Source organism: Heloderma suspectum, chromosome 4 (assembly GCF_057233095.1).
Source record: "Heloderma suspectum isolate Gila_16-S chromosome 4, 16-S_ref, whole genome shotgun sequence".
In the NCBI taxonomy this organism is placed as follows: Eukaryota; Metazoa; Chordata; class Lepidosauria; order Squamata; family Helodermatidae; genus Heloderma; species Heloderma suspectum.
This window is the reverse complement of record NC_139461.1, coordinates 256,397,061-256,685,418: the sequence shown is the minus strand read 5'-3', so window position 1 is coordinate 256,685,418 and position 288,358 is coordinate 256,397,061. Positions and strand designations below refer to the sequence as shown.

The 288,358-nt window shown below is 45.4% G+C and overlaps 3 protein-coding genes and 1 long non-coding RNA gene across 7 annotated transcripts; 2 read left to right on the top strand and 2 right to left on the bottom strand.

Annotated features, from left to right (window-relative positions):
- Positions 1-45,089: 45,089 nt before the first annotated feature.
- On the bottom strand, positions 45,090-46,469 carry G0S2 (G0/G1 switch 2). Its single transcript, XM_084853410.1, has 2 exons — positions 46,371-46,469; positions 45,090-45,744 (listed from the first exon to the last, which is right to left on the bottom strand). Exon 2 carries the CDS (start codon positions 45,707-45,709, stop codon positions 45,401-45,403), a length of 309 nt encoding a protein of 102 aa, XP_084709536.1. The 5' UTR covers positions 45,710-45,744; positions 46,371-46,469; the 3' UTR covers positions 45,090-45,400.
- Positions 46,470-46,583: 114 nt separating this feature from the next.
- Positions 46,584-52,286, top strand: LOC146348550 (uncharacterized). The gene is made up of 3 exons (XR_014790663.1): positions 46,584-46,696; positions 49,622-49,749; positions 51,115-52,286. It is a non-coding gene; the product is annotated as an uncharacterized LOC146348550 (long non-coding RNA).
- Positions 52,287-100,344: 48,058 nt separating this feature from the next.
- LAMB3 (laminin subunit beta 3) lies at positions 100,345-188,442 on the top strand. The gene is made up of 23 exons (XM_084853405.1): positions 100,345-100,412; positions 101,620-101,679; positions 103,371-103,525; positions 141,830-141,944; positions 142,218-142,291; positions 142,947-143,138; positions 144,907-144,970; positions 148,142-148,329; positions 150,156-150,276; positions 151,777-151,965; positions 153,736-153,891; positions 158,781-158,977; positions 160,290-160,401; positions 161,996-162,374; positions 164,082-164,242; positions 167,410-167,618; positions 170,061-170,264; positions 170,953-171,097; positions 177,828-178,035; positions 179,268-179,409; positions 181,318-181,494; positions 182,818-182,971; positions 187,317-188,442. Exons 2-23 carry the CDS (start codon positions 101,655-101,657, stop codon positions 187,454-187,456), a joined length of 3,507 nt encoding a protein of 1,168 aa, XP_084709531.1. The 5' UTR covers positions 100,345-100,412; positions 101,620-101,654; the 3' UTR covers positions 187,457-188,442.
- Positions 187,816-265,483, bottom strand: CAMK1G (calcium/calmodulin dependent protein kinase IG). Of its 4 annotated transcripts, none has more exons than XM_084853406.1 (14): positions 265,419-265,483; positions 253,156-253,259; positions 247,613-247,727; positions 213,593-213,721; positions 210,632-210,706; positions 207,149-207,287; positions 205,583-205,706; positions 203,761-203,836; positions 199,801-199,913; positions 196,445-196,523; positions 195,731-195,818; positions 194,212-194,624; positions 189,590-189,721; positions 187,816-188,664 (listed from the first exon to the last, which is right to left on the bottom strand). In XM_084853406.1, the coding sequence occupies exons 2-13, from the start codon at positions 253,172-253,174 to the stop codon at positions 189,631-189,633; spliced, it is 1,461 nt and encodes a 486-aa protein (XP_084709532.1). In that variant the 5' UTR covers positions 253,175-253,259; positions 265,419-265,483; the 3' UTR covers positions 187,816-188,664; positions 189,590-189,630. The 4 variants fall into 4 exon arrangements, with proteins under 4 accessions (XP_084709532.1, XP_084709534.1, XP_084709535.1 ...); XM_084853407.1 differs by having other exon boundaries at positions 187,846-188,661; XM_084853408.1 differs by lacking the exon at positions 253,156-253,259.
- Positions 265,484-288,358: the final 22,875 nt, after the last annotated feature.

The window sequence follows — 288,358 nt, the reverse complement described above, 5'->3', positions numbered from 1 at the left end:
AATCATTGGCATCTGCCCATTCTTCAAGTTGTGCCCCGTCTTCATTAGTCTGGGGTTATCCCCATGCTTCACTATGACAATTAAAATCACCCATAATAAAATTTATCTGATCATACATAAAATTATCTGGTTCATTAAAAACAAAGGCAGTTTCTGGTGGCTTACAGAAGGCACTACTTAAACACTACAATGGACAACCAAATCCACTGCCCCACATCAGATCTCCAGAGAGAGGCACCCCTGATTAGGGTTGGCGGAGAATTTCTCCACGAATCTTCAGGAGGCCGAGTGCCGACGCATTCGGCCCCCCGAAAGTGTTGGGGAATTTCTCTGCCGACCCCCCGCCCCCCCGGGATAGGACTTACCTTCGGCGAATGTCCCTTTCAGCGGCGGGTCCCTGCGGCGTTTCGGCGGCATTTCGGCGGGGGCGGGGGCGGCGGCCAGTCTCCTGACCGGCTGCCGCCGCCACCATTGCAAAAAAAAAAAGTAAAGTAAAAAAACAACAACACACACCCGTGATAGGCTACGTAACGATTTACGTAGCCTATCACGGCTAGATTTCCAAAGTCAGCTGTGATAGGCTACATAAATCATCACGTAGCCTATCACGGGTGACTCTGAAAAAAAAAAAAAGTGCGTATGCAAATGGCGGCGCCCATGGGGCGCTGCCATTTGCATTCCTTATTTTGGCACGTCTAGTCTACATAAACATTTACGTAAACTACGGCGAAAATAAGGGAACGCTATTTGCGTTGCCCTTATTTTCACCGTAGTCTACGTAAATCTTTACGTAGACTAGACGTGCCAAAATAAGGAACGCAAATGGCGGTCCCCATGGGAGCCACCATTTGCGTACGCGCTTTTTTTTTTCAAAGTCACCCGTGATAGGCTACGTGACGATTTACATAGCCTATCACGGCTGACTTTGGAAATCTAGCCGTGATAGGCTACGTAAATCGTTACGTAGCCTATCACGGGTGTGTGTGTGTGTGTTTTACTTTTTTTTTTCGCGGCCGGGTAGATGGGGCGCTCCTACCTGGCCTGAATTTCACCGGCGAGGGATGGGGCGCCTCCCCCCCGCCTGAATTTCGGCCGGGCGAGTCAGGGCACCTCCCCCCCCTTGCCTGAACTTCGGGGGGAGAACTGAAGCACCTCCCCCCCACCACGAAGCAAGCTGCGGGACGAGGTAAGTCCCTTTCGTCCATCCCTACCCCTGATGCTGTTAGGGTACAGAGTCCCAAAATTCTGCTCAGCTCTTTGTGTCTCTCTTCCAAAACAGCGGTGTGGGAAAGAAGTTTTCCCCTCTCGCCCTTGCCTAGGAGGTTGTGATGATGCAACTGTTACTCCACATATTTTGTTTTCTGCTTATTTCTCAACTTCCCATTGTCGATGGGGGCAAGATTTTCTAACAAAACAGCTGCCTCATAGACATGCAAATAGACCCAGATGTTTAAAAATGCTTCTTTCCGGCACATCCCATTGTGCTACTCTGAACTCATCTGTTCTGCGGAAGTGGAAGGCAATTGCTCTTTCAAACAAAGCCAAACCTTTGTGTGGCTTTGGTTTCAGTCATATAACAAGTCCTTGTTTTGCAGGGAAATCTCAGCTTTCCTGTGAGTCTCCTTCATTTTTTATTACATCCTTGAGACCACAGATTGAGACGCTTGACCTATATGACTGAATAAATGAGGAATTAACCACTGTCAAACCTAACTCCTGTATACACTACACAAGTGGAGGAGGAGAAAGGAGTGGAACCCTCTCACTTCACAAACGAGCTCTTCTGAAACAAGGGCCCAATCTACACCAGGCTTTTACTCTGGGGCATGGGCGAGTCAAGGTCCCTCATGATAGATGATGCAGTCGTGACTTCACAGCCATCCGTGGTTTTCGCCCAGAAAAAGCGGAGTTCCAAGGAGTTGTTTTACTGCGATTTTTTTGGGTTGCTGCGGGTTCCCCTGTGGTTGCGGGCTGTCTGTTCCTTCCCTGAACTGACTTCACTAGGCGTATTACCTGCATCACTCTGTGATGCCCCTTTACTCCCCCTATCCCTTTGCAGCTGCACAGTAGGGATGTTGGAGAAATCCTCCATGGACCCCAATGAGGCCAGATTCTATTGAAGGAGGATCAGATCCTCTACCTTCTCCTGAAGGGCGAAGTCCTCGCCGGCGGATCCTCCCTGCCACCAGCTCCGAAGTCCCAGCAAAACCCCGTATCACTGAGGTAGGTAAGGTGATTCTCTGGATGCAAATGGCATCCGGGATGCCATTTGCAGCCATAAAGGCCTTAGTTTAAGGTAAATGCAGCTGTAAATAGCTGCATTTGCCTTAAACTAAGGCCTTTATGGCCACAAATGGCATCCTGGACGCCATTTGCGTCTGTGGTTTTCATTAACATGATAGGCTACGCAAATATTTGCATAGCCTAACATGTAAAAGCAGGGACGTCCCATTTACGGCTGCATTTACCTTAAACTAAGGCCTTTATGGCCACAAATGGCATCCCGGATGCCATTTGCATCCAGAGACTCACCATGCCTACCCCAGCGATATAGCCATGGTGGCCGTATCGCTGGGGCTTTGGAGCCGGCTGGCGGCTCCGTGGGATTTCTGCGGAGCAGAGCCGGCCAAAGAAGATTTGGGGGTGGGGAGGAATGGATCGCCTCCCCCCCTGCGGACCCCCCTCCACAGAATGGCAGGTAAGCATTCCGGCCATCCCTACTGCACAGACTTACAGAGGCACACAGGGATGCTATCACTTATTTAATCACACTTTTGCACAGTTTTGCAGCTTTGTATCTTCGCAACGGTTGTGGACTCAGTACCCAAGGGCTGGGGGGGGTACACAGGGGGAGGAACAACATCGCTGCGGCCACCATTTTGGAGCGATGGCTAGGCACGTAGCACTCGTGCTTGTGAGTGTGAACCATCGCGAGAGTCTCTGGCTGGGGAGCTGACAAACTGATGCTGTGGAAATGAAGGAGCACAAAATACCAATTTTTTTGCCGGAAACAGGGTCAGAAAGACACAGCAGAGCCCTTCAAATATAAAACAGCCACTGACGTTTCGCGCCCCCACACTCATGGGACTGCACAGCTGCGCATTTCAGTATAATGGCAAAAAAAGAGAGGACACAGCAAGACTCTTAGGGAGGCGCATAGTACATTGCGAATGTATCGCAGAGCATGGTGATTCGAAGCCGCGCTGCTGTGCAGTTGCAATGGGGTGGGGGGCCAAAGCGGTGCCATGTAGATGGGGCCTTGGTGGCTTCTTAAAAACTGCAAATTCAAGATGGATCTAATAAGTCCCTTCAAATGCATAAACGTAACTTTCTACATTAAGAACGTAAGAAGAGCCATGCTGGATCAGACCACGGGTTCATCTGGTCCAGCATTCCATTCACACAGTGGCCAACCAGCTGTTGACCAGGAACCCACAAGCAGGGCATGAGCGCAACAGCACCCTCCCGCCCATGTTCCCCAGCAACTGGAGCACATAGGCTCATGCCTCTGGTACTAGAGGTCATAGATCATAAAATCTTAGGGTTGGAGGGGGCCTACGAGACCACTGAGTCCAACCCCCTGCTCAGTGCAGGAAGCCTGATTCCCAGGTGGTCTCCCATCCAAGTACTAACCAGGGCTGACCCTGCTTAGCTTCCGAGATCAGACAAGATCAGGCACATCTACGAGTTCCCTTGGCAGCACACAGCCATCAAGACTAGCAGCCTAGTAGACTAGTAGCGATAGATTGCCTTCTCCAGGAATTTGTCCAACCCCCTTTTAAAACCATCCAGACTGCTGGGCCATCACTACATCCTGTGGTAGCAAATTCCATAGTATAACTATGTGCTGTGTGAAGTCCTTCCTTTTATCTGTCCTGAATCTCCCACCAATCAGCCTCATGGGATGAGCCCAGGTTCTAATATCATGAGAGAGGGAGAAAAATGTCTCTCTATCCACATTCTCCACACCATGCATAATTTTGTAGAGCTCTATCATGTCTCCCCTCACCCTCCTCTTTTCCAAGCTAAACAATCCCAGGTGTTGTAACCTTCTGTCATACGGAAGATGCTCCAGCCGCTGGATCATTTTAATTGCCCTTTGTTGCCCTGTTCCCATTACATTCTGAAGAACGAATGCCCAAATTTGCCTCATGCTTTGCCTACTGCAAGCCATGGGTTTTACGGTGGGTGAAAAGTCACCACCACCGCACTGCGCGCCAGATTCAGACAACACAGCAACCTGCACCTTGGGTAAATAGGGTAATCCCAGTCACGTGACCGGCACATGTGGGGGCAGGGGAAACTACCAATGCTGCATTGTTTCCCCCCCCCCCATCTTCTGAACCTGGGCGCTGTGGGCATTTTTACATGAGGCCTTTATCATGTGCTCATGATTGGTTCACTCACAGAAGTTCACGGGTCCTTTTCATGGCGTCATCAACCTCTGTTGCCTCTCTCATTGTTTTTTAGGTGTATTCTGCCATTTAAAAACCACTGAAAATGCAGTAACAAATCCCCTCTCCCCCAAAACTGCAGCAAAGAGATGGTGTAATTCAAGAGTCACGCAATATTTTAGAAATCTTTCAGCACCATCTACTGGCTGAATAAATGAAACATAGGGAATGTGCCCACAAAGGGACTGGGAAAAACAAGGGGGGGGGAAGTGCATGTATTGTGCCCATTGTAAACCTGTAAACACTCCAGAAGACGAAGCCCCAGTAAGTTTGCAGGGTTTTTTTTTTTAATGTGGAGATGCTCTGTGAGTGATTCATTTGTAGTGTGGTTTTGGATTTCAAGGCAAAGCTTGCGATCAGTACCTTCAACTTCCAACCCAAATATTAAAATAAATAAAAACCAAATAACTTAAAATAGATTTTTTTTTTTAAAAAAAAAATCTCATTCTTTTTGAATCATATGATATGAAGCTGATGGAACTTAATAATAATTCATTTTGAATATTAGTTATGAGACTACATGTGCAATGAAACATTAGGCTTGGCTTGCTTACTCAAATCGTCTGGACGCATTTACTTGGGCCAAACTAGATGTGACATTAAATTTGTTTTTGCATTTAATGTGTGCGTGTGTGTTTAAAAAATGCAAACAGCAGCCATTGGGGAAGGAGGGGGTAGAGAATTCTCAGGATTGTAGCAGATGGCAGCCTTGGCGCAAATGGCGATATCTTCCCAATGCAGCTTCTCAGGAACTATTTTCATCAGGACTGCAGCAGGGGAGGAAAAGGTAAAACTCCCTTTCCATATCTGCTGGAATCCTGATAATTATCAGCCCCACTGCTCCAGTGGAGGCTGGTGGCTCCTATGTCAGTGGGACAGTGAATCCACTCTAGGTTTCAGTCAGAACCAGTCAGAACTCTAAAGGAACTATCCAAGGTGCTGAACCCTATCCCAAACAGAATCAGCACCTTGGGTAGCTCCTTTAGAGTTCTGACTGGTTCTGGCCAAAACCCAGAGCAGATTCAATGATCCACTGAAAGAGGAGCCACCAGCCTCCATTGTACCCCTCCCAGCAGCTGCTATTTCCATTTTTAAAACTTGCAGGTTAAATGCAAAGAGGCAGTTGGGACATCGAACAGAGGCAGGTGGGCCAACTTACCACCTTACTGGCCCTGCCTGGGACTGTGTTGCTGTCTGTCAGGAGTGCCCTAGCTGCCTCTTACAGTCTACTCCAATAGCCAACTCAAGACACAGACAAAAGGATTCTTTTGAAGGCTTTAATCCTTTTACAACTTAATGACTCTTTCAGATGCTAATCACCAGCGACTAAGCAAGGAACAGCACCCGGGAAAGATAGCAGAGTAGCCTATGCTCCAGGTTAGGCAGTTGGTCCCCGTTTGAAGGAGAATCACGGGAAGACCCTGAACTTATGGGCTAGGGAGAGATCCTCCATCTTTCCCTTGGGTCCTCGGGACGGGACCATTGCTTGCGTGCCAAACGAGCACTACGCCTCCTTTCCGTGCCCTCCATCTATCGTCGCTCCCTGCGTCGGCGTTGAGCATCCAGCAAGCCCCCCCCCCCCAGCGCTGTGGGAGCTCCTCTCCCACGGATTGCTGTTCCTCCTCAGAATCAGAACTGCTCTGGGGTTCTATCAGCTCAGTTTCCACCCTGACACTGCCAGTGAGAAGCCACCCCCTGGCTGGAGCTGAAGAGGGAAAGAAAAAACTCCCCCCGGCTAATTACGGCTGATTCGAGCCAGCTGGGCCCAAGCTCCCTGAGAAGGCTCTTACCTGCCCAGCTATGACTGAGGGTGGCAGCACCCTGGTGGTGGCGACACCACCCCTTTGCGGGGGGACGTTTCAGGGAAGATGCAAGGGCAAGGGCCACCCCCCTAACATTGGGTTGACTGGTTCTTGTGCCTTCTATGTGTGGGTGTTGGTTGTTGTTGTGTTTGTGTTGTTTTGTGTCTGTTTTGCTAGGATCCTGTTATGTGCCTGGGTGAGAGCATATATGGCCAAGTTGGGGCACTTGAGGGGGCCCCAATTAGTGTGGTTACAGGTCAAGGGAGATATGGCGTTGGGAGGAGGGCTAGCCAGGTTAGGGGAACATGGACCAGACAGTTAACGGCTGTGCCGTGTTCCAGTCCTCCCCCCAACCGCAGGCATGGTGGTTGCCCTATCAGCCTGCCCTCAGGTCTCCAGATGCTGCTTTTAAATGCCAGATTGGTTCAAAGTAAGACCTCCCTTATCCATGACTTAATAGTGGATGAGGCGGCTGATCTGGCATGTATAACAGAGACCTGGGTGGGTGAGCGGGGAGGAGTTAGTCTCTCCTAGCTCTGCCCACCAGGGTACTTGGTTCTAGGGATGTACAAAACTCTTACCTGGCTCTGCGTTGGGCAATCTGCGGTGGGGGGGAGGCGCTCTGTCCCTCCCCCTGGAATCCTCCCTGGTCGGCTCCACTCTGCGGCGACTCCAGCCACTGGGCTGCACAGGGATGCAAATGGTGGCTGCCGTAGCTGCCACCATTTGCGTCTGTGTCTTTAGCCATGAAAGGCTACGTAAATATATACGTAGCCTATCACAGCTAAAGACACGGACGCAAATGGCAGCGGCTACGCCATTTGTGTCCCTGCTCTGAGCCATGATAGGCTATGTAGATACTTACATAGCCTATCACGGCTTGCCAGGGATGCAAATGGTGGCTGGCATAGCCGCCGCCATTTGCAGCCACAGCCCAGCAGTGGCTGGAGCCGCTGGAGCTGCTGCCAGAGCTGCCGCCGCAGCCAGGTAGGCTCTGTTTCGCGGGGCTTTTGCAGGGTGGTGGGGCAGGTTGCTCCGTTCCGCCACAGATTCTGGGGGGCCAAATTCACTGGAATTCGGCCTCCCTGGGATCCGTGGCAGAATTCTCTAACATCCCTACTTAGTTCAGCATCAGGGAAGACCTGAGGGCCGGGGAGGGGGGGTTGCTGTGGTCTACAGGAATTCCATCTCCCTCTGCAGGCTCCCTGGCCATATGACCACTGGTCTGGCGTGTTTGCACCTTGTGTTGGTCCAGCAGGACAGATTGGGGACTCTGTAGGTGTATCGCCCACCCCGCTGCTCAACAGACTCCCTATCTGAGCTGACAGAGGTGGTCTCTGGTGCGCTGTTGCGATCCCCCAGACTGTTGGTTCTGGGGAATGTCAACATTCGCACTGAGGGCACCTTGTCTGGGGAGGCTTAGGATTTCACGGCCTCCATGAAGACCATGGGACTGTCCCAACATGTCATCGGCCTGACACATGTAGCGGGGCATACTCTAGACTTGGTTTTCACAACTGGACATGGAGATGGTGGTCTGAAGGTGGAGGACTTTGTATCAGTCCCCTTGTCATGGTCTGATCATTACCTGCTGAGGTTTAGACTTACAGCAGCTTTTCCCCCTCCACAAGGGTGGAGGACCTAATGATCCGCCCCCGGAGGCTAATGGATTGGGATGGTTTCCAGAGGACTCTAGGGAGGCTTCCACCTGATATGGTGGGCTCTCCTGTCAAAACCCTGGTTGATTTGTGGAATGCAGAAATGGCCCAGGCGGTTGACATGTTTGCTCCTGAGTGTCCTCTCCTGAGTAGTGCTCGAACTGCTCCGTGGTATACCCCAGAGCTGAGAGCAATGAAATAAAATAAGAGATGGCTTGAGTACAGATGGAGAAGAGCTCCTAGTGGATGCAATTGAATGCTGGCATGTGCCTATGGTAAAGTATATTCAGGGGCAGTGAGGGCGGCAAAAAAGCATTGTCTTGCTGCCTTTGTTGAATCTTCTGTCTGCTGCCCAGCAGAGCTTTTCAGAGTCATCCAGGGGCTATTACATGCTGGCCCTAAGGACACTGTAGATCCCTCTGAGGCCCGCTGTAATGCATTTGCTAGGCACTTCCAGGATAAGATCTCTTGCATCCGCCGGGACTTAGACTCCAGTGTTACAGCAGGTGAATCTGGTGAGGTATCCAGAGCACAGCCTTGTCCTGTTCTCCTGGATGAGTTTCAGTTGGTCCAGCTCAAGGATGTTGACAAGGTGCTTGGACAGGTTCGTGCAACCACTTCCGTACTGGATCCTTGCCCCTCTTGGCTGATAAAAACTGGCAGGGAAGGAAGAGCTGGCTGGGCCAGGGAGGTGATTAATGCCTCAGAGAGGCTGTAGTGAGACCACTCCAAAAGAAACTCTTCCTGGACCTGGAAAATCTTAGTAATTTTAGGCCAGTGGAAACGGTTCCTTTCCTGGGCAAGGGTCTTGAGCGGGTGGTTGCCTACCAGCTCCAGACACTCATGGATGAGACCAATTATCTAGATCCATTTCAGTCGGAGTTCAGGTCAGGTTTTGGCACGGAGACAGCCTTGGTCGCCCTGTATGATGACCTATGTCATGTGACCTTGTTGATTCTCCTTGATCTCTCAGTGGCTTTCAGTACCATCCACCATGGTATCCTTCTGGGATGACTATCTGAGCTGGGAGTGGGAGGCACTGAATTGCAGTGTTTCGCTCCTACTTGGATGGTCATCTCCAGAAGATGGTGCTTGGGGAATATTGCTCAGCCCCCTGGATTCTCCAGTATGGAGTGCCACAGGGGTCAGTTCTGTCCCCCATGCTATTTAACATCTACATGAAACCGTTGAGTACGGTCATCTGGAGTTTGAGGGCATGTTGTCATCAGTATGCTGATGACACGCAGCTCTATTTCTCCTTTTCATCTTCTTCAGGTGAGGCTGTGGATGTGCTAAATTGGTGCCTGGCTGTGACAATGGACTGAATGAGGGCTAATAAACTGAAACTCAATCCAGACAAGACTGAGATACTGTTGGTGGGTGGTTCTTCTGACCAGATGGAGGGTGCTCAACCTGTTCTGGTTGGGGTTGCACTCCCCCTGAAGAAGCAGGTTCATAGCTTGGGGGTTCTCCTTGAGCCATCTTTGTCACTTGAGGCTCAGGTGGCCTCAGTGGCATGGAGTGCCTTCTACCAACTTTGGTTGGTGGCCCAGCTACACCCCTATCTGGACAGGGATAACCTGGCTTCAGTTGTCTATGCTCTGGTAATCTCCAAGTTAGATTACTACAATGCACTCTACATGGGGCTGCCTTTGAAGACGGTTCAGAAACTGCGGCTCATGCAAAATGCGGCAGCCAGATTGCTAACGGGGACCAGAAGGTCTGAACATATAAGACTGACTCTGGCCCATTTGCACTGGCTGCCTGTATGTTTCCGAGCCCGATTCAAGGTTCTGGTTTTAACCTATAAGGCCTTACACGGCTTGGGACCACAATACCTGATGGAGTGCCTCTCCTAATATGAACCTACCCATATACTACGTTCAACACCTTAGGCCTTCTTCCAGCTGCATACACCAAAGTAAGCTCAGAAGACAGCGACAGTGGAGAGGGCCTTTTCGGTAGTGGTCCCCAAATTATGAAATGATCTCCCCGATGAGGCCTGCCTGGCGCCAACATTGTTATCTTTTCGGTACCAAGTTAAAGCCTTACTCTTCTCCCAGGCATTTGGCAGTATATGATAAGTGTTTAATCGATCCTGGAATGTCTTATGGTTATGGTTGTTTGTTTCTGAGATTGTTTGAAGCTGTTTTAGATATGTGTTTCTTTTGTGTATATTGCCTTTTCACATGTTTTTTATGTAAATGGTTTTTAATCTCTGTATATTGTATTTTTAATGTTTTTAATCTTTGTAAACCGCCCAGAGAGCTCTGGCTATTGGGCGGTATAGAAATGTTAATAATAATAATAACAACAACAACAACAACAATAACAACAACAGCAACAATAATAATAATAATAAAAAATTAGGGACTACAGCTGCAATCTTAAACACACTTTTCTTGGAGTAAGTGCCATTGAACAGTTTGGGAAATACATCTGAGTAAACACACATAAAACGGCACTGTACTTAGGGCATGGCAGCATGGGCCTCTTTTTACACACCTGTTCTCAGTGAGGCACATGGCACCTAAAGCACAGCTTATTTTGATCTCTTTCCCATCTGCATATTACAAAGAACTACAAGTCAACAAGTATGGGGCTGCTGCCAAAACCTTGAATTCTCAGCTCCCACTCCACAGCATCCAGCTCATACAGCATCTCCAAGCTAGATTACTGCAATGCACTCTATGTGGGGCTGTCTTTGAAGATGGTTCAGAAACTGCAGCTCGTGCAAAATGCGGGGGCCAGATTGATAACAGGCACTAGAAGGTCCGAACATATAAGACCAACTCTGGCCTGCTTGCACTGGCTGCCTGTATGTTTCTGAGCCTAATTCAAGGTGCTGGTTTTAACCTATAAAGCCTTACACGTTTGGTACCACAAGACCTGACGGAGCGCCTCTCCTGACACGAACGTGCCCGTATACTATGCTCAACATCTAAGGCCGTCCTCCGGCTGCCTACACCGAGGGAAGCTCGGAAGATGGCAACAAGGGAGAGAGCCTTTTCAGTTGTTGTTGTTCAGTCATTCAGTCATGTCCGATCCTTTGTGACCCCATGGACCATAGCATGCCAGGCCTTCCTGTCCTGCGCTCTCTCCCGGAGCTGCTCAAGTCCATATTCATTGCATCAGTGATGCTATCTAGCCATCTCATCCTCTGCCGTCCCCTTCTCATTTTGCCCTCAGTCTTTCCCAGCATCAGGGTCTTTTCCAGAGAGTTTTCTCTTCGCATTAGGTGGCCAAAATATTTGAGCTTCAGCTTCAGGATCTGTCCTTCCAATGAGCAGTCAGGGTTGATTTCCTTTAGGATTGACTGATTTGACCTCATTGCAGTCCAGGGGACTCGTAAGAGTCTTCTCCAGCACCACAGTTCGAAAGCATCAATTCTTCGGCGCTCAGCCTTCCTTATAGTCCAGCTCTCACAGCCACGTAGGAAGGGACCTAACAGAAGCAGATGAGATTAAGAAGAGGTGGAATGAATACACAGAAGAACTATACAGGAAATATCTTAATGTCCCTGATAGCCTTTTCAATGGTGGCCCCCAAATTATGGAATGATCTCCCCGATGTGGCCCACCTGGAACCAACATTATTATATTTTCGGTGCCAGGTTAAGCCCTTTCTCTTCTACCAGGCATTCGGCAGTATATGATAAGTGTTTAATCGATCCTGGAATGTCTTATGGTTATGGTTGTTTGTTTTTGAGATTGTTTGTTTGAATTTGTTTTAGATATATGTTTCTTTTGTGTATATTGTCTGTTCATGTGCTTTTTAGATATATGTTTCTTTTGTGTATATTGTCTGTTCATGTGCTTTTTATGTAAATGGTTTTTAATCTCTGTATATTGTATTTTTAATGTTTTTAATCTTTGTAAACTGCCCAAAGAGCTCCAGCTATTGGATGGTATAGAAATGATAATAATAATAATAATAATAATAATAATAATAATAATAATAATAATGCCCTTTGGGCAGTGCACCTGCTTTTGGCATGCTGTCATCTGGATTGTGCAGGTTGACCTGCTGGAGATTAGTGTGTAGATTGTCCTGTCTTTCAGACTGGAAGCTGGATGAGATTGCCTCTTGGTTTCTTCCAGCTCTATGATTCTTTAACACCAGGAGGAATCATCGTGGCCATGATTCAGAACACCATTAAGGGTGCAATCCTATACACGTTTAGACTGACAAAAGTTCAACAACTCCCAGCAATTCCCAGCTCTGCTGGCTGGGAAATGCTGAGAGTTTGGGGACTTTTTTTTGTCTAAACATCCGAAGGATTGCGCCTTAAGTTTAATTAACTTTGGAGTGTGACCACAGAATCTACTGGCCTGCCTGATTTGTGCTTCACCACTTACCGCTTTCTGAGCTCTTCCTAGGTCACAGCACACCTGAAACATCTTCTAGAACTCTGGTTTCTGTATTTTTTATGGCTCTATGCTACATAACTGGCTACAGGCCAAAATCAAAAGGTGAGACTTTCTCTAGTATATATTCTATTTATTATTAACATTTATATCCTGCCTTTCTATGCAAAATTCAAGACAGTTTACAATAAGGATAAAAATGGTTAATCATAATTTTTTCTTTTTTAATCAAAACAAATCAACAGAAACTATCTAAAAGACAAAAAGTGACAGCTTAACTTTTAAAGAAAAGAACTGTTCAAAAGCTTACTGGAATTAAAAAAAAACCCAGCTTCACTGCACATTTAAAAGCAAGTATTTTTTGAATTTAATAGTTTTACATGCTGCTGTCCATATCCAAAAATATGTCTAAGTAGCGTTGGGGCCTACTAGTCTCCCATTGAGAGGCTCTTCCAAAGCATGAGCACCACAAAGCTTGGTAACCACAACTGAAAAGAACCTGTCTCAGGTACCTGCCTGCTGTATTTCTGAAGTGTGAAGTTGTTGGGTAGGCAATTCTTGAGATGTTTTAGCCCCCGGGCCATTTAGGTGTCAGGTTCTTAGGAAAGGATGTTTCAACAGATGATTTTGAGACCGTGGAGTCCAACAACCCTGTGCATCATCCAGACACTGGCACTCCTAGGACCTCCAGGGAAGCTACATCAGGTCCTCCAGTACTAGTGGACAATGGTGAACCCCTGGATGAGGCCCCTGAAGACCACATATCCCCTATAGAATCTGAGGAGGCCAAACATCCGCCTAACCCTAGTACGCACTAGTGCCAGAAGTTAGAGGTACAGGCTGCCACCTGGAGGCAAAGCACACACCTCAAGTGCCACAGCAACCGGATTCCTCAAAAGTAGGGCCCTCCTCATGAGGAGGACTTTTTACACAAGCCTGTGAGTAACTTCAGCTGAGCCCTATGTGGGACTCTGGAAGCTCTGGCTATATCAGCTCTTAGTTTGGAACTTGAAAGCTGTTAGAAACAACACCTTACCTCAGCTTCTACTACCTTGCACTTTTGTTTCCTTGACCATACCTTGTGATTGGACTCTGTGTTGATGATCTCTGGACTCCTGCTTGATTCTGCTTTTTGGACTATGTTTCTCTTTGACCGCTGTCTTGTGTTTTGACCTTGGCTGCACGTCAGGCCACTCTTCTGGAAACTGTATACTTGCCTGGTAAAACTGTGCCTTTCACCTTTGCCTATTTATTGACCTGCCTTTGGATTTGCCCCTCAGTTACTTTAATGCTGAATCTGACCTAGCCCAGGCAGGACACTAGGTTTTTAAAAGTCAATACCAGCAGCTTGCCCCTTCATGGATCACTGCCTTGTTGGGGCGAAGGGGCTTGCATAACTCAATGAAGCCATAGGCTATGCCGTGCAGGGCCACCCAAGACGGACAGGTCATGCCAGAGAGTTCTGACAAAATGTGGTCCACTGGAGAAGGAAATGGCAACCCACTCCAGTTTTCTTGCCAAGAAAACCCCATGGAACGTATCACAAGGCTAAAAGATATGATGCTGGAAGATGAGCCCCTCAGGTCAGAAGGTGTCCAATATACTACTGGGGAAGTGCAGAGGGAATTTCCAAGTAGCGCCAGAAAGAGTGAAGCGGCTGGGCCAAAGCCGAAAGGACACTCAGCTGTGGATGTGTCTGGTGGTGAAAAGAAAGTCCGATGCTGTAAAGAACAATATTGTTTAGGAACCTGGAATGTCAGATCAATGAATCAAGGTAAGCTGGAGGTGGTCAAACATGAGATGGCAAGATTGAACATCGACATCTTGGGAATCAGCGAACTAAAATGGACAAGCATGGGCAAATTTAATTCAGGTGACCATTATATCTACTACTGTGAGCAAGAATCCCTTAGAAGAAATGGAGTAGCACTCATAGTCAACAAAAGGGTGGGAAAAGCAGTAATGGGGTACAATCTCAAAAACGATAGAATGATCTCAGTACGAATCCAAGGCAAACCATTCACCATCACAGTAATTCAAGTCTATGCCCCAACCACTGAGGCCGAAGAAGCTGAGGTTGATCAGTTTTATGAAGACCTACAACACCTTCTAGAACTAATACCAAAAAAAGATGTCCTCTTCATCATAGGGGATTGGAATGCTAAAGTAGGAAGTCAAGAAATCACTGGGATAACAGGCAAGCATGGCCTTGGTGTACAAAATGAAGCAGGACAAAGGCTAATAGAGTTTTGCCAAGAGAACACGCTGTTCATAGCAAACACTCTTTTCCAACAGCACAAGAGGCAACTCTGCACATGGACATCACTAGATGGTCAATATCGAAATCAGATTGATTATGTCCTTTGCAGCCAAAGATGGAGAAGCTCTATACAGTCAGTAAAAACAAGACCTGGAGCTGACTGTGGCTCAGATCATGAGCTGCGTCTTGCAAAATTTCAGCTTAAATTGAAGAACGTAGGGAAAACCACTATGAATAGTGGTATATTCCCTTATGAATATACAGTGGAGGTGACGAATAGATTTAAGGGATTAGACCTGATAGAGTGCCTGAGGAACAATGGACGGAGGTCTGTAAGATTGTTCAGGAGGCAGCAACTAAATCTATCCCAAAGAAAAAGAAATGCAAGAAAGCAAAATAGCTGTCTGATGAGGCTTTATAAGTAGCTGAGGAAAGAAGGGAAGCGAAAAGCAAGGGAGAAAGGGGAAGATATACCCAACTGAATGCAGATTTCCAGAGAATAGCAAGGAGAGACAAGAAGGCCTTCTTAAATGAACAATGCAAAGAAATTGAAGAAAATAACAGAATGGGAAAGACTAGAGATCTCTTCAAGAAAATCAGCGATCTCAAGGGAATGTTTTGTGCAAAGACGGGCATGATAAAGGACAAAGAAGGCAGGGACCTAACAGAAGCAGATGAGATTAAGAAGAGGTGGAAAGAATACACAGAAGAACTATACAGGAAAGATCTGAATGTCCCTGATAGCCATGATAGTCCGGTCACTGAACTTGAGCCGGACATCCTAGAGAGTGAAGTCAAGTGGGCCTTAGGAGGCATTACTAACAACAAAGCTAGCAGAGATGACAGTATTCCAGCTGAGCTATTTAAGATCCTAAAAGATGATGCTGTTAAAGTGCTGCACTCAATATGCCAACAAATGTGGAACACTCAACAATGGCCACAAGACTGGAAAAGGTCAGTTTACATTCCAATTCCAAAGAAGGGCAATGCCAAAGAGTGTTCAAACTACTGTACAATTGTGCTCATTTCACATGCCAGCAAGGTTATGCTCAAAATCCTACAAGCTAGGCTTCAGCAGTATGTGAACTGAGAACTACCAGAAGTACAAGCTGGGTTTCGAAGAGGCAGAGGAACTAGAGATCAAATCGCCAACATTTGCTGGATCATGGAGAAAGCAAGAGAATTCCAGAAAAACGTCTATTTCTGCTTCATTGACTATGCTAAAGCCTTTGATTGTGTGGATCACAACAAACTGTGTCAAATTCTTAAAGAGATGGGAGTACCAGACCGCCTTACCTGTCTCCTGAGAAACCTGTACGAGGGTCAAGAAGCAACAGTAAGAACCGGCCATGGAACAACCGATTGGTTCAAAATTGGGAAAGGAATATGACAAGGCTGTATATTGTCGCCCTGCTTATTTAATTTATATGCAGAGTACATCATGAGAAATTCCAGGATGGATGAATCACAGGTCAGAATTAAGATTGCTGGGAGAATTATCAACAACCTCAGATATGCAGACGATACCACCCTAATGGCAGAAAGTGAAGAGGATCTAAAGAGCCTCTTGTTGAGGGTGAAAGTAGAGAGTGCAAAAGCTGGTTTGAAACTCAACATTCAAAAAACTAAAATCATGGCATCTGGCCCCATCACTTCCTGGCATATAGAAGGGGAAGAAATGGAAGCAGTGACAGATTTTACTTTCTTGGGCTCCAAGATCACCACAGACGGTGACTGTAGCCATGAAATTAAAAGACGTTTGCTCCTTGGGAGGAAAGCTATGGCAAACCTAGACAGCATAGTAAGAAGCAGAGACATCACCTTGCCGACAAAGGTTCGTATAATCAAAGCTATGGTTTTCCCAGTAGCAACGTATGACTGTGAGTGCTGGACTATAAGGAAGGCTGAGCGCTGAAGAATCAATGCTTTTGAACTGTGGTGCTGGAGAAGACTCTTACGAGTCCCCTGGACTGCAAGGAGGTCAAATCAGTCCATCCTAAAGGAAATCAACCCTGAGTGCTCATTGGAAGGACAGATACTGAAGCTGAAGCTCAAATATTTTGGCCACCTAATGCGAAGAGAAAACTCCCTGGAAAAGACCCTGATGCTGGGAAAGATTGAAGGCAAAAGGAGAAGGGGACGGCAGAGGATGAGATGGCTAGATAGCATCACCGATGCAATGAATATGAACTTGAGCACACTCCGGGAGAGAGCGCAGGACAGGAAGGCCTGGCATGCTATGGTCCATGGGGTCATGAAGAGTCGGACACGACTGAATGACTGAACAACAACAACCGGCAGCTTGAATGGAGCCCAGAAATAAATTAACAACCAGTGAAGCTGGTACAAGATCAGTGTAATACAATCTGATCAATTGGCTTCAGTCAAAACCCTGCCAGCCACACTTTGAACCAACTGAAGCTTCTGGACTATCTCTAAGAGTAGCCCCACATAGACTACATTACAACAGTCTAACCTGGAGGTCACTGGAACATAAACAAATGAGGCTAGGTCTGGGCACATACTGATAAGGAAAGCTTCACCTGTTAATTTCTGCCCATTATTGAATGATTAAAGTTATGGAGCTTCAGTCCATAAAAGGATGCCATCCTACTTGGAACAGGTGTGCTTTTGTACATCTCCAGATCTTTTAAAGTGAACGTGCCCAAACATCCCAGTGAAGTCAGCTTTCAATATGAAACATGCCAATTTGCTGGTGTCTAATTTTGTTATTTTACCCACTGAAATATGGATTTCTAAAGGTTGTTCTTAACAACAAAATTAAGCTGTTGGTCATTTGCCTGCACCTTGCAGCAACTCTGTATTTATTTTAAGATTACAGGAGCATGATTAACAGAACGGGTTGCTATGGAAACCCATGGACATCTAGTGATGTGAATCCTTGATATGAGCATGTGATTGGGGCCAGTCCTGGCAGATATTTATTTATATTTTCCCAGGCTTTGTCTGTTGCCTTTTCCAATATGGCTAGCATTGCATTGAATGAAGGGTCTTCCATCCTTGAAAAACTACTCTCTATCCTAGCCAAGAGCACATTTTCAAAAATGAGTTATTTTTGCCATATATGTAATTTTTAAGATCAACTTATTTTTATTGGCACCACCGTGAAGTGTTCCTGAATAATTCCTCTCTACTGCAAACAGTGCTTTTGTTTTTATATGGGATTAGCACCTCCTATTTTGCTTGGCTGTTTTATATCCTCTCATGATTTGGGATTGCTGATCTGACAGATGCCTCTAGGCACATGTGGCCTAATCCTCCTGGGACTGTATCACTTCAGAAGTCAAGTGTATGAGATTATATGTTTGAATACTTCCCTGTGTCAAAAGCCCCACATGCCACACGTAGAAAGCTGGCCAGAAAGAAGGCTAGGTCAGAATTCTTTTCAGTGATGATAGTTTTCCATGTGCAGGAAGCTTTTGGCCTAAGGGAGTATTCAAGCAAATGATCTACTGCTTACATTCTTAAGTGGTATTGGCCCAGAAGGACTATATTATGCCCTTTTTCTGTATGTGTGAATTGCCTCTTAGGTCAGTTTTTTTATGTTACTGGAGTGTCATGGGAACTGCTTCATCATAGTCTGGTAAAGTGTTGGTCTCTATGTAAGGAGGCCTGTTTTATATGCTCCTTCCCCTCCGAAAGGGGGTGGCACTAGTTAAGCCATCATGTGCCTGAGCATCTGACTCCATACCCTCCAGCATTTCTCAGAGAAAAATAGGTTCTCTCTAATGTTCTTGTAACAGCCCTATTTCCACACATAACAACACTGCCCAAAGGAAGCTCCACCATCCCCCTCCTCACACACATTATTGCATATTCCTGAAGAATTTTGTCCGCCTTCAGATTATTGTCTTGGTAATTAGAGAGAATTTGTCTTTCTGGATAGGTAGCTAAGGAAGGATGAAATGACTTTTGTGTCCATGTGCATGAACTTACATGTATGTGCATTAGAGCAGAGGTTCTTAAACTGTGGTCTGCAGGCCACTGGTGGTCTTCAAGCTCCATTCAGGGGGTTTGTTGCAGAACTGTCAAAAATATCTATACGTGCATGGACTGGCAGTGATTACTCGAAGCCAACATGGATTTGTCAAGAACAAATCCTGCCAGACTAATCTGAACTCATTTTTTGATCAGGTAACCTCCCTTGTGGACTGTGGGAATGCTGTGGACATAATATACCTCGACTTCAGCAAAGCTTTTGACAAAGTGCCCCATGATATCCTGATGAGCAAACTAGCTCAAAGTGGGCTAGATGAAACAACGATCCAGTGGATCCACAGTTGGCTACAGAATCGGACTCGAAGAGTGCTTATCAATGGGATCTTCTCAAACTGGGGAGGGGTAATGAGCAGGTACCGCAGGGCTCAGTCTTGGGTCCAGTGCTCTTCAACATTTTTATTAATTAATGGAGGAGGTGCATGGAATGCTGATCAAATCTGCAGATGACACAAAATTGGGCAGGATAGCTAATACCTTGGAAGACAGAAACAAAATTCAAAGGCATCTTGATAGACTGGAGGACTGGACAGAAAACAACAGAATGAAATTTAATAGGGATAAATGCCAAGTTCTGCACCTAGGAAAAAGAAACCAAATGCACAGTTACAAGATGGGGGATACGTGGCTCAACCACACTACAAGCGAGAAGGATCTTGGAATTGTTGTCGATCGAATATGAGCCAACAACGTGATTCAAATGCTCTTTGGGGCTGCATTAATAGAAGCATAGCTTCCAAATCCCGGGAAGTACTAGTTCCCCTCTGCTCAGCACTGGTTAGGCCTCATCTGGAGTACTGTGTCCAGTTCTGGGCACCGCACTTGAAGAAGGATGCAGACAAGCTGGAGAGGGTTCAGAGGAGGGCAACAAAGATGACCAGGGGAATGGAAACAAAGCCCCATGAAGAGAGACTGAAAGAACTGGGCATGTTTAGCCTTGAGAAGAGAAGACTGAGGGGAGAGATGATAGCGCTCTTCAAGTACTTGAAGGGCTGTCACAGAGAGGGAGGCCAGGATCTATTCTTGATCATCCCAGAGTGCAGGACACACAGTAATGGGCTGAAGTTACAGGAAGCCAGATTCCGGCTGAACATCAGGAAAAACCTCCTGACTGTTAGAGCAATACGACAATGGAACCAATTGGCAATTACCTAGGGAAGTAGTGGGCTCTCCCACACTGGAGGCATTCAAGATGAGGCTGGACAGCCATCTGTCAGGGATGCTTTTACTTGGATTTCTGCATTGAACCTTGTAGGCCCCTTTCAAGTTTCAACCCTACTGTTCTATGATTCTAAATTTCCCGAAAGAGGCTCAGCGCGGCCGCGGAGCCCATATGTGTGATGCACAGAGACTATGAAGAAGAACCAATCCTGCTGCCCGTCTATGTGCAGGGTCCACCACTACTGGTTTTGTTCCATGCGTGGCTAGCCCTGCCAATTCTCTGCACAACTGGCCTGGGGTGCTTCTGGGGCAAGCTCTGCCGACCTGCCCCCTTCGAGAAGTGAGCGCTTCCACTTGTTTCAGGTTGTCCCCGAAGCACTAAATAGCTGCTGCGCAAGTGATGGGGGCCACTTGCACAACAGAATCAGCAGGAGCAGCCATTGGATGTTGCCCAATGAGTGTGCAAATGCAGGCTATTTCTGCACCAGTAGGTTTATTTTATTTAGATTTATAGCCCATCCACAGTGTTACCTCTCCCAGGATCCCTTACAGAAATATGATATAATTAAAGCAACAGTTCAAAAACAGTTAAGCAGAACAGACCAGTAAGAGGAGTCAGGAGTCGCATTAAAACTAGTTCAATCAACATTTAAAGTAGGAGCGGGAAACTTGTGGCCCTCCAGATGTTTTGGCCTACAACGCTCATGCCAGCATAGCCAATGGTGAAAGATCATGGAAGCTGTAGGTAAAAACGAAGGCCACAGGTTTCTCACCCCCGATCTAAAGATTCCGGGTAAATACAGAGATCTTTGCAAGAAAAAAACAACATAGGAGTGTGTGCCAGGAGAGTCTTTCTGTGGAGAGTATTCCATAGTCCTGACTGTTAGAGCAATACAACAATGGAACCAATTACCTAGGGAGGTGGTGAGCTCTCCCACACTGGAGGCATTCAAGATGAAGCTGGACAGCCATCTGTCAAGGATGCTTTGACTTGGATTCCTGAACTGAGCAGGGGGTTGGACTTGATGGTCTTGTAGGCCCCTTCAAACCCTACTATTCTATGATTCTATGACACTTGATTTATTTTGACCAGGGTTGGATTATCAAACAGGCTAATGAGGCCTTGACTTAATGCCTATGAGTTTCATAATATGGTGCTGGTGCAGTCTACTAAATTTCCCCATAAAAATGTCTAGTTAAAGGGGCCCTTCTCAGTGGCCAGATTTAGGGCCTGTGATTTCATAATCCAGCAATAGTTCTGACAAATGATGCTGGCACTGAAGAAATAAAATGTTATTAAAAATGAGTTATGTGTGAGCTCTGGCTTGAAGAACAAAAAAAGTTTATTGGGTCATCCACTGAGCCCCCCTCCCCAGCAATTTTCAAGCATTCTCACCCCTACCCACCACCACACAGACCCAGTCACCAGGTTCACACAATCAGCAGGAAAAACTACACAGTCTAGGTTGTTTCCCCCCTGTGTGCCACTTGTGTGCCCGGCATTTCCTTAATCACCTTCACCACTTTGCAAGTTGCTATGTCAACCCGTCATGTGGCAGGGGTGGCTTCTCACCCACCCCACAGCCCCTACTACAAGCCATGGCTTTTGGGGTGGATGAGAAGCCACTCCCGCCGTGCTACACATCAGGTTCGGATGACATAGCAACCTACGATGTGGTGTGGGTAATTAAGCAAATGGTGGGTATGCACGGGATGGGGGAAACAACCCATACCGCATAGATTCCCCCACTGATCGTAGGGATGTTAGAGAATTCCGCCACGGATCCCAGGGAGGCCGAATTCCAGTGAATTTGGCCCCCCGGAATCCGTGGCGGAATGGAACAACCCGCCCCACCACCCCGCGAAAGCCTTGTGAAACGGAACCTACCTGGCTGCAGCTCCGCCAGCGGCTCCAGCGGCGGCGGCTCCAGCGGCCCCAGCTGCTGCCGGGTTGCGGCCACAAATGTAGGGATATACGAAACTCACCTTTTTGCGGAATCTTTCGTGGTGGGGGGGGATAGGGGGGAGGCGCTCTGTCCCTCCCCCCAGAATCCTCGATGGGGGGGAAGTGATCCAGTCCTCCCCCCCGGAATCCTCGACGGCCAGCTCCACTCCACGGCCAGGCTGCAGAGCAGCCGACCAGGGCCGTCCGCAGCCAGATTTCCAGCCACGGACAGGCTGCTGCAGACGCAAATGGCGGCCGCCGTAGCGGCCGCCATTTGCATCCAACCAGGCAACCGTGATAGGCTACATAAGAATTTACGTAGCCTGTCACAGGTACCCCCCCCAAACCCCAGCATACGCAAATGGCGGTGGCTACGGCGGCCACCATTTGCGTTCCCTATTTTTCACCAATTTATTTTACGTAAATATTTACATAAGATAAAATGGCGAAAAAAAGGGGAACGCAAATAGCGTAGTGGGCGCTATTTGCATTCCTTCATTTTTCGCCGTTCTAGCCTACGTAAATATTTACGTAGGCTAGAACGGCGAAAAATAAAGGAACGCAAATAGCGCCCACTACGCTATTTGCGTTCCCCTTTTTTTTCACCGTAATTGCCTACGTAAATATTTATGTAGGCTAGAACGGCGAAAAATAGGGAACACAAATGGCCGCCGTAGCCGCGGCCATTTGCGTACGCTGGGTTTGGGGGGGGTTAGCCGTGATAGGCTACGTACATTCTTACATAGCTTATCACGTCTGCAAGGATGGCAATGGTGGCAGCAGCAGCCCAGCTGCGGCCGGCCAGGAGAACGGCAGCCACTGGAGCCGCCAGTGGCAGTGGCGGTGCCTCCGCCAGTGGCACCGGAACTGCCGCCGCCGCATCCGCCACATCTGCCGCATCCGCCCCAGGTAAGTGCCATCCCGGGGGGATTCCGCAGGGGGGGCAGGGGGGCAGGAGGCCGTTCCGCCACAGATCCGGGGGGCTGGATTCTAAAGAACTGGAATCCGTGGTGGAATTCTCTGCCATCCCTACACAAATGACGGCTGCTACACCGGCCGCCATTTGCGTCCCTGGCAAGCCGTGATAGGCTACGTAAGTATCTACGTAGCCTATCACGGCTCAGGGCAGGGACACAAATGGCGTAGCCGCCGCCATTTGCATCCGTGTCTTTAGCCATGATAGGCTACGTATATATTCACGTAGCCTATCACGGCAAAAGACAGGGGTGCAAATGGTGTAGCGGCCACCATTTGCTCCCCTGTTTTTTGCCGTGATAGGCTACGTAAATATATACGTAGCCTATCATGGCAATAGGAAGGAATGCAAATGGCGGCCACCGTAGCCGCCGCCATTTGCGTCCGTGTCTTTAGCCATGATAGGCTACGTATATATTTACGTAGCCTATCACGGCTAAAGACACGGACACAAATGGCGGCGGCCACCACCATTTGCATCCCTGTGCAGCTCAGCGACCGGATGTCCAGCTGCGGGTGGCCCTGGCCGGCGGCTCCGCGGAGTGGAGCCAGCCGGGGAGGATTCCGGGGGGAGAGACGGAGCGCCTCCCCCCCACTGCAAATTGCCCAGTGCGGAGTTTCATACATCCCTAACTGATTGTGGAAACCCAGCCAGAGGCTTAAAGACCTGAGGAGGAGTTGAGGTGTATGTGTGTGCATTTGTAAAAATGACATCCTCTATGAGCTTTTCTACATGAAGCATTTATTGTGTGCTCATGATTCCTTACTCATGGCTGTTTATGGTTTTTTAGACAACAATGTGATCCTCCAGTTTTGCTTCTGTTTTTTTCAGAGTACTTTCCCAGGTTTTTTTTAGAACGGGGGAAAATGGGGTATTATTTCTGAATGTGCTGTTTCTCCTTATATGTTTATGCTATTCTGCTGTAGCGCAGCTCCACCCAGAAGTTATGTATCAGAAGAACAGGAAAAGAAAAGCTATTTATGTTGAACTCGGATCTCAATTCTGTGACACAACTGGAAGTAGATAAAGTGATTACAGCTTTGTGTAGAAGAGCTTTATATTTCACTATAGGGACAAAACAGGAACATTGTTCTACCAGGGATAGGTATCAGAAAATAAGGCCTATCTTTGATAAACAGGGGCAGTTGGAAGATTTGTGATTCACAGAATGTCTTATATGTGCAGAGCAAAGGAGCCAGCGTGTCTTCACCACAGAATTATGATCACTGTTGGCTAAGTATGTGGACTATCTGTCTGTCCTCATTACCAGGAAGCTGCCATTGGCATAATTGGAGGAAAATGGTAGGGAAGCCCCCCCACTTACTACTAACCCTTCATAGAGTACTCCTGACTTACAGAGTTCTCTGCACAACCATCTTTATTGGTTTTTAATTTTTGTGAACCACCCAGAGAGCTTTGGCTATGAGGAGGCATAGAAATATAATAAATGAAGTGAATGAAATGAAACCCTTCCTCTCACTGAAGGTCTATTCCTCTCACAGAACAGAAGGCAGATCCTGGATCCGTCGTCATCATTGCATCAGTATACAGCATTTGAAGCATTCAAGGACATTATCTCAGTGATTGTTACAACAATCCTGCAAAACAGGCCTCTGGTATTGGGGCTGGAGGGGCTGGGACTGGCTTGAGGCGAGTAGGCTTGGCAAAGGCCGTGTACTGAGTTTCTGGTTCGGATGAAATTTGAAATGACTTTCCAGTTTGTGCTCAGCCATTACACTATTTTCCATCTTTCACTTGAATATTCCAGGTGGTTTCTGTGACTGTATTAAGGAGTGCATCGCTAGATCTTTGTTACAAGATCTTTGCAGCGCTTGGATTTTATGCAGTCTGAATCACAGATTCACGACTCACTCAAGAAGGCTTTCGCATACTATTACCATTTCAGATGAACATGCATTTCATCCTCTTTTGACAAGCATAAAATGAAACAGCTTGTCAAATCTCTTTGTGTTAGCTTTTCACATCTCCACATTTGGCCTCTGCTGTTGGAAAGAGGGAGCAGTTGAAACTGGCATTAACCCGCTAGGCGAACACATGGATTGTTCATACACAAAGCAAGTTAATTTTGTTTCCATGTCAGGGTAAGAAAATTTAAGAGGACAGTTGTGGTTTTGCTCTTAGATTTCATAGCGCTGTAGAGTTGGAAGTAGGGATGTACAGATTTTGTAAAATCCATTCTGTCTTTGTTTCACGGATCGTCAGCTGCCTTTTGTTCCTTCATCTGCTCATTGGCAAAATAGGATTTTTTCCAAATTCCCAAATGTGCAAATCCCTCCATAATGCGCATTTTCATGCTTTAGCCTATAGGGGAAATGCACAGTTTTGGCCAGTGTTTTCTTATTTTATGTATTTTTCTACAACTAAATTTGCATAAAATTCCAGAAAGTAAAAAAAAAAAAAAAAGGCAGTCTGTAAGTCAGTGGAAACCATGTGACTTGGGAAAAGCTGGCCTGCTGTGGAATTTGCAGGTTAGATTCATAGAAATCTGAACTCATTTGATTCCATTGTGGGTTTCTCTGACATCCCTAATTGGAAGTGACCTTGGAGGTCATCTAGTCTAACACCCTGCTCAGTGCAGGGTCTGCAATGCAGGATGCAACTGGAGCATCCTGAGAGATGGCCATCCAGCCATTTAGGAGCCTTCAATGTTTCACTGAAAGTCAGTCAACCTTCGGTTCGCAAGGGTTTAAAAGAGAGGGAGTTGCTGCCACTATGTGACTTTTATTTCTCTCCTTCATGTAATCTCTGATATAAAACATTCTGTGATGTCATCATACTGTGCATGTTGGTTCAGACATAATGCCATTACGTTCCTGAGTCTTGGGGCTCCCTCCTCTCCCTCCCTTTGCACATGTCAATTCCCTCCCTCCTTTTTTGTTTTGAGGCAAATCACAGTTTTCTTTTTTTTTTAAATCCTACTTTCCAGTCTTGGAGCTTTTCTATATGATGCGGTTAATTGGCTGTTAATTCACAGTATCTACTTTCGGTTTCATCGCAGAATTGAGATCTGAGCACTACATGAGGAGTGTTTTCTTTCCTGCTATATAACCTCTAGGTGGCACTGTGGTATAGCAGAATAGCATAAATACACAAGTAGAAACAGCACTTTCTTTTACTTTCACAATTTAATGCCACATTTTCCCTGCTCTAAAAAAAAAACCTCGCTGAATGTGCTGGCAGAAGCAAAACTGGAGCATCATGACATGGTCTAAAGAACCCATAAATAACCGTGAGTAGGGAATGATGAGCACACAATAAATACCTCATGTAGAAAAGAGGAAGGAGCTCATGATCCAGAAGCTTCTTGAAGGCTAGTTCGTATAATGCCAACCAATGGTTTACCTTATGTGAACCTAACCTGCATTCCTCTGTCCTCCAACCCTGGCAGACAATGGTGTGAGTTAAGGGCATGGAGACACAGAAGGCATGAGGTCATGTCATACGTTGTTTGTATTAGACCAACCTTCCCCAATCTGATGCCCTCCTGATGAGTTGGACTACAACCCCCATAATTCCTGCCAGCATAGCCTGGAGGGCACCAGGTTGAGAAAAGCTTAATTTTAATGAAGAGAAGAGACACAGTGGTGACAGTCCTAGGTATTCTATAAGATGTAGTTTGGCTTTGGAAACCACAAACTTTCTCTGTGTTAATAATTCTTATATTATGCTAGTGTTAAAAAAAGGCTTTGCATGCTATGCTAAAAGCAGTTGCAAGGGCACATTTTGAAGGGGGATGAAGATACATCTGGTATATAATTGTCATGGAAGGGTCAGAGTACACACCTGTCAGGAAGTTAGACTAGAGTGTTATTGTCTCTCTTAAACAAGAAGAAAACAGACTAGGGAATGTTTGAATCTGCAAAACTCTAGTCTGCCGAAATTCTCTGAATTCCACCGTGAAGCTCGTTCAAACTCAAGCAGTATCAGGTGGTGAGCTTAGTGTTTTTTTCTTTTTGCATGAAAGTCTGTGTGCATTTTCATGCATATTTTTCCAAATGTACACATCAGTTGTGTGCATCTTTGAAATATACGCATTCTTGCGTATATTGGGGTTTGACTCGATGGTCTTATTGGTCCCTTCCAACCCTACTATTCTATGATTCTGTGATTCTTCTCCCATTTATTAAATTGCATTTGTGCATGTTTTTGTAAGGTATGCATTTTTAATGTCCATTTTTCATATGTATCCATGCTGTTCAACACATTTTTTTTTTGAGTCTGCCAAAGACATTGCAAGCTTGGAAATGTATGGATGGCAGATTGCGTCCGAGTCTGCATTCGATCCAGAAGGTGCAAACTGGGTAAATCTTGATCAAAAGCTAACTGAAATGAATTTCTCATACATCCCTAAAACAGACACAGGAAACACCAGACTCCACCCAGATTCAACAAAGTCCAGTGCCACCTAGTGACTGAACTATTTAATGACACTGTCCACAAAGTAGCCACATCCTGGGGTCCACATGTTTCTGCAATTCTACTGTGACTCTTAGGGAGCAATCCTATGGCCGCTAGTCAGTGGCTAGACGGCCATAGGATATGTGATTTTCTGGGAACTGACCTCGGAGCCCATGCTCCGACGTCAGTTCCTAGAGAATCAACCTTCCCCCCACACACACACTGCCTCGCAGGCAGCGCAGAACAGTCCTGCGCTCCGCGCTCCAGAGAAGAAGAGCGTGGAGTGGCCAAAGCAGGGTGTTCTGGGGTGCATTCCGGGGCAGGGAAGGCAGAAATGCCAGAACGACACATCCTATGTGTCATCTGGCAGCCTCCTCCCCCGCTCCACCTTCACGGCTAGACAGCCGAAATTGGCTGTCCAGCCGCAAGTGCAGGGCAGGAGAAGTGCAGAGAGAATGATCTCCATGCTTCTCCTGCCCTGCATTGGATAGGCGGTCGCCTCCGAGTTCGGAGGTGGTCGCCTATCCCCATAGGATTGCGCCCTTAGGAGCACATGAAAGCTGCCTTCAATCTTTTGGAAGCTGGTTTTGCTTTGTCAAGTACATGTGTTCCTGAGACCAAAAGCAACAAACTCATCGTTCTCTGAGCTGCCAAATACTATTGGGAAGTATATGTGAAATATTCAGTTGACACATCATGCTACAGTAATTTAGGCATTTAGAAAAACAAGCTGCCCTCCAATGCTCTTTGGACAAGGTAAGGATTCCATTATAGGGAATGGAATGCAACTCTGTGTTGTTGTGAAAGTTGTTCACTGGGCAAATGTATCTCTTTGCACTTATTTTTCTCTCCATGGCTGTGAAGAGCAAAAAGACTGTGAAGAAAGAGAGGATTATTTCAGGAGACTCTTTTCCTAGGGTCTCAGTTCAACACCAGTCTTTTATATTTAATTTCATTTTTCTTTTTAAAAAGAAAAGGAAAAGATACTATCCCACCAATCAGATGACAAAGGCTTTTGCATAACTCGCAATAAAATAAATGATAATAAAAGCCAAGCAGAAAATTAATGTACGATTATTTGTGAGCAATTACTAGTTCTGAATAGGCAAACTGGATGATGTGCAACTGCATCTGTAATGGCTCCATATGTAAAATCTGCTTTGGTGCACCTTCCTCGCCTGGATCAGTACACAGTAGTAACTGAACTGGCCTCCTGAATGTGATGGTATTGAGTTTAAAACTGAGATTTAAAACTAATCCGTGATACTTCTTATATACCTACCTAAGCAATGATCTTTAATGAAGGTCACAAGAGACATGTTCCAAACTTTCACATGCAATTGTAAAATCTAGAAGCATTTTAGTTTTAAAAAATGCTGTAGGCAATTCATATGACAGGACTTCCAAAGATGAGATGACTTCTGGTTTCAATGAATTGAATAATACATGTGGGAAGTGTAAGCATCCAAAGTGATTGGCACATTTCTATGAGTTACTTCCTGATCACTGCATGAACACTATCCATCCAGATTTCTAGTTCCTGCTTATATAATGACCTGGTTGTACTTTGCATGCATTAACATTCACACAACATGTTTCCACATTTTATAAGCAGCTGCTGCTGCTTTCCCTCATCAACCTGGTCAGTCCAGTTGCTCCGGAACTGCTGGAGCACTCTAAGGCCTCCTGTGAGGCCTTGGCAAGGCACTTTGCAGATAAAATTGATTGGATCAGGAGAGTTATTCCGTGCGCTGTAGATACAGTTAGTGAGCGAGAGGCGGTCTGTGGCAAACCGGTTTTGTGGGATCGGTTCCAGCTTCTTCCTTCTGATGAAGTGGACAAGGTGCTTTCATCAGTAAGGCCAACCACCTGCTTACCTGATCCTTGCCCATCTTGGCTCAATATGAGCTGCAGAGAGAGGCTGGGTGAGGGGATCAATGCTGTGGTGAACGTTTCCCTTGAGGAGGGAGTGATGCCATCAGCCCTCAAGGAGGCAATGATAAGACTGCTTTTAAAAAGCCCTCCTTGTAGGGATGTCAGAGAATTCCACCACGGACTGAAATGGGATCGAATTCCCTTCAGTGCCACAGGGTTCCATCCTCTCCCCGATGCTATTTAACATCTATGTGAAGCCGCTAGGGGCTATCATCAGGAGGTTTGGAGTGTGGTGTCATCAGTATGCGGATGACACGCAGCTCTACCTCTCGTTCAAATCTTCACCAAGGTTGGCCGTAGAATCCCTGTCCAAATGTCTGGAGACGGTGAGTGGCTGGATGGGGAGGAACAAGCTGAAGCTGAACCCTGACAAGACCGAGGTACTTTTGGTGGGAGACAAGAGGAGGTTGGGGGATGTTGATCTGGTGTTGAATGGGGTACGGTTACCCTTGAAAGACCAGGTCTTCAGTTTGGGGGTCATCTTAGACTCCCAGCTGTCCATGGAGGCTCAGGTGTCAGCTGTGAGCTGGACAGCGCTGTACCAACTCCATCTGATACGACAGCTGCGCTTCTACCTTCCCGACCATCTCCTTCCATCGGTAGTACGTGCCCTGGTCTCCTCTCGTTTAGACTACTGTAATGCGCTGTACATGGAGTTACCCTTGAAGACGGTTCGGAAGCTGCAGCTAGTACAGAATGCGGTGGCTTGCTTGATTAAAGGCAACAGCCGGCGAGATCACATCACTCCAGTGCTGAAGGAGCTGCACTGGCTACCAGTTGTTTTCGGGGCCAAATTCAAGGTGTTGGTTTTGACCTTTAAAACCCTATACAGTTCTGGCCCAGCCTATCTCAAGGAGCGCCTCCAGCAACACCAGACAGGCCACTTAACAAGATCAGCCTCGGATGGCCTTTTCTCTGTCCCATCAGCCAGGACAGCTAGACTGGTGGGGACGAGGGAGAAGGCCTTTTCTGTGGTGGCCCCCACTCTGTGGAACTCCCTCCCTAGGGAACTCCGCCATGACCCCTCTTTAATGAGCTTCTGCCACGGATTAAAAACATGGTTGTTCAGGCAGGCATTTGGGGTGGGCTAGGGTAATTTTAGAAATGTGATGTTTTTAATGTTGAATGTTATTGTATGAACTGCTTTTATTGTTGTACATCGGCCAGAATGGCTGGGTGACCAGCCAGATGGGCGATTGATAAATTTAATAAAACAAACAAACCTGCATGGCACTTTATAGAATATAAGAGGACAACTCCCTGCCCAGAGGGGGCTTACAATATATCATTCAACGCAAGGAGACAGAGAAACAGGGGTAAATAGTGAATGAATATATGTTATTTCATTTACAAGTACTTTTCTACAAAATTCTGTTAATCAGCTGTTAATCTGCTGTATCTACTTTCAGTTTCATTGCAGAATTGAGATCTGAGCACTACACAAAAAGTGTTTCCTTTCTTGCATTTCCACTACATAACCTCTAGGTGGCACTGTGAATGGTAGAATAGCACAAATACACAAATAGAAACAGAGCTTTCTTTTGTTTTCACAATTAAATGGCACATTTTCCCTGCTCTAAAAAAACCTCGCCAAAAGTGCTGGTTAGGCACAGAAGTAAAAATGGAGGGTCACAACATAGTCTAAAGAACACATAAATAACTGTGAGTATGGAATGATGAGCCCGTGATAATTGCCTCATGTAGAAAAGCCCTTAGGCTTAGTTATGGGAACTAGAGGGTTGTGCCACAGGGTTCATGGGAAAAGTGGGTTTTGAGCAGGGGGTTGAAGGATACGAAAGAGGTAACATCATGCAAATGTTCTGGGTGGCAGTTCCAAACATAAAGATAAGAAAGTTTCCCTTTCTTACCTTTATGACAGAGTCTTTTGAAGGATAGGAATATTTTGGACAGCTGAGGGTGGTGGAGCTGAAGGTCATGAGCAGGAATGTAGCAGGATATAAGAATGGAGAGATGCCATGGAGCACTTTGAAAGTACAGATAAGGAGCTTGTGCTGGATCCAGGAGCAAACAGGAAGCCAGGTTAGGGATTTAAGGACGGGTGTCACAGAATCAGAGTGATAAGAAAGGTGAATACATTTGGTGGCAGCATAGTACTGGATAGAGGTGAGGTACCTAAGGCATAACAGAAGCCCACAGAGGAGAAGGTTGCAGTAGTCAAGGCAAGAGATGATCACAATGTGAAATGTGGTGCTTGCCAAGGGGGCAGAGAGGAAGGGCTGTATTTGTGTAACATTGTAAAGGAGAATGGGTATGATGTGGCAATATATTGAATATGGGGAACAAAGGAGAGAGAGGAGTTAAAGATAAAGCCAAAGCCATTTGTATTCACCTGGATGGAGAGTGGCATTAGGGATGTTTAAATAAACACCTCCCATGCGTTGAAGGAAAGAGTGGGGTCATACCCACCAGCCTTCTCACCTGCCAGCCATGTGGTTGGTGACCATGTGAAAGGGCTGTATGTGTATACTTCAGTACATGTGTAAATTGGCATACACATATGTCCCTTTCACACAGCTACCAAATGCACAGCCAGTGGGGGTGCACGTACAGTGGCAGGGGTTTGGGACTTCACTGTGTGGCCCCCCACAACCCCCTCACATGGTCATTCAGTGTGTGCATGGTTCTAATGAACTACTGTCAGTGGATAAAGGGAGTGTACAAGGAATGGAGGTGGTGGTGCGGGTTGGGATAAAAAATGGGAAATTCAGTCATGGACATATTTAGTTTGAGGTGATAATGATGAAACAGGAATCATTCAGTGCCTAGAAATCAAGTTTAAATGTATACATACTAATTAATCTAGGCTTCCAGATAATTAGGGCATGTGCAATGAAATCAACCAAGTGAACTGTCATGGTCACTAGCATTTAGGTCTACCTTTTGATGAATGATGGAATCAGGTATTTTGCTAGACAGTAGGGGAATTTCTCCTGCACATCGCTTATATCATGAGCCATAAATATGCCTCTAGCTTATCCATGCAACATTTTCAAAGTTCAAAGATAGGTGCCAGATTGCCCTTATTTTAAAAGATAACCAACATTTTGAAGGCTTGTCCTTTTTCATACAACATAAATCACAGAGCTGGAGAGGAATCTCATATATAATTTACTCTAGCCCTCTGCTATAAAAATAGCAGGAATATCCTATTCCTAAAGCATCACCAATAATGTACGATCAACCTGAAACGTTCCTGAAAGGGTTTGAAGAATAGGTTGCCCAACAGGCTTCTTCTGTTCCGATGTGATCATGTGAAAGATTAGGGAAGAAAAATGAACATTTTTGTTCAGAAGGAGCTGAGGAAAATGGCATTCGTCAGGGGGACACATCTTTTGTAGACTTATCACAATCCCAGGTATGGTCTAGACCAGAGGTGGGCAATTTGTGGCCCTCCCAATGTTTTGGCCTACAACTCCCATCAGCTGTAGCCAACATAGCCAGTAGTGAGGGATGATGGAAGTTATAAGCCAAAACATCTGGAAGACCACAAGTTGCCCACTCATGGGCTAGACCATACCTGGGATTATGATGTCTCTATGAAAATTGCTTTTCTCTGAGAAATGGCATTTTCCTCAGGTCCTTCTGAGCAAAAATGTTTATTTTTCTTCTCTCCTCCTTCACATGGCCACATTTGCTGAAGAGGTAATTAACGCTGTAGTTTGTTTTCAGAGGAAAGAGTCACATAAAAATTCAGATTCACGTTGGTGGCGAGAACATGGATGGGATCTTCTAAGTTCTGCTCTATAAGAAATCCATGATGACTAAAGGTGAAATCCTATGCAGGAACACTCGGAAGTAAGCCCCACTGAGTTCAGTAGGAGTCAATCCTGGATAAAGTGGATAGAAGTGCAGCCTAGTCATCATTTCTGGATGAATAGGCAGTTTAATGTAAAGAAGGAAAGAATATATCTGTGTCCCCTTAAAGAAGGGGTGCAGAACCTTAGGCCTAAGACCCAAATCCGGCCCTCCAGTATCCCAATCTGGCCCTTCAGGGGTCCTCAGAAGGTCATGGGCCCTTCCCCTGGCCCCATTGATCATTTGGTGGTTTCCCAGTTTAGATGCCGATTTTCCCCATTCTAAAAGCTTGTCATGTAAAATGTAGCTGTGCAAATGTCAGAAGCCCCTATTAAAAGGGTGTAGAACCTCAGGCCCAGGGGCCAAATTTGGCCTGTCTGAGGTCCTAATCTGGCCTGCCCAGATGGCCATGCCCCTTCCCATGGCCACAGCCCGTTTCCTCCTGACCACTGACTATTTGGTGGTTTCACAGCTTTTTCACAATTCCTCCCCCCACATTCTAAAAGGTTGAAATGCCTCTCCTAAGGCTTCGTTACTGATGATAAGAGCATCAAGCTGAAATGTGCTAGCATTTTTTTTCCGACCTCACCCTTTTTGCCTTCAGCCCCACCTACCCCTGGAATGCAGCCCCCAGAGCATCTCCAAAATGGAATTTGGCACTCAGGCTAGAAGAGGTTCAACACCCCTGCCTTAAAGCATGTCTGATTGATGTCAGCTTGAGTTTTTGTAAGGAGTAGCCTACTGTATCAGATTTGTGAAGGACCACCACGTGTATCTAATGAAAGATGTTCCAGTTTATGAATGTTTCTGGTGTCATAGATGGTTTAGCATCTACAGGAACAAAAGAAATTAGTTGCAAATTCTTCTGCGTCCTTCTCTCTGTCATAGGAATTTGAAATTTCAGAATAGTTGATACGATTCACATATTTGATCATATGAACCTTATAGATTCTGAACATGAGATAAATTCATAAGAAATAGGTCTTTGCCTTTCCCCCATACTACACTGCAAGTGAATTGTAATGATTCAGGGGTTTGTCAGTGAAACTCATGGTCTGATCTTGAATTACTCCCATGAAATTTATTTTGGGCATGTAATGGCAGGTGCATTCCCAACACCCCAAGTATTGGGAATGTAGCTGGCAGGCAACGCTTGCTGTTATTCTTGGTACTTTCTTTTTTAAGCTCCCTTGGTGGTATTTGGAACCTAATCCTTCAAGGCTGTAAATAGTACTATGCCTTTCTATAAACAATCTCTCTGCCCTTGAGATAGGACTGAAGATGTCAGGATTTTGGAAACCATTCAACACATTATCATCTTCCTCCCTTTGCTTAAGTGATCATTTAGATAGCCTACATATATTAATAGCAAACTTGTTCTCAGAGTGTGGGTCCTTATGTAGCCAAAATGGCATCATCCATGCACAAGAGGGAGATATCAACAGGCTCGGGGAAATGGTAAATGTTTCACAGAAGGAGAGGAACACACACACACACCCTGCGGCCATTATTGTACTTTTGACTTTGCTTCTGGGTGAGCAGAGGATCCTAACTAGTTATACTGGTGTAAACTCTAGGACAGGGGTGGGAAAATTGTGTCCTTCCAGATGTTTTAGTGTACAAGTCCCATCAGCCCTAGCCAGCATAGCCAATGTTGAGGGATGATGGGAGCTGTAGGCCAAAACAAGTTGCCCACCCTTGCTCTTGGATAGTGGTGGCTATCTTAGCTGAACCATAGGATTCTCTTTTACCTTGAGTATACATAAATATCTACTTTATACTGGGTTAGAGTAATGGTCCATCCAGCTCAGTTTTAACACTGGCTGGCAGCAATTTTCAGTTTCAGGTATCTAGCACCGCAGTATTGGTTTTCTCAAACCAAGTACAGAAGAAGTTTTAGGGAAAAGGCCTGGAACACATGCTGTACTGCTGAACAGTAGCCTTTGCCACCAGAAACAATAGTCCCATATTTTTATTAGTTCAAAAAAAAGAAACAAAGCAATGTTGTTGCACTTATTATCATATCAGGGAATTTATTATCGCAGTTTTTTCTGCAACACTTGCCCCGTTAATCTGATAGTTAAATGTCACTTTGACAAAGTCTGATTGATTTGTGGACCTCTTTGGGTAATATTATGAAAGTGGTGACCTCAAAGATTATAGCAGGTCAGGAGGTAGAAACCGTATTGGACTAGCATAATCCTGTCTGCTCTAGCTGCCTAATCCAACTGGCTGCTTAAAACATGGCTATTTCAACAGTTACACATATCTTTTTGGTTTAAGCTTATAAACCATGACATTGCACAACTGTTTCCAAAAATGTTCAGGCACGAATGGAACAGTTCTGCCCCATTTATCCTCGAGCGAGCACCAAATTGCCATTTTAAGAGTCTGAGGTTAAAAATATCCATCATCTCAGATTAAGCTCTGCTCAGACTAGCATTAGCTAAATGCTCGATAGTCCTGGGCCACTGCCTTTGAATTGGGCAGGGTGGGCTTGGAGGAATGGGGTTTTCTACTTTTCCTGGCTTTTCATCGTTGCACATTGATAACCTTGTTCCGTGGAAACAAGCTTTGTTTGCTTAAAGCATTTTTACCCCACTCTTCAGCCACATGAGGCTTTCAGAGTGTGTTACAAAATTAATAATAAAACAGTCCTTGCCCGGAGGCTTACAATCTAAAAGACAGGGTACAAAAGGAAAAGAGAATGGGAAGGAGGAGGAAAAAAAGCAATCTCAGGCATTACTTCTTAGTTACAAATTGTTCTTTCTGGCAGGGAAAGGGAGAATCTTCCTTCGGGTGCTCCTTCTCTGGCTGATGGATGGGGCCAGGCTAGTCTCTGTCTTGCCATCATGTTATTCCTGGGAAGCCAGGGTGCAGCCTCCCAGTGATGATCCTAGGTTTCCTGGCTGATGCTCTTCCCGTCTGATGGGTAATGCTTGGCAGATGCCAGAGAGCTGAACAGGATTGTTAGGACTAGAAATGGGGCTTCAGTACCATGCACTGTTTCTTGCCCCTCACCATGATTACCAGAAACAGAATAAGTTATGGGCAATTAGTATGTATGCTTGAGTTCCATAATTTATACAGCTTGCTTGCTTGCTTGCTTTCTTTCTTTCTTTCTTTCTTTCTTTCTTTCTTTCTTTCTCTCTCTCTCTCTCTCTCTCTCTCTCTCTCTCTCTCTCTTTCTTTCTTTCTTTCACTTCTACCCCACCTTTCTACCAAAAATGGCATTCAAGGCAGCTTACAATCACTAATTAAACATGATAAAATAATAATGATCAAACGGTTGCAGAATGCAAGTTGCACAATGCAGGGAGTCATCTACATGGCACCGCTTTCAACCTTCACTCCGTTGTAACTGTGCAGCATTGCAGCTGCGAATTAGCTTCTGCTGCGATACACGTGCGATTTTCTGTGGACTTCTCCAACGGGAAAATCTGCTGTGCCCTGACACATGGCTGTTGAAGTGAAGTAAACTGCGGCTGTTGCACTGCTCCCTTTTTTTTTTTTAACCATTAGATTTAAATGCGCAGCTGTGTAGGCACGTGAGGGTGGGGGTGTGACACTTTGGGTTGCAGTGGCTATTTTGTATTTTAGGGGTTCTTTTATGTCTGTCTGTTCCTCGTTAGATAAAATGTGGGTGGTCTGCTCCTTCGTTACCATGCCAACTGTTTGGCAGTTCTCCTGCCCGAGAACTGTGCAATGGTCTGCACACGCCAAGGCGTGTGCCCATGAGAGGTACGTGCCTACCCATCATTCCAAAATGTGAGTGAAGTTGGTCCTGGACCTTCTGCTCCCCCAACACCGCCCCCCCGGCCCTTGGCTACTGACTCCAAAGCAGCCATTGCAAAGAGAAAAAGCTGCGAATGTGTGGTTGAAGAAATGAGCACGCTTCTCCATGCCACTGTAACTCTGCAGCCACAAAGGAACAGGGACGAGTGAAGGGGCGTCACAGAGTGACACAAGCAGTAGGCACGCCTACCACACGCCCACCACAAAATGCGAAGTCGGCTTCTGGAAGGGACAGACAGCTTGCAACTGTGGGAAACCCGCAGCAAACCAAAAACATCACAGCAAACGCCTCTTTGGTAATCCACATTTTCCAGATGAAAACCACAGTTTGGCTACAAAGTGGCAACTACATTGTATGTCCTGATGGACCTTGAATCGCAGCAGCCCTGGAGTAAATGGCTTGTGTTGATGGGGCCCAGGTTATCTTTGATGGGATTATTTGCTATTGCAGCCTCCTGTTAAAAAGGAGCTAGCAGAGAAAAATAAAAGGCAGAACAGAATGAGCGTTTACCAGTCCCACATGCACACAAAGGCTAAAAAGAGTCCATATCTTTCTTTACTGAAGGAAAGAAAACCGTTTTGCTCACAAGTATCCTTGCACGTACAGATGGAGACACAGCGTATGGTTTCAAGTTTGTTCAGTCCATTTTGTGTTCCTTTACACAGGCAGGAGTGAGAGAGTAAGCCATGTGCTCCCAGCAATGGAGGAAGGCAGAGAGGGGGTGAAGGGGAGAAGGGAAGGAGCAGGAAACTGTAAGCTATTGAGATCCTAAGGTTAGCTATGCCCCAAATTGCCATGCATTAACTAGCTAACTACAACTCTGCCCCCTTCCTGTAACTTGCGGATGAGGTTGCAGTATTCCCAACAATCTCGATGGATCACTTGGACTTGGAGCACCCTTAGAAGGAAAGTTCCAGCAGCAGTGGATGATGCCGATGAAAAAAATGGCTTACAGTATGTAGGGATGGCGGAGAATTTCTCCCCGAAACTTCGGGGGGCCGAGCGCCAACGTGTTCGGCCCCCCGAACAAGTTTCGGGGAGAAATCCTCCGCACCCCCCCGCCCCCCGCACCCCCCCCCGGGACGGGACTTACCTTCACCGAATGTCCCTCCCGGTGGCTGGTCCGGCCGGCGGTTCGGCGGGTGTTCGAGCGAGGCGGGAGCGGCAGCCGGTCTTTCGACCGGCTGCCGCCGCCACCATTGCCATGAAAGAAAAAAAAAAACTTCCCCTGATAGGCTACGTGACGATTCACGTAGCCTATCACGGCTAGATTTGCAAAGTCAGCCGTGATAGGCTACGTGAATCGTCACGTAGCCTATCACGGGTGACTTTAAAAAAAAAAAAGAGTGTACGGATAATGGCGGCCCCCATAGGGAGCCGCCATTCCCGTTCCTTATTTGGTGGCTGTAGTCTACGTAAATGTTTACGTAGACTACGGCGAAAATAAGGGCAACGCTATTTGCGTTGCCCTTATTTTCGCCGTAGTCTACGTAAACATTTACGTAGACTACGGCGACTAAATAAGGAACGCGAATGGCGGCTCCCTATGGGGGCCGCCATTCGCGTACGCGTTTTTTTTTTTTTTAAGTCACCCGTGATAGGCTACGTGACGATTGACGTAGCCTATCACGGCTGACTTTGCAGATCTAGCCGTGATAGGCTACGTTAATCTTCACGTAGCCTATCAGGGGAAGGTTTTTTTGTTTTTTGTTTACTTTCGCGTTCGCGGCCGGGCGAGGCGAGGCGCCTCCTCCCCGGCCTGAATTTCGGCCGGGCGAGGCGGGAAGCCTCCCCCCCGGCCTGAACTTCGCGGGGGGAGCAGCGAAGCACCTCCCCCCCACCGCGAACGGCCTTCGACGACAGGTAAGTGACTTTCGTCCACCCCTAACAGTATGAAAGAAACAAAAGAAAACATGGATTTTGCTCTGCAGTAGGAAAATTCTGGCCTGTGGGCTAAAAGCAGACTGCAGGGTCTCCTCAACTGGCCTGCAGCACTCCCTTCCCTGGCCTGCTCCCCACAATTAAGCATGGGGGAAAAGCCTTCCATTGGAGCCAATGGGAAGCTTTTTCCAAGCCGAATTCGGTAGCACAGGGGGAGGGGGGCAATTTTGGGCAATCACAGCTGGGGACAGGGTTAACCCTTCCTTCCCCATATCCTGTGCCCCCCCCCCCCGTGCACACACACACACACACACCTACACACACACTCAGAGCAATTAGGCTTGAAGAACCCATGTCAATTCTACTCTCCAACCTAACTATTTTTGTGCGCATTTCCCTTTGTGGCTTTTGGTGTGTGTGGGGGGTGTGTGTGTGTGTACCCATTATGTCGGAATTCACTTACTTAATCCAGTGGCCAAGACTACAGCTGCCTGGGCGAACATGTGATATCAAAAATAAAAACCAGCCAGTTGTACGGCAGTCTGTGCTAGCAAAAGAAGGCCATGTTGTCTTGGCAAAGTATAAGGGTATCTGATGTTCACTGAAGATCCATTTCCTTGCAACCAGAAGCATGAAGGGAAGTTGTCAGGCTTTCTGCTGCACACCTGATGGCAGGGTACTTTTCCTAGCACATGAATCAAGACTGGAATTGAGCCAGTCCCTTGTCATCCCTGGAAGGCTGAAGGTTAGACTTGACTTTTCCCATATTTGTTTGAAAGTCACCATGACCTCATAACTCTTTTTTCACCACTCATTTACTGTCAACTCTCTATGCAGAATGTTTCACAAATCCCCAGCATAGCATTGTTGCTGTGACACCGGGTGTATTATTGCATAAAGGGATTTTGCATTATGGAAACTGTCGCGGTCAAGGCACAAACTTTTGCTTTCCAAAATACAGGTTTAGATGCATTCAAGCATGTTCACATCATAGACCTGAATGTTTATTGAGAATTTGGGGCACGTATGGTGAAACTGACAAATATAGTTAAGGGTAGACATGCTAATACGTTTATTCAAAAACTGAGTTTATCATCTATTGAAAAGATAAGGTACAAGGCAACGTGTAATAAAGCCTTATGCTTTATCAAGAACAATTTAAGGGTAAATATAGAAATTAATACTAACTACAGTATTCATTGTAATGAATAATGGATGAAGCTCCATCGTTAGTTCAGGTTTAACTTTCTGTTGAATATTGATCTGTATATAATAAAGAAATAAATAAATAAAACATTATAGCATGTACCATGCAATATGCTTTGAGCCAAATAGCTTTTCCCTCCTTCCCCCCAACGCTGCTTTTCCTGTTGTTGTTGTTTTTGCAAAAGAAACTAGAAAAGTTACAGTTTAGTTCTCGGTAACAATCATCTCTCTCTACACAGGGTGGAATGGCATGCTACAAAGAACATGGGGTTGCTCTAGATAGCCCTGCCAGCCACTCTCTTGCTGTGGCAAATGCCATGGCGGGGGAGTGGTTGGCAGGGCGGTGGTGACAGGGGTGGTGGTGGTGGGCCCTCCTGGAGGGATGGGTATGGGGAGGAGCGGCACAATTTGCCACTCTTCCTGCTCTGTCGCCTGTTGCAGGCACCTCATCCTGCTTCATGGGAGGGCTGGCCCTATTCTTTGCTATTAAAATCGTGATTCCGACAGCCTGCCCCACCGCTGCTGGGTAGGCTATTGAAAGTGCAATTGTGCTGGGAAAGACAGTGCACCGAGATGACTCTCCTCTTCAGGAGTAAAATCGCAGTGACGTGGGCAGGTGGTGGCAGCAGCAGCTTGGGCACCTGTGATGGATTGCACAGGAGACCTCTGAGAGCGGCATGCAGCCCATGGGTTGCAGGTTGCCCATTTGCCCAGTTTAGGGAGTTTCAGGGAATGTCTGTATGGCAGCTTTCCCTGTACTTGGTGTTAATCTGGTAGGTTCTGAGGTTAAACGGGACCGAATTTACACTTGGTCTGGTGCTTTAGTGCTAAACAGGAAAAGGCACAAGATGTGCTAAACTGGAAAGGCACAAGATGTCTCGTGCTGTGACATGGGAGAATCTTATGCCAACTTTCTCCCTTGAGCCACACAGATATTGTAGTTCATACAAGCCCCCTAACAGCCCTTGTCTACCAATCAGATAGGCAGGGGACCAGCATGGGCTCATCTTAGGGTTTATTTGTAGTGCAGAAGCACAGGATGGGCGTGGGTCGGAGTGTTTGGGTCGGTGCATCAACTCCACCAACATGTGTAAGCAATGCAGTCAGAAGGGAGAGGATGGATAACTTAATTCATTGGTTTGAAATATTTTTTCACTAGTTTTTGTTTACTGTGTGTTGACACCAATGAAGAAGGAGTTGATGCTATTGCAGCAGGCCTTTTAGGACATGAAACTCTCCAAGTGCTGCAAAGCAAACTGAACGCAGACCTACTCACCAACTTCCTCAGAGAAAAGCACACTTACACTTTTGTCCTGGATAAAGTTTGTTCTTATTTGTATGCTAGCTGCTAAGAAATTTAATTGCTTTGGATCCTAACTGCTTAGGGAAACAAGCACTGAAAGGCTTGGTGGGAACAGAATGTTTTCTCAAATGGAGCTGCTGGCTGGCATCCTAGATTGCTCATAACGGGGAAGCCTGTGTGGGCTATGCCGATGCCATTCCAGGAGCTGGGGAGTCTGGAGGTTCAATATAGCATTCTTTTACGAGGCAGTGCCTTATCTTCTCCCCCTTGTTCTTGAAAAATGCAGTGATGCCAGGATGCAGAAAATTATCCAGGAGTCATAGCAAGAATAGAATCTTATCCTTCCATTTTAAAAGAAAAATGAAATAGTTTTTAATTTTGTTGCTACTCTCTGAGCCTTTCTACATGAGGCTTTTACTGTGCGCCCATGATTGCTCACTCATGGTGGTTTGCAGGTCCTTCACACACCTCCTCTAGGGCCTCTTCTGTGCTTTGCAACCATTATCGCTGGGGGTTTTAGATTGAGGAAAGTGCAGTATTTTCTGGAGTTATATTTATAAGTGTGCAATTCTGCCTCACCACAGCGCTGTCTAGTGGCTGTATAATGACACCTATAGAAAGGTAGAGAAATAAAATCCCTGGAAAAAAGCATGTGTAAAGGAGCTGATTTTAATCCCATAAAGAATCCGGAAGCAGAAGCTCCAGTAAAGGTGCGGGATAAAAGCTTCATGTAGAAATGCCCTCTGCTAAGTGGAATGGAATGCACTGCCTGTTTCAGTTAATGGATTATTACAGTGATTTGTTCTTTTCACAGGTACCACTTTTCAAATGGCGGTCAGAGGAGAGTCTTCTATCTGAAGGCATTGAGTAAAAACAACACAGAGTCTGATGGCACCTTAAAAACACACACATTTATTCTGGCATAAGCTTTTGTGGACTATAGTCCACTTCAGCTCCATGAATCTGATAAGAACATACATAAGAAGAGACAAGCTGGATCCGACCAAGGCTCCACCTAGTCCAGCATTCTGTTCACACACCAGCCAACCAGCTGCCCATGGGAAACCCACAAGCAGGACATGAGTGCAACAGCACCCTCCCACCCAAGTTCCCTAGCAACTGGTGTTCAGAGGTATCCTATGTATTATAGTCCATGAACATCTATGCCAGATAAATTTATTTCTGTTTAAGGTACCACAGGATTCTTGGTTGTTTTTGTTGCAACTAACATGGCTACCCCTCTGGAAATTGTTACAATAAAAGGCACTTGATTTGAAAGGCTGTACAGTCCATACACAGTCCAAGTAAATGAAAGACCCAGTGAGATAACTGTAGAAGTGATTATTTGTTGTGAAAAATAGGAGTTAAATTATACCACAGTTATCAAATCAAGCATATCCAGGTTAGATACCCATTTTTTATGGGGGTGGGGTGGGGTTAAGAATAGAAAGCTTAAGAAATGTTAAGATTAAGATATAGGGATAGATTTAGATATAGATATATCTGTTTCCTAGAGAACCTCTTTTCTATTCTTTGCTGACGTCAGCTAAAAACACTGCAAAGGGCAGCTTGACCCCAAAGGGATCTGTGGACAAAAGTGTGCCATTTACCTTAGTTGAATAAACAGGTCAATTATTATATGAGAGCCATCACCTCTTCTTTTAATTCAGCAGTAGCATCTGAATAATATTAATTCAATGATTTAAAAAACCCCAAACCCTGCCGGTTTAACACCATAGTTAAGGCTATCTCATGTTGGCTCAAGCTCCAGAAAGCCAGGAAATTAGAAGCTAATTGACATGCCCTGTGATCACTAATGATATTGTGCAATGGCACAAATTGTGCTTGCCTACAAGCAAGAAACAGGCCTGGGTCAACTCACAGGAGGATTCCTCTCACAATACAGTGAGGTTCAAATGCTTCATAAATCATTATAGGACAGGACAACATGGTGGCTAGTCCCAAGCGTTCCACCCTTCCTAACCATCTGGATTTGAAAGATGGAAGAAAAGTGTGGGTGTATGGAGGGCTCAGCCTGCTCTCCAGCTGCTAACTGCTGATGGGCAGCTTCAAGACCCCTGCTCTCTCTTCTTAGGATTTATGTTTAAACCAGACCTGGGCTGGGCAACCCTTCAGAGGATGCCTTGAAACAGAGGACCGTCCTTTGACAGCCCTTCTAATAGGGGACTTTCCTCTATAATGTAGGACACACTGAGTGAGTGGCCATCCTGAGGTACCCCTTCAGGCCTTCCACACAATCTGTGAAACTCTAGGGATGGAGGCTAATTTCTGAAGGGGGATATTGGATTAACTTCAGTGCACTGATGTTGGGATAAACTTCTGCAGTTTTTGTGGGTTCCCACTATATTTTTCTGGTCTTCCTGTCCACAGATCAATGTGAGATCCATGTAGGTTTTTTGGTCGTCCCCCCCATACTTCCATTTCCCTGTGACACTTCCATGCTCAAAGTTGAGAAATAGTGCTGTCAAACAACGTAAGGCATCTAGACACATTCTATTCTCTAGCCAGAAGGGCCTGCAGGGAGAAATGTGCATCAGATCCTATCTTACAGTTTACCTTTAGCTCTCTCTGCAACAACACCCAGGGCAGCAGCGCAAGCACCATTCTAGCTATGTGCCTGCAGGCAAACATAGAATCATAGAATCATAGAATAGTAGGGTTGGAAGGGGCCTACAAGGCCATCGAGTCCAACCCCCTGCTCAATGCAGGAATCCAAGTCAGAGCATCCCTGACAAATGGCTGTCCAGCCTCGTCTTAAAGGCCTCCAGTGTGGGAGAGCCCACCACCTCCCCAGGTAATTGGTTCCATTGCCGTATTGCTCTGCAAAGAAGGCATGGATTTGAAGATTCCTGACAGCTATAGGCCAGTTACCTGTATGGAAGCCACATGGATGACCAAAAAAGTGCTGAGTTTTTATGAAGAAAGCAGTCCTTAATGAGGTTTCTGGGTTGGGAAAGGCACAGATGACCTAGTGCAGCCTTCTCTAATCTGGTGCCTTCCAGATGTTTTGGACTACAACTCCCAGCATTCCTGACCATTGGCCATGTTGGTTGGGTCTGATGGGCATTGAAGTCCACAAGATTTGGATTTCAGGCACCAGGCTGCAGAAGGTTTATCTAGTGAGTTTTGAAACCCTAAAGTAACTGACAACTGAATATTTTGGTTTTTTTTTTAAACAATGTATTAATGCTTTGAAAACCTGCCTTTCCCTCCTAAAACATCTAACTTTACCGTGGGATATCCTGACTACAGTGTGCACAATATAGGCTACAAAGGAACTACAGATCATGCCTGCTATAGAGATGGGGGCAAGGGGGAAGCACTAAGGTATGAACTTGCAGATTTTGCTGCAGAAATCAGCAGGATTTGGATTGTCTTAACTCATCTTGGTCACAAGATCCACCCTAGATAAACATAGTTTTTTTTTATAGCTTAAAGCAATCAAGGATGGGATTAAGAGGGCTATTCAGGTGTATACGTGTGGAGTAGCAGAGACATCATAAATTAAGATAATCCCAAAACTAAAGATCTGATCAACTCAAGGCCGACTAAGTACAGTAGGAAGTTCTCCCATGTTTGTAGGAACTTGCTTGTAGTAGTTTCAGCTTCTTTTCTATGAAGCAGATATACTTCGTACCATTATGTATTGTTGCTTACCCAGCAAGCTGTATCCAGGTTTTCTATTTCTATCAAGTCCTATGCCTCCCACCCGTGTATATTTTCAATTTGTTTTCCCCCTCCCCAATATACCCAGCTTCCCTAGTATTTGGAAACTGAACACTATCAACCAAATATTCTTAGATGGGTGTTAATTCAGAAAGCTATCAGTCTGACCTTATGATACTTACATCCCAACTATAACCTAGACATTTTTCCTTGGCAAGAAACCCCATTATTTTCGTGGAACCATTTTCAATTAACAGAATGCAAACCAATACCCCAATCCTAAACAGAATTTCCATGAAGAAAGCTCCACTGAAACCACAAAATTAGGATGAAAGACACTCTTAAAATGCCCTTGGAAGAGCTCCCCTTCGCTATGTAAGATGTCCACACCAGAACCGATTAGTGTCAGGTATAAAATAGTTTATTTAAAGTGAAAAATCTGTAAAATGCATATATACTCATAATAAAAAATAACCCTACACATAGGTAGGTACAAGATGCTACAAGCTTCCCATATTCATACCAATAGAACAGGTACATAAGATTTAGATGGCTGTGTAGTTCAACTGCTGCACAGCAGCAAGATAAAACAGTCTCATTTATAGAGGGTCCTTTTGCATTTGCAGTCTCACAAGAGTCTGCACCTCAAGAACAAATAGGGCAACAAATGTCCTGTGGATTGCAAGTCACTTTGTTCTTGCTCACTTGAGACAGTTCTTAGGATGCATGCTGCCTGTTCACAGAATTCCTCAGTGCCAGGGCCTGTTTGCTCTTTTCCAACATTACCCCCTCCTGTTTCTGAGGAACAACCTCCTTTTTGGGGAGTGAGAGAGCAGGTCTTCTCTCTTCCTCCTCCTCCTGCCTCCCTTCAGAGCTGAAAGGGCTACAAACTGTCTCCACCAAGCCGATAACCACTCCAAATAATGCCAGCACACTCCCCATCATGTACAGCTTGACCATCTTCCTGTTGGGCTTCTGGCTCAGCATCTCTTTAGCAAAGGGGATCAGCTCATGCATTGTCTCCATGGTTCAGCTAGGAAGAGGCAGCACGTCACAAAGGCCTAGAGGACAAAACGGAAGACAGAAAACATATCAGTTACGCAGCTCAGATGCTGAAGTCCCTTCCAGCTAATCTTACTCAGAACAAGCTGAACTGGGCTTTTCTCACAGAAGCAGGTTACAAGGCAGCCTTCCTCAATCTGGTACCTTCCAGGTGCATCGTGCCTACAACTCCTACAATTCCCAGCCGGCAAGTCGTCACTGCCCATTTGCGGGCTGGAAACGATGGGAGTTGCAGCCCCAATACATCCAGAGGGCACCAGGTTGGAGAAGGCTGCGACAAGCTATCGCCGTATGGCGCTCCAGTGCCTTGTGTGCACTCCTAACGCAGTCCGGATAGAACCCTCACCTGCATGGCCTAGTACACAAGAAGGGCACAGAAACGGGGCTCTTCGCAAGACAAATGCAAAACTCTCCCCCCCCCCCTTTTTTGGTAGCCTAAGAAAATCCCTCCTCAAGGCAGCCTCCCTTCTTGTGAGTTCGGCGCGCCTTCTCCGGACAGCTGCACTCAACGGAGCTCCAAGACCGGCCCCAGCTCCGCACAGAGAGGGCGCAGCTGCCTAAAAGCGGCACCCCACTCGCTCAATGCGCTTCGGATTATTGTTCTAAAGGCCGCCGTGCTACTCACCACACAACACCCGTCCGCTTTGCTCAAGGCGCGACAACCCCGCTTCTCCTCCTCCACTCCTCCCGGGCAGAGAAGAGCTGAGCGCTTGTCGACTGAGCTGCTTTCCTCGCGGCCGACCGCGCCGCTTTATAGCCCCACGCTCGCTCGAGGCCACGCCCCGGCCCGCCCGCGCCGGCCCGCCCGCCCTCGTCCTGCGCGGGCCGAGGGCCAATCGGGATGCCCTTGCGCTGAGCACGCAGCCCGCACGCAGCCTCGTGCTCTAGGGGGCCGGCCTGCGGGGGTCGCCGTCGCCAGCTTCCAGGGAAGGAGAGGAGCTGCGTGCCGGGGTGGGTGGCGGGGGGCCGGGGGCGTGCACGAGCCAAGCACGCAGCCTTCGGTCTCCTTCATCAGTAGCAGCTGGGGCTGGTGTAGTAGGTGGGAGTCACGTAGCAGACGTGCTGCCGATTTGCGGACGTGTGTGTGTGGGGGGGTCAGCCCAGCGGGAGCAGGGCGGGACGAGCGTAACGACCGTGTTTTGAGACGACGTGTGCGAGCCGGGCCGGTGTTAGAAGGTGACCTTCACTCTCCCCCCCCTCCCCTCTTAAAAACAGCCTCGGCCATGAAAGGGCATGGAGGCATTCCGGGGAGGGTGAAGCAGTGGCTCGGCTTGCGTTGTTGTACTCTTGTGAACTGAGCTGGATCTTTAACTTGCCACGAGATTACGAGCAGGTAACGCAGGGCGTAACTGGAGAGAACTCGAGGGTACCGGAGTCCGCCCCAAACGCAGCCCAGGGGGAAAGATCTGTTGGCCACACTTCAGAAAGTTGTTCTGTAGGTCTGATTTTGAAGGCCGTAAGTCTGTGTGGCGATGCAGGTGTGGGCGTGAAAAAGGCTGCCTGTTTGGCCAGATGCTTTTGGGGTTTTTTTGCCCTTGTGGCTGGCGTTTCACTTGTTAGTTCTGAAGCTGTAGTATAATAATGAAAACTTATACAAGTTTTTAAAGTTCTTCACACGACTTCCCCCAGACCCTGTATACAGAGGGGCTAGTATAATCACCCATCTCTCACAGACTTCTGTCCTGCTGTGAGACTTACGACAGCTTTTTTTGGCTTGAGAATACACCATTGTATTTCATTATATTTTACATCTGTGTCCCAACCATCCTCCACAGAGCTCTCATTTTATCTCCCCAACAACCTTGTGAGGTATGATGGGCTGAAAGGGAGGGACTACCTCAAGGTTCTCCCACTAGTTTCATGGATAGTCAACCCAGGTTTCCCACAGCCAAACTCAACACTATAGGACCGCTATACCACAGTTCCTTTGTATGACATATTGCAATAGTAGACCCTGCTACCCAAGTCATATTTACATCCTGAGATCCTGAATCTTTTCATCTTTATTCTGCCTTTTCTCCAAGGAGTTCAGGATGGCATGCATCCCCCCCCCCCAATTTTTTTATCCTCTCAACGGTCCTGTGAGGTAAGTTAAGCTGAGAAGTAGTGGCTGGCCCAAGGTTACCCAGCAGAGATTTGAACCTAGGCCTCCCCAGCTCTAGTGTGCCACTCTAACCACTACACCACACTAGTTCTATGCAACTTCTTTATGTTAAGGCCTGAATTATTTTGGTAAAACAACTTGGTTAAAGCATAGAATTTGCTACCACAAGATGTAGTGATAGCCGCCAATTTGGATGGCTTTAAAAGGGGGGTTAGACAAATTCATGGAGGAGGAGGCTACCAATGGCTACTAGTCCTGATGGCTATATGCTACCTCCAGTATCGGAGGCAGTGTGCCTATGTACACCAGGTGCTGGGGAACACAGCAGGGAGGGTCCTGTTGCACTCCTTTCCTACTTGTAGTCTTCCCTCAGGCAGCTGATTGGCCACTGTGTGAACAGAATGCTGGGCTAGGTGGACTCGGTCTCATCCAGCATGGCTCTTCTTATGTTCTTGACCACATTCAAACTCCAGGGATGGATCCAGCCACCCTTGAATAGACCCCTCCAGCCCCTTCCCCCAGTGCACAACTCATTGTTTCAGGGGAAAGGCAAGCATCCTTTTTTTTTTTTTTTAGCATTGTTTGGGTTCTTCCCAGCTTTCAGAATGGTTAGGAGACAGTTCCCTTCTGGTACATAGGGCATGGGCCTAGGCCTTTCCTCCAGGGATCTGTATTCTATTTCTGGCCACCAAGATGCTGTGCAAACTTGCGCAAGCTGATCTGCCTCCCTCTCACCTCTCACCCACTGGCTGTGTTGTCTATTTGGACAATGAAGGATTGTGACCCTGCATGCTGTCTGTTGCAAAAGTGCCCCTCATTGCGACGGAGACCTTGTTGCTTTTTTCAGATAAGCAAGGGTTGGAACAGTTGAAACAGCTTTCAAAATTCAGGCTTTTAAAATGAATGGGTGGAGGAGGCTGCGTCTGCAGCCCCTAACTTCCACACGTGTACACTTGGACATGCATAAGCTTTCCCATATGCGATCCTTACCCTCCATTTTTCAAGGGCATGGAGCACAGGCAGAGAAGCCTATGCGCGCCAGCTTCTGTGCAAATGAGGGGGTGAATGCCTGCTGGAGACCAAGTGTGGGGTAGCAGGCATGACCCTGATGATCTCCTCCTGTAAGCATCAATTTTAAATGACTGAACAGGGCTTAAATGAAGAGGGAGATCTTCAGCAGGTGTGGGTAGACATCAAGACTACAGGATCTCTTTGGTTGTGGTTTAACTACCAACTGGAGCTGGGTGCAAAATAGTGTCTTGGGGGGCACCCCGTGAGCCATGTACTACATACCCAAGTACAGGAAGGACTGTGGCTCAGTGGTAGAGCACCTGCTTTGCATTCAGAAGGTCCCAGGTTTAATCCCTTCTGGTTCTCCAGGAAAAAATCCTACCTGAAAGCCTGGAGAGCCACCTGACAATACTGGGCTAGAAGGACCAATGGTCTGCCTCAGTATAGGGCAGCTTCCTATGTTCCTAAATCTACATCTGAGCTAATACAAATCAGGGATTTTCTAACAACCTAATGCAGAGGTAGTAGGTCACCCGGTGCCCACCAGATGTTTTGGACTACAATTCCCAGAATCCCTGACAATTTGCCATGCTGTCTGGGGCTTATAGGGAAGAAAGGCTTTTTGTTGTTGCTATTGTTAAACAATTGGGAGTCAGAAATTATTGCTTATCTACAGTAAATCATTGAACTATCTCCCATCCTGCCTACTGCTGATCTACAGTATTCTTTGGAGTGTCATCAAAATGTTTGTAATGTTTCAGGGATGGGATCAGGCACTGAAAACTGTCAAGGCCTGAATTCTAGTTCTGGCTCAGGTTAAACGCTGGTATCTACAGGAAGCAGTACACGATGCAGTAAAAAAAAGCACTAAACGGAGGATCCCATGCAGGTAAATATATTTGTTCTGCACATAAAATTGTACTGGTTCCCATCCTTTTGAGTGAACTACAGCCCAACTGCAAGGTTCAGAGCTTCACCACCAGGGTCCATAGTACCCCCCCCCACCTGACCTGAGCACTGGCCTGTGAATTGGTGCCATGCTGACTCAACACGTCTCCACTGCCCCCATGTGGCAGATGTGGACTGCCCAAGAGCATTTACATTACTCTGGAGGGGATATGATCCAATCTTCTCTCCACCCACCATTCTGTGGGCCTTTACATTGCATGAGAGTCACAGAGGGGCTAGTATAATCACCCATGTATAATATGGAAGGGAAAGGATTTAGTGTAATGCAGTGGCCACGGTGGCTTAGTGGTTAAGACGCTGAACTGCAGACCAGAAGGTCGGCAGGACAGCAGTTCGAGACCCGAGTGCTGCATGACGGAGTGAGCTCCCGTCTTCAGTCCCAGCTTCTGCCAACCTAGCAGTTCGAAAGCAAGAAATTGCAAGTAGATAAATAGGTACCGCCTCGGCAGGAAAGGTAACAGCATTCCATGCGCCTCGGTGTTCAGTCGTGCCGGCCACATGACCACAGAAGCGTCTTCGGACAGCGCTGGCTCTTCGGCTTAGAAACAGGGATGAACACCGCACCCTAGAGTCGGACACGACTGGTTGGGGACACCTTTACCTTTTTAGCCTTCCCCAGCCTGGGTAACCACTCCCAGGAGCCCCGGCCAGCATGGCCAATGGTCAGAGATGGTGGAAGTTGTAATCCAAAACATCTGGAGGACACCAGGTTGGGGAAGGCAGGTATAGTGGCACAGAGGTCACTGTTATGGATGGCGGTAATTGTTATTACTTTCAGAGCGACAGTTTAAGCCAGTCCGTAGGACTGAGTTGTCCAACTACCTTTCCATTTTATTGACTTCTGCATCTTACAGTGACACAAGTCACTCAAATAGGGGTTACTCTGTTTGGTGTTCTCTCTTTGTTTTGTTCCCCTCTTTTCATCTTTCAGACAGAGAGAGGGGGAGATTTGACTGAAGTCAACTGGCTTTTAGTTATCCCTTTTCTCCAGTATTTTTCACTAGAACTTTCTAAAAATTCTAGATGCCAAGCTCACTGACTTTATTTATTTATTTATTACATTTATATACTGCCCAACAGCTGAGGCTCTTTGGGCATTTCACAACAGGAACTTTGAGCTGAAGGAATAGGGCAGCCATTGGCCTTGTCAGCTGTGGCTGGCAGGACGTGTCCTAACACATCTGGAGGGCACCAGATTGGGGAAGCCTGGTATAGGGGGCAAAGTATTTAAAAGAAAACATGAAATATATACAAGTATACATGTTTTGTTGGTTTTTCTCCACAGACATCTGTTACATCTGAAAAAGAACATAATGACAAAACTATTGATAGAGATTTAAAAGAACAAAAATAATGCTACATTCTAAGATTTCCTTTCCCCCTCCTCCATCCCTCCCTTACGCAGTGGACTTTCCTTCTCTGCTTATGAAATTATGGAGAAACTAACTGCATGTCCATTGTCCCTTAAGCAATGAGTCACAGCTAGAAGGTACAGTACATTCTGTGAGGGAGACTGTGGGTCTTTCCCTACTCCTTTCACACTTTTTTGCCTCCATGTCTTTATGAGTATTGCACCAGCAGCGTAAAGCAGATTATATCAGCTTCGGTAACACCTCCTTTAACCTCAAGCTGCTATTAACCTTCTTCACATAAATAGTAAATACATAGATCCTGTGGAGGATGAGAGCAAGGTGTGATTGCCTCCAATGCTGGCATCAGGCATTCCGCCAAAATTCTCTTCTGTGGTATGGCCAACTGTCCTAGTCCGTTAGCAATAGCATTGCTGGCTTTAAAAAAGTAAACAGCAGGTGCAGGGGTCCCAATCCAGTCCACCCTGACATGGCGAGTAGGGGGCTGTAACCATTTGTCTCCTGCTCCAGTTCTTATCCCGATCGGGCTGCCAGCACCAGTGTGTTAATTTGCTTTCTCTCAGCTTCAGACCTCCCACTGGGATAAACTTGTCTGAATTCTTTTCCCACTATACCGATGTTCAAAAGAATACGTGATGGACTGCGGCCTCATGGAATGTTTCTCCACAGCATGGTAACTACGTACAACAAAAAGCAATAAGGACGGTGGTGGGCTCTTAAAGACCAAACAAATTTAATCCGGCATAAGCTCTTTAGGGCCCACTTTGTTAGGAGAAATAGAGTTGGGTGTCATTAGCATATTGATGGCACCTCATCTTGACGCAGTTTCATGTAGATGTTAATAGCATGCGGGGAGGCAGGGTAGGGACAAAGGAGAGCCCTGTGGAACATCCCAGCGTAACTGCCATGGAAGAGAGCGATAGTCCCCACTCCCCACAGCACCACCTCCAGGAAACGGCCACCAAGAATCTCTGAAGAACAGTGCCTCTCGTTCCCATTTCAGACATCTGTTCCATCTTTACCCCATCTGGGACTGCAGTGTATTGTGGCTGAGCAGAAAATAACAAAGTTTTCTTAGCATTCGCTATCCCCTGGTCTTGTCCTTGCCCTTTGCTCTCAACCATGTACACGCTCAGATATTTCCCCCCTATTTTCAGTTGAGGCAGGCATCTAATTTCAAAATCCAACCTTTTCAAGCAAATTGAACTGCTAAGGATCTAGTTGGGCCCTCTACTTCTGCCAGTTTGGATGCCCAGCACATCTGTATTTGGGATGCCCACCTTGCTAATGGGGGGCTGGTGGGTGATTTCTATCCTGCAGCTCTCAGACACCAGAGCACTGGGGTCCCTATGAAATAGGCATACAGAGCCAGTCTTTCTCCTTGAACAGACTTTCTTAAAGAATTAGTATGGGCTTTGCTGCATTAGATACTGGTTACATCTCTAGCTACCTGTTGGACGCGTAATTACACTGCCCTTGAACTTTCCCTGCCTAATTTCCAATTTGGAAGTTATCTTCTATGCTAATACTCACTTTTCAAGGCACGGGAGGAGAAATATGTTTTTAAAATATTAACTGGCTATAACCTTTGGTTCCAAGTTGGAGACAGATAAGAGATGTTGAAAAAAAAACAACCCAATGAAACCAGATAGCCCTTTACAAGCTGAAAGATAATCCTTGCACCTCTGTCTGGGAACCAATGCAAGTAACCTAGACTTTAAAGGACTGCAACCTTGGGAGGGACTGTTTCACACATTACCTGGCAATAAATGTGGGTTGGCCATCAAGTGTACACAGGGCAAAGAAGCCACAGTCAGTCCTGGCTCCTTGATGTGTGAATCCGTGATACCCAGGTTTACAAAGCACGGAGTTTATTGTATCCACACACGTTAGGTTTTTATACGTACATTTTCAAAACAGGAATGTGTGAAATGGTCATTGGTTTCACACCACACCATTGCCATCTAAAGGTCCCAGTTTTTAAAACCATAATTTATTATTTAAAATAATGATATAAAATACACTCTGCATAGCTTGCCCAGCACACAATAGTCCCAACAGTGACAACGGGCATCTCTACACCAGCCTGAAATCCTGCATTTAAAACAGGGCTTTCTGCTTCTGTTTTAAATGCAGGATCACAACCGACTCCCTTTACACCTGCTTCCTTCTGCCCCTCCCCTCCCCCCCTTCTCCCCGTATCTGAATCTTCCATTATCTTTCACTGATCTCGCTCCTCTTCTTGCCACTTTAACTCTTTTCACGGAGGAAACTGAAGCAGAACACAACGGTGTGATTTGATAGCTCATTATCTGTGATCTATTTAAAAAGGGAACAAAGGGCATTTAGTGCAGGAGATGCCGTGGAGGGTCACAGCAGGGTCACAGTGTCATGTAAAGAGCCTGCAAACTTCCGGGAAGGCGCAATCTCAATCGTAGGATAAAAGCTCTGTGTGAAGTAGCCCAATATGTGTCTCAAAGCCTCGTACATTTTAATCACATTCAAAATACGTGAGAAAAGTTCCCACATTTAGCCAGTCAGTGAAAGACAGAGAATGGGATTTTGTAGAGGTAGGATATTCCAAAAATCTGGGTGCAGCCCTCTGTTTTGTGTCAACCAGTTGTGTCTCAACCCTGGACAGGACTTGGAGAAGGGCCTCTCCAATTGATCTCACAGCAGGGATGCAGAACCTCTTTCTGCCAGAGAAGATTTCAAGGTCTACATTGCACTGATGCAAGGGGCCGAAAAAAGGCAAGGGCCAAAAAACCAAAAATACCAGCATATTTTAGCTTAAAGCTCTTTCTGCCAGTACCTATGCCTCAAGAGAGGTATTTCGACCTTTTAGAATGGGGTAAAAAATGGCACAAAAGATGGGAAACCACCAAAAGGGGGTGTGGCCTTTTGGGGAACTTGGAGGGTTGGATTTGGCCCCAAGCCTGAGGTTCTGCACCCGTCTTAGAAAGTGGGCAGGATGGTACAGGATTTTAAAGATAATCACCAAGAGTTTGAATTGTGCCCAGGATCAAATTGACAACCAGAACAGCTGCTGCTGCTGCTGCTGCTGCTGCTGCTGTTATTATTATTATATTTATATCCCGCCTTTTTCAAAATACTGGGACTCAAGGCAGCTTTAGAACATTAAAACTTATACAATTAAAACCTATAAATATAAATGCAAGTGTACAAAAGTTAAAATATAATTAAATCATCAATATTAAAATTGTAAAAATATCAAAACGTTAAAAGACAAGAAAAATAGTATCTATCTCCAAAGGCCTGCCGGAACAAAAAAGTTTTTACATGCCTACGAAAGCTTATTTATTTATTTATTTATTTATTATTAAATTTATTAATCGCCCATCTGGCTGGTCACCCAGCCACTCTGGGCGATGTACAAAGTATATAATAAAACAGTTTAAAACAATAAAATTCTACAGTAAAACCCTTTTCTAAAATACCCTAACCCACCCCATATGCCTGCCTGAACAACCACTTTTTTAATGCATGGTGGAAGCTCATTAAAGAGGGGGCATGGTGGAGTTCCCTAGGGAGGGAGTTCCACAGAGTGGGGGCCACCACAGAAAAAGCCCTCTCCCTCGTCCCTACCAGTCTAGCTGTCCTGGCTGATGGGACAGAGAGAAGGCCATCCGAGGCTGATCTTGTTAAGCGGTCTGTCTGGTGTTGCTGGAGGCGCTCCTTAAGATAGGCTGGGCCGGAACCATATAGGGTTTTAAAGGTTGAAACCAACATCTTGAATTTGGCCTGGAAAACAACTGGTAACCAGTGCAACTCCTTCAGCACTGGAGTGATGTGGTCTCGCCGGTGGCTGCCTTTAATCAGGCGAGCCGCCACGTTCTGTACCAGCTGCAGCTTCCGAACCGTCTTCAAGGGTAACCCCATGTAGAGCGCATTCAGTAGTCTAGATGAGAGGAGACCAGGGCATGTACTACCGATGGGAGCAGATGGTCGGGAAAGAAGGGGTGCAGCTGCCATATCAGATGGAGTTGATACAGCGCTGTCTGGCTCACAGCTGACACCTGAGCCTCCATGGACAGCTGGGAGTCCAAAATGACCCCCAGGCTGTGGACGTGGTCATTCAAGGGTAGCCGTACCCCATTCAACACCAGGTCAACATCCCTCAGCCTCCTCTTGTCTCCCACCAAAAGTACCTCGGTCTTGTCAGGGTTCAGCTTCAGCTTGTTCCTCCCCATCCAGCCACTCACCGTCTCCAGACATTTGGACAGGGATTCTACGGCCAACCTTGGTGAAGATTTGAATGAGAGGTAGAGCTGCGTGTCATCCGCATACTGATGACACCGCACGCCAAACCTCCTGATGATAGCCCCCAGCGGCTTCACATAGATGTTAAATAGCATCGGGGAGAAGATGGAACCCTGTGGCACCCCACAAGTGAGCGGCCATGGGTCAGTGCTGCCCTCTGGTACCTGCCAGAGAGGAAGGACCGGAACCACCGCAATACGGTGTTTCCAGTGCCCAGTCCCTCCAGGCAGTCCAGGAGGATACCATGGTCAACGGTGTCAAAAGCCGCTGAGAGGTCGAGGAGAACAAGGAAGAAGCATTTGCCCCTGTTCAAAGCCCTCCTCATATCATCCACCAAGGCTGTTTCTGACCCATGCCCAGGCCTGAAGCCCGACTGAAATGGCTGTAGATAATCAGCTTCTTCCAAGTGTGCTTTCAACTAGAGATGTCAGAGAATTCTGCCATGGATCTCAGTGAAGCCGAATGCCAGTGCATTCGGCCCCCTGAAATCCGTGGCGGAACAAAGCCCCCCACCTCACCACCCCGTGAAAGGCGCACGAAACGGAGCACTTACCTGGTGCTGTTTGTGCTGCTTTGCGAATGGCAGCCGCGTCTGCGGCCGCCATTCGCTTCCCCATTTAGTGTGTGATAGGCTACGTAAGTATTTACGTAGCCTCGCATGGCTAATGCAGGGACGTCATTTGCATCCCTGCAGAGGCCGTGATAGGCTACGTAAGTATTTACGTAGCCTATCACGGCAAAAAAAGGGAACGCAAATGGCAGCCGCCATAGCTGCCGCCATTTGCATTCTTGTTTTTTTTGTTGCCATGATAGGCTACGTAAATATTTACGTAGCCTATCACAGTAAAAAAACGGGCGCAAATGGCATAGCGGCCGCCATTTGTGCCCCTGCCTTTTGCCATGATAGGCTATGTAAATATTTACGTAGACTATCATGGCCAAAAACATGAACGCAAGTGGTGGCCGCCATAGCTGCCGCCATTTGCATCCGCAGGCTCCAGACGCCTGCGAATGCACCCGGCCGGCGGCTTTGCGGAGTTGCTGTGGAGCGGAGCCAGCCAGGTTAGGATTTCAGGGGGAGGTGTGGCGTGCCTCCCTTCCACTGTGAATCACCCCTGCGAAAAGGTAAGTGACTTTCTTACATCCCTACTTTCAACTGCATTGCCACCACCTGCTCAATCTCCTTGCCCCAAAATGGCAGATTCGAGACTGTGCGAAAGTTGATCAGAACTTGGGGATCCAAGGAGGGCTTCTTTAAGACCGGGCTTATCACTGCCTCCTTGAGGGCTGATGGCATCACTCCCTTCTCAAGGGAGGCGTTCACCACCGTCCTGATCCCCTCACCCAGTCTTTCTCTGCAGCCCATAATGAGCCAAGATGGGCAAGGATCAAGTAAGCCGGTGGTCGGCCTTACAGATGAAAGCACCTTGTCCACTTCATCAGGAGGAAGAAGCTGGAACCGATCCCACAAAACTGGTTTGCCACAGGCCGCCCCTTGCTCACTAACTGTATCCACAGCGTGCAGAGTAACGCTCCTAATCCGATCAATTTTATCCGTGAAGTGGCTTGCCAAGGCCTCACAGGAGGCCTTAGAATGCTCCAGTGGTTCTGGAGCCACTGGACCGACCAGGCTCCAGACCACTTGGAACAGCCTCCTGGGACAGCACTCTGCGGATGCGATAGAGGCAGCATAATATTCCTTTTTTGCTGCCTTCACCGCCATGTGATAGGCTGAAGATACAGCTCTAGCTCATGTTTGATCATCTTTGGAGTGAGACCTCTGCCACCAGCGCTCTAGCCGCCTCACCACCTGTTTCAGAGCTCGTAATTGCGGATTGAACTATGGTGCAATCCGAGCTGTCAGGTGCAGTCTTGTTCAGGGAGAGAGGGTGTTTTGGAGCCACCTGATCTAATGCCCCAGTGATTGTGGCATTCCAGCCACCCACCAGGGTCTCGACCGAGTGGCCGTTGGCGTGCTCCAGAGAATCCCCAAGCGCGTTCAGGAATCCATTTGGATCCATAAGATGCCTGGGGCGGACCATTTTAATGGGTCCTCCACTCCTGCAGAAAGCTTGTGGAACCAAGAAGTCCAGTGGCACCAGATAGTGATCTGACCATGACAAGGGGGTGGTGGATATACCCCCGACTTCCAGATCACTCCCCCCTTCTCCAGAAACAAACACAAAGTCTAGTGCATGACTGGCTACATGGGTGGGCCCAGTTAGAATATCAAGGAGGGTGCCACACTCGCCTCCCTGAGAAGGGAGTTCCAGAGCCTTGGGGCAGCCACTGAGAAGGCCCTCTCTCACGTTTCACCAGACGTGCCTGTGATGATGGCGGAATGGCGAGAAGGGCTTCCCCTGAAGATCTCAGGGCACGAGTAGGCTCATAGGGGAGAATACGGGCTTTCAGATAACCTGGACCTGAGCTGTATAGGGCTTTATAGGACATGACCAGCACTTTGAATTGTGCCCAGAAATAGACTGGGAGCCAGTGAAGCTGCTACAGAATAGTTGTAATATGATCTCTAGGGATGGACGAAAGTCACTTACCTGTCCTCGAAGCTTGTTCGCGGTGGGGGGGAGGCGCTTCGCTGCTCCCCCCGCGAAGTTCAGGCCGGGGGGGGGAGGCTTCCTGCCTCACCCGGCCGAAATTCAGGCTGGGGGCGAGGCTTCCTGCCTCGCCCAGCCGAAATTCAGGCCGGGGAGGAGGTGCCTCGCCTCGCCCGGCCGTGAACTAAAAAGTTTTTTTTAAAAAAAAAAAAATGCCCCCGTGATAGGCTACGTGACGATTTACGTAGCCTATCACGGCTGACTTTGCAGATCTAGCTGTGATAGGCTACGTTAATCGTCACGTAGCCTATCACGGGGGCGTTTTTGTTTTTTTTCCCCTTTGATTGGAATGGTGGCAGCGGCAGCCGGTCGAAAGACCGGCTGCCTCTCCCACCCTGGGCGAACACCCGCCGAACCGCCGGCCGGACCCGCCGCCGGGAGGGACATTCGCCAAAGGTAAGTCCTGTCCTGGGGGGGGCGGGGGGGCGGAGAATTTCTCCCCGAAACTTGTTTGGGGGGCCAAACACGTTGGTGCTCGGCCCCCCGAAGTTTCAGGGAGAAATTCTCCGCCAACCCTAATGATCTCATGCAACAGCACCCGTTAACATCCTTGCTACCACATTCTGAGACAACTGAAGTTTTTGAAGACTCTTCAAAGGTAGTCCCATGCAGAGTGCATTGCAGTAATCCAACCTGGGTGTAAACTAAGGCATATGTTACTATGGTCAGATCTGATCGCAGGAATGTGGGCACAGCTGGTACACCAGCTGAAGCTGGGCAAAGGTACCCCTGGCCACAACTGTTACTTGGGCATCCAGATGTAAAGCCAGATTCAGGGGGACCCCAAACTACAAACTTGATTTCTGAATGCTACCGCATCCACAATGGGCTGAATCCCCATTCCAGAGTTGATCTCTGTCCTAAAAAGGAGCATCTCAGTCTTGTGTGCATTAAGCTTCAGTTTATTGACCATCATCCAACCCATTATCACCTCTAGTAATGCCATCAGTCTGTTCATAAACACAATTTCCCATGATTTTTGCCACCACTAATTTTTAAAGATACTTTTACTGGGCAGTATCCAACAATGCCCAAATGCCAGTGGGACCCTAGTGCAATGGGGATCTAACACCTTCCAGAATGTGGCAGGTCAGCAGAGCTCACATAATGGAGCTCTGCTGACCTGACCCAATCTGGAAACAAGCATTTCTGCTCATTTGGGGGCTTTCTGCGTGAAACACTAAATCACCATTGTGCACAGCGGAATTGGCAGGGGCCCTGTTGGATACTACCCACTGATTGCTAATTTTTAGCTATACATATTCTAGTGGTTGCTAAATCCCACAAAGTTCAACATGCCTTTTAACAAACCCAGTGCTTGGTGACTGAGGAATAAGGATTAAAACTATTATGTTTAGTTATTGTTTGCATGATAAATGTCTAATCATTCTTGATATTTTCACACCTCTCTTGGTCATTGTAGGCATTTACAATGACAGCCACCCAGCACTCATCAGACTCTTAATGGAAGAAGGGTCCCACAGCTGGGATGTCAACAGCTATGGGCCCTTGGCAGCTGCCTGAGGATGCTGCCATAGCAGATAGGGATGTTAGAGAATTCCGCCACGGACTCCAATGAGGCCAGATGGATTCTTTAGAATCTGGACCCCAGCAGTCCGTGGCAGAATGGAGCACTCCCCCCACCACCCCGCGAAATTTTCCTGGGACGGACCCTACTGGCATCGGCCGGTCCACTCCATCTGCTGCCCTGGTCTGCGGCCGCCATTTGCCTCCCTACTTTAGCCGTGATAGGCTACGTAAGTATTTACGTAGCCTATCATGGCAAAGAGCAGGGATACAAATGGCGTCAGCTACGCCATTTGCGTCGCTACTCTTTGCCGTGATAGGCTACGTAAATATATACGTAGCTGATCACGGCTAACTCAGGGACGCAAATGGTGCCCTCTATGCTGGACGCCATTAGTGGCTGCAGACGGGCAGCGGGCGGAAGTCCGGCTGCAGGTGGGCCCGGCCGGCAGCTCTGTGAACTCACCATGGAGCGGAGCTGGCCAGGGAGGATTCCGGGGGGAGGGATAGATTGCCTCCCCCTCCCCTGCAGATGCCCCGGGCCGGGGTAAGTAATCCGCCCATTCCTAATAGCAGAAGACTCTGGTGCTTATTCTAGGGTGCACAGCAATTCACATGGAAGCCTGGCCAGAAGCTTTGGGTCTCATCATTGCCTGGCTGCGACAATTGACTGGATGTGGGCTAATAAAGCGAAACTCAATCCAGACAAGACTGAGATGCTCTTGGTGGGTGTTTCTTCTGACAGAATGGAGGGTTCTCAACCTGTTCTGGATGGGGTTGCACTCCCCCTGAAGGGGTAGGTTTGTGGCTTGGGGGTTCTCCTTGAGCGGTCTTTGTCACATGAGGTCCAGGTGCCCTCAGTGGCATGGAGTGCCTTCTTCCAACTTTGGTTGGTGGCCCAGTTGTGCCCCTATCTGGACAGGGATAACCTGGCTTCAGTTGTCTATGCACTGGTAATCTCCAAGTTAGATTACAGCAATGCACTCTGTGTGGGGCTGCCTTTGAAGGCAGTTTAGAAGCTGCAGCTCATGCAAAATGCATCGGCCAGATTGATAACAGGGTCCAGAAGGTCCAAATGTATAAGACTGGCTCTGGCCCACTTGCACTGGCTGCCTGTATGGTTCCGAGCCTGATTTAAGGTACTGGTTTTAACCTATAAGGCCTTAAATGGCTTGGGACCACTATACCTGATGGAGTGCTGCTCCCAACATGAACCTACCCGTACACTACAGTCAACATCTAAGGTCCTCCTCCAGCTGCCTACACCAAGGGAAGCTCGGAAGGTGGCAATGAGGGAGAGGGCCTTCTCGGTGATGGCTCCCCAATTGTGGAATGATCTTCCTGATGAGGTCTGCCTGGCGCCAACATTGTTATCTTTTTGGTGCCAGATCAAGATCTTCCCTTTCCCCCCCAGGCATTTGGCAACATATGATGAGTTTTAATCGATCTTGGATTTGTCTTGTGGTTATGGTTGATAGTTTGAAGTTGTTTTAAATATATGTTGTCCTGCGTATATTGTCTGTTTGTGTGCTTTATGTAAATGGATTTTAACTTCTGTATACTGTATTTTTAATTATTTTAATCTGTGTAAACTGCCCAGAGAGCTTTGGCGATTGGGCAGTATAGAAATGTAATAAATCATCATCATAGCCCTTCATGAAATTCAGAGTGAACTCTAATATAGTCTCTATACTCCCATGTGACTGCACATTACAGGGGAAGTGGTAGGGTGGTTGTATGTCCCACTTTGCAGAGGACAGTCCTCTATTTGTAGGGTTGTTTAATCCAAGTCCAGTTTAAAGATTAAAAAAAAAACATAAGAAGAAAGGGCCTTGAAGTTGTCCATCAACAGTTATCACCAGGACAGCATACTGAGCATCCACACAGGTCACATTGTCACAGTCTCCTCCACCTTGCCTTGGTGAGATCTATTTCTACTTAAATCATAGTAATCATTACTAAATTTGCATCTGTGTATAACTTAGCATATGCAAATTTTATGCAAATCACCACCTTCTATTACTCACTTTTTTTGGCAATGTGTAAGTGGCCACTCTAGGAAGTGGTGGGCAAGCTTTCTTTCACGGAAACTTGCTTGCCACCACTGCTATCCTCATTGAAGGACTCAGGATTCCTTGAAACAGTTTGACGTCTAGAAGCATGAGATACTGAAGAATTAGCAAGAGCTCATAGAGTTTGTAGAGCCAGTTATAGGAAGCAACTCCGCTATACACAAACTGGTGAGTAATACCCAGTCCTGGAAGTTGTTCACTGTAGAGCACACATGCTTGTGAGGAAGTGAGAGCTCCTTTTGCTACGTGCTATTTAGGGGCACAGCATATGAATGACTCAGAATTTAGCAAGAATGGGAAGAACTGCTTTCAGTTCAGGGAAAGACTAGACTCTGATCTTACGAAATTTCTTATGCATAACTCCCAAAACAGGGGTGAGGAAAGTGTGGCCTTGTAGATGCTTTTGGACTACAACTCCCATCTGTCCTACCCAGCATAGCCAATGGGGAACGGGAGGGGAGTTGCAGCCCAACAACATCATGTCCCCCATCCCTGTCCTAAAAAGTCCTGTGCACGAAGGAAACAGAGTGAAAACCCTTCCCTGCTCAAACAAACTTCCCTGTAGTGCAAGCACTATAGCACGAAGTACATGCAGAGGAAGAGACATATGTGCACATATCATGCGTAGAGAACTACATGCACATGCCAAATCTATGATGTTTAAAGAATCTCTGGGCAGAGTAACAAAACTTCAGAGCAATTGGTTTTGTTCTGCCTCATTACCACAATTCCTCAAAAACATGTATGTATTCTAACCTGGATAAATTGTGAGTTGTTGTTATTGCTTGCTTTTGACAACATTGCTTTTAAATCCAAGCAAAAGTGGAAAAGGAACAACATCAGAGGGGAGAGGAGGGGGTATTGTCCAGTGTGTGGGAGACTCACATCTGGGAAGATCAGGCTTTTCCTTTTGCAGCACAAGGGTGAAAAACATAATGGATCCTGATGAAAGCACAAAGCTGGCAGAAAGGGTATGGCAGGGGAGGGAGCTTACTAATCATAGACACCTCTTACCATTGTAGAAAAATATGGGAGGTGACAAACGGATCCCGTGCCTCCTTCATGCTTTCCACATGTTTCTGGGAATAGCCTGGCAGTGTGCCATGGCTGGCCCTCAGTTCACCAAGGGAATTTGGATGGTTGGCAAACAAGTGGGCTGCTGTCGCTTCTCAGCCTAGCATAAAGTCTTGGGTTCTTGCTCCAGGGCCAGGGACTGAGACCCTTGTTACAGAAGCAGAGGGGTCTGAAAGAGCCTGTCCAGCTAGGCCTTTGGCCAGACTGCAGGAGGCCAAACTGCAGGAGAAGATTGAGCAGGGGAATGGGGGAGAATGTCAGCAGGGACAAAGGAGAGAGGGGAGGAGAAGTTTTAGCATGAAGAGGACCTGGGATCATGGGAGAAAGTGAAGACAGGTGGGAGAAAGGTGAACAATAGAGCTGAAGGAGAAAGTGAGTGAGGGGGAAAGGAAAAGAGGGAATGAGATAGCAAGGGAACAGTAGAGCAGCCCTCGGAAGGCGAGGCTGTTCGGGAGCCTACATGAGTGCATAATGCTCCCCACTGCAGAAATGTAGCCCTCCAACCCTTGGAAGGGGATAGTGATGGTGATGGGGACATGACAGGGAATGGGGCCACCAAACATCCCGCTCCCTCCCTTCACGTGGCTGAAATCGTGTGTGAATAGAGCTATTGCTTCAACTGCGTGTTAGGTGCTGTACAGAAGACACCATCCCTAATCTTACCCCAAACTTGCTTACTTGAAAATAATTTTTAATAAAAATTCATAGTGTGTCTCCTGTGTGACCCAATGCTTGCATAACCCTACACATAGTTTCTATTAGTATGATACTCTCTCTGTCTCTCTCTCTCTCGGAGCTCTTTCCAACCCCCGTGTTTGGATATCTGATCGTCATGCAATATTTAGAGCACAATCCTATGCATGTAGGAGTTGTTGGACTTTAAACATGCATAGGATTGTGCCTGGAGAGAGCAATCCTATGGCCGCTAGACAGTGGCTAGATGGCCATAGGATATGCTGTTTTCCGGAAACCAACCTTGGAGCTTGGTTCCTGGAAGACCGACCTCCCTCCGTGTCCATGCTGCCTCAGAGGCAGCGCAGAGAAGCCCCGTCCTCCACACTTGGAACAGGAGCATGGAGCGGCTGAAAAGGGGCAGGGCTGGGGGTGTTCCGGGGCGGGGAGAGTGGAACTGCGTGTATGACACATCCTATGTGTCACACAGCAGCCTCCTCTCCTGCTCGCCCCCCCTGCAGCTAGACAGCTGAAAACAGCTGTCTAGCAGAAAAAGCAGGACAGGAGAGGCGCGGAGGGAACAATCCCATCCGTGCTTCTCCTGCCTTGTAGGCGGTTGCCTCCGAGTTCAGTGGTGGCCGCCTATCTAGATAGGATTGCGCCCTTAATGTATTTTTCCCACAACATATGTTGGCTGTTATCTCCATTCCACAGAAGGAAGAACTGGGCACAAGATATATGTTTAATACACTTATCTTTTAATCCTTTAATAAACTTCTTTGAAACTTCAGTTGAAATCAAAGGGATTTCTTCCCAAGTAGATTGGGTCTACTTCATGGATCACTGCCTTGTTGTGGCGAAGGGGCTTGCGTAACTCAGTGAAGCCATAAGCTATGCCGTGCAGGGCCACCCAAGACGGACAGGTCATGGCAGAGAGTTCTGACAAAATGTGGTCCACTGGAGAAGGAAATGGCAACCCACTCCAGTATTCTTGCCAAGAAAACCCCATGGAACGTATCACAAGGCTAAAAGATATGACGCCGGAAGATGAGCCCCTCAGGTCGGAAGGTGTCCAATATGCTACTGGGGAAGAGCAGAGGGTATTTCCAAGTAGCGCCAGAAAGAGTGAAGCGGCTGGGCCAAACCCGAAAGGACACTCAGCTGTGGATGTGTCTGGTGGTGAAAAGAAAATCCGATGCTGTAAAGAACAATATTGTTTAGGAACCTGGAATGTCAGATCAATGAATCAAGGTAAGCTGGAGGTGGTCAGACATGAGATGGCAAGATTGAACATCGACATCTTGGGAATCAGCGAACTCAAATGGACAGGCATGGGCGAATTTAATTCAGGTGACCATCATATCTACTATTGTGGGCAAGAATCCCTTAGAAGAAATGGAGTAGCACTCATAGTCAACAAAAGGGTGGGAAAAGCAGTACTGGGGTACAATCTTAAAAATGATAGAATGATCTCAGTACGAATCCAAGGCAAACCATTCAACATCACAGTAATTCAAGTCTATGCCCCAACCACTGAGGCCGAAGAAGCTGAGGTTGATCGGTTCTATGAAGACCTACAACACCTTCTAGAACTAACACCAAAAAAAGATGTCCTCTTCATTATAGGGGATTGGAATGCTAAAGTAGGAAATCAAGAAATCACCGGGATAACAGGCAGGCATGGCCTTGGTGTACAAAATGAAGCAGGACAAAAGCTAATAGAGTTTTGCCAAGAGAACATGCTGATCATAGCAAACACTCTTTTCCAACAGCACAAGAGGCGACTCTACACATGGACATCACCAGATGGTCAATATCGAAATCAGATTGATTATGTTCTTTGCAGCCAAAGATGGAGAAGCTCCATACAGTCAGTAAAAACAAGACCTGGAGCTGACTGTGGCTCAGATCATGAGCTGCTTCTTGCAAAATTTCGTCTTAAATTGAAGAACGTCGGGAAAACCACTAAACCGTTCAGGTATGACCTAAATCATATCCCTGATGAATATACAGTGGAGGTGAGGAATAGATTTCAGGGATTAGACCTGATAGACAGAGTGCCTGAGGAACTATGGACGGAGGTCCGTAACATTGTTCAGGAGGCAGCAACGAAATCCATCCCAAAGAAAAAGAAATGCAAGAAAGCCAAGTGGCTGTCTGATGAGGCTTTACAAGTAGCTCACGAAAGAAGGGAAGCGAAAAGCAAGGGAGAAAGGGGAAGATATACCCAACTGAACGCAGAGTTCCAGAGAATAGCAAGGAGAGACAAGAAGGCCTTCTTAAATGAACAATGCAAAGAAATCGAGGAAAACAACAGAATGGGAAAGACTAGAGATCTCTTCAAGAAAATTGGAGATCTCAAGGGAACGTTTTGTGCAAAGACGGGCATGATAAAGGACAAAGAAGGCAGGGACCTCACAGAAGCAGATGAGATTAAGAAGAGGTGGCAAGAATACACAGAAGAACTATACAGGAAAGATCTGAATGTCCCTGATAGCCATGATAGTGCGGTCACTGAACTTGAGCCGGACATCCTCGAGAGTGAAGTCAAGTGGGCCTTAGGAAGCATTAGTAACAACAAAGCTAGCGGAGATGACAGTATTCCAGCCGAACTATTTAAAATCCTAAAAGATGATGCTGTTAAAGTGCTGCATTCAATATGCCAACAAATCTGGAACACTCAACAGTGGCCACAAGACTGGAAAAGGTCAGTTTACATTCCAATTCCAAAGAAGGGCAACGCCAAAGAGTGTTCAAACTACCGCACAATTGCGCTCATTTCACATGCCAGCAAGGTGATGCTCAAAATCCTACAAGCTAGGCTTCAGCAGTATGCGAACCGAGAACTACCGGAAGTACAAGCTGGGTTTCGAAGAGGCAGAGGAACTAGAGATCAAATCGCCAACATTCGCTGCATCATGGAGAAAGCAAGAGAATTCCAGAAAAATGTCTATTTCTGCTTCATTGACTACGCTAAAGCCTTTGATTGTGTGGATCACAACAAACTGTGGCAAATTCTGAAAGTGATGGGAGTACCAGACCACCTTACCTGTCTCCTGAGAAACCTGTACGAGGGTCAAGAAGCAACAGTAAGAACCAGACATGGAACAACCGATTGGTTCAAAATTGGGAAAGGAGTACGACAAGGCTGCATATTGTCACCCTGCTTATTTAACTTATATGCAGAGTACATCATGAGAAATGCCGGGTTGGATGAATCAGAGGTCGGAATTAAGATTGCTGGGAGAATTATCAACAACCTCCGATATGCAGACGATACCACCCTAATGGCAGAAAGCGAAGAGGATCTCAAGAGCCTCTTGTTGAGGGTGAAAGAGGAGAGTGCAAAAGCTGGTTTGAAACTCAACATTAAAAAAACGAAGATCATGGCATCTGGCCCCATCACTTCCTGGCATATAGAAGGGGAAGAAATGGAAGCAGTGACAGATTTTACTTTCTTGGGCTCCAAGATCACCGCAGACGGTGACTGTAGCCATGAAATTAAAAGACGCTTGCTCCTTGGGAGGAAAGCTATGGCCAACCTAGACAGCATAGTAAGAAGCAGAGACATCACCTTGCCGACAAAGGTCCGTCTAATCAAAGCTATGGTTTTCCCAGTAGTAATGTATGGCTGTGAGAGCTGGACTATAAGGAAGGCTGAGCGCCGAAGAATCGATGCTTTCGAACTGTGGTGCTGGAGAAGACTCTTACGAGTCCCCTGGACTGCAAGGAGGTCAAATCAGTCCATCCTAAAGGAAATCAACCCTGAGTGCTCATTGGAAGGACAGATACTGAAGCTGAAGTTCCAATATTTTGGCCACCTAATGCGAAGAGAAAACTCCCTGGAAAAGACCCTGATGCTGGGAAAGACTGAAGGCAAAAGGAGAAGGGGACGGCAGAGGATGAGATGGCTAGATAGCATCACGGATGCAATGAATATGAACTTGAGCACGCTCCGGGAGAGAGCGCAGGACAGGAAGGCCTGGCGTGCTATGGTCCATGGGGTCACGAAGAGTCGGACACGACTGAACGACTGAACAACAACAAGATTGGGTCTCTGATCCTAGCCTTTTATTCAAGGTCATTCGGAGAGATTGTAGCCTAGTAATGAATTTGAGCCCTGTTTCCAGACTTCCACACAACCACTCTGGAGGACTGATTCATTTCCCAGTTATTTGCAGTTACCGCTGGTCAAGCGCAAACATCAGCCTGGCTGGAGTATACCAATGTGCCTGTTCAGTGAATCATCCCAACACTGGCTTACCCAGCTTTATCATTTTTAAAGATCTTGAGCAGACATTGTTCCTATGTGCAGTGTGCATTATTATGTGCATTATTATGTGCAGTGAAAAGACATTAAGAATGGAAGAGTCTCTTGGGCTTTGGTGGAACATGGAACTAGCTAGATTTTTTTTCTTGTGAAACTAAAAATATTTGGAAAGCGGGGGAACTATATTAGCTATTGAAGACTGGGGATTCTTTTGCAAAGTTTAGAATCATAGAATAGTAGGGTTGGAAAGGGCCTATAAGACCATCAAGCCCAACCCCCTGCTCAATGCAGGAATCTCAGTCAAAGCAAAGTTTAAAAACACACAACTAGAAGTGGTATATTCCCAAGGGGAAGAAGAATGAGTACAAGTATTAGGCAGTTCTCTGGTGTAAATAAATATAAATATATAAAAGAGTTTATCTATTACAGGCTATTGCACTAGAAAAAGTAAAAGGGATGCAGAGGATTGGAAAACAATATATCATTTTTTAACCTTGCCCTTTCTCCAAGGAGCTCACGGGAGAATACATGGTATTTCTCCACCATTTCTCCTCAAAAGAACCCTGTGAGGTAGGTTAGGCTAAGAGAAAGTGACCAGTCCAAGGTCATCATCAAACTTCATGGCTGAGAAGAGACTGGAACCTGGATCTCCCTGGTCTTAGTCCGTAACCACTAAACCACAGTGGCTCACACTAATGAGACATTACCATTTTATAATATAACTTATTTCTTCCTCATCTGCCATATGTAGCTAACCTAACACTCAGACATCATAGGAACATAGGAAGCTGCCTGATACTGAGGTCAGACCATTGGTCCATCTAGCACAGTACTGTGTCAACACTGATGGGCAGCAGTGACTCTCCAGAGTTTCAGGCAGGCATATTTTCAGCCTTATCTGGAGATGCCAAGGATCGAACCAGGGAACTTCTGCATGCAAAGCAAAGCAGGTGCTCCACCACTGAACGATGGCACCTCATCACTAAGCTGCAGCCGCTTCACATCAGAGGCCTGCTTCGTACAGACAGACTGGGTACATGGGGCAGGGCCTGTTCACCCATGGCATTTAACTGTGGAATGCCTTCTCAAGGTAAGCCCGTTTGGCTCCATCCTTGCTTGCCTTGTGAGCAGTAAAAAATGGTTGCATGAAATGTTTTTCGGACTCTTAACCAGGTTTGTTTCTGCTGAGATTTTTGCTGCCGTTTCCCTGCTGCTGCTTCCTTTGAGGCACATTGACTATTTAGTTGGCTGATGGTTCATTTATTTATTTATTTGTGTTTAAAGCATTTTTATCCTGCTCCTCAGTCAGAAAGGCTGATGTAAAATCAACAAAAATCAATCAGTACATAAAATCAGTAAAAACAAGGCTGTCCCTGTCTGTGGCTTACACTCTAAAAAGACATGACACAAAAGGAAAAAAAGATGGGGAAGAAGCGGGGGGCGGGGAAGCAAATGGTCTCTTAGCAGAACTGGTGGAATGGCCTGCTTCCCATCTCATCTCCCTCTACAGCAGCCTCCTGGAATGGCTAGTGTTGGTGTTGGTGACAGCTGAAGGAGCCTTTTGACTTTTTATTATGTATTTTACCATTTTATATTGGTTGTATGAACCATGTTAGCCATTTTGAATAATTTTGGGTTAATTATATGTATAAATACACTGGAACATGGCCATGGGAAGATTGGCAGCTTTTTGGCAGACATGTAAGAACTGGGTATAAAGTGAATTTAATGAGACTAAAAAATAAATTCCAAGGTTTTGACCATGTCTGTACTAAAGACTTAAAAGCGAAATTAGTCATCTGGAATTACATATTAACATAACCGTTTAGAGATTTTATTATATTAAGTGGCATATAAATATTCCAAATAAATAAATAAAACACAGTGTTGAAAATAGCATCCCAGTATTGAGTTCTTCCTTTTTTTTTTGTAAAGTGTGGCTGAACTTTCCTTCCTGAATGATGCCATTATGCTGAGTGTCTTTCTCCACAGCTATGGTTGGCTAGGAGCGGTCAAATGCTGAGCAGAATGGTGACAGGATATAGGCAAGCTGAACTCTGAATTAAGGAGTGGGAGCTGGCAACTTGACACAGCCAGGTTGGGGTTTTTGTTTTTGTTTTTTTAAATCATATGTAGCTTCACCCAAAGAATGATGTACAGTACCTGACTAGGGAATCAAACTATAAAACTCTTCCATGGAACTATCCGTACAATGGCAACCCAGCATGTACAGGGTCTCTGAAACAGAATTCAGCCCTCCAGCTGAAAGACATTTAATAACCCTGCGATACATACTTTTCTAAGAGTAAGTCCCACTGAAGTCAATGGGGCTTAGTTCTTAATGGACATGTAAAAGATTGCACTGTCACTCTGCTAGTGCCATTGGGCAGAGGCACCAATGTTTGTCAGAGAGAAATAATTTTCTTAAAGAATGCTCATTAATGCAAAGTTGGACAGTTTTCCTCGGGCTGCTTAAGTGCTCGACATTGTTGCTGGTGCTGGAATGGTTGCTATGGAAATAGATGACAAAAGGGCTACTTAGTATGTCAGAGGAGTTCACACAAAAATGACAGTTAAATCTGTCAGGGTTGGCCTGGCACAATGGAGGAACGGCAATAGCAATTGAGTTTTACCAGGACTGTGTATATCATTAGGTAGTCTGCTTAAACTGCATACATCTTGGTATTGATATACAAACACACTGTTGGCTTCAGTTTAACCGAAGTTTGTGATTTCTTCCATTGAAGTGGTACTGGTTCAAACGCTTTTAGAGTTGGCACCTTTAGTTTATTCTATTCTAGTAGGGTTCCTGATTTACAGTCCTGGTTGAAGGGCTATACACAGCTAAAGAAGGAACTCTGGGGAAGGCTGCAGAAACATTTCAAAGATGTGAGTGAACAGAACACTGAACTAACAGTGAAGCTAGGCTGGTGCCAGGGAGGACTTTTCCCGTAAGTGGTCTGGCTCAATGGTTTTAAAAATGCTTATTTAAAAATGTGTTGTTTACAAAACAGCACTGTGCCACGGTCTGCTTCTCTGTTTTGTTGCGCTGGTCTGGTCTGGTGCGGTAGTGTTGTAACCAGCTGCTGTCAGCCTTTGAAGATTCACAGCCTGATCCCATGCAAGAGTCCTTGAGAATAAATCCCACTGAGTTGAGTAGGGCTTACTCCCAAGTAAGTGTACATAGGACTGCTGCTTTAATTAGATGATGATTACTCTGAAGTAGTTTCAGTAAACAGGTGAGAAAATTGTTGTGCATTTCATCTTCTTAAGAACTGGGCCTAGGCAGTGGTTCTCCACTCAGTCTTTAGCTGTAAACCACAAGTGTGGTCATATGTCATACAGGTCAATGAAGCAAAATAGTGATTCAGTGTCTGCATTTAAAGTACTTGATGATCAAGTTAGAGAAACCATGGCTGCGATGTTGGTGAGGTGTGCAATTTCTTCTCTCTCTCTCTCTCTTTCTGAAATCGCCTGTCCCCACTTCTGCCTAAAGAAACTAGGTACTTGTGGTCATTGGATGCATAATCCCCATGGCTTTATGGATAGATGGTCTCAAAGGTACATATATCAATTGTATAGGACAACAAAACTGTGGCTGCAGTCCTACATACACTTACTGGGAGTAAGTCCAGTTGAATTAAATGTGCCTTACTTCTGAGTAGGCATGTACTGGATTGCAGTGCAAGACACACAAAAAGGTGGCACCTCACAGTGTCTTGAGTATAGGTTAAGATGACCCATTTTAACAAAATCTAGCTCAACAAAATCATTGTAACTCATTTTATGGATTTTACATGATGTTTTACAGAGTACAAGTACATAGATTCCTGCCCTGATATAGTTTGGAATTTGATACAGGGAGACAACAGAGAAAGAAATGGAACCAGGCTCAAACAAAGGAAGACTATACATTTGATTCAGTTACATGTACTTATGCTTCAGACTAAGGGGGGGGGGTGTGTTATGGGGATGAAGGGGTTGTGTTAAAGGCTCCAAAAGGTGAGTTTTGAAGGAAGTAAGGTAATATCATGCTAAAATGTGTATTGAATTTGTCACACAGGTAGAATAGATTTTTACATCATGTGATTTGGCTTTCAATTTGGCTTTCAATATGATCTAGTAGAGATGGTTGATGGCAAACAGATTTAGAATAATAGAATAGTAGGGTTGGAAGGGGCCTACAAAACCATCCAGTCCACCCCCCTGCTCAATGCAGAAATCCAAGTCAGAGCATCCCTGACAGGTGGCTGTCCAGCTCCAGCCTCATCTTGAATGCCTCCAGTGTGGGAGAGCCCATGATGACCTCCTTAGATAATTGGTTCCATTGTCGTATTGCTCTAACAGTCAGGACGTTTTTCCTGATGTTTAGCCAGAATCTGGCTTCCTGTAACTTGAGCCCATTATTCCCTGTCCTGCACTCTGGGATGATCGAGAAGAGATCATCGAGAAGAGATTCCTCTCTGTGACAACATTTCAAGTACTTGAAGAGCGCTATCATCTCTCCCCTCAGACTTCTCTTCTCAAGGCTAAACATGCCCACTTCTTTCAGTCTCTCTTCATAAGGCTTTGTTTCCAGTCCCCTGATCATTTTTGTTGCCCTCCTCTTAACCCTCTCCAGCTTCTCTGCATCCTTCTTCAAGTGCGGTGCCCAGAACTGGACACAGTACTCCAGATGAGGCCTAACCAGTGCTGAGTAGAGGGGAACTAGTACTTCCTGGGATTTGGAAGCTATGCTTCTATTAATGCAGCCCTAAAGAGCATTTGCCTTTTTTGCATCCACATCACATTGTTGGCTCATATTCAGCTTGTGATCTACAACAATTCCGAGATCCTTCTTGCTTGTAGTGTTGTTGAGCCACATATCCCCCATCTTGTAACTGTGCATTTGGTTTCTTTTTCCTAGGTGCAGAACTTGGCATTTATCCCTATTAAATGTCATTCTGTTGTTTTCTGCCCAGCGCTACAGTCTATCAAGATCACTTTGAATTTTGTTTCTGTCTTCCAGTTCCAAAGTATTAGCTATCCCGCCCAATTTTGTGTCATCTGCAAATTCCTTGCACCTCCTCCTCCAAGTCATTATACAAATGTTGAAGAGCACTGGGCCCAGGACTGAGCCCTGCGGTACCCCACTCGTTACCTCTCCCCAGTTTGAGAAGGTCCCATTGATGAGCACTCTTTGAGTCCGATTCTGTAGCCAACTGTGGATCCACCTGATTGTTGTTTCATCTAGCCCACTTTGAGCTAATTTGCTCATCAGGATATCATGGGGCATTTTGTTGAAAGCTTTGCTGAAGTCGAGGTATATTATGTCCACAGCATTCCCACAGTCCACAAGGGAGGTTACTTGATCAACAAATGGGATCAGATTCGTCTGGCAGGATTTGTTCTTGACAAATCCATGTTGGCTTCGAGTAATTACTGCATTGTTTTGAAGGTGCTTCCAGATGGATTCCTTTATCATCTGCTCCAGAATTTTCCCAGGGACTGATGTCAGACTGACTGGTCTGTAGTTCCCAGGTTCCTCCTTTTTACCCTTTTTGAAGATAGGGACAACATTAGCCCTCATCTAGCACTTCACCCATCCCCCATGATTTCTCAAAGAGAATAGACAGTGGTTCTGAGAGTTCTTCTGCCAATTCCTTCATTACTCTAGGGTGCAGTTCATCTGGCCCTGGAGATTTGAACTCTTTCAAAGTAATTAGGTGTTCCTTGACCATATCAATCTCAAACTGCAATCCTGCCCCTTCAGCCTGTACTTCGCCTTTGCCAGAGGGGTCATAGACCCTCTTTTGGGAGAAGACTGAGCCAAAGTAGGAATTGAGCATTTCTGCCTTTTCTTTGTCATCTGTTATCATTTTTCCATCCTCACTTAAAAGCTGAACCACCATTTCTTTCCTCTGTCTTTTACTATGCACGTATCTGAAGAAAGCTTTTTTGTTGCTTTTAGCATCCCTCACTAACCTCAGCTTGTTCTCAGCTTTAGCCTTTCTGACACCATCCCTGCAATTCTGTGCTACCTGCCTGTACTCTTCCTTTGTTGCTTGGCCTTCCTTCCACTTCCTATATGAGTCCTTTTTCGTTTTCAGGTCATCTCTAAGCTTTTTGTGAAGCCACATTTCTTCTCTTGTCTTCCACATTCCACCTTTTCTTCTTGTTGGAATTGTTTGTAATTGTGCCTTGAGAATTTCCTTTTTAAAAAACTTCCACCCGTCTTGGAGTCTTTTCTTGTTAAGGTTGCTTGCAATGGGACCTTACTTATTATTGTTCTGAGTTTATTAAAATTAGCTTTCCTAAAATCCAGGGTACGTGTTTGGCTACACTCAGCTTTAGCTTCCTTTAGAATCAAGAACTCAAGAATAACATGGTCGCTTTCCCCCATAGTTCCTGTAACTGCTACTTTATCCACTAAATCATCTCTGTTGGTTAGGATCAAGTCAAGGATATCCTCGAGTTCCTTCCTCTACTTTCTGTAGGAGGAAGTTATCCACCACACAAGTCAGGAATTTCCTAGAGGCCATGTTTTGCAGAATTTGTCTCCCAACAAATATTGGGGAAATTGAAGTCCCCCATTACTACTAGGGATGTACAAAAGTCACTTACCTTTCCGCAGATTATGTTTATGGGGGGGGGGTGTTCCGTCCCTCCTCCCGGAATCCTCGACGGGGGGGGAGGCGACCCAGTCCTCCCCCCCGGAATCCTCAATGGCCGGCTGTACTCTGCGGCGGCTCCGCGGAGCAGCCGGCCAGGCCCAGGCTAGAGCCGCCTGCAGCCGGATTTCCGGCCACGGAGGGCTCTGGGTAAAAAACAAACAAACGCGTACGCAAATGTAGGCTAAAACAGCGAATCAAACAGGGACACAAATAGCGCCCACTACGCTATTTGCGTTCCCTTTTATTTTTGCCATAATAGTCTACGTAAATATTTACGTAGAGTAAGATGGCGAAAAATAAGGAACGCAAATGGCGGTGGCCGTAGCTGCTGCCATTTGCGTACGCGTTTTGTTTGTTTTTAACCGGGATGTGATAGGCTACATAAGTCTTTACATAGCCTATCATGTCTCTGTAAAAAAAAATAAAAAAATGACAAGACTGCAAATGGCGGCGGTGGCAGCAGCCGGTCAGAAGACCAGCTGCCGCAGCTGCCGCTGCTGAAGCCGCCACCGGAGCTGCCGCCACCGGAGCTGCCGCCACCTGGAACATCCACCCCAGGTAAGTCTCGTCCCAGGGGGGATCTGCGGGGGGGCGGGGGGGGCAGGCCGTTCCGGCACAGATTTCGGGGGGGCCGAATGCACTGGCATTCGGCCTCACTGAGATCTGTGGCAGAATTCTCTGACATCCCTAATTACTACTACATCATGCTTCCTTGAAACATTGGCAATTTGTTTTTCAAAAGTTTCATCCTCCTCCTTTCCTTGATTGGGTGGCTGGTAGTAGACTCCGACCACCAGGTTCCTTTTATTCTTTGCTCCATTTATTTTAACCCAGATGCTCTCGATGGGGCTACCAAGCTCCTCCCCCTGTATTTCTGTGCAGAGATATGTATTTTTAACATACAGTGCAACCCCACCTCCCTTTCGGTTCCTCCTGTTCTTTTTGAACAAGTTATATCCTTCAATTGCTGTATTCCAGTCATGAGAGTCATCCCACCAAGTCTCAGTTACACCTATCAAATCATAATTTCCCTCCTGTATTAAGAGTTCAGGTTCATTCTGTTTGTTTCCCATACTCTGGGTGTTAATATATAGACATTGAAGACCATGGGCTTCGTGGTCTGGCTTTCTTCCTACATGTTTGTAAAGACTATTGGGCGCTATTAGAGCTGTTCTCTCCATTGCGGTGCATGAGCCTTTGTCCCTTGTTACCCCGAACTTTACGTCTCCCTTCCCCGTAGGATTCAGTTTAAAGCCCTCCTGATAAAGTTTTTCATGCTGTGGAATGAACACATTCTTTCCAGCCTTTGTGAGGTGCAACCCGTCCCTTGCCAACAGCCCATCTTCCAGGAAGTATAGCCAATGGTCCCAGAATTAGGGGTGTACGAAACCCCCTCACCTTTGGTCTGCAGGAGTCCGCGGGGGGGGGGGGGAGGCGATCCGTTCCTCCCCCCCAGAATCCTCGCTGGCCCTGGCCGGCTCCACTCCGCGGTGAGTCCGCAGAGCTGCCGGCCGGCTCCGGCTGCTGGGACGCAAATGGCGTCTGCGTTCTTTGTCCCTGTACTGTTCTTTGTCCCTGTATTAGGGATGGAGGAGAATTCCGTGGCGGAATGGCCTGCCACCCCCCCGCCACCCCGCAGATCCCCCCCGGGACGAGACTTACCTGGGGCGGATGTTTCGGATGGCGGCAGCTCCAGTGGTGGGTTCGGCAGTGGCTCTGGTGGCTGGTCTTTCGAGCGGCTGCCACGGCTGCCATTTGCAGTCTGGTCTTTTTTTTTTTTTTACCCAGACTTGATAGGCTACATAAAGACTTACATAGCCTATCATGTCTGGGTAAAAAACAAACCAGTGCATGCAAATGGCGGCAGCTACGGCGGCCGCCATTTGCGTTCCTTATTTTTCGCTGTTTTAGTCTATGTAAATATTTACATAGACTATTACGGCGAAAAGAAAAGGGGAATGCAAATAGCGTAGTGGGCGCTATTTGCGTTCCTTTTTTATTCTCCATTTTAGCCTATGTAAATATTTAACGGCGAAAAATAAGGAACGCAAATGGCGGCTGCCGTAGCCGCTGCCATTTGCGTACGCCAGGGTTTTTTTTGTTTTTGTTTTACCCAGACGTGATAGGCTATGTAAAGACTTACGTAGCCTATCACAGTTCCCTGGCTGGATGCAAATGGCAGCCGCTACGGCGGCCGCCATTTGCGTCCGCACCAGCCAGTCCGCGGCCAGAAATCCAGCTGCGGATGGCTCTGGCCTGGCTGGCTGCTCCGTGGAGCCGCCACGGAGCAGTCCCGGTCATCGAGGATTCCGGGGGGGTGGGGAGGACTGGATCGCCTCCCCCCGTCAAGGATTCCTGGGGCGAACATAATCCGCGGAAAGGTAAGTGATTTTCGTACATCCCTACCCTGTACTGTTCTTTGCAGTAATAGGCTACATAAATCTTTATGTAGCCTATTCCTGCAAGGATTTACGTAGCCTATTACTGCAAAGAACAGGGACGCAAATGGCGTAGCGGCCGCCATTTGCGCCCCTGCTCTTTGCCGTGATAGGCTACGTAAGTATTTACATAACCTATCATGGCTTAATGCAGGCACGCAAATGGAGGCTGCTACGACAGCTGCCATTTGCGGCCGCAACAGCCCAGCAGTGACTGGAAGATGAGCCGGAGCTGCTGCCGCCGCATCCGCCGCCACATCAGCTGCTGCCGCATCTGCCACCACATCTGCCGCCAGGTAGGTCAGTACCGAGGGGGATTTCAGAGGTGGCGGGGGGGAGGCCATTCCGATATGGACTCCGGGGGGCCGGATTCCAAAGAATCCAGCCTCCCTGAAGTCCATGGAGGATTTCTCCAACATCCCTATCCAGAATCCAAATTTCTCTTGTCGGCATCACCTTTGTAGCCAGTTATTCACCCGGAGTATTTTTCTTTCCCTTTCTATTCCTCTTCTAACTACTGGGAGGATGGATGAGAAAACTAGCTGGGCCCCAAAGTTCTTGAGTTTCCTTCCCAAAGCTTCAAAGTCTGACGTTATTTCTTTGTGGCTCCACTTGGCGGTATCATTTGTTCCCACATGGATGAGAAGAAAGGGATACCTGTCAGTGGTCTTTATGAGTGCAGGCAACCCTTCAGTCACATCTCTAATCCATCCTCCTGGGAGACAGCATTAGGGATGGCGGAGAATTCCGCCACGGATTTCAGTGAGGCCGAATGCACTGGCATTTGGCCCCCCGAAATCCGTGGTGGAACGGCCTGCCCCCCCGTCCCCCCCGCGGATTCCCCCTGGGACAAGGCTTACCTGGGGTGGATGTTCCAGACGGCGGCGGGTCCGGCAGCTGCCGCAGCCACCATTTGCATCCGGGTCTTTGCTGTGATAGGCTACGTAAGTATTTATGTAGCCTATCACGGCTGGGCAAAAAAAAAAAAAAATGGCGTACGCAAATGGCGGCGGCTACGGCGGCCACCATTTGCGTTCCCTATTTTTCGCCATTTTAGTCTACGTAAATATTTACGTAGGCTATTACGGTGAAAAAAAGGGGAACGCAAATAGCACCCACTACGCTATTTGCATTCCCCTTTTTTTCCGCCGTAATTGCCTATGTAAATATTTACGTAGACTAAAACGGCAAAAAAGAGGGAATGCAAATGGTGGCCACCGTAGCCACCGTCATTTGCGTATGCCGTTTTTTTTTTTTTTTGCCCAGCCGTGATAGGCTACGTAAATACTTACATAGCCTATCAAGGCTGCTTGGCTGGATGCAAATGGCGGCCGCTACAGCGGCCGCCATTTGCGTCTGCAGCAGCCCGTCCGCGGCCAGAACTCCGCTGCAGAGTGGAGCCGGCCGGGCAGGATTCCAGGAAGGAGGACCAGATAGCCTCCCCACCTGTCAAGGATTCCAGGAGGAGAGACGGAGCACCTCCCCCCCACTGCGAACACAATCTGTGAAAAGGTGACTTTCGTACATCCTCAGACAGCATACCTCACGAGTCCACGAATCACCACTCTACTTACTCTTCATATTATCAGATGGTTTACATGTCCACTGAAACCACTTGGCCAACCAAAGCCAAGATCTTATTGTTTTGGATACTGCTCAACTGGCTAATTAGCACACACTAGCTTAGTGGTGAACCAGAAACGTAATGTAGGGGAGTCCTGAATTTAGAATATTGTTCAAAAGAAGGTGAATGACAATGTTATTTGAATCTTCTGACCGTGGCTTCCCCTCTGACCATTGTGTGAACCTGACTGCTTGAAACTCGTTTGGCTCATCGCTGAGCACAATTACCCAGGAGTGATTGCCTTCTCCCTCTTTATGGGCCAGGCTAAATGGCACAGCTCTTATCAGCCACTTTTGCGAACAAAGGCCTGTGGTGAGGAAAGTGTCCCTGCATAATCTTTATAGCTGTGATAGGGTGTACAGCTGCTCATGTCTGCAGACAAACAAGCACATAGCTGGATGCTGATCTGTAGTTTCGTTAAGGATTTCATGTTTAAAGTTATATGGCTCAGTTGAGCTTTTGAATTATCTTTAGTGTTTGTAAACATTCCACAGTCTATATAGTGTAGCCTGCTGACGTGGGGCATCCTGCGAAGCCGTCAGCAACCTTAAAAGGACATCAAGCATGCAAGCCATGTCATATGTGTGTCTATGCTTACAGTTGCATCATGTTGCACAGCTATCCTACAAGTGTTCCAACAAGGCATTTTCCAAGGAGGGGTGGAAATCGTGTCAAGCAAACACAAGGTCACTGTTGGATAAGTTCCATTCTTACCAGTGTGTGTGTGAGACCATTGTCCAAGTATACAGGGAGTAGCCAATGCCTGTGCAGGACAGGAGGGAAGCCATGGTCAGAAGATTCAAATAACAGAAAGACAGGGAATGAAGTTCAGGGTGGAACAACCTAAGATGATAGGTCAGGAACATGGAATGAATAGCGAGGAAAAGTCTTATGAGGCCTTTGTTCCTCTGGGCCAGGTTAAAATAGGAATTTCATCAGATAAAGTTATTTAAATACTGCAGATTACCATTACCTATGAAGTCTGTGACAGACGGGAAAAGTGAACTTCTTTCCCTCATGGTTTTGAGCTCAGTATTATCTTAAATACTGGACCATCATTTCTGCTTTTCTAAAAGAGCCTTCATGCTTCTCCAATGTATTAACACATATATTATCCAGTGTGTGTGTGTGCGTGCGCGTGTGTGTATGAGCAAGCATTGTGTTCATGCTAAAGGATAGGCTATAACTTCTGTGCAAACCTAATTTCACCGTCTGGGTTGGTTTGTTGTTTTCTTTTGAACATAAAAGAAGGTAACCATACCATAGCATCACCCCAAAGATTCAGCAATGATGCCCAGTTTTTTCTAATGAGGAACCCCAGTGTGGGCCCCAAAGGAAATGGAAGACAGGACAGATAACAATGTTATGAAAGTTTCCAAGTAGGAGATAGTTTGGGGGGAGGGGAGTGAGAGAGAGATGGGGAGAGAGATGGGGAGGAGAAAGATACTCTGGAACTTAATTTCTTTCAATACTAGAGTGCATGTGATGTCCATACATCTGGAATGTCTAGCAATACTAAGATTTAAATGGAGGGGGGGCAAAGTAGACAAAGTCTCCGACAGGAGATTGTTCTAGTCAAAGAAGCACACTAGAAAGTTATTCTAACTGTATTATTATAGCCTGGAGCAGCCAAGTAAACTGCTTTACAGTGGACAGTCCTTTATCTGATGGCATCTTTTAAAGGACTGTCCCGTCCTAGTCCATTTTAAAGATAAAGCACCGTAAGAAGGGAGAGCAGGGTTCTTGGAGTTGCCCATTAATGGTTAACACCTGGACAGCAGGCACACAGGCCACAGGTATATTTGGAATTAAAGAAAAACAAAGGAACAGTACTCATCACCCCAAATGAGAGAAGTAACCCTGGGACTTCCTGCTGCTTTGGGAAGTGGGAAATGCAAGACAGTATATTTAAATAATTGCTTTAGAAGAGTTTCAGAGAAAGTGAAGCCATTGTCATTCACCATATCTGTTGAAGACGGAACAAGAAGTGATGCAGTGGAAAAGATTTTGACGAGCATGCCTCAGTTATCTAAGCAGTGAGAAGTTTCAGAGTGCGGCATGTACTTGGGTTTGGTTTCCTCTGGAAGGAAGTCATAGAAAGCTTATGGCTTTTTTGCAGTATTAGTGTTTATTTAAAGATATACAGGTTGAGCATAGGTGAAGGTATAAATTTTATACTCTGGCTGATGTCCCAAAATCTACTGCTCCCACATCAGATTCTTAGGGAAACAGACAGCACCCCCAAGATGCTTTTACAGAGCCAAAACCCAGATCTTTTCCGCTGTCCTCAGTTACACAGTCTATTCTCTTTTCACACAGAGACTCTTTGCTTACATCATCCCCAGCTGAGAGAAGAGCATCCTGCCTTTCAGATATTTCCTTAGCCATTGTTAATGCCAACCTTTGAGAGCCTACAATTTCTTTTATAAACATAATAGTGGGCAACTTTGCCAGGAGAGATAACAGGTCCCTGACCAGGTATGCCTCAGGCAATCTATACTGATAGGAAACCCAATTCACAGACATCTTAGAGCCAACCATCACTGAGCTGGAGGGGAATCCAAGAAGTAATCCAGTCCAAGCCTGTGAGTGCTGCTCTTCTAGATGATAATTTTTCTGCTTTCCTGTGTTCTGTTTTGTCACTGGCTGTGACTGGTTGTCCCATGGAATTCACGTAGGGCTGTGCTGATCCCCAGAATGACTGCTGCTTGCTCAGATGGACTAAAAATACAAAATAATCCATAGTGTAAACAGCTCCCCCATGGGGTTGCGGAGCTGGGACACTAAGCGGGGCTTCCTCTACTGATCTTAATAGATGCATAGGCTCAAGGGTAGAGCATGTTGCCACCTATATGTTAGACCCAGGTACAGTAGTGTCTCTATTCTTCTGAAATCAGGTGGTAAGTAAAATCAGTGTTCATCTAGATAAGTGGCATGTATTTAACATTTTAGGACATCCAGAATTCTGTTACTGGGCCTCAGAATATTTCTCTGATGGATTTTCAAATATGATTGGTACTGTTCTTCCTGTGCATCTTGTAAGATCTCATTCTTGAGGATTACTTGGGAGACAGGGGGCTGTCTCCACAAGTGATTTACTGCAAGTTGGCTGCGTTTGGAGGTCATTTGGGGCACATAATGTTGTAGCCATCCTGCAGCCATCCTGGAGATTTTCACAGAAAAAAACGTTTTTTTCTGAGACTACTTTTAGTCTGATTCCTTCTCTTAATTTGACTTGTCTGTGCTTCTGTTGCAGTGTATACCAGCCCTCTGCATTTACTTTGGCATGATGGCCCTTCCCAGGGGTGTGTCTTTCACCTCACTGTGACCTCATTGATCCTGGTGAAGGGGTGTTTCCGCAATATTTCCCCTCTCTGTGTTTCCCCAATGTTTCTGCCATTTTGCAGCTGGCCATTAGGGAGTTCTGAGCTACGTCGTGGTATTTACTTCATCTTGCCTACCACTAACCTCTGGCATCTATCCCCCCAAAAGTATAGGTATGCTCTGCTCGGGGCATTAGTTCCATGTTTTTTTAAAAAATCCATATCACCCCCTTTCTGAACCCCACCAACATGGTATACAAAAAAAACTAAACAGTAGTCAGATAAAACATAATGGAACAGGAAACGCAACATTAAGAACCATAAAAACAATTTTAAAAGCTGAGTTACAAAGATGCATCTTGACCACCTTCCTGAATGCAGAGAAAAGCTCTGCTTTCTGCCAGACAGGCAGAAACACTTCCCAAATATTGCACAGTGTTATTTTTACCCTTATATTGACAAGGCACAAGAGACCATTGCCACATCCCCCAGTTCCACATGGTTTCTGTACGGGCAAAGGCCAACAGCCTGTGGACTTTGGTTCTTGGAGGTAAATGGCTTGCTGGTTACTGGCACAGAGGAGATATTACATAACAAAGGCAGCAGAAGTGGCAGCCAGACAATGACAGAATCTAGGGATGGAACAAGAAAAGGACATTGATTACTCTGATGCTATGTGGAAGATGGAGGCCTAGTTCAGGAATCCTATGCTGTGCACTGCAAAAAACCTTTTAAGAATTAGCAGAAGTGGTAATGGTGCTGGATGTTTGTGTAGCTGGTAGCAGGAAAAGTTTTAATGAGGTTTGATTGGCGGGGAGGACCACGTCTCGCTCCTGGTGTCACCCATGAAGGTGAGAGGCTGCAAACTGGCAGGAATAAATAAGAATGAGATAGGGGCTGGCTATAGGAACATATATGTGCCTTATACTGAGTGAGACCATTAGTCCATGTAGCCTAATATTGTTGACACTGACTGGCAGCTGCTCTCCAGGGCTTCAGGCAGGAGTCTTTCCCAGCTTTACATGGAGATGCCTGGGACTGAACCTGGGACCTTCTGCATGGAAAGTATGTGCTCTATCACTGAGCTACAGCTCATTTATAGCCTTCCTTTGCTGTGGAGAGGAGGAATGTAAGAGGAAGATTCATAAGCAAGAGGGGTGGGTGGTATTCTTTTTCATCTCTTTTAAGACTCGTGCAGCATCTGGGTGGTGTCACAATGCAAACAGGTGCCCTGAAAAAGCAAGGGCCCCATTCACACAGAAACCTATGTACATGCAGTTGTATGCATGGGTTCTCTTCTCAGGCATTATTATGAATGTGTAGAGCTCTGAGCAGGGGCAGGCAACTTGTGGCCCTCCAGATGTTTTGGCCTACCATCCCTGGTGTAGAGGTTGGTGCACATGCTATTGTCCCCGCCCATCCTCCATGAGTTCATATAGCACCTGGAGGGGGCTTGAGACAACAGGGGGCAAATCAAATCAAAACAAATGTAGCAGAGTTGTTTGAGTGTAAGTAGGTACCATTAGAGTGAAGGGAAGCGGAGCCAGAATTGCAAATCAAGTGCTTAATAAATTACTACACATATCTGTCTTAGTCGAATTCAATACTTCATATGAAAATTCTTCCCTATCCCAAGATCCAGAGATCCTCTTTTCTTCTTTAGCTTGGTCCTGGAGCATCAGTGGCCCCTCATACCCCGCCCGCAACTGCAAAAGGGGATTTGACTGAGAAAGAAGGTGAGTGAGCAGGATTAGGCCCACGGGCCAGAAGTTCCCTATCCTTGGAGAACTTCTTTTCAGAGGGGCAGAACTGCAGGTAGGGCATAACCCCACAACCTATCTAGAACAGCAGAGCTCAGCTCTAAGAAATCTGAAGCAGAGATAAAGAGGAGAGGGCACCTCTGGACAGGAATAAAGTGCCTTTCCTTCATCATGCAGCCCCAACATACCTGGGACTGGGGCAAGGAGAAGGAGCTTTAAGGACAATAAGGATAAGAAGACTTAAGCCCCAGCACCTCTCTCATTTTTAAGCACTGGCCACAGCATCCCCTCTCAAGCAGTGCAGCCGAGCCCAGGAGAGGACAGCCCTGGGGATACGTCCATCCCACTCCAATGAACGCAGCAAGGGAATGAAACTGTACCAGCCAACCCCCTGCACAACAGCTGGCCAAGCTAAAGGAGGGCATCCCAGGGACCAGAGGATATTTTGGATTCCCCCTCCAGAGGCCGTAGACACTCCTATGATCTTGGGAGGGAGACTCTGACATCAGATCCTTCCCCTCCCCTCTGTGGAAAGCACCATGGCAGCTGCTATCCAAGGATGCAGCAGTGATCTCGGAAGACCTTGTAGAGGGCAAAAGGGGGGCATTTCAGTAGCTGGGGAAGAGAGGGGAGAGGCCAGGATCCACAGGATCCTATGGCCTCTCTGTCACCTGTCCCTACCCACTGCTGCTACGTTAGCTAGAGGCTCGTCTAGCTGACTTCCTTTTCTGAGGATGAATGGGTGGCGAAATCATCTCCATCCTCCTCCTGCTCTGCCTCCCTCTTGCTGGCAAGACATAGGATAGACGGAGGGCTCCAATCTCAGAGCCCTTCATCTATCTCTGAATTACCTACCCGTCAAACATGGCATTAATTTCAGTTTTTCATCTCATGAAAATGGCTCTGTCCTGCCTAACTACCAGCTCTTTTTTTTTTTTAAGTTATGGGCTTTCAGTTTCTGTCTCTCTGGTGAAAGCCATAGGCAGGATAGGACTACTGTTGTTCTGTGCTCATGCAGTGGTGGAGCTGGGCCAAGCAAGGCAGAGGAGTTAAGTCAGAAAGATAATACAGCAGGACAGATAAAAATTGATGATTTGAGATCTATCTATCTATCTATCAATCAGGAAAAATGATTTTTTAAAGATGTTAATCAGATTTTTTAAAAATGTAAACACGTTTTCTTAAATAATAGCTAGGTTAACATTAAATAATCTTGATATAAGCATGTTAGCCTTACTGTTAACCCCTTAACTGAATTAACACTTCTACTAGATAGATTGCTGCCATTGATGAGGAAGCTTTTCTATGGAAATGAAGAACTCATCTGATTATTTCTCAAATATGAATATTTACACTCTCTTACCAAACATAGGCATTTCATTTTCACCCCATGAAAATAAACTTTTGTATTTGGCCCAGTAACTATCAAATGTTACTTTGACCTATCATGGACATTTCATTTTTGTTTGCTACTTTGTTTTGGTGAGGGTGAGCCTGCTCTGGCCTAAGACAAAGTGAAGCAGAAAAGAGCAAAGAGAAGACAACATTGTCCACTGTGCCTGTATTCCCATACTTAGGCTACAAACCTATAACCATTTGCCTGGGGGTAAGCCCTACCTCAAGCTATCATGGGTGCTGGTCATAAGAAAGACCGTATATAGGAATATTTTGAAGACATTTTGTCTATAGGTAAAAAGGAAAGTATGCGAAATATATACAGTGGGACAAAGAGATGCAACGCCTTCTTGTACGATTTCCTTGATTTTAATCAGTCCATCCTGGTAGAAATTGCTTGTGCCTGGATCTGTGGGTGGAGGGAAGAACCATCATCACTGCCACCAACAAGCAGCTCTTGCAAGTTTGTCCAGCCACCAGGTGCCTAGCTGCGCTTGATACAGGACAAGGCATATGCCATATCCAGTAGAGGACAGAGAGGTCAGTCCAATTTTCTCATCTAATCAGTAGCGTAGTGATACATTTGGAAGCGCAGTCTCTCATCATTATAGTCCCCATAGAAATGCCTGCAAGGTGAGTCAAAAAATGGTTCTTTAGATGGGGCCGCCACCAAACACTTTGCATTACAACAGGGATTGCTCTCAATAATATATTGCTGCTGAGATAATCCATTTCCCCCCAGTACTGTGAAATTGGCAGCTAAGCTTAGAGGGAACAGGGAAGTCTGAAGGAGATGACAGATGATGTCATCATCCCTGCTAATCAGAAAATCCTGGTGCTTCAGACCTGTGAGCCCTGGCTCCACCACACCACTGGGTGCTCTCAGGGTATCTTTAAACCTGGAGAAGGACCTCTCTCCATTTCTTCTCCCGCTTAAATAAATCTGGGATAATGCCTGGCCCTTCCCAGATGCTGGCAATCCAGCCTGTGATATGTGCTGTGAATCCAGCCTGTGACAATGTTGAATCCAGCCTGTGCGTGCTGATGCCATCCATCTGCGATTCTGGAGGGCTCTGGTCATCTGTACTCCTACTAGTGAGTGGGCTCCAGCAGATTAACAGACCATGCTGACTGTTGGTACTGGGCCTACAACTAGCTGCTGTAGGTCTTCAGTTTTCCTTGTGGATCAGGTACTGAAATGTACAGATGTTTTGCAGCTGTAGAACTCCCTTCCTCTAGGGATTAGAAAGAAGCTGAAAATGAGGGCGGAAAATGCGCATTTTACGTGCATTCTTATCTCATCCATTCTGTTCCTTCTGTTCCCCAGCCTTCGTTTCTCTTTGCATTTTGACATCTCTCCCCCCTCTTCCCGCCCCCGCCCATGAAAAGGAATGCAGCCATTGCAGAAGACAGCTGGATTCAGCAATCTCAGCCTCAGCGGTCAATCTTACTGCAGTATTGGTCAATAAACCCAAACAGGAAGCATTCCAGTCCCGTTTGCTTAGGGTTCTCTCCACCCCTTTTTATGTATAGACCAGTTCAGAATGATTCATCCTTCCAGTCAGAAATGGCTTAAGCTGTGCAGCAATACATTTCCATACAGAGACCCATATTGCTAGACGATAGTCAGGTGACCTCCAATAGGCGAGACTGAGGTCAGCTGTCTGGTGCAGAGGATTACATTTTTCAACATAGATAAGATACAAAAGTTTGGAATACACGGCAAGTCGGCAACACTTTATGTTTACGATAGATATTCTCCCAATGCATATTTGAGAGGGCCTATAGCTCAGTGGTAGAGCACCTGCTTTGCATACAGAAGGTCCCTGGTCCCTGGCATCTCCAGGTAGGGCTGGGGGAAAAAAAAACCCTGCCTGAAACCCTTGAGAGCCACTGCCAGTCAGCATTGATAATACTGGGCTAGATGGACCAATGGTCTGGCTCAGTATAAGGCCACTTCTTATATTCCCTAATGGTCCGTAGTTTCTATTTATATGTCTGTTGTTTTGTGAGGGCTTGGCTCTGAAAAGTGACTAAGGGCACAGTCCTATGCACATTTAGACAGAAAAATGTCCCAGCATGTCCCAGCCAGCAGTTTGCAATCCTTTTCCCATGTAAGTGATAGTAAGCCCCATTGACATGAACCTATCCGTACACTATGCTCATAGTCTAAGGCCCTTTCCCTGGTGCCTCCACCGATGGAGACTTGGAAGGTGGCAACAAGGGAGAGGGCCTTCTTGGTGGCAGCCCCACAATTATGGAATGAACTCTCCAGTGAGGCCCACCTGGTGCCAAAACTGTAATCTTTTTGGTTCCAGGCTTAGGGATGTGCAAACTCGAGGGATGTCAGAGAATTCTGCCACGGATCTCTGTGAGGCCAAATGCCAGTGCATTCGCCCCCCCGAAATCCATGACGGAATGAAGCCCCCCCGCCCCCCCACAAAATGGGCCCGGAACGGAGCACCTACCTGCTGCCGTCCGCGCTGACTTGTGAATGGCGGCTGCATCTGCGGCCACTATTCTCTTCTTCCATATAGCCATGATAGGCTACGTAAATATGTAGCCTATCACGGCTAATGCAGGGACGCCATTTGCGTCCCTGCGGAAGCCGTGATAGGCTACGTAAGTATTTACGTAGCCTATCACGGCTTAACTAAGGGAACGCAAATGGCGGCAGCTACGGCGGCCGCCATTTGCGTTCCTTTTTTTTTTGCCATAATAGTCTACGTAAATATTTACGTAGGCTAAAATGGCAAAAAAAAAAGGAACGCAAATGGCGGCCGCCGTAGCCGCCACCATTTGCGTCGCTGTTGTTGTTGTTGTTTTTCCTGTGATAGGCTATGTAAATATTTATGTAGCCTATCATGGCCAAATACAGGGACGCAAATGGCAGCGGCTACAGCAGCCGCCATTTGCATCCCTGCAGGCTGCCCAGAGGCTGGGTGTCTGGAGCGGAGCTGGCTGGAGAGAATTTCGGGGGGAGCGCCTCTCCCCCGCCGTGCATGTCACCTTTCGAAAAGGTAAGTGACTTTCGTACATCCCTAGCGAACTCACCCCCGTCTGGGTTCTCCGGACGTCTGCCCAGCCCCTGCTCGACAGTCCCTGGATCAGGCCCGAGCCCCTGCCACACTCTGCGAGCAGCCCACGCTCACCCCAGCAGTCTCGTCGAGCTCTGCAGTTGCCATTTTTTGAAAAAAAAGATGGCGATGGCAAAAATGAACACATTTTTGTATGCGCAAAAAGGAACACATTTTTGTACGTGCAAAAATGTGCATTTTTGCAAATGCACATATTCTCATGTGCAAAATGTGCATTTTTGCAAAGGCTCAAACTTGTGGGTGTGCAAAAATGCACATTTTAAAATGCGCATTTTTGCACACACGAATCTTCCCAATTTGCAAAAATGCGCATTTTCGTATGTGTACAAATATGCACATTTTTGCTATTGCCATCTTATTTCTCAAAAAACGATGACTGCAAAGCTGGATGAGGCCACTGAGGGACTGCAGGCCATTCACCAAGCGCAGGCAGGGGGCAAGCAGGGGCAGGGGCTTGGTGAGCGGGACTCAGGGGTGTAGGCAGGAGCGGTTCTGCCGGATTCCTGGACTGAATTGGGCACCTGCACCATCCCTACACAGGTTAAGATCTTCCTCTATTCCCAGGCATTTGGCAGCATATGATAGGTTTTTATTTAGGTCATGGGATATTGTTTGGATATGAGTGTGAGTGTATGTGTATCTGCTCTGTTTATGTGTTTGTAGCTAAACATTTTGTATATTGTGCTTAATACTGTATTATTAATGTTTTTAATCTTTGTAAACTGCCCAGAGAGCTTTGGCTATTGGGCGGCACAGAAATCTAATAATGAAATGAAAATGAACTGGGACCTACTTCTGAGTAGAGATGTATAGGATTGCCCTGTAAGGATGTTTCCAGATGAGGCTTTCATTGTGCCATTGCCTCATTCACTAAATTTTATGGGTAGTCCAGAAGTTGTCATCTTCAGTATGTAGCCCTCAATCTGTTAAGGATGAAAAAACAGAATAGCTGCACAATGTGTTTTGATTGTTAGCACTAGTAGCTCTCCATCTGGAAGGACACAAATAAATCATTGGAATGCATGAACAAACACACAAATGCTATTGCATTTGCATTGTGCATGTGTGCACACACATGCACGCGCGCACACACATGAATGAAAAATATTTGTGTGTGTGTGTGGAAATTTTTTTTTTTTTTGAGTGGGTGGTGGGTGGGAACATTTTTTAAAAAAAATCTCATTATTAGAATGAGTTAAATAAAATTCTTACTCAAGCTTCCAGAAAATGGCTGTTTGATTGTTTTAACTGTTTTTCTTTAAAAAAACACACAACATTTTTTGAAAAAAATGTTTTATGAATTACTGATTGTGAGCTATCCTGAGAGGTTTTTTCTCTACTGAAGGGCAGGGAAAACATTTTCCAAATCTATCAATAAATAGATATCCCGGCAAAACAGAACTTAATAAACCTTAAAGAAATAAATAAACCTTCAGTTCACAATTCAGGTATTTTCCCTAAAATTATTTTTATTTCTTGCTGCTATGGATAATGGGACTTTCCTTCAGGCAAAAGGAAAGGTAAGGAATAGGATCAAGACTAACAGTGCAATCTTAGGCATGTGTACTTACACATAGTTCAAGGAGACTTACTCTGAAGTAAGTGGATTTTATTTATTTATTGCATTTATACCCCGCCTTTTTTCCTCTTGCAAGAAACCCAAAGCAGCTTACATTATCCTCCTCTCCATTTTATCCTCATAACAACAACCGTGTGAGGTAGGTTGGGCTGAGAGTGTGTGACTGGCCCAAAGTCACCCAGTGAGCTTCCATGGCCGAGTGGGGACTAGAACCTGGATCTCTCAGCTGCTAGTCCAACATTCTTGCCGCTACACCACATTGGCTCTCTAAATTTATTTATTTATTTATGCATGCATGCATTTGCACAACTATGTCTAGTCCGCCAGTTGCAGCGATTCCTAAGTAAATTTGATCTGGCTACAGTTATCCATGCCTTGGTTACATCACATTCAGACTATTGCACTATGTAGGGCTTCCCTTGAAGAGCATCTGGAATCTTCAGTTGGTGCAAAATGCACCGGTTAGCTAGGCTGTTACCTGGTGCACGGTATCATGATTGCATCACTCCAGCACTGAAAGAACTGCACTGGTTGCCAGTTGTTTATTCAAAGTGCTGGTTTTAACCTTTAAATCTCTAAAGAGCCTAGGCCCTAGCTATCTGAGGCACCACCCATCTCTCTATGAACCTGCTCTGTTACTTAGATCAGCAGGAGAGAGCCTTTAAATTTAAAAGATACCGTCGCTTACAGAGACCTGCTTGTTGGGCACATGGAAAGGGCTTCTCCTGTCACATGCTCATAGCTTGAAGGGTTACTCCCTAATTTTGAGATGTTTTTGAAGAGAAAATTGAAAAAGCAGGATATGCTAAGCAAAGAATGTAGGGATGGCGGAGAATTTCTCCCCGAAACTTCGGGGGGCCGAGCGCCAACGTGTTCGGCCCCCCGAACAAGTTTCAGGGAGAAATTCTCCGCACCCCCCCGCCCCCCCCCGGGACAGGACTTACCTTTGCCGAATGTCCCTCCCGGCGGTGGGTCCGGCCGGCGGTTCGGCGGGTGTTCGTGCGGGGCGGGAGTGGCAGCCGGTCTTTTGACCGGCTGCCGCCGCCGCCATTCCAATAAAAGAAAAAAAAACAAAAACGCCCCCGTGATAGGCTATGTGATGATTAACGTAGCCTATCACGGCTAGATCTGCAAAGTCAGCCGTGATAGGCTACGTAAATCGTCACGTAGCCTATCACGGGTGACTTAAAAAAAAAAAGCGCGTACGGATAATGGCGGCCTCCATAGGGAGCCGCCATTCCCATTCCTTATTTGGTCGCCGTAGTCTACGTAAAGATTTACGTAGACTACAGCGACCAAATAAGGAACGCGAATGGCAGCTTCCTATGGGGGCTGCCATTAGTGTACGCGCTTTTTTTTTTTTTTAAGTCACCCGTGATAGGCTACGTGACGATTAACGTAGCCTATCACGGCTGACTTTGCAGATCTAGCCGTGACAGGCTACGTTAATCGTCACGTAGCCTATCACGGGGGCGTGTTTTGTTTTGTTTTTAAACTTTGGAGTTCACGGCCGGGCGAGGCGGGAAGCCTCCTCCCCGGCCTGAATTTCGGCCGGGCGAGGCAGGAAGCCTCCCCCCGGCCTGAATTTCGGCCGGGCGAGGCGGGAAGCCTCCCCCCCTGGCCTGAACTTCGCGGGGGGAGCAGCGAAGCACCTCCCCCCCACCGCGAACAAGCTTCGACGACAGGTAAGTGACTTTCGTCCACCCCTAAAAGAATGTACCTCAAATCACCTCAGGTTGTACAGGACCAAAAATTTTTCTTAAGTGGTTTTAGAAACTCCATGAATTTACTTCATTTATTAGTATACATTCAGTGTGGGTAACAGCATTTAATAAAGGCAATATAACATATATATATATATATATATATATATATATATATATTCGTCTTCAAATTTCCCAAATGAAAACACAGTCTAAAAATTTCCTCTCACTAAATGAACTGGATAACCACCAACATATTTGGATAATTTTAAGTTTGGCTAAACAGAATGTCCTAGGGCCAAAATGGAAAGGGGTACATCGGTTTCTCCTGAGTGTTGGGGCTAATTCCTCCTGTGCTGCCAATAGAAAAAGAGGCTCACTGTATTGTACTCTGACAAGTGTGCCAATGTGACCGGTTGGTCCCCATGACTTCCTCAAGCAAAGAGGCAGCTACAGTATCACTCAAGAAAAAAGGGGTAGGGCAAGATTAGAGGTTCTCTGTCATCATGAGTTGCTTGTCATGGAAGAAAGGAGTTGGGATCATTCAGTTCCTGCCTCATAAGGGTGATCTTCTCCCTGGAGTCTCAAGTATGTGTTCCCTTCCCACACAAGTCAGGAACCTTCTAGCATACAGACATTTGGTGTTTCTGTGTATCTCGGTGCCACCAAACTGACGATTCAGCAGGCATGAGGGGCACCTCACTGTGCCCCTAAATATACAGTTGCTGGAGAAGGTACAAACTGTGGAAAGGGTACAACGTCTGAAAGAGTCAAGAGTTGAGAAGGAAAATGCCTCAAGTTCTCCAGGAAGGGAGGCAGTACTGGATAAAATCCAATTACTGGTGGATAATGGTACGTCCAGAGTAAGCTTTTATGGCGTCACTGCCACAGCTCATTCACAGAACTTTACAATAGTTCCAGACAACATTGCCTTCAACTTGTAACTGTCCTATGTTTTCTCACCACTTCTTTTGTCTTTTCCTCTTACCACAGATAATCTGTTAAGGAGGGAAAGATGGAATAGCTGCACAACACCTTCTCAAAGGTAACAGTAAGAACCTGCTGTCTGGAAGCACCCTTACATATGAGTTACAAAACAAGTTTCTTTGTATCAGGGGATCCAAGCATTGTTCTAATTAGTAGGGATGTTAGAGAATTCCGCCACGGATCCCAGGGGGGGCGAATTCCAGTGAATTCGGCCCCCCGGAATCCGTGGCGGAACAGAGCCCCCCACCCCACCACCCCGCGAAAGCCCTGTGAAATGGAGCCTACCTGGCTGCGGCTCTGGCGGCGGCTCCTGCCACTGCTGGGCTGCTGCGGCTGCCATTTGCGTCCCTATACCGGCCCGTGATAGGCTACGTATATATTTACGTAGCCTATCATGGCTAAAGCAGGGATGCAAATGGCATAGGGGACGCCATTTGCGTCCTTGCTTTAGCCGTGATGGTATGTAAATATTTACGTAGCCTATCATGGTCTTGTGTAGAGACGCAAATGGCGTCCCCTACGCAGGACGCCATTTGAGTCCGTAGCTGCCTGGCAGCGGCTGGAGGCCCCGGATTGCCTCCCCCATGGTTGAATGGATCGCCTCCCCCCCGTCAAGGATTCCAGGGGGAGGAACAGATCTCCTCCCCCCACCTGCGGAACCCGGAGGAGCCAGGTAAGCGGGGTTTCGTACACCCCTACTAATTAGCCTCCATAAATAACAAAAATACCACTCAGCCCTCTGTAAGGTTAACAAAAAGACAACTGAAGATCAGGTCTCTTGTCACCTAAGACCACAGGAAAGACAGAATAAAATCCAAAAGAAAAAAAGCAGAGCACACTGTTTTAAAGTTCAGACCCCACCAAGAAGGAATTGTATTAAAGAAGGTAAACACCCACTATAAAAACAGAGAATTCAATGGGACTTGCTCAATATCAATATAAATGGGACTAAAGCATGATTAATTTATTATTATTATTAATTTAATTGGAGAGCCAGTGTGGTGTAGTGGCAAGAGTGTTGGACTAGGAACTGGGAGATCTGGGTTCTAGTCCCCACTCGGCCATGGAAGCTCACTGGGTGACTTTGGGCCAGTCACACACTCTCAGCCCAATCCACCTCACAGGGTTGTTGTTGTGAGGATAAAATGGAGAGGAGGAGGATAATGTAAGCCGCCTTGGGTTCCTTGCAAGAGTAAAAAAGGCGGGGTATAAATGCAATGAATGAATGAATGAATAAATTTAGGCTGCAAACCTAACACACTTACCTGGGAGCAAATCCCATTAAATTCAGTGGGCTTACTTCTGAGTAGAGTTAATGGCTGTATGCAGGGACATTACACTTGAACATTACACTCTGCATTTGTTAGGCTTGTTATTCCTAATAGTCTCACCCTCCTCTGACTAGTCCAGTAGATTCCTAGATTTGCTTCATTCCCATTAGGACCTGAGAAAGGTAGGGATGTCAGAGAATTCCGCCATGGATCTCGGTGAGGCCAAATGCCAGTGCATTCGGCCCCCTGAACTCCGTGGCAGAACAGCCTGCCCCCCCACCCCCCCGCGGATCCCACCCGGGACGAGACTTACCTGGGGCAGATGTTCTGGGCTGCGGTGGCTCCGGCGGCGGCTCCGGCGGGGGCGGCTGGTCTTCCAACTGGCTGCCGCCACCGCCATTTGCAGTCTTGTCTTTTTTTTTTTTTTTAAACAAGATGTGATAGGCTACATAAAGATTTACATAGCCTATCATGGCTGGGTAAAACAAAAAACAAAAAAACCGCGTACGCAAATGGTGGTGGCTACGTCCGCCGCCATTTGCGTTCCTTATTTTTGGTCGTCTTAGTCTACGTAAATATTTACGTAGACTATGACGGCAAAAATAAAGGGGAATGCAAATAGCGTAGCGGGCGCTATTTGCGTCCTTTTTTGATTCACCGTTTTAGCCTACCGTACGCGGCTTTTTGTTTTTTTTACCCAGAGCCCTCCGCGGCCGGAAATCCGGCTGCGGACGGCTCTGGCCTGGGCCTGGCCGGCTGCTCCGCGGAGCTGCCGCGGAGCACAGCTGGCCGTGGAGGATTCTGGGGGGGAGGAACGGATCACCTCCCCCCCATCGAGGATTCCGGGGGGAGGGACGGAACGCCTCCCCCCCACCATCAACATAATCCGTGGAAAGGTAAATGACTTTCGTACATCCCTAGAGAAAGGCAAGATTATTTACTTCAGGCTTTCCTTATGAGGGGAAGTTGTGGGAGAGCAGGAAGTAAAAGCTTGAAAACCTTTGACTGGCAGATGAGTCTGTCTACTACTTAATGCCACTGAACTACAACCGGTTGATCATTTATGGCATGTAGGCATTTCATATTCTCTTATCTGCTTCTGAATCACTTTTGTGTTTGACCGCTAATGCTTAAAACAGGAAGCACCAGTTTTAAAGACCTGATTCACACACAATCTTGAAAGCGTGGTCAGCCACTTGCTTTCTATCTAGGCCTTTGTTCACATGCATTCGTTATAGTGGGGAATGGGCATGGTTTGTTCTTCTTAGCTCCCCCATTGTCTTTTCTTTTTTTTAAGGAAAAATGTAGGCTCTTGTGAATACACGGGTAACAATCATGCCTGCTGCTAAATAAGCATGTTTGTACCTTATGTGTTCCCATTCATGGATCACTGCCTTGTTGTGGCAAAGGGGCTTGTGTAACTCAGTGAAGTCATAAGCTATGCCGTGCAGTGCCACCAAAGACGGACAGGTCATGGCGGAGATTTCTGACAAAATGTGGTCCACTGGAGAAGGAAATGGCAATGCACTCCAGTATTCTTGCCAAGAAAACCCCATGGAACATATCACAAGGCTAAAAGATATGACGCTGGAAGATGAGCCCCTCAGGTCAGAAGGTGTCGAATATACTACTGGGGAAGAGCAGAGGGAATTTTCAAGTAGCGCCAGAAAAAGTGAAGCGGCTAGGCCAAAGCTGAAAGGACACTCAGCTGTGGATGTGTCTGGTGGTGGAAAGGAAGTCCGATGCTGTAAAGCACAATATTGTTTAGGAACCTGGAATGTCAGATCAATGAATCAAGGTAAGCTGGAGGTGGTCAAACATGAGATGGCAAGATTGAACATCGACATCTTGGGAATCAGCAAACTAAATGGACAAGCATGGGCGATTTTAATTCAGGTGACCATCATATCTACTACTGTGGGCAAGAATCCCTTAGAAGAAATGGAGTAGCACTCATAGTCAACAAAAGGGTGGGAAAAGCAGTACTGGGGTACAATCTCAAAAATGAAACAGTAATTCAAGTCTATGCCCCAACCACTGAGGCCGAAGAAGCTGAGGTTGATCGGTTCTATGAAGACCTACAACACCTTCTAGAACTAACACCAAGAAAAGATGTCCTCTTCATCTAGGGGATTAGAATGCTAAAGTAGGAAGTCAAGAAATCACTGGGATAACAGGCAAGCATGGCCTTGGTGTACAAAATGAAGCAGGACAAAGGCTAATAGAGTTTTGCCAAGAGAACTCGCTGATCATAGCAAATACTCTTTTCCAACAGCACAAGAGGCGACTCCATTTGCATCCCTGCTGCCCAGCGGCCGGATGTCCGGCTGCTGGCGGACCCGGCTGGCAGCTCCAAGAATCCCCATGGAGCGGAGCTGGCCGGGCAGGATTCTGGGGGGAGGGATGGAGCGCCTCCCCCCCACCGCGAAGCAGATCCGCGAAACGGTTAGTGACTTTCATACATCCCTAGCAACGTATGGCTGTGAGAGCTGGACTATAAGGAAGGCTGAGCGCCGAAGAATTGATGCCTTCTAACTGTGGTGCTGGAGAAGACTTTTACGAGTCCCCTGGACTGCAAGGAGGTCAAATCAGTCATTCCTGACTGCTCATTGGAAGGACAGATACTGAAGCTGAAGCTCAAATATTCTGGCCACCTAACGCGAAGAGAAAACTCCCTGGAAAAGACCCTGATGCTGGGAAAGATTGAAGGCAAAAGGAGACGGGGATGGCAGAGGATGAGATGGCTAGATAGCATCACCAACGCAACGAATATGCATTTGAGCACACTCCGGGAGAGAGCGGAGGACAGGAAGGCCTGGCATGTTTGGTAGGGTCACAAAGAGTCGGACACGACTTAACGACTGAACAACAACAACAACAACAACCACCTTATGTGTTAAAATGTATTCTCATCCTGAAGATTAATTATTGTGGCTTGCATATTACATTTATGCAATTGTATTATTGCAGTGGAATACATGAAAACCTCACCATCTGTTCAGGAAGAATGGACAAGGAATGTTCAGATGGAGATAAGGAGGAGACGATTAGCTGTATTCACAGATAATGATCACAATATTCAGTCTGTAGAATTTGTGTCCACATACTTTTTTGTAGCATGATAAGTTGAAGCGATATACGTAGCCCTCACCAAAGCAGTAAAATAGTTAACAAAGGGTATATTCCACACACACTTCCACAAATAGCTCCTCCTGTCCTAAACCCCCAAATTCACTGTCTTCCTAATCCCAAGGAACACTTATTGCTGTCTGTCTCCAGGCCCTGCGCGCGTGTGTGTTTTTCTTTCTTACTCAAATAGACCTGTTACACTTTGCTTCTAGCAGCTGCATTGAGTCCCAGCGTTCTTGGATCCATTCCTCTTAGCATCTAAAATATACTTGAGCGTTCTGTTAAATTACAGCAACTTGGCCTATGTAAACTGACAGTGTGGCAACAGCCCGTTTCCAATCTATTTTATGTATAGGAATGAGATGTTACGTTTAGATAGCTGTCTGTCATAGATCATGCTCCTGATATTTCAGTCTGCTACTATGTAATCCCCTCCCCCCTTGTTTCAGTTTCATGTATAAACAAAGGTATTGCGGGAGCAGGGGAAAATTATTGGCTTGTTTTGCTCAGACTTTTTGCAACTGGTATTTGAATGGAGTCCCAAAGAACTATTTTTAATGTAATGCTTTTTACTCATATATAGCTGGTATTGATATACAAGGGAGGATCAGGGGATGGTAGCGAAAGGGCCTTCTTGGTGGTGGCCCCCTGATTCTGGAATGATCTCCCCACTGATGTCTGCTTGGAGCCAACATCTTTTAAGCATCAGGTTAAGGCTGTCCTCTACTCCCAAGCATTTAACAGCATATGATGGGATTTTAAGGTCTGTTGTTTATCAGGCCATGGTATCTTATTGTAACTGCTTTTTTAGCTGTTTTAAATTGTTTCTACATTTTGTATGTTAGGTTTTTTTTATATTATGTTCTTGTTTTGAAATTTTATGAACCGCCCAGAGAGTTTTAGCTATTGGGCAGTATAGAAATGAAATAAACGAAATGAAGTTTGAAGAACACACCATTTTGTCTCTCTTTCTCTCACTCTGCTAATCTTCCCTGACATGCTGAGAGCTGTTGACTACAAGGTGGCTTGTTGAGTCAAGATTCCACAGTGAAAAAGTTGGCACCGCAGCATTAGTAATTGGAGTCTGAGCAAGCAGTACAAAAGCAGGCACACCCAGACTCTCTACCCGCTTACTGAACATTCTTGACACACCCAGGAACAGAAGAAAACTCCCAATCAACCCTTCAAATCTTTTAGCCTTAGGAGACAGATCATGATTTCCCCTCCTTTTTTAACCCCCTGAGCTACAGATCTTGCTTTCATTTTAAGAACTAAAATAGAAAACAGAGTTATGCCAAGTGGGATCTTAAGAAAAATGCTTGAGTCAGTATCATAGCTGGCCTTGCAGTTGTAAAAAGTTGGAAAGGAACTGTAGGTGAGAATAGTACTTCCTGTGCAGTAAAATATACGGTTTAGGGCTCAGCTAAGTTCACAGTGCCATAGATAAGATAATTCACAGCAAGATGTGAGAGTTAGGGAATGGGACAAATCTGTCAATTTCAGTTTCTCTTAGTTTCTCATTTTTCCAGTCTAAAGTTTGGCCTGTCTTGAACTTTGACTGAATTTCTCCAGTCTTCATTTCAATTCACCCTGAAAATGTAAAAAGAATGTTTGCATGAAAATTCATAAGTATTTTGGGGCACGTTTCTCCTAAGAGAAAAAAGAGTTCAGGACAAAAAATTTTGCACACAAGTCACAGTATTTTTAGAATAAACATTATAAAATACTATAAAACATTTCTAAAAATAATTGTATACAACATAGCTAATTTATAAAACATAGCTAATAGCTAAGATTGCTGCATTTTCAAATATTAACAGATAATGCATGTAATATATGCATTTCCCCATGCATTTCCTATGCTTCCAGATGGAGGTCTCCTAGTGCTACCTACGAGAAGGCATTATGCAGCAATTCTGTCTTTCCTTCCTTAATGGATTTTCTGCTGAAAGGAAAATGTCAGGGAAAGTGGTGGTGGTGAACCATGGGAAGTATAACTGAAAGATGTCGTCTAGACTCCCATAAAATTCTGTGACTGGAGCAGCATGATGGCACCATAAAAGCTGTATCTGGAAGCACCCTGGGACCTCCTGGACACAAGGCATGCGATCTGTTACTGAGCCATGATCGGCGCTATTGCAAACATTCCGTTGTCATTGTTACTGAGAAGACCTTTAGCATGAATATGTGGTGGGAAAAAAATGTGGAGGTTCCATTCCTATCCATGTTCCACTGGACATGATTCTGCACACACGTGGAGGTTGTACATTCGGTGTGCTCGTTCTGCTCCTGTGCAGCATCCCAGCACACAGAAAATTAAATTAGCAGATACAGTTCTTCCTGGCATGAGATGAAATGGTGGGGAAAACTTCATCTGTTACGTTTTCTGTGCGTTGGGCTGCTGTTTAAGGCCAGAGAAATAGCACCAATAAAAAGTCAGCCCTATGTGAAAGCAGAAAAATGAAATATGGGGCTTTCCAGAGGGTGAAGTGAAGAAAAAGTGCAGTCATTGCTAATCTCTGTTATCCACCCTGATAATGCCCCAATAAGTCCTGCTTTGTGAGGAAAGTGATATTTCCCAGCAATCAGAGCACTAAATGTACTTCTTATAAAATAGCGAATTCTGTGTGTGTGCGCGCACGTGCACGCACCTCAGCAAGCATAATTATCCTTCATGCTTTGTGGTCATACTGGTCTCATGGGCATCTACTGGATGGTTCTTTGCCATCGCTGATAGGGACATCTCAAAAACTTTGATAGTCCTATCATCTTCAGTGCCCCACTTTTTCAACAGTGCTTTCATCCTTTCCTTGTTCTTTTTGTTTCCTCGAAAGTGTGTGCTCATTCTCTCCAATACCGACATACGTGTTTCTTAAACCTCCACGCTGCATGTATATATCTTGAAATGCAAACCTCTCCATCAGAACTATTATCCACAGGAAAAATAAATACACCTTGGACGCAGTAGCTCTCTCTCTGCCCCCTTGCACAACTATATGAGATTGAACATCATTCCAAAGGTTTGTGTGTCATTTTCCTGAGTAATATGAATGAATTAGAAATGGAATTCAGTGTATTGATTATTGAGTGAGTTGCTTTTTAAATTTTACCATATGCATTATTTTTTCCTTGCATGAACAGTTTGTATGAAATGGATTGCTAGCAATGGCTATATTTTACATGAAATATAGCTCCTAAATATGTGAAATGTGACCCATCTCTTCTTTCAGGTCACACGTAACCTCGGAGTAACCCTGTTTGATGGACATAATTCCTTTTATTCTATTTTGTTGTGTCCTTTTTGGCTGAGGGAAGATCCTTGTGTGACTTTAGAATACCAATACTAGTATGAAAAGATATTATTTTGATTTATGGATTTCCCTGTTGGTGCACCGAAGCAAAACGAAACAGCTCTCTATCAGATGTTTTAAAAATAACTGTGTTGTATATTCTTGAATTTGTGCCTATTTCTTAGTTGGTGAAAAGATCTCTGGTTCATTCTGCAGTGAACCAACATGTGCTCACTGTCTAGGAGGTATAATGAGTTATACAGTATATGGGTGTGTCTGTCTGAAGAGATCATTGAATCACTCCTTTTATCATTATTACTACACCCACAGGAACTTACTTCCCCAGGTGAGGCTTGTTTAAAAACGGAGAGTGGAAGACAACGGCTCAGGAGACCAGGGAAGGGATTCAGGTTGACCCCTGCAAGCGAGAAGAGGAAAAGTCTAGTACAGAGCAGGTATGTTCTATACAGTGAGATATCGGCAGCTGTAAATTGTCCCTTTTGGCACAGAAGCTATGGCAAAGTATTTCCGAATCTTACTTGAGAGATTACTGGTGTGCTTTGAGCTGGCTATTGACTCCTGATAGTGGGGGTTTGGTTTGGTAACAAAACAAAATAATTCAGTCAGTTTGATTCACTTGTCCTAAAAGGCTTGCAACTCTTCAGGAAAGGAAGAGGAATTTTGTTATCCAGAAGGAAGCAGACAAAAACAAAACAAAAAGCACTGAAAGGTGGGGACAACAGCACATGCTGCAGGTAAAGTTTTAGAAAGCAGCTTGCTTGCTTTATAGATTTATGTTTTAAGAGTTATCTGTATGCTCTGTGTTTGTACCTTGATTTATAAGAGAGAGCTCCATAGATACCCAAAGTTATCTCTAAATAATCAGGTTCTCCAAAGCCTGAATAGAAATGTAGTACTTTGTGTTCCCTGCAGTTGATTAATGCTTTGGAGAGAGTCTTATAAGCAAATGGCCCAATTGAGACGGTCACGGTACTAGTCCTGAAAGCTAAAGAGCACACCTGTAATACCCATAATTTAGAATAAGTTTTCTTGTACATACACAGGACTGCCAGTGAAAATTATGCTGTGCATATCTGTGGCCTGGTTTCGCATAGGATGCCCATAGATGTACTTGTGAATCATACATTGGTTGTGTACCAAAGTGCAACTGATACAGCTATTGGGCGGTATAAAAAAAGTAATAAATACATAAATACATAAACTCTGCAGTGTTGGTAATGGGTTTTCTTACAATATATTATTTCTGATTTGAAAAGGAGTAGATGCCAGTGCAGAACATCTCTATATTCTAATGCAGTAGTCACAGTTTTTCCATGAGTGGGTTTTCCCATTTATTTCAGTTAATGTAACATCTCTGCCCATGGTGCATCTCTTTTTGTGCGCAGAACTGCCTTCTTCATTGAAGGGAATGGAAAGCCAGGATAGCTAGAGGAGGTCTGTGTGGCGTGACAACATCCATTTTGCCTCTCCCATCTGCTTTTTGCCACATTGAACCTGCATTTCTCTGCAGTGCAGAACCAGCTATAGTGAAATTACATAATTGCAAAACAGTGGTGCACAGCTGATGCTAAAGAAGGATTTAAAGGGTTGATAGGTTGTCCATTTCCATGCCACTTAATTTATATTTTATATTTATCTCAGGCGAATCTTTAGCTTTGTGGGATCTCATCATCATCATGTGGATATTTCTTTTTTTTCTGGGTAAGTGTTTCCTAAACATGGATCTTAAAAGAAGAAAAGTCAAGTCATTGAGACTTAACTATTATTAGTGGTAAAATCAGAGGTAAATTCTGTGGTCCAAAGATGCTTGCATATAATCTCTATATGAAACTGGCTAAAAATCATCTACATTTTATCCAGACTATTCACAAAAAGTGAAAGACCTGGGCAACAACAACTTGCCAGAAGTAGTCAAAAGATGCTACTGGGCTGACCACCCCCCTTGCATAGCCTGCAGTGTTTCACATAAAAGCCCTATTAGATGTTATTCTCTCATGCAATTAATAACGTGCGAAGGGGAGCAGTCCTACCCCCACCATCCATGCATGGGGGTGAGGTGGGGGGTAAGGCCAGCAATAGGGAAGCCTGCTTGAATGCATATAGGCTCTCTCTCCCCACATGATCTGGCCCCCTGCGCAATCAGGATTCCAGATCACAAGATTCACCAGACCTCCCCACTACAGTCTGAATCTCCTCCTCAACACATAGATGGCGGGATGGTGGTAGAGATGTGAGGGAGGGGGAAGCAGCGGGCGTGGCACTGCTCTCCCACTCAAGCACTGTTAATCATTTGAAGAATAACACTTGAAGAAGGCTACATGATCACCATGATCTTATAGAATAGGTCAGTAGCAAGTGTGCCATGAGCACTCTGTCACAAGAAATGAACATTATATCAGGGATCGTTTCACTGATGGCAACTGCTTTCAAGATACCTGCATCTTTTGCACCATTTTCTTAAAAGCATGGATATTGAATTGATGAAGTAATGTGTTTGACAGGAGTGGTTCCCGTGTGTCAAATGGGGTAATGGTCACCACGTTACTAGTATCAATTAATAGGGGGGAAAATCTAGTTAAGCATTTGGATACATAGAGTGGTGTAGTGGTAAATTTTGAAGTGCCAGACTTTATCAGGACAGCCCCCATAACCACGCCCCTAAGGAGAGGCCAAAAATTCTGGCAGCTGTGTGGATCTATGTCAACAAATCAGTTCCAGCAGTTTTCATCTCTACCAGGAGCAGGTCTTTTATAAATCTACTGGGTCTTAATTGCCCATTCAAGACCAGGCCACCCCCAAATAGTTTACATTACAACAGTTGTGACAGCTCACAACTATATATTGTTGCTGAGAAAATTCATTCCCACCCTTCTCCAGCTATTGTGAAGATTGCAGCTAAACTCAGAGGGAAAAGGAAATTCTAAAAGGAGTGGCAGATGACAGCATCCCTGCTAATAAAAATGTGCCAGTCCTGCATCCTTGCGAGCCATGGCTCCAGTACACAACTGGACATGTGGATACTACTTAGCATTTCTATAGTGCTTTTGAATATTCAAAGTGCTTCACATTCTTTCATTAATCCTTATAACAATCTTGTAAGGATCAGTATGATTATCTACATATTACAGATTAAGTGTGTATAGGATTGCAGCCTGAGTGACTTTCCTAAGGCCACCTAGTCAGTTTATTGCAGAGATACACTTCCTAATTCCTAGACTTCCTAATTCCTAGGTTGGTTGTTTAGCAATGATACTTCACTACTTGTGTTGTCTCTGGTTGCTTCTGGGAAGCTATTGGGCTTTACAGTACCACAAAAAATTGTGGTTTTGTTTGTATCCTCCTTTTGTTTTAATGAAAGGCATTATTAAAGTCCAGTTCTTGTTTCATTCTAGTTTCTCCACATCTCCTGGCTGCACAGAGGACTTGCTCACATGGGGCTTGTTACCCACCTGCGCGAGACCTTCTTGTTGGAAGAATCCATCATTTGAAAGCCTCCTCTACCTGTGGACTTGTCCAGCCCGAAACCTACTGCACTCCATATGGGGAAGTATGTATTACACAAGTATACTTCGCCACTGAACAGATAAAAAATGGTGTCTCATAACTAAAATCACTGTCTCTTTAAACTCAAAGAGACACAGTGGGTGATTCACCTTGATGACAGTGTATTCCATGGGCCTTGGGGTACATATATAAAATGGAGTAAAAAATGCCCTTAACTCTCCACAGAGAGTTAAGGGCATGAGTTTCTCCACCTTGCCTGAATGTGGCATACCTAATATCAGAATTCTAATTACGTCCAACACTTTTTTAATGCAAGACATAAACTAACTTGGATATTTCCCTTTATGGAATCAAACCATGGGGCTCCACACAACACATCCTCCATGGACCAACAGTTAACTTGTTCCAACAAGCAATAATATTCTATGTGCCTTTTCTGTTTCAATGTGTACCCTTATTAGAACAAAAAATTGGATTGCATGTTAACTGTATTTATACCTTCGTGTGTGTGTTTGTGCCCATTGAATACCACACAGCATAACCATTCAGTGTTTACCTCAGGAGCCTTTTGATTTTGGCTGTGTTCCCATGTAAATATGTAAATAGCATTAGGTACTTTTGTAAAGGGCTGTGCAGGGGGGTATCCCTTTCTTACACATTTTTTAAGAACAGGAACTACATAATGTTGTCCTTCCTGCCCAGGGGATCATGTTCAGCATTGTGGGCCTAAGACATTTTCCTGTCTGAAGTGAAGCCCAAATGAAATCTTCCCTGTCCCCTCATTAGGGCGATCATTAAAAAGAAAAAAAAACTTGCTGCACTATTAGACACCAAATTCTGGCCTATAGCCCCTAATGGGGATACCTGAAATAGGTTGCTTCACCCTGTTGTACAGTAAGACCAGCCCCAACGTTCATAGAAATTATGAGGAGGTATCCTGGCCCTTGTATCCTAGGAAGGGGAGAAACAGGCACTATTCCTGTAATGTTCTCTCAGAGGAACAGTGCAAGATTTAGGGTATTGCTCCTTTTACATAAGAAATACATTCTTTTATACCTATTTCAGCTTCACTCCTAAAGTTCACAGCTATTTCTGGCAGGACACCTTCACTTTAATATATGCATGGCAGGGAAGAAATTTAGCTAGGGAAGGTGTTTTAACCCCAGAATTTCCTGGCAGGGAAAAACTTAACCTGTTGGATTCTTCCATGCCAGGTGGCTGTTAAGGCATAATAGCCCTGTTAGGGGAAAAATTGGTAACACTACTGGGCCTTTCTGTGTGGACTGTACAGAAGTTAAAAGAGTGTTAAGGATTTAAATTGTATTATTTTCATCTGTTTAGGCTAACTCACTGCCCCATATTTAACTTCACCATACTGAAGCAGGGAGAGCTGGAGTTATAATGTACAGTTATAATTTATTCCTTCTTGACCTTTGTCTCTCAAAATTTTAGAGCAACCAGCTGCCATTCATTTCCCATGGGTCTGTCTGCACGTGCATGCAGAACTGTGCACATGCAGGCCCATGGAGGGCTGGTTCACCCTTGGCCTGGCTACACAGGGCAAGACCGCCATGAAATGGGATGTGGGCTCATACAATCTCCCACACTACTCGTATAACATTTAATGACAATCAGAGCCTCTGTAAGTACCCATGGGTATAAGACAGGGGTGCAGGGCCCCAGGCTCTGGGCCAAATACAGCCCTTCTGGGGTCCCAATCCAGCTCCCTGGAGTTCCCCAGACAGCTATACTCCCTTCCCGTGGCATTACCCCCTTTCCTTGACTATTGATTGTTTGCCAGTTTCCTGGCTGTTGTGCAGTTTTCCTCATTCTAAAAGGTTGAAATGCTTCTCGTAAGGCTTAGTTACTGGCACTAAGAACTGTAAGCCAAAATATGCTGGTATTTTTGGGCCTTCCTTTTGGAGTTTTATCAGCATTGTTAAAAGTGTCTGGTGTAGGGATATACGAAAAGTACTTACCTTTCCAATCCAGGGCATCTGTGGTGGGGGGGAGGCACTCTGTCCCTCCCCCCGGAATCCTCCCTGGCCGGCTCCGCTCTGCGCAACTCCTCGGAGCCGCCAGCCGGGGCTGCCCACAGCTGGACTTCTGTCCGCTGCTGGGCTGTGCTGCCTGCAAATGGCAGCCACTGTAGCGGCTGCCATTTGCATCCTTGTGGAGGCTGTGATAGGCTATGTATATATTTACGTAGCCTATCGTGGCAAAAGACAGGAACACAAATGGCGGCCGCTATGCCATTTGCGTCCCCGCCTTTTTCTGTGATAGGCTACGTAAATAGGTCACGGCCTCCACAAGTGATAGGTCACGGCCTCCGCAGGGACGCAAATGGTGGCCGCTACGCCATTTGCATCCCTGCCAAGCCATGATAGGCTACGTAAGTATCTACGTAGTCTATCACGGTAAAAGGCAGGGGCACAAATGGTGTAGCGGCTGCCATTTGTGTCCCTGCCTTTTGCCGTGATAGGCTACGTAGATACTTAAATAGCCTATCACGACTTGCCAGGGATGCAAATGGCGGCCGGCGTAGTGGCTGCCATTTGCAGCCGCAGCCCGGCAGCAGCCGGAAGACGACCCGGAGCTGCCTCCGCCGCCTCCGGAGCCACCGCCACCACCGGAGCCGCCAGGTAGGCTCCGTCCCGGGGGGATTCCGCGGGATGGCAGGGGGGATTGCTCCATTCTGCCACAGACTCTAGGGGGCCGTGGCGGAACAGCCAAAAGAATCCAGCCTCACTGGAGTCTGTGGCGGAATTCTCCAACATCCCTAGTCTGGTGTGATGTTTAAATTGGACTTGAGAGAGGAATTTGGGAAATGAGGGAGGTACATTGAGAGATAACTAATTGTGGCTTTTCATAACATACACAGAAGATCACGTATTTGTACTCCATGTTTGTGTGTGTGTGTGTGTGCAGATACACCCCCCCTACAGATTCTGGGTTCATTGTTACCCATGGCAACAAGCCACTGTGCCTGGGTTCGCATGTCACAATAAACTGTAGCGACTGCCTGCCGTGGCTTGAATATTCACAATGGCAGCTGGCATCTGCCACAAACCACTGTTGCTTATTTAAGCCATAGTGGGTGCTGCTGATTGTGGAAACCAGGTCACAGACTAGCACAAATTAGAGCTCTTGTTTATCCCTAAACATGTATCAAAAAAGTTGCTAAATATTTTACACCTCTTCAGTTGCCCTAATCAACAATAAGTAGGTTAAAGGGTATTCAAGGGTGACTAACCGGTCTTACAATTCCAGTGCTTCAGCATTACACTCATGTTTATTGCTAAGCCTGACTCATCATGGTAACTGTGTGGATGTTACTGGCTAATGGCTTTCTGTATAGACATTGTAAGATCTTTTACCTCTCGGGATGTGTAAATTTGAGATAGGAATAGAGCTTTCTTTCCAGTGTACTCATTTGGGACTGTAGGGAATGGTAGCTAAACGATTTTGTCAAACCAGATGTGACTCTAACACTGTTCCAGTTTGGGTTGCTTGCTCACACATTACCATTTTCCTATACAAAGATAATCTCTATGCATTAAAGTACATAGTTGTCATAATACTAGAAGCCTGTAATAAACGAATAGCCCGACTCATTCAAAGCAACATGTGAAATTCACCTGCCCTCTAAACACAAACACATTGCTCTTCAGCCTTAAATACTCTGTTACGATTGCCAATGTCTAATTCTGCAGTGCCATTAAAATAGGGAAGGACAACTTGTGGCCCGTCAGATGCTTTGGAATACAACTCCCATCATCCTTCACAATTAGCTATGCTAGCTAGTGCTGATGGGAGTTGTAGGCCAAAACATCTGGAGGGCCAAAGTTTTCCACCCATGCATTAGAAGCTGCAACTGGGACAATGCCCCTGCTGGATGTCTAGATACAGTCCTAGCAACTACTGCCTTTAGCTTCTCCATTTCTCCCCAGCATTTCTGCATCCCTCCCTCCCAAGCCCTTCTTGGCTTTAAGTCCTGTGATGTTTCTTCATCCCTGCTTCCCTCAGATTAGTCCTTTCTTGCCTCAGTTCCTTGTAGGGATGTCAGAGAATTCCGCCACGGATCTGAGAAACCTGTGGCGGAACGGCCTGCCACCCCCCCGCGGATCCCCCCGGGGATGAGACTTACCTGGGGTGGATGTTCCGGGTGGCGGTGGCTCCGCTGGCGGCGGCTTTGGCGGCTGGTCTTCCGACTGGCTGCCGCCATTTGCAGTCTGGTGTTTGGTTTTTTTTTTACAGAGACGTGATAGGCTACATAAAGACTTACCTAGCCTATCACATCCCAGTAAAAAAAAACAAACGCGTACGCAAATGGCGGTGGCTACGGCCGCCGCCATTTGCGTTCCTTATTTTTCGCCGTCTTAGTCTACGTAAATATTTACGTAGACTATTACAGCGAAAATAAAGGGGAACGCAAATGGTGTAGTGGGCGCTATTTGCATCCCTTTTTGATTCTCCGTTTTAGCCTACGTAAATATTTACGTAGGCTAAAACGGCGAATCAAAAAGGGACGCAAATAGAGCCCACTATGCTATTTGTGTTCCCCTTTATTTTCGCCGTAATAGTCTATGTAAATATTTACGTAGACAAAGACGGCGAAAAATAAGGAACACAAATGGCGGCTGCCGTAGCCACCGCCATTTGCGTATGCCCCCTTTTTTTTTTTTTACCCAGCAGCCACCGCGGCCGGAAATTCGGCTGCGGACGGCCCTGGCCTGGCCGGCTGCTCCGCGGAGCTGCCGCGGAGCACAGCCAGCCGTTGAGGATTCCGGGGGGAGGGACGGAACGCCTCCCTGCCCCATGAACAGAATCCGCGGAAAGGTGACTTTCGTACATCCCTAGTCTTTGTTTTCTCTGTCTTTTTTCCACAAGCTGCTTAGCCTTCCTTTCAGTTCCTCTTTTTCGGTTCTATCCTGCATTTTGTTGTTCTCCTTCCTTCAGTCTCCTATCATCTGGGCTGCCTCTGTCTCTTAGCTTCCCTACTTTTCTTGGGGCTAAACTAGAGGAGACAATAGAGATCTATTATTAGATCTCATGTTTTTAACATTTTGGGAAAAGCTGTGTGTGTGTGTGTGTGTGTGTGTGTGTGTGTGTTGAAAGGGGAGATATTATTGATTCCAAACCAGGAAACAACTTTGACGTGGATCAAACCACTCTGGCTAGGCATGCCCCAGAATTTCTCTGTTTTTCAGGATCAAACACCTTCAAGAAAGGAGAAAAAAATATATCTTCAGGTGTTTTGAGACTTCATGCGCCTTCCTGATATAACTGCAGCATTTCCAGTGTTTCACATGCACGCAGAAGAAATATATCATGTACTCTGGTCTTCACTGACATGTGCAGATTGTTCACATTGTGATCCATACAAAAGAATCTTGCTAAGGTGTTGTTTTGTTAAAAGACAACAAAGAGTCTCATGGCATCTTAAAGATGAACAGTTTTATAATGGTATAGGGTTTCATGGACAAGAGTCCCCTTCAGCAGATGCATGAAATGTTATGGAGTCTGGAGCTGTGCCATCCTGAATGGATTTAGAAAAGCACTTGGTTCATTTCAAAATCTAAATGAAGATGATCAGTTAACAACCATTTTAAAACAGCATTGAAATCAATGTGGCCTGCTCCCAAGCAGGTTGCAGGTGACTGCATAGGACTGTAGCATTTCAGCCTGATCCTATGCACATTTACTTGAAAAGAATTTCCACTTTCTTTCTCTCAAGTAACTGTGCAGAGGATTGCAGCATAAATCTTAGCTGATTTGGGAACATTGCATTTTCTTCAAATCGAGGCTAAACTTACAAGCTCAAGCAGGGCTCTTGCTTCTAGTATGCAATTACCAAGGGGCTGAGATTTCAGAGAGCAGAGAACCCTCCCCTCTCTCTCTTGGAATTTCTAGGGGCAGAGAGCTGTGCATTGTTGGTAGCAGCAGAAGAACGGCCAGTAGTACTAGGGTAGCCGGATGCAAAAGATGATAGAGCTTCCATATCTTTAATAGTTGAGTAAAAGAGGAATTTCAGCAGGTTTAGCTTGCACGACAGGCTATACCTGTTGAAATCCCCTCTTCTACACGACTGTTAAAGGTCCTGTCCTCTTTTGCATCTGGCTACCCTAAGCAGTACCCAGCTACACCTCTCTCAACCCAAACACAGGCCACACATTTCTAGGAGGCAGACCATTCATTCTTTCACGATGCAAGCAAATAATCAGGTATCTTTCCACTGCTCCCCACTCAACCTTTGTGATGTCTGCCAGGAACCAACACAAAGCAGTTGGTGAAAGATACCCAAATGGAACTGCTTGGTTTACATAATTAGCAAGTCATTTGCATAATATCCAAATTAGACTGGCTCAATTTGGGGATTCTGGGACATTGTGACCCCATCTCTACTTAGTATACATTAACCTCTCCCCTTTATCAGATGAGCAGCTTAATTTTTAAACCACAAGCTTCCTGGCATACTTTTCATGAGGCTATGTATCACGTTCCCATTTTTTGTGCCAAATGGTGGAAAGTTTTTAAAGTCCATTTTTTTTGCAACCTCTGCACAGGGTGTGGGAGGAGGGGCTGTGCTTGCTTGCTTGCTTGGTTTCCTCACACTCTGCTCTGCTGGCCAGTGTGTACTGTCTGAGTCTAGTGCCAATCAGGGAAGCATCCCAAAGTGTGTTTTGTGTCCCAAAGCCTTTTGCAATCCTGGTAAGTTCCTAGCTGATGGAAGCCCTCCAATCTGGAGCCTCTTGTCTGCTGCCTCTACTTTGGCTGTGATTCCTTCTAACCTTTATACTTTGTACCCCCACAGTGGCAGCCTGTAGCCCAGGAGGAGGCAAAGTGCAGCTTACATATCCACTACTGGGATTTATACAAAAAGGAACATTCACCTTAATTAGCGATTTGGAGGTGCTTGATCTCAAAACCTTGTTGAAGTCTAGGCTGATACACATATCTGTGTTGTCTTCTTGGGCTGATAAGAATAGGTGGCTAAGGTTCTTGCCTCTTGTCCCCCACCCCCGAAAGGGCCCCTGTATCTTTAACAGGTTTGGGACAGGCAGGAATTCAACAGGAGAAGTCTTTTCTAGCACACAAATGTAGTCATGGGGAAGTGTTCCTCTCCTAAATTTCTGCTTGTTGTGCATTTTATTTTATCAGGGGGAAAATACACTGTTATTTGGCTTTTAACCTAAGTTTTCAAAGCAGCTTAATAAGAAGAATAAAACCATTCATACATCCAGTTAAAACAGAGATGGCAAAGCAGCAGAAAATATAATAAAGCAGCAGCTACACATCAATTGAATGCCTGGGTGCCAGACTAGGTGTGAGGCAAGCAACCCTGGGGAGAGCATTCCAAGCACTCCAACAGTTCAGGTGCCACCACTAAAAAGGCCCTTTCTCTCATTCACCACCTGACTAATCTTTGATGGCAGTGGCATGCAGAGAAGAGCCCTTGATGCAAATTTTAATTCATAGGTAGGTTCATATATGTTACTTATTTTTTTACATTTATATCCCACCTTTCCTCCAAGGTGCTCAAGATCAGATGCAGAGGATTGGAAATAATGTATTAACATTTTACCTTGCCCTTCCTTCAAGGAGCTCATGGCAGGATACATCCCCCCCCCCCCCGCATTTATCCACACAACAATCCTGTGATGTAGGTTAGGCTGAGAGATAGTGATTGGCCCAATATCACTCAGTGCACTTCATCACTGCATGGGCGTTTGAACCTTGATCTCCCAAATCCTTGTCCAGCATGCTAACCACTACACTTACTCTTAGGGCTAGGATTAAAGGCATAGGAGTTCTACCAGAAAGAAATGACAACTCTAGGGGCAAGTTACTGAGCTGACCCAAATTCAGTAATTAACTTCTGCTTCCTGTACCTTACCTTCCATGGTGTAGTGGTGACTATGTGATAGGCATATTGCCTGTGACTGTCCTTAAAATACTGGTGGAAGCATTAAAATATGATGGTGACATTTTGAAGCTCCTGACATTTCTTGGGGGAAAAAATAACAGTGGCAGGCTGATTGAAATATTCTGTTTTCATCTTTGTGTGAAGTGCTTCGCACGATTTAAACTTTTTCATGTTGAGGCCAGATAATCTTGGAGGCTTATACATGAACTCGCCAACCTAACTTTCTCAGCGTTTATCATATGAAAGGCTGTGGATAGTAAGACATTGTTTGTCTTAGGTCAAGGACATTGACTCTCATGATTATCTTCCCTGGCAATGAGGGACTGTTACCGCATGATAATCACAAAGAGTGAGAAGATGCTTTTATCATCTGAGATATGGCAGGATAAGACAACTACGTATATGTATATAGTATATGCTGGGCAAGCTGAGTGAAAGAGTGTCACCTCAGCTGCGGTCCTAAACATACTGGCCCTGTTCAGATACACTTGGGGAGAGGGTGGTTAGAGTAATTATGGTGCACGGGCCCGCCAGATGATCATGGAACCATGAGGTGCCTCATGGTTCCACTAACCACCCCCCTCTGTAGTTATCTGGCAATTGTCCCAGCATGGGTAGCACACATCCCATCATCCTCTGCAGCACGAATGGGATTCCAGTGGCTGCTCCTTCAGCCGAAATGGCTGCACGATCATAGAGAAAGTCTGCGGCTGGAGCACCACCAGTAGTAGTGGATGCTCTAGCCAGCAGACTCTATGGTTGCGGCCTGGAAGTCCTCTGGAGGCTCTGTTTTAACTACTGGGGAGCCTGCCAGATGTCTTGATAAGCTACCCCAGGGGCGCTTGGCCCTGTTGCAGGGGGGTGGTTAGCTGGGGTGGCTTATTAACCACGAGGAATGTAGTTTTCTCTGCCCCCCCCCCCATGAAACACTAAGCTACTTTGGTTAGCAAAAAATGACTAACCATCATGGCTTAGCGTGACATCTGAACAAGGCCACTTATTTGGAAGCAAGTCTCATGGAATTCAGTGGAACTTGTTTACTTCTGAGGAAACACAACAATAATGAGATTATAGGTCATAAAAACATACAGGTAGAACTCAGCAAGATAGATAGAGAGAAGCTTTTTAAGGCAGGAGAATGCTTTAGTTGTAGGGTGGCCATGTGTCCTACTTTACAAGGGACAGTCCTGTATTTGAAAGGCTGTTAGAGAACAATTCTCTGTTTCAAGGCATCCTTTGTTTCATGGATGGGGACTCTGTGGCTCTCCAGATATTGTTGGACTGCAACTCCCATCAGCCCTAGCCAGCATAGCCAATGGTGAGAGATGATGGGAACTGCAGTCCAACAACATCTGGAGGGCCATATGTTCCCCATCCTGCTCTATTTGAAGGGCTGCCCAGTCCAAGTGTGGTTTGAGAATAAACCATTGGCAGGGAAAGCAGGGGCCTTGAACCCTAACATTCTTCACTCTAGCACAGCATAATGCTGGTTGCTGTTGGTGCTGATGTGGAGAACTGCTCTCCAATGTTACGGCTGCTGCCTGGGGTGCAACCATATGGAAACATGTTGGTTGTTTGGTTGGTTGTTTGGTTGGAGTGCCACAGCCCTGGCACAAGCTTTCCCATTGCCTGAGGTGGGAGAGGATACACACTGCTGCCTTGTGCCCCCCTTCCCTTTACTGCATCATGCCCCCAACCCCTTTCCCTTTATAGGATTGCCCCACTTCTCCTTGCCTCGTCATGTGCCCCCTTCCCCTTATCTTTACTACCACTGCCACATCGGCTCTCTGGAGAGCTGCTTGACTGGAAGAAACAGCTGGCCTTGCTATTGTGAAAGCTTGCCAGCCCGCTGTCTGGCTCTTGCTGAGAGGATTCTCAGCATGAGCCAGAGAGCGGGTGGCTGAAAGCAGCCACCTGCCCTCTGTTTTCCCCCGAGGATCCCCTCAGAATGAAGCTGAGGGCAGGCAGCTGCTCCAGAGAGCACCGCCGGCCACTCTCTCACTGCGACATTTGCCACAGAAGGAGAGTGGGATGGGTGGGGCTCTCTGGAGCACCCAGCAGCATCTCCAAGCAGGTGCCTGCTCTGGAGAATCATGCTGGCCCTGGCCTCTCACTGCTGCAAATGCCACAGTGGGAGAGGAGGTGAGGAGGAGTGGCGTAATTCACTGCTATGACAACGCCTGAAGTGGGGGCTTCATCCCTCCTCATGGGATGGCCAGCCCTGGGCTGCAATGCTTGAAATGGGCCTGAACAAAATCAGCTTTCCAGCTCAGCAGAATTAGGGGACTATGATGGAAAACCGTAGCCAGTATTTTTTATCCTAATGAGTGTGCATGCTCAGATTTTTTAAAAAGGCCTACTTTGTAAGCGAGGAGCAAATAGCAGGAATGATGGTAGTACATCTACCAGGGGGTACATCTGGAAGTTTGAGAAACTGTTGTGGCCATAACTGTAAAATGGCTCCCGTGGGCTAGTCACAAAGAACAAGTAGCCTGCCTAGAAGCATTCATGGGAAATTAAAATGGCAGTAGCTATAGGTTCCCACTTCACAGCTATAGGTTCCACTATAGGTTCATCGTAGCTGCCAGTAATAAAATGTTTTAAAAAGGACTTTTAAAAAATAAAAATTGGGAAGAGCAGGTGCCTCACTGAGCACCAAGGAAGGTGTCTCATAGTAGCAAAATCTGGCAGAGAAACAACGCTCATGCTGGCCTCCCTGAAATCTCCAGTGACATAAATGCAAAAGCTAGCTCCTCCACATAACCTATTATTAATAGCATTGTGCAAAGGGTTCTGTCTCATTCATTCCCATAATGGCCTTGTGTTTGGTAAGTTACTAATTTTTCCGTTTAATAGATACTGAACTGAGACCTACACATACTGATTTTCCTCCTTCCAGTTAAGTTCCATTTACTTGGAACTCAAAAGTACAGAACTGGGAGATTCCAGTAACAACAGCAAATCCTTCCAGTCAGGCACTCCTTGCTTGCATCACTTTTGACAAGGATATGTTCTAACCTGTACAGTTCAAATCCTTACCAGCATTTTCTGGCCTTTCTGTTTATTTCATCTGTTAAAGCTGTGATCTGCCACAGAAACTAATAATCTTTGTGTATACTCAGATGAAAACATGACATACTGTTTTCTACTACCGTTCAGCAGAGATTCTAATAAGAATGGCTGGCTTGTGCATTGTGGTTCTTCCAATCTGTCATTTGAGCAGATTTTTCCAAAACTTTTCTTATGAGGTAGAGAAAGTGCTTAGTGAACAAATCTGTGAGACAAGCACTTGCATGTTTCCAAAAAGAAATATGAGTTAGAGGGATTGCTTTATCAATTTCAAGAGGCACTGTACTCTAGACTATTACTGTAGCTTGCTAGTTCTTAAAGTCTGTCTAGCCAGGGAAAATGGTAGAACACACAGCCATAAGCTGCTTTTGGCAACAGGAAGTCTTTGTAGTTTTGGCTTGCTGACCTGGTTCGCATATAACGACAACCTGGAGTATGAGTTGTTGCCTTACCCAAAGTTTGCCCATGATTTGTCTGCCAGACAATCATGCAAAGCACAGGTTGTTGTTTCAATTCTTGGGTTGTTTGAGTCCCTCCTCCTCCTTCTGCTCCCTTGCTGTATCCCATATGCCTTTGTGGTGCTATAGTACTGGCATGTAGAATGGCTTGTTTTTTTGTTTAGTTTTAATGACTCTTGTGCGCTCCCTCTGTAGCCTGGCAAAACAACCTATGGTTCTGGGTTTACACATAATGGCAACCGATAGTTAAAACAACCCAAAGTTCACAACCCAACAACAAACTATGGTTTCTCTTCCTGGAATATTCATGGTTAACAACCCATAGTTCCGGGCTGACATGTAACAACAACCCAGGATTCAACAACCCATACTCAACCCATATTCTGGTTTGTCATTACATGCAAACTAGGGGATTACATGTTGGATTTGGACAATGGGGGAGGCCTGGTTTCAAACACCTGTTCATCCATTTAGCTGAGTGGGAGACATCGGGCAAGTTGCTATCTGTCAGCCTAACCTACATCACAGCATGTTTGTTGTTGTTTTTATTTTGTTTTGTTTTGTTATATTATTTTATTTCAGATATTGCCATGCTTAGCTGGCTTTTCATTCCATATGACAAAAGAGGGTGCTTGGGGATGGTGGCTGTACCGTAAGTCCTAGAAACAAAAGACCTATTGGGTCCTTCCTGCTTTCTCCATCCTGTTAACAAGATATGACTTTTCACCCTAATGACTGCCTTAATGACCAGGGTCAAGGCTGGCGTGCAACAATAGGAGCACACTGCAGGTCATACCTTACCAGATATCACTCTTGGTATCCAGCACATTCATGTTTTGATCAATTTTTACCCCACCTTTGCCTTTGGGGCATGCATTTTAGGAAGTCCATTAGAAAACTGAATTGCTTGATCTAATCTTACATGACCCCTCTCACTCTCAACCCCATTCCTGTGCTTTTTCTCACCATTGCTGAAGCTGAGGATGAAGATGCCTGGCTTATTAGCTATGTCTCAATAAAATGGAGTTGGTAATGTTCACTCAAAAGAGAGCTGCTTCGTAACAGAACTCTACCACCACATTGTGCTAAATATGTAGAAAAGACTTGTGCTGCAGCACATCGAAAAGTTAGTATTGACTGCAGCAATACAGTTGCATGGAACAGATCTGCTAATCAGTATGATGGGGTTCTCAGGAATATCCATAAGGATATTAAACTGCATCAGGGCTAGGAACCTGCTGTTTTACACCCAGGAATCCAGCCTGGAGATTCTGGGCCTTTAGCATGGTGCCTGATAGCAATTCAACCTTTAAAAGTTCGTGTTATTGTAGTGGTCAGTATATATACAGACTTATTACATGTACCATGTAAATTGAGGCACTCACAGCTCTGGTGTGTTCATCCGTGCTTTATGTACACATATATTTGCTGTCCTCAAATGCTCCCTCCCCGTATGTGTTTTCCTTGAGGTATATGCTATTAACTTTATTATTAGATCAATTTATAAATCTGTGTTTTAAACAGCAAGGGTAAAGCAGCAAGCTTAAAGGTATAATGCTGATTTAAACAGAAAAGTCCACTGCTCTTAAAAGAACCGTGCTGGTTTCCTTGCATGGCATCTCTTCAAATTGTCAGCCTATAAATCACGTAATGTATCTGACCTCCTCATGGAACTGGTTTCAGCCAGAGTTGAGATTATTACAGCATTCAGATCAATCTCAACATTTTTGAAGCTACTTCAGACTCAGAGGCAAGATTGCAGGCATTCCTCCCCCCCCCCCCGAAAACTGGGAACATGCCAAGCTAATTCTTTTAATTTAAAGGAGACTTGGTCAACATCACGGTTCTAGAGACAGCATCTCTACTACCATGCATAGGTGTACTGAAGTTGCAAAAGAATCTGTCTATTACTGCATGAGCATTGTGTTTCAAGGTGGGGCTCTTACAAGATGATGTGGAAGTGTGTACAGACTTTTTGAATGTAATGGAATAACAAAGTTTTTATGGAGTATAGCTGAAGTAGAAGTAGAATATGAGTCCTGGTCTGGACATTTTGCTGCCTCAAGTGGAGCCCAAATGGTGCCCCCTCCAGCATTCATTCAGACACTGGCCCAGTTCACATGACACAAGGGTGCTTAATAAGCCACAGTGGCTTGTTAATCACTCCTGTGCATGCTGGTCGCATGCTGGCTCATTTCCTTAATTACCCTTGCCAGGTGTGGCTTGCTACATGCGAACCTGGTGAGGGTGGCCGGCTGAGGTGGTTAGCAAACCACCCAGAAACCCTTCAACAAAGCATGAGTTCTGGGTGGTTTGTTAACCCTCACCAGGTTTGCATAAAATGACAAGCTGTGCCCAGTGAAGAAATCGGGTGGCATGCCCCCAGCATGTGCAGGGAAGGTTATTTATTTATTTATTTATTTATTTATATTTATTTATTTAATTTCTATACCGCCCAATAGCCGAAGCTCTCTGGGCGGTTTACAAAAATTAAAACCAAACACACAATAAAACAATTTAAAATATATAGAACATTAAAACCACAATATAACAATACAACCACAATAAAACCTAGCAGCAGTACAGGAGTTTAAAATACAGATTTAAAACAGCAAAGATAAAAATTTAGAAAGCTAAAATGCCTGGGAAAATAAAAAGGTCTTCACCTGGTGCCGAAAGGAATACAATGTAGGCGCCAGGCGAACCTCACTAGGGAGCTCATTCCAGAGCCGGGGTGCCACAGCAGAAAAAGCCCTCCTCCTAGTAGCCACCCGCCTCACTTCCTTTGGCAGGGGCTCACGGAGAAGGGCCGCTGACGATGACCTTAAGGTCCGGGCAGGCACATATGGGAGGAGGCGATCCTTCAGGTAACCTGGCCCCAAGCCGTCAAGGGCTTTAAATGTTAACACCAGCACTTTGAATCGGGCCTGGAAATGAACTGGCAGCCAGTGCAGCTGGAAAAGTACTGGCGTAATATGAGCTCGCAGGCCAGTCCCTGTTAACAATCTTGCTGCCCTATTTTGGACCAGCTGAAGTTTCCGGACCGTTTTCAAAGGCAGCCCCACATATAACGCATTGCAGTAATCCAGACGAGAAGTTATCAGAGCATGGATAACTGTAGCTAGGCTATCTCTGTCCAGATAAGGGTGTAGTTGGTATACCAGCCTAAGCTGATAAAAAGTGCTCCGTGCCACTGAGTTCACCTGTGCCTCAAGTGACAGTTCTGGATCCAAGAGCACCCCCAAACTACGAACCTGATCCTTTAGGGGGAGTGCAACCCCCTCCAGAACAGGTTGAATATCACCTAGCCGGGCAGACGAATCACCCACTAACAGTACCTCCGTCTTGTCTGGATTGAGTTTCAGTTTATTGGCCCTCATCCAGTCCATTACCCTGCCCAGGCACTGATTCAGAACAGCCACTGCCTCACCTGGTTTTGATGAGAAAGAGAGGTAGAGCTGGGTGTCATCCGCATATTGATGGCACCTCAGCCCACACCTCCGGATAACCTCCCCCAGTGGTTTCATGTAGATGTTAAACAGCATGGGGGATAAAATAGAGCCCTGTGGAGCCCCATGGCACAATTGCCATGGCACAGAGTAATAATCCCCCAGCACCACCTTCTGGAATCGGCCATCCAAGTAGGAGCGGAACCACTGTAGTGCAGTGCCTCCAACTCCTAACCCAGACAAACTATCCAGAAGGATACCATGGTCGATGGTATCGAAAGCCACTGAGAGGTCCAGGAGAATCAACAGGGTCGCACTCCCCCTGTCCCTCTCCCGGCAGAGGTCATCCCACAGGGCGACCAAGGCAATTTCCGTTCCAAAACCAGGCCTGAAGCCCGATTGAAATGGATCTAGATAATCTGTTTCATTCAACAGTGCCTGGAGCTGTCCTACAACCACCCGCTCAAGCACATCCTCTGGGTCCAGGTTAGGTTTTTTCAGGAGTGGTCTAATTGCCACCTCTTTTAAAGCGGCAGGCACCACTCCCTCTCTCAAGGAGGAATTTACAACCTCCTGGACCCAGCCAGACAACCTCTCCTTGTTTGATTTAATAAGCCATGAAGGGCAAGGGTCAAGCACATAAGTGGTCGATCGGACTTGGCCAAGCACCTTGTCCGCATCCTCAGGCCTCAGTAACTGAAACTCATGCAATAAAACTGGACCAGACGGTGCTCTGAACACCTCTACCAATGGAACTGCATTAATGGTGGTGTCCAATTCATGACGAATCTGAGCGACTTTATCCTCAAAGTGCCGTGCAAACTTGTCACAGCGTGCTACCGAGGGTTCCACCATCTCTCTCCCTGGCCCAGAATGTAACAGACTGTGAACCACTCGGAAAAGCTCCGCTGGACTACACTGAGAAGATGCAATGCTGGTGGAAAAGAACTGTCTCTTTGCCACCCTCACCGCCACAGGGTAGGCTTGATAGTGGGCTCTTACCTGTGTTCGGTCAGACTCAGCACGAGTTTTCCTCCACCTGCGTTCTAGCCGTCTCCCCTCTTGCTTCATTGCCCTCAGCTCAGGTGTATACCAAGGAGCTGGCCGGGCTCTGCTCAGAGGGACAGGGCACTTGGGCGCGATTGTGTCAACCGCCTGAGTCATCTCTGCATTCCACAGAGCGACCTGGGCTTCGACAGGAGCACCAGCCATACCAGCAGGAAAATCCCCCAGAGCCCTCTGGAATCCATTGGAATCCATTAATCTCCGGGGGCGGACCATTTTAATAGGTCCCCCACCCTTGCAGAGGGGAAAGGCTGCCAGGAGTCTAAACCTCAGCAGGAAGTGATCTGACCATGACAAAGGGACAGATGTTAATTCATCCACTTTCAGATCACCATCCTCCTGCCCAGTTGAGAAAACCAGATCAAGTGTGTGTCCTTTTATATGCGTTGGGCCAATAACATGTTGGGACAGCCCCATGGTTGTCATGGCAGCCATGAAGTCCTGAGCCGCCCCGGATACAGTGGCCTCGGCATGGAAGTTGAGATCCCCCAGGACCATCATCCTAGGGGTCCTCAACACCAAGTCCGAGACCACCTCCGTCAGCTCAGGCAGGGAGTCTGATGGGCAGCGGGGTGGGCAGTACACCAACAGAATACCTAATCTGTCCCGGGTACCCAACACAAGGTACAAACACTCAAGATCTGTACTCGAATGAGCAGGAAGCCTGGAGAGGGAGATTGAATTCCTATAGACCACGGCAACCCCCCCTCCCCAACCCTCAAGTCGGTGTTGGTGCTGCACCGAGTACCCAGGAGGACACAGCTGGGAGAGAGTGACCCCTCCCAGTTCCCCAACCCAGGTCTCAGTAATACATGCCAGGTCAGCCCCTTCATGCACAATCAAATCATGGATGAGGGAGGTCTTATTTTGGGCCAACCTGGCATTCAGCAGCAGCACCACCAGACCCGAGGGCAGACTGGTAAGGCTGCCAGGAACCATCAGGTTGGGGGAAGAACCAGAAGAGGGGACAGCTGTAAGGTGTCTAGCCCCAATTCTCCTCAGCTGGCCTGTTAATCCCCCAACACCATACCTCCCCCTGCCCGTGACCACAGTTATGGTGGCACCTCCCCGACCCCCTGAGTTGCCCAATAGTCCTCCCAGGCACATATTAAAATGTTAGGATATAAAATGCTCAACAGTTTAAAAAAATATAAGAGGTAAAAGAGATAAAAGAGAACAGCAGCTAAGAAGGAGCAGATAAAGTCCACGTTTGCCCCTTTCCCCTTGTCTTTAAAGCTGCTGCCCTCCGCTGCTGCTATTTGCTGCTGGTATTGTGGCTGCTGGTGTCTCTGGAGAGGCAGGTGGGTGGGTTTTATTAAGCACCCGTGCATGTGTGAACCTGGTCACTAATTCCTGCCTCCAATTATCCTTCTCTCATGGTGCTTGCCTGAGTCCTACTGGCTATATGGGAGGTCAGGGAGAAGAGAAATATTATGTACATTTCAGTTCACTGCAGCTCAAAAAGGATATTTTAGAGCTGGAAAAGGGCAAGGATCTGGCAAACCTAAGATTTTCACTTAGCATAGGCCACTTATGAATTGGCCTCAAAGAGAAAGTACATCACCACAAAAGAGGACAAAAGGGGGCAGTGATTTGTATAACATTTGTATATGCTAATTTATATGTATTGATGCACATTTAGAAATTATTATAATTTTAATAGAAATACAGTAAATCTCGCCATAGTGTGGAAGACTGTGCCAGGTGACTTATGTGCCTGCCTACTCAGTGTGGGGTTTTAAAAGTAGCGGGGGGCGGGTGAGGGAATAAGTGGAATAATACAAAACCTATGCTGTCCTTTCAGATCGTGGGAGCTCAGCTGTGGATGGCATGTCTTGCCCACTTCTCTTAGCTCATAGAAATACATGGAAGTGCGTGAGAATTCTATTTTGGGAACTTTCCTTAATAATGCGACTTGTTGCTATATTTATATCAAAATTAGACATATAAAAAGCATTGTGCAACCCAGCTTTAATGGATGACCTTGTTCTGAACTGACTTATCATTCCTCTCAGTCCAGCTACCGCCAATCTTTGATATATCTTTCACTGGTTTTTTTAAGTCTTAGAACTGTCCCAGCTCTACTGTGATTTATGTCAAAGCCAGCAGTTAACAGCTCCATTAATAGCTCAGATGTAAAGCTGTAGAAAGCTTCAACCTGAGAAGCTGGTTATTGACAGCCTGGGGCTGGAGGACAAGACAGAAATACATGACCATGAAGTGCCCTAACCAAGCTTCAAAGGTTTCTCATGCTTGAGGAAGCAGGAGGAAAGGGTAGCTTTGCTGAGGTATTGTCATTCTGCCTTGACCCTGGTTTAATATGTATCCACACATTTCTCTTTCCATAAAAGGCTGTGAGCAGCTGGAGAGGCAGTACATATATTGGCGCGTTATGCCAACTTAATATTCCTTACATGAGTAGAATGACCTTCCTTCAGTTCCAAGGCCACACAGGGATAATTGACTAATATACAAGACAACAACTAATGTACACCTGAATAGGGGGTCTCTGTAGAAGCTATGTGTGTGGGGGGAGGTATGTTGTTTGCAGGAGCTCAGCTATTTGCTTTGCTGCAGAGATACACAGATTGTATTAAGACTCCGGGTGCTTCCAAATGGCTAGCACTACTAGTCAAAAGACATTGCTTAGCTATTCCATCCTTCCCTCCTTAACAGATTTTTTTTGTGGCAAGAGAAAATATGGAAGAGGCAGTGGGAAGGTTACAAATGGAAAACAATGATGACTGGTCGCCCTGTAAAATTCCATTATTGAGGCAGGATGACTGCACAATAACAGCTGTGTCTAGGCCCTCAGACCTGGCATTTTCTGCCAACTGCCAGCTTGGAGTTGGTCTTCCTTGTCAGTCTCACTGCTCTGAGTGTGTTATTTATATTGCTTTTAAGATGTATGTCCTGCTTAAAATGTATACCCTACAGAAAGAGCCATAGCTTAGTGGCAGAACACTCAGTGACAGAGCACTCTACCCAGGGATCAGATCCCAGGTTCAAATGCCGGCATTTCCAGCAGGACTGGGAGAGACCCCTGCCTGAAACCCTGGACAGCTGCTGCCAGTCAGTGTGGACAATACTGAACTAGACAGACCAATGGTATGACTCAGTATAAGGCAGCTCCCTGTGTTCCTACTAGCCCTGGCTGAAAGGACTGTCTAAATGGTTTACAATACAATTAAAATAGAACGTAAAAATGCAGTTGTTGAAAACCATACATAAAGCCAATATACATAAACTATGCATAAACCATAAACCATGCATAAAGCCAGTATATTAGCTGACATAAATTTTGTGCTCTGATAAAGCAATGCAAATACCATGCTCTTCTATCTATTAAGTATCAGATTTCTTACCTTACCTTATGTTCATGTTTATTTACAAGGCATATTAAATACTTGATGACTATGTTCACCATGCCCAGTCCATTGTGGATTATAAAAACAGCGAGTGAGAATGAGATACATACACACACACACACACCTAAGCTGATTTTAATGTGATTTACTCTAAATACTAAAAATATTGCTAGAGTAAATCACATCGAAATCAGTTTGTATGGTCTGCATTTAATAATTTCCCTGTCCTGATTTGTGCTCTGTTTCTGTGTTTTTCTCAGCACTGATAATTATATCTCATAAAATAGGTACTACTCATGCAATGCAAAGTGATCTTATGCATGTCTACTCAGAAGAAGTCCCGCTGTATTCAGTGGAGGGTACTTCCAGGTGAGTGTGCACAGGATTGCAGCCTTAATGGCCATTTAGAAAAACATTTCACAAATCTTTTTATCCTACAGTTGCCAACTCTTTTACAGGCAGGATTACCATGCATTTCATGGTTGCATGGCATGTGGAAATTAAGCTGTGAAGCTTTTTCCATCACTGTGTGTCTGTGCTATGGAAAGCACAGGAGCCCTGTCAGATGAAAAGTTGACAGTTCTGGGCTTCTCCACATGAGGCTAAAATCCCAAACCCTTCATGGGGCTTCTGCTTCCAGATTCCTAGCGGGATTTAGATTGCCTTCATTACATGTGGTTTTCTTCTGGGATTTTTCTTTCCGGGCAAGTTTTATATGTTGCATTATACAGCCACTAGATGGCACTGTGGTATAGCTGCAATATAGCAGGATTCTGGAAATTTGTCAAGCTACAAAGCTTGACCGGAAATTTATCAAGCTTCAAAGCACAATTAAATCTGTCATCGCATTTTCCCCATTGAGAATAATGTCACTATAATGGCCAGAAAGCATGGGAGGGGACCTGGAGGTTGATGACATAATGTAAAGGACCAGCAAAAAAAGTGAATAACAAGCGTGCAATAAAAGCCTCATGTAGAAATGCCTCTTCACTTCCAGCTTTTTCAGTTATTTCAATTTTTTAATTTTTTTAAAAAAATCTTGCTGGGTACCTGTTAACTTGGTTTAGTATATTCACAAAGGAGACTTGAGTGGTTTTTAGATGAATATTTCTCATTGCTGTCTATTTTGAAATGCCACAGAAACTGGTTTGCCAGCTAGGCAGGGAAAAAAAAAACTTGGTCTGGCCCATTCTACCTCCTGTGCCTTCTGCAGAACTCTGTGATGCTTTTCATGGTCTGGAGCTAAATATTATCACCTGCTAAATGCTGCAGATCAAACTGCTGTTAAAGGGACAGCTGTAGCAGCCACCTCCAATTTTGCACAGGGATAGCTCCCGTCTGGCTATGTGTGACTAAAGAAAAATGTAACATCACAAATATTGGATCCAAAGTGCCCCTGTACAAATGGAAGCTTGTCATTCTGAGGGACGTCAGAGTGCCACTCACATGAAACACTGAAAGGAGACTTCTTTTCAGGGTTTTTTAGATTGTGTTTCATGTGAGGGGCAGCAGTGGGACTGAGGCGTGAAAGCCTAAGTATGTATGTGGAATATTGCACACTATTCTTTGGATGCAAGTAAATAATGTTTAACCTTCCACATTAGAAGACAGATAGCAGTGAGGGAGGGAGTGTAATTGAACCCCCAATGATGGAACGTCTTTGCCAGAGGCAGAACCATTGGGCTGAAGCAGTTTTAAGACTACAGATTTTATGATGCAATGTGACCTGAATACAAAAGGAAATCTCCATTTGACTATATCTGGAGTTTACATTCTACTGGAAAAGATGAAAGTGGTGAATGACAGGAGTGGAGTGGAATGAATTTAAAATCAGGCAGAGATTTCCCCATGAAAATCCATTCCCTAAAACAATGAAAATGAAATTGGAGACAGATTTTATTGGAGGGCACTGACTCATCTTCTCATAAGCACACAAGCAGTTATTTACTGAACTGAACAGAAAACCCAGGATCAAGACTGCTTACACTGCCCCCCCCCCCGAGGAAATGCATCACCAAAAAAAGAGGACAAAAGAGGATACAGATTTTCATAAATGTCCTTATCCTAACTTATATGTATAGATGCACATAAGACAAGCAACAGCTCAGCTTTCAAGACAAGACGTTGAGTCAGGCCATGTAGTTCTATCCCAGGGTAAGCTAAACAAAGATTTGGAAGGGAACTAGGTAAGAAATAGCACCATGTTAAGAACTTCACTATGTGAGATGGTACACTGCACCCTCCCTATGGGACCCTCTTTCTGGATTTATCTGGTTGCCAAAGGCTTCCAAAGGTGAAAAGGGGATTGACACTCCACCTCTTTATCCTTGTCTTTAGGCCTAGAGAAAGAATATATTTCTCTTTCATGGGCAGCTCTCCTGGTGGCACCCTACCTTTTTACTCATGAGTATGCCCTTTCTCACAAGGAGGCCTTTGCTCCTAGTGGTTAAGACACTGAACTGCAGACTGGAAGGTCGGCAGGACAGCAGTTCGAGACCCGAGTGCTGCGTGACGGAGCGAGCTCCCGTCTTCAGTCCCAGCTTCTGCCAACCTAGCAGTTTGAAAGCATGAAATTGCAAGTAGATAAATAGGTACCGCCTCGGCGGGAAAGGTAACAGCATTCCATGCGCCTCGGTGTTCAGTCGTGCCGGCCACATGACCATGGAAGCGTCTTCGGACAGCGCTGGCTCTTCGGTTTAGAAACGGGGATGAGCACCGCACCCTAGAGTCAGACACGACTGGATGGGGACACCTTTACCTTTTTTTTTTAGTCTATATTCTCTACTCCTGGTTAGGAGACTTCTTGGCCAATGAGAGAGGCCATGCTTTTTTCCCTTCAGGGTCTGCTCAGCTACTCGAAAGACAGCTGCCTGCTGTCTCCATGGTTAGGCTACTGTTCCCTCTACAGTTTGGCTACATTACATCCTCTCCTTTATCCTGTTCCCTTGGCATGGACCACATTCCTGTGTCCCATGGCTCAGTGCAGTGGGGATGTATACCTTGATCATAGAGACTGTGCTCTGTCCGCTTTGTCACACAACCTGTCTTTAACCCCAAAGAAGTAGTAAGTTAAAACAGTGAGGGATGATTTGCACATGTCTGTCAAATGTCCATGTCCACATGTGGATGTGTCCAATATATTTGACAGGCAGAGCGTTTGGTAAAGCTCTTCCAAAGCAGCATGACCTTGAGTTCAGCCAAAATAAAAGCCATTTTTATTTTATTTTGCTGGCCAGTCATTCCATCTGCCCTGGGGAACTTTGAGACACACGCCTCCTCTTGCAAGCTGCAGTTTCAGTAAATGGGCAAAAATTTCCTCTTATGCAATGAAATGTTACACAATTTGCTTAGTGCACTTTCCAGCAATAATTTTAGTTTTCCCAAATAATGAAAAAGAGCAAGATTTTGACACTTTGGTGGGCTGCCTCATGAAATTATTATTTCAGGGTCCAACTTTCCAAGTGTTTCTGGGTCTAAGTGTGGAGTTATCCAAACTCAGCAGGCAGAGTGTTTGGCACATCTTTTCCAAAATGACATGACCTTGAGTTGAGCCAGTGTAAGGCCCTGCTGGAATTACAGCAGACCCTTTTGCACAGAATGTTGCAGTAAGCAAAAATGGACTAGATTTTAAAGGGTTCCAGCTTCTTGAGACAGTATGGGAGAAAGACAGTCTTCCATGATGTTTCAGTACATATCCTCTTAACATTTTCTTGAGGGAAATTGGTACATTGAGGATGGAAACAGGATGGAGACTGATAGGGAGAAAGTGATAATGGGAGCAATCTGTGCCTCTTCCCCCTGCAACCTGCCTCCTTCTGCCTACCATCTGGTCAAAGAAAAGCTGCAGATGCTGGAGGAGGAGCTGAAACATTGGGGGGGGGGGTGCCACTTTAGCCATATTTAGGTGTTATATATAGTATACCATAAGTTGAACAAGTGAGGGGGTCCATCCTGAGGAGCTCTGCCCTACTGTGTGCGCATCAAATAGCCCTCCCCCCTGGTGTCCGTGCACAGTGCACACATGAGCAGAGAGGTGGTACAAAAAAGCTTCCATGCAACCTGGAACCCCAATTGTGCAGGCCCCCTCCCTGCAGACATTTGCGCTGTATGAACAGACACCAGGAAGGGCTTGATGTGCATGATGTCAGAGGTGGAACTATTTGGCACAGCCCCACTCGCACATTCCCACATGTTTGGCTTAGTGGTAAATACAATGCCTGAATAGGGTTCTTTATCTGCACATTTCTGGGCTGGTTGCACGTGGTGCTTGGAATGTGGAAGCATTGTGCAAGTTCCATCATTGCCAGTGCCACATGGCATGCAAGCTGAGTGTTGCATCCCAGCATCCTCTGTGATGACGTAAGGGATGCTGGGACATAAACCTTTTCCTAGCTGTCTAGTGTGCGGAATTTAGAGGAAAAGTTATGTATCCATGCCATATTAATTTACTCAATACAAGTACAAGAAAGTATATAGTATTGGAAGGTGTGTGTATAGTCTGGAGCTCAGAGGGTAGGGCAGCTCTGAACGTCAATTAAACCAGAGTTGGGATAAGCCTATGCTAGATGAAACATTCCTGTCGTGAACACAAATGTGTTTAATCTCGACATTTTTAGCCTATAAATTCACTGCTAGCACTTGTGAAGAACAACAAGTTTTCTTGGCCAATGACAGCAGTTGAAGAGTGCTAGTAACTAGTGAGCTGAGGGGCCACTGTGTCTGCCCCCAAGTATATATATAGCCTATAGACTTCTGCAGTTGCACCCTCCAGGTATCTGTCTGTGTTCTCCGTCCCCTTTAAAAAGCGCTTGGAGACTTATTTTTATTCTCCACATGTTTTTGGAAGATTTCCCATTGGTTTTTACACCTTGGAATATCATTGTTTCACTTCCTGTTTTACATTTTGTAATGAATTAATTGATCATTAATCATTTTTAATGATTTAATTGAATTTTAACACATTATTATATGTAACATCTCATTGGTACACCCTGGTAATTTTAGAGTCTAAAATTCAGACACTGGACTTAATGATCTGGGGGGGGGGGGCACTTAGATGGCCATGTGTATTCTTTCAGCTGTGAAGTACACAACTAACTTTTTGTCTCCCCCTCCCCACTTCCACTCCTTGCTTTACAACTGCATCTACATTCATGATATGTTAGAAAAACAAACAAACAAACAAACAAACATTGTTTTGTCAGCTCTAATTTAACAACCCCCCCCCCCCGCAACTGAGTATGTGCAGTTTCACATTTTAAATTCACTTGGGGCACAATCCTATCCAGATAGGCAGCCGCCTCTGAACTCGGAGGCGACCGCCTATCCCTGCTTTGCATTTTCGGCTAGACAGCCAATGCAGCTGTCTAGCCACGGGAGGACGGAGTGGCTGCTGTATGACACATTGGATGTGTCGTACAGGCATTTCTGCCCTCCCCACCCTGGAATGCCCCCAGTCACACCCCTTTTCAGCTGCTCCACTCTCCTCTTGCGAGTGCGGAGGACGGGGCTGCTCTGCGCTACCTCGGAGGCAGCGCAGAAGTGGGGGGAGGTAGGTTCTCCAGGAACTGACCTTCAGAGCGCAGGCTCTGAGGTTGGTTCCAGGATAACATGATATCCTATGGCTGTCTAGTGGCCATAGGATTGCTCCCTTAAATCATAGTACCATCATGACTACAGGATTAAAATGTAGTTTACTTCTGCAAACCCTGATGCTAAATATATTTCTTTGGGAATAAGGACAATTTTGTTGTAGAAAAGGGTAATACATTTTCAAAGTAAAAATAATAAAATGAGCATCAGAAACCATTTACATGTCCAGCCCCATCCCCTGAGTATAACAGGTTTCTAAAAATAAGAAAGGATGCTACAGTGAGCACCATCAGCCCCGGTAGGTCCTGGCATCCCCATAGAGGCTCAAGTATTGATGCTGGGCATGTTTGCTACTGCCCCCACTTGGGGGCCAGGCTATGCTGGCCCCAAAGTCCAGTTCTAGGTAGGGATGTCAGAGAATTTCTCCACGAATCTCGTGGAGGCCGAATGCCAGCGCATTCGGCCCCCCGAAATTGGTGGAGAAATTCTCTGACATCCCCCCGCCCCCCACCGGGACGGGACTTACCTTGTGTGAATGTCCCTGGTGGCGGCGGCGGCGGCAGCACGGCGGTGGTGCGGCGGCGGTGCAGTGGCGGCGGTGGCCGGTCTTCCAACCAGCTGCCACTGCCACCATTTCCACGTTAAAAAAACAAACAAAAAACATGATAGGCTACGTAAAGATTTACGTAGCCTATCACGGCTAGATTTTTAAAAAACACCGTGATAGGCTACGTAAATGTTTACGTAGCCTATCACGGCTGAGTGGAAAAAAACAAACAAACCGCGTGTACGCAAATGGCGGCGCCCATGGGCGCCGCCATTTGCGTTCCTTATTTTGGCACGTGTAGTCTACGTAAACATTTACATAGACTACGGCGAAAATAAGGGGAACGCTATTTGCGTTCCCCTTATTTTCGCCATAGTCTACGTAAATGTTTACGTAGACTACATGTGCCAAAATAAGGAACGCAAATGGCGGTGCCCATGGGCGCCGCCATTTGCGTACGCGCGGGTTTTTTTCCCCCCCGCTCAGCCGTGATAGGCTACGTAAACATTTACGTAGCCTATCATGGCTGACTGCAGGGACGCAAACGGCGGCGGCTACGGCCGCTGCCATTTGCAGTCCCAGCAGGACAAGATTTGCGGCAGGAGGGACGGGGCGCCTCCCTCCCGGCCAGAATTTCAGGGGGGAGGGACGGGGCGCCTCCCCCCCGGCCAGAATTTCGGGGGGGAGGGATGGGGCGCCTCTCCCCCCGGCCAGAATTTCGGGGGGAGGGACGGAGCGCCTCCCCCCCCACAAATCAACATTCGGGTTCAGGTAAGTGACTTTCGTACATCCCTAGCTAGGTACACTGCTGCATGTCCTGAATGTAGCATATCTATGAAATCAGCATTTATCAATATAATTAACTTATTCTTTACCGTGATGACATTTAGGCTGCAATTCTATAGCCAGTTTCTTAGGAGTAATCCCATTGAACCCAGAGGGACTAATATTTGAGTAGAGATGTATAAGATTGCACTGTTACTCATCTTTCTACCATCCCTTTCTATATGCAGAGGTACTGGAAGTCGTCTTTCTTTTGAGCCAGGACTTAGCCTGGCTTGTCATCTTTTAGTGTTTGTTAAATTGGGACTGAAGTCTCTTTAAGCCATTTGTGCACAAAACGTAAGGGAATGCCCAGCTTGTTTTGCTTCTTGAATTACTCACACAAGCTGAGAGCTGGATTTTGCTCTACTTGACTTCCCACCCAGTAACCTTTCACCCACTAAAGCTGTTTGCCCTGTGTATGAGGCTTTGGAGAGCGGATTCTAGGCCGGAGCTGTTTTTTGAGATTCAGATGAAGGCCGTATTGTTTGCCTGGATGAAACATCCCCCAGGGGAAGGCTGACCAAGCAATACTGAAAAGTTGGGGATTTGTCACAAGCCTTTTGATGCATGGCAAATATCTTTACACTCAACACTTGGGCTGAGGTAAAGTGCTGAATCAACTGAAGGTGCTCACTTGATCTTATGAAGAAATGACAAGATATAAACAAGCCAGAACATACCATTCTCTCCTGTGTGTTTGGTCCTTTTAGTAGTGGATCTGCAACTGGGGAAATACCAGCAGGCCCTGTTTGAAACTTGAGGAAGGAATTCCATTTTCAGCGCCACTTTGTAGATTTGTTAATGTTGTGGGGGGAAAGGGGGCACATTTGTTTGGAGTTGGGAAATGGAAGGCTTGTCTTGCCACAATTTGATCCTGTATTGCATATGCTGCTGTGTACATTGCATGTTTGCTACGTGCTGTACGCTGTGTGGCACTGGCTACCGGCCATCTCTTTCAACCCTTTTGATCACACGCCTTGGGTGATTGTAGTGTTTGCTGGATTTCTGCCATAAGGTGGGCTAGAATATCTTGGCTGATAAGTAACCCAGTCTCAAGCCCAAGCATGTCCCATGAAGAAGGACATAATGTCTAACTGGTATAGTGCTAATGCGAAGATCTACTTAACTCTGCCCTCCTCTCCCCTGAGGCTTGAGTTGCAGTAATCTAATCTTGAAGCCATTTAACATCCCAAGAAGGACACAATATCTAACTGGTATAGATCAAACACGAAGGTCTGCTTCATTTGGTTCAGTTCTCTTGAAACCTGAGTGGCCGCAAATACAGGTTTGCCTGAAGGATACAAACAGTTGGAATAACTTTGTACAGGGCTAATTATTATTTTATTTTTAGCCTATATATGCAGGTTTCTGTATGTGGTCTTCAACCTTTTGTCTCTAAAGTCTGGCAAAATCCTGTCTTTTATGACAATGACCATGAGGCTGGGGAGCGGCTATAGCACAAGAGTAAAATCCATGCTTCGCTTGCATAAGTGTCCAGGTTTCTGGCATTTCCACTTAAAATGGACATCAGGTACCAGGGCTGGAAAAATACTCTGCCCCAGCCTTCATGGAGCCTTCGCCAACCACAGCAGACAGCCTTAGGCAGATGGTTGACCCATGGTTGACTCAACCTAAGGCAGCCTCATATGTTCATAGATAGGAAGTTAGGAATGTCATCTGTAAGTGACAAGACCTGATTGGCTCCTTTTCAGTGCATCTTTAGTCAATTTTGGCAAAGTTTAGGAGCTAATCCTATACAGTATCCTGCTTTAGAAACTGGCCAGTCCATACCTCCCCCTGTCGCTAAAGGTTCTTCCAGATGGACAATAGTGCTACCAATCAATCAAGACATTGTGCAGCTATTTTTAAAATTAAATTTTTATTGTGGAATTTCAACAACAAAAACAAAAGATGAAAAGAAAAAATGTAGCTACATACATTTGAATATATTAATTTCAATGCATGCCTATGAAATGTGTGTGTGTATGTATGTAGCTATGTATACGTATGAGTGTGTGTGTGCGTGCGTGTGTATATATATATATGTATCCGGGGGGGGGTGTACCATGGCTTAGTTACTGTTTTGAACCTTGGCAGCTCCTGTAGAGTAGGAAGTAGCAGCAGTGGGTGGAGCTTAGGGGTGTATGAAACTCACTTACCTTTTCGCGGAATCTTTCGTGGTGGGGGGGAGGCGCTCCGTCCCTCCCCCCAGAATCCTCGATGGGGGGGGGAGGCGATCCGCTCCTCCCCCCCGGAATCCTCGACGGCCAGCTCCGCTCTGCAGCCAGGAGACCAGCCGCCGGAGCCACTGGAACTGCCGCCGCCGCATCCGCTGCATTTGCCCCAGGTAAGTGCTGTCCCAAGGGGATTCCACGGCAGGGGGCTGTTCCGCCACGGATTCCGGGGATGGCAGAGAATTCCGCCACGGATTCCAGTGAGGCCGGCCTCACTGGAATCCGTGGCAGAATTCTCTGCCATCCCTAGTGGAGCTTCTGCTAAGTTCTGTGTGTGAAAAATAAAGGACAGTTGGTTTTGAGGCCTGCTGAGTCTTAGGGTTCCTTCACACTGAGCTTTTATCCTGAGATTGTCAGGGCTGGCTCCAGGTGGAATGAATATTAAAGGCTTATTTTTAGCAAAGGTGCTACCCCGTTTCTCTCCCTCTCCCCCAGTGCCCCTTGTCTGGCCACAGCCCCCATCTTCTTTATATAACATAGGGGTGTAGAACCTCTTGAGATATGATAGTACTGTTCAAGTACTTGAAAGGTTGTCACAGAGAGGAAGGCCAGCATCCCTTCTCGATCATCCCAGAGTGCAAGACACGGAATAATGGGCTCAAGTTGCAGGGAGCCAGATTGTGGCTGAACAGCACAAAAAACTTCCTGACTGTTAGAGCAATACAACAATGGAACCAATTACGTGGGGAGGTGCTGGGCTCTCCCACACTGGAGGCATTCAAGATGAGGCTGGACAGCCATCTGTCGGGGATGCTCTGACTTGGATTCCTGCACTGAGCAGGGGGTTGGACTCGATGGTCTTATTGGCCCCTTCCGACCCTACTATTCTATGATTCTATGATTGAGATTGCTCCTTCACAGACGTTTGCGGGCTCTTTACATGATGCCCGCCGTCATCCTGCCATGACCCTCCAGGGCATCTCCTGCACTATGGCCTTTGTTCCATTTTTAAATAGATTGCAGATAATGAGCTATCAAATTACCCCATTGTGTTCTGCTTCAGTTTCCTCTGTGAAAAGAGTAGAAGCGGCAAGAAGAGGAGCAAGATCGGTGAAAGATAATGGAAGACTCAGATAAGGGGAGAAGGAGGGGGAATGCGGTGGGGGAGAAGGAAGTACGTGAAAAAGGGAGTTGTTGTGATCCTGCATTTAAAATGAGAGTAGAAAGCCCTGTTTTAAATGCAGGATTTTAGGCTGGTGTAGAGGTTCCCTTACAGTCATGCCCTCTACCTATACAACTTGTGGCAATGAAGGTGGGATTCTGAGAGCTATACAGGCAGCAAGGACTGTGAATCCATTTACACAGCTAACTGGTAAATTAGCTGTGACCCACAGCTAGACCCACTGAAGAACTTGAGCGACTCCTGTGTTGTTGTTGTTGTTTGTTTTAAAAAAGAATTACAATCAAAATGGCTGCTTTTGGACATATTCAACAGTTTGATGTTAGTCAACCTGCTTCGTGGGATTTTTATGCAGAATGGCTTTCATTCTATCTTAAAGCAAATAAGATAGATAATGCTGAACAAAAGCAAGCTGTGCTCTTAACTGTTTGTGGGCCACAGACATTTGCCATAATAAAATAACTCACTGCTCCTGCCTAACCCAAAACTAAGACATTTGATGAACTTTTAGGATTACTGAAGATACATTTCTCACCAAATCCTTCAGTTATTGTGCAGAGATTTAAATTTCACAAATAAATGCAGCAACCTGGAGAGGGCATTGTCACTTATATTGCAGAACTACTACATCATCTTTCTCAACACTGCAACCTTGGGGATTTTCTAGAGGATTTTTTGAGGGATCACCTTGTCTGTGCAGTTTATGATGAAGCACTAGAATGATCCAAACTGTCCGAACCAAACTTGACATTTGCAATGGGTCAAGAAAAGGCATTAACCAGTGAGACTGCATCACTATATGTCACAGAACTCAAGAGAGATGCAGAGGATGTAAATGCCTTCTGGAGCAAGCAGGCTGAGAATTCTGGGCAGCAAGGTCAACAGAACACAAGAAATGCACCCTCCATAAAATATGCAGATAGGCCCTGGCCTATTCGTGGTCTGGCTGTGGAGGACCATATCAGTGCTCTCTATGCAGATTCAAGGATTCTGAGTGCAGGTTTTGCAAGAAGAAGGGTCACCTTGAGTGAGTCTGCCGTTCAAAATCTGTCAGCACAAGGTCAAGGAACTATAACAAAGAGTCACTCCACCTAGCATCTCATGGGGTTGATTATCCCCAGGGTGATGAAACTCAACAGCTTTATCACATTCAGAAGTAGGGATGTCAGAGAATTCTGCCATGGACTCCAGTGAGGCTGGATTCCTTAGAATCCGGCCCCCCAGAATCCGTGGCGGAACGGCCTCCTCCCCGCCACCTCATGGAATCCCCCGGGACGGAGCTTACCTGGCTGCGGATTCGGCGGTGGCTCTGGCGGCAGGTCCAGCTGGTCTCCTGGCCACTGCCGGGTTGCTGCGGCCGCAAATGGTGGCCGTCGTAGCGGCCGCCATTTCTGTGGCTTCCTTTTGCGCTGATAGGCTACGTAAATACTTACGTAGCCTATCACAGCTTGACAGCCATGCAAATGGCGGCTGGCGTAGCGGCTGCCATTTGCAGCTGCAGCAGCCTGGCCACAGCCGGAATTCTGGCTGCGGCCAGCCCCAGCCAGCGGCTCCGCAGAGTCGCTGCGGTGCGGAGCTGGCCTGGGAGCATTCCGGGGGGGGGACGGATATATATATCCCTATTCAGAAGGTCTGTGGCAAGGAACCTCATAATTCTGTGTTGTATGAAACAGTATTAATCAATGGCCGGAAGTGCAAAATGGAAGTGGATTTGGGGTCTGGGGTATCCATAATTAACAGAGACACCTTTAAGCGCATATTTTCTGGGACCCTTGCTCCAAAGTTGTCAAGTCTGTCATGCATTCTGTTTGATTACAATGCAAAGAAGGTCGATATTGTTGGATGCTGCTCTGTAGATGTACATTATGGCTCCTTCCAAGGGAAGCTTCCACTTATAATTGTGGAGGGGCAGTGGAAATGCCTCCTGTGGAGAAACTGGTTCTCAATAGAGATTAGCATTCAAGGAATTCACGCCCTTACTACAGGTTGGCTGGGAGCAATTGTTAATAAATTTCCAAGGGTATTTTCTGAAGAACTGGGAGAATACAAAGGGAAGCCAGTGTCACTCCATCTGGATCCACCTATTGCACCAATTTGCATGAAAGCCAGGGATGTGCCTTTTGCATTGTGGGAAAAAACTGAAGAAGAGCTTGATCATCTTATCAAGCAAGGTGTGCTAGAACCAGTTACACAGACCCAGTGGGCTACACCCATTGTGTCGGTATTAAAGCTTAATGGGAAGGTGAGACTGTGTGGGGATTACAAGTGCACCGAGAATAAGGCACTTAAGCAGCATCCATACACAGTGCCTGCTGTCTAGGGATGTATGAAAGTCACTTACCTTTTCAAAGGGTGACATTCGCGGTGGGGGGAGGTGCTCCGTCCCTCCCCCCGAAATTCTCTCCAGCTGGCTCCGCTCCGCGGAGATTCCACAGAGCTGCCGGGCAGGGCCAACTGCAGCCGGACATCTGGCCGCTGGGCAGCCTGCAGGGATGCAAATGGTGGCTGCCGTAGGTGCCGCCATTTGCGTCCCTGTATTTTGCCTTGATAGGCTACGTAAGTGTTTACATAGCCTATCAACAGCAAACGCAAATGGCGGCGGCTACGGCGGCCGCCATTTGCATTCCCTTTTTTTTGTCGTTTTAGCCTACGTAAATATTTACGTAGGCTATTACGGCAAAAAAAAAAGGGGAACGCAAATGGCAGCTACTACGTCATTTGCGTTCTTTTTTTTTTTTTGCCGTAATAGCCTACGTAAATATCTACATAGGCTAAAACGGCAAAAAAAGGGAACACAAATGGCAGCCGCCGTAGCCGCCGCCATTTGCGTTCCCTTAGTTTCGCCGTGATAGGCTACGTAAATACTTACGTAGCCTATAATGGCTTCCGCAGGGACGCAAATGGCGTCTCTGCGTTAGCCGTGATAGGCTACATAAGTATTTACGTAGCCTATCACGGCTACATGGAAGAAGCATTCGCAAGTCAGCGCGGACAGCAGCAGGTAGGTTCTCCATTCCAGGCCCATTTTGCAGGGTGGAGGGGGCAGGGGGGCTTTGTTCCACCACGGATTTCGGGGGGCTGAATGCACTGGCATTCGGCCTCACCGAGATCCGTGGCGGAATTCTCTGACATCCCTACTGCTGTCAATCAACTCTTTGCTGTTCTTGGTGGAGGGAAAGTCTTTGAAAAACTTGATCTCGCCCAAGCATATCAACAGTTTGTTGTCGATGATTCTACAGCAGATGCCCAAATGCAGATACATTGTTGTTGTTGTTTATTCGTTCAGTCGCATCACTCCTAGAAAGACAAAGTCTGTCACTGCCTCCACGTTTTCTCCCTCTATTTGCCAGTTCTCAATCAAGCTGGTTGCCATAATCTTGGTTTTTTTGAGGTTTAGCTGCAACCCAGCTTTTGCACTTTCTTCTTTCACCTTTGACATGAGGTTCCTCAGCTCCTCCTCGCTTTCAGCCATCAAAGTGGTATCATCTGCATATCTGAGATTGTTAGTGTTTCTTCCAGCGATTTTAACTCCAGCCTTGGCTTCATCAAGCCCAGTGCGTCGCATGATGTGTTCTGTGTACAGGTTGAATAGGTAGGGTGAGAGTATACAACCCTGCCGTACTCCTTTCCCAATCTTAAACCAGTCCGTTGTTCCGTGCTCTGTTCTTACCGTTGCTACGTTATACAGATTCCTCAGGAGGCAGACAAGATGACTTGGTATCCACATGCCACAATTTGTTATGATCCACACAGTCAAAGTCTTCAGAATAGTCAATAAAACAGAAATAGATGTTTTTCTGAAACTCCCTGGCTTTCTCCATTATCCAGTGGATATTGGCTATTGGGTCTCTAGTTCCTCTGCCTTTTCTAAACCCAGCTTGTACATCTGGCCATTCTCGTTCCATGAATTGCTGGAGTCTACCTTGCAAGATCTTGAGCATTATCTTACTGGCATGTGAAATAAGTGCCACTGTTCGATAGTTTGAACATTCTTTGGTGCTTCTCTTTTTTGGTATGGGGATATCAGTTGATTTTTTCCAATCTCTTGGCCATTCTTGTGTTTTCCAAATTTGCTGGCATATGGCATGCATCACCTTGACAGCATCATCTTGCAAGATTTTAAACAGTTCAGCTGGGATACCGTCATTTCCTGCTGCCTTGTTATTAGCAATGCTTCTTAAGGCCCATTCAACCTCACTCTTCAGGATGTTTGGCTCTAGCTCACTGACCACACCATCACGCCTATCCCTGATATTATTATCCTTCCTATACAGATCTTCCGTATATTCTTGCCACCTTTTCTTGATCTCTTCTGCTTCTGTTAGGTCCTTGCCATCTTTGTTTTTGATCATAATCTTTGTTTTTGTTTTGTTTTTGATCATTTGTTTTGTTTTTGATCATACATAGCATATATGAAAGATAGAAAGACTAACAATAGAGCCTATCTATCTATCTATCTATCTATCTATCTATCTATCTATCTATTTATCTAAATGTTTCAGCTGCCACCCTCATCAGTAGCTGTGCTGTTGAATGGGTATCAGGAGTGGCAGTTTGGAATGCCTGAAGATGGAAGTTCCTTAGGAGAAAAAACAGAGGTATGAGTGGTATGCTTATGAATTGTCCTCCAGATTAAGGCCATTTGGACTAAGAGTTCTCAGTCTATAGATCCAGAAATTTTTGTTTTTGTCAGCACGTCAGTGTCTTTTGTTTGTTCTTTTGGAAACAACTGTAAATCCAAGAGATTATGTGCAGGTGAGTTGAAATGTCTTGCAACAGCTTTTTGGTGAGAATCACAGATTTGTGGTTATGGAATCTTGTTCTTAGGTCTGTTGTAGTTTTACCTACATATTGCAGACATCTTTCTCTTTTATATATATATATATATATATATATATATATGTATGTATGTATGTATATATTACATTAAATAAACCACATTAGTAGAAATGCTAATGCAATAAGTTTTTTTAGTAACTGTGCTCCTGAAAGAAGTGGTTTCTTGGAGGTAATTGCAGATAATGCAATGTGTTGATTTATAATGGTATGATCCTGCAAGTATTTTGTTTAAGTGCAGCTTTAACTCACAATTTACATAGATTGGGTGGTTTTCTGAATGTGATACATGTTGGAGAATTAATGGCTTCCGTTAAATGAGCGCAATTGGATATAATAGGGTAACTGTATTTAATAATCTTGTGGTAATTAGAGGCAGCAAGATGGTAGTCCGCAACCAATGGAGAGCAGTTTACTTTTGAGGAGTTAACTTGTGACATATTTGCCTGGGTTCCACATTTTCCCCAGCCTCCATCTCTGAAATGGAGGCCATGTTTCCACAACAACAGAAGGAGAGGCTAATGGAGGAGTGCCTGATTTTTTTTTAAAGGAATCGGCTTTGCTGTGAGCACGGCTCCATGAGCAGCTTCTGTGGCCCAGTAAAAATCGCTTCATAGTACTTCCTGGTGGGGGTGGGGGTGGGGGTTGGAGTAAAAGTAATCTGACTGGCAGGGGCTGCTCAACAAATAAGAGAGGTTTCCCCCCCCCTTTCACCTGAAAGTCCAGAAGCACCTGCATTTCAGGAGCAAGCCTCATTGAGCACAATGGGAGTTACATCTGAGTAGACACACATATGCTTGTGCTGGGAAAGGGTGGGGGGGAGAACACAAAGACAGAAACCAGCCCCCATTTTAACCCACAGGACCTCATTGACCACAATGGGAGTTACTTCTGAGGAGACACTAATTGGTTTGTTGTTGGAAAGAGACAGAAACCAGCCCCCATTTTAATGCACAGGATCTCTATAAGGAAGCTGTGAAGTAGTTACTTCCTAAGGCAATGAATTGGAGCCTCGAGATCGTGCTTAATCACACTTAAGGAATTAGGCTGTAAAATGTGCCATTTCAATTGAGGAGGATCTCTGTAAGTTCTGATGTGGGCGTTCAAAGGCAAGCCTCATTCAGCACAATGGGAATTACTCCTGAGGAGACACTAATGGGTTTGTTGTGGGAAAGAGAGCAGTAAACACAAAGACGGCAACTAAGGAGAATCGGAGTGTCGAGATTGCTCTGTGCCATGTCAGTTGAGGGGGTTCTATGTAATTTCTGTGGGCATTCAGCGGGCAAGCCTCATTCAGCACAGTGGGAGGAAACACCCCTTGACTGGGGTCATGGTGAAAGGCATACCACTGGGCAGGGCTGGCATACTCAAGCTAAATGCAGGGGTTGGGGCATACAACAACTATACTGGGGAGAACCCGACTTAAGGAAAACAATCGGACTTTAAGCAGTCTCAGGAAATCTGGTTTTTCCCTGATAAGCTCCAGGGTGGCTGCTGGATGGCCACAACGTCATCGATCCCTGACGACCTCAACACGCAGCTGGCTCGGAGTAAATCGCTGGTGGAAACATCCCCTGAGAAACAAACCTCTCAGGAAATGCCTGCTTTCACCTGGATCAGATGTTGCCACTGACACCCAAGCTTCAGCCCTTTTACTCTCTCTGGGTTCCAGAGAAACTAAATATGCCCAATTGGTTCTCTCAACCCAATACAGGAGAAGTAACAAGGAAATAGATTTAATAAGTGTGTACCAATTCAATCAACACATGGGAGTCTGTATTTAAAAAAAAACAAATGAAGATTTATTTGTAGCACAAATAGTTATATGTTATTATTATTCATTAATGCTTGATCCTAATTTCCCTACCTATTCTACCCCTTCTAAAATCCTATACACAAACCCCCTTATTGGATGTTGCTTCTACAATCCTTAAATCCCTATCCAACTGTCAGATCTCCCTTTATATCCCTTAGAATCCGCACACATACATAGGCCCCTCCCACCTTTCACGCCCTCCTTAACACTCAATTAACCCTCGCTTACCTGGGTTATGTAAAACAATATAAACGTGTGTGTGTGTATGTATATATATATATATATATATATATATATATATGAAAATACAGTTTTCTGAGAATTATACATAAACTTAAGCAAAAGCAGACCAAATATCCAAATAAGTATCCATTCACAGGCGGTGTCTATATACCACCTGTTCAAATGTTGAAAGTATTGTAAGGACTTCAATCCATTGCGTTGTAGGAGGTGAGTGTTTATCCTTCCAATGTTGTAATATCAGTGTTTTAGCTGTCAAAAGAGTGGAGAATCCATTTCCACTGACCATGCATTAACTTCCAGGAAGGAGGCAGATAATTGAAAAGAACATACGCATCAGTAAATATTAAAGAGTGTTCCAATACGAAGTATTTTCATATAATAACCTTTTCCCCCCAAAAGGCAACTTTTGGACATTGCCAAAACATATTGTTAAAGGAAGCATTAGCTGTGTTACACCTCCAACAATTAGCTGACTTAAGACAAACTCTTGTTAAAGAGACATTGTGGCATCCAATGAACATGGAACAAGAGTTTTGCTGAATAAAGCATAACCTGAGATCCATAGACGCTTCAGACATACACACGAAAACGGCAATCCATTTATTAGGCAAAATGGGACAATTCCAATTCCCTGTTCCATTCCTACTTAAGACCCTGTATATCATATTTATTCACCAATAATAAATATTTATAAACATGGCTCATGGGTCCATATAACTAATTGGCCTCAATAAATGTTTCCAATAGCAAAGGAGACTCTGAAGCTGTAAAAGCAGCAGAACCAAACATAGATTCTAACAAATATTGCAACTGCAAGTATTGCCATGCAGCTGTAGCAGGCAAGTCAAATTTGGTATGCAAAGCCGAGAATGACAAAAACTCATAATCATTACCCGCTAGTTGATCCAAGATAAATATCAACTTATCTGTCCAAGTCCGCCACAAAAACATTTTCTTAACAATTTTTAAATCTGGATTTTCCCATATAGTCAATTTAGCAATTGTGCAGCTATAATTCCTTTTCCTTCTTCATGGATTTTTTTGTGGAAAGAAAAAATACAGAAGAAGCAGTGGGATAGTACTATGAATGAGGCAGGGCAGTTGCATGATAAAAGCCTTGTCTAGAAACACCCTAAATTTATTAATCCAAAATGAACTCCCCCCCCCCCCTTTCCACATTATCCAAGATGAGCTATATCTTTATGCACAATGTATCTGACTTTAAATTTGAGATTTAGGACAGAGAAAAGGAAGTAGTTCTTCATTCAGTGCATAACTAAACTATTGAATTCACTACCACAAGATGTAATGATGGCCACCAATTTGGATGGCTTAAAAAGGGGAATAGACAAATTCATGGAGGATAAGGCTAAACAGGGCTACGAGCCCTGGCCATATACTACCTCCAGTATCAGAAGCAGGATGCCTACATATTCCAATTACTGGGGAACTTGAGCAGGAGGAACATGACCATGTCCTTCCCACAGGCAGTGGGGAGGACAAAGATTTGTTGTCCACCACCCTTCTCTCAAGTGGCAGGCCTTTTTGGCTGCTGTGTGAAGAGAATGGTGGAATAGATGGACCCTTGGTCTGATTCTCATAGCTCTTCTTATGTTCTTAGTTTATTTACATTTGAAGAACAACTTGTTTTTTTAAAAAAATAATATTCAATAAATAATAATATTTAAATAATAAACATTTCTGTTCAGAAAATGTAATATATTTTCTACAGGCTTGGAAATCCCTTTTCCTGGACCTGGGGATCCTAATCTGATAGCTGCCTTTTGTTCTCTTTCAGTGGCAAATGAAATGTTGCCGATGTGATTCCAGAACCCCTCATGCATTCAACAGTCACCGGGTGGAAAATGTCCTCTCTTCTGCAGGAGACACACGGTGGTGGCAATCTCAGAATGGTAAGGCTCTGTCTTGCTTAGCATGTCTTCAAGACCGCTCCCCCCCGCCGCCCCATGTAGACGTGCTGTAAAACAGTGTCTCAGTTGGAAATTTTATGATAGGAATGTTGGGCTGAGAGGAGCAAGGGTTGTGTAGATTCAGCAAACAGGTTTTGGGTTTCAGTGGATTAAATGCAAAGAGGAAATGGATGACCTGGCTCACAGGAAAAGCTTTTTGTTTTCATAACCTCTGTGACCTACTGCTCTGAGAACTGTTCTTTTCTGTCTCCTCAGATGTAGATCATGTCTCTCTCCAACTAGATCTGGATAAAAGGTTTCAGTTTGGTAGCATCCTGTTGGACTTCAGGGTATGTGTTTGGCTTTCATGTTAGTTATTGGGGGTAGAAACTTTAATTTGGATGGTCTTTGCAAGCCAAGGAGGATCTGAATCAGGGCTTCAGATAAAACACACTAACCAGTCTCCTAAAAACAAAGAAAAACGTTTGGCTGGATCCAGCCTATGTTAGTTGGCTGGCATTACTGATCACCCAAACATCTGCTGTTGCCAAAGATTTGTTGTCCACCCCCCTTTTCTCATTGGGCAGACTTTGTCCGAGTCCTCTTGCTATGTCTGAAACAAAATCCCCTGCCTTTCTCTCCAGCTCTAATCTTGGATCTAGGGGTGGGCAGAAAACAAGTCCCTGCTCCTCTGCACCTGACAAGCTCAGAGCATCCATTGGGCAAAGAGACAAACCTATATGCCTCTACCTTGCCTTTTCCCTCCAGCTCTGAGCTGAAAATAGGAGGCTTAGAGGCTCATTATGGTTCTGCGCTTTTGCTCAGCGAGTGCATAGCTAAAACACCTCTCAGGCTTCAGCTGAATTTTGGAGCTGGAGAGGGTGGGGTTCATCAGAGGAAGCCTCAGGCACACCTGACTTTCCAGAGCCTGGCTCTCCTCTTCCCTTGGCAAGGGTGGCAAGATTATTGAACCCTGTTCGTATTTCTTTCCCCCTATCCTTCCAGAGTCCTCTGCCAGGTGGCACGGTGATTGAACGTTCCACTGACTTTGGCAAAACCTGGAAAATATATCAGTACTTGTCCACAGACTGTGCCACTTCGTTTCCATGGATCGCCAGGGGCCTCCCTCAGACCTGGCAGGATGTGCGTTGCCAGGATATGCAGACTCATCACAGACCACCACAAAATGGCGGGAAGGTAGAATAAACTCATTGGCTCAGAAAGACTGTGTGGATTTCACCAAACTTAGAGCTGCATTAGCAAACCTCTAGGACAGCCTTCCCTTCCAGATATTGGACTACAACTCTCAGCATTTCTTAACATTGGCTATGCAGGCTGTCTGGGGCTGATGGCAGTTGAAGTCCAGCACATCTGGGGGGCAGCAGGTTGGGGAAGGCTATTCTAGGACCTCAGCTAGTTTGACAACATTCATCAGCAGAGCTCCTCTACTGTACTATGAAGGCAACTGCCTTCTATCCATCCATGCGCAGAGAAACAAATGAAGGAGGCTCCATTAAGTCATTTTTGTGTGGTACAGGAAGCCCCTTCCATCCAGGCTAAACTAGGCCACAGAAGGCTTGGACTCTCTGGGGACAATAACATTTAATTTCTTAAGAGAGAAGCTGGAGCTGAAGCCTGCTTGGAATTCATCACTCCCATCTGAAAGCTCTGCCCTCTGATCCAATAAGTGTGGGGAAAAGCAGTGGTTACTCTTTAATCAGAAGGCACTCTGTGTAGAGATGCTGGTGAAGCTCACTGGGCTTGGGCCTTGCCTAGATATGAGCTTTGGGAGCCCCTAAGACTTGCTCCCAACAGGAGGTGAGCATTATGAGGCCCCTGAAGTCCTCTCCAGCTTGGATTAAAATCTAATCTGGAAAAGAATTCCAATCCCCCTTTCCTTTAAACAGGAGCTACCTGTTTGAGGCAGTTGCTATGGCAGCACTCCAAATGCAGGGACAGGAAGGGAGGGAGATTTTATCTTCCTTTCTCTGGTGTATGGTGGTGGTGCACCAAGAAGAAAGGCCCCAGTGTCATTTGAGAAATCAGAAATGCAGTGGCAATAGCCATCAATGGTGTCCCAGCCCAGGTAGGGAAGGGGGTGGGGGTTGGATACTGAAGGAGCTAGGTGGAGGAAGGAAGGAAAGTTGGAGGTGTGGGAGACTGGGCAGGAGACTTACAAAGATAAATTGGCTCAGATAATAAGCCAAGCTATTTCTGATGGGAGTGTGTTTAAAAAATAGCTCAGCTTATTTTCTGAGCCAGTCTGTTGGAAGCCAGGGAAAACCATCATCTCTACTGTGTACTTCAGCTCAGTCAGAGGGGAGCTTTTTCTCTTGTCTAAACCTGGTCTGGTTCTGGGGCTGATCTTGGGGTTCATTTAAACCTTTCTTAGAGTTCTATGCCATCTTGCCACTAGACACTATTGGTTGTAGATCCTACTTCCTACTCCTATTCTATACTATGACTGTCTCTCTACCCCCAGCCCATTCTTTCAAACAAGTGTTTGCCTCTTTAATATCTAGGATAAAACTGTAGTCAGTGCATTAATCCAGCATGACAAGCCTTAATATGAGCAGAATATTTCTTGGAGAAATTAGGGCTGAGAGAGACTCATGAGGAGTTCCTGTTAATGTTTCCTAATGTTTTGATGAAGCACTATTGATTTATATCTTATTGCTTTGATTAGGCTGTGGTTTTATTTATTTTTTAAATCATGGTCTAGTGTTCTGTATTGGATTTTAATGATTGTTGCCACCTTGGCAGAAAGAAAAAAACTCATGCCACCAACCATTGATGGTGAAGTGACCTTAGTGCTCAGTATACCAGTAATTCTGTGCACCACTACCATTTAAATAACAGTGTAAAATACATTTTTCTAATTAGGAAGTGGCACTGACAATTTCTGGAAAGGCAGGATAGAACAAACTCCCACCATAATAATTTTCTTCATTTTTATTCTTGGAAGATTGAGTTCAACCCCGTTGGCCTTGCATCTGGGATGATGACATCTCAAAGCCAAAGAATCAATAGTAGGTACATATTTATGTCTGTAGGGCATGGGGTTCATTGCAGGGGGTGGGCTAGAGATTTATTGAGAGGTTGCAATGAGCAGAACTTGTTTGGGCAGCCAAGTGGATGATTACTTCTAATTTTTGTTGAGGATACTTCAACTTGGGCTCTTGCACATGAATGCAGGTTCTCTATATACAGTCAGGGCCAGAAATATTGGAACAAGGATAACTGTTTTGGCAGTTAGCCTCTCTGTACACCACCACATTGAAGTTGAAAGGAAACACCCAGATGGGAGCGGAGTCAGGACTTTCAGCTGTAATTCAAGGGGTTTTACAAAAGTGGGGCACTAACCATTCAGGAAGGACAGCCAGTGGCATACACCCCCCCATTGTTGGTGGCTCATAAGTAATGGAACGAATGGCTGACAAGCAGCTGCATGGCCAGGTGTGGCCTGTTTCCTGGGTACCCCATGACCAATCAAGCAGATAAAAGGCCTGGAGGTGGTTCTGAGTGTTACATTTGCATTTGGTAGCTGTTCACTGGAACTCCCAACATGAGGTCCAAAGAGGTGTCCATGCGAGTGAAGGAGGCCAGCATTAGGCTGAGGAAACAAAATAAACCCATCAGAGAGATCGCAAAAACAATGGGAGTGGCCAATACAACAGTTTGGAACATCCTGAAAAAGAAGGAATTAACTGGCAAACTCAGCAACAGCAAAAGGCCTGGCAGACCACGGAAGATAACTAAAGTGGATGACCGCAGAATGCTGCTCATGGTGAAGAGGAACCCTTTCACAACATCTAGCCAGGTCAAGAACGCTCTTGCGGAGGTAGGCATGTCATTGGCAACATCTACAGTCAAGAGACAGCTTTATGAATGTAAATACAGAGGCTTCACAACAAGGTGCAAACCACTGGTAACGCTCAAGAACAGAAAGGCCAGTTTAGCCTTTGCCAGCAAACACCTAAAAAAGCCTGCCCAGTTCTGGCATAAGATTCTTTGGACTGATGAAACCAAGATTAACTTGTACCAGAATGATGGGAAGAGAAAAGTATGGAGAAGGAAAGGAACAGCTCATGATCCAAAGCATACCACATCATCTGTCAAACATGGTAGAGGCAGTGTTAAGGCACGGGCATGTATGGCTGTCAGTGGAACCAGGTCACTGGTGTTTATTGATGACCTGACTGCTGATAAAAGCAGCAGGATGAATTCTGAAGTGTGTAGAGCTATACTTTCTGCTCAGATTCAGCCGAATGCTGCCAAACTGATAGGATGCCGCTTCATATTGCAGATGGATAATGACACAAAACATACAGCAAAAGCTACCCAAGAGTTTCTCCAGGCAAAGAAGTGGGATGTTCTTCAATGGCCAAGTCAGTCGCCTGACCCAATAGAGCATGCTTTTCACTTACTGAAGACAAGACTGAAGGCAGAAAGACTCACAAACAAGCAGTAGCTGAAGGCAGCTGCAGTAAAGGCCTGGCAAAGCATCTCGAGGGAGGAAACTCAGCATTTGGTCATGTCCAAGGGTTCCAGACTTCAGGCAGTCATTGACTGCAAAGGATTTTCCTCCAGGTATTAAAGGCAATCCTTAAGTTTGAAATGATGTTGGTTTGTTCCATTACTTATGAGCCACCAATGATGGGGTGTGTGTATGCCACTGGCTGTCCTTCCTGAATGGTTAGTGCCCCACTTTTGTCAAACCCCTTGAATTACAGATGAAGGTCCTGACTTGGCTCCCATCTGGGTGTGTTTCCTTTCAACTTCAATGTGGTGGTGTACAGAGAGGCCAACTGCCAAAACAGTTATCCTTGTTCCAATATTTCAGGCCCTGACTGTACATATTTTGAGGAGACGTAGGGGTTGTAACTGCAGGTACCTCACAAACATTGCTTGGCAGATGCATTCCTAACAAGTATTGGGAATGTAGCTGGCAGGCAATGCTTGCTGTTATTCTTGATACTTTCTTTTTTTAACTTCCTTGGTGGCATTTGGAACCTAATCCTTCAAGGCTGTAAATAGTATTATGCCTTTCTATAAACAATCTCTTTGCCCTTGAGATCAGTCTGAAAACATATCAGGATTTTGGAAACCATTCAACACATTATCATCTCCCTCCCTTTGCTTAAGTGCTCATTTAGATAACCTACATATATTAATAGCAAACTCATTCTCAGAGTGTGGATCCTTACGTAGCCAAAATGGCATCATCCATGCACAAGAGGGAGATATCAGCAGGCTTGGGAAAATGGCAAATGCTTCACAGAAGGAGAGAACCCCTCCCCCTCCCGCCATTATTGTACTTACAGAAGGCCTTGCTTCTGGATGAGCAGAGGATCCCAACTAGTTACACTGGTGTAAGCTCTAGGACAGGGGTGGGCAACTTGTGGCCCTCCAGATGTTTTGGAGTACAACTCCCATCAGCCTATCCAGCATAACCAATGGCGAGGGGTGAGGGGAGTTGTAGGCCAAAACATCTGGAGGACCACAAGTTGCCTACCCCTCCTCTACAGAGAATCCAGAAGATGTCATAGTCAAATCATTGCTGTCCAATGTTTTCTATGTTGTCATGTGTTTTTCCAGACCTTATTTATGGTGATTTTGGATTTCCTGCCCAATAAAATGTAATTGTGGTACCAGTGCTACACAGATGGACCCCTTTAAGAACTGTTTTTCTCTGTGCTGAGAGATGCATTAGGCAGCTGTAGTGAGGTGCACCAGGTGGCCACTCTGACTGAGCATGGTGGCATTTTAATCCCACCCTAGTGCTCCTGATATAGCATCACTCCAGAGCGATGCTACATTAGGGCCATTGGGAAGGGATTCAAAGGGCAGCTTGGTCATTCACTGCAGTTGCCTGGTGCACTCCTCACCATCAGGCAGCAAGGAACTTTTTTTTTTTTTTAAGAGACTCTCCCGGCCTGGTTTGTGCCAGGCCCCTGGGCATTTGCCTGGTATTTGCCTGAGGATTCTGCATGCTCATATGGAGACTAGGTTCTTAAATGTGGTTATTTGGACCCAGTAGCAATCCTGTTCTTCGCAAAGAAAGACACACCCAAGCCACACCTTCAGGTCTTTATGTCTCATTTGGTCTTTGTTCCCTCCACTAAAGAATTTAGCTCCTGTCTTGCTACTTCTCTCAAATGTGTGTGTGTGTGTGTGTGTGTGTCTTTTGTCTCAAACAGATCTTGCTGAATTCACCAACTTGAGAATCAATTTCACCCAGCTGTCCCGCCCTCCGTACCAGGGTTATCGTGTGCCCAGTGCTTTCTATGCCTTGACTGAGTTGCAGGTGCAAGGGAGCTGCTTCTGTCATGGGCATGCAGACCGCTGTGCTGCCGCTGATGCCTCTTCTGGGGAATCCAGTGCTGTGGTGAGAGCGACAGTGGGGAAATGTTGGTCTGTCTGACTTCCCAGCTGTATCCTTAGAGCGCTTTTCTACATGAGGCTTTTAACCCGCACCTTTTCCAAGGCTTCTACTTCCAGATTCTTTGCAGGATTAAAATTGGCTCATTTACACGTGTTTTTTTCTGGGGTGGTGGTGTTATTGTTTTTCTCTGCCTTTCTATATGTTGCATTATGCAGCTACTAGGTGGCACTGTGGAACAGCGGAATTGTGCAATTACATTAGGGTTTTCTCAACGCCACTGAGAAAAAATACTAGACTTTCCTGTTAGGACAGAAACCTGCAATAATTGTTGCAAAGCACATGAGAGGCCCTGGAGGATGACGACGTTGTCTTAAGGACCTGCAAGCTATCATGAATGAGAACGCACGAGCGGACAATAAAAGCCTCATGTAGAAGGCGCAGAGTCTCATAGGCCCACTCTGCAATCTGACCTCCCGTTTGCAAAATTTGTTCCTACAGGTTTTCTGTGATATGCCAGAAGCCCTTTGTGCTTTTGGAAATGGAAAGTGTTTCCTTGTATTATGCAGAGGCGATAACGTCTCACCATCTGCTGCTGGCTGGCTCTGAGCTGCGAAAATAGGAAGTTCGTTATAATATAGAGGCTAAAGAGCCTGATTTGAATGGCATTTCTGACTATCTTAAGGCTCAGTAACCTGCTGCAGCCCCTGGGCTTAGTCAGGCTCCTGTCTTGAATATACAGCTATTGCCAACTTTTCCGAGGGCTGGAAAGGAGGTAGAAGCCTGGGGTATATGCAGCAAAGAGAATTGTTTTCCTTCCTTCCTTCCTTCCTTCCTTTCTTCCTTCCTTCACTAGCTCTTCTACAGGGTGGAAAGAGTATTGGCCAGACAAGCTGGCAGGCTTCTTGTGGGGAGAGGGCTCAACACCCCCTCCCCTCATTTAATGGTTCTTTGCATAGGGTTATAAAAGGTGTGGATTTCTTTCTTTTCTGGCCAAGGATGGACTAGATTGGACAGGAGTTTCCCACATTGCTAGTTAGCTTCAGAGGGCATCTCTACACCAGCCCAGTCTAAAATCCTGCATTTAAAACAGGGCTTTCTGCTTCCATTTTAAATGCAGGATCACGACGACTCCCTTTTTCACCCCTTCCTTTTCCCGTCCTTCTCCCCGTATCTGAGTATTCCATTATCTTTCATTGATCTTGCTCCTCTTCTTGCCGCTTTTCCTCTTTTCACGGTTTCACGGAGGGAAGTCAAGTGGAACACAACCGAGTAATTTGATAGCTCATTATCTGCGATCTATTTAAAAATGGAACAAAGGGCATTTAGTGCAGGAGACCCCTTGGAGGTTCACGGCGTCATGTAAAGAGCCTGCAAATGTCCGTGAAGGAGCAATCTCAATCGCAGGATAAAAGCTCCGTGTGAAGAAAGCTAGAGTCAAACCTGAACTGTGAGAGGTAAAAGAAAGAAAGGGAGAAAGAGGTTCTACATGACACAGGATTGTGTGCATTATTTCTTCATGTGCGCTGGGCAAACTGTACTCACAGAATTCTCAGATCATCCTGCTAGTCTCCTGATCAGCCATGAGAATGGCAGGGATCCACCTGGGTGTCAGCACAATAGATTTTTGGCTTGCAGATAACAGAAGCTCTGATTTGGCATGCACAAGAACTGTCCCCCGTCCCCCATCAGTATGGAAGGATGTGGACAAGCTAGAAGGGAGCTTTTCCTCAATCAGGCCAGGCAGAAGAAGGCAAAATGTGAGACCTCACAGCCTAGGGTAGCGGGCTGAGCTATGGCATTCTCAAAACAAAACTTTTTTTATATTCCAGATTCACGGGCGCTGTGTATGCCAGCACAACACTGCTGGGCCAAACTGTGACCACTGTGCAGCTTTCTACAATGACCAACCATGGAGACCTGCCGAAGATGACAACCCCAATGAATGCCGCAGTGTGTATGCTTATCCAACTTCCTAGGAAAATAGGCCATGCTTTTTTAAACAAAGCCTTTCAGAAATATAACAGTTTTTTCTAAAATACATTTTTCTACATTGTAGTCCCTGAAAATATCATGGTTTCTTCTCTGTTTGGGGTTTGCAGACTCATGGAAGGGGGGTGGGGATTAGAGAAGGGTAAGTAACAGCAACTCCCCCCCCCCCCAAAAGGGGGGAACAAGTCATACAAATCTATTAGCGGATGTTAAAAAGTGGCTGAAACAGAGGATAGCAGTGATTTTCAGATACAAAGAAACTCACTGTTCATTGACCAAACTCTCCACATCAGCCTGGAGAAAGCAGGCCAGGCTGGGAAAGTTGCAGAGTATGTATAGTACCATGTCAGCAAATTAATGTTCCCTAAAGAGAGTCATGAATATCACATGTTTGGAATTAGTGTCCCTGTTTATGAATCTGTGAATATGATTCTCACACAGGGAAGTGACCTTTCAGTTTTTCATGTTGAACCTACCATTCCAGTTATTTGATTATGAAGGCTTCAGTGAGTGTGTAACTCCTAGCCTCTCTGCAGAGAACGGTTATTGCCTGAGCACATATGTGCTGTTACTGCACGGGAAACATTTGGATTCTCATAGCCATATTCTTTCCAGAACTAAAACTTGATGGAGGCAGGAATTAGGAGAGGGAAAATGCTGTATTGTGCATGTTAGTATGTAGATGCTTGCAGTATTGACTAGAGAGATGTGAATTAAAATATGCAATTCTGTGTGTCTTGTGAAAATGCCCTAAGGCAGGTCAGTGAACCAGCTAGTTCAGTGATTTCTACCATGACTAGGGTTGACAATTTTTTATTTGTTCTTGCTCCTGGGCCTTTTGACTTCAGCTTTATCTGCAGACATTATCTGGTGATGTTTATGTGCTGTGAAAAGCTTCACCTGCTGACCCTTGCATGTCGGCTGCTGTTAAAGCAGGGGTGGGGAACTTGCACATGTGGCCTGTGGACTGTATTGCCCACCCCATGTTACAGGCACAGGAGCAGTCCAGATTGGGCTTTTTTCCTGGCTAGTTGGTAACGGTACCATGAATTGCAGAAGCTCTTCAGAGTCCCAGCTCTTTCTCAGCCCTTCCCCTCAAGAGCCTTTGACAGGAGATGCTGAAGCCTAGACATAGGGCCTTATTCATGCAAGCCACACACTCTCCCCTTGAGTTAAATGATCTCCAACACAAAGGATCAAGCCACTTTCTCCACTCTTCCCTCCCCTCCACAAAAGATTGGGGAGAAAAAAAAATACAGGAAGTCTCTTTCTCAGTCGCCCCACAGCCTGTTCTGGGTGGATCTACTACAACAACATGACCTTCATTTGTTACCATTTTATATAATTGCTGTAGGATTGATGAGGGAGACCAAAGCACCATCTAGTGGCTAAGTTGAAAAGTTAAACGCCGTTGTTTTCATTGATTGTCATATGAGAAACGTTTTTTTCTCTTTCTCATAGGGTGCAACTGTAATGGACATTCCAACAAGTGTTATTTTGACCCAGCCATGTACCAAGCCAATGGGGGTGAGACTGGCGGTGTGTGTGAAGACTGCCAGCACAATACGGCAGGAAGGAACTGTGAACATTGCAAGACCAACTTTTTCCGTAACCGGCGGTTCGAACTTGGCCACCCAGAAGCTTGTCTCCGTAAGTGGGTGCTTAAGCATTCTCTTAATTCCATAATGTGTTTCTCCAGAATGTCTCTTATTTGTTTGATTTAGATATGGAGCCTGCCCTATTCCAAAGGCCCAGGGTGAGTAGAATTGCTATAAAAGCACATAAGGCAGCCCTCTGATATAAAAATTCACATTCGAAAATATCCAAAGGAAGGAACCGAAGGAAAGCCAAGTAAATAGGAACATGATCTTCGGCTTACTCCTGGCAAACTTTTATGGTTTTCAGTAGTTTAACATCATTCTTTCCCCCCAGGAAATCTGGAAGTTGTAGATGGCTGAGGGTTTGGAAAATTCCTGTTAGAGATCCCCAGCCCCCTACCCCCTACCCCCACCCCAGACCACAGTTCCTAGATTTTCTTGCAAAGAAGGAGTGATTCTGAACTGAATTCAGAAGTCTGAAGAGTAAATATGACTCAAGATTCCTCCCACTTATTCCTGCTCCCTTTTCTTCACCACACACACACTGTTCTTTGGAACTCATAATTCTTTCCCTACCCCAGGTCATCTCTAGGTGTCTGTTCTTGTACACAGAGAGTCAGGAAAACCTGCTGAATGGACTGAGCTGTGATGTGGAGGGGAGGGGGGCATCCCCCCAAATTGGGTGAAGGGACCTTCCACGGCTGGAGCCCTTCCTCTCATGGGGAAGGCAGATCCTGGATCCAACCCAGGGTTGCCAACTGATCAGAAAAACACACATGCCTTAGCTATTTTGGGGGGATCTAGGGGACCAATGGGCAGACAGGAGAGAGGAAAGCCAAATTTGATTTCCTACCCCTGGCTAGCTTCCTAGTACTTCTTTATTTATGTATTCCTTAACATCTTGTTTCTGCATGCCAAGCAAGAACAGCCAAGTCAGGGACACACTGTGCTACTACAGCCGGTGTGTGCAGAGTTTGAAATTGTCCTTAGCGGTGGCAAGAAGCCTGTCTGGTTGCCTGGCTGATGTGCTCGGGGCAACAGTATATGGTGCTGATTATGCTCATATCCAGCAACAGTGGTAGGAGCCATGGCAGTCATGGTGGGGCAGGAAGAAGAGGGCCCAAATGGCCAGCAAGACTAAACCACACTGGTTCTGCTTCCTTGTCATGATTGCAAAGATGATGGTGAGTGAGTCAGGTGAGCCTCTTCCCACCAGCTGAGCCCTGCTTTGCTCATTGCTCAAGAGGAATCCACCGCCAGTCAGCTCACCAGCACCCCACCAGTCTGCTGTATTTCCTTTCTTGGTGGTTTCCTAGGGTTGGGATGATGCATGGTTGGTGAGGAGCACCGTCTAGCTCGGTGTACCACAGAAAGTGCAAAGAGCATCCAGCAGCCAAAGCTGCTCATCTTTGATGATCACAACATTTACTCCCAGGCTAGCCCTTGGCTCTGCCATCAGACCTTGCTGGGTACCATGTCCTCATCCCAAGAATTTGCAATCTTATCTGCAGATGGGGGTGGTGGTAAGAGAAATGAAGAGGGACGAGGCAGTACTAAATCCCCATACAATGTGTCTTCAGCATGATGATGAGCATCCTGCACTGCACCGGATGGCAGCAGGCTAACTTAGAGGGAACAGAGCAGGCTGCATGGCACACAGGTCTCTCTTCCAATGCCTTGCTGCCACTTCCCAGCATCTGCTGCCTGAGGTGACTGCTTCGTTCTGCTTAATGATAGGGCTGCCCTGCCTTCTGCTATAGCCTAGAACTTTAAAAATGTGGTTGATTTGACATCTTCTCCCCCCCTTTTTTTTTTTGCTAAGCTTGTGAATGTGACCCAGATGGCACTGTTCCTGGCTCCAGTTGTGACCCCCTGAATGGCGTCTGTGTTTGTAAGGACAACGTGCAAGGAGACCGTTGCCATCTCTGCAAGCCTGGATTCACCCAGTTAATCAATTCTAACCCCCGGGGATGCAGAGGTTAGTGAGATCCCAAATAAATCCAGAAGTGAACTTTCATGTGTATTAGTAAACTGAGCTGAGACAGGTCTGGCTTTTCCAAGTGCTTTATTACAATGAACTCACAAACCAAGTTGCCCTTTCTGGTGACATCATCCATCTGAACAGGAGGTGAACCTTTGTTATTAGAGTAGGACAAGGCAGATGTCCAAGAAAGCACTTACAAGCTGAACAAATTAAAACTACTTCAAATAAGAATGGTAAATCTCTTAACCCCAAAGCTGATATGGAGCCTTTCTACACCAGCCCCCTGCTATCCAACTCTAAAAATGCAGGCCAGGCAAAAAAACACACACCAAAAACAGAAATGATAACAATAGAAGAATTTTTTTGCTTGATCAAAAAATCTTTTTGTGTTCAGCACTCCATTTCCAACAGTGCCATGCCAGAGGTCCTTAGGAAGCTTCCAAACAGGACATGATGGTGACAGCCATCTTGTGTGGTTTTCCTTGAGATCTTGTAATTGGAGGTATACTGCTTTTGCAGGCCCCAGTGTTAACTATGATAGTGAGAGGCCTATTCTCCATGATCTAATCCTCTTTTAAAGCTCAAAACAAATACATGAGGTGCAGGAAACCTAACAGAACTGCACTAGTCCAATAAGATAATTTTATACAGTATTTATAAATAGAGCACTTGATGGTACTCTATTTATAAATACTGTATAAAATTATCTTATTGGTCTATTGTAGTTCTTTTTGGTCTCTTGCACCTTTTGTGTTCATTTTGAGCTGTTGCTGGGGACTTCGTCTTTTCTGTTTTGCATAATCTTCTTTTAAAGCCATCTAAACTGGCTTTAAAGAGTGAAGACCTGATCTTTATCTTGCTTAGAATGCAGAAACAGAAGCCCCAGTAAACTGCAAAATAAAAAGCTTCGTCTGGTGAACCCCAGAGTCTTAAGATGGAGTGTAGGAGGAGATGCAGACTGACCAATTGTGTGGTAGACATGGGTTGAGTTGTGGATTTTGCTGTTAGAAGTTCCCTTCATGAGCAAAATGTGGCCCATTTTCACACAACCCACAGGCTCGCGACTCTTAAGTTTGTTGTATTATACCTACGCTCACTGTGGCCTGGTTTTTAAATATTTTTAAAGAAAAATAGAAAAGGGTGGAAAAACTCCAAATTCATCTCCTTCCCCAGAATATGGAAAAAGAGGAAAACTTGTCCAGAAGTTCTACTTTCACACAGATTTGTAGATCCTAATGCTTATATGCCAGATCCCAATGCTGAGAAGGTTGTGGTATGTGTTTCAGCTGAGCATTGGCTTGCATAACCCATCTTGCTTCTCTGCATAGACCCCCTAGAACCTCCTCCATTCATCACTAGCTATGTCTCAGGAATATGTTGCCCTGTTTCAGAATGAAATGAAATAAAGTCCCAGCAAGCAATCCTAATGTGACGAGCTGTATTGTTGGGCTTCAGCTACTTCCCAGTAGGTGGCAGTAGGTACGTTTGTTAAATTTGACTGAGTGTCGGACTGGGAGAACAATAGCGGCAGATGACAGCAAGAGCTGGATGGAATTACCTTGGCTCAGAAGGAGCCTGCCTGAGTTCAGTTGAGAGAGAGAAAAGGAGAGATGAGAAACCCATCTAAATGTTATGGTATAGTATCTGGCTGGGTATCCTGCAGGACGCACCTCACCCCTGGTCTCAAATTTGGAATTGAACTTAGCTAGTGATGTCTCCAGGGTTTGTAACTTCTTGGTTTGAAATCTAAACCTCAGTGACTCGTAATGCTTACTTCCAGTCTGAGGTGCAGGCCTGGCTTTGATCAATTCACACACCATGTTGTCTGGAGGAGCAGCCAACCTTCCCCCCCAAAGCTTGCAGCTGGAGAGGTGCATGGGGATCATCCTGACAGTTGCACAACAAGCCCCCCTCCCCCAATCTCCAGATTCAAGTTCTGCAGGAAGGCTGAAGGTTTGTTTGATAACTGTGTGGTCAAGGTGCCTGGAGTATGTCTACCACGCAAGGCAAACCGGGACGCTTTTTTGCTCCAGGGGATGCCCTGGCTGCTGCTCTGTCCAAGAGCTGGGTGTCTCTGGGCAACCTTGGCCACAGCTGGCACACTCTACACATTTCTTTCCTGCAGGAAAGGGAGGTGGTAGTGCTGCTTTGACCGCTACTGCACAGAGGTGTGAGACATCTGTGTGACCTGTCAGCCAGAGCCAGGACCCTCCCTGCTTGAGGTTCCTTGGCTGTTATTGCATCAAGGCGCTGGATGCTCTGGGCAATGTCCACCAGAGCTGCCATACTCCACAGTCTCCTTTCCTGCAGGGGATTGCTGCATCAGTGTGCCAGGCACTTGGGTGCCATAAATCAAAGCCAACAGGGTCAGCAACCCGGCATCCCCAGTTTTTGGCTTGGTTACCAATGTCAGCCAAAAACTGTAGACTCCCCGTGCAGATACGATGACTCCCAGAATAGTTCTCTGGCTCTCCAGACTGTAATTCAAGTTGGAGAAGGCCTCCTTTCTCCCATCCCCCTTGGTTATTTCCCACCCACCCCCTTCACCCTGGCTTCCCCTGTTACCTGTCAGTGGCTGCTGTGGCACATGAGTTACTACCCCAGGGACCCTTAAATAGTACTTCTTTCAGCACCATGGGGAAATTCTGTTTCTTAAGATCTGTGGCAGGTGGGATAGATGGAAAGACCTACTTGTAGCATCTGGGTAAGGTGGGGGGAGGGGCGGTATGGAGGTTTGAGTGAGTGGGTTGGAGATGAATAAGTGTATGAGTTGGGGGTCACGAAGCAGGCAGTACTTGTTCTCCAGCTCAGATTGCAGACTGAGCTGGAGAAGAATTCTGGGACTTGTAATGCTTGCCTAGCTAGCCCTGAGGATGCACAGAGCTACTGTCAGTGGTGTAGTTTACTATATTCTTTCTGCCTTTGCCAAGATACTTACAGGGATGGGAGCTCAGTGTTGCCCCCTTTGTTGTTATTTCAGGAGGAAACTAACCTTTGGAAATAATGTGGACTCCCTTCTCTTATTATCAGTGTTGTAGGAGCCGCTCTTAACCAGATAATGTGAGAAACCTCAGGCCACAGAGGAAGAGCCCATCTCTCTCACTGGCATGGAGGAAGAGTCACAGTGTGGGAGCTTTTGTACACGAGGCATTCATTGTGTGCTCGTGATCCTTACTCACGGTTGTTTATGGGTTCTTTAGATGATGTTGTGATCCTCCAGTTTCGCTTCTTGTTTTTTCAGAGCACTTTCCGTTTTTTTTTTAGAATGGGGAAAATGGGGTATTATTTCTGAAAGTGCTGTTTCTACTTGTGTATTTGCGTTATTCCGCCCGCTATAGCACCTCTCCACGTAGTGGTTATGTAGCGGAAAAGCAGGAAAGGAAAAGCTCTTTGTGTAAAGCTCGGATCTCAGTTCTGCAATGAAACTGAAAGTAGATTCAATGATTAACAGCCTTGTGTAGAAAAGCTCTAGGTGTCCTCCACAGGCTCAGGACTTTTCATATTGCCTGAGCAGTATAAAAGGAGTTTGTAAACACAAACAAGCAATCTAGAGGCTAGTTTTTCAGGTGCCCCAAAGCAGTTTACAGTAAATGAATTAAATGGTAGAACAACAACCCCTCCCCCTCCCCCAATAAAAGAAATAGCAGCACAATACTATCAGGAGCCAGCTAGAACTCACTGGGGAGTAGAAAGCTTTCTAAATGGAAGGCCCATCTGAATAAGGTTGTACTGTAGAGGTTGCTCTTCTGCAAAGGCAACATGAGAAGAGGGCCTTAGGGTTGTTACATAACGTTGCACAGAATGAAGTGGGAGATTGAGGTGATGGAATTCTGGAGTGTATCACTTCAGATTGCAGTTGATGGTTTGTGTGTGCGTGTGTATGTCAGATCTTTCAAAGCTTAACCATGGTGGGGCCGGCGGAAACACCCTTGTATCTGACAAACGAGCATATCAGGCAGAAAAGTTTAGTATAGCAAACTGATGTCCTAGTTTTAATACATATATACTTGTATTTATTTCTTTATCTTTGCATCATCATTCCCCTCAATGAGTGCTTGAGACTTATTTACAATAAGACCAAAAATACAATAAAATGCAACAATTCCAAATAAAACTAAAGCAAAACTGATTAAAATACATCACAATAAAACAATGGAATCTTCAAAAATCAAAGAGTACCCTTAATCAGGAAAAGCTTGGTGGAATAGTATCATTTTTACCAGCTTTCTAAAGGCCAATAAAAAAGGAGCCAACCTAATCTTACTGGGAAGGGAGTTCCCGGTGCTGCTACACAGAAGGCAGCTACACAGAACTTCTCCAAGAGATGGAACATTTAATAGAATTTCAGATGAAGAACATAGCTAGGTTCATACAGGAGAGTGTTTTTTACCTAAGAAACCCTGACGAATGAGATCAAGGGACCATCTATTGCAGCATCCTGTTTCCCACACCTGCCAATCAGATGCCTCCAGGAAGCATGCAAGCAGGTCCTGAAGGCAATAGTCATCCCATACCATTTGTTCCCCAACCATTGATATTCAGAGTCATGCTGCATCTGAATTCAAGGGTTCCATTTAGCCACTGATAGATCCATCCTCCATAAAATTGCCTAATCCCCTTTAGGCATCTATTCATCTAGCAGCCATCATTATCCCTTGTGGCAGTGAAATTCCACAAATCCGTTGTGTGAAGAAATGGGGGATGAGAAAGCATGTGAGTCCTCCACTTGTGGTCTGAAGTGGCGCAGTCCAGAATTCTGCCCCCTGCGCCCTCAGTCTGCTACTTCATTCTGTATAATGGGTAGAATGTCTTTGATACCTCCTCCTCTGACTGCATCATCCCCCATCAGTTCTGACCAGAAGGCCGGCTGTTTTGTTTTCCAGATTGTGGCTGCAACATCTTGGGCAGCCGCAGCAATATGCCCTGCGATGACGAAACAGGGCGCTGCTTCTGTCTCCCCAACGTGGTGGGAGACAAGTGTGATGAATGCGTGGCGAATCACTGGAAAATTGCGAGCAGCCAGGGCTGCCAACCTTGCAACTGCAACCCTCAGAATTCTCTCAGCCTTCAGTGCAACCAGGTATGAGTACTAGCCATGAAAAGGAAGCAGCGCAGGAACTTACAGGTCTTGGATGTGGACAGGCAGAGGGAAATCCTAAGTCATCGCGATTTGTAGTGTCACAATCAGGGCCACATTTTTCAGTCCTATAATGAGAGGGGGAAGCTCTTTTGCTCTATATAGCTATTTTTGAGACTAGCTTACACATTCAGCAGAATCAAGTGGTAATGTTTTCCCCCAGATTTTACTAATTGCGGCTACATGTTGAGGGTGTGTGTGTTTGTGCGTGTATGGCTGTTGCATGTTTAAATGCTTCCTTATGGGTGTTTCCAACTGGAGGGGTGTCAGCACTAACAATCAGAAGGCATTGTGCAGCCATTCCATCTTTTTTCATTAACGGATTTTCTCCGGTAAGAAAAAAGATGGAAGAAGTGGTAAGGAAAACATGGGAGCATTACAAGTGGATGATGACATCATCTGAAGCCCCTGTAAAATTCCGTGAAGGAGGCGGAGCATTAAAAGCCTACTTTGGAAGTACCCTATGAAAACAAACAACTCTGCATGCAGAAAATAGCAACTCAGTAGGCTAAGCTGCCTGAACTACCCTCCCTCTCATGTTTCTTTGAAACATACAGGAAGCTGTTTAGAGAGCGAAGCATTCAAATGGGGACCACACCAGCATTTTTTCCTGAATCTACCCTTAGGAACTGCTTGTGCAGCCTGCAACACCATATTTTAGGTGATATTACTAAATTGGCCTTTGCTTCTAGGTTTTGTTACTGGGGGGGGGGGGGGGTCACTTTTCCAGAATGTTCCTAGATGGACATCATACAAGGAACATTGACCCCAGGAAGATAGGGGTTTTCTTTGTGAGAACAAAGGCTTCTGCCCTTAAAAGTGGCCTAGAAATATTATAACTAACTAACTAACTAACTAACATCTGCTTATGGACAAGGATTATAGCCCGTTGTTTCTAGTGGGAAGTTGGCTGGAGCCCTCCACACCAGCCAAACTGCTTCTTGGTTCCCTGCAGCCTGCTATTAATTATATTTTGTATCCTGCTTCCCCTTCAAGGAGCTTAAGGCTTTTAATCTTCACAGCAACCCTATGAGGCAGGATAGCCCGAGAGGCTCAAAGCTAAGGAATTCAAATTCAGATCTCCCATGGTCCAAGTCTATCTCTTCACTATAACCCACTGGCTTTTTCTGTGCAATTCCCTTCTGGTGTACTCAGTTGTTCTTGAAATCACCAGGCCAAGCCCTGTAATTCTGTGTTGAAGCCATTACCTCACTGACATCTCTCTCTCTCTCTCTCTCTCTCTCTTTCTCTGCAGTTTACAGGGCAGTGTCCATGCAGAGTGGGCTATGGGGGCCTTACATGCTCTGCTGTGGAAGTACGGTTTTGTCCTGACCAATCTTATGGTGATGTCAGGACAGGATGTAGAGGTAAGGTATATAGGCTGTTGGATCCAACTGGAGATCACTGAATATTTCAGTGGTTACCGCCATCTTGTTTTTCCCTCAACTCAACTACAAATATGTTTTTGTTGACATCCGACTGTTTTAATAGCCTTTCCTGCTCCGCTTCTTGCCACATGGACCTGCCTGCTGTAATACTTGCCTGTTCCCTCAGCCTCCTGCTACTGGCTTGCCCCATTTCATAGTTTGCTTAAGGTGCAATTCTATGCATGTTTAGACAGAAAAAAAGTCCTACAACCCCCAGCATTCCCCAGCCAGCCATGCAAAAAAAAAGTTGTAGGACTTTTTTCTTTTTAGACATGCATAGGATTGTTCTCTTAGTGTTAAATGGGATGGAAGTTTGGCAAACATTTGTCATCTTGAAAGGTGGCTAAGAAATGCTTTAAATGACAAAATAAATAGAAGCAAATTTCTCTGGAGTCGTGGAATTTGTATTCTGCAAAACTGTGAAATAAGGAAGCTCTTTTAAAATAAAACACATTTTCCCTCCCTCCCTCCCTCCCTCCCTCCCTCCCTCCCTTCCTGCTTGGAATACTTCCTACTTTTCAGTGGCTTGGTTTCATAAATAGGTTAGATAAATAGCACAGCTACTTGAAGGAAGTTTAACTATTTTGTCCTGTACTCTTACTGTCCATTGCCTATCCTTCAGAGAATAACAGAACTTTTTGACAGAAAAATATTATTTATTTTTATTATTACAACCTCCAGGTTAGATTACTGCAGTGTGCTCTACATGGAGCTGTCCTTGAAGACTGTTCAGAAGCTCCAGCTTTTGCAAAATGCAGCAGCCAGATTAATAACAGGGGCCAGAAGGTCCAAGCATATGACACCAATTCTGGTCTGCATGCATTGGCTGCCTGTATGTTTTTGAGCTTGATTCAATATTCTGGTTTTAACCTATAAAGCCTTACATGGCTCGAGACCACAATACCTGATGGAGTGCCTCTCCTAACCTGAACCTACCCAGACACTATGATCAACATCAAAGGCCTTCCTCCGAGTGCCTCTTCCGAGGGAGGCTCAGGAGGCTGCAACAAGGGAGAAGGACTTCTCAGTGGTCCCCCCCCCGACCCAATTATGGAATGTTCTCCCCACTAACATCTGCCTGGCGCCAACACTGTCATCTTTTCAGTGCTTGGTTAAGACTGTCCCCTACTCCCAGGCATTTAATGGGGCATTTATGTCAGTTGTTTCCATCAGGTCCAGTTTCTTCTTGCAAATGTTTTAGCTGTTTAAATTTTGTATGTTAGAAATTTTATATTATGTTTTTATTACTTTGTATTGTGGTGTGATTTTTTTGTGAACCACTTGGAGAGCTTTGTCTATTGGGAGGTATAGAAATGAAATTAACCATCCTCCTCCTCCTCCTCCTCATCCTAATGATAAGCCATTGTCAAATATAGTAATATAGTGCATTGATGCATCAAGCCCCTGTCAGTTCAGTCAAGATAATTTCACTGTCATTGAGGTTGTTGAAAAACTAGCTAGAGGGATGCACTGTCCGAGTCCTCATCAAGCAAAGTCCATACAAACTCTTTTCCTTGTTCTGTCCTATCGACAGCTTGCGACTGCAATTTCCAGGGCACAGAGCAGATGGGTTGTGACAAGCAGACTGGCAGCTGCCTTTGCCACACTGGCTTTACTGGATCCCGCTGTGACCAGTGCCAGCGGGGCTACTGTGACAACTACCACCGCTGTGAGGCATGCCACCCCTGCTTCCAGGCCTACGATGATGACCTCCACAGGTTTGGTTTGCGTCAGGCCACCTTGAAAAATTTTACACAGCAGCAGCAGCTACATGTGGGGACAATGAACTCTGGCTTTGGTACCCGCCTCTTAGAAGCAGAAAGTGAAATTCAGCGCATCGAAGGGACCCTGGGAAATCCCCTCATCTCAGAGCAGGGACTGGATCAGGTGGCCAGTGCCATTGCTACAATCAGGTAAACGTTCTTTTCTTTCTATTTATCTGCAATAAACAAGGGCAACAGGCAGAAAAGAATCCCTGGTGTTTTGTTACTAAAAGGGGTCACTTCTATCCAGACTAGAGAGAGGAGCTCCACTTTCCTCTCAGTCCTAAATTCAGGAGTTGTCCATGGGCAAGTCTCTTAGGGATGGGTGAGAAATTTGTTTGGTTTGCATTTTAGTGTGTGATTACCCAATTTGCAGCTCCTAAAACCAAGCGCAGACTCGAATGCAATTTGCAATCAGAAATCCGCACATTTCCAACTTTGTGATGCCATTCGCAAAAGAAGAAAAAGGGCATTTGAAAATAGGCACGCATTTAAAAAATGTGCACAAACACACTTTAGTCAATTCATGCATACAAAAATGTACACATCTGAAAAATGTGCATAACATTTTGAAGAAAAATATGTACAAATTTCTTTGTGGGAGAAATAAAGCTCACAATCTGATGTGGAAGTAGGATGGGATGAGCCTAGTGGTGGAAAAAAGAATCTCAATGAGATGGAGCACCCATCCCTAAAGGTGCCATCTCCCAGTTCCTCATATGGAAAATGAGAATACCAATGTCATACTTTAGTTTCTTTCAAACAGCTAAGGGTGCAGTCCTATGGGGATGGCTATAAGCATCTGAACCTGGAGGCTTATGGTCATCCAGTGCAGAGTGGAAAGAGCGGCAGGGGTGATCTTTGCCCATCTAGGCTGAGGGATTGGGAATGGGGAGAGAAGGAGGCTGGGGAAGCCTGGGGATACAGCGTAAGCCATCCTCTCTCCTCCCTACCCACCAGCACGCCCCGTTTCCCAGGTTGCTGGCACAGTCATCTCCATGCTGGCTGCGAGGGGACAGGGGAGGAGGCGGGGAGCTCTAATTCCTGGGTCTGAGGTCAGAGCACGGTCTCCAACCTCGGATCCAGGAATGCAAAGTCTCCCAGACTCTCCCTAGGGGCCATCAGATTGCTCTCTAAGAGAATAAAGGCTGTAAAACAGTCTGTACGTTAAAGGTACACTTTCAGGGATTATAAATTCAAACCAGTTGTTTTCATTTCGGTGTCTACTTCAGTCCTTGTCTATTTAGATTAAAAACTCTCTGAAGCAAGTTCTGTCACTTCCTATTTATCCTGTATCTGAACACTAGAGGATGTTTTTGTTGTTGCTGCTCAAATATAATTTGCAACCCTCGAGCTATAACATAAGAACATAAGAAAAGCCCTGCTAGATCAGACCAAGGGTTCATCTAGTCCAGCATTCTGTTCCCACTGTTTCTAACTAGATGCCCACGGGAAGCTCACAAGCAGAACACGAGTACAATAGCCCCCTCCTGCTCATGTCCGCCAGCAACTGGTGTACATAGGCATACTGCCTCTGATACTGGAGGTAGCATATGGCCATCATGACTAGCAGCCATCGATAGCCTTGTCCTCCATGAATGTGTCCAGTTCCCTTTTAAAGCCATCCCCGCTGGAGGCTATCACCATGTCTTGTGGCCGCGAATTCCACTGTTTAACTATGCACTTTGTGAATGAGTTCTTCCTTTTGTCTGTCTGGATCATTTCAGAGACGTACTACTGTCTTCACTGGAAGTATGCTGGCATGAGGGTCTAAGGGTAGTAATCAGAGGGAGAAAGAAAGAGAGAACAATAAGAAGATGTATACAAAAGGGATGTGTTTTGTTGTATCCGCTCCAGGCAGACCATTGCAGGTTTAAGCTCTGAAATACCTCTTATGGATGAAGTGTCCTCCCTATCCATAGATATGGATGCTCTTGACAGAAGCCTGCTTCTAATATCTGCACAGTACCAAAACAAGAAGGCCCAGTTTGATGCCAGCCGCAGCACAGACCTCTCAGGTATAACAGTTGTGCTTCTACTTTGCCCCCTGCCCCCCCAACACACACACACAGTCACACAAGGTAGCACATAAGTGGCCTTATCTCCCACTGCAAATGGGGACAAATGTCTGATTAAGAATAGGCTTTTCCAAATTGCTGATTTTAAGTCCTGTCTGAAAGAAAGGTATTTACTAACATTGGTCAGAATACCATAAGCCTTCACATTTGTGTTTTATTTTTTATACATCTCCCTCCTTTCCCTGTGAGAGTAGATCTGAGGAACAATAAATCTTGCAGTCCTATGAATGGCTTAAGAATCAATCCTATGCAAGTTTAGATAGAAAAAGGGCTACAACTCCCAGGGGGCATGCTTAGAATTATAGGCCTTTTTTTCTGTCTAAACATGCATAGGATTACTTCCTTAGTGACTTATGCCCAGATAATTCTGCACTCTTACAAAACTACATTTCCTATTGTCCCTTGGAGGAAGGTCTCAACATTTTCTGATGTGACAGTGTGTTTTTTAGCTCTTCAAAAATTATGACCCACTTTGGGCAGCTTTTTTCTTCTTCCCAGTATTGGTGGTGTTATGAAATAAGCATGACTGCTCATGGTGTGCCCATATATATCCCATGACCATCTCTAGTAAATAGATTTTGCAGGTGTTTGTAGTGCTTCAGAAACCTGCAAAACCTGTTTGACCAGAGATGACAGATACCATCTTCAGTTCTCATTAAAAGCATTGTGTGTCTGTAGACATGAAAATTTTTGATAAAGCTATCATACAAAACAGCATGCACATGCACTGCTTTTTTCCACCACTATACTATGAAAGCAAAAGCTACACTGGCTAGAAAGTACGTTTTGATTTTAAAATGGCTGTTTTCCACTTTCTATCCTGTATTAACAGTATTCACTCATGCAAACAAACAGCATGAGAATGGCTCAGAGATGTTTTTGGAATCATGTGAAAATGCCCTGTGAGGTGTTAAGTGAGAAAGCTGGTTCATTTGATTTGTAGATGTAGGCATGGATCTTTTGAGTCCCAAGTTTCTCTAGCAGGCATTCTAATCTCTGAGCTATCCTTTCTCAGAAAGGCTGAACTTCTCAGGATGGAATCCTGTACACACTTATCAGAGAGGAAGTCTCATTGAACTGATGTGCAGAATTGTGCTGCCAGGGTGATTTTGGAGTACTTCAAATGGAAGGAGCCAAATTGCTTGAGCTAATTTGCCCCTTGATTCTTTCTTTTATTCTTTCTTGCAGCTGGCATGTCTCACACAGCTTAGAATTCCTTCAAAACAGTTATGAAAAGTTTTTTTTCAATTTGATATGGTGAAATCTTAATTAAAATGAATAGATTATTTTGTCACTGGAGCGGCAGTAATGAAGGCTTTGTATTGATGAAAATTAGGAACAACGTTCAAGTGGATGTCAGACAGTGAACATGTTCTCACATGAGGTCTAAAGAGGCTTTTGCTTAATTTGGTTTGTAATGTAAATAGAAGGCCTGCATCGGCCAGTTCCACAGTCCTCCACTTTTTCCTTCTCAAGTCCCATACTAACAGCAATCAGACATTTAACATAAAGAATACAAGTGAATTCCAAAGTGATTTAAGCCTTGTGTGTGAAAGTGTTTTATGTCAAGGAGAAAACTGAAATGTGGGAGTGTGGATTGACATTATGCCCCAAACTCAAACAGGCTTCCAAGTTATTTGTAATGTTCTCTTCTCTCAGTGACATGGTACAGCCTCTAGTTTTTATAAGCAAAGCTCTGCTCTGAGGGTTTCCACATGTACATCCCCAATGGTATTCAGTACCCTCTTTGGAAAACTTAGTTCTGAGTTGTTTCTGTTCCTGCTTAGTGATTAGTGATGTGCAGAACACACCCCTAGGGAAATTTCACTAGTCTTATTGAAACTCTTTTTGCTTCCCTTGAAAATCACTTGAGCAGAAACTGCCATATTTGCTTCAGCATATCACTGTAGGTGAAATTAGAGGACAACTCTAGATCTCATGTAATATTTACTCTGCGAAGCTAAGGAGGACACAAGACTGATGCTCCAGTGCTTCCATAGTGGTGTCCCTTTCTGAACCAGCATGTTCGGCATCTCTGCTTTGATGGAGAAGCCCTGTAGAACCTTAAGAATAATGATGCTAGTTCTTGCAGAGCTTTGTTTTGAGATTTTTAACCTTCAGAAATGAAGGTTCACATGTTGAATGACATTTTTGCAATTATTTTGCCTTTTGATTTAGAGAGTAAAGAGTTCTGAAGTTCAGAAGCATTTACTCCTAACTTCACCTTCCTTGTTTACAGGCAGCTGTTACAGGGGGAAGTTGAAATCTGGGCTACCATTATTATAGTGGTTGTGAGAGATGAGGCCTTTTGTTGCCGTCAGGGGACCATCATTTAGAAACAGGATAGCTGAGTTTACAAAGTTCTCTTTTTGTCCAGGCTCCATTTATTTTGATGTGACTTTCAAGTAGGGTTGTGAGTGATGAGGAAAATTTCTCCCATTCTTGTGCAATGGTTAAAGCCCTGCCAAAATAAGAGATGACAATCCTGCTTTCAAAAACACTCAGTGAGCAGCAAGACTGCAGCACAGCACAAGAGATCTGTGCTGGATTGTTCAGTTAAGTAACTAGCCACCTTGGATCTTCAACTTTTGTTTGTTCTACAATGCAACTAAATTATACAACATTCCATCTAGGTGGAATTGTTGGAGGAGTTACTGCAGCAACTTCAGCTTTGTCTCCCTTATTAACCCCAATGGAAAGAGGTGTGGCAGATTGCATACCTCACCTTGCAAAGTTCTGATACAAGACAATCAGGATGGCCTCTTGGAGCCAGAGTTAGTAGAGAGGGAAATCCTTACCATATTAGCACCTTAGATACAGTCCATATTCAGTATGTAGATCTCTTTTTTTCCTTCTTCTTTGGTGCATTAAGAGAGAGAAAGAGACAGAGAGAAAGAGACAGAGAGAGACAGAGAGAGAAAAGAGCCATTAAGGCGTTTCACATGAAAGCTGATTGGCAATTTTGGTTGGTGGCCTTGTGATTCACTGCTCTGGCAGATCCTTCCCCTTCCTTTTCTTAGGTAAAATTCAGAATCGGAGGCTTGGAAAGGAATGCTGCATTATGAGTCACTAAGCCATTCAGACAACATTTTCCTTTGTTCCCACAGGAGCATTCAAGACCGTCAGCATTGCATATCAGACATCTTCCAATGCCAGCATGCGCATAGCTGGATCTTCTAAACTGCTGGCTCAGTCTGTGGAAAGTAGAAAAAGTGCTGAGGAGCTTGAAAGTGATCTCACAGCCCATGTGTCAGGACTGGAGGCTCTGCAGGGTGAAATGGCCTTCTCTCCAAACTTGACTCCAGTCATTAATAAGGTGAAGCGAACACTTAACCTCTGCTCAAGGAGATGCTGAATAGCCTGATTGTTCAATTTGTAGATGTACAATACTTGACCCACTGAAAGTTACTTCCCATAGTTCTGACTGTCATCCAAATGGCTGAGGTCTAACGAGACACATTTGGCCAAAGTCTCCTGTTTTTATTCTTCGTTTCTGCTGTTCTACTATTGCCATGGAGACTCGTACCAGCATCTCCTGTTGCCATGAAAATCACTCATCTTGCTGCATTTCATAGCAGTGCATTCAAATGACATTAATGTTCATGGGTGTGGAGGAGTGGCAGGGATATGTCTGTCATTCCAACTGCCTCTGAAACTCATATGGACTCCTTTCAGAGAGCTTCAGCTATTGGGCAGTATAGAAATGAAATAAATAAATAAATATTTCACATGGAGCCTAGAAATCTCCCAGGGGCTCAAGAGAAGTCGCCTGCTTCCTTCTTATGGAGCATGGTTGCTGCTATGACACTACCTTTCTTCCATTCAAGACAAATTACTCAGAATTTACAAGACTCCAAAGTACTGCTTATGTACAGGACCCAAGCATTGTGTGTGTGTCAAGGGAAAGTACAGGGAACAGTACACTTTACTGGGATCTGGAGATTTAGGGAAGGCTAAGGCCAGGCTGTAATCCCATTACCATAATAAAAAAATGAGGTTAAATTGCAGATCATGCTTGGGGATATTCATGGGAACATATTTCTCTGTATCTGTGTACCTTTTGTCCAGATCTTGTGAGATTTTCTGGAGCCCATAGATGTTAGAACAGAACAATCAGGATTCTGAACAGTAAGTTTCTGCTGGCTCAGGTCGTTCTCTTGAATAGAGAGAGTGTACTTGTGCAGTTAAACTGGGACTTGTAGTTTGAGAGACAGGGAGATTTGTGCTTCCTATGTGACATGCTCTCTCAAGAACTACCAGTCCCAACATTCCTTGTACATAGGTCGGAGAGAGAGAGAGAGAGAGAGAACTAGTATAATGGACAAAGCACCATTATAATCAGGGACACTGATCCCAGGGAAAGTGGGAGCCAGTCTGCTGATAGGATTTACAGGCCCAAAATATATGTGAGTAAATATCTAGTGTATACACATGCACACACCCCATACTGCGATGTTGCTATACATATGCTATTCATACTGCTAGGAATATGAATCATGAGATATTATATATGGGATGGGATCACGTGTGGAATATGTGTGGGAAAGACCTATGTTGCAAGTTTTGTACTGAGCCCCCATGATGCTTGGGTCCTGTTTGTGTATTCAAATATAGCATTAATATTCATATCACCCTCCCAAACATTCTGGAACATCTGCTGTAAGAAACTGACTTTACTGCTTTGAGTTTGTCTGCAGTGGCCGCCTATATAGATAAACATTATTTAGGTTCAGTATTCCAGTATATACTATTTAGTAATCTAGCTTAACATTTGAGCTAAAAGGCTTGGAGGTACTTCCATATATGGGGACCATGGCTTGAGATCCAGAAGCCTAAATTTTATTTCCCACTTTGCCACAGTCTGCCAATGAAGCAGAAGGAATATTTTGCCCCACAGAAGAAGTGAAGTATAGATAACACCTAAACTGCCTGATTTGCAGACAGTCTAAAGAACATTACCCTCTCATGTGCCTCAATTCCCCCTCACACAATGGAGATGCTGGTTCTCTATTTTGAGTGTAGGGCGTGAAGTGCAAAGCTGAATATGTTCTTATTCTTCCAGCGTCCTACAGACTCTTCAATGAGAGGAGGAAAGGAGGGTCAGATAAACATTGTACACCAGAAGTCCTACAGTTCCACATGATAATGTGTGGGCTATGTTTGGGGACCTTTGTTAGCAAAGCTAGCTGAGTTGAGGTTTTTGTGTGCCTTCTACCTTCACAGCCATTGATGCTGACCCTGTTATGTGATTGCTCCTAACTTGGACAGCTTTAAGATGGGATTAGGCAAATCATGGAGGATAAGGCTGTCAGTGGAACTAGAGGCAGCATGGCTCTGAATATCAGTTTCTGGGACCAACAGTGGGAAGGCTATTGCCTTCATGTCCTGCTTATGGGCTTCCCATAGACATCTGGTTGGCCACTGTAGGAAGCATGATGCTGGACTAGGTCAGCCTTTGGTCTGATCCAGCATAACTCATCTTATGTTCTTTATGTGGGTGTTGAATGGATGCCTGTCTTGTTTCATGTGCTGCCTTTATTTGCTGTTTCTTGTTCCTGTAGTTGTGTTATGTTTTAGAAGTTTTACACTGTATGCCACCTTGTGGCTCTCTCATGAAAGGCAGGTTGAAACGCAATCAATCAATCAATCAATCAATCGGCAAGCACGCAAGCAAGCAAGCAAGCAGGCTTGCTCCCTAAATCAGCTTCATTCTTGTACTATTGATTGATGGCTGATTGTGTGGCTTCTCTCTGTTTAGATTTGCAGTGGCACCAGATCAGAAATTTGTACCCCTGGAGAATGTGCTGGAGAACTGTGTCCCCAGCAAAATGCAACTCAATGTGGCCCTGGTCTGAGCTGTAGAGGGATCCTTGCGCTTTCTGGCAGCTCCATCCAGACTGCCAGGAAAACCACCCAAGAGATCCGCAACTTAAGTATCCGGCTTCAGGAGACTACACAGATGGTGCGTGCGTAGAATTGAGAAAGGGGAATCCCCATCTTTTTTATCAGGGAGGCAAAGAGTGAGAGCTCTTTTACAAGCATGATGGAAAATATACGTTTTGTTTAGTTTTTACCATGTGGCTTTTACTGAAGTTGTGAATATGGTTGTCATGACATCTAACATGCAAACCACTAATTTCAGTTGTTGACTCGTATGACCCGTAATTTGAATGACCCACCTGGTGAGTATTTCTAAGTGCTTGTGGGGGGTGGGGGAGTTTTACAGGTACGTTGGCACAACTGATGAAAGTGAGGTGTTCAGGAGACATCTGAGACATGGCTTCTCCTGAGCCAAAATATGATTGTGGAGCGAATGAGAGCACACTTGTGATTGTGTACAATGCAGGTAGATGTGAAGCTACAGCAGAATCATGCAAAACTCTTTCAGTATTCGTACTCTTAGTGCCTGTGGGTTGATTCAGTGATGCCTACTGCTCTGTTCAGTTTCTTTTCCGGTTTCTACAATTTTCACTGAATGTTTAAAGTCAGTTTTTTGTCTCTGAAATGCTGGGAAAGGATGAGGTAATTAAGAAATGGGGAACTTAAGGCTATTGCTAAAAGACACGCCCACATACAGTTTCAGAGCTTGATGTTTCTAGGATGTACTGCACCATGCAGCCAGCAACTGAATCTGCCTTGCATATTAATAGATCAGAGCTGTTGAAATAGCTGCCAGCAAGATTCAAACAAATGCCCGAAGCTTGGGAGACCAAATGAGCACAACGAGGACCCAGATAGAGGGAGACATCCAGCGTACACAGCAGTTCATCCGCCAAGTTCGCAACTTTCTATCAGGTAAAGCCAGAAGCCTATACATGAAACATCTGTGCTGCTGATTCCTTGCTATTGGAGCCTCTTCTCCAAAAATTGGCCGGTTTTGCACCAGAAAAACCCAAAGCAAGCAAAACAGTATTTTTTACAGGACCAGTTCATTGATTAAAAGGTTTCATGCTTTCATATGCAACAAAATAAATACTTTAAAATGTCTCGTTATATGCCTGGGCAGATGGATACCAGGCAGCTTCTGGTCATCTCAGAAAGGAGGTCACAATAAACTAATTTACACAGACCAGATTTGCTCATAGAAGTGGCTCAGTTCTTAGGTTTGCTGAAGTCCTTGAGAGACAACACAGCAAATGAAAACCGTATGGCAAGTTTGTAACTATTCAAAGGTGGGTGTTACAATATAATTCCTTCCACTCAAACAGCAGTGAATTGGCAGTCCCTGCGCGGCCCCAGTCTTTTAGGCACAATAAATTTCCTTATACAATATCTTCAGCCAGTTGTCTCTTTTCTCTATCCGTTGGTCCTGAAATAGCATCTATTTTGTATGATTGCTGTTATGCACACAACTTTATCTGACAGGTTATGAGCTGGACTGCTTCCCATGTTGTGGGGGAAAAGGTTGAATACAAATGCACGCTTATATTCCAGAGAAAAGGATATGCCAGCCCTGGAATTGCTTGGAGAAGTTTAGTCTACATGGGTGTAGTTTGCGGTAGTGACATTCTGACATTTCAGTTTCACATCCCCCTTAGGCATGGATGTAAATGCTGACAGTGGTTCTGTTAGATAATTTCAGACTCTGGACTTATTGACCAGGTTTGCATGATTGCCATGGCTTGATGTGGCATATTTAAGCCAGGATGAGTCATGGAGCCCATGGGCAGTATCCTGAATATTTTATTTTAATTTATTTATTTATTTATTTATTTCATTTCTATACCGCCCAATAGCCGAAGCTCTCTGGGCGGTTCACAAAAACTAAAACCAAACAACACACAATAAAACAATAAAATTTAAAATATATAGAACATTAAAACTACATTCAAGCTGCAATTGTGGCTTGTTGTGTCGTCTGAACACAGGGACCATGGGTTATGCAAGGGTTAAACAACCCTTGCAGAACTGGTGGCCTGTTTTGATGTTATGTGAGGGTTTTTTAATGCTCACATAACCAACTGTCCCCAGGTTCAGATGACTTGACAAGCCATGGTTGCGGCTTGAATACTCAAAATGGCTGCTGGCACCCACTGCAACCCTCTGTAGCTTAAATAAGCCACAATGTGATTGTGCGAACCAGCCCAATATCATACAGGGGTCCCCTTTTGGATGGTAATGTGTATTATTTCACTTACTTCAAATGGTGGCATTCTTCCCCACACCATTTCATGCTTTTCAACTGCAACATTTTTTCTCTTACTATATTAAAACAGGGGACAAAGGAAAGAAAGAAAAAAGAAAGTTTGGAAACTTTGATAAATTAAGTAAGACCCTGAGTAAGTGCAGAATTCCACATTTTTAAATTCCGTAACTCATCATGGCACCATTATGATTACAGGAATAAAATGGGGTTTGCGTTTGCTGCCCTGAGCCTAACACATTTACTTGGGAGTAAGCACCATTTTGGAGGAGAAAAGGTCAATGTCCAGTGACCAAGACATCGAACAGCAATCCCCATCAGCACTTTCTGGAAATGACTGCCAAGAAAGGGGTTGAGGTGAACCATCAAAGAATGGCACCTACCAAGTCTATTCCCACCAAGCAATCCAGAAGGCTAGCATGGTCAGTGGTATCCAATGCTGCTGAGAGATCCAGTAGAACCAATTCCTCTTGTTCTAGCTATCAGTGTTTATTGTCTACCAGCGTGACTGAAGCTATCTCAGGAATGACGCTTGAATGAAATGGGTCTAAATCAGGGATGGGCAACATGTGGCCTGCAGGCTGATGTGCCCCCTTGCTGCCTCCACTGCTGCTGATGTGCTGCTGAAATTTGCAGCTGCAGCAAAAAATTGCTGCTTGGCTGCCGCAAATTGGCAGAAAACTGCTACAGAACACCACAATGGCCAATCATAGCTTGTTTTCAAGCTACATTTGGCGAGTTTAGCATTCTGTAGCACAGGAGTGGGGAACCTCTTTCAGCCCGAGGGCTGAATTCAATTCCAGAGATGCTCTCAGGGGCTGCATTCCGGAGGGAGGCAGGGCCAAAGACTAAGGGGATGGGGCAAAGGCAAAAGGGATGGGGCCAAGAATACCAGCATATTGTAGATGATGATGATGATTTATTACATTTCTATACTGCCCCATAGCCAAAGTTTAAAGCTCATGCTGCCCTCAGTCTTTTAGAATGAGGAAAAACTGCACAAAAGCTGGGAAACCTGGTTGGAGGAAAGGGGGTTGGAAAGGGGGTTGGGTCAGGGGAAGGGGGCATGGCCATCTGGGGAACCCTGGAAGACCGGATGTGGCCCCTGGGCCTAAGGTTCCCCATTCCTGCCGTAGCAGTTTGCTGTTTAAAATCAGTGGCAAATTATCCAAAAAAATTGCTGCCAGTGCCTGTGGATTTTGGCATGGTGGTGGATCCAGGAGTGCAGCCCAGAGGAGGGTCCAAGGGGGGGTGAAAATGGCCTTTGGACCTCCTAGAGTTGCTTACCCCCAGTAAAGATATTAGGAGCTGAGGACAAAGAAAGTCACCTAGCATCAAAAACAAGCAGCCACCTAAAAAGGTGGATATACTGAGTCTGCCCTCGCACTATGCTTGAGAAGAGTAAAAGGCGAAGAGCTTTAAACTGTTCCACTTCCCAGTCAGACTGCAACTTGGATTGCAATTCTGCTGCTCTCTCTTCCCTCTTCTTCCTGCAGCAGCCTAAGGGAAAATTTAGAGGGGGGGGGGTCTAGATGTCAGCTGCCTCCGCCCAGCCCCTGCTGACCCAGCTGCTGCAAGGGACTGATTGCTGCTGATACTGGTCTGGCATTGTATTGTCAGCCCTTTCCTAATAATCTCAAACATAGCATTTCCTTTCCTTGTGAAACTGTCCTTTCAGTCCCACCCTCTGCCTCCTCTTACTTAAGAAACACTTAAGCACCTCTTGTATAAGAGGACTTGTGCTGTTATCACTGCTACGAAGCTTTTGATGATGGATTTTGTCAAACCTTTTTGGAAGTTTTAGCTTTAATTGTGCTTTCTACCAATTTACCTGGGACAGATATTAGGGTAATAGATTTATTCCTTCCTGGGCCTTCTGCTTATCCACCCTTTTTAACACATCGGTGTTATGTTATCTACTTCCAGTCCTGTAATTAGGAGTCTAGGTCTTGTGCCACTGCATATTTTCATTAGGGAGTGAACAATTTCACACTTCAGCTCTTTAAGAACTCTTGAATGTATGTCATCCCAACCTTGTTACAACATGTTATGTTGTACTTCTTCCAAACCTTGTTGTGACTTAATTTGTGATTTGTCAGTTAGCACTAGAACTTTAATCTCTTGTCTTATCTTTGACGTAGTTCTTCAGTTGCTGTTCCCCGCCCCCCGCCCCTCACCAAGGCATGGTATCTGTCCAGCAACTACTGCAGAGAAGACCAATGTTTCTCTTAATGTTTAGCCAAAACCTTCCCCCCTGCAGTTTCCACAATTAGTTCTAAGTGTTCCCTTTAGAGCAACAGAGAACAAGTCTATTCCAACTTGTGCATGGCAGCCTTTCAGATATTTGAAGAGCCTCCTCCTAATTTCTCTTCTCCAGGCTAAGCATTCCCAGCTCTTTCAACCATTTCTTCATAGTTTCTATCCTGGTTGCCCTCCTCTCAACCCTGAATTCATTTAGCTTCTCTGAAATCTTCTTATCCTCCTACAGTAATCATTTTACATCTTTGTCATCTAATCATCCAACTATCTTTTTGGCTGGTTTCCTGCATCTGACATATTGAATCATTTTTTAAATTGATCATAGTGTTTTTAGCAGGAAAGTTCTGAAATTATTTTTTCTCTTGCATTATCATCAGATCATATTTGTGTTGCCAGAGTTAGTTGGGGACCCTGTGAGTCTCTGGTATCAAGCCTATATTTAACCATTTGCCTATCTGAAAAGCTTTATTATTATTGTTTTTAAATCATATCTCTTCCTTGAGTCTTCTTCTTGAGGTACGGAATATCTCCTGTCACTGTAAAAATTCTTGCAGTGTATACTGAGGAGTAAGCATGCTGTGAAATGACAAGTTTCTAGGGAGAATATTGAGTGTTTTGGATACTTTAAATGGGAGGATAAATGTGGAGAGCTCTAGGATGTGGCAGATGAAGAGAGTGATGGACCAGTTATCTCCTGCTGCTTTGAAAAATGCCTACAGGTAGAGAAAGTCAGAAGCGTTGCTGACATCACAGGAGGGAAAAATGCACATAACTGTGGCCAGAAGCTGGTATTACCCAGCTTCCCTCATTCCTGTGACCCATTCTAGGGATGGGCTCCCCAGCTGGAATCTTGGTGACTAAAAACTATGCATTACATGGGAATGCATGTAAAGAAGCCTCAATGGCTTAAAAAAAAATAAAAATAGAAAAACCGGCTTGGGAGGATGTGATGGTGAGTGGGCCAGCTGTGTGTCTGTGTTTGTGTGTGCACACAAGATTCTTTTGTTGCTGGCCCCTTTCCCATTTAAAATCACTCCCCCATGCTGCTTTTCCTCCCCAGTGGACCTAGAATACCGAGGGGGAGGGAAAGGCAGGGATGATTTGGAGCAGAAAAGTGGCCAGCAGAAAAGGATCAAGCACTCCCTCCCCCCTGCTGTTTCTTCCACTCAAAACTACATCCTTGCAAAGGCTGTCAAAACCTCTTGTTTGTGTGTGATGTGTAGCAAGGCCAGGATTCCACCTTTCCTAAATATATCCTTAGTGCCTTTCCTCTTCTCAGTCTCTTCAGCCATTTTGACTACTGCTGGCTTTACTAATATAAGGAAAAATTTGGAAACCATAACTACATTTTGCAGTGTACCCCATAGTCTAACAGGAGGGTGCCTGCTCAGGGCTTCAGCCAACCTGGAACAGGAGGCTTGTGGTGCTCACTGGGGATTGCAGGGGGCACCATCTTTATTTCCCATCCTCCTAAAAATTTCCTCCCACTGCACTTAAGGAATTAAAGGGCTCAGAACTGATGATTGCTGTTATATATTGCGATATGGTGTGTGTGTGTGTGTGTGTGTGTGTGTGTGTGTCTGGGGAAGTGTATAGCAAGGGGTGGAGATTTTTGCTTAACCTCATGGCATGCATCCCCTCATGCTCTGCTCAGAATACTATAGGGGTTCTTAAGCAAGCCAATTCATGTTCCCTGCCTCCATTTCCCTCCACCCTGCCTGACCCCTTTAATATTCCATAGCTCAACTGCCTTCAAGCGTAGATTTAATTTCTAGGGTCACACAATCTGCCTGATTTCTGGTTCTTTTACATTCTTTCGTTTTTTTGTTTAAATCTCCCCCAAGGTGAAAGTGAGAGGAACCCACTGAAAACAATGGCAAAAATCCATTGCTTTAGTATAGCTGTGATGGGACAGCAGTGTGTCCCTGCATCTTCAAAAACGAAATAAACAAAAAATAAATAAAGGTAGTAGCAAGGACAGGACTTCAATATGAACCCAGATTTCCTGCTTCAGACAATGAGATGAGTAACTCTAGCATATTCTTATCCACGTGCCCTCACTGTTCTGTGGGTCTTGAAAGCGAACAGTGACATTTTCGAGGTGTTTATGGGTTAAAAAATATTTTCTTTTAATTTTCAAACTTATATACTTCTACATTCTTATGGAGTTTCCTGAGTATGTAAAAATCACTATATTATTTTTGGGTGTCTCCATTTGGCTTTCAAAAGCGTTTTTGGTTTTGCCTCCCTTATCCTCAGCCTTCCAAACCCAATGTCTAAGGCCTGTGCAGGCGTTCACCCACACAGGTAGACCTCCGGAGGGAAGAGATGAGTGCACACATTCAAGCCCCAGACATCCTGATGCCCCAGCTGCCTTAAAGTTTTTTGCACATTTAGCAAGAAAGTCTGAAGAGGGTTTTATAAGAGAGTTAAGCGGAATGCGTTTATAAAGCTCAAATGACTGGAGGGGAGGTTTCCTGATCCCAGGAGCTTTGCAAGTGCCTTCAGCTTAATCTGTTGGCAAAGCCCTCTTCAGAACTTCACAATGGCAGCTGGACACATGGGGATGTTGGGGTTGGGGCTTACATGTGCCCCCACATCCCCTTTCCTACTTTAACCCTGTGTGTGTGCAAGGAAATGCCTGCATAGGACTTCTTTTGTTCCCAGAAGTAACACATATTTTTCATGTGATTGGCCTTTGGAAGTCCTTTGTAACTTGAATCCTTTCAGCAGGACGTAACTATCTCTAAGCTACGTGTGTGTCAAGATTTGTCCTCTATATTTATTATTTGGAAGTGCAGCAGGCTTGGCTGCTTGTAGCTATGTAATATCCATCTTATGTGGTTTGTGTTTAGTCCCTAAGCTTTAAGAAAGTTTTTTTTAATAATCTGAAAGCCTGCTTACATTATTTTAAAGCAGCTTTCCGTAACCTGGTGCCCCCCATCTCTTCTGGACTTCAACTCCTATCAGCCCCAGCCAGCATGGCTAGTGATCAGGAATTCTGGGAGTTGTAGCCCAAACCATCTGGAAGGCACCAGGTTGGGGAAGGCTGTTTTAAAGGCTGTTTGAATAAAAGATAGCCTCACTTCATCTTTACTTGCCTTTCCTTTGTAATCTTTGCAGATCCAGGCACTGATGCCACTACCATCCGGCAGATCAGTGATTATGTCCTCTCCCTTCATCTTCCCACTGACTCTACCACAATCCTCAGGAAGATGAATGAGATTCAGAACTTGGCTGCTAAGCTACGGTGCCCTGAGAGCATCATTGCCCACACTGCTGGGGACATTGCTAAGGCCAAACAGCTTCAGCAGGAGGCTGAAGAAGCCAGGTAAAGAAGGCTTTGGTAGCTTTGGATCATGAAAGGAGAGTGATGGAATTGGTCCATAGTTTTCAGCGACATTGGGAATGAGCTAATTTATGGTATTGTTCAGAACTGGAAGCTCCCTGTATTTGCTGAAGTCTTGCCATCTAAAAAATACAAGATGGCCTGCCTTTTTGGGGCTTCCCAGGGACCTCGCACTCAAAAACCTGGCTGAGGTTCTTAAGCTTTAAAATGTTAAGCATTCTTCCTGGTGATGCAGTGTATTTCAGGTGGTTTCATCCAGGCCCTATTCAGATTTATTTGCTAAAAACATGGGCGGGATGTCCCTGGGGCATCTTCCCATACTACTGCAGTAAGTGGTTGAATACAGAGAGACACAGGCTCCTTTCACCAGATCCTTGCCATCTTTTCTGGCCGTGCTCCTACTGGCAAGTATGAATAGGACTTCAGATTAGATCTTGTCATCATCATCATCATCATCACAGTCAGGAAAAACTTCCTGACTGTTAAAACAATACGACAGTGGAACCAATTACCTAGGGAGGTGGTGGGCTCTCCCACTCTGGAGGCATTCAAGATGAAGCTGGGCAGCCATCCGTCAGGGATGCTTTGACTTAGATTCCTGCATTGAGTCGGGAGTTGGACTCGATGGTTTTATAAGCCGCTTCCAACCCTACTATTCTATGATTCTATGATCATCATCATCTCCATTATTATGAGAGATCACTATTACTATTTATCACTATTATTTGTATAGCCAGTATTATTATTGCCATTTTCCAAATGGGTGGGGTGAAGTTGGATGACGCTGAGTAAGAATAGCAGCTTGTCTGAAGTCAGCCAGTGAAGCTTTATGGCTGAACTGAGATGTGGTCAAGCCTTGTAACCACTACACTACACTACTGTACATTGCTCTATTAGCTCTCGCCATGTTAATATCAAGAGATGGGATCTCTAACAGCCAGCTTTTTTATGAGCGCTCACAAGGCACTGAAGACACCACATTCAAATGTGCCTACTTGTGCTGCTTAAATGATGCTCAAGATTTGTTCCTGTTTTGTTTGTAGAAGCTAGCTGCAGTATACCTTGTCTGCCGCTTCCCACTTTTTTATCCCTGCTGGTCCAGTTTGTCTGTTTTTCATCTTCTTTTAGGCTGTTAGCAGTAATGACAGAAATCCAGAGGGGTGTTTTTTCTTTAATCAAACATCATCTCTCTTTTTAATGTAATATTTTCCTAGGAACCGAGCCAATGCTATTGAGGGTAATGTGGAGGATGTGGCGGAGAAGTTGAAACAAGCAAACGTAGCACTTCAGGAGGCTGAAGAAACTATCCGTGGCTCTGGCTATTCCCTCCAGCTCATCCAAGGCCGCCTTGATGAGGTCAGTGATGCATGCTGAGCTTCTGGCATTGTACCTCTCTATGAGTTGCTTATTCTAAAGCAGGAGAGTGCAATGTGTGATCTTTCAAGTCAAATGCAGCCCCCAAACCCTGACGTTCCTGTCAAGTGCTTGATACTCCTCTACAGCCCCCAAGGCAGGAAGTCATAATAGGAGTGGGCTCAGTATGTGGCTGGTGAACGAGTCATTGTAGTTGGTCACAAGAAGATGTGCTTTAGAAAGACTTGCAGACTTCACTGTGAGATGTATATTAGTGATATGTGACATTTGGAGAGGAAGGCTATTATTTCTAAGGTTATTTGCTAAGCTCCATTTTACTGAGCAGGTAAAGCACCATTATTGCAAAGAATATTGTCCAGGAAAATACTGATGCAGGGGTATTTTGTTTTGTTTGTCTCCATTTACTCACGTCCTTGGATTTCTCCTGAATCTTCATCACATCTTTTCACCATTATATGAATTTACTAGAGTAAGGGGCAGACTTTGCTCTTCTCATTAGTCTTCGCTGATCAGAATCCCTGTATGCCTGTGCACTGAATGCTAAATCACTAAATCCTTAATCACTAAATTTGTGTCCTCTGCTAAGTAATGATAAAACTATAGGGTTTACAACAATATCTTTGGGTGCAATCCTATGCATGTTTAGACAGAAAAAGTCCTACAGCTTGGCTGGCTGGGAAATGCTGGGAGTTATAGGACTTTTTTCTGTCTCAACATCCATAGGTTTACAGATTTAGGCATTGATGTTTGGTGGTGCACTGACAGACAGAACGTATTGAGCAAGATGGACCATCAGTTTTAACCCAAGGCAGACAGGTAGGGAAAAGGTCCTTTCAAATTCTGTGTGGATTGTCAGGGCTCTTCTCCAGAGGTTTCTACAGCTTTTTGTGGGTATAGTAAAGGAGCACCCTTCAGACCTACAGGCCATGTTGTACACAGGTACAGCCCTTACAGATCATCTTCATAGCTACACTACAGATCTGGGATGGCCTGGACTCTTTACAGGTGGTATTTCTTCTTAGAAGTCTTGTTGTTGTTGTTGTTGTTGTCCTGGAAATGCTTATTCAGTGTACCTGAGATCTTCAAGTCATATGCGTCTTGTGTGAGTTCTTTGCTTGTCCCCCTGAGATATGTGGAGGATCTTTGGCTGTGCATGGGTGGTGCAGTCTGAATCAGAGAAGTATGACTGTTGCAGTTTTGTACCTCCTCTTCCTGCTACTTACATATTGTTGCCCTCACTCTCACTTTATAAAGCTGGAGTGCTGAAATGGGAGTAACTAAAGCTGAAGTCTGGACAGGCCCTACAGTCTGGACAGAATGAGACAAAGTTTGAATTTTTTTTTTAAATGCTTTTGAAAAACACTCATGCTAGTGAGAATATTTGTGCTTAAAAGCTGGGCAGAGCACTTTTTCAGACACAATGAACTTTACATGTTTTGTCTATGTTTTACATTAAGAAAAAAGCTCTTGGAAGGCTGAACATCTACACACTCACCATCAGATGCAATAAAGCACATTTCCTATTTAATGCATAATATTTAACTATTGATTTTAATCTTAAAACAGTGTAGCTTCATTTCCCTTATAGCTTCAGCCTCCTGAAGTGCTACGTTTGCTTGTTTCAAATTCTCCGCCACATCCTACAAAACAGTATAGCTTCCCAAACCTGAGGGTGTCATCTACTCTAACTCCAAATAATTAACACTGAAACATGCAGTCCCATTTTCAAAGCCAAGCTAAGTGCCTTCACTATTTCCTACGGCAGTGAAATTTCCATGGTTTTGCTACTTTCCTGAGTAGAAGGAAGTTTCTCTGTGATGCAACTACTATTTTTTTCAGGGTGAGAACCTATATTAAATTGATAAATGTTTTTTCCTTTGGAATGTTCAGATCCAGACTGTCCTTAGTCCAGCTCAGAAGAGTGTGCAGGACATCACCCAACAGCTGGATGGTTTCACTGAGAGACTTGGCCAGTTACGGAGCAAAGCAAGTCAGAACCAGCAGTGGGCTGCAGATGCGCAGCAGAGGGCAGGTGAAGCCAGTGAGCAAGCAAGAAGCACTCAACAGGTATAAGATTGGGAGATTCCAGACACTTTTTAAAAAAGCAATCTTTTTATGATTTAAGGAAAACATGTTGCTGTAAATTAATTCCTCCATTTGCTTGCATGTTCTGTGGTTAGTGGTGCAGCTAGGGCTGGAACTTGGGGACAAAGTCCAGGGCCTCACAGCCCAGCCTCCCCCCGCCAAAGAAAAGACCACCCAGAGAGCAGCAGGTGATGAGGCATGAGGGCATGAGGGCAGCAGAAGCAAACGCTATTTTATTCTTGTACTAATGATGGTGCTATGATTTAAGTCAGTTTAAAATGCAAAATTGCACTGCTCAGAGTATTTTTTTCAACCACTGTTGGCAAACAGTTTTGTTGTTGTTGTAGTTCTAACATAACAGGAATGTAGAAGCAGTTTTAAAGCATAGAATGGTGGTTGGAGTGGGGTTGCGGGGTGGAAAGAGAAATCTTAGTTGTGTGTATTACAACTGAAGTAATATACATGCCCATCTAAAGGGCTCCCCATAATGATCATTAAGTCCAGGGTCTAAAATTACCTAGCTGCACCACTGTCTGGGATGCAATATTATTTCATCATCCCTGGTCAATACCTTCGGGCAAATGTTTTTGAGTTCCTGTACCAGCTTGACAAGGGCATGAGTCTCTCACTATAACACATACTTTCTCTCTGCTGTTTGACTTACCAGACTTTGTCTAATCATAGCCTTAAACAGCAGACCACTGAAGAGATTACAGAATTTGTTGAAAGTGTTTTCATATCATTTTACGTATCAGATGTAGTTGTCAGCCCCAGCACCTCTTCTTATATTCCCTCTTAGAAAAGTAGGGTGTGTTCAAAGAGTGACTCCCTTAGGACAAACTGGGATGAGCTACAGTGAAAGAAGGTGTGCCTTAGCCAGGCAGTAGAAACCAGGAAAGGAACTGAGGTGAACTGACAATGACATTCTCCTACGTTTAGGCAGGGGTGGGCAACTTGTGGCCCTCCAGCTCCCATGATTCCTCACCACTGGTTATGCTGGCTAGGGCTGATGGGAGTTGTAGGCCAAAACATCTGGAAGGTCACAAGTTGCCACCCCTGGTTTAGCAGGAAAGAAGGAAGAAGGAAATCCAGCAGAGAATCTGATAATGGGTATAAATGGGTATGCTGTTTATGCAGGATTACATCTGACATCAGGACCCATAGGTGGAATAGACACAGCTCCTGTCTCATGTAGATGGCAGAGAATCTGAAGGACAGCTGAGGTTTGGATACTGAAAGTTCTATTGTATTAACATGATCCGTTCATCAGATGTTTGACCACTCTATTTATCAATTTCTTTACAGGGATTTGAACAGGTGAAACAAAAATATGCAGAACTAAAGAAGCGGATGGGACAAGGGTCAAACCTGGGAATGCAAGGCACCCGGATCCAGAATGCCCACATGGAAGCTAACACATTGTTTAAAGAAGCCTTGAGTATGATGGTCAAAATGGGAGGTAAGGAGAATATGGATGTGAGCTCTCATCCTCGCATGCCTTATAGCAGCCATTGTCTTACAGCCATTGTCTTCACTATCTTGCCATGCTACACAAGATTATGGTTCTGAAAAGAATGAGTGTCAGTCACAAAGGGTTTTTCTACACAACACTTTTATTGTGTGTTTGTCATTCCTCACTCATGGTTGTTTATGGGTGTTTTAGACATCATCGTGACCCTCCACTTTCACTTCCATTTCTTAAGAGCTTTTTTGCAGAATTTTTTGGAATGGGGAAAATCCGTTTTTGTTTTTTTTTTAAAAATCCTGACATAAAGCACATGCCCTTGTTAGTGTAATTGCGTTATTCAGCTATACAACAGCCCCATCTAGAGGTTATGTAGTGGAAAGTATGGAAAGGCAGGAAAGGAAAAGCTATTTCTGTAGAGATCCAATCTTAATTCTGTGAAGAAACTGGAAGTACATACAGTGGGTGAACAGCCTCGTCTAGCAAAGCTCAAAGGTTCTCTCTGGAAAAATTTACCTTTGGAATAAGTGGATACTTGGTAATTTCATGTGTGATGTAGGAGTTTGGTACATCTTTGGTCTAAAGCAGGGGTGCACTACCTTTTTGGCCCCAAGGGGGGGGCAGGGGTCACACTTGTGCATGCACACACACATACAGAAGCTGCCACAACTGAGGAGTGTAGTTTCTCCTCCACTTTTTTTCTATCCATAAGTAAGCTCAAGTTACAGGAAGCCAGATTCCAGCTGAACATCAGGGATAACTTCCTGACCATTAGAGCAATACGACAATGGCACCAATTTCCTAGGGAGGTAGTGGGCTCTCCCACACTGGAGGCATTCAAGACAAGGCTGGACAGCCATCTGTCAGGGATGCTCTGACTTGGATTCCTGCACTGAGCAGGGGGTTGGACTCTACGGTCTTATAGGCCCCTTCCAGCCCTACTATTCTATGATTCTGTGATACTAAGCAGGACTGAATTACTCAGCAGCACTTTCAAATAGCATCCCAAATACCAAGCTTCTGCATGTCTATTCAGAAGCAAGCAGGACTGAATCACTCAGCAGCTTCTTCCCCAGGTCCTGCCCCTCTCCCTGGCAAGAAAAAGCTCTTATCTCCAATCAGCAGCTGATCGGCGATAAGCGCTTTTCCTTGCTGGGAGAGGGGGAGCCTGAGGAAGAAACTGGCACACAGATGGGCTGTGGGGAAAACTGGGTGGGTTCCAGTAGTTTCATGAGCTGCACTGGGCCGTGGGTAGTGCACCCTTGGTCTAAAGGGAAGAATAATTGCTTACTGCGGAACACTGTGCTGAGCAGACTCCTGGGTTTGTTTTCCAAGGTGATGCCTGCGTACGTCTGTGCAGCAGTAAAACCTCCGCTGATCCAGTTTCAGGGTTTTATGGGGAGGTGAAGGCTTAGCTGAAACACAACACCACTGCAGGGATCCCACTGTGCATCTTGGCCTGCTCTTTCTGATGGGCAGTCCATTCAGGGGGAATATAAACACTGTGTGCTGTACAGTCCTTCACAGGCGCACTTGGTAACCGTCGGTTGCCAAGCCAAGCGCCAGCTTTTTTTATGCTTCATTTGGACACTTCCGCTCGAAGCTTTCGAATCTAATGACTTTGCTCAATATGTTTTGGGAAGCAGCCAGTGTGGAGACTAAATGCCTTGGCCCCTGTGGCAGGTGCAGCATGAATAACTAACTGGCTCAAAGCCGGAGATGTTATTGGAAAGAGGATTTGGAGTTGCTTTCATTGATAAAGCTGTGCCTATAAGGAATATCTTTCATGGAAGGTGCCTCTCTGTTCCAGAGACTTGGCAGCTGGCTGCTGCCAGGCAGTTACTCCTGCTCACAGTTTGCTGAATGCACCAAGGAAGGTTGATATTATTAAATAGGCCATGCCAGCAATTTCCTATGCAGAACACGATGAGCATATATTACCCGTGTCGGGTGACGTCAATGTCAAGACTCATTTGGCCCTATCAGAAGGCACTGATGCTTTATCAGGGACAAATGCTAAACTGATTCAAGTTGCTCTGTGATGGGGAAGTAGTTCCTTAATGTTGGGCCAGGACCAGTCAGTGATTTAGGGAAGATGAGTGTGGGTCCAGATATCTATGGGGGTAGACCCAAGCAGAATTTAATTGCTGAATTTGCTTAGTAAAATAACACATACTACTTCCAGGAGTTTACAGAGGTGCTTATATTAAATTGAGGTAGTTACTAATTAAGTAACTAATTTGTCTGCACCAAGCATGCTCTTTATATCCCTAGTTGTTGCTCTATGGCTTTGTGCACGTGTATGCGTTCCTCCTCTTGGGCCTGTAGGTTGTTTTTTGGGTTGAGAAGTGTAAAAATAATGCTGACTGTATGCACAAACAGCTGTGCATCCTTGCTAACTTTGTTGGAATACAAGCAACAGGAAGGAAGGAATCAACCAGGCATCTCCAGAGATAAAACATGATCTTGATAGACTAAGTTGAACACACAGTCCATAACAGGGAGTATATGTTGTAAGATTAACCAGTCTCTTGCCCTCTGATCAGACAGCAATAAGAAATCCACAGCAGATGTCGACCAATAGTCTGTATCAGCCTTCCCCAACCTGGTGCCCTCCAGATGTTTTGGACAATAGCTCCCACCATTCCTGATGGGAGTGGCCATGCTGGCTTGGAGTCGATGTCCAAAACATCTGGGGTCTATGTTCATGGGTGATTTGCTGCAGATTGGGACTGTTCGAAGGTCCTTTGCATCACATGACATCATGGCCAGTCTGCAGCCACTCCAAAGTTTACCTGTGGGGATGCTGCATTTTTGCAGAGTACTTAGTGGTTAAGACGCTGAACTGCAGACTGGAAGGTCAGCAGGTCAGCAGTTCGAGACCCGAGTGCTGCGTGACGGAGTGAGCTCCCGTCTTCAGTCCCAGCTTCTGCCAACCTAGCAGTTCAAAAGCAAGAAATTGCAAGTAGATAAATAGGTACCACCTCGGCGGGAAAGGTAACAGCGTTCCGTGCACCACATGACCACATGTGGCCGGCACGGAACGGCATGTTCTGTGCCGGCCACATGACCACGGAAGCGTCTTCGGACAGCGCTGGCTCTTCTGCTTAGAAACGGGGATGAGCACTGCATCCTAGAGTCGGACACAACTGGTTGGGGACACCTTTACCTTTACTTTGACTCCACTGCTTTTCTTTAATTTAGCTCCCCTGTGGTTGAGCAGCTGTGGGCTCATCCTTATGCTTTAAATTCTGTATGACTGGGTGTTCCTAGGGGTATGTCTTTCACCTGGCCATGACCTCGGTAACCTCGGTAACTAGAATAACTAGCCTGCCTTTCTAATTCATCAAAGCGCTAGAGCGCTCTTCCATGCCTTCAGAATCGCGCTGTACTTCCTTTTTGCCAGTGGGAGTAACTAGCCTCCATTTCCCAGCCTGTCCCCCTTGAGAGCCATGATTATGCACATATCTCATGCTTGTGTTACTTCTCTGCATGGAGGGAAAGGCCTGGCTGGACTTGCCTCCGTCTGCTAGGGCTGCTGCCGCCCCCTCTGCTGGCTTCCTCTCCTGCATTCTTTGGTTTTCACTATCGCCCCATCGATGCAGTGAAATATCGGGCTGCAGGCTCCTGCTCCTCTGGCCGCCTCCTCTCATTAAATAGCTAGTACTTGAAACAGCGTGGCTCCAGTTTTTTCTCAATGAGAGAAAGACAGATTCTCAATGGGGGTGGTGGGTGGTGGGAAGCAGGCAACAGAGGCTGCAGACTGTCAATGGGTGAAGCGGCTAGATCCCTGTATTTCCTCCCTGGAAAAGGAGAAAGGGGTGGGAGCTCTAACTCCCTGACTGTTGGCTGGAATGGGGTGAAATTGCACTGGTGGGGCACTCTCACAGGGAGTCTTCAGATGCTGTCAGGGATAATAACGTGGCAGTCTGTGGGGAGGGGGGGGAGAGCCTGGACATGGGCAGGAAACAAGCCTCTCTCATTAGTTGAGCAGCATCTGCTGGGCTGATGATGTTCAATTCCACTCCCCCCATCCAACCCAGAAGTATGTTGCTTTCAAGTGCTGTGTAACCTGTGAAAAGCGGATTTTTAAGGTATGGCACACTTGTTTTTTCTTGTTTTGTGTGTCCCTGATGGACCAAAGCCAATCCCATGAAAATCCAGATAATACTCCAATCCACTTCTCATTCTGTTGTTGTGAAGATGCCCCCCTGGAGGGCACCAGGTTGGGGAAGGCTGGTCTATATAATGCTAAAGAACTAGGGAGTGAACAAACCAAAAAACTAGAGATGGGAAAGGATTTTTTTTGCATGTAACCTATTTTTCTTTCATTCCTCAGCTATAGAAACCGAGTTCCAAGAGAGTAACAAAGCATTTGTCCTTGAGTCAGCCAAGCTGACTGGCCTGGAAAAGAAAGTGGAAACCATTCGTGATCATATCAGCCGGCGAGCTGCATATTATGTCACTTGTACAGACTAGCACAGTTTATGCTTGTCTCCTGACCAATATGCTTTTTCTAATTTGCAAATACTTTTTATGTCTGTCTTTGCAAATAAAAGAGCTTTGTCCACCTTTTTGGAAAGAAAAGTAGTTTTGAGTCAAAGGAGCCCTTTGTGATAGGTCAAGTCTTAGAAAAACCAATAGTTGGTATGTTAATTTATTTGTTGTAGCTTTCCAAGGTCTTTCTATATCTAGAATTCACCTCTTGAATTAAAACTTTCTGATGGTTGCTTTTTATAGAGCATGTATTTCTTTTGCACGTTTCACCCCTGAAGAAACAGGATTAAAGCCGGACTGGAAGAGGGGAATAAATACAACTAGACACGAATACTGTTTTTAGCAACAATAATAATGACACACATATCTTGGACTTCATGGCCTATTTACAAGACATCTTGTTTTATTAGCCAGCACCTGCTTTACTGACAGCATATCACTTTGCAGACAAAACAAGGCAGGGAACAAATCTGCCAATGAAGTTGCGGGGAGGACCCTCGAGTGAATTACCTGCTTGCTTCCATTACTATCAATAACCAGCAGGCACTTAAAAACCAATCAGCTTTATTAGGCATAGTCTATATTATACAGTTTCTCACTTGGAAGCAGAAATTAACTTCATCAAGAGAATAGGGATGCTGTGTAAATTCCCTCTACCCACTGGAATTTGTACAGAAGCTCCGTGCAAGCTGTGCAATGGCCATGCTTGGCAAATTACTCCCATAGCATAAATGAAAGCGACAAAAGTAAGCCAGCATAGGATGCTTTTGGATTCAACCACCTCTTCCACATGGGCTCAGCACAAAACAACAACACACATACCTGGCAATTGTTCTGTTATTCCACTGAACCACTACAGAGATATAATGTACACTGCCCCCTTAGTGCCAAAATGGAGATACAGCTTTATGCAACGGTGTAGATTAATACACTGAAGCTGCTAGCAGAAGCATAGCATCTCTTTCATTAAAAAAAGAAAAAAGTTTCCCTGCTTGTATGAATGACCCTTCTAACATTGCAAGAGAATTGCACCATAGGAATTCTCAGGCCTATGGATGTGCAGCATTTCAGTGAATGGCCATTGCCATCTGAGGATACAGTCCTGGTAGACCTCAGGACAGGCCCCTCTCTCTTCTTGCACCACTGATGTTTGACTTTGAAGCATTGACGAGAAGAATCAAAGAGCCCTTCTGAAAGAGAGGTGGACATTATCATTCGGATGTAGCACTTTTAACTGGAAAGTCATTTTCCAATAAAATCATGATTTGTTTTTAAAAGCCCTGTAGTGGTTTGCCATTATTCTTCTGCTTTCACAAATAAGGAACTGAAATAAAGGATAGTGACTTGGCAAAGACCACACAGTAACATTCCTGATAGAATTAAGCTTGAGCCTTCAGGTAAGCTAGGCCCAAACTTACATTTCTGTCGCTGGCTCTCAAACTGTTCTTCCAATTGGCAGAGTTAATACATGTATTAAAACAGTAGCATTACAGACCTCTTAGAATTACACACATAGGCAAAAATCCAATGTTATGTGAAATATGCTTACGCCCTCTGAAATCCATTAGCTTACACATGCTTAGCTCTGAGTTGGATTGTGTGCTGAATATGTTCTACCTGGGAACAGGTAGATAGCTATGTTAGCTGACGGCACCTTGAGGGTGCATATTCTTTTCTCCAGGGATCAGGTGTGGAGTAGTGGATCTGCTGACTATTTGCCTCCACTTATTCTCTACTTTGAAATTTGTGAACAAAGCAGACATTACCACAAGTATAGGTAGTGCGGGGGCATGTCTTTTGGTGCAGTGCATCTTTCTTCTCTCTGAGGGCTGCACATATATAAGAAAGCTGGGCATAAAAATACAGATTAGACTACACTGGGGATAAGCAACCCATGCATTCCCCTCTCCAGTGCTAGGGTGTAGTGCAGACCTGCCTCGAAGCAAAGCTGGCTAGCCAGAGAAAGGCCACTCCTCACCTAAGCACTAAGTAAGCACAGGAGATCACGCAGCAGGCACTGAATCATCAGTAGCAGTACTTCAATGCTAAGTATAACTCGCAGGTTTTTCACCACTAGAAAGGCCCTGTGTCATGTTTGGACCTTGGCACATTTACCTGTAAAGGAGTATGCGTGACTCATATGGCTGATTTTCATATCACATCACCAAACAAACTCCAGTTTGCCCACTGCCAAAATACGAGTGGTTGCTGGCTTTCACAGGAACCAGGACTTCTGATTTGAAGTGACTGATATTTGGAAGAGAAGACAGAAAGCAAAACAAAACAAATTATTTTTTTATATGAGTGGAAGAAAGCAACATTTACATGTTACGGCATCAATAGTTTTCTGCATGAATATGAAACTCAGATTAACATAAAATCCTTACAGTAGATGGAGTTGTAAACAATGAAGTTTCAAAAAATCATTTGAGGAGAAGAAAGTATTTAAGAACATAAGAGGAGCCCTGCTGGATCAGACCAAGGGTCCATCTAGTCCAGCATTCTGTTCACACAGTGGTCAACCAGCTGTTGACCAGGAGCCCACAAGCAGGGCATGAGTGCAACAGCACCCTCCCGCCCATGTTCCCCAGCAACTGGTATACATAGGCCCGCTACCTCTGGTTCTGGAGCTAGCACATTTCTAGGCATTGCTTATCTTTCAACTGTTTCTGCAAAATTATAATTTGTGACTCTTTTCGGACAAATTTGATCGCATTGCAGATGGAGTTGCACATCTATATGCATCTCTGCATCCACAGCACACATGCTCGCAGTGGTATGTTTCTGCACCCAAAATTTCCCTTGCCAGTTTTGGGAGAAATCTTTTCATCTTCTATATTTCTAAAGCAACTAGATAAACCTAACATTGAGCTGCAAGACCGTTTTGCACATGAGACCAAAAAGCAGATTTGAGCATCTCATGCACTCTTTGTTCCACATACCAGTGTTATGAATGTGGGATAAGGAGCTGGACGTGTACATTTTAGGCTTTACATTCACAATATATAGTAACATGAGGACAAACTAATTTAAGCCTAATGCAAAAACTTCTTAAAGTTGCCATACTTTTAGAAGTAACGGTATCTGCAATGGCTTCTCATTATTTGATAAAACCAAAGCATAGCACTCTTCGAAAAGAAAAGCCACCAGTGCATTCTGGTTTTGTCAACAACAAATAGCTAAAGGGAATAATGTCCAGCATAGCCTCATATAAAAAAGGAATATTTTACTTTCATGCTTCTAAAAATAACCAGAAATGCTTATTTCCTGATTGGGACAGGTCAGCAGAACTCCCTTTTAGAAATGCGATGGTCCTGTTGCATGAACAGTTCGCTCACACAAGCTCATGGGCATAATATGATATTACCCTTAAAAAAATCAGTAACCCCCCCTTTTTAGTCTGCATCTCACGTTCAGAGTGGTCATGAGGTGTTGATCAATTTTATTTGATTGATCTTGGTGCTTGCTGTTGTTGTTATTATTATTACCCCAATTCCCCATGCAATGAGGCTTCAGGGTACTAGCACTTGCTCAGAAGTTTTGATTTTCTTTGAATGAAGTCACTGGAGGTTTATGTTGCTGTTCCTCCATCCATGCTAGTTCAGGCACACCAACTCACATTTCCTCTTCCAGGAAACACAGTCCCACTTTTCACACTAGTGTTATGCACACCCCAATTTTCCAAGCAGTGAGGTTTCACGGGTTTTAGTGCTTATGCTGGGGTATGGATTCCTTTGAATAAGGTCGGTGGAGATTTAAGGCATTTTGTAATATTTACATTTAATTACAAATATAGAAGTTGCGCATAAGTGGAGATTTGCAGTATTAACACTCCAACAGATGCTGCTCTCCCATTACATTTCGGGCTGTGTGGGGGGCTTACATCTTAAAGGTGCCTCCAGACAGGGCAGGCAGAGTGCTGCTACTCAAAACGTAAGTTTAAAAAAGTTTTTTAAAATGGGGCACTGTGGGGCCTGTAGGCTTGGCCACAAAAAGTGCTTCTTTTTGCCAGGATGGCTGGCCAGGTGGCAAGGAGGAAGAGGATGGTGGCAGCAGCTGTGGCTAGAATCTGGATTACGGTAGGGAAGGCCCCTTCTGAGCCTCTGGGCCTTCAGCAATTGCCTGTCCATGCTGACTCCAGAGGTCCATTAGGCTCTGTCACCCTCCATCATGATATTGTCCAAGGTGCCATCTTCATGGAAACACTGAGAATCACTTTAAGCTTTTCTCCACTTTTTTCTCCACTGAAAATGGCTTTGGTCCGTCAGTGGCACACTAAACTGAAAAAAGAGGACTTATACCCCTCCCAAACCAACCGCTTTCACAGGTCATGCTGCACTCTAATCTGCCTTACTCTGGGGTGGGGTAGATGGAATCCTGCCAGTTGAAATGAATGTCATCTGGCAAATATGAGAGGCTTGGTCCCTGCCCCCGTCTTTCCTGCTCAGGGTAAGAAAATGCATTGTAAGGGATATCAGGCATCCAGAGAAAAGGAGCAGAGCCTTTTTCTCTGGAAGTTCCCCTACATCCCACCAACAAGTCTGCTTGCCAGTCTCCACAGTCTGCCAGTGTCCACTGAAATGAGACTCAATGTCCCTTCTGCGAAATGGAACCATACAGCAATATCGCACATATGGAGCCACAGTATATTGCCACATCACTAAAGCGCTAAAGCAATATGCCAATTTAGTGATATAGCAATTTAGTTGTATGGCAACTTAGCGGTATAACGATTAAGTGCTATAGTGAATTACTGATTTTGTGATTTAATGATTTTGTGATTTTAGAGGTTTAGATATTTAGAGACTTGGTGATCAGGCAGCTAAGGCCAGATCATTTACTTCAGAAGGGTGGAGAAGGAAAGAAGAATGAATTACAGTGAGTGGCAAAGTACAGAAACTTGGCCTGTATCTGTGCAAATGGTGGAAAAACACAACAATGGGGGAAAGCAGGGATGGATCATGGCCCCACTTCTTGACTGAGGTCACAGCCAGGTGAAAGACACACCCCTGAGCATCCCATCATGCCGGATTTAATCTGGAGGAATGAGGCACACAACAGCTGAATCGCGTGGGAGCCGCATTAAGGGGGAAAAAGAGACTAAAAATACTCTGTGAAAATGTGCCTTTACGTCATGTGTCACAAATGACCCCAAACTGTTCCCCCACTGCATTAAACTGGCAATGTAGATTGGCCCCAAGTTTTTCCCAGTTGCAACTACCTCAGGCTACTTCTGTTGTTCTTCACACAGGCTGAATTAGCATATTCCTCAGGGGAGGGTGGAGAGGGGAGTCTAGCTGAGTCATCTTTTTGTCTGAGCCTTTTTGGCTATTTCCAGGGAGATGAGCAGGGAAGAAGGGTCATTCCACCAGCTCTGCTGAAAGACTACTTAATTTTTTCTTCTTCCCTCCCCATTCTTTTTCCTTATACGTTGTGTATTTTTCGATTATAAGCCTGCAGGCAGGGACGGTCTTGTTTTACTGATTATATGTAAACCTCTTTGGGAACCTTTTTGGCTAAGGAGAGTGATAAGGATACTTCAATGAATGAACAGAAAATAAATTCACAAAGATAGCAGCTGATAACAATTCAGTCAACTCATGGACATGTCTGGGCAAGTAAGCATGGATCTTTTACAACCAGAGTCACTGGATGGTGATGGTGGGAGGACCACGAGACCTAATTTTAGTCCAGAGATGGGAAACATGTGGCCCTTCGTATGTTGTTGGACTCCAACTCCTTCCAGCCCGAGTCAGCAGGGCCAGTGGTCTGGGATAAAGGGAATTGTAGTCCAATGTTTGGAGTTCCTCTGGGAAATCCACCCATTTTAATCCAAACATCAGTCCCAAAATAACACTTACTGTTATTTTTATTGTTTCTGAATTCTGTACTTTTATGTTGTTTAATTGTTTTATGCTTCTTATTGTAGAGTTGGTTTTAGTATTATGTTTTTTTCATATCTGTACTTGTGCGTCATTTTGGTTGCCCTTATGAAGCAAAAAGAAACTATAGGTTTAAAAATAAATGAAAGAAATATTACCTGGCCTTAACTGTCCTTGCCTGTACCACCCTTCTCCTTCTTTGTGACTGAAAGACAGTACAACCTTTTTGGGCCAGTGAGCACATTTGGAATTTTGAGTGAGTGTTGTGGGTGCTCTCACAAAATGGCTGCCATGGTGAGCATGGCCATTCACACCATGCCAAAAGGCAAACTGGTAAGGCAGAAAAGTGACTTGCCCAAGAACCTAAGTATAAGGCAGAGGTGGGGGATGAGCCCCCAAATGCCAAATCACATATTTGCTCCCACAAAGCATAACAAAAGCATACCTATTTCACAAAAGGCAAACTACTGATGCTTAGGGAAACACACACCACACCAAAAATAAACTAACAACTAATCAGCTCACACACACACACACACACACACAGCACAGTCAAAACAGGCCCCTTTGCTCCTTGCCACTTGCATGGCCCCCCAGGGGCCTTCCTTCCACCCCCAGCTTACTTTTGTCTTTTTCAGAGTGCCTGGGTGTGCTTCATAGAGAAGCGCCGGGGTGCAGTTGCCCACCATTTCCCCCCCTAAGAGTGCCTCCGGGGTCCAAAAGCAGCACACTAACCTCTCACTATAAAAAAGATCTTATTAAAAACAAATATCAGGAGGGCAGGGAACCTTGCGAGTGGCCACAGACACCACATCCTTTAGTTCAACAATATCATCTGGTGGAATGGACACCTACTGGGTCTTGGCACCTCTTTTGAGGAGTACTGACTCTGAGCAAAAAGCCGTCTTCACGTTTTCATGTGTCCCACATGCTGCATTGCAGCCAAATGAAGGTCTGTTTGCAGCGCTCTGGCTGTCTTCTGTGACTACGCTGGTAGTGACGGGGATGGATTCACTAGCCAGGTGATCCAAACACTTGCTGTCCGCCATCTTGCTGTGTTGATCAGAAAGATCAGAAGTGTTCTGGTACGGTAACACAGGGGTCAACATCTTGGTATCTCGATTGGGCTGTTCCTGGCTGGTGATGGATGGGGTATTGGGCTGTGATGCATTTTGCACTTGTATGAGCGGGAGACTGCTTTTGGCGTTGTGGCAGTTCATGTGGAGTTTCTTCATGTGGTGAACAACAGCAGCAGCATTGAAGGCTTGCTAATAAAGGAGAAGATAGCAAGTTTGGTGAGAGTGGCCTACCAGACTGATGAATACTGAGGTCTTCTCCACACAGAGGAATTTGTCCTGCAATTTTACTGGGGCTTCTGCTTCCAGATTCTTTGTGGGATTAAAATCAGTCCTTCACATGCACTCTCCCCTGCCCCCATTTTTCCCCTTTATTTATGAGTTCTATATGTTTCATTATACAGCCACTAGATGGCACTGTTGTTATAGTGCCACTTCCTCTTTACATGCACAAATTCAACCTGATTAAAAGCGCTTCTTTTTATTAGTTCATTATTTCCGTTTCAAATTAAGTTGCGAAAATGGTTGGAAACCACGGGAGAGGTGCTGGAGGTTGACGATGTCATGTAATGGACTCGCAAACTTCCATGAGCAACCACTTTCAACCACAGGATAAAAGCCCCATGTGGAGAAGCCCTGAGTCTGTCCAGATGGTACTTTATTCATGGAATTCTACCTAGGGAGACATTTGCAACAGACCTCAAGTTCATGTGACCCCTCCCTCCACTCCCTTCATTATAGGCAGAAAGTGACAAGTAATCCAGGAGATCCCATGTTTGTTTGAACATGGGATCTCCCGACGGGTTTGTTTTCAGAAGTAACATTCAGTAAAAGTTACAGAGTACCTTGTGTATGTGCAGTGCAATCCTATGCATGCTTACTTCTGGAAATAAATCCCAGTGTGTTCAGTGGGACTTACCCCATAGTAAATATGTTTAGGATTGTGGTCTAAGAGTGCCACATAAATTATACAGAAGCAATCTCATAACAGCCAGCACATGGGGAAGTTACACTTCTAAAACAGATGACAGTCCTTTCTTTCTTCTACTGTTTATATACTAATTTGGAGTGGCAATCCTGCCATTAATGACAGACTTCATCTCATACTTTGTACAATGTGTCAGGCTCAAAGCTATATTAAGACCTCTGGTATCCCAATACTAATAATGATTTTAAGGGATTTCTAAACTGAGGGGTTCTGCTGGGAAATTGTAGTCCAATGTTCTTTGGAGTGTTTGTCCATTACTAGACAAGAGCTACAGAGTAGACTATTCTTGGATAGCATCAAAGCAACTTACTTTCCATTTGCTTTTTGCAAAATTTTTCTGGATCTGTGCACTGACAGATGGATATATGTCACGGTGGAGGGCTGTGTTTCCATCAATCCTGCAGATGGAGTGAGAAGAAAAACAGGCATGTAGGCAGATGGCGTTTTGTGAGGCATTTTGCATTCTTGCAACAGTTAGCTAATGTCTTTGTATGCTCAATCAGTAGTAATTAAACCCAAAAGGGAAAAGGAAACAAAGTGCAGTATAAACAAATTCTGCAGTGCTTGAGCATGGTCATAGGCGGGAGGGGTGCCTCCTACCCTGGCTATCTTTATCATGAACATCCATGCCAAATGTAGCTCTAATCCAGACCTGGTGTCCTGGGTCCACATGGGCGGGTAGCTGCTTAGGGCCCAGAGGATCAAAAGAGCCCCGCCCTGCTACTTTAACTGTTAGGGGTTCCCTAGTGAATCCTGGGGATTATAGTTTAGTGAGATTCTAACCATTCTCTCTCATTTCCATTTACAGTACTTCTTTTCCTAGGTTTTAATACACATTTAAAGCTAGCACATTAAATCCCAGAAAAATAAGCACTCCCTATTCACATTCTCCTCTTTGTTGGTTTATGCAGAGATCTCAGAGAAAACAATCCTATTTTATAAGCTGTGGCTGATGCCATGGCAGTAAAACTACTATTTCTCATTATATCATAGAGTTGCACAGGTTGAGTATCACTCATCTCACCAGGGGTGCCTGAGGGCTTTCTCACAGGTAAACCTTTCAATTGGATCCTTCTCCAGTAAGTGACAAATGAAATCCTTGGCTGTTGGGAAGGAATAAGGAGAGGCAGGATTCAGCACAAATGCAGGTAGCAAAAACAATCTGCCATGGGTCTCATTGGTCGATTTTTTTTTAAATACCATATCTATCTATCTATCTATCTATCTATCTATCGCATCTACTAAAAGTACCCAGAGCAGCATACAGCATAACAATAAAACCATATAATGTAATAAAAAAGCAAATACCACTAACAATTTCAAAACACAACAGAAATACAACCAGCAAACAAAGCAAAACACAAATCTAGCAGCAAGTAAAAGTATGCTATTAATTAAAACCTTTTACTTTTAAGCATAAAAGATGCTATTAATTAAAACGAGCAACTATAAAACTAAGTCTTACACATTACAAGCCTAGCAAAAACATGAATGTCTTCATATGGCCCAAGGGGGAGCCTGACAAACTGCAGCTGGGGAGGCATTCTAGAGCTGTGTCACCACCACAAAGAAGGTCCTGCCACTCATGCTTGAAGTGTCTCACACTTCATTTGGTTTGTAATGAAAATATAAACCTGCATCATAAATGCCTTTCATGAGCAAAAATGTTGTATGCTAGGGGTAAAAAGGTAAAAGGTAAAGGTGTCACCAACCAGTCGTGTCCGACTCTAGGGTGCGGTGCTCATCCCTGTTTCTAAGCCGAAGAGCCATCGCTGTCCGAAGATGCTTCCGTGGTCATGTGGCCGGCATGACTGAACACCGAGGTGCACGGAATGCTGTTACCTTTCCCGCCAAGGCGGTACCTATTTATCTACTTGCAATTTCTTGCTTTCGAACTGCTAGGTTGGCAGAAGCTGGGACTGAAGACGAGAGCTCACTCCGTCACGCGGCACTCGGGTCTCGAACTGCTGACCTGCCGACCTTCCAGTCTGCAGTTCAGCATCTTAACCACTAAGCCACCTTAATATACCCAGGGGTATATTATATGATATATGCTAGGGGTAGGCAACCTTTAAGGGCTGTGGGCACATTTGGCAATTTGAGAAACTGTCCTGGGCACCACCACAAAATGGCTGCCATGAGAGCCATGGCAAAGGACGAGTAACCTGCCCAACAGACAGTACAAGGGAGAGGTGGGGTCTGAAACCCAGCACACTAAACAACTCCGTTGAAACCACAGTTTTCCGCATCAACAAAAAACTATTTCACAGCAAAAAGTCTTAATTTCTTTTTAAAAGTGGGAGGGATGGGGCCCCTTGGCAGATGCCAAGAAAAGTGTCCAGGGGTACATTGGTGTCCATGGGCACCACAGTGCCTTGCTCTATGTTTATCTGAAACTGCGTTATACTGATCAGACCATAGTCGAAAATTGGTTACTTTGTCTGGCAAGAGCAAGACCTTTTCCAGCCCTGCTATCTCAGATCCTTTTAACTGGAGATGGAAGGGATTGAATTTTGGGACATTGTGCATGCAAAACATGTGCTCCAACACTGAACTATGGCTCATCCTCTAAACAAAAGTTATAGCAGCCAAAATCCACATATTCTTGGAGAACCATTCTATAGATATATGCCTGCTTAGCAATTACCAAACTCCATAACCTGGAATGGTGACCAAATGCATCCTGAGGAAATACTTAAAAAATCTTTCCCCGTCCTATTATTCTGAATTATATTAACATGGAAAGAGGTATTATATATCATAAGATAAATTCTTGGTCTACTTGAAATCAATGAGTTTTTGTGAACTCAGACTTTGAAACTAAGATTTTATTCTTGGGTGGGGGTGGGGGTTGCTTCCTAAAGGTGTTTCTAGGTGTTCTGGTTATCCCCCGAACTGCTCAACATTTAAAAAGAAAAAAAAAAGTGCTGTAAATTTCCTGGCCACAGTTATATACCGGTGAAACCCACAGGCAAATCGGAGAACTAGTGAAAAGGGATCATCTAATTTTTTCATTAATGTTTGAAACTGTCATTCAAAATATTAGGCATAAGTCAGTTTCATCTAATAACTGTAGCACAACAGTAGTAGCAATCGATGCATTCCAGTGTGTGAGTTAAATTCAACATTGCACTAGTGGATATTCACCAGAGTGACAGGATTTTCTCCCTCTCTCCTCCCCAGTGCAGTCCTCTTTGCCATCCGAAAATCTGCTTCGGTGACTTTACCAGCCCTCCAGAGCAGATTTTGAAGATGCATGGGAGGCTGCAGTGGGGAGGGGCACATTCCCACTCCTGGTTCCACTTACAGAACTGATTTTGTTAGATTGATTAGGTAATGAAGGTTAAATTTGTGCAATAGCCTATGCTCAACAACTTAAGCTTCAAATCATGGAACATACATACCGTTCAACACTGTTTCAACAAGTGGTGGAAGAACTCCAGGATCTAGGCTACAGGTCATAGGTTCCTTCATGAACTGGGCTAGATCTGCACTAGTGCTTTTCATCAGCACTGAAACGCACTGATAACCGGTGGGGCACGTTATGCATTCCGCTTTTCTAGCGTTATTTCCTGCTTTTTATTCGGTATTATCCAAAATACCACAACAGATGTCATTGTGTGCACTATGAGCTATAAATGCGCAAGAGGGGCATAGCGACACCATGATGGGATCATGTCGATATCACACAAGGTCTAGAGCTGGCCCAGTGTCTTTGTAACATCAGCTTATTTACAAATATACAAGCAGAGCCTACTGGAAGCCGGCAGATTCCTTTGTTGTTGTTGTTTTTAAAGGTTTTTATTTGAAATAAGAAATATACGAAATAAATAATGACACATACCAAAGTAAATAATAACTCATCCTACAAATACATGCATTATAATACATAGATTCAGACTAATGAAAATAACGAATATGGACAAATGCTGTCCTGGAATTTATCATTTCAAAATGTGATAAGCACAGTCCATTTCTCAGTAAACATATTCTCAAATATTTGATCCTCTCTTGCTCTTATATAGCAAGGCATTTTAATCAGAGTAGCAATGTCCCAGACCTGGAAAAACCAATCAGACAATGGAGGGGCAGTACTCTTTTTCCAATATGATATACAACAGAAATTTTAGCTGCTGTCAACAAGCAAGCAAATTACTGGCAACAGGAAGCAAACTGCTAATTCTGCTTCGGAATTACTTTCTACTTTCTACAGTTTATACCCACCTCCCGCCCCTGCCCTGCATTAGCTGAAGGCTGTCACCTTCCTACTTTTCTTAACTTCCTGACTATCTATTAGCTCCCTAGTGAGAACCCATTTACAGTAATCCAGAGAACTAACTCAGAGCACTCTAGCAGAGATTTTGGCAGGCTGGAAAGTACCTGATTCAGAGATATCATCCCAAAATGGAGACTCAAATTCATAGTAGCCTTCCTTGATCTTCTCAAACAGTTTGGACTCTGTTTCTTCATAGAAAGGAGGATATCCACACAGGCTGAGGTGGATCGGGGGCAAAGGGAAAAGGAAAAGAGACAATTGGATTAGCAGTTGTTGCCAGACACACAGCTTCTCTTACTCTGTGCATTCAAAAAGGTGAATCAAGGGGTGGGTGAAGTTTAGAGGTTGTGCTGTGCACCAGCAATTGGCAGCTCATTCTGAAGGTGGCAATATAAAAAAGTTGAGAGGCTTCTTTTCCAGCAGCAGTTACCAGCTGTCCTTTTTTATGGTGGGTTTCAGCTGGCTGGTTGGCTGGGTGGGTCTGCTCTACTTTAGCTTCAACTGCCAAAAGGATAGAAATTATATTCCAGAGAAGAGGAAGTTGGGTTTTTATGAATAATGATTGAGAAGATGAATAGGGAAGAGATATTGGGTTGGATCCAGAGCCGTGCTTAGCCGAGTTCTTTTTGCATTGAAGGAGGGTGGTGGGGGAGGTGATATTTGCGATTCCTCCTTTCCCCTGCAGCCCCCTGTGCCTCCTGGGAAGCTGTGCTGGACAGATGGGGGACTTTCGTAGTGTTGGGAATAGGCAACCTCATCTGCAAGTTACAGGACGGAGGCAGTTCTGCAGTTAGTTCATGGGAATTTGGGCATAGGTAGCCGTAGGATCTCTATAGCCTACAGTGTAGCTTCCTGTGCTCCTCTCCCTTTCTTCTTCTTCTCCTTCTCCTTCTCCATTGCTGGGAGCACACATTTGCTCTCTCCTGCTGATGTTATAGACTGCAACGACATGGACTGAACAAACTCCTTCTGAAACTATATGCTGTACCTGCATGGATATGCACGAATATTTGTGAGTAAATGGTTTTTCTTTACTTCACTGAAGAAGGGTGTGGTCTCCTTTTTAGCCTTTTGTGTGCATGTGAGACTGGTAAATGCCCATGCTGTTTTGCCTTTTGTTTTTTACTCAGCTAACTGCTTTTTTAACAAGAGTAGGCAATACAAAATAATCCCATCATGGAGCAGCATGAGAAGTGATACAAGGAGCTGAAGGAGGAATGGGTGAAGACCACCTCCACAGGCCCTTCTTTCAGTGGGAAGCCTCTTCTGGATCCTGGCACCTTCTGTGAAAAGAAGCTCTTCTGCTCATGCAAGGGCTGCTCTTGACCCAAACCAGTGTTCTATTTCTAAATAAGCCATGTCCAGTGCAAAGCAGATTAAATCCTTAGCTCATTAAACATCTTAGCAGCTCCTCTATTTCTTCCTCTACTCTCAGTTCCATCGGAATTCTCCTTCCCTCCTGCAACTGCCTCTGAATCTTTGCCCCTTCCCTTAGGAAAGCAATCTCTTTTCAGCTCCTGTATTGGTTTTCAGGGATGCTAAAGATAACAATGCTTTGCCCATCTATATAGACACTAAGGGCCAAACTACACATGAATTATTCGCATAGTTTACCCTTGAGTGAAATATTTTCTTTCATAACTAGCTGGTGTGTGTGTGTGTGTGTGTGATCATGACCAAGACATGGAAGCAGGATAGCGGGCTTTTAACTCCTCATCCCCACTGTGGTCCCAGTACATATGATCCCCACTTCTGGTATTGTCATGGGGGAAAAAACTCCCACTCACTCACTCACTCACTCCCGTGGGAGCTTTTCCCTCATGCAAATAGTAGACACGTGAGGGGGAAGTGGGCTGATCTTGATCAGGACCACAGAGGGGGACAAAAAGTTAAAGCCCAACCACCACACTACATTTGCAATCTAGTTCATTCCCCCCTCACATTGCACTGCTCATGTGTGAAAGAAAAATCTTGCACTCCATAGCAAACCAAGTGAATGTCATGTGTAGTTTGGCTCTAAGCCAGGCATGCATGAGCAACTTGCGGCCCTTCGGAAGTTTTGGCCTGCAACTCCCATGATCTCTCACCATTGTCTATGCTAGCTAGGGCTGACGGGAGTTGTAGGCCACAGCATCTGGAGGGCCACAAGTTAGCGCTGTGCCAAAAATTTTGATTCTTCCATTTTCAGCGTTTCATTGGTGGGGGGATGAAAACTCTGGCGAATGAGGCTTGGGAGGTGAGAATTTCAAATAACTTTCTGCTTGGGGAGGAGGACAGGATTTCTGCTAACCCTTTTAAGTGTAGGCAGTGTACCTAGGAGTCTTCTTTCTATTTTTTTAACTTTAAAAACACCCCCAGCACTTTGGGCAGCCCAGGACTTTACAGAAAAACTTCCTCAGCCTGGCAGGTTGTTCTGAACTCCCATGAGGTTATGTGACCTCGCCTTCTCCTATAGGCATTTAGGAAGCACTCCCGGGCTTGAGAAGCTTCTCTGCAAAGCAAGAGTAAATGGGGCTTGTAGAGCTTTAGAAAAGCTCTGTTCTTCCTTGCCACAACACAGAGCAAGATAAGAGTTTTTCTAAAGCTTCAAAAGTCTCATTTGTTTTTGTTGCCCAGGGCTCTTTGCAAAGAAGTTTTGCAAAGAAGCCAGGGACTCTTTGCAAAGAAGATTCTGCAAGCCAGGAGTTCTTCCTGAATGCTCAATGGAGAAGGCATGGCCACATGGTCTCATAGGAGTTCAAAAAGTGCTGCCAGGCTGGAGAAGCCTCTCTGTAAAGAGTTTTGTGCTGGGGGCATGTTTCAAGTTAAAAAAAAAAAATAGAAAGGAGATCCTTCAGCCACCTCCCAACTTGGAAAGGTATGTAGAAACCCAGTTCCCCCACCCCAAGGTGAAAATTATTTGTAATTCTCCCCCTCCCTGTGAAAGAGGCAGAAAAATCAATGCCTCTTTGCAAGGAGAGAGAAAAAATCCCCATAAATAGGGGGCAGGATTCGGCACAGCACTACCTCAAGTTGCTCACCCCTGCTCTAAGCTCTCTGTGTGGAGTTCTGAGTCACTTTTACGGTTTCTACAATGCCCAGCATGCTACTAGCACTAAATACACGTTAAAACCAGTAGCACACAGCTCAGAGGGTACTAATGAGGGAGAAGGTCATTACAACTGAGCATAGGAAGAACAATGATGTGCTATCCATAGTAATATTGAACTGTTGTTCTGAAGCAAAGAGACACCAAGACTGACTGCTGAACTGCGGGTCCTTTCTCCTTATGTCTAGCATCGTGGCATATCACTTCACAGCTAACAGAATTTACACAAGTGACAAACTATACATCTGATGCACTTCCTATTTACAGTATTTTAGCTTGCATGCTTCTCAGCCAAGGTCATTGGAGAACAAACACTGCCACAATGGCACAGTGTGGACAAACTCAAATGGTAAAAGAGGAAACGGCCAGCTCCTGAAGATGCCACCAGTGACCTGAGAGAATTCTACCATTTTATTTAGTATTTTAAATTGTAAACTGCCATGAATGGCTTGACAGAAGGCAGTACATAAATGCAGGCAGGCAGGCAGGCAGGCAGGCAGGCAGGCAGGCAGGAAAGAGAAATATAAGGCATCATGAGGATGGGAAACCCAATTATTTATCATATAAGCTTGTGCAGTATAGTGCAGTATTTATACTATAGTATAGTATAGTTTTGTAAAAGTGTGTTCACCAAAATACTGAGCACAGGAAGTTTTTTAAAAAATGGGAAGATAATCAGTTCTTTTTTAATTTATGCCACTCTCCCCAAACTTGGTGCCCTGCAGATGTGTTGGGCTACAATTCCCTTCATTCTCAGCCAGCATAGGAGTTGTAGTCCCAAACATCTGCCTGGTGCCAGGTTGGAGAAGGCTGATTTAGCCCATCAATGGACCAATAATGACTAATATTCTTCCTTCCTTTCATCCAGCCATCTGAGTGGAGCACACAAGCTACTAAACATTCTTGTGGTCTAAAATCTTTTGCAGACATTTCCACGAATGCTGTAGTCAAGGCAATGGGTGATGATGACACTCACAGGATATAGGTAATGACTCCAATGGACCAGCAATCCACAGCTTTGCTATATGGCTTTTGTTCTAGCACCTCTGGAGCTGCGACAAATAATAATAAAAAAGAATATAAGTCATTCAACTTTTGAAAACAAACCAACCCTAAATCAGCACAAGAAACCCTTTCAGCATTGTAGGGCAGAAAAGAAAGATCCCATGTCTGAGGCAGGTGATGGCACAAACTGCTGAAGCTGGAAAAGCTGAGGAGGAAAATGCAGTGCATACGCAGCACAAACCACTTTAGCTGTAGAATGGAGGATAACATTTGTCCACGGAGTGAGGTAGTTCATCTTTATGAAGTACATCTTAATGCTGCCTACAGATTAAGGCTGCAATCCTATACACACTTAAAAGAAGCAGAGCTCTACTGAAATCAATAGGAATCAGTAGCCATCTTCAGACAATGTGGGTGAGAGCCAGATCACTTGTGTCCAACCTCAACACATTCAGTACAATGGGGCTGTTCACACAACATGCTAACCCACACTCAGTGGTTGAACCATGGGTTGTTTGTTGAACCATGGGTTAGAGTATTGTCTGAACACAGGACATTTTCCCCAGGGTGGCTTGTTAACCATGCGGTATGGCTTATTTCTCTGGAACAAGCCACCTCGAGAACCCATGGTTTGTTGTTGGGTTGTTCAGGGTGGTTAACAAGTCACCCTCCAGGAAATGTCATGGGTTCAGACAATGTACTAATCCATGGTTCAACAAACAACTGAGTGTGGGTTAGTGTGTTGTGTGAACCCAGTCCTTGTCTGCAAGAGTCCTGTATGTACAACTATATGCAAGAGGGACTCTCCATGTGACTGACCTTTTTTCAGGGCTCCCAATCATATGTAGAGAATGTACAGATGTATACATGGGGACTCTGGTGAAGACTATACTAAATGCTTGGAGGTCAGGCATGCATGATCCCGCTCCTCCACTCCATGTATTCACATACCTTCTAAACAGAGACTGGTACGCTGAGTATCATCGATACATTCTAATTTCAGGATTCTGCCTGCAACCTGCAGATTCTGATAGTTATTTTCATTTTACACCACTTCTGTACAGAGGTGCGGAGGAAGAGTGCAAAAGTGGTTAGGCAGTCAATATCCTATTCATGTTCACCACACTCAGGTAGACAAATTTGCTGGCAGGAAATTCATATCCTGTCATCATACATGACCCAGTATATATAGCACCATCTAGAATCTAGATTATACAAGGGATGGGCGGATTACTTACCCTGTTCCGGTCCGGGGCATCCGCGGTGGGGGGGAGGTGATCTGTCCCTCCCCCCCGGAATCCTCCCCAGCTGGCTCCGCTCCATGGCAAGTCTGCAAAGCCGCCGTCCAGGGCCGTCCACAGCCAGACTTCCGTCCGCTGCCGGGCTGCGGCCGCAAATGACGTCCGGTGTAGTGGGCGCCATTTGCGTCCCTGTGTTAGCTACGATAGGCTATGTATATATTTATGTAGCCTATCACAGCAAAGAGTAGCAATGCAAATGGCGTAGCAGACGCCATTTGCCTCCCTGCTCTTTGCCATGATAGGCTATGTAAATACTTACATAGCCTATCACGGCTAAAGTAGGGAGGCAAGTGGCGGCCGCAGACCGGGGCAGCAGATGGGCCAGACCGGCCGACACCAGGTAGGGTCCGTCTCGGGAAAGTTTCGTGGGGTGGCGGCGGGGAGTGCTCCGTTCCGCCATGGACTCCGGGGACTCATTGGAGTCCATGGCGGAATTCTCTAACATCCCTAGATTATACCTAAATTCTAGATCATACCAATTCCTTTGCTTACCAACATATCCTGGCGTTCCACATGCTGTAGACATGATACCATTCTGCTCCATTTTAGACAAACCGAAGTCTGTGATCATGATTTTGGAATCCTCCTCTGTAGTTAGGTAGAGCAGGTTTTCAGGCTACGGATGAGAAGCTGAGAGTTAACCTTCTAAAGAAAGGGCCTTTGCAGTGGCTAGGATTGTAATGTAAGAAACACAGAAAGACTCAGGCCAGAACTACAGTGAGCAGCTTTCATTTGTTGCACACGTGGCTGGTCTGAAGTTTGGGGAATGCTGCTTCCCCCAGCTGTGCTGGATGGGCAGCTTGCTGGCTGGGGAAGCGCTTTGCGTGTGTTCCAGAGAGGTGGCAGGGCCAGGTGTGCATGAATGGTGTCATCACGCTGTGCACCAATGGAGTGGGGGGGGGACTATATATGCTGGCTCCAGGCCCAGTGGACTCTTTCTATTCTGGTCGGTGCCTGCCTGCCTGCCTTACAGTCAGTACAGGCTTTATGCTGGTCGCTTCTGGACTGGGCAAGAATATTTTCCTGCTCCCTGACTGGCTTTAGAGGCAGGGTTTTTCACCTACCCTGTACTGTCTTGTTGGGATATTGGGCAATTGGCTTGGGCTGTGTATCACTTTAAATAGACCTGTCACATCACCAGGTTGTGCGAAGAATATTCAATAGGAAATCTCTGGTGAGTACCCAGAGGCAACTTTATGGTGAGGGGTTGTTTCCCAGACTTGATCTTTGAGTTGTGGGGCTCAGGGATGGGAGGGGAACAGCCTTTGAGGCCTGACTGTAACATACTGAAAGTCTTTGGGCTTGGGGTACTATCGGATGGAAGGGTCTCCTTCTGTAGGAGGTGGCCAGCTAGAGCCAGGCCATTATGGCTTGTGTATGGGGCTAGGGTGGCTCGCCCATTATCACGATGCAGGAGGAGGCCCTTAAGGGACACATGCCCCACACCATTTCCACAGTTTGTGAACCTCACTGCAGACCATTTTCCTTGTAAATAGTTAAATAAAATGTGGCCCTAGTTTACTCCAGCACCTGTGTCTTGCGTCTTTCTTCTGGGTGGGTAATGTGCAATGGGAACGTGCAATGGGAAGCACAACAGATGGTTCTTGAAAAGAGGAACTGTATGTTGCACAATATTCCGGTGGCAATACTGTCCTTGACTTCTTCCAGTTGTGTTGATGCTATGGGTGCTTCCAGATGGAGGGGTCCTAGTGCTAACAAATTAGAAGGCATTGTGCAGGTTCTCCACCTTTATTCATTAATGGATTTTGCATAATAAGAAAAAGATGGAAGAAGCAGTGGGAAAAACACAGGAGGAGTACAAGTGGACATCATTGTCTGGACCCCCCATACAATTCTGTGAATGAGACAGGGTGATTGCACATTACAAGCCTTGTCAGGAGGCATCCCATGCCCAACTCTGTCTGCAGAGGGTTAGGATGTGGAGAGGATGCATAACTCTGCAAATTGGTGGATGCTGGTAAGACCCTGGGTCCATGAATACATTGCAGATAATATGGCAGCATGGTGGCCAAGATACTGAACGTCAAAGGAGTATACCTTCAGATCCCGGTGGACTATCCCATTTTCATGAAGATAATGCACAGCTCCCAGGACTTGCTGAATTACAATACTTGCATCTTTTTCAGTGTAAACACCTCGTTCTAAGATACGATCAAATAATTCCCCTCCAGACACGCTATGTGGAAGAACATAATTAGAAGAATCACAAAGATGCCTTGATTGAAGTGCATGAAAATGCAGTTTGATTGCATGTTTGGGTGGAGAGAACTGCCTTGTCTAAGTTCTCTATTTCTTCTCTTCCACACTAATTTCTACCTACAGTGCCACATCAAATAGCATGCTAGATAGTGCAGAGGTAGGGAATACTGCTATGGCACTTCTGATACAGTCATAAAACCCCCCTCCAAGCTTCAAGTACAAGGGAATAATTGCTGTTTCATACATACAGCCATGGTAGAAATGAGGACATTAATTATAATTTCCTGCGTCATAGTAGGATTTGTAAAGAAAAATTAATCAGTAAAATGAACACAGGATGAAGCATATTAAACCTAATGTGCCTTAGACCATGCAGTGCTTCTGCCTTGCTCTCTCTCCAAAGGATCAGGGATCACTTTTCTTATGGCTTTCAGTCATTGTGTACAAAGCTCTTTCTAGCCTTTCCTGATGCTATCTGATTTACTAGTAATGAATTGGCATGAAATACCTTCATTAGACAAATCAACCTTTAATCCAGCACTAAATCCACAACCTGCTTTATTGCTGACATGCCAACCTATTTTCCATTTTTAGTGGTAAAAGTATGGAATTAAATCACAATTGTCTTAATCCCTTTGTTTCTCTTTTTAATGGGGGTGGAGATGAGGTGGGGTATGGAATGTTTGTTTAGGATCTGCCTGTCCACTATACAGAAGCCACTCCCACCCATAGAGTTTTTTTGGTTGCATAATTTCCAATACTCATGATTGGGATCCCATTGAGCAAAACACTCCAACTGGGATAAAAGTGAAGATGTGACCTGCATAGAATGATTTTAATGTCAATTTAGAAACATACTGGGATCAGTCACAAACACACAACCTCTCTGTGGCTGATGAGAAAAAAATTGTCATGATCTTCTCCCTCATCGTCCACCTCCACCCCTCACCTAATCCCAGCAATGGTTTTCTTCTTTTTTCCTGAACAACACCTAAACAAGCTGTAACTGATGGAGAGGAAGTAAGTAGACTTGTGGGTCTGTGTATAAGAACCTACCTCTCTACATAAGGCATTTATTGTGCACTCGTGATTCCTCACTCATGGTAGTTTGTGGGTGCTTTACATGATGTTGACATCCTCCAGTTCCTCTCCCATGCTTTGCAACCATTTCAGCAGGGTATTTTTTTTTTCTAATGAGGAAAGTCTGGTATATTATGAATGGCGGCATAAAACCCTAGTGTATTTCCACAGTTCTGCTATACCACAGTGCCACCTAGTGGTTGTGTAATGGAACATATAGAAAGGCAGAGAAAGAAAACCCCTAGAAAAAAAGTGTGTAAAGGAGCCAATCTTAATCCCACAAAAATCTGGAAACAGAAGCTTTGGTAAAGCGGCGGGTTAAAAACCTTATGTAGAAAAGCCCTAAGATTGAGGGTGGATGCCCTCCCCACAAAAGGATGATGTTTGATATGATTGTCAAACCAACTGGAAATTGGTTTTCTACCCTAGGACTAACTGAATTAGTCTGCAATCTGCCCAAATTTGGTGTCAGGCAGCAAAAAAGGGCTGATTCCCCCGTTTTGCTGCCACCCTGTTGGCAGCAAACTGCAGCTTGTTTTCCTGGATACAAGGAAAAAACAGCCCTTCTTGGCCTCTGTGCCACCAAATCTCTGTTGCAATTTCAGTGGTGGCGTGCTGCAAAAAGGGCGTCTGTAGGTAGCTCACCCTTGGCTTAAGGGATCAGAATGATCTACTCATTGAAATCAATAACACAAAACAATCTACGTCTTGACAAATTTACCATTCATCAGAGACCTGTAAACCTTAAATATTTCATTAGTGCCATGGGATCCACTTTTGTGTGGGTTTATATCACAGTGCTGCTGCAATGTTTACTGGCCTGGCAAACTGTATAGGTCTTTACCATGGAACTGCTGTGCTGATTTCATGGTAAGGACCTGTATCATTGGCGTCAACTTGTGCTGATTTCATGGCAAGGACCTGTACGATTGGCGTCATCCAAATGACTGTAGGTCTGTAGTTTAAACATTACACTACCAATGTCAGCTATACCTACGAAAAAGCTATTCCTATGGCACTGCTCTGACATTTAAGACAGGCCTGGGCAATGTCAGGAGGTCTGGGGGTCATTTTCACCCTCCTGACCCCCCCATGGGCTGCACACACCCCCTACTGGCCTGCACCCCCTCCCATGGATGCCAGAAACATGGGGGAAAATAGTATTTTTTACAAATCAAACAAAAATGGCATCCAGAGCTACTATGGAGCTAATTTTGACCTCTTTGGTGCTCCGTAGTGGCTCTAGACATCATTTTCTTTGCATGCTTTTTTTTTTTTTTTTACAATTTTTGGAAGGGTTCCCTCAAATTTTGGGGGCAGCAGGAGCTGCACTGGGGGGCTCTAGGGGCCACATGTGGCTGCAGGCTGCGTCTTGCCCACCCCTGATTTAAAGCTACCTTATATGACGGGATCCCTCATATGTGTGATGATGACTGATACTTGTCTGCGATGAGATGGGGATCTCACAGCTAGGGATGTCAGAGAATTCCACCACGGACTCCAGTGAGGCCATATTCTTTAGAATCTGGCCCCCAGAATCCGTGGCAGAATGGCTTCCCCCCCCGCCACCCCATGGAATCCCCCTGGGACGGAGCTTACCTGGCGGCAGATGCAGCGGATGTGGCGGTAGATGTGGTGGCTCCAGCTGGTCTCCTGGCCGCTGCCGGGCTGCTGTGGCCACAAATGGCGGCTGTCGTAACGGCCGCCATTTGTGTGGCTGGCTTTGTTCATGATAGGCTATATAAATACTTACGTAGCCTATCAAGGCAAACAGCAGGGGCGCAAATGGCGGCCGCTACGTCATTTGCGCCCCTACTCTTTGCCGTAATAGGCTACGTAAGTATTTACACAGCCTATCATGGCAAAAGGCAGGGACGCAAATGGCGTAGTGGCCGCCATTTGCGTCCCTGCCTTTTGCTGTGATAGGCTACGTAAATACTTACGTAGCCTATCATGGCTTACTGCATGGATGCAAATGGTGGCTGCTATGATGGCTACCATTTGCGGCCGCAGCAGCCTGGCCGTTGCTGGAATTCCGGCTGAGGCTGGCCCTGGCCGGTGGCTCTGCAGAGCCGCCACAGAGCAGAGCTGGCCAGGGAGGATTCCAGGGGGAGGGACGGAGCGCCTCCCCCCCACCGCGGATTGCCCGGCATGGAGCCAGGTAAGGCTTTCATACATCCCTACTCACAGCACCAGAGCTCACAGACAGTTTTGCTACACAACCCATGGATTGGTACTTACAGCTGCATGACCAGATAATAGTGGGTCTCACTCTCATAAATGTCCTCCAGAGTCACGATGTTGTCATGCTTTATTCTGCAACCAAACACAGAAGTACTTCACAATGATGTAAGTATCAGAAAGGGTCAATTACTAAAAGTAATTCCGCTCTTGTGATTTATTAGGGATGTCAGAGAATTCTGCGATGGATCTCGGTGAGGCCGAATGCCAGTGCATTCGGCCCCCCGAAATCTGTCACGGAACGAAGCCCCCGCCCCCCCAACCCACGAAAGGCGTGTGGGATGAAGTGCCCACCGCCCCCACCCCACGAAAGGCGCGCGAAACGGAGCAGTTACCTGCTCCCATCCGAGCTGCTTTGCGAATGGCGGCTGTCCTGTGGCCGCCATTCGCTTCCTCCTCTTCATAGCCGTGATAGGCTACGTAAATACTTACGTAGCCTATCACAGCTAATGCAGGGACGCCATTTGCATCCCTGCGGAGGCCGTGATAGGCTACGTAAGTATTTACGAAGCCTATCACGGCAGGGGGGGGGGACCCAGTGTACGCAAATGGTGGCTACCGCCATTTGCGTACGCTGGGTGTTTTTCCCCCCTGCCGTGATAGGCTACATAACTATTTAGTAGCCTATCACGGCAGGGGGAAAAAACCGCCATCCGCCATTTGCGTATGCTGGGGTTTTTCCCCCTGCCATGATAGGCTACGTAAATATTTACGTAGCCTATCACTGCTCAATACAGGGATACAAATGGCGGCGGCTACGACAGCCGCCATTTGCGTCCCTGCAGGGCTGCCCAGCAGCCGGCTATCCAGCTGCGGGCGGCTGGAGCCGGCCGGCGGCTCTGTGGCTTGGCCGCGGAGCGGAGCCGGCCAGGCAAGATTCTAGGGGGAGGGACGGAGCACCTCCCCCCCCGTCAAGGATTCCGGGGGGAGGGACGGAGCGCCCCCCCCACGCGGATTGCCCGTTGCGGAGCCAGGAAGGTGTTTCGTACATCCCTAGATTTACTTCTTTCATTCTGATGGAAGTTCCAATTCTTCACACTACTGACTGATTTACACAGGAGGAGGAAAATAATTATTTTCAACACACCGTGAGCCTCTTCCATTCAAGGAACAAAAATGTCTTTGAACTTCTAACAGCAAGTTAATTTACTTCCCACCTGTAACCAAAATTGCCTGGGGTAAAAAGAAATCATAGAAAAGATTTCTCCTGTTTATGGGTTGGCTTATCTTCTATACTATTGCGCTCATGTCCTGCTATTACATTCATGTCCTGCTTGTGGGTTCCTGGTCGACAGCTGGTTGTTCACTGTGTGAACAGAATGCTGGACTAGATGGACCCTTGGTCTGATCCAGCATGACTCTTCTTGTGTTCTCATCCTATCTACACTGTAGCAAAGGACCCCTCCTTTAGAGAGCATACCAAACTTGTTTCCTTGCACTATTCTATTCTCATGTCAGCCGAACACATTCCCTTGAAATAGCTCTCATATTTCTTCTCTCTCTCCTGCCTTCACAGTAATGTAAGCATTGCTTTGCTGGATCTGTCTGATTCACCATTCTGCTTCTGCTGTTAAACAACCAATGGGAATCCCAGAAGCAGGGCATGAAGTAAATAACCATCTTTTTTCTGCCTCTACCATATAAAAATCGAAGGAATACTGCTTCTGGGTTCGTTTGTTTTTAAAGCTTTCATGGCCAATAGCCATCATTTGCGAAGTACCACCATCTTATATCCATCACCTTCTAAGCAGCTGAGCTGAGCAACAAATGTGGCATTGTTCAGATTATACCCGTCATAACATGGGGCCCTAGTGTCCTTTTATCTGGATTGGGGCCTATTTCCAAATGGTGAAAGGACTGACATACTCACTGACTGCCTCAATCAAGAGTGGCTCATTCAAGAAAACAAAATAATGCTTGGAAACAGGGAGTCACAGAAAAGTGGCTTCTCCAGCCTCCTTTGGCAGATCTACATGACAAAAACCTTTATAGGTTTTATATCACTGTGATTGTCATAAAGGGCTTCTTTATAGTTTGGTGAGAGTGCTGAGTATTCTCTATTAGAGATCCCAAGCCTCCTACAGATCTATAATGCCCAGGATTCCCTGGAAGGGAAAAAAAACCCTCTTATAAACTAGTTTAAGGCTGCAACCCTATACCCATGTACTTGGGAGTAAGTCTCATCGAATTCAGCTGGACTTATGTCTCAGGAGATATGTATAGGATTGTGCTGTAAGTCTGTAGTGTTGATAGGCCCTTAAGAAAGTTGTCACCTAGTTTGAAAACCATGCCAATAAGCTGTTCTTTTTTTGCCTTGCACCACTTCAGGGTGTGGCCATTCCAGAAGGCTGAGCCTCAGATAGGGGAAGCAGGGTTGTTCCACCAGCTCTGCTGAAAGACTTAATTTCTTCCTCTCTTCCCTCCCCATTCATTCTTCCTTGTGTGTCATGTCTTCTTAGATTGTAATCCTGCGGCCAGGGACTTGTCTTGTTTTACTGATTCCTTCTAAGCACTGAGCAGGAGGCCAGCACTGAGGTTGGACTTGATGGTCTTATAGACCCCTTCCAACCCTACTATTCTATGATTCTGTAACTTGCTCCAGTGGTCTTTTGGGCTGTGGAGCGGGATAAAAATACATCTAAATAAAATAAAATTAAAAAATAAGGTTGCTTGGGGATTGTAGTTTTATCTAAATGTTAGTGGCTATGTTCTGTTTATGGCTGGGTTGCAACTAGTGTACCTAAGATAGGAAGAAAATAATTAAAGCATCACTTTCTTTAGTGTATTAAATAATAATTTAAAAGACTGCTGTTTCAGCTATGGCTTCTTTTCTTTTGTCCCTGATGAGATGGGTCTTTGATTGATGCCCTTCAAGTCTTCCATAAATGCACATCTTGTAGCCTTCTTGTGAGGCTCTGGAAATGGCATCTGGCTTTATTTTGTCATCCCAACCATACTCACTTCTTCAGCACGGCTATTTCATTCTCTAGGTTGCCTTCTTGGGTAACTGGTGACTTCTTAATGCACTTCAAAGCAAAAAGCTTGCCAGTGGTTCTGTGCTTCACCAGGAAAACTTCGGAAAACGCACCTCTGTGAGGAAAGCAAAGATGAAAGGGCAGGCAATTGGGATTCAGAGACAGGGCCTCACTGCAAACGATCACAGAATACATACGGAAAGTGCCGCCTCGTAAATAGCCAGCAAGGAATTTGCTAATAAATTAACACTCCTTTCAGAAGCAGATGGCATTAGTAATTAGACCTGGGGATTTGGCTGCAAATGCAAGTATATTAATTGCATAAATACCTAGTGGGATTTGAAGTTCTATTTATCGTGCGACTGTATAGGAAACGTAGAGAGAAAACAGCAGCGTGGAGCTATGGTAGTTAGGTGGGCTGTAATGTAGCAACTTCACAGAAACTTCTTACTTCTTGCTAACATATTGCAACGTATAAATCTAGAAGAAAGACTCAGGAACATAGGAAACTGCCTTAGACTGAGACAGACCATTAGTCCATCTAGCCCAGTATTGTCGACATTGACTGGCAGTGGCTCTCCAGGGTTTCAGGCAGGAATTTTTCCAGCCCTACCTGGAGATGCCAGGGATTAAGCCCAAGACCATCTGGTTAAGTTGATGGGTCTGAAGATGACATCAACATAACAGTTTTCAGTGGGAGGGGGAGGAGGGGTTGGCTGTGTGTCTAATCCACACCCAGCCTCTGGTGTTCACACAGATATACCCTGGTCCCTTCCCTTTTCCTGCCATTGCCCACATCACAAATACAGAAGGTGACTACAGGACTTGCATGATCTGGGCATTCATTTGGCACAGTAAACGTATATCCTAGTTTTCTCTTCTCTTCCTCTAGTTGTTTCCACACATCAGCTAGCCATGCTCTTCATCAGGCATTTCACTATAGTGCACAACCACTGGTGTAGCGAAAGTCTTAGGAAAAGGCCAGGATTGTTCACTCTGTTCACCCTTACACTAATAGTCAGACTGCAATGGGGGAAAAATAAGAAGGATTCTCTTGTCTTCACACACGAATGAGCATGCTCACTGCCAATTCTGTTTTCCAGATGCAGGGCAGCTTTACCATATAGTAGGATTGGGAACATCTGGCCACAGAGGTTCCCTGTCTGGTCCACAGAGCCCGCAAGAGCTTCAAGCCCTGCCCCCAGGAGGGATCCCTGCTGTTATCTCCAGTCAGTGATTGGAGATAACAGTGGGGATTCCTCTTAACATGCTGCTCCCCCTCCCAGTAGGGAAAGGGAGCATCTTAAAAGGAATCCCTGCTGTTATGTCTGATCACTTATCAGAGATAACAGTGGGAGTTCAGCTTTGCATGCTGCTCGTCATCCCAATTAGGATGATGAGCAGCTCCTCATGAAGCCGAGGACTCAGCTGGTGCTTGCAGGAGCCATTTGTCCATGTGCCAGCCTGTAAGGACTCAGGCCTGAACCAAGCTATCGGTAGTTTTAGAGGGGTTTAGATGACCCATAATGCTCTCTGACTTTGGTTCAGTTGACTGCTGTTTTCCCTAACAGGCCTCTTGATTTACCAGGATGAGTCAAAGGTCGATAGCATGGCCTCAGCACATTCCATGCTAACAAAAGCTAGTATCTTATCAGGGCCTAGGATGTGCCTGAGAAGTGAAGCTATGTTTATGCCAAGCTACAGGTGGCTGTGCTGGGAAAGCTCTGGTTGTTTCCCTTCTGACCAAGCACTGTTAGCCTATGCTGGGAAAGTTGTAGATGAATGCGAATTGACACTTGCTGCTGTCATGCTGCCTCACTGCTAACATGTATGGTATAAAACCCATTTTACCCCATGGCTCTGGGTTCAGAGAAGCTGTTTGATCCAACCACTGGGTACGCCTGTGTGCTGATGGTACTCAATAAAGTACTCCTTGTAAGTAAACCTGGATCTGATTTATCACTATCTTGGCACCTCTAAATTAAGAGGCCTACTGCAGGGGCAATACACAGCCAAGTCCTTTTCTCCATGCCTCTCTCTGCATATAGAAAAGCAAAATGGACTGGGTGGGACCAAATGACATCAGGGAGGGGAGGGGCTTCAGGGGCAGAGCCCCACCTCCTTGATATCATCCAGCCCATGGGTGGGTCTGAGGGGAAAATCTGATGCCCTGGCCCCCAACAATTTTGACACCCCTGCCATATAGGACCTGGAATGCTCCCCCCTCCGCTAGAAGCATCATATAAATCCAGTCTCTTTTACACTGGCCCTGTCATTGCCTCCTCATGTAAGCTAGCAATGCACCCCCATAATGTTCTGGAATGATATAGGGGGTTGGGAAACACTTTGATTTCTCACAAGGACAAACTCCCCTCACCTTGCCCCACCAAAGATAGCAACCGCCCCCCCCCCCACAAACACAATTGAGAAAGTCCCGTTCAAATGTTTAGCATCCAAAATGAGAGCTTTTCAGGAGGAGTCAGCAAAAAAGAAATGACAGAGATCACTTAACATTCAGCTTATGCAGTGATCCCACTTCTGGGGTTTTCAGAGATGCTAAGATTCTGTTCTGAGGGTTAAAATAAAGTGCAATACTCAACCTAAGTTGCAATAATCTTAGATGGTCTTGCTGCAATGGACAAGAAAATTGCTGAAAGGGAAGACTAATCAAGTTACCTGAGGATCAAAGTTGTCCCATTTGACTTTTGCCAAATTTACTTCAAATTTATGAATGTTCCTAAAGGTTATACCTCTTTGTCTACATAAAAGAGAGTGCACTATGCCATGTCTAGTGATGTAAAGATTGCCAACAAAATGGGCGACTTCACATGTCATGATAAGCCACTCTGAAAAAAAGCCACGGTGGCTTGTTTAATCCATTGCTAACCCACACTGCTGCCATCAGATGATCAGGCACTCTTCAGTTTGCCATTGGTTATTTCCCCTTTGGTCCTCCTGCCTGCTCCCGGCGCATATCCCAGTGTGCTTTGTGGCACAACTTTTTAAAAAAAGAGTAAAAGTTTCTAAAATCTGTGCCCTCTGTGTTTTGTAGATTGTCAGGCGACTTTTGCACATGTGCAAATGCACATTAGTTATTGCTAATGTGTGCAAAACTCCCCCAAAGTGAAAAAAAAAGTAAAAAAAGGCAAATCCCTCCCAAATCTGCATTTTCACAATTTAGCCAAGGGTAGCGGTGGCGGTTGAATGAGTATTTTTGCTCCCTGTTTCCCCCCCCCCAACTAAATTTACATACCATTCCGGAAGGTAAAAAAGGTGCACAAATTTGGGGAAATTTGCATAAATTTGGGGAAATTGCAAAATTTCATGGTTGAGTGCTGCTTGATTTGCGCAATTCTACCCTTCACACAGAAGGAGCAGCGGTGGCAAACGTGAATGGGAATAAGGCATGCGGTGTTGCCAGCCTGACATATGGCTAGTGAAATCAGCAGACAGCAAAGTGGAGCGGTCAGGTTTTCTGCCGCTCTTGCCAAGTGATTCTGTAGCCTTTTGGCACAAGCCACGCACAACCCATTGTGCCTGGTTCACAAGTCACAACAAACCACTCTGAAAACAAGCCACCCTGAAGAACCCAGCAACAAATCATGAGTTCTCAGGGTGGCTTGTGTGTGGTTAACAAACCATGCTGAAACAAACAAGGGCGACAACCCACCCTGGGTTGTCATGTCATGAAAACCAGGTCAATGTAAACTCATAATAAATGTAAGTCTATTCACAGATAAGATGCAATGTTGACATGATACACAGTCCCAGCTATGCTCACTATGCAGGCCTTCACGGCCTGGAAAAACAACTTGCATGCCTTAGTACAGGAGACATCTTCTCTGCCAAAAGACAATAAATCCCTTGACATAAGAATCTCTTTAATAGTATGGGGGCATTCAGCACTTACTAGCCAAATAAGCCAAGAAGAAGTAGGAGGCATCCTAAGCCAAGTCGTCTTATTATTCTTGGAGCACTTACAGCTTAATTACATTAATGACCTTGGTAAGATTTCTTGAAGTGCTTTTAGAAAATGTGCCTCAATTAAAAATAAAGTTTATATTCTATGACAAAGACTTTGGCACTTTCCTTCACTGTGAAGACTGGCTACTGATTATGACCTCATCCTAAGCTTTTATATCTGGTCTTCCTAATGAGCCTGTTGTCTATTCTAGGATTCCAGTTACATGCAGTAAATATTTAGGGATATTGATACTCAAGTAGTAAAAAATATACAGTATGAACTAGGGGTATATTCACATGTAAAGTGTGAATATACCCCTAGTGAGACATGATCCTTGTGTGTCTTTTTCCCATCACACAGAAAGAGCAAGTATCAAGACCCTTGTGCTGCTTTTCGGCTTTCAGAAAGGTGGTGTGAAGCCCTGATCCTTCTGCTCCCACCATCCACACCACTCCTAATGTTTGTGTGGGTTAAGCTACATGTTACTTTAAAGATGTAGCTAGGTTTTTTTTTAAATTCAAAGCTTATGGGACCTCATTTGGATCAGGACACTAGAGTGATGGGTAGGGGGCTTTAACCCCTTGCCCTGTGCTTACAATTTCCATTACAACTGGATGCCCTTGTGACAATGTAACTTGGAGACATGGGGGGCCTGATCCAGACTGGGATCACAGCAAAGGGGGGCAGTGGCAAAGGATTCAAGTCACCCCACCCCCAATACTAGGGTCCCAATCAATCCTTGTAATAACATGAAGTCTCACCATGCAGGCTAATAACTAAAGGAATAGCTCTTGCAAACAGAAGTGCTCTATAATAGATCCCCCCACCCCCAAAAACCTTGGAGCATTCTAGCTCCAGAGTGAAACTGACCATGCCTGACATAGTTTTGCCAGCAACTGCTGCCTTAGGCTTTCATGGGGCAGAAAAACCTTGATAACTTTTAAACCACTGCTCAGAATTTCACCAAACCAATGAAGGGAAGACCTCCTCAACAAGCCAGAATAATTTACATCAGTAGTTTCCACCAAAATAAATCTGAAAGAAATATATGATATGCTGAGCTGTAGCTTGGAGTAAAAAGTACAAATGAGTCCATTTTCAGTCATTTAAACTTGCTGTGGCTTTGGCAATTTTTGTCAGATCGGTTTGATTGTAGAACTCATCAGGTAGATCATGGATGGCAAATTTCAGGTTATTTGTCCTTTTTATAAGCAGTAAAATTTTGAGATAGTGGAACCTTTTGGATTCCACCCCCAAAATGGTGGAACCTTTTTTGCGACTCACCGTAACTAAATGGCCCCTCCTGTACCTTTAATTTAGATGGTTGTCTGTACACATCTGAGAACCCTAGTGTATACATTGTCCACACTTTATGCATTTGTTGTGGGAAAATGCATGTAGAAACCATGTTTGCTATGCAAAATGTGGAGATAAATTGACCAAGTCTGGAAAGCAGGGGGTATATAATAAGGCAGTCTGGATGACCCAGAGAGTAGTTTCTCATTGGGGAAAAACATGAAAGCAGTATGCTTAGTATTGTTCCTTCCTTCACATTTCTTATATTTCTTATTTATATTTAGATGTTTTGGGATTTGCATTAATGGCAATTAATGATGGCACCTTCAGTGTACTCTTAACCCCCTGCCATGAAATTTCTGACTACAGACCTGCACTGCAGTGGCCTTATCTCCCAACTCGGCTATGACCACAGTTCTAATTAGTGCTGTCTGCCGCTGCTTCTCTTCGGATGCAAATGGCGTCCGCTACGCCATTTGAGCCCCTGCTCTTTGCTGTCAAAGGCTACGTAAAGATTTATGTAGCCTATTACAGCAAAGAGCAGGAGCTCAAAAGGCATAGCAGATGCCATTTGTGTCCCTGCCTTTTGCCATGATAAGCTGCGTAAAGATTTACGTAGCCCATTACAGCAAAGAGCAAGGGCACAAATGGTGTAGCGGATGCCATTTGTGTCCCTGCCTTTTGCTGTGATAGGCTACGTAAAGATTTACATAGCCTATCATGGCAAAAGGCAGTGGACGCAAATGGCGTCCGTTACACCGGACGCCATTTGCGTCCGAAGACGGCCACAGCCAGAAGTCAGGCAGCGGCCGACCCCAGCCAGCAGCTCCGTGGACGTGCTGTGGAGCGGAGCCAGCCAGGGAGGATTCCAGAGGGAGGGACGGATCGCCTCCCCCGCACCGTGGATGCCCTCACCCGGAACAAGGTAAGGGATTCGTACATCCCTAGCTTCTAAGCACCATTTCTTCAAAGCTTCCTAGTTCCTAACTGCCCAGGATACACCAGAGTGATGGAGGAAAGCATTACTTCCTGTTACTTTTGTTAGCAGAAGTGGCTGAAAAAAAGCAGACCGAATTCAGAAAGTTAAGAACTTGGCAAACTTTATTAAGAAATGCCCTACCCCCATGTCCGGCCTGCCTGGCAGTGGGGGGGGAGGCATTGCGGGCGGGCGGGGGGGGAGAAGATGACTAGGGCTGCCATTGGGCAGTCCTCTGCGCCATTCTGAAGGGGGAGGGGCTGGAAAGATTTTTGTCCACGACCCGGGCCCCTCACCTTCAGTCTCTCGCTGTCGTGGCTCATGCTCGGTGGCTTCAATGAGAGGCCACGCGGGGGATCAGCGGCGGCGTGAGAGGTGGTGCGAGTGGCAGCAGAGTGAGCGGTGTGGCAGAGCGAGAAGTGATGGAGCGATTGGCACCTTCCTTCACCCCAGACCTCAGCCTTCACGGAGGCAGCAGTGGCCGGCCTGCAGGGATGCGCTAGGCCACCCGCTCCTGCGCATTTCTTCCCCCTGGGCCTCAGCCCTCAGCGGGGAGGAGTGGGGGAGGCGGGGGAGGCCTGCCTGCCTGGACGAGGCTAGGCCGCCTGCTCCTGTGTGTTTCTTCTCCCCCGGAGAAGTGGGCATCTAGGCCCAACAGTTACAATGCCCACGGTGGCTACCTTATTGAAGCCAACCACGGCCGATTCTGGTCTAATTTATCATTGCACCATGCCTCCTAAGAAAGGCCAGGGAGGCAAGAAAGGAAAGGGTAGGCCCCCAGGCCCCCTGTAGATTGGAATCAGGGCAGGCTGATTCTTCCTCTGAGGATGAGGCGAGCCTGGTGTTGGCTGCGATCCTGGCAACGGAAGAGGCCGTTGAGCAGGGCACTGGGATTGTTCCTCCCGCCCCCGTGGGGACAAGTAAGACCAGTGCTGGGCGGCCTAAATGAACAAGGCTACAGACACAGTGCTCACTTTTGCTCTCTATTGCAGCCCGTTTAGACGCCATCGAGGCGTCTGCCACCCCCGCATTAGCTCAGCCCAGCGCAGCCCTAGGGGTGTACGAACCCCACTCACCCAAGTCCGCTGGGGGTCCACGGGGGGGGGGGAGGCAATCCGTTCCTCCCCCTGGAATCCTCCCTGCTGGCTCCCCTCCGTGGCGAGCCCGTGGAGCCACCGGCTGGGTCCGTCCGCTGCCGGTCTGTGGATGCAAATGGCATCCAGCATAGCGGATGCCATTTGCGTCCCTGCTCTTTGCCATGATAGGCTACGTAAAGATTGGGCTGGGTCCCTTTTGGAGGGGGCTGTTGCATGCCACTGGCCTTTCTGCTGCCCTGTCCGCCAGCCCTTGGTTCGAGGGCAAGAGGTGCAGGAGTGCTGCCCGCCACAGACAGAACATTCATGGTGAACCACCTGATGCTGGATGCAATGGTGGTTGATGATTCCACCAGTGCATATGCCTGAGCCGCTGCCGGAGTTTGAACATCTTCGGGCTGGTGGGCTGTGTAGGGATGATGGAGAATTCTGCCATGGACTCCAATGAGGCCGGATTCTAAGAACCAGCCCTCGAACCAAGGGCTGGTGGACAGGGCAGCAGGAAGGCCAGTGGCATGCAACAGCCCCCTCCAAAAGGAACCCAGCCCAGTCTTTATGTAGCCTATCACGGCAAAGAGTAGGGACGCAAATGGTGTCCGCTACGCCAGACGCCATTTGCGTCCGCAGACCGGTAGCGGCCGGCAGCAGATGGACCTGGACCCAGCTGGTGGCAGGTAGGAGCCGGCTGGCGCGAACTTCAAGGGGTGGCGGAGGTGAGTGGTCCATTCCGCCACGGACTCTGGGGGGCTGGATTCTAAGAACTCTCATTGGAGTCCGTGGTGGAATTCTCCGTCATCCCTATGCAGCCCACCGGCCCAAAGATGTTCAAACTCTGGCAGCAGCTCAGGCAGAGGCACCGGTGGAATCATCAACCGCCATCGCATCCGGGAACACGGGTTCTGCTACCCCAGGCACAGGTGAGGAAAACCCTACCCATCAGCCCACTGGGCCAGGATAGGGGCCTCTAGGACCTTGGGGATGGCTTCCTTTGCTCAATGCCTAGGGTTGGCATTTCTCGCCACCCCATAGCCTCAGGCCTTCTTCGAATACGGGTGGCACAGTGCCTATTCCAGAGGCTTCTACGCTTCCCACACACGATGTGGCAGTGCCTCTGGCACCAGCTGCAGCAACCCCTCCTACTACAGCCATTTGTGTGGGTGCCCCCTCCCACCTCATCTCAGGCTGGATGTGTGCAGGCTTTCCCCGGCTTTCCTAGCCTGGTGGCCTTCCAATCTGGAGCAGGTTCACAGCCACCCTCAATGGCCAGGGCCGCTTGCAAGGGTATGGCAGGGACTTGCAGGACAGACCCAGGTGCAGGTGCACTCGCCTCTGCGGGCACAGGTGGATCCTCCGTGTGTACCATCTGACCCTTTTGCCAATGTGGAGAGTGGTGCAATACCCACTGGGGCTACTTCCTCAGCGATAGGTTTCCACCTGACTCTGGCCACTAGGGACAAGATCCTGTTGTTGTTGTTTATTCAGTCAGTCGCTTCTGACTCTTCGTGACTTCATGGACCAGCCCACGCCAGAGCTTCCTGTCAGCCGTCGCCACCCCCAGCTCCCCCAAGGTCGAGTCCGTCACCTCCAGAATATCATCCATCCATCTTGCCCTTGGTCGGCCCCTCTTCTTTTTGCCTTCCACTTTCCCTAGCATCAGCATCTTCTCCAGGGTATCCTGTCTTCTCACTATGTGGCCGAAGTACTTCAGTTTTGCCTTTAATATCATTCCCTCAAGTGAGCAGTCTGGCTTTATTTCCCGGAGTATGGGCTGGTTTGATCTTCTTGCAGTCCAAGGCACTCTCAGAATTTTCCTCCAGCACCACAGTTCAAAAGCATCTATCTTCCTTCGCTCAGCCTTCCTTATGGTCCACCTCTCGCAGCCATAGATTACTACGGGGAATACCATTGCTTTAACTATGCGGACCTTTGTTGTCAGTGTGATGTCTCTGCTCGTAACTATTTTATCAAGATTTGTCATTGCTCTCCTCCCAAGAAGTAAACGTCTTCTGATTTCCTGGCTGCAGTCAGAGTCTTCAGGAACCTTTGCGCCTAGAAAGACAAAGTCTGTCACTGCCTCCATGTTTTCTCCCTCTATTTGCCAGTTATCAATCCAGCTGGTTGCCATAATCTTGGTTTTTTTGAGGTTTAGCTGCAACCCAGCTTTTGCACTTTCTTCTTTCACCTTCGTCGTGAGGTTCCTCAGCTCCTCCTCGCTTTCATCCATCAAAGTGGTATCATCTGCATATCTGAGATTGTTAATGTTTCTTCCAGTGATTTTAACTCCAGCCTTGGCTTCATCAAGCCCAGCACGTCGCATGATGTGTTCTGCGTACAGGTTGAATAGGTAGGGTGAGAGTATACAACCCTGCTGTACTCCCTTTCCAATCTTAAACCAGTCCGTTGTTCCGTGGTCTGTTCTTACCGTTGCTACTTGGTTGTTATACAGATTCCTCAGGAGGCAGACGAGATGACTTGGTATCCCCATAAGAACTTGCCACAATTTGTTATGATCCACACAGTCAAAGGCTTTATATATACGTCTTTTCCGTGTTATTCCGAGAACCGGAATATGCTGATAAGGTCAAGGGAGAGAGATCTTGAACGTAGCAGGGGTAAAAAGGTGGCTCGCACCTGGGCAAATTGGTTGCCAGGTTTTCTGATTTACGCGGGAATAGTCCAGCAAAGATTCCTGGAATGGGGGTGGATACTCACCAAATACACAGACATCATTGACTGGGCGTACACGGATTATGAGGGCGGGGCTTATATGAAGAGGCCTTTCACTGGAGGGCCGCAATCAACCCATCCATGCATTGGGATCTTAAGGACTAGGACCTCAGGCTGCAATTCATGACTCCATCCAGACCAGGTTTTGGCGATAGATCTGACAGTGCTCGCATCTTGGCCAAACATACACACGCATTGGCCTCCCGGCCACTTGCGGGGCAGGAGGTTCAACACCGTAGGCTGTGCTGGGAATACAGTTCCAAGGGCTCCTGCTCTCGGTACCCATGTAGGTTTCGCCATGAATGTTCTGTCTGTGGCGGGCAGCACCCGTGCACCTCTTGCTCTCAAACCAATGGCTGGCGGGGACCCATACAGGATGGACAGGGCAGCAGGAAGGCCAGCAGCATGCAAGAGCCCTGTCCAAAAGGGACCCAGCCCAGTTAAGATCGTGCCTCTTCTATGACTTTTAGGGCGCTACCCGCACAAGGAGGATGCCATCTACCTTGAGCAGGGCTTCACGCATGGTTTTAGGATCCCTTTCCAGGGTCTCCGCAGGGTGCAATTCACCAAAAACCAGAAATCCGTCTTGACCAGGGATGTACGAATTGTGTACCTTCCGTGCTGCTTGACTTCCGCAGTTTGCAGCCAGTGCTCCGTACCGTCGTTCACAAGCCCCCGGAATTCTCCTCTTTTTTTTTGCTCCGAAAATCACAAAGATAAATCCGTACCGACAACCGTAATTCTGGTGCCCAGCCATCTCCGTGAGTCTGCATAACTTCCATAAGAAAGGCTATTTTCCGTACATATTTATGTATTTTTTCCCCTGCCCTGAGATGTGCAGTAATTACTTTCAGCCAAAACAAATCCTCCTCCTAGGGGCTTCCCAAAAGAAGGCTGTCCTAGGTGTGCCTGAGCGATGCACTCTTTGTTTAAAGCAACGCTGTTTTAAAGAAAGAAAAAACCTTTTAAAATGACCATGCCGGTCTGGAGCCATGCCCCTGCACGGGGTATTATTCTCCCTGCTAAGCTTTATATCCCCACATCCAGCATTGTTGTTGATGTTCTGAGGCTAAAATGGAGAGGAGAACCAACTCTGTGCATGTCTACTCAGAAGTAAGTCTTATTGAGTTCAATGCAACTTACTCCTACACATGTCAGGACCCCACTTGCCCCCAGCTCAGCTTTGTATTTCCACATCCAGCTCATGATCAAACCTCCCGTTAGTTATCTCACTGACTGGGTGACTTTGAGCTGGACTGTAACCACTACACCATACTTCTGTTATGAAACTCATGAAGAAAAAGAGACAGTATAATGGAAAGTTCTTTCTGAAGCAGTCACACTTGTACAAATGCAGCATGAAGGGAAAGATCAGCAACCTTCTCTTTGTTTGAATAAAAAGCACACTCTGCACAAGCTCAGGGAATGGACAGACCCATGCCCACTGCTCTATGAGAGATTGGCGGGCTGAAGTTGAGCATGCCATGATGAACTCCATAGCTCCCAGCACTAGGGTTGCTTACGACAAAGCAGGTAGGGAGTTCTGGACCTTCCGGAGAGAACTGCAGTTACAGCACTAGTGGCTCATTCCAGTTGATCACCTCCCGCAATTTTGTGTGTATTCTAGGAACAGGGGGCTATCGGCCAGGACCATAAGCGGTAAACTGGCTGCATTGGCCTTCTGGTCTAAAGTTAAGGAAGTGAGTGACTCCACAGCAGACTTTAGAGTGTGACACACCAGTTCAGGGCTGGGCTAGGATGTCCCCCGCAATGGCAGACTCTAGGCACCCCCTTTCTCCAGATGTCCTTTTGGGTCTACGTGGGCTGTGGTCAGTAGTTTGTGTCTCTCACTACGAGGCTGCACTGTTCCACGCAGCGGCCTTAATGGCCTTCTTCGGGGCCTTCAAAATTTCTGAATTAGTCTGGTCATCCAAAAGTGACATGTCAGGAAGGGCCCTGAGATATTCAGATATCCAGGCCTGTCTGGATATCATCCATCTGTGGATCTGGAAATCCGAGACTGACCAGCGGGGCAAGGGTGTGCCGGTGTCCCTCTGTCCAGCTCAAGTGGAAGAGTTATGCCTGGTTAGGGACTTGGTGGAATTTATGGGGCTACATGGGTCAGTGGACGGCTTGTTATTTTGTCATTCTGATGGTTCCCCATTGACCAAATTCCTAGGGGTGTGCGGAATACTCACCCCGTTCCCATCCGGCAGTCCGCAGTGGGGGGGGGGAGGTGATCCGATCCGCTCCGCGGCAAGGCTGCGCTGCTGGCCAGGCGCAGCCGGACTTCTGTTCCGGCCGCTGCCGGGCTGCGGCCGCAAATGGCAGCTGCTATGCCAGCCGCCATTTGTGTCCCTGCCAGGCCATGATAGGCTACGTAAGTATTTATGTAGCCTATAACAGCTAAAGCAGGGATGCAAATGGCATAGGGGATGCGTCCCCTACACCATTTGCATCCCCACTTTAGCCGTGATAGGCTACTTAAATATTTACGTAGCCTATCAAGGCTAAAGCAGGGACGCAAATGGTGTCCTGCATAGGGGATGCCATTCGTGGCTGCACAGTGGAGCGGCAGGGAGCAGCGGCCGGATCTGGACCCACTGGAAGCAGGTAGGATCTGGTCCACGGGGACTTCGCAGGGTGGCGGGGGGGGGAAGCAGTCCGTTCCACCACGGACTCCGGGGGCCAGATTCTTTAGAATCTGGCCTCACTGGAGTCCATGGAGGAATTCTCCGCCATCCCTACAAATTCCAATTCTGGACCGTTACCAAATCAGCACTGGGGGCCCTTGGCCTGGGTGATTGCCGATTTGGGACACATTCCTTCTGGATTGGAGTGGCTTCCACAGCTGCTTCGCTGGGTTTTTCACAAGATCAGGTGAAGGTGGTGGGTAGATGGCGCTCCAGGGCCTTCCGGACTTATGTGTGGGATTTGTGTGTATTCTAGGAACAGGGGGCTATCGGCCAGGACCATAAGCGGTAAACTGGCTGCATTGGCCTTCTGGTCTAAAGTTAAGGAAGTGAGTGACTCCACAGCAGACTTTAGAGTGTGACACACCAGTTCAGGGCTGGGCATCATATCTACCTGATATGATGCTGGTTTCTTGCGCTTACTGTTCTGATTTTCCCTAGATCGTTGGATTGGAGGCGTGCCAGTGCGGGTGCTCATATGTGGGCACAGCATCATGTTTGGGGCCACTTGGAGGGCTTCCATGTCGGGCTGCGGATCCCAGTTCGGAATATCCCAGTGCGCCAATGTGCAGTGGCTTGGCAGACGCGGCATGTGGTGGGAGCACCTCCTTCTCACGCTATTTCATCAAGGTCGTGTTGAGCTTCCCCCGCAGGTTTTGGTGCCGCATTGAGGGGGGAATGATTTGGGATGTGTTAAAGGCAAGGCCCTGATTGAGCGGGCCTTGGCCGATTTCCAGGAGATCCAGCACAGTTGGCCAGGAGTAATCATTCTATGGCCTTGCTTGCTTCCAAGGATTAAGTAGAATGCACAGGATATGGGAGCTATGGAGAAGGCTCGACGGAAAGTCAACAGAGAGATAGCCTTGGGGCTATACGAACACAGTGATGTGGGACCATCACTCAACAGGAAATCAAATGGACTAGGAGGGAGCTCTACAGACAGGACAGTGTACACTTGTCAGACACAGGAAATGACATCTTTCTGTCAGATCTGCAAAGGGGCCTGTGGGAAGTTCTTCTGCACAGGTGGGGGGAGTTTGACAAGCAATAGGCTTGTCTCTCCCAGTGGTGTCTAGGATGGGCAAAGGAGAAAGAGCTTAGGGATGGTGAGCATCCAGAGGCACCTTATGGTGACAGGTGATGCCTGAGGCCTCCCCAACGGGTTTTGCGGCTCGGCGGGGGGATAAGGGTTGCCTGGGAGACCGACTCCCCTCACTCACCCAGGAGCTGTGTGGCCCTGGGAGGGGGTGACACGGGAAGGTCTACCTCCCCCATGAGGGGCAGACCAGAGGAGCAGCGATGCAGAAATGTTGGGGGGAATGTTGTTGTCCCAAAGGTGCCAGCTAGCCGCTGGCACAGGCAGGGCTCATCCCAGGTCTCCCCTTTGCAGATATTTCAATAAATGTGGCCCCATTTCAATCCAAGATTTGTTGTCAGTCTCTTCATTACACCATCTCCGCTTGCAAACAGATAGTTCCCTGGCTAAGCAGCCAGAAGTAAAACAAAACAAGACCAAAAATGGCAGAGCAAATCAGGGCAGGCTTCAAATGGAATGAAACCATACAGAACATACTGAATGTTCTAGCCTTTTTATACACAAGAAGCCCAAGCTAAAAAGGAAACTTATTGGGTTCCTCCTGGCTGCTAGGCAACATTCCCCTTCTGCAACCCGCATTTGCACCCAAGACTCTCTGATGCATCCAGAGTTATTAGCTCTGCACCCTGAGAGACTCCTGCTATTGCACCCACTAACTGCTTTACAACTCTAAGGACAAATTAATCCTTAGTTTGCACCCTTTTTGTATGTGTGACCCCCTGCCATCACTATTCCAACAGTTTCGTAGCCTTATTGCTATGCCATGTAGCTGTGAAAAAGGTGAAAGGTGCAATGGAAATAAGTGGTTATGGTAAGTTTAGCTGCTTAGATTCTTCAGTATGCCTAATATAGTCAGAAGTAGGCTCTCTGCTTGCAAACTTTATGTTTCCTCAATGCAGAATTAGGATGTTTTAGAGCAGGCCTAATTCTTCTTAATGTCCACGTAGCAAACTATTTTTCAGTGTTCTGTTATGCGACACTACACAATCATCAAGGACAAAGAATGCTTATGTCCAGGACTGTGCACTTACCACCCATGCAGGGCCAATCCAGATGCTGCTTCCCTGTCCTGTTCACCCACCATCCTGGGCAGCAAGAGAAACAAAACACCCGCAGCAGGGCAGGAATACAGGAGTGGCCCCTGTATTCCTTTGAGGCCACAGGCTGGCCTGTTGCCATGGTGTCAGGGATGCAACTCTGCCTGCAGAAACTCTTGTGAGAATCCAGGGACCTCTCATGAGATGGTTACACCACTATACGTGGCGGATATGGATGGGAGGCCAGCGAGGAAACAGCTCAGCCCTTCACTCCACTGCTCAGAAATAAGACTGACTAGGAGAAGCAGGAGCTGAATGCCTATTAATCCTCTTTCCCTCCATTTCTGGGGCCAAGGGAAGGAAAATTCAGGAAGACCAAATGGGAGTCAGGACAGAGGTTCTCCTGGTCTCTTTGCTCTTGGCGTGGCTCTAGGATGCTACAGCCTGCATTCCAAAAAGGGGGTGATGGTGGTTTATAGTAGTGGAGGTTCAAATTCTTGTTATTTAATATTGTGTATGTTAGTCTCTCCCAGCCATGGCTGGCTAGCGGATGCTGGGAGCTGTAGTCTGATACAACTGAGAGGCACCTGGTTGGGGAGGGCTGGTGTGTGTCGAGTTGCCTGCCTGTGGAGATATCTGCAGGTTAACAAAAATCCTGCAGCAAGATAATGGATGGGAAATGACCAGTTAATTCAGCCACAGCACGAACTTTCTTTTTTAGGCCTCTGGCCTTAGTTGACCAGTTCTTGAACAGCCTACTTAATGGGCTTCGTTAAGACATGATCAATGAACATTGCAGACCTTAATTCTATGGCATGAAGCGTATTTTTAACTGTTTTAATCTGGCAATCTTATTAAACGGTTTTGCACATGCAGCTATAAACACATGGCCAGCCATCATGTCGCTGTCTGTTTTACCAGGTCAGTAGTGATTCCTTCTCACCACCTGAGCAGTTAAACTGGTATAGAGATGTTGGCACAGGGATTTTGTGATGCTAAAGCAAGATTCTCTCATACCATTTTTTATCCAGACCTAGTGGATGAAACTAAATCAATGAGACTAAAGTTAGGCATGGCTATTACCTGGGCTTCTGTGCCATCACAGCACTTCAACTAATGGCTTGGGAGGTCTCAGAAATGGCAGCCTGTGTTTACGCCCACTGTTTTTCATGTCTCTACCTTCCCCATTCCTCCAGATGTTTTGGTCTACAACGTGGCAAAGGGAGGGAAGAGATTCTTCTTCACTCCCTTTGTTCCTCCCCTTACCTCCCTCGTTGCATGATTCAACCAGGCTCCTCTGCAAGCCCCCTCCCTCCATGGAGGTAATTTTAAGAGAGACCCACTAGTTTCTTCCAGCAATATCAGTCTGACTGGGTTGAGAACTTCCCTTGTCAGTTGGGCTGATAGTAGCAGAGGGATCCCTCTGAAAAATGCCCCATGGAGACAGTTTGCAGATGTTTCTAATGCTAGCCCAAACATCCCAGAAATCCCCACATGGCTGGCTGAGGTCTTGACTAGCATACAGATATTGTGCATAACATTTTAAAAGCAACAAGAAAAAGGTGTGCAGGGAGACGACATATTTACCAAAACAGTTGCATTGTGTACTGATGGTTATGGCTGATTCCTCAAAATTGTTTTTATAGATATATGTTGTCTTTGTGTATACTGTTTGTTTGTGTGTTTTATGTAAATGGTTTATTAAACTTTGCATACTGTCCTTTAATGTTTTTAATCTTTGTAAACTGCCCAGAGAGCCTCAGCTATAGGGCGGTATAGAAATGTAAATAATTATGCTGATGATGTTAATAGCATGAGCTTGAAATGGCTGTCACACATAAGATGGAGCACATTTGTTCTATGTTGTTCCAGAAGGCAGAACCCAAACCAACAGGTCCGAATTACAAGAAACTGGATTTCAGCTAAATGTTAGTAAGACCTTCCTGATTGTATGAGCTGTTTGACAACGGAATAGATCGGAAGGTGGTGGACTCTCATTGGTTAGAGGTTTCAAGCAGAGGCTGAATGGCCACCTTTCAGGGATGCTATAGCATTAGATATCTTTTGAGGTCCCTTCAAACTCTATGGATCTATGTGTCTCATCAAAAGGGATGAGGATGCAGAACATGCAAATTATTTGACTATACTTGCTCTCAACAACCCTCAACTTTCAAAGAATAGCAGAAACTTTCTTAAATGTAGAAAGTACTTTTGGGGGGTTGGTACATGATTTTCAACTAATACTGCTGTTAAATGTGCTGGATACTAAAGCAATAACCACTCCAGTTTCTTTAGTTGCTGAAGGCCAAACTAGATGAGGCAGTATTTATGCAATTAGCAGTTGCATGAATGGCTTTTAAATAGCAGGCAAAGGGAGCCCAATCCAGTGTAGGGGTAGGGCACCTGTAACCCTTTGCCTCCCGCAGTGGTCCTGATGAGGATTGGGCACCCCACACCTGTTGTTTGCACTGTAATAAAACCTCTCATGTGCACCAGTGGAAGATTTTCTTCCAATGCAAATAGTAGGAATGGAGGTCCCAGCCTGGATTGTGACCACAGTGGGGGCCAAAGGGTTAACAGCCCTCTATCCCAGCCTTCCCCGACCTGGTGTCCTCCAGATGTTTTGGACTACAACTCCCAGGATTCCTGGCCCATTGGCCATTCTGGCTAGGGTTGATGGGAGTTGAAGTGCAAAACATTTGGAGGGTACCAAGTTGGGGAAGGCTGCTCTACTCTATGCTAGGGTCGTAATCTGGATCAGGGGACGGGGCAGGTCTATTTACTCTAACAAAACCATTCATGCAGTTAGCAATTGCCATCTCATCTAGTTTTGACTGCTTTGGAATTAGAATCCTAACCCTGAGCATTCCCCAGTTGATGCTCACCATTTCTATGTTTTAAATTTGCAGTCATGAGGACTGGAAAACTGTTGTGCTACATTAAACAAAATAAAAGGGAGAAAAGCAGCAAATAAACTTAGATACTAAACTGTGCACCAGACAGCAGACTCCATACTTGTACAGTGTACCTATGGGCATGTAAAATATATCCATATGTTGAGGTCTTGCTACAGTTCGATTTGCTCCCTCTCTAGTTTTTACCTTATTTTTTTAAAAATTGCACTTTCCAATAACATTTCCCCACTGAAACACTCACTGCATTTGGGAGGGAACCAGAATTTCTAGCAGCATTTCCCTTTACAACTGAAAAGAGTAGGAAATCATCAGCCCACAGATCAGATGCTCTGGCATCTGTTCCATGTTTCATTCCTAAACAGTTTAAGATAATTACAGCCCCACATTTAGACTACTTGAATCAACAAGCTGGCACAGAGGCAACAAAAGCTTTCTCTTGCTGTCCTTCTGTACTGCACCGCAGGATATTGGCTGTGGATAACTGATCTCATCCCTAAGGCTGACTAACCGTGGATGCATCACAAGCGCATGAAAGCATGAGTGAAGAAGGCAGACACTGCACTAGATATTTTTAAAAAGGATTTAAAGGAACAAACCTCTCTATATTCTTTTTTCTAGTTCTCTGTTTTTCTAGAACAGAGCTCCACTTCAAAGCCTGACAAATGTATCTGTTTCAAACCAAGCAGATTTGAACTGGAATTTTGCTTTTGTTCTCTAATTAACAATTAAGCTAAAAATCCCAAGCTGACATTTAATTATTTTTATTTCAGTGTTTCTCACAACCCAAGTGTCATCTTTTATTATTAACCCACACTGCGACTGTTTGTAAGTCCAGTATAAACTCGGGGAGGGGAGGCTTGGTACCCAACGCTCAGGGTGCTTCTAGATGGAGTGCTTCTAGCACTTACAGTCTTGAGGCATTGTGCAGCTGTTCCATCTTTTTCTCCTTAACAGGTTTTCTGCATGAAAGTAAAAGACAGAAGCAGCAGTGGAAAAACATGGGTGGGTCACAAGTAGAAGATAACAACATCTGGACCCCCTGTAAGTTACTGTGAATGAGGTCGGGTGATGGCACCTGTAGTGGAACTGCAGAAGACCACTGTTCTTTTGAGGAGCTAGTGGTATGCACGTAGCTCTTCAGAACATAAGAAGGGCCATGCTGGATCAGAGCAAGGGTCTATCTAATGCAGCATCCTGTTCACACAGTGGCCAACCAGCTGCCCACAGGAAACCCACAAGTAGGGCACGAGTGCAACAGCACCTTCCCGCCCATGTTCCCCAGCAACTGGTGTATATAGGCATACTGCCTGTGATCCTGGAGGTAGCATATAGCCATCTGGACTGGTAGCCATTGATAGCCTTCTCCTCCAGGAATTTGTCTAACCCACTTTTAAAGCCATCCAAAGTGGCTGCCATCACTACATCTTGTGGTAGCGAATTCCATAGTTTAACTACGCGCTGTGTGAAGATTTCTTCTTTTAATCTGTCCTGAATCTCCAACCTGAATCTCTTTCACATGTCTAGATTTGCCATTGGGCTTGTTGATTTTAGTGGTCAGTTATGCTTTTTCCGATGTGTTCCCAGGGCCAGTTATCCATTTCAGACTGCATAGCTGGAGACTGGTAGATAAGCCTCCGGCAAAATCTCAAGGTTAGGCCACTTTTTGTTAGCAGAGTAGCTGGGATGGGAGTTATCTATGCTGGGTCATTGCCAAACATTCTTGAAGTCATTGGAGTAGAGCTTCAGGATAGGGGAGGGGATAATATGAGTACAGTAGGGTATATGTGTCCATGGGACCCTCACAATTCAGAACCTTGATGTAGGTCAACAATGCAGTGCAGCCAGGCTGCTAGAGTGCATTCGTCATTGCTTGACGGGGTTCCCAGTGACTGAAAGGATGCATGCTTTTATGATCTTGCTTTGTAGTTGCTTGCTGCAATCATTCCATTGCAGTGTTCTGCTTCAATCTTCTGCTTTGTTGATTAGCTTTTCCTTAATAAATCATTAGCCTTCACCCATTCCTTAATGACATATGATAGGGCACTTAAGTCAGCTGTCTTGAACATGTCTGTTATTGAAATTGTTTACTGGGATTGTTTTTAGCTGTTTTAAATTGTTTTAGACTTTGTACCTTACAAAAATTAGGTGATGTTTTATTACCATATGATGTTTGTATAAAGTGATATAATGTTGCGGTTTGTAGTTTTTGTGAATTGTTGTGAACCGTCCAGAGATATTTTTTTCATGTCTATTGGACACTGTAAACGTCTCTTTAATAAGGGATTGTTTAATTCAGCTAATTGCTGGCAGTGCAATACAGCTAATGCTTCTTTTAAATGTATGTTTTGGCAGTGTCCAGTAGTTGCTTCTTTGGGGGAGGAGGTTATTACATAGATAAATTTTATAAAATGTTACAAAAAAATAAATGGATTCTCCATGCTCTTCTGACAGCTAAAAGTCTGATATTAGTACAACACTGGAAGGATAAACACTCACCTCCTATAATGCAAAGGATTGAGGACCTTACAATGCTTTCAGTATTTGAACAGGTAGCTTATAGATGCCACCTTCAAACGGATACTTATTTGGTCTGCTTTTGTTGAAGCCTATGTATAATTGCTAGAAAGTTGTATGCATTTCATATGCATTCATTGCTATGGATATATACAAATCCATGTGTGTATATTAAAAAAATGGAGGGGGATGGTTTTGCAGGTGCCATGTTGAGGACCCCTTCACGGGCACCATTGGAGGTGCCCATGGGCGCCATGTTGGGCCCCTTTGATCTAGATTGTGTCTGCAGGCCCTACCCCTAATCTGCAGACATTGAAAATCTCTTCTTCCCTGAGCCTACCCACATAAAAGTTGCAAGCGCCAAGGTTCCCTATGCATGATTTGCACTCATTACAGAATGGATCGCATATAGACTCTACCACTATTCTGACAGTCAAGCACTGTCTCATAACAATATGCAAGGAAGGAGAGTGAGAACAAGCACTTAAACCACACCGCCTCTGTCCCCTTTCTTATCACCCTCATCATGTTTAGGGTGAACATCTGAAGCAGAGAGCTTTCTATCTATAGAGGACCATGCAATGTAGAATCCAAGGTTCTGCATCATGTGGACAGCTTCCACAGATAGAAGAGGCTCTCTGCTTCAGAAGTTCTCCCTAAAATAGGGATGGCGGAGAATTCTGCTACGGATTTCAGTGAGGTCGAATGCACTGGCATTCGGCTCCCCGAAATCCATGGCGGAACGGCCTGCCACCCCCCCGCCCCCCTGCAGATCCCCCCCCCGGGACGAGACTTACCTGGGGCGGATGTTCCGGACGGCGGCGGCTCCAGCGGTGGCTGTGGCGGCGGCTGGTCTTCCGACCAGCTACCGCCACCGCCATTTGCAGTCTGGTCTTTTTTTTTTTTTACCCAGACGTGATAGGCTACGTAAAGACTTACATAGCCTATCACTTCTGGGTAAAACAAAAAACAAAAAAAGGCGTACACAAATGGCGGCGGCTACAGCGGCCGCCATTTGCTTTCCTTATTTTTCGCCTTTTTAGTCTACGTAAATATTTATGTAGCCTATTACAGTGAAAATAAAGGGGAACGCAAATGATGTAGTGGGCGCTATTTGCGTTCCTTTTTGATTTGCTGTTTTAGCCTACATAAATATTTACGTAGACTAAAATGGCGAAAAATAAGGAACGCAAATGGCGGCCACCGTAGCCATTTGAGTATGCATTTTTTTTTTAAACCCAAAAGTGATAGTCTTTATCACCGTTAAATACAGGGACGCAAACGGCAGCGGCTACGGCAGCTGCCATTTGCATCCCTGCTGCCCAGCGGCCAGATGTCTGGCTGCAGGCGGAGCCAGCTGGGCAGGACTCCGGGGGGAGGGACAGAGTGCCTCCCCCCCATTGAGGATTTCAGGGGGAGGGACGGAGCACCTCCCCCCCACTGCGAAGCAGATCCACGAAATGGTAAGCGACTTTCGTACATCCCTACCCTAAACCTTACAAGGGCAACGAGGGCAGAGAGCTTTATGCATGGAAAGGTAAAATGTGCATCCCTTAATAAATAATAAAAAGGAATAGATAAGTGATGGGCCAAGGAACAGTAATCTGGGTGCAGATTTGGCCCAAGGGTTTTCAGATGCATACCAATGTGGTACCAACTTTAATCAAAGCTTGGCGTGTGGCTTGTTGTGAGATATACTTAAGACAAGAAACAGGAAACAGGAAATAAACAAAAGGGTAAAAAAGGAAAAAAGAGTAGGGCCTGGGCCTAGACAGTATTTTGGAGCTATACTGTTATGTAAGCAATACTTTCATAACAATCCTTATGGAAATTTCATATGCTGTCCTTCAGTTGCCTGTCACAACAGTATGCATTCCACAGTTTACTTCATAATAGCTCAGATACAAAGTGATTTCTGATTAGGGCTCTTTCCAGTCATTGTCATTTTTGCATGTGTGACATGACTGGAAATAGCTCTAGTCAGAATTCGCTCCCTTGTGTCCTATTTCTGCATCAACCTTAAAAAAAAAAAAAAAAGCAGGAAAATTTGCATTATTTTAATGTATTTCCCCCACAAAACGCACATTTTATACACATTGTGCTCTCAAGTATGCATTTTTTACATGCATTTTGGTACATTTTTAAAGATGAGAACTCAGAGAATGCAGAGAAATGCATAACCCAAAAGATAAGTGTTTTCCAAGACAAGTATTACTCCAGGAAAGATGAATCATGTTTGCTCGCTTAAAAATGCGAACTAAACAAAATACTCTAGCATCCCTATTTCTCACTAATCAGAAAGAATATCAGTTTTTGAATATAAGACACATTTACACCCTATTCCCCCCCAAAATTTCAAAATGTTTCATAAATACCTTTCAACTAGTGAATAGCTTTTCAGATTAGAATGCCATTTACGCATGTAATGACATCTATCTCTGAATTCATTATATGTTCATGGGAAAATCATCAAAATTTCAGTAATTCTTCCTTGTTAGACATGCAAGTAACTGTTGAAGCAGAATACGAAGATTTTTTAGAAAGGTTGATTTTTAGGCATTTCGAGCTGTTGTTTAAACCTCTTAAAATTAACTGTTGGAGAAATGGAAATAGACACAGTGAGTAAAGTGTTTTTAACATTTCATCCTGAGCAAAATGAGCCTTGCTTGGCAGGGATAGTTGAGGAGATAGCAGACCCCCTCACAGGCTTGAGGAGAAAGAAAAATTACACTTGTGGATGGAGTCATTAATTGCCAAGATAGAATTAAAGAGGATGCAAAGTGTGAAGGATAATCTTTTGACCACTCAGCAGTGTAATAATAATCAAGTCACTGACGTAGCTGCTAAACTGGGGCATGGGTTCATAAGAAACACAGTTACTTTGTTTTCTAACAGAATGGAACGGGAACAATGGGAAGAAGTAAAATGACTGAGGTGTTTAACTAGGAAGAAACCAGTAAAGTATGGCAGCTACATGCTGTGCAAGAGATTGCACTGTTTTACAGCTTTAACTTGATATTACAAGAGACAAGGAATGGCTGCTACTCTATGTTTCTTTATCTGTTCTTCCACTTATTTGATATTTTTATCTCATCTTTCCTCCAAGGAGCTCAGGGCAATGTACGGAGTTCTCTGTTGCCCATGTTATCCTTACAACCACCATGTGAGGTAGGCAAACCTCAGAAAAAGCAACAGCCCCAAGGACACTCAGAATTAGGGATGGATGAATCTCTCTATTTTGCTTTCTCTCACATTCATTTTTTTTAACTTCGAGTTTTTTCAAACCTGTTTATGAAATCTGTGAATTTGTTCTTATCAAGTTCTTATCAAACAACAAACCGAAGGAAATTTTCACCATCTGCACTGGCCAAGTTCTGTAGGTGCAGCTATTCCTAGCATGGAGAGGACCATGCTGTACCTGCCTTTCATGTTGCTGTTAAAGATGAGGAGTCCATAAGAAAAGTGTGGTAGTATTCCTCACTGGCTCTCAGTGTGCTTTAATTATTATAGCAACCAATGAGTATGAATGTTTCTTCAGGAAATACATGAATTAGGGCACAATCCTATGCATATTTAGCCAATGCAGGGAGTTGTAGGTCTTTTTTTCTGTCTAAACATGCATAGGATTGCACCCTTAGAAACTTTGTTTAAATCCACCCTTTTCTTTTGGTGATTTACTACAGCTTGCTGTGACACCTCAAGCCTCCGGGCATTAAAAGTTGAAGTTCCTAACAGGCAAGTGACTACGAGAAATTCAGCAATAGTGTGGGACACATCTTGTGGTGACTTGGGACCCAACTAGATGCAAGCTCAACCACATGAATGCAACCGATGTGCACATCCTTCCACATGCAAAAAGACATTGAGATGAAGACAACATCTGATGGCTAATAATATGAGATGGGGGCAGGCCAGGCCAATACATAGTGCAATGATGCACTATGTATTGTGCACATCGTGCACAAACAGCATGAACGTGAACTCTTAATACAGGAGGGAAGTTATGACTTGATAGGTGTAACTGAAACTTGGTGGGATGACTCCCATGGCTGGAATACAGCAATGGAAGGATATAACTTGTTCAAAAAGAACACAAGGAACAGAAAGGGAGGTAGAGTTGCATTATAAGTTAAAAATACATATCTCTGCACAGAAATACAGGAAGGGGAGCTTGGTAGCCCCATTGAGAGCATCTGAGTTGAAATAAATGGAGCAAAGAATAAAAGGAACCTGGTGGTCGGAGTCTACTACCAGCCACCCAATCAAGGAGAAGACGAAGATGAAACTTTTGAAAAGCAAATTGACAATTTGCTTTTCAAGGAAGCATGATGTAGTAGTAATGGGGGACTTCAATATTTGTTGGGAGATAAATTCTGCAAAACATGGCCCCTCCAAGGGATTCCTGACTTGTGTTACTGATAATTTCCTCCTACAGACAGTAGAGGAAGGAACTACAGGATTAGCTATCCTTGACTTGATCCTAACCAACAGAGATGACTTAGTGGATAAAGTAGCAGTTACGGGAACTCTGGGGGAAAGCGACCATGTTATACTTGAGTTCTTGGTTCTAAAGGAAGCAAAAGCTGAGTGTAGCCAAATGTGTACTCTGGATTTTAGGAAAGCCAATTTTAATAAACTAAGAACAATGATAAGTAAGGTCCCATGGCAAGCGACTCTAAAGAGAAAAGGCATCAAAGATGGGTGGGAGTTTTTAAAAAAGGAAATACTCAAGGCACAAATACAAACAATTCCAACAAGAAAAAAAGGGGGAAGACAACAGAAGAAGCCAATGTGGCTTCACAAAAAGCTTAGAGATGACCTGAAAACAAAAAAAGGACACATTTAGGTAGTGGAAGGAAAGCCAAGCTACAAAGGAAGAGTACAGGCAGGTAGCACAGAACTGCAGGGATGGCGTCAGGAAGGCTAAAGCTGAGAATGAGCTGAGGTTAGTGATGGGGGAGAATTCCGCCATGGACCCCAATGAGGCCAGATTCCAAGAATCCAGCCCCATTGGGGCCCGTGGCGGAACGGAGCACTCACCTCTGCCTCCCCCCGGAATCCGTGCAGGTCGGGTCCCTCGTAGTGTTGATCCTGCGGAGCTGGCCGCCAGTTCCGCTTTGCTGGCGATACAGCTGGCCACCGTTGCCATGCCATATCGCTGGGGTAGGGTAAGTGAGTCTCCAGACGGCGGCATTTAGGCTAATCTACCAGCTTTACGGCCGCAAATGGCATCCACTACACCATTTGCATCCGGAGACTCATTTACCCTACCCCAGCGATATGGCACGGCAATGGTGGCCGGCCGTATCGCCAGCGAAGCGAAGCTGGTGGCCGGCTCCGCAGGATTGCTGTGAAGCGGAGCCAGCCCAGATGGATTTTGGGGCGGGGGGGAGGGACAGATCGCCTCCCCCCCCCGAGGACCCCCCACCAGATCCAGAGGTAAGGAATTCGTATATCCCTTGCTGAGGTTAGTGAGGGATGCTAAAAGTACAAAAGGCTTTCTTCAGATACGTGCATAGTAAAAGCCAGAGGAAAGAAATGGTGGTCAGCTATTAAATAAGGATGACAAAATGATAACAGATGACAAAGAAAAGGCAGAAGTGCTCAATTCCTTCCTTGGCTCAGTCTTCTCCCAAAAGAGGGTCTATGACCCCCCTGGCAAAGGCGAAGTACAGGCTGAAGGGGCAGGATAGCAGCTTGAGATCAATAGGCATATGGTCAAGGAACACCTAATTAACTTTGAATGAGTTCAAATCTCCAGGGCCAGATGAACTGCATCCTAGAGTAATAAAGGAACTGGCAGAAGAACTCTCAGAACCACTGTCTATTATCTTTGAGAAATCATGGAGGATGGGTGAAGTGCCAGATGACTTGGAGGAGGGCTAATGTTGTCCCTATCTTCAAAAAGGGTAAAAAGGAGGAACCTGGGAACTACAGACCAGTCAGTCTAACATCAATCCCTGGGAAAATTCTGGAGCTGATGATAAAGCAATCCATCTGGAAGCACCTTGAAAACAATGCAGTGATTACTCGAAGGCAACATGGATTTGTCAAGAACAATGACAGACAAATCTGATCTCATTTTTTTTTATCAGGTAACCTCCCTTGTGGACTGTGGGAATGCTGTGGACATCATATTCCTTGACTTTAGCAAAGCTTTCGACAAAATGCCCCATGATATCCTGATAAGCAAACTAGCTCAAAGTGGGCTAGATGAAACAATGATCTGGTGGATCCACAGTTGGCTACAGAATCGGACTCAAAGAGTGCTTATCGATGGGACCTTCTCAAACTCGGGAGAGGTAACGAGTGGGGTACCGCAGGGCTCAGTCCTGGGTTCAGTACTCTTCAACTTTTTTTATTAATGACTTGGAGGAGGAGGTGCAGGGAATGCTTATCAGATTTGCAGATGACACAAAATAGGGCGGGATAGCTAGTACCCTGGAAGACAGGAACAGAATTCAAAGTGATCTTGATAGGCTGGAGTGCTGGGCAGAAAACAACAGAACGAAATTTAATAGGGATAAATGCCAAGTTTTGCACTTAGGAAAAAGAAACCAAATGCACAGTTACAAGATGGGCAATACTTGGCTCAACATTACTACAAGCGAGAAGGATCTTGGAATTGTTGTAGGTCACAAGCTGAATATGTGCCAACAACGTGATGTGGCTGCAAAAAAAAGCAAATGCTATTTTGGGCTGCATTAATAGAAGCATAGTTTACAAATCCCATGAAGTACTAGTTCCCCTCTACTCAGCACTGGTTAAGCCTTATCTGGAGTATTGTGTCCAGTTCTGGGTGCCACACTTTAAGAAGGATGCAACAAACTGGAGAGGGTTCAGAAGAGGGCAACGAAGATGATCAGGGAACTGGAAACAAAGCCCTACGAGGAGAGACTGAAAGAACTGGGCATATTTAGCCTTGAGAAGACTGAGGGGAGATATGGTAGTGATCTTCAAGTACTTGAAAGGTTGTCACAGAGAGGATGGCCAGGATCTCTTCTTGATCATCCCAGAGTGCAGGACACGGAATAATGGGCTCAAGTGACAGGAAGCCAGATTTAGGCTGAACATCAGGAAAAACTTCCTGACTGTTAGAGCAATATGACAATGGAACCAATTACCTAAGGAGCTCATGGGCTCTCCCACCCTGGAGGCATTCAAGTTGAACCTGGGCAGCCATCTGTCAGGGATGCTTGGATTCCTGCATTGAGCAGGGCGTTGGACTTGATGGTCTTATAGGCCCCTTCCAACCCTACTATTCTATGATTCTATGATCCTATATCATTGCCCAGAGAGCTTCAGCTATTGGGCAGTATAGAAACAAACAAACAATATCACATGTTCTGTTGTGTGTTGTGAGGGAGGAGAATGGTAGCACTGTGTCTGCCATATAATCTAACAGAAACCCTAAGATACAATACAATGGCTCATATCCAATATGCCTCACACTTCCAACTGACTTCCATTCATCTTTGCCTAATCACTGGCATCTCCACAGCCAGCCAAGAGAAGCCCTGCCCCCCTGCCCCTCATACTGACCACAAGCATTAAGTTGTTGTTCAGTCGCTCAGTCATGTCTGACTCTTCATGACCCCATGGACCATAGCATGCCAGGCCTTCCTGTCCTGCGCTCTCTCCCGGACCGTGTTCAAGTCCATATTCATTGCATCAGTGATGCTATCTAGCCATCTCATCCTCTGCCGTCCCCTTCGCCTTTTGCCCTCAGTCTTTCCCAGCATCAGGGTCTTTTCCAGAGAGTTTTCTCTTTGCATTAGGTGGCCAAAATATTTGAACTTCAGCTTCAGTATCTGTCCTTCCAATGAGCACTCAGGGTTGATTTCCTGTAGGATTGACTGATTTGACCTCCTTGCAGTCCAGGGGACTCGTAAGAGTCTTCTCCAGCACCACAGTTCGAAAGCATCAATTCTTCGGCGCTCAGCCTTCCTTATAGTCCAGCTCTCACAGCCATACATTACTACTGGGAAAACCATAGCTTTGATTAGATGGACCTTTGTCAGCAAGATGATGTCTCTGCTTTTTACTATGCTGTCTAGGTTTGCCATAGCTTTCCTCCCAAGGAGCAAGCGTCTTTTAATTTCATGGCTACAGTCACCGTCTGCAGTGATCTTGGAGCCCAAGAAAATAAAATCTGTCACTGCTTCCATTTCTTCCCCTTCTATATGTCAGGAAGTGATGGGGCCAGATGCCATGAACTTTGTTTTTTTAATGTTGAGTTTCAAACCAGCTTTTGCACTCTCCTCTTTCACCCTCAACAAGAGGCTCTTTAGATCCTCTTTGCTTTCTGTCATTAGGGTGGTATCATCTGCGTATCTGAGGTTGTTGATAATTCTCCCAGCAATCTTAATTCCTGTAAACCTGTGAACCTGTAATTCATCCAACCCGGCTTTTCTCATGACATACTCTGCATATAAGTTAAATAAGCAGGGCAACAATATGCAGCCTTGTCGTACTCCTTTCCCAATTTTGAACCACTCGGTTGTTCCATGTCTGGTTCTTACTGTTGCTTCTTGACCCTGGTACAGGTTTCTCAGGAGACAGGTAAGGTGGTCTGGTACTCCCATCACTTTCAGAATTTGCCACAGTTTGTTGTGATCCACACAATCAAAGGCTTTAGCATAGTCAATGAAGCAGAAATAGACGTTTTTCTGGAATTCTCTTGCTTTCTCCATGATCCAGCAAATGTTGGCGATTTGATCTCTAGTTCCTCTGCCTCTTCAAAACCCACCTTGTACTTCCGGTAGTTCTCGATTTGCATACTGCTGAAGCCTAGCTTGTAGGATTTTGAGCATCACCTTGCTGGCATGTGAAATGAGCGCAATTGTATGGTAGTTTGAACACTCTTTGGCATTGCCCTTCTTTGCAATTGGAATGTAAACTGACCTTTTCCAGTCTTGTGGCCACTGCTGAGTGTTCCAAATGTGTTGGCATATTGAGTGCAGCGCTTTAACAGCATCATCTTTTAGGATTTTAAATAGCTCAGCTGGAAGACTATCATCTCCTCTAGCTTTGTTGTTAGTAATGCTTCCTAAGGCCCACTTGACTTCACTCTCGAGGATGTCTGGCTCAAGTTCAGTGACCGCATTATCATGGCTATCAGGGACAGTAAGATCTTTCCTGTCTAGTTCTTCTGTGTATTCTTTCCACCTCTTCTTAATCTCATCTGCTTCTGTTAGGTCCCTGCCTTCTTTGTCCTTTATCATGCCCGTCTTTGCACAAAACGTTCCCTTGAGATCTCTGATTTTCTTGAAGAGATCTCTAGTCTTTCCCATTCTGTTGTTTTCCTCCATTTCTTTGCACTGTTCATTTAAGAGGGCCTTCTTGTCTCTCCTTGATATCCTCTGGAACTCTGCGTTCAGTTGGATATACCTTTCTCCCTTGCTTTTCGCTCCCCTTCTTTCCTCAGCTACTTGTAAAGCCTCATCAGACAGCCACTTTGCTTTCTTGCATTTCTTTTTCTTTGGGATGGATTTAGTTGCTGCCTCCTGAACAATTTTACGGACCTCCATCCATAGTTCCTCAGGCACTCTGTCTATCAGGTCTAATCCCTTAAATATATTCCTCACCTCCACTGTATATTCATAAGGGATATGATTTAGGTCATACCTGAATGGTTTAGTAGTTTTCCCTACGTTCTTCAATTGAAGCCGAAATTTTGCAAGAAGCAGCTCATGATCTGAGCCACAGTCAGCTCCAGGTCTTGTTTTGACTGACTGTATAGAGCTTCTCCATCTTTGGCTGCAAAGTACATAATCAGTCTGATTTTGATATTGACCATCTGGTGATGTCCATGTGTAGAGTCGCCTCTTGTGCTGTTGGAAAAGAGTGTTTGCTATGATCAGTGTGTTCTCTTGGCAAAACTGTATTAGCCTTTGTCCTGCTTCATTTTGTACACCAAGGCCATGCTTGCCTGTTATCCTGGTGATTTCTTGACTTCCTACTTTAGCATTCCAGTCCCCTATGATGAAGAGGACATCTTTTTTGGGTGTTAGTTCTAGAAGGTGTTGTAGGTCTTCATAGAACCGATCAACCTCAGCTTCTTCGGCATCAGTGGTTGGGGCATAGACTTGAATTACTGCGATGTTGAATGGTTTGCCTTGGATTCGTACTGAGATCATTCTATCGTTTTTGAGATTGTACCCCAGTACTGCTTTTCCCACCCTTTTGTTGACTATGAGTGCTACTCCATTTCTTCTAAGGGATTCTTGCCCACAGTAGTAGATATGATGGTCACCTGAATTAAATTCGCCCATGCCTGTCCATTTTAGTTCGCTGATTCCCAAGATGTCGATGTTCAATCTTGCCATCTCATGTTTGACCACCTCCAGCTTACCTTGATTCATTGATCTGACATTCCAGGTTCCTCAACAATAATGTTCTTTACAGCATCGGATTTTCTTTTCACCACCAGACACATCCACAGCTGAGTGTCCTTTCGGCTTTGGCCCAGCCGCTTCACTCTTTCTGGTGCTACTTGGAAATACCCTCTGCTCTTCCCCAGTAGTATATTGGACACCTTCCAACCTGAGGGGCTAATCTTCCGGCATCATATCTTTTAGTCTTGTGATACATTCCATGGGGTTTTCTTGGCAAGAATACTGGAGTGGGTTGCCATTTCCTTCTCCAGTGGACCACATTTTGTCAGAACTCTCTGGCATGACCTGTCCATCTTGGGTGGCCCTGCACGGCATAGCTTATGGCTTCACTGAGTTACGCAAGCCCCTTCGCCACAACAAGGCAGTGATCCATGAAGGGGAAGCATTAAGTAAAAGCATGTAAAACAGGGATTTTGGGGAAAATCCATTCTGCAGGATCTTAACTGAGTCTTTGGCAGACATCTTCCAAATAAGATGTAAGATTTCTTTTTTTCTTTTTAAGGATAGCATTTAGAGTAGGATCAGGGATTCAAATCTAATCGGAATGAAAACCCATAGCGAACCATTTCCCCTCATGAGCCGGAACAGAACCTGAACTGTTTTCTGAAAGTCTCTGTTAAACTGAGCTGGAACAGAACTCCTCAGTCTGAAAAAGTTAGCTTCCTGAATAAGGGCTCAACCAAACAACAAAACACCTTGGTTTGGCTTCAGATTTAAGCCGGATCAACTGAGCTGGTGGAATTAGACCTCCCCGCCCCCTCCTTCCCACAGCAGCCCACTAGCCCCCTAAAAATGCTATGCAGAGTCAGGAGACCCTGCTGAGTGGAGTGAGCTGTTAGAACATACATGCCAATATAAAATGAAGTAGGAATATATTTGATACTTACTGCTGACACTTAGTTGTGACAGTTTTAAACCAATTAGTTTTCTTCAGCCCACGGTGCAAATGATGATTATGAATAATGTGCCTTATATAACCAGAACTGAACCAGTTAGTTAAGTATGCTGAACCAGTGACTGGACCTTTATTGGCTGAACAAGAACAACTTCAGTTGCAGCTGAATCTGAACCAGAACTGAACCCCTCAAAATCAAAAATGGTTTGACCCCTACACCTGGACTTAAAATTTATTTTCACATTTCCCCTTTTAACCTGCTATCCCATAAGACATTGAAAACTGCAGTGTTCTTTGTAAAATAGAATCTGCTGCTAGGGATGGGTGAATCTGTCAGTTTTCCTTTCTCTCAGATCTATTTTTTAAAATCTCAAGTTCTTTCTTTCCCGAATATGAGGAACTTTGCAAATTTTGGTAAATTCTTATATAAAATGAACTGAAATAAAATTCTCATGCATCTGCACCAGCCAGATTCAATGGGTACAGCTGTTCCTAGCATGGAGACCACCATGAGGTATCTGTCTGCCTGTGTAGCTCTTAAAGATGAGGAGACTGTTAGAAAAAAAAGAGATTGCAACCTTAACTAAATACTAATATGGTTGAATACACCAGGATTCAAACCTGGAATTTTAACAACAAAAAAAAAATCACTAAAAGCTCTGGGCCTGGATGGAAAAATCTGTCAGTTTTGGGTTTTCCCACATTAATTTTTTAAAAAAATCTGAAGTTATCTGTGTCTCGAATATGGACTTTGCAAATTCTGGGGCCCATCTACACAGGGGATTTACTCTGGTTCTACTGCGCCTTACGGACAATCATGGCAGATGACATAACCCGCGTGTTTTTCTGCCCGAAAAGCCACTTCTTTGCAAAATTGTTTTGAGCCAGATTTTCCCATCTTGGCGGCCTCAGCATGGTTTGGCAGTCTGTGTGACCTCATTTGGCTTTGGGGCAGGCTGCGGGGAGCAGCACTGGTAGGCGGGAAGGAAAAGTTGCATCGTGAAAGGGTGGACATTAAGAGAGGTGTTGGCTTAGCATATCTACTCGGAAGTAACCCATTTTCTTCCATTGCACTTCACTCCGAACAGGGACAGGGGTGGGGAGCAAGCCTGCTGTTTTAAATATCCACTCTTACAGAAGAGCAAAGGTACACAGGACTGTAATGATTTTAAAAGCTGATCACCCCCAAATGACCCTTATTCCTGTCAAGAAAGAGTGGACACGAGGAGAGGAGTTGGTTCAACATGTCTACTCGGAAGTAACTCATGCTCTTCCATTGCACTTCACCGAGCACAGGAGTGAGGAGAAGGGCAGGGAGCAAACCTATGCAGCTGATGACATTCAGTTCTACTTGTGGGACTCCACCCACCCAACCCCTAACTAATGTGGTTTCAGGTGCTGTTTGCCCCATGCAAGCGGTTTTTAAAAACACGTCTACACCGCTTTACTGGCTACGTTTGCCGTGGGAGGAGCAAACCCAATTTCATGAAAATCCGGATTTAAACGGAATCACCTCAGAAAGCATCTCTGTGTAGATGGGGACCTGGTAAATTCTTATCAAAACTGAGCTGAAACTAAACTGTCACCTATCCTTACTTTCAACTGTCCTGAGAAGCTTGTATTGAACTAGTCATTAAATCCCTTGCTTCTCCGCCCCCCCCCCCCTCTTATATGCATGTAGGTTTTCATTCTGGAGATGAGAGAGGCAGCAGCCATAATCAGAAACGTCATCCATGCCCTTTTGGGAGACATTGAGAAGTGGGAACATATTCAGTCTATTCCGTGGCAAGTACACTGATGACTACTTAGCTGCCAGGCCAATTGAAGGAGCTGGTGGTTCTTCTCTTTAAAGCAGGGGTGAAGAACCTTGTGAGGTGAAGGCATCTGTGGCAAGGAGCAGGGCGTTTCCTGCAATTGCTCTGAGGGGCAACCTTCCCAATAAGGTTCAAAGCTGCTCTATTCTTACAGGCTTTTGAAGAGGAGATGCACAAATCTATTTCTTTTGAAAGGCCTAAGGCTGCAGAGTGAGCATTGTGGTCCTGTGCTGCTGCTGTCAAATCTGTAGTTCAGCCTTGCCTTGCCCCACTTGGTGCCCTCCAGGTGTGTTGGACTACAGCTTCCAGCATCCCCAGCCAATGCTGGCTGGGGATGCTGGTACTTATAGTCCATCACATCTGGACAGCATCAGGTTAGGGAAGGCTGTTGTAATCTATTGGTCCTGACTCAGGCATTTCCTGGCGTGGTAAGCCAGAAGGATCAATACACTGCGGATTCTATTGTACTTATTACATATTGGTTTTTATTGCTGAATTTGTTGTTTACATGCTGCTGGAAGCTGCCTTGGAGAGGTTAGGTATAAAATGTGTTAAATAGTTTTTAAAATAATAATAACAAATACTTACGATCCAAGCGCTTCCATAAAAATGAATGTTTTTCTGATGTTGCTGGTCTGTTTCTTCCAGGAACTACCCTCCTCCTGACTGTGACCCATCTTCTCCAGAGTTGTAGCTGAGAGTTCTGACAGGATATAGTCACAGTGACAGAATGGTGAAAAAAATGTAAAGGAAAAAAACACACTCTGCTTTAGTAGTTGGAACATGCAGTTACTAATGCTAACCTATTAATACATTCTCATCTTTTTGAATGGCAGATTTCTGGCACCCTTCAATAGACTCTGTTATAGTTTGTAGGTAGCTTCTCCAATTTAATTCTCTACCTATGATCTTTGCTCTGTAGCTTTTCTTCAAATTGCATACCTGAAGAGGATTAAAAACAAGGTTGGCCTACTCTCTTCCTCTTACATAGGGGTGGTGGAGCTGTGGCCCCACAAATCCCATCATCCCTGACCATTCAGCATGCTATTGCTATTAACATCATCTATTGTTAACCTATTAACATCTCTTTGACATTATCCAGTCCACTAGGCCTGATCCAGGGGGCAATCGGGCCCTCAGACCAAAACGGGTTGCCCCCTCACCCTGCTGCATTAATTGCTTGAGGCTTTCAAAACAGGATCGCGTGGTTATGATGTGTGATGCTCCCATAATTTCTTTGAAGACTGACTCATATTATTCCTTGTGATAGAAAGTTAAATTGATTCCACAAAAGATATTAAACCTGTTATTTATACACACAGCACATGGGTCCTCACAATTACCATAGTAAATCAGTTTTGGAAATCATCACATAGAACATCCTGATTCCATTCCCTTTCTATCTTGTCACAATGCACCATAATAATTTGGTATGCAATTTCTATTAGGATGGCTGTCTGCGTTTTCATGTTAAATGCTAAGCTTGGGGATATTAGATGCTAACACAGTCATTTAAATGGCAATGACTGTAGTTTATACTTGCTTATAAGAGTTGTAGGATCTCATTGTGGCTATACTCATCTAGTTTAATAGCCTACCGCTAGAATTCAGAGCAAACACACATAAAACCAGACAGTTTCTATGGTAGCAATTTGCACAGAATGAATGCTCCCCAAAAAAAGAATTAGCAGAACCAAACCATAACTTGACAGAGTTAAAGTTTCCATAAAAACAGGAAGTAATTAAAAATCTTGTCCATAAATGCTCCGAAATGAGATTTCTTATGAGTGAAGATACACTATGTAGCCTAATTGATCCAAATGGCTCAGGATGCATCAAAACATTAGGACAATCAGGAAGGCAGATAAACCAAAGTGTTCTTTATACAGAATTACGCTGACATGAAGCTGAAGATGGTGGCGGGATACCTATAGCACTACAAAAACATTCATCCTTATGGAAGGGTTTGCCAGGGTTTAAATAACTGGGAATTAAGGGATCAGGCCCATGTAGGTCCCCAATAAATGAACAGCAATATTCTATGCATCTTGCTCAGAAGTCTCACTATGTTCAATGGGACTTACTCCCATGTACATATGTATAGAATTGCAATCTTAAGGTCCCAGAAGGAATAAAAACTCTGCAGAAAAGAAAGACTATACGTACAGCTGGCTCTCAGTACTGTCATTTCAACATAGGTGCTCAAAAACAACAACAACAACAACTGCTTGGAGTGTTGGTATTCTATGCTAGCCAGCCAGTATAAAACTTCAGATGCACTTATAAATGGCCAACCTCTGGTATGAGTGGCAAGGAAGGAGATTGTACCTCCACTAGCATCTGCTTGCACCTCCTTAGGAAGCATGCATTTTGAGAAAATTATGACTTTAGGGCAGGCTTTCCCAACCTGGTGCCCTCCAGATGTGTTGGACTGAAACTCCTATCATTCACAACCAGCCATCATGCTGATGGAGGATGATGAGAACACAACTGGGGATTCTTCACAAAGAGTTTTAATCCTGCTATTGGGATTGCTCACTCACGGAAGTTTGCGGGTCCTTTAGATGACGTCATGAACCTCCAGGGCACATCCAGAGGTATTTCCTGGTTATTCCATCTCAAAAAGATCCAGAAATAATGAGCAATCTAATCCGGGATGGTGCGCTATTAAAACAGCCACGATATGGCACTGTTTCATTGAGTTCTATGGAACCTTGAAAACTGAAAGCTTCCCCTCTCAGAAATCATGTGGTGGCTGCTGTAAATGTGGAAAGGCTCCACAACAGCAGGACTGTAGGTTTTTTCTTTAATGTAAATGCAGCCCTGGACAGTCCCAGGTTGGGGAAGGCTGCTTTAGGGTATCCTGCACTAATCATTTCTAGTACTTTTTTCTGACAGCTTGATAGCCAATGACGAGGGATTATGGGAATTGCAGTCCAACAACAACATCTTGTGGGCCACAAGTTCCCCATCTGTGGTGTAAGGTCACTCAGTGAGCCTCACAGCTGGGTAGGAAACTGAACGCAAATCTTCCTAGACTTACTGCAGGAATCTACCCACAGCACCACATCGGTTCGAATCAGCCCTTAAGTACAAGCAGACCCTCATATCAGCTTTCCCCAACCTGGTACCCTCCAGATGTGTGGGACTATGACTTCCAGGATCTGAAATTGTAGTCCAACATATATGGAGGGCACCAGGCTGCCTTACATGGTGAGCTGGAAACATACCAGGGAATTGTACTGCCTTGCATAGCAATAATTAGTGTGGTTAAAAAGAGATTCCTGGAAACAATATTAAACACAGGAACCTGGGAATGCTCCTGTTGTGTTCAAAAACTAACGAAATGGATTGAAAATGGGACAGGTATGGATGCTAAGAGCATTACTGTCCCCAGGGCTCAAACTTGCTCCATTTCTCACTTTTCAGGAGAAATGAAAGCCCTGGTTGAATTTGCCAAAGACCAAATTGGATCATTTGTTAAAAACATTATGAACAGACAGAAATCACTACAACAAAAAAAGAAGCAGCCAAAAGTTCACTTCTTGTGACAGGTAGTTAAGGTTTTCAATTCCCACTGAAACTGTATTTGCCACCTTTAATGAACAGGGTAACATGATTTTTGAGTCGCCCAGCATCAGGCCTCAAAGGTTAATTTAAGTGTAGTGAAAAAGAAATTGACTCAGCTACAAAAGAATGACAGCATCAGTCTGCCAACTCCTTAAAGGCCAAAATGTGTGTTGGCCTTTCTCTGCTGGCAAGTGTGTAAGCTCCCCTGTGAACTGTTAAGTCTTGGTAAAAGGTGGCTCGCCTCAGCTGTTATATGTGTGTGTGTGTGTATCGCAGGTGGACACATTTTAGCAGAGTTGCGGAATTCGAAATAGAAAACCTTCATTGTCAGTACTTGTTGGTGTATCATTTTATTCAGTATCATCTTTGATCTATGCAACCATCTGCACAAGAAACATTACAAAATGTAATGCTATACTGAGTCACACATTCACAGCAAAGTTTGCTGGCATTGATTCCCCCCACCCCGCCTGATAATCCAGAGATCTCGAACCTGGATATTATGGACAGAGCCCTACTCAAAAGGAAAACCCTACTCCTCTTGAAAATGGGTCACTTCATAGGAACTAGTATGCCCCAATAGGGGTCCACCAGGAGAAGAGCCTTCAGTGTGGTGGCCCCCTTTCTTCGGAATTCCTGCCCTTGGAGGTCAGGCAGGCACCAACACTGTGCTGTTTCCGGCGCCTCCTGAAAACAGCACTGTTCCAGGAGGCATTCCTTAATTGACCAGTCACAGTTTTTATTGGTATTCTGTTTTTTTTTTTTAAAATAGCATGATTTTAATCTGGTGTTTCAATCTTTTTATCCTTCTACTGTTTTCTCTCTTGTGTTCGCCACTCCAAAATCTGTTCTAGACATGGAACGGTATACAAATATCACAAATAAATAAATAAATAAATAAATAAATAAATAAGGCATTTCCTCAGTCAGGCAGAACCTCAGTCCTGGGAGGCAAATCCAGCCATCCAGGGTTCCCCAGTTGCCCCCCCCACACACACACCGATCCTTTGGTGGTTTCCTGGCTTTTGTGCAGTTTTTTCCCCATTCTAAAAAGTTGGGATGCCTCTCCTGAGGCTGAGTTTCTAGCAGAAGAGCTCTGAGCTAAAATAGCTTGGGATTTCTGGCCCCGCCCCTTTTGCCGTGGGCCCTCCCCACCACTGGAATTCGGCCCCCAAGAGCTTCTTTGAAATGGAATTTGGCCCTTGGGCTGAAAGAGGCTCAGTGCCCTGGCTTTACCTCCTCAAGCTGGCTGTCTCTCTGCCTGACCATACTCACACTGATGCCTGGAGTGCAGCACTGTAGCCAGGTCATTCACTTCAAGGTGAGGCCCTTGTATACATCTACAAATATCCAGCAGCTTGTTCTTCTCCAGGACCTTGCATGCAGCTGTGCTCTTGCTTTTATTGAAGTGGTGGCATGCAGGGTACTGGAGAAGACAGAACTTCTGGCTTTTCCAGGGGAAAGGCACAGAGACAGCCTGAATTTGGAGCAAATGGCCTGGCGACATTGCTACATGCACACTTGCAGCAGAACAACAGGGGCTAAGCGTGGTGGGACTCCATTGAAGGAGGGGAACACTATACTGCTAACCTTAAGGATGCTCCCTACCAGTTGGCTGTTCTATGCCCCCAAAGCGAGTAGGATTGCACCCAAAATCATTTTTGATTTTGTAAGCCAAGTTCTCACGTAAGGGCAAGCAACTGGACAAAATGGTCTTGACTGGTTGATATGATCATGTGACTTGTCATGTCTAGCCCCACTTCAGGAGGAAGGAAATTTTGAAGAGCACAAGGGCTGATTGACACCCCCATCTCAGAGGGGAAGCCATGTGATAACTTTCACACCATCGATGTTCAGTGTTCATGTGGTAATGTAGAAGTCATTCCCCAATCTGGTGCCCTCCAGATGGGCTGGACTACAACTCTCAGCATGCCCCTACGCTGGCTGGAGGATGTTGGTAGTTCAATACATTGGGAAGGGCATCAGGTTGGTGAAGGCAGTAATCTAGTATTATGAAAAGCCCCCCTGTCGTCACCACATTGGAAACAATTTGACAGGACCTTCGGAACATGGAGGGTGAAAGTCACTGGATGGTTCATTATGCTAAATGGTTTAATCAGCACCGAGCCAACACTCTGGATGTAATATTTTGTGCTCATTTGTTGGCTTTTAAGTACAGAAACTGTAACTTTCCAAAACATTTCTCTGGCACTGTCAACATTTTACATTAACAAATTAAAAAACTTGGTTTACACAGTGAAGAGCATTACTTTCCAGAACATTCTGGCAATACTTCCTGGTGACAAATTTAGGCCTGGTCTACATAAGACTGAAATAGCAGACAAGACCCACTGAGTTGATAGACTGCACTTGGGCTGTGGGGAGAGAACATTCTTTCAAATGCCAACTCCCCTTCGCTACTAGTAAAAACAAAACAATACAAGCACGTAGGGGATTAATGTTCTAGTCCAGTCTGTTCCCTGCATGCTAGTTTTCTACTTGCAGGAAATTAAAATGTTTTTAAAAATATGTAGGGGATTGTTCAAAAATGTAAAACCTACCTGAAGTTCTACAATCCATTCTACCGCTTCATTCTCTCCTCATTCTGCTTCATGTGGAGATAAGGTTGTCACGTATGCATCACCAAAAAAGAGGAAATGCATCACTAAAGAAAGAGGATAAGAGAAGACACAGATCTGGATAAAACTTGCATGTCCCAGTGTATATGTGTAGATGCAAATTTAGGAGGAATTGTTATCACTTTAAAAGAAATAGATCTCACCATAGCAAGGAAGAGCATGGCCAAGGAGCTGCATGGCTGCTCAGGCATACACAGTGGAGGCTGGTAGCTCCAATGTCAGTGGGGTGATGAATCTGCTCTGGGTTTCAGTCAGAACCAGCCAGAACTCTAAACGAACTATCCAAGGTGCAAAACTCCAGTCCCAAAATTGGTTCGGCACCTTGGATAGCTCCTTTAGGATTCTGACTGAAACCCAGCATGGATTCACTGTCCCACTGACATCGGAGCCACCAGCCTCCCCTGGTCATGCACATAACAGGTTGCTTTCTATTGATTCAGATGGTGGTGCAGCCAGGGCTGGACCTCGGGGATGAGGTCTGGGCCCTGCAGCCCAGGTGGCCCATGAATGACCACTCACAGAGTGGCAGATGGTGAGTTCAGCAGCAAACAGGCCAGAGATCAGGACCTGGACCACCATGGATATGCTGGGGCTAATGCTGGTTGCCCAGCATCCTTTCTTCCTTTAAAAGCAGCATTTTATAGTCAGGAGTTACTTGGCCAGGCATGTACATGGTGACAGACGCTAATTTTATTATTTTTACTTTTAAAAATATATTATCCTTTTCCTACCAGAAAATGGTGCTTATTCCTAAGTAAGGGTGCAATCCTATTGGGGTAGGCAGCTGCCTCCAAACTCAGAGGCGACCGCCTATGCAATGCAGGGCAGGAGAAGCATGGAGGGGATCGTTCCCTCCATGCTTCTCCTGCCCTGCATTTGCGGCTAGACAGCCAATTTCGGCTGTCTAGCCATGGGAAGGCGGAGCATGGGGGGCAGGCGGACGACGCATAGGGAGCATCGGAATGGCACTTCTGCCCTCCCTGCCCTGCCCCACCCCAAGGAACACCCTGTTTTCACCGCTCTGCGCTACTCTTATGAGCATGGAGCACGGGGCCAATCCGTGCTGCCTGTGAGGCAGTGCAGGAGGGGGTGGAGGTCATTTCTCAGGGAACTGACCTATGCTATGGCTGTTTAGCCGCTGACTAGCAGCCATAGGTTTGCGCCCTAAATGTGTTTCGCATCAGGGCAGCAGTAGCAAATTCCATTGTATTTCTGTAGTCATGACGATGCTGTGATTTAAGCAAGTTGAAAATGCAAAACTGTACATGCCGAGAGTATTTCTTTTTTAAACAGTGGGCAGTATCCAATGGGGTGCTGAGCCCCCGTCGATTCTGTTCCACAAGCGAGACCTGCCACTTGCGTAACAGAGATTTAGCGCTCCAGGGAGCAACCGGAAATGAATAGAAATGCTTGTTTCTGGAATGGGCAGGTCAGCAGAGCTTGCATAAGGGAAGTCCGCCGAGCTGTCCTGACCCAGAAATGGGTGTTGCTGGTTGTTTCAGGGCTTCCTATAGGAAGCATGAAATCCCCCTTGCGCAAGTGGTGAGTTCCACTCACGCAGTGGAATTGGTGGGAGGGGCCACTTGTGTGACAGCCCTGTTGGATGCTGCCTCGTGTTAGCAAAAACATTTTTTTAATCTAACGTATCAGGAACATAGAAGCAGTTGTAAAGCATGGAGTGGCAGTGGGTCATGGAGGGAAGAGAAATGTTAATTGTGTGCTTCATAAGTGAAGTAATACACATGGCTGTCTCAAGGGAGGACCTTGTAAGACCATTAAGTCCAGGTTCTAAAATTACCTCGATTCACACCATTGGTTCACATAGTCTAGTATGTCTGGTAGCAGCAATCAGGCCTTTCCGAATCCCAGCTTTGGTAGCTGAGATCCTTTAAGGGACAATGCCAGTGACTGTCCGTTATTGTCCAGAACCTTATTTAAGTGAAATCCATGCTCTATTGCTACCTACAGATTCTCCTCATATTTACTTGGACTATACCCCAAATAAATGTGCTTAGAATTGAAGTCTATGGTTGGAAAACCTTTGAAAACAGGCATATGCCTTATAGGAACATAGGAAGTTGCCTTATACTGAGGCAGACCATTGTTCCATCATGTGCGTTATTATTGACACTTACTGGAAGTGGCTTTCTAGGGTTTCAGGCAGGAGTTTTTCCTGCGCTACCTGGAGATGCCAGGGATCGAACATAGGACCTTCTGCATGCAAAGCCGGTGCTCTGCCACTGAGCTATAGCCCCTCCACTACCTCCATTCTTTATAAGTACTGTTACCCTCCCTGATACTTCAGGAAAAGTTGGGTAATAAATTGAAACAAACAATTTACAGTGTAAGATTTATACAGGGCATGAAGAGTAAAGTGTTATCATTCAGTTTGTAATTGACAATGAAGGACAACTGGGTGTAACTAATTTTTAAAATTACTTTCTGAAAATTGAACAACTCTGGGGGCTATAAATAAAATGCTCTCAGAAATTAGGTCATAGCTCAAGGCAATATATATATATTGTATGACCAGACACCCCACTAATGTATTTATCTCATGTTAATCTGTAGAATGTGGCTTCCAAATACAGCCCCCCTCTATTGGATAACGCTGGTGTGAAAAAGTGGAAAGGTTCAAATTTCACACAACCCCTACTTTGGAGTGGACTTTGCTTTTTTAATGACACAAAACAATGAAGGTAGGCAAATAGTGTCTCTCTGGAATCTACTGCCTGAAGTTAAGTTTCATTTCATTTCTTTGGTTCTTTGGAAATCTCCAAATGATGAAACAGGTTGGGCAATGGCTAGAGTGCCAGTGGCATAAGACTCAATGTGAGGCTGACCGAACACGCGTTAGGGCACGTAATCGCACCAACTGTGTGGCAGTGAGAGCTGCAAAGGCTTATTTCGCTGCCTCTATTGCATCCCCAAATAACTGTCCAGCAGAGCCTTTCCTGGTGGTAAAGGGATTATTAGCATTTACCCCAGCAAATTTGATGCTTCAGCTGTCACAGGCCTGCTCTGACAATTTTGCAAGGGATTTTGAAGACAAAATTGCTTGCCTTCATCATGATCTTAATGCTGCTTTTGGAACATGTCAAATGAGATGCCCAATGCACCATTTTGCCCCGTTTTGTGGGATCGATTTCATCTTCCGCGGTCCTTGCATGTCGATAAGACACTTGCAGCAGTTTGATGCATTACATATATTTTTGTTCCTTACTCATCATGGCTGATTCGAGCTAGCCAAGGGGGTTTGACTGATGGGATGGTCCATGCTGCCTTTAAGGAGGCAGTGGTATGACTATTCCTGAAAAAAATCCTCCTTGGATCTAGAGGTTTATAATGACTACCACCCAGTGGCAAATGCTCCCAGCAAGGTGCTTGAGAGTGTCCTGGCAACTCAACTACTGAGGATACTGATTATCTAGAGGATATCTACTGAGGACACTGATTATCTAGACCTATTCCAGTCTGGGTTCTGGCCCAGTTATGGGATGGAATTGACCTTGGTCACCCTGATGGATAGATAACCTTTGTCAGGACAGGACAGAGGGAGTGCAACTCTGCTACTCATATTTGATCTCTCAGTGGGTTTTGATACCACTGAACATGGTATCCTTCTGAATTGACTTTTTGGATTGGGGGCACTGTTTTACATGGTTCCACTTCTATCTACCAGGCAGGTTCCAGAAGACAGCCTTGGGGGACTGTATGTAGGCCCCATGGCAGTCTTGCTGTAGGGTGCTTCAAGGTGCCATCTTGTCTTGAATGCTATTTAATATTTATATGAAGCTAGTAGGTGTAGTCATTAGGGGGTTTGGGATGAGAAATAAACCCAACTCTATTTCTCCAATACATATGAATCAGGAGAGCCTGTGCCTGACCTAGATCAGTAGCTGAATGTACTGATGGGCTGGAAAAAAGCTGAATCATAAGGTGAACATGAATCCCAATAAAATGGAGGCACTGTGGGGTGAGTGGTTTCCAGGTCCAGGGATTGAGGGAATTATCAGCTCTAGATGGGGTTGCACTTCACCTGAAGAAACAAGTTCACAATTTGGGGGTGTTCCTGGATCCAATGCCCAAGTGACCTCCCTGCCTAGGCGTACCTTCTACCAGCTTAGGTTGGTATAGCAACTGTGCCCATTCCTGGAGAGGGATAGCCTGGCCACTGTTTTCCATGCACTGATAACCTCAAGATTTGATTACTGTAATGTGCTCTATATGAGGCTGCTCTTAGGGCTGGTTAGGAAGCTGGTACTAGTGCAGTTAGTAAGCGAGAGGTGGCCTGTGGCAAACCGGTTTTGTGGGATCGGTTCCAGCTTCTTCTCCTGATGAAGTGGACAAGGTGCTTTCATCTGTAAGGCCGACCACCTGCTTACTTGATCCTTGCCCATCTTGGCTCATTATCGGCTGCAGAGAGAGATTGGGTGAGGGGATCAGGGCGGTGGTGATCGCCTCCCTTGAGGAGGGAGTGATGCCATCAGCCCTCAGGGAGGCAGTGATAAGACCTCTCTTAAAGAAGCCCTCCTTGGATCCTCAAGTTCTGAACAACTTTCGCCCAGTCTCAAATCTGCCATTTTTGGGCAAGGTGATTGAGCGGGTGGTGGCAATGCAGTTGAAGGCACACTTGGAAGAAACTGATTATCTAGACCCATTTCAGTCGGGCTTCAGGCTTGGGCATGGGACAGAAATGGCCTTGGTCGCCTTGGTAGATGATATGAAGAGGGCTCTGGATAGGTGAATGCTCCTTCCTTGTTCACTTCGACCTCTTAGTGGCTTTTGATACTGTTGACCATGGTATCCTCCTGGACCACCTGGAGGGGTTGGGCATTGGAGACACCGTATTGCGGTGGTTCCGGTCCGTCCTCTCTAGCAGGTACCAGAGGGTAGCACTGGGAGAGGAGGTTTCGGACCCATGGCCACTCACTTGTGGGGTGCCACAGGGTTCAATCCTCTTCCTGATGCTATTTAACATCTATGTGAAGCAGCTGGGGGCTATCATCAGGAGGTTTGGGGTGCAGTGTCATCAATATGCGGATGACACGCAGCTCTACCTCTCATTCAAATCTTCACCAAGGTTGGCCGTAGAATCCCTGTCCAAATGTCTGGAGACGGTGAGTGGCTGGATGGGGAGGAATAAGCTGAAGCTCAACCCTGACAAGACCGAGGTACTTTTGGTGGGAGACAAGAGGAGGCTGGGGGATGTTGACCTGGTGTTGAATGGGGTATGGCTACCCTTGAAAGACCAGGTCCGCAGCCTGGGGGTCATTTTGGACTCCCAGCTGTCCATGGAGGCTCAGGTGTCAGCTGTGAGCTGGACAGCGCTGTATCAACTCCATCTGATACGGCGGCTGTGCCCCTTCCTTCCTGACCATCTGCTCCCATCGGTAGTACATGCCCTGGTCTCCTCTTGTTTAGACTACTGTAATGCGCTCTACATGGGGTTACCCTTGAAGATGGTTCAGAAGCTGCAGCTGGTACAGAACGCGGCGGCTCGCCTGATTAAAGGCAGCAGCCGGCGAGATCACATCACTCCAGTGCTGAAGGAGTTGCACTGGTTACCAGTTGTTTTCCGGGCCAAATTCAAGGTGTTGGTTTTGACCTTTAAAACCCTATATGGTTCCGGCCCAGCCTATCTTAAGGAGCGCCTCCAGCAACACCAGAAAGGCCACTTAACAAGATCAGCCTCGGATGGCCTTCTCTCTGTCCCATCAGCCAGGACAGCTAGACTGGTGGGGATGAGGGAGAGGGCCTTTTCTGTGGTGGCCCCCACTTTGTGGAACTCCCTCCCTAGGGAACTCCACCATGCCCCCTCTTTAATGAGCTTCCGTCATGCATTAAAAACATGGTTGTTCAGGCAGGCATTTGGGGTGGGTTAGGGTATTTTAGAAAACGTTTTTATTGTAGAATTTTATTGTTTTAAACTGTTTTATTATATGCTGTACATCACCCAGAGTGGCTGGGTGACCAGCCAGATGGGTGATTAATAAATTTAATAATAAATAAATAAAATAAAAATAAAGAATGAAGCAGTGAAGTTACTGACTGGGGTGCTTTACCACACACATATTATGCCTGTGCTAAGGATCTACAGTGGCTGCCAATCTGCTACCAAGCTAGGTCTAAGGTGTTGGTATTAGTATACAAACTCCTATACAACTCAGGACCAGATTACCTCAAGGAACATCTCCCCCTCTACCAACCTCCCAGGCCACTAGAATCTTCAGGGGACACCCTGTTGTCTGCCATGGCAGCAACATGGAAATGAGCCTTCTCTGTGGTGGTGCGTGACCTGTGGAATGATCTCCCATCTGTGATATGCTAGGTGTGTTTTAGGCATTTATTGAAAACATTACTTTTTACAGTGGCTTTCCCCAGTGTAAAAAGTCTCCAACATTGTTTCTAATATGGTACTATTTAGTGTATTGTATGTATGATATTCTTTTGTGAACAGCTTCAGGATTTGTGCAAATGAAAAGTGGTATATTGCTAATAAATAATAAATACATTTCAGGGTTTGATCATGCCTGTTCCAGATGCTCTTTTGACTTAATTTCTCTTTGTTCCAGAAATGGATGGGGAACCATATATTCTGTTCCTCTGAGGTCACTCATCACAGAACACTGACTGGTAGACACACAGCATAAAGCAAACATATATAGGCAGATCGCTCCTGCAGTCAGCATGCTTCACCTTGTGATCAGTAAGATCACATGGATACCATGTGAAAGTTAAGCTCCCCAAAGCCGGTTCGATTAAACCACTGAAATGCATGGCAAACACATGAGCAACAGAGACGCCACTGTGATCATCCAGTGTGAAATAGAGAAGGTGCGAAGCAAACAGATTATACTGAAGTGTAATTGGTGGTCTAGTGAGGAGGAGCCACGCTCGATGCATCATTATGAACCTTACAAATGTGGAATGAACACCTGATGGAATGTGATAGCAGGGCATTTGTGAGAATCTCCATTTCCAGTTCATCTCTGTCAACCATTTTACAAATGTGTGCTATGTTCCTTTATGCTGCTTGGCATCATTACGTCTCTCTGGGTGACTGAAAACAGAAAATAATTTTAAGGGAGTTCATAGAGACATTGACTTCTATGATGCACACACACATTCCTTTTGGTCCACTCTTGTTTCTGATCAAATAGCTTTTACAAATTATTGAAGTGCTACAAAAATCCACAGACAGAGATAGGAGTGGTGCCCATTCCTGGAGAGGGATAGCCTGTGTGGTGTAGTGGCTAGAGTGTTGGATTGGGAGCCAGGAGATCCGGGTTCTAGTCCCCACTCAGCCATGGAAGGTCACTGGGTGACTTTGGGCCAGTCACAGACTCTCAGCCCAACCTACCTCACAGGGTTGTTGTGAGGATAAAATGGAGAGGAGGAGGATAATGTAAGCTGCCTTGGGTTCCTTGCAAGAGGAAAAGAGGCGGGATATAATGTATTTTAATAAATACATTAAAAAAAAGGAGTGGAAGGACACTTTGGGGAATGATGCATCTATGATACCATTTTCAACTCGCTGGAAAAAGCTATAGTAGCCCTATGCAGACGTTCAAACTGGGTACAGTGAATACATGGTGATGTGGGAAAGCCTTTGCATTTTTAGTTGAGTGTCTCCATGAAATCTGCACATGTACAACTGAACATGCATAGAGCTTTATCTGCATGACTGGGAACCGTGCATTTCTCGAGTCCCTGACTGGGTGGAGAGAACCTGCCATACATACATGCTGTACATGCATAGTCCCTATGCAGAAAACTGAACACATATAGGTTGTGGCGAGGCCTTCGCTGTAACCCTGTTTTCCCCCTATATGTTGTACACAATTTGAACATCTTTATTGGCCAGAAAGGCAGAACGTACCAAGCTATTATTTGTGCGAATGCCTTTGCACCTAAAGCTTGCCAGTTCCTTCATTTCTTGATGTTTACTCCCAGTGCTTATTATCTCCTGCCTTCCATAAATTACTCCTCTCTCCTTTACCATGAATACAAAAGAATCAGATTTTAAAATGTTTTATTCCATTTGCCTGATCTACTGAGCCTTTGTGTGAAAACATTTTCAATACTCAGTAATAACAAAAAAGAATCTCCAATTGGTGACACCTTAAAATTCTAGATCTTTGTAAGAATTATGTCACAGAATTCTCTAGATTTCACTAACATTTGTTGTTGTTCAGTCGTTCAGTCATGTCTGACTCTTCGTGGCCCCATGGACCATAGCACGCCAGGCCTTCCTGTCCTGCGCTCTCTCCCGGAGCGTGCTCAAGTTCATATTCATTGCATCCGTGATGCTATCTAGCCATCTCATCCTCTGCCTTCCCCTTCTCCTTATGCCTTCAGTCTTTCCCAGCATCAGGGTCTTTTCCAGGGAGTTTTCTCTTCGCATTAGGTGGCCAAAATATTGGAGCTTCAGCTTCATTATCTGTCCTTCCAATGAGCACTCAGGGTTGATTTCCTTTAGGATGGACTGATTTGACCTCCTTGCAGTCCAGGGGACTCGTAAGAGTCTTCTCCAGCACCACAGTTCGAAAGCATCAATTCTTCGGCGCTCAGCCTTCCTTATAGTCCAGCTCTCACAGCCATACATTACTACTGGGAAAACCATAGCTTTGATTAGACGGACCTTTGTCGGCAAGGTGATGTCTCTGCTTCTTACTATGCTGTCTAGGTTGGCCATAGCTTTCCTCCCAAGGAGCAAGCGTCTTTTAATTTCATGGCTACAGTCACTGTCTGCGGTGATCTTGGAGCCCAAGAAAGTAAAATCTGTCACTGCTTCCATTTCTTCCCCTTCTATATGCCAGGAAGTGATGGGGCCAGATGCCATGATCTTCGTTTTTTTAATGTTGAGTTTCAAACCAGCTTTTGCACTCTCCTCTTTCACCCTCAACAAGAGGCTCTTTAGATCCTCTTCGCTTTCTGCCATTAGGGTGGTATTGTCTGCATATCGGAGGTTGTTGATAATTCTCCCAGCAATCTTAATTCCGACCTCTGATTCATCCAACCCGGCATTTCTCATGATGTACTCTGCATATAAGTTAAATAAGCAGGGTGACAATATGCAGCCTTGTCGTACTCCTTTCCCAATTTTGAACCAATCGGTTGTTCCATGTCTGGTTCTGACTGTTGCTTCTTGACCCTGGTACAGGTTTCTCAGGAGACAGGTAAGGTGGTCTGGTACTCCCATCACTTTAAGAATTTGCCACAGTTTGTTGTGATCCACACAATCAAAGGCTTTAGCATAGTCAATGAAGCAGAAATAGACATTTTTCTGGAATTCTCTTGCTTTCTCCATGATGCAGCGAATGTTGGCGATTTGATCTCTAGTTCCTTTGCCTCTTCTAAACCCAGCTTGTACTTCTGGTAGTTCTCGGTTCACATACTGCTGAAGCCTAGCTTCACTAACATACTTTTGGAATTTCTAGTTTTATTGGTATAGATGTTCTCTACCAATACTTGGCTTGCATGCAATCTGATCTCACTCAAGTTTTTTCAGAAGTAAATCTCACTGAGTTCACTGGGATTTACTCTCAAATAAGTGAATATAAAATTGCAGCCTTTCTAGGGGAAATAAGGCCCATGCAAATCAGTGGGGCTTACCTCGTACTAAACATACCAAGGCAGAAACCCCTTGCATACTTACCAGGAAGTAAGGCCCATTAAACTTTGTGGGAGGAAACATGCATAAGGCCGGGCTGAGAGACATTTATGTTTCTTCTTTCAATAAAACTCTTTAGAACTCGTCCCTTAATTAGTAGGCAAGAGTGTTGTACTTAGTTCATGAGCTTGTTGTCAGAATATTGTGTTTCCTCTTACAGTTTACCAAACAGTACAAGCTGTGCCCTCAGCTCATATTGCCTTTTGTGCTTGACTTTACTAACCCCTATCTGAGGGCTAGATTTTGATTCAAATTCGAACCGATTCTTTAAAGTTCACTCTGATAATTTTTCATGGAGATGGTAAACTGCAGCTTCTTTGCTTGTGATGTCAAGGTAACTTGGAGAGCAATCCTAGGCTTGTTTAGACAGGGAAAAGCCCTACAACTCCCAGCATGCCACAGCCGGCCATGCTGGCTGGGGCATGCTGGGCGTTGTAAGGCTTTTCCCTGTCTAAACATAGGATTGGGCCCTTAGCAGGTAGTGTGACAGCATATCAGTGGAGGGTGGTGGCTCCAATTTTGGTGGGGTTATATATGCATTCTGGCTTTTAGTCAGAACCAGCCAGAACTCTAAAGGAGCTATTCAAGATGCTGAACCCTAGCTCCCAAATTTACAGTTCTGGCTGGCTCAACTGAAGCCCAGGGTGGATTTATAGCTCCACGGAAATCGGAGTCACCAGCCTCTTCTGTTACACATAGTTACGATTATTCACATCATCTGCTTCAGACTCCCAGAGCAGCTTACAAAGACAGTCCTTTCCCACAGATTTACAGTCTAAAAGACATGACACAAAGGGAAAAGGGATTTGGAGGGAAGAGGAAAAAAAGCAGACTCAGCACTAGATTCTTACAGCACAATCTTTTATATGTCTACTCAGAAGTACCATTGAGTTTAGGTAAGCATGTATCGGACTGCAGCCTTAGTTTCAAAGTTCAGCAAATCATGGAGCTGGATCTAAGTACAATGGAAGGCATGCTGCTCCCTCTCAAAGCCTTAGCACTCATATAGGTATAATGGTTCTGGCCTATTTTACAAGGCTGTTGTATGAATTATTGATATATTGTAAATGGGGAAAAATAAAATGCTTAACAGTACTATACAAATTATTCTCTGGCATCTCAGAATGAAGGAACAAAACGTGAACTGAAAGAAAGGCACAGGAGACATAGGGGGGAAAACACTTGGAATATATCAAAGTTGAATACAAAAATAGATAAGCTATTATATATTTCATACCTCTTATCCAATCAAATGATCATAAAGCACAGAAGTGTCTACCCATTACTTAGAGTGTGTAAAGTTTGCTCTATAAAAAGAGAGAGAGAAAGAAATGCTCCCTAGAGAGCCCTAATGCAAGTAAAAAGCATCACACATCATTTTAATGTATTTTGCCACCCGACAACAACAACAGCATGCAGAGCTGCTGAATTGCTCTCTCTGTATTTCAGTCTGGTCTGGACATGTTTGTTTTGCAAAGAGAAAGAAGTTGCAATATTTAAGCCTAACCTTTGGGATATTCCATACTCTACCCAGAAGCCAAATAAATCTAAACAAGACTTGCTTTACTCTCTTTGATCCAGAGAATGATATGTCTCCAATTACAATCTAATAAGAGTTATGACCTTGCATAAATACTCCCCCCGCAAAAAAAATTGTTCAGCTTTCACATCTCACAGGGTCAACAGACACATTACAGCGTCTGCTACTGAAGGGATGTATTAGCAACTGCAGAAACGTGGGGATTTTCATTGAGAGGCTAAGTTAATATGAATAAGAAAACAAAAACATGCTTTTGTTTTCCTTCTTCTTCTTATAACCTCTACCTATAACCAGACGAAGAGAATGGTCTTACATAATCCAAACTATTTGCTTTAGAAAACAACCTAATTAGCTAACACACCACATAACATGAATCAAGTTGTTCTAGCAGTTGTAACCATATTTAAGACAACAGGTCAAGAAAGGAAACAAAATTTTGCCTCACTAATTACATGTTAGAAGGAAAACCATGAGCCAGTATAGTAGCCATCAAACTACACCAGCTTCTCTACACCTGGTGTCCTCCAAATGTGTTGGATGACCGGACTCATACTCCCCAGCCAGCATGACCTTTGCTGGCTGGGGAGAATGGGAGCTGTAATCCAACATGTCTGGAAGGCAATGGGCTGTGGAAGGGAGGACCACACTATTAATGCCAAAGGAATACATTTGCCTGGGATCAATGAAAAGGCTCTTCAAAATCACTTTTACTATTAATTTTCAAATTAAGATAAACCTTTGTGACACTATCCCCCCCCCCCATCCCATGCTTTAATTCTTCAGTATAAACTATCTGGTAAAGTATTACACTGGGCTACAAAATCTGCAAAGCTATATATCCATGATGAAAACATCACATCAAATCTAGCCCAAAAGAGCCGGGCGATAGACTGAACAGGATGCCATTGGCACTTTGGACAAAACAGGCACAGAACACAAATGCTTGTCAAGGAAATAGGATCAGCTTACCCCCAACACGCCAAACGAAGCAACTTCTGCTCTCCCACTCTCCTGCTCAGCTCCTACAGGTCTGCGGGGATTAAAGGCAGGCACAGTGCTAACAATAAACTGAGATTAAAGGGGAGGGATGCAGAAGGCTCCTTTCATGAGATAGTAGCTAGGCAGCTCTTAAAGGGGAGTTGAATGAACACTAGAATGCACTTCTCTATGGGTGTCTCTGAAACAGTAATGGAGGTGGAATTCACCCTTCCAGAACATCTGTCATTAGCATACTCCGAGCCACACAGCAACACTCATTAATGTATATTTCTGCGTGATTTAGCTGGTCCTTAGCATGGCACAATGCCCAACTTTCCTAAGAAGCTCATTGTCTTGGGGAGCTCCTTGTACTTCTTTGTGGGTCTGCTTTAGCTCAGCTGCTGTAGCAAGAGCAGTGGGGCAGCTAGAGCAGTGCCTGATGCTTATAGCTCTGCCTCATTTGCTACTGCTCTGCTGAACCCCCCCTCTGCACAACCAATGACCCATGTTCTGCCAGCGCACATCGTCAGAGGCTGCCCAAAGTACCTTGGGCTGAAGGGCTGTTGATGGTGTACCAGAAGTGCTGGGACAGAGAAGTCGGTTTTGAGGCTGAGGTCAGGTCCCAGCATAAAGGCACCACGATCATAGAACTGGGTGATAAAGAAGATGTTCATAGCGCATAAATTCCAAGGGATGTGAACACCACGTAGCCCACCCCAGTTTCAGCACAAACATCCTGCCCCGGACAAAGCTATGCAATTCATGATAAGGGATGCCCCAAATAATTGTAAGAAGTGAGCTGAAAAAGGGCAGAGTGGCCAGATAATTGTAGTGACACATATCTCATACATTCAGTGGTGAAGGCTAAATCCCCAGTGGTGCAGCAAGATAATTTCAGACCCTGGATTTAATGGTCTTTAGATAATCCTGGTCCGTATAATCAAAGCTATGGTTTTCCCAGTAGCAACGTATGGCTGTGAGAGCTGGACTATAAGGAAGGCTGAGCGCCGAAGAATTGATGCCTTCGAACTGTGGTGCTGGAGAAGACTCTTACGAGTCCCTTGGACTGCAAGGAGGTCAAATCAGTCCATCCTAAAGGAAATCAACCCTGACTGCTCATTGGAAGGACAGATACTGAAGCTGAAGCTCAAATATTTTGGCCACCTAATGCGAAGAGGAAACTCCCTGGAAAAGACCCTGATGCTGGGAAAGACTGAAGGCAAAAGGAGAAGGGGGCAGCAGAGAATGAGATGGCTAGATAGCATCACTGATGCAATGAATATGGACTTGAGCAGCTCCGGGAGAGAGCGCAGGACAGGAAGGCCTGGCGTGCTATGGTCCATGGGGTCACGAAGAGTCAGACACGACTGAACAACTGAACAACAAGATAATCCTGTGTATTATTTCAGTTGTGAAGTACACAACTAATATTTCTATTTTCTATTCTCTCCCCTCCCATCTCCACACATACACCACAACTATTCCATGCTTTACAACTGCTTCTATATTCGTGATACATTGGAGCAAAAAAAAAAGAAAAAAGGTGGAGCTACTCCCCTATTTGGAAACTAGGTTACTATGTCTGGGACTATTTAGCTTAGAAAAAAAACTGAGTAAGGGGGAAACATGATAGAAGTGGACAAAATTATGCATGGTGTGGAGACACTGGGCAGTGAGACATTTATGTCCCTCTCTTATAATACTAGAACGTGGTGTTATCCCATGAAGCTCAATGGTGGGGAGATTCAGGACAGATGAAGTAATTCTTCACATAGCACCTAGTTAAACTATAGAGTTTGCTACCACAAGATGTAGTGATGGCCACCAACTTGGATGGCTTTAAAAGGGGGCTAGACAAATTCATGGAGGATAAGGCTATCAATGGCTACTAGTCCTGATGGCTATCAGAGTATTGGAGGCAGTATGCCTCTGTACACCAGTTGCTGGGGAACAAGGGCAGGAGGGTGTTATTGCATTCATGGCCTGCTTGTGGGTTTCCCACGGCATCTGGTTGGCCATTGTGTGAAGAGAATGCTGGACTAATGGTCCCTTGATCTGATCCAGCATGGCTCTTCTTATGTTCTTAACAAAACATCCTGTATGCCAACCCTGGGTTTAAAAAAGAAAACAGAAATACTCTGAGCATGTGTAATTTCTTCTTTTAAATCATGGCACTGTCATGACTACAGGAGTTTGTTCCTGCTGCCCTGATGTTTGGGAATAAGCAACATTTTGTTGTAGAAAAGGTTAATATATTTTAAAACTAAAAAATAATAAGATGAGCATCTATAGCCATGTACACGCCTGGTTGTCTGCCCTCTTTAATAAATAAGTAGAAAGTATGCTGTGGTGACCAGCGTCAGCCCCGGTGAGCCCCAGCTGGTCTAGGTGCTGATGCTTCTGCTCTCTGGGTGGTCATTTGGGGCTTCCCTGGGATATGGGATCCTTGACTTTGTCCCAAGGTCCAGCCCTAGCTATACCACTGTGTCCAACAGGAGCTTCTCTTCCCCCCTTCCCACTGCAACTCCCTCCACTCTGCTCCCCAAATCTGCTCCAGAGGCTCCCACAACCCCAGAGCAGATGTGAGGGATATGTGAGGGTCTGCTGGGGATGGGGAATTCAATCTGTCAGCAGCATATGTTCCAGTGGCAGAAAAGCACCCACGGATACAACCTGAATTTCTAGCCCTTAGACTTGGAAGTCGAGTGCTCCAATTCCAGATGCAAAGGGATGCCAACAGTTGTTGCACAGAGGTGAAATGCAGTCTGAAAATGCCCAGAGGCACTATTTGTCATTACGTCACAGACTTCAGAGCCAAATCCTGGTATTTAAAAATGTGAGCTTTGGTCCAGACTTAGTCAAGATTTCAGTGGTTTTGCTCTAAGCATGACTAAGTCTGGATCCAACCCTTGATGAGTTTAGGCTCAGATTAAATATTACACTACTGTTAAGGGACTAATCTAATGCGGGGAGGGGAGATGTTTTTTTCCAGCACAAACCAAGATGTTTTCCAAGTTTTTACACCAATCATCTAGTTTGCTTGTGCAGCCTGACTTCGTATCCAGAGGAGCTTTGCAGTAGATTGGACTTCTTCTTTTAAAGATTAAGCTGATAGGATTTCACTTAAATGCAAATGGAAACACTAACATAAATTGCAATTCACTCCTTAGTACATCAGCCCTATGTCTCAGTGCTATAATGAAGAAAGATGAATTCTGTAATTTAAATGATCTAATGTAAGCTTTAGTTTTTTCCATGTGTGAACAAATATTGCCCTCTAGAGGTACATACTGGGCAGACATCCAGCATCTCTAATCCACATGTTTCTCCGTATAGGATTCCCACAGGGTTACTCCAGTTCTGTGCTGATCACACACGTTTTTATTGAGATGTGACTTTTCCTGCTTCCTTCCAGCTTGCCTCCCAAATATACAGTATTAAAGGGGTGTGTGTGGAAGCTGGATCTGTCTTAAGTTGAGCTAATAGCAGCTTCAGGGGTGTGTGTGTGAGTGTGTGTGAGAGAGTGAGAGAGAGAGAGAGAGAGAGAGAGAGAGAGAGATTTCAATCAGAGAAAGAGCAGAGGGGAGAGGCTTAACCCTCTGTTTCCCGGTGCAATATCCCTAATAAAATTAGCAGCACCTGATGGCTGCTCTAAAATAAAGAAAATGCCATCAGGTGATCCAGTTGTGATCCTACATTGTATGTGGTTTGGCCCCAAAGCTATACGGCAAATATTGCAAATGTCCACCATTATTATGGCTGTGTGTGTGTGTGTGTATGGGACAAACCTGGCAGCAGCTGTATGGTTAGGGCAGATGATACAGACAGGGCTAGAGCCAGTTACCAAAGAAGCATGGGGCGTAGTACTTGCCTCTTGCCACTGGAGGGGACTCCAAGTTTAGGAGAAAGGCACACATGACTGATTGGAGCATATAAAGCCACAGACAGAAACATATTTACTGGTTCAATGAGGTGAATCCCTTTTTCATTCTTGGGGAAAATTAAAGGTATTTATTCCGACCCTGTGGCATATGCAGGCCTAATCGTCTGAGGGTGACCCCGAACTGATAGTTTAGCTTGAAACGCATTGGGAATAAAGGACATTTTCTGCCCTACATTGATATTCTTGTTTTTCCTGCATTTTCTTGCAGCTGTTTGATGATTCCTCTTGTTGTTTCAGGAGTAATTCATTTGCTTTCTCATGCATATTGACACTAGAACTTTTCTTTGCCATGCAGACTGTTAAGGATTCAGTTGGATTTAGCCTGGATGCCAGCACATGCTGAAGGAATAATATGAATAATAAATGAATAATAAAACCTTGGTGTGGGCATATCCCTAGTATACACCAAGACTGGCCTAACTGTTCCTTAATATCAGGGGTAAAAATGGGATGGAATGGACAAGTATGGCAATTTTTATTTATTTATTTACAGCATTTTAATCCTGCTCTTCAGCTGAAAAAGGCTCTCAATGCGCCTTACAAAGATTAATAATAAGAGAGTACTGCCGTCTGCCTTAAAATCTAAAAGTCCATTTTGAATTTTTTAAATTGTGGTTTTACCGCTGCATTTTATTGGGGTTCTCTTATCCAGTCAATCGATCAATCAAATGTATGACACAAAAGGAAAAGGGATTGGGGGGAAGGAAGGAAGGAAGGAAGGAAGGAAGGAAAAGAAAGCAAACTCAGGCTGGGGGATGCTGGGAGTTGTAGGACTTTTTTCTGTCTAAACATGCATAGGGTTGTGCCCTTACGGGTGTTCTTCCTGGCAGTGGAGGGTGAAGCAGCAGGTTCCCTGCTGCCGTTGCTTCTCTGGCTGATGTATGGGGCAAGGCTGGTCTTCCCCTTGCTGTGATGTTCTGCCTGAGAGACAGCCTAGTTCTCCTTGCCAATGGCAGAAGCCAGAGTTTTTGCTTCCCCTTTGTTTCCCTTTTGCTGCCCAGTCCCAGGGCAACTGTTGGTTGGAGCCGAGTGTTCTTTCTAGCTGTAACTGCAATTCCCATCAGTCCTGGTCAGTATAGCCAATGGTGAGGGACGATGGGAACTGATGTTCCAACAACTTCTAAAGGGCCACATGTTCCCCATCCCTGCTTTAAATTACATTCTATAGGTAACAGTATTTTAGTGGACATTTATAAAAATGGTCAAATTCTGCAGTAACTATTATGTGCCTTCTAAATGGAAGCAATCACATGATTGTAGAATTCATATGGTTCTTAAATACGTGCAGCCAACCCCATACTCTTCTACTTGGACATAAGATCCCTTCGTTTCAAACAACTGTATTTCAGAGTTACTTCAATGATACTCATAGGCTCAGCCCAAACCTGCATAGGTCTACTCAGAAGTAAATTTCACTCTGTTTAACAGGACTTACTCAAAACATGTACACAGAAATGCAGCTTTAGACATCAACTTTATAAATAACTCCTTAGCCCTTTTATGTAAAACAGGTCCTACCAGTATCAGTGGCAATTACTTCCAAGTAATGGGCTTAGGCTGCAGTCTGACCCGAATACCCCTGGTGTTTTTGAAATGCCTGCTTTGTGCAGTGTTTCAGAAGTTGCAAAAATGCACTGATGGGATTTTATTTATTTATTGAAAATATTTCTTGGCCGCCTTTCTGGGCAGAAGCCCTCCCAAGGCGGCTTACAACAATCACATACATAACAGTTAAAATATTAAAAATGTTAAAAACATAAAAACACTAAAAGCCAGCAATAAAAACAACAATCAAAACCAACAATAAAACTAACAATGATGTTAACAGCAGCAACAGTAGCAGTCATATCAAAAGAAGGCCAAGGTAAAATAATGTTTTCAAGGCCTTCTTAAAAGTCTGCAATGATGGAGCATGGCGGACCTCCGATGGCAGCTTGTTCCAAAGGTGTGGGGCTGCTGCAGAGAAGGCCCTCTCACGTGTTTTCACCCACCTGACTGCTCTCATGGGTGGACAAATAAGAAGGGCCTCTCCTTCTGATCTTAAAGTGCAGGCAGGCTGATATTATAGGCGGACCTTTAAGTAACTTGGTCCCAAACCATTTAAGGCTTTAAAGGTCAAAACCAGCACCTTGAATTGGGCTTGGAAACACACTGGTAACCAGTGCAGCTGGTGCAGTATAGGCATTATATGATTGAATCGCCTAGCCCCCACCAATACTCAGGCAGCCGCATTCTGCACAAGCTGGAGTTTCTGAACCGTCTTCAAAGGCAGCCCCATGTATAGTGCATTACAGTAGTCCAGCCTGAATGTGACTAGTGCATGGATAACTGAGGCAAGGTGCATCCTCTCCAGATAGGGCCGCAGTTGGCGTACCAGCCTAAGCTGATAAAAAGCACTCTTGGGCTTCCCCAGTTAGCTCAGAGTCCAGGAGGACTCCCAAATTGCACACATGGTCTTTCAGGGGGAGCGCAACCCCCTCTAAGGCCAGTTGTAAACCTCTATGCAAAGTAATTGGTTTCCCAACCCACACTACTTCCATCTTGTCTGGATTAAGTTTTACTTTGTTCACCCTCATCCGTCCCAAAACAGCCTCCAGACACTGGTTCAAGAGTTCCACAGCCTCCCTGGGATGTGCAGGTGGAAACGAGAGGTAGAGCTGAGTATCATCGGCATACTGATGACATTTCAGCCCAGACCAGACCTCCTGATGACTTCCCCCAGCGGTTTCATGTAAATGTTAAAAAGCATGGGGGACAAGATAGAACCTTGTGACACCCCACAGGCTAATGGCCATGGGGTGAGACAGAAGTCCCCCAGCACTACCTTCTGAAACCTCCTCCAGAAAGGACTGGAACCACTTTAAAACTGTACCTTTCAAGCCCAATCTAGAAAAATGATCCAGAAGGATACCATGGTCAATGGTATTGAGAGCTGCTGAGAGGTCCAGAAGAACCGTATTAATGAACCGTAGCTATCAAGGTTAAATGAGGAGCGAAGTTGCGCAATGTAGTAGGATTGAACAAATTGGTTTATTTAAACTTCGTGAGTAACAGCTGTAGACTTCTCCCACATTGTGCTCATTCAAAGTTTGGCCTTCAGCAAAGTATCTATAAAGCAAAGGGGAGGGGGAGAGAACACTTTTCTGTACTATGACACAATCAAGAGGGTGCTCTTAATGTGGCATCTTAGAAATTGTGAACAATAGACAATTTAATGCAAGATGATTGCTGAGCGGTAAATGGACGAGTGTTAAAATAGCTAGAGGAAATGCAAGCATTTGTTGCTTATTTGAGTCACTGGTGAAAGCTTTCCAAGGAGTAAGTGACTGGATTCTTACCTATAAACATTTCCTACCTTAGACTGGGATTTGCACTCATGGGTCCTGTAAGAAAGGGTGCCTTTCTGCAGATTCTAGAATGTTGCAAACATTCGGAGGTGAATGCTTTGAGGAGATGGCAGCACAATCCTACACATGTCTACTCAGAAGTAAATCCCAGTCGGTAAATCCCACTTAGTTCAGTGGGGCTTACTTCCAGGTAAGTGGGCATAGGATTGCAGCCTGAGGCTCAGGGTAGTAATCCTTCCCTAGTGAATAAACCTGGCACTGTAGGTGGCTGACAGGTAAACCTGCATTTAAGTTGTTGCTGGGAAAGCTGGGATCACACAGTGACTAGGCTCACATGATTGTGCCTGTGACATGCTGGGGGAGTGGGGATTAGCATAATTACCCTTGACAGCGTGGCTTGTCGAGTCATGTGAACCCGGACAGGGTGGCTTGTTGCTGTGGGTAACAAGCCACCCAGAACCCATGGGCTGTTGTAGGGTACTGGGTGGCTTGTTACCCATGGCAATAAGCCACCCTGGCCAGGTTCGCATGACATGACAAGCCACGCTGCTGAGGGTAATTTTTAAATTGTTTTAAATTGTGTTTAATGCATTTGTTTTGATTTTATTAAGTTTTATTACTGATCGTAAGCAGGCTTGAGTGCCATTTCCAGTAGAAATGCAGGGTATAAGTCAAATAAATAAATATGTTAAAAACCCAGCATGTGACTGCCATGCACAGAGGGGGAATAAGCCACCATGACTTATTCCCCCCCACCCCTGATCCTGCAAACCATCCCTATGCGTAAATGACCTCAGTAGTCATCGTTTTTTTTAAAAAAATCCTTTTTGTAAACTAATCAGACTAGAGCTCAGCTTTCTCTGGATAGTTTTAATGCGAGTCATCTAAATGTGCTGAATTTTTCAGATAATGATTATTTAAAAGGTGTCCTTATGTCAGGTCAGAGTATTTGTCTAGTATTATTATCTACTCTAGCTAGGGGTGGGTGGATTCCCGACCTTCCGGTCTGTGGGGAATCCGCCCAGGGAGGGGGAGGCGATCCATTCCCCCCCCCCCCGAATCCTCCGGAGCAGCTCCACGTCCATTTATGGCTGCATTTAGGTTAAACTAAGCACTTTATGGCCGCAAGTGGCGTCCACTACGCCATTTGTAGCTGTATTCCTCACAGCGATAGGGTAATGGCGGCCACCATTACCGTATTAAATAAGCCCCACAGCCACCTTAAAAAAGAAAAGAAAAGCAGATGCCAGGGTTTGAACCTGGGACCTCCTACACGCAAAGCATGCATTCTACTACTGAGCTATAGCCTTTCCCCGTGTTTGTGACCTTCTGATTCAGCTGCCCCATATTGCAGTGTCTTCATTTTTCCCCCTGGCTTTAGTAGGGACATAGGAAGCTGCCTCACACTGAGTCAGACCATTTGTCCGTCTGGCCCAGTACTGTGGACAGGGTTTCAGGCCGGGTTTTTCCAGCCCTACCTGGAGATGCTGGGGATTGAACCAGAGACCTTCTGCATGCCAAGCAGGTGTTCCACCACTGAGCTGCACCATTTCATGTGATGACAGTTGCTAATCTAATGGAAGGGGTTATTAATCCAATTAATGCACCACATTTAAAAACTGGCTCCCTGTCAAGACAGCTTTTGGAGCTGAGCTTTAGAAGCGAGGTTCTCTGGTTTTGTTAAAATCGCTGTCCTCCATCAACCAGATTGAAAAAAAGCTTTTACAAATTGTGACTGTGCCATTTTTTTAAACCCCCCCCCCCACACAGTTGACTTATTTTTCCAATCACGAGAATACAGAATGGTTTTTAATTAGGCTGATAATTAGCCCCAAACCTCCTCATAACTTTGGTATATGAAGACTACAATAATTTTTTCATAAGGAAAGCTCCAAGGCATTTGAAGTTTGTTGTTCATGCTGGTTTGTCTCCTGAAAACCAATAAGAATCTTAAATAAAAATATTAAAAAAGGAGAGCTGTTAGGAAAACAAACATTACTGGCAATAGCATCATACTATTTTGGTGTATTTTTTTTCCTCGCGCAATTCACATATTTTGCTTCTTCACCAGATCAGAGGTGCCATGCACCACTCATCCTCAGCTGACATGGCACTTGAGGGGCAGCACCTCCTTGCTGCATCTTGGCTATCATGATTTATTTATTTATTTAAAGTATTTTTATCCCACTCCTCAGCTAAAAATCAAATCACTTACATGCAATCAGTAAAACAAGACAGTCCCTGCCCACTGGCTTACAAGACACAATGCACAAGGAGAAAGTGTTGGGAACGCAAGAGGGAAAAAAATAACAGAGCAATTAACACTCTCTGAAGGGATGCTCCAATGTCAGAGCATGCTGAAAGTCCAGTGCTCTTCCGGCAGATGTCCGGCAGAGCAGAAGGAGGGATGGAGGTGATATTTGCCTCTCCATCCTCCTTTCTGCATGGTGTGGAGAATGTGGATAGGGAGGCATTTTTCTCCCTCTCTCATAATATTAGAACCTGGGGTCATTCCATGAAGCTCCCATGGTGGGAAATTCAGGACAGATAAAAAGAAGCACTTCTTCACACAGCGCATAGTTAAACTATGGAATTCACTTTCACAAGACATAGTGATGGCTACCAGTTTGGATGGCTTTAAAAGGGGGTTAGACAAATTCCTGGAGGAGAGGCTATGAATGGTTACTATTCCTGATGGCTATATGCTACCTCCAGTATCAGAGGCAGAATGCCTATGTACATCAGTTGCTGGGAAACATGGGTGGGAGGGTGCTCTTGCGCTCATGCCCAGCTTGTGGGTTTCACATTGACAGCTGGTTGGCCACTGTGTGAACAGAATGCTGGACTAGATGGACCCTTGGTCTGATCCAGCATGGCTCTTCTTGTTTTCTTGTGTTCCTTCTTTTTTTTTTTTTTTACTGGACACATTTTTGAACATGGCTAGTGGAGTCATGGGGATGGGAGCTGGGAGGCTTTAGTATCTTGCAGATCTTCAATGCCTCGCCTCCTCACCCCTTTCCCCCTCATTTGCATCCTCACCCAAGGTTGGAGCTCTGACCTCACGTGAGGAAGCCACTACAGTTCTTTCTGTGGTGCTGCACGGGGTGGGGGTGGGGAAACAATTCCCATTCATATTTCTCCTTCTGAGGTTGTAGCAGCGTCTACGGGCTCAAAGGGTGAAATCCAAAATATCCTTTGTGCCCTGGGATGCTCTCCCAGGCACCACAGGATTGGTCCCTTAGTAGTCTTTCAACAGGGCTGGTGGAATGGCCCTGCTTTCCCTCTCATCTTTCTCTCTCATCTCCCTCTGTACAGCCCGGATGCTGGTGGTGATGCCCTTTCAATGATGCCCTTGTGGACCTACTGGGATTTGCTCTTGGTTCTCTTTAACATGAGTGACAAGAGCAACATTAGGTAACATTAACAGGAACGTACCGGTACACTATACTCATTATCTAAAGCCCTCCTCCAGGTGCTTTCTCCAAGGGAGGCTTGGAACGTGGCAACAAAGGAGAGGGCCTTCTTAGTGTTAGCCCCCCAACATTCTCCCCAACAAGGCCTGCCTGGTGCCAACTTTGTTATCTTTTCTGCACCAGGTTAAAACCTTCCTCTACCCTCAGGCATTTGGCAGTATATTGTCAGGAGCGCCTTGGCGGCCTCTCTCAGTAGATTCCAATAGCCAATTCAAGACACAGACGAAAGGATTTCTTTTCAAAGCTTTAATCCTTTTACAACTTAATGACTCTTTCAGATGCTAATCACCAGCGACTAAAGCAAGGAACAGCAGAGTGGCCTAAGCTTCAAGTAGGCAGTTGATCCCCCTTTGAAAGAGAGTCACTTGAAGACCCAGAACTTATGGGCTAGGGAGAGATCCTCCCTCTTTCCCTTGGGTCCATGGGAGGCGGCCTTTGCTTGCGCGCCAAACGGGCGCTACGCCTCCTATCCGCGCCCTCCATCGCTCGTTGCTCTTTGCATCTGCATCGAGCATCTAAGAAGCCCCCCTCCCGCACTCCCTCACTGCCAGGGTCACTATCTATCTTAGGAATGCTGGCAGGAGGAATCTCTGTCAGGTGCTGAGCCTGGGAGGGATGAGCTGGCCCCTCTCCCACGGATTGCTGTTTCTCCTCAGAATCCGAACTGCTCTGGGGCTCTCTGGGCTCAGTTTCCACCCTGACATATATAAAGTTTTAATCACGTCCTGGATTTTTAGTATTGTTTAAAATTGCTTAGATATCTGTGTGTGTCTGTGAGTGTGTGTGTGCTGTCTGTTTATATGTTTGTATGTAAATGGTTTTTATACTATGTACAGTATTGTATTTTAAGGTTTTTAATCTTTGTAAACCTCTCAAAGAGCTTGGACTATTGGGCAGTATAGAAAATCAATAAATGAAATCAATGAGCAGAATAATATCGTGGGGCTTCTTCAGATGGAGCTTTTATCCTGCTATTGGGATTGGTTACTCACGGACATTTGCGGGCCCTTTAGATGACGTTGTCAACCTCCAGGGTGTCTCCTGCGCTAAATGACCTTTATTCCATTTCTTAAAAGATCAGAGATAATGAGCTATCAAATTACCATGCTTGACTTCTGCTTCAGTTCCCTTGTAAAAAGAGGAAAACCCACAATGAGAGGAGCTAGACCACAGCGCCATCTAGCAGCAGCTGTATAATGAAAGATATGGAAGAGTCAGATAAGAGGGAAAAGGGGGCAGGGGAAGTAGCATGTGTAAAGGGAGTCCATCGTGATCCTGCATTTAAAATGGAAGCAGAAAGCCCCGTTTTAAATGCGGGATTTTAGGCTAGTGTAGAGATGCTTATGGACTAGATCATCATAGTGTTGTGTTTAGTTTGAAGCTCTGTATTCTCAGGGCACTGTTGGATATAAGGAACTCTGGCTGGAAAAAAGGGCCACTGGCCATCACAGTTGCCTTTTCTAGGCCGAGAAGAAATACCGGCTCACTTTTTGTGTGAAAAATAGTCCAAAAATAGGAAGGGAGGATCTACATATTTCTGGACATAGGTCTTGGGTTGTATGATGTCATTCCACTGGAGCAGATTGTGCAGCACATAGGGGGCTTCAGGGGAGGAAAAGACAGGAAAGTCCCATCGTGCAAGCCGAAGTCCTGTTGCACGAGCACGACATTGAAACCAAGCCATTAATTTTTAAATATGGTAAGTACTATATAAATCTATATAATAATAATAATAATAATAATAATAGATCAACACAGTTGCCTACATTTTTGGACTCTCCCTGCAATATGGCTTTGGGGGCTGTCATTATGAGCTCCTGCATTTCAAAATGTACCCCTACACCACTGCTCACCTCCGCCATAAATTCACTTGGCAGGTTTAGCTGAGCCACTATTCCTTCAGCCACAACCCAATCTGTAATATGTGGGCAATAATAGTGGATGATAAATACCGAGTAGCAGCAGTATTATGTTCTGTAAACATTGTCCTAAATACCCAGTCCTCAAAACAAACCCCCACCCCCTGCTCCACCTGCACTCTCCTTTACTTCCCAGAGTTTATAATGCTTTCATGGGAACGTGATATATGTTGAGGCCAGGATCTTGAAACTAGCTCTTAGTTCTGTTGGAGCTCAGAAGCATGTGCTCTTTGAAAACCTGCTCCTGTGTTTGGACTGTGCTAGACCAACTCTCCGTCGTCCTTTGTATTTTCTCCCCCAACTCTTGGAGTTCAGCACGTGGAAAACACAGAGACATTCCAAACCAGTCTAGCATATGCGGCTGCACATTCTCATCTCCCTTGATCATCCCACTTTGGGTGTAAGCATACGATAAGCACACGTGAGGGCAAGACCGCAAGCAGGGAGAGAGATGTTGTCATCCCAGGCATCAGGTGCCAAGGCTGCACTTTGTTCTTTTCACAAAGCAATCAAGCGCAGTGTGAGAGGTGGACGGGGTAGCAATCTGAAAAGCAGCCCAACTGCATGATGCTAGAAACTAGGTAATAATTACTGCCTTAACAACAACAACAACAACAACAGAACTCTGGTGGCTTTACATGTTAAAAGAGGCAGATAATTTCTTTTCCATTGCCATTCTGGAACTGGGAACAGATACTGATTTCTCATTTTGCTAGGTTTCCATAGACAACCAATCCATCAATTTCCTTCTCTCCTCCTCATCCTCTCCCACACTTACTATATAATTCTCACATCTATGTTTGATGGTGGGTGGTTAAGTCAGTGGTTGTTCTGCTGAAAATGTTAGTGGAAATGTTGAAAATCAAAAATGTTGTTGACTGAATTGCCAGGGAGACATTTCTTATTTTTTATTTTTCCTTTCACTTTGGGGATTGCTGCGGGGATTTGCACACAGGATGAATAAACAGCAGCAGAAGAAAGTGAGTTCTTTTGAACTTGAACATTGCTTCCACCCTAGGTGGGATCAAATGACCACTTACGGCATGATAGTCCTTTAAAAACTTCCTGTGTGGAAACTCTAACGTTATGAAGAGCTGGCCATCTGTAAGCCAAGCATCACCGTAACTATTTGGAAAGCCTGGGAAGTGATAGCAAACAGGATGGCTGCTTATGTATCACTAAAAACAAGGATACACAACCTCAAAGAAAAGGATAAAAGAGGACAACATTTGCATAAAATCTGTGCACTCTAATTTATATGTATAGATGCAAATTTAGAAATAATTGTTAGAATTCAAATTGCATAGGAAGTAAGCCATTTCCCCCTCTAAATTACCCCCCAATACATTCTTCTATTAATTTGTACACCACTCTCAGATCACTCCAAATCATTTAGCTCTTTTTCTCTCTTTCTCTCCTTGTTGCTTCCCAGCAGCTGCTGATACTCTTAAGTGTACCTCCTCCTCCGGCTATTGTTTTTGCTGCTAGGACTAATACATTCAGTGAGGTGCTGCTGCTGCAGCTCCTAATTCCTACTTTCTCTTAAGGTAGTGCCGTGGGATACAGCAGTGCCAGCTCCAGATTGCTGAAGTCTCTTGGGCAAGTCACCTCAACAGCTCCCCTCCCTCAGTGAGTCTCCTTCTTACTGCCATTGTCACCAGCTGCTATTGCTCCTCAACTTCTTTCTCATCATTAGGGATGTACGAAAGTCACTTACCTGTTTGCAGATTATGCTGATGCTGGGGGGGAGGCGCTCCGTCCCTCCCCCTGAAATTCTGGCTGGGGGGGGAGGTGCTCCGCCCCCCCCCGAATCCTGGCTGGCTGGCTCCACTCCGCAGGGATTCTGCGGAGCTGCCGGCCAGCTCCACCAGCGGCCGGACATCCAGCCACTGGCTAGCAGGGACGCAAATAGCGGCGGCTGTAGCCGCTGCCATTTGCGTCCCTGCAGTCAGCCGTGATAGGCTACATAAATGTTTACGTAGCCTATCACGGCTGATTAAAAAAAACACCCCCCCCCACGCGTGTATGCAAATGGCGGCACCCATGGGCGCTGCCATTTGCGTTCCTTATTTTGGCACGTCTTAGTCTACGTAAACATTTACGTAGACTACGGCGAAAATAAGGGGAACGCAAATACCATAGATGCTACACTATTTGCGTTCCCCTTATTTTCGCCGTAGTCTACGTAAATGTTTACGTAGACTAAGACGTGCCAAAATAAGGAACGCAAATGGCGGTGCCCATGGGTGCTGCCATTTGCGTACGCGCGGTTTGTTTTTTTTAATCAGCCGTGATAGGCTACGTAAACATTTACGTAGCCTATCACAGTGTTTTTTAAAATTTAGCCATGATAGGCTATGTAAATCTTTACGTAGCCTATCACTTTTTTTTTTTTTTAAACTTGGAAATGGTGGCGGGGGCAGCCGGTCAGAAGACCAGCCGCCACAGCCGCTGCCGCCGCTGCCAGGAAGATCCACCCCAGGTAAGTCCCGTCCCGGGGGGGGGGGCGGGGGAGCGGGGGGCCTTTCCGCCACCAATTTCGGGGGGCCGAATGCTCTGGCATTTGGCCTCCCCGAGATCCGTGGCGGAACTTTCGTACATCCTTACTCATCATTGCTACCACTTGCTTGCTTGACATGAAGAGAGCCAGTGACCAAGTAGGCAGTGACATCTGCTGCTCTTCCTTCTCACCACCACCGTCATCTTGGCCAGAGTGAGAGGCAGGTGAATGAGCAGGTTGCAATGGTGAAGAGGAGGAGCAAGTCTAAGGGGCTTTTGCCAGTGGGCCCCTGCTAGGCTGTAGGCCCTCAACAGCTCAAGCAGCATGGGAAGGAACTGAGATAATGTATTGGCCCCAGGAGCATAACCAAGTCACCTGTAGTGTTAGAGGGGCCTGCTTGCTTAAGTTCATTATTGGTGTAATTCTCTGGCTAGTGAGCCTCTGAGCATGTGAAGATGAGTCAAAGGGCCAATGGTGTGGCCTAGCACATTCCATACTAATGAGAGTGTTATCAAGCACTCTGCCTGGGAAGCGAAGTTTGTTTACCTTAAAGCTACAAGTGGCTGTGCTGGGAACCAAGCGCTATGAGTCTATGCTGGGAACGAACACTAGGGGGTGCTTGCTGCTGTCATGCTGCCTCATTGCTAACATGTATGGTATAAAACCCATTGTACCCCATGGCTCTGGGTTCAGAGAAGGTGTCTGATCCAACCATTGGGGATGCCTGTGTGCTGATTTTACTCAATAAAATACCCCTTGTAAGTAAACCTGGATCTGATTTATCACTATCCTGGCACCTCTAAATTAAGAAGTTGAAGCCCATGGCTGGGGCAATACAAATGCACCAGAAAGGATGCATCTATGCCTTTTTTCATGCCTAATGTCATAATCAGACACAAAAGGAGTCTACAGTCCAGGGTGATTTGTAACTAAGGGATATTGGGCACTCTGGGAGATTAGGCAGGAGCTTAGCATTAGGGAGCTTCGATCTTTGACAGACCCAGCTCCTGTTGAGTTTAAGGTGACGCAAGGCAGCTGAAGGTGCTCCATAGCTCGCAAGGAGCAGTGTCTCCCAGTTGCTCAGTCTAGAGCAACCAGGTGCCCTCTGGCTGTGTTGAACTGCAGCTCCCAGCATTCCCACCCAGAAATGGCTGGTGGAAAGTTTGCGCTGCCTGGCCCAGCCCACTGAGCTGACCCACGTAGGGTGGGGCCTTATATAGGCCTAGCTGAAGTCTTACTCTGAAATCTCACAGGATGCTTCCTAAATTCTTGAGTTGGCTGGGAGTACATGACCACCGCAAGACTTCCTCCACCTGGAAAACCTCCTGAGCATTGGGATTGTTTCTGACAGCAGGTAGATCTTCTCTGAAAGCTGCCCACATCAATAAAAAAAACTTGGTAGAGGGGGCCTAGGGAAGTGTCTGGGGATACCCACAGGCACTGTGTTGACAACCCTAGGGCTAGTACCTGTGACATAAGGAATAATGAGACACATGTCATGATTTTGGAAGGCTAGACTCAGACAGCAGAATCCCTGGACCAGTTTTAGCCTAGATGGGGCCTTCTAGCTCCCATTTGAACCCAGGGCAGAAAAGGACTCACCTCATCCTCAACTGGCCTATAAATTCTCTCCACCACCCAGTGTTAGTTGTTGGCTGCCTTAATCCCCATGGGAAGACTTATGGCTCACACCATAAGTATGGCATGAAGGTCTCCCAATTTCCCCTGGACTGGTTATTTCTTTCTGCAATGCTGAGCAATGCTACCTTATCCCTGCTTCAGAAATGAAACGCCCTTTGGATGGTGTTGTTATTTTCTTGTGTACAACAAATTGAAGTGGAGTGAATCTCATCAAAATTATTTGGGCTTTCCTCAGATTTTCTACAGAAGTTTTTCACGAGTGAAACATCAACATTTACCTTGAATTTTCACACTGGGTAACTCGAATGTTACTGTTGTTTAGCTGCGACTGTGACAGTAATAGGAATTGCCAGTAAAGGGTAGTAGACTGTAAGCAATAAAATGACTGGAAGTGGAAATTGGAAAAAGTGTGGAACAAAAAGCCACACTTTTACAGAATTAAACAGGACATTTAGAAGGAGTGCTTATGGGAATTTTAAGAAGCTGGCAGTGTGGCTTTGGCCAGGCTTCACTTCTCTGGGTGAACTGCATTTAATCAGAACATCCTTGTAGTAGATTTTTTTTTGGTCCTTCAGTAAATGATATTGATTTGTATTAGAGGCTTTTTCCACTAGCAAAGCTTACTTAGAAAAGAAAGATAATCTTATTATCAAGAATGATAAACCTGGCTTGCAATCACTAGAAATGCAGTCCTAAGCAAGCACAGTGTAAGGGCTTGTCTTGTTCTAATTCAGAAAATACTCTGTGAATGTAAAAGCTCAGCATCAGCAACAAAGGAAACAAAGAGAAGAAAGCAGCAGCAAATCTTAACCGCAGCACATCACTAGTGGTCTGTCCACCCATCTTGTTCTCTCACATGCTGTGGGGCATAACTAGCATCTTGAGTTATTGTATGGCTTGACTGTTCTATGTGTCGCAGCAGTCTCAGCACCTTTTGAAAAAGATAGTTCTTTTTGAAGGAGAGAGGCATACTCTATTTTACATGCGGTTCTTTCTGCTTCTCTAAGAGTCAGTATGTGTGTTTACAGTGTATCCCAATAGTGTAATGAGTGTGGGACAATAGGAGCAGGTGTAGGGGTATCATAGAATCATAGAATAGTAGGGTTGGAAGGGGCCTATAAGACATCAAGTCCAACCCCCTGCTCAGTGCAGGAATCTAAGTCAAAGCATCCCTGACAGATGGCTGTCTAGCCTCGTCTTGAACGCCTCCAGTGTGGGAGAATCTACTGCCTCCCTAGGGGCAGTAGATTCCACTGTCGTATTGCTCTAACAGTCAGGAAGTTTTTCCTGATGTTCAGCAAGAATCTGGCTTCCTGTAACCCTGGGATGATCGGGAAGAGATCCTGGCCTTCCTCTCTGTGACAACCTTTCAAGGACTTGAAGAGCGCTATCATATCTCCCCTCAGTCTTCTCTTCTCAAGGCTAAACATGCCCAGTTCTTTCAGTCTCTCTTCATGGGGCTTTGTTTCCAGTCCCCTGATCATCTTTGTTGCCCTCCTCTGAACCCTCTCCAGTTTGTCTGCATCCTTCTTAAAGTGTGGTGCCCAGAACTGGATACAGTACTCCAGATGAGGCCTAACCAGTGCTGAGTAGAGGGGAACTAGTACTTCAAGTAGACGGGAACTAGTGGTTCATGTAGTGGTAGTGTGTATTATGGCTAACCCAACATGCTTGGGTGGGGGCTGATAAGGTAAATGTATAATCTGGGGACAGATTTCTGCAAAGGGCTAGGCAACATGAGGGAAGGGAAGGGCAAGGGTAACTATTGTGTTGTGGGCACAGCGGATCAATCTGAGACACTCCAGTGCTTAGAAAGGGCTATTTATTCCTGCACAGTGTCTAGAAATAAAGGGCAAAATTTATGTAGAATGGTGCAACAAGAACTATTCTTACTCAGCTTGTCTCTGGGCCTTGTTTACCAATCAAGTCCTTGAAATAATGAAAACAACCACATGTATTATATTTATTAATTACATTTTTCTGTCACCCAATAGCCAAAGCTCTCTCAGCTGTTTACAACAATTAAAACCATAAAATACAGCATGATAAAGCATAGTATAAAACTTTTAAAAGTTTAAACCTACAGCATAAAACCAAAGTAAAAACCAGCAGCAATGTAACAATTTAAAAACACAGTAACAGGTTTTAATACAACAAAAAATTGAAGGAGTAAAATGCCTTGGAAAATAAGGTCTTCACCTGGCGCTGAAAAGACTACAATGTAGGCACCAGGAGAACCTCTCTGGGGAGGGCGTTCCACAACCAGGGTGCCACCACTGAAAAGGCTCTCATTTGGCAGGGGCACATGGAGGGCAGCCTCTGAAGACAATCTTAGGATTGGGGCAGGTATATATGAGAGGAGGTGGTCTTTCAGATAACTTGGCCCCAAGCCATTTAGTACTTTAGAAGTTAATACCAGACTCCGTTTAATACCAGAACTTTGAACTGGGCCCTGAAACGGATTGGAAGCCAGTGCAGCTCACAAAGCACTGGGGTAACATGTTCATATCGACCAGTTCCCATTAACAATTTCATTGTCTTATTTTGGACGAGCTGAAGTTTCTGGACCATTTTCAAAGGCAGCCCCATATATCATGTGTTGCAGTAATCCAGATGAGAGGTTACGAGAGCACAGATAACTGTATCTAGGCTATCTCTGTTCAGAGAAGGATGTAGTTTGTATATCAGCCTAAGCAGATAAAAGGTGCTCCATGCCACTGAGGCCCCCTGTGCCAATCCAGTGACAATGCTGGATTCAAGAACACCCCCAAACTCTGAACTTGATTCTTTAGGGAAAGTGCAACCACCCCCGGAACAAGTTGAACATCATTTAGCTGGGTGGACGAACCAGCCACTAACAGTACCTCTGTCTTGTCTGGATTGAGTCTCAGTGTGTATTACTATCTCACAGTGCTGCAAAACTGCAGCAAAGTTACTTGAAGTCCGCTGTGCTGGCACGAAGCATTGACATAAAGCCCCACTGTTGCTGTAAAAGGCAGCAAGAAACAGCCATAATGACAAGAGGGAGGCAAGGAATATTACATTCAAGTGTGGCAAAGGCCAAATGTGAGTCAACGCAGTTAGATGGACTTAGGCCTCATTGTGATTGAGCATGAGGACTAACAGAGCAATCTTAAGTATGGCTGGGTGGGTGAAGAGGGTGAAGTTGCCGGTTTACAGCCCTGCTGGCTCACTCTGGCCAGTGCAGGAGATGGGGGCAGGGCGGGGGAAGAGGGTTTTTAATTTATGTTCTCCAGTTTATATTGGTTTTATTGCAGGAGGGAGAATTAATTACACCAGCTCCAGGCTCGCATAGCTAATGGGCTGAATCCTGGGTCCCGTCAGGCGAGAGAGGGATCTTTGAATCCAGCAGATCAAAGGTAATTCCCGACACATCCTTGGAACACCCCATTTTGGAGTATAAACCCAACAGAAACAGCAGCAGTGGTACACTTACCCTTATGGAACTTTCTTCGGGTGTACCTGGGGCGTCTGCAGCAAACCATGGTGCCCTTTTGGAGGAGTGTCACTTCTGGGAGGGATGCACTTAGACATGTGTTTAGGATTGCTCCGCCTGATGTTAATCCAAATGCTTCATGGAAAAAGGGGTTTGTGAGGGGGGATTTGAAGGAAGAGAGAGCAGTGACATCATGGGGAAGTTCTGGGAGCAACATGTTCCCTTGTAATGTGGCATGGTGGGACTTTCACATGGAGGAGTTCTCAAATAAAACTCACACAGTCCTTCTTATGTTCTTAAATAAATACAGGCATTTGAACTCCCCAAATTGCACTCTGGTCACTTCTTAATCCCACAAATTATCTTTAAGGCATATAAACAAACCAACAAATTTACTGAGAAATCCTCTCAAATGCCACAACCTTGAGCACTTCAAATAATTTTTAACAGGAGCAGCAGAATTTATATGTCAGTCCTCTTATAGTATTGCCCTGCATGACTATAATTAATTCTTCACCTTTAACAATTATGGCAATGACTCAAGAGTCAGTGACATCTCTGCTAAAAGACACAGACTCTCCCTGTCACTGTTAAACAGTAATATGTGAGCAGGTGAACCCAGGCCTCACATTTTCTTTTGGCTGGTGCCCACAGAAAATGATTTTTCTTGGTTGTAACCCCACAATAGAGCACTGAGCATGACCAATAAAGGTCCGGAAAGGCACAGTTTGCAATTTTCAAACATGGTATTATAGGGATTAGCTAGAAGCCTGCAGCTACAGATTTTGGCTGAGGAATTTAAATCAATTTAGAGATTCACTTCCTCCCTTCGCTTCTTGGCCTTTTTGCCCCCTTAGGGTTGACAAATCACAGTATTGCAGGGCTAGCATAAGTCAAAACTGGAGGAACGGTCCTTCTGTGCAACCCTTAAAAAGTGCAGTAGAAGAACTGCCAGAGCCCAGGTTAAAAGTCTTGCAAAGTTATATCACCTTAACCCTATTTAGGCGTTCACCCCTCACTTGATAACAATTGTGTGAGGGGCAAAGCAGGGCCCTGTTAGCTGGCCCTGCCCCCACACATTGAGGGGAAGGGCTGGAGAAAGGGGAGGCCTGAAGTGGAGGCTGGGGGCTCCGATGTCAGTGGGGCGGTGAATCCACTCTGGGTTTCAGTCAGAACCAGAACCTGACTGGTTCTGACTGAAACCTGGAGCGGATTCATCGTCCCACTGATATTGGTGCCCCCAGCCTCCACTGCAGGCCTGAAGGGAGGAGATTTAGACTCCTAAGGCAAATATGGCCCTGCTCTCTGCTTCACAAGTCTGTAAATACATGATGGGTTGAGGGTCCAACCTCCTGGGCCCACAATTCTCAGCTCTCCAAGGTGCAGGTGCTCCCGTGCCCACCACAGTTCCCTGTGCCTTCTGAAAAGCTACTTCTGTAGGACCCTCCAGACAGGCATGAAGTTCTGTAGCCAGAAAGTGCCAATTGTTCTATGCTCAGACTGAATCGCCTTAGGCATGCTGATGGGGCACACCGGATCCCAGACAGAAATAATAAGGAAGATTTCCCCCACTGATTTCTTTTCCAGCCTAAATGCAGTTTGTTAGAATATACAACAAAGTCTCCTGTTGCACCTCAAAGGCTAACAATTTTCTTGTGAGGTGGCATCCATTTTGGTAAATTAGGGCTTGTTTCATCAGGTGCATGAAATACTGTAGCCAACAAAATGGGCTGTAGTCCATGAAAACTTATGGCACAATAAAATTGTCAGTCTTTAAGGTGCCACAGGAATCTTTATTGTTTTTGCTACAAAACACAGTTGTCCATCTGGAATTTGCTAGAAAATGTTGACAAGCTTTAGAAGAAAAGAAAAAGCACACTCCTGTATTATTTTGTAATGGGATTATTGCAGTCTTCCCCAACCTGGTGCTCTCCGAATGTGTTGGACAACAACTCCCATCATCCCTGACCATTTGCTGTGCTGGCTGGGGCTGATGGTAATTGTAACCCCAAACATCTGAGGGGCACCAGTTTTGGGAAGGCTGCTCTACCATTACAATAGAGGGCTCTAAAATGATGTTCACACTGCATGCACATGGTAAATCATGGTAATTTGGCGGACATAGCAAAGGGAAGGAAGAGATTTTTCTTCGCTCCTTTTGTTCCTCCTCTTACCTTCCTTGTTGCATTATTCATCCAATCCCCTTTGCAAGCCTGCTCCATGGAGTTAATTTTAAGAGAGACCCACTAGTTTCTTCCAGCCAGTGAAGGGTGAATTATAAAGGGAATGGCAAAAGAGGACATAGATTTGTGTAAAATGTGCGTATGCTAATATGAATTCATGCAACTATAATTGCTTTAATTTACATGGAAACCCAAGACATCCAGCCATGATGGGGAAGTCTTTGACAAGGTGGCATGTGTGCCTGCCCAGTCTGCTGTCCAGGTGTTAACTGTGATGGGCAACCTCAGGGCCCCTTGCTCTCCGTTCTGATGATTCTTTTTCTTTGAACTGGACTTGGGCTGGAAAGCCCTTCAAACAGAGGACACCTGTTTGAGGAGAGCTCTTCAAATAGAGGGTTCACTACTGTAAAATTGGACACATGGGGTAAAATCCAACATAAGTCCTACTAGACCCACTGAAATGAATGG

Coding starts and splice junctions, on each gene's coding strand:
- LAMB3 (XM_084853405.1), top strand. CDS start 101,655: ATGTGGATATTTCTTTTTTTTCTGG. Junction 148,330..150,155: donor CTGGGGAATCCAGTGCTGTG/GTGAGAGCGACA, acceptor TTTATATTCCAG/ATTCACGGGCGCTGTGTATG. Junction 162,375..164,081: donor AGTGCCATTGCTACAATCAG/GTAAACGTTCTT, acceptor TATCCGCTCCAG/GCAGACCATTGCAGGTTTAA.
- CAMK1G (XM_084853406.1), bottom strand. Junction 207,288..210,631: donor TATTATCTGGTCATGCAGCT/GTAAGTACCAAT, acceptor TCTTCCACATAG/CGTGTCTGGAGGGGAATTAT. Junction 189,722..194,211: donor AAAAGAGGTGCCAAGACCCA/GTAGGTGTCCAT, acceptor TCCAAATATCAG/TCACTTCAAATCAGAAGTCC.
- G0S2 (XM_084853410.1), bottom strand. CDS start 45,709: ATGGAGACAATGCATGAGCTGATCCCCTTTGCTAAAGAGATGCTGAGC.